At 49.2% G+C, this 286,229-nt stretch overlaps 4 protein-coding genes across 11 annotated transcripts; 3 read left to right on the top strand and 1 right to left on the bottom strand.

Moving 5' to 3' along the window:
* The first annotated feature begins 93,238 nt into the window (after positions 1 to 93,238).
* HABP2 (hyaluronan binding protein 2) lies at positions 93,239 to 123,447 on the top strand. The gene is made up of 13 exons (XM_036265923.1): positions 93,239 to 93,295; positions 103,049 to 103,085; positions 110,236 to 110,346; positions 111,813 to 111,920; positions 113,112 to 113,228; positions 113,981 to 114,100; positions 114,593 to 114,764; positions 115,883 to 115,980; positions 117,049 to 117,292; positions 118,365 to 118,507; positions 119,276 to 119,410; positions 120,674 to 120,819; positions 123,283 to 123,447. The coding sequence occupies exons 1-13, from the start codon at positions 93,239 to 93,241 to the stop codon at positions 123,445 to 123,447; spliced, it is 1,653 nt and encodes a 550-aa protein (XP_036121816.1).
* A 504-nt stretch (positions 123,448 to 123,951) lies between these two features.
* Positions 123,952 to 191,282, bottom strand: LOC118632432 (nebulin related anchoring protein). Of its 5 annotated transcripts, XM_036265544.1 has the most exons (42): positions 191,069 to 191,282; positions 190,656 to 190,750; positions 189,553 to 189,640; positions 185,936 to 186,040; positions 183,501 to 183,605; positions 182,275 to 182,379; positions 181,469 to 181,573; positions 180,593 to 180,700; positions 180,205 to 180,309; positions 177,200 to 177,304; positions 176,137 to 176,253; positions 174,504 to 174,608; positions 172,713 to 172,820; positions 171,344 to 171,448; positions 165,431 to 165,529; positions 163,801 to 163,905; positions 162,596 to 162,703; positions 162,253 to 162,354; positions 160,159 to 160,356; positions 159,506 to 159,610; positions 156,804 to 156,902; positions 155,332 to 155,436; positions 154,158 to 154,265; positions 153,177 to 153,488; positions 151,982 to 152,086; positions 149,138 to 149,236; positions 147,435 to 147,539; positions 146,646 to 146,753; positions 145,997 to 146,110; positions 144,170 to 144,367; positions 142,910 to 143,014; positions 141,519 to 141,617; positions 139,582 to 139,686; positions 139,124 to 139,231; positions 137,992 to 138,303; positions 132,866 to 132,970; positions 132,040 to 132,138; positions 130,301 to 130,405; positions 127,031 to 127,138; positions 125,583 to 125,894; positions 124,706 to 124,837; positions 123,952 to 124,149 (listed from the first exon to the last, which is right to left on the bottom strand). In XM_036265544.1, the coding sequence occupies exons 1-42, from the start codon at positions 191,138 to 191,140 to the stop codon at positions 124,045 to 124,047; spliced, it is 5,193 nt and encodes a 1,730-aa protein (XP_036121437.1). In that variant the 5' UTR covers positions 191,141 to 191,282; the 3' UTR covers positions 123,952 to 124,044. The 5 variants fall into 5 exon arrangements, with proteins under 5 accessions (XP_036121437.1, XP_036121439.1, XP_036121435.1 ...); XM_036265546.1 differs by lacking the exon at positions 174,504 to 174,608; XM_036265542.1 differs by lacking the exons at positions 189,553 to 189,640; positions 190,656 to 190,750; positions 191,069 to 191,282 and having other exon boundaries at positions 182,275 to 182,382; positions 185,936 to 186,035.
* Positions 191,283 to 196,999: 5,717 nt separating this feature from the next.
* Positions 197,000 to 234,754, top strand: CASP7 (caspase 7). Of its 4 annotated transcripts, XM_036265576.1 has the most exons (9): positions 197,942 to 198,107; positions 198,596 to 198,754; positions 204,402 to 204,508; positions 218,563 to 218,646; positions 228,572 to 228,705; positions 229,032 to 229,160; positions 230,132 to 230,307; positions 230,684 to 230,813; positions 233,178 to 234,754. In XM_036265576.1, the coding sequence occupies exons 3-9, from the start codon at positions 204,402 to 204,404 to the stop codon at positions 233,405 to 233,407; spliced, it is 990 nt and encodes a 329-aa protein (XP_036121469.1). In that variant the 5' UTR covers positions 197,942 to 198,107; positions 198,596 to 198,754; the 3' UTR covers positions 233,408 to 234,754. The 4 variants fall into 4 exon arrangements, with proteins under 4 accessions (XP_036121468.1, XP_036121467.1, XP_036121469.1 ...); XM_036265575.1 differs by lacking the exons at positions 197,942 to 198,107; positions 218,563 to 218,646 and adding an exon at positions 197,000 to 197,111; XM_036265574.1 differs by lacking the exons at positions 197,942 to 198,107; positions 218,563 to 218,646 and adding an exon at positions 197,742 to 197,841.
* Positions 234,755 to 249,261: 14,507 nt separating this feature from the next.
* On the top strand, positions 249,262 to 271,221 carry PLEKHS1 (pleckstrin homology domain containing S1). Its single transcript, XM_036265800.1, has 13 exons — positions 249,262 to 249,346; positions 249,531 to 249,577; positions 253,861 to 253,949; positions 254,062 to 254,168; positions 255,003 to 255,137; positions 258,605 to 258,680; positions 259,572 to 259,688; positions 262,097 to 262,222; positions 264,892 to 264,998; positions 265,671 to 265,877; positions 266,604 to 266,705; positions 268,179 to 268,314; positions 271,042 to 271,221. The coding sequence occupies exons 2-13, from the start codon at positions 249,550 to 249,552 to the stop codon at positions 271,219 to 271,221; spliced, it is 1,410 nt and encodes a 469-aa protein (XP_036121693.1). The 5' UTR covers positions 249,262 to 249,346; positions 249,531 to 249,549.
* The last annotated feature ends 15,008 nt before the right edge of the window (positions 271,222 to 286,229 follow it).

Genomic DNA, 286,229 nt, shown 5'->3' with positions numbered 1-286,229 from the left:
GTCAGAGGACAGGAAGAGAAGGGGGAGAAGCAGGCAGTCTTGAAGTGTCGGCGTCGAGGTGGAAACAACCAGAAACTGGTCCAACTGCCTCTTGACCGTTTCTGTGGGTGGACTGAAGGAAGACTGGGTTTCTACGGCATGCTCTTGACCTGTCCCATTGACTCTACCTAATCATAGACTTGAAAACTTCTGGAAAATTCCAAGGATATTGTAGTAGATTGATTACACTGACGGCACTAACTAATGGCCTCCTTTAACTCACGCCCTTGGCCCGGTAACTTTGTAGTCCATTCTCACTCAGATTCTGGCTTAGCCATGAGACTTCCTTGGCCAATGGGATGCTAGCAAATGTGATTCAGGTGGGGGTGTCAAAGTGCATGCCTATTTCCACCAACCCGCTGGTGCAACTGGCCTTGCTCCTCATTGCAAGTCTGAGACCGCCGTCAGAGCATAGCAGGGCCAGCCGGTGGGAGAGCTGAAGGGCTAGGAGGTCCAGCCAGCCCTGCCCATCCGCCAGCTGACTGCAGCCCTGCCAGATGGGCGGAGGCCCCTCGGGTCTGCCGAACTGACTCGTGGGGACAAAAACCCATGTGTTACGTTTGGGGTTGTTTGTTACTTGGCAATAACTAGCTGAGAGAGACATTGATATTGAAGGATAGAGACCAGGAGGACAACACGGAAAGAAGACAGAGGATGCAGCAACAGAACGAAGCGCTCAGAAAAACCGCGCGTCTGAAGTCACGTTGAACACTGCCCTACACCACAAATTCCACCCTGAGGCTGCTCTTTGACTTCCGTGGCCAAACATGGCTGCCTCTCCACTGCAGGCATACTCCCCTCCGGTCTCCTGACTAGCAATCCTGGGAACTGGAGTCGTCAGCTCGGAAAGCAGATGTCCCAGACGCCGGATCATCCTAATTCTGAGGAAGGTTCTGGGATTGCACAACCATCAGAAGAGAGCACTGGAGTCCCCACACCTGAGGGCACTGGGGGCTGCCCAGCACTGGGCGGATTTCTTTTTGTCCTTGTCTGCACTTTTATCTTTCCCCTGCCCACGTGGCCGACCCCCGAGCTCAGGTTCTATTGGCCATCCCTCACCTGGAGCCGCCTGTAAGAGTGTGTCCCGTTATGATCTCATTACAGCCCCCCAAAGCCGGGCAGCCTCAGGCTGGGGGATTGGTCAGGTGATCAAGGAGCTGGATCAGTCCACCATCAGCACACAGTATCCCTACTCCCACCCTGTTTGCCTCTCATATCCTGGTCCTGCACTGGGCTGCAAAAGGCACCCCTTGGGGAATCTGACGCGCACGGAGACAGCTCATTCAGTGCACACAAATCGCCGTCCTCTCTAGTTTCTGTTCCCTCCAAGCTGCCTTCCCAACCTGAGAAATGCAAGTCGCCTTCCATTCTCCCCTCAATATTACATGGTGGTTTCTATCTCATTATTATTGCATTATATGTAGCACATCTGTTACTGGTCAGGAGCCAACTATTTAATTCTATTAGATACATCTATACAGCGAAGTGATAATCTACACCAGGTTTGTGGAACAAGCACTTAATACTTGGCAGCGAGCAGCCAGTCTTGATGCACAAGCAAGAGAATGTAGGAGGCCCGTCTAGCTGAGGGTCACAGCAGCCAGAAAACTCGGCGGCATTCTTCCGCGGACCGGCATTCCAGTGTGGGAAAGAAGTCAGTCATCGGCTTGTTCCAACATCTGCAAGATATTGATGGAGAACCAGGGAGGTGAGGAGGGGAGGGAGAGGGGAAACGTTTACCTAACCAAATGCTAACTCTTCCAAGGGGACTCATGTCAGCGCAGACTAAATGATGTGAGAGTTTCAGGAACATGTGGTAGTATTTACCCCCCAAGAAATGGACACAGATTCGCATCTTGTTCAGTAACTGCAGCGCCTCAGACGTGCCTTCTGCATTTGCCCCCGAGTTCCTGCTCGTGTTTCCTGGCTTCATCTCTGCACATCAGAGAATGGGTCTGTGCTCAGCACCGGGGAGCAGAAGTGGGCTTTGCGTGCTGGGATCTCCGACCATGGTCCCGACCTCAGGAAGTGCGGGCTGGAACGCTCCGTCCTCTCCAAACACCCCATCTCACACAGTCACGTCGGCCGCCTTGTGCGCCAACTGGCCGCGTTTCGTCGGTATCACCTGCCTGTTCACCCAGAGGGCTGGAGGGATGGGGAAGGAATGATGATGGGATCTATGTCTCATTTCCTCTCCATCCAGAAGGAAAAATCATTTTTAAATCTCAAAATTGATGAAGGGAAGTGGAGAGGGGCAGGTTGAGAAAAAAATCATGTCTCATATTTCATCGATTCCGAGTAAGATGTCATCGATTTGAAGATGTATCGTTATTTTATACTCCACTAAGAAAGAAAAACTGTTGACTCTTCACCTATAATATGCCATCAAGTAAAAGATACATCCCAATGGCAGAGATGTTAAAATCGAGGGAGAAAATGTGTGTCTTAGGATGTCCAACCCCAGGGTTCTCCCAAGACTGGCCACTCAGGAGTTGTGTGATGGTGGGCAGATTATTTAATTTCTCTGTGCCTCAGCTTCCTCATCTGTGAAATGGGAAGAGTGAAAACCTCACACAGCTGTACGGATTACATATCAATGGATGTAAAGTGCTTAAAGGTGATGCTATGTGTTTACTAATTGTGTGACCTTGAACATGTTGCTCAATATCTCTGAGCCTGTTTCCTCAGCTACAAAAATGCAGGTAGCAATGCCATCCTGTTTATTTTTCTCTGATGTGGACCAATGGTTGGCCCTACACCAACCAGGACGGTGGGCGAAGAGGGTGAAGGAAAGAACCCACTGTGGTGACCGGACACTCATGCCAGCAAGACAGCCCATCCTTCCCGGGCCTCCCCGTGGCCTAGGATGGCATCTGTGGGCACGGCCTTGCTGAACCAGCTGACCACACATGCTGCCCTCCTTCCTAGGGGTTTAGGAGAAAGACCTGCTTTGCTACTGTCTTTGCAGTTGACATGAACTATAGTTGACTTGATAACCCAAATATGGTAGATGTTTGCCTTTTGTCCTTGGGGTGCTTTGAGACTCATCCACCAAGTAGTTCCACATATAGTCTCATGGTTAAGGTTCTCTCTAAGGAATGTAGGATACATACTATGGTCCCCATTTAACAAAGGAGGAAACCGAGGGCTAGAGAAGTCACAGAAAGCTGGTTCTCTTAAAGATACGTCCTTGGTGCTTATGTTTGAGTGGTGGATTGGGCTTCTGATTGCCTATCGTCACTGCCTCTCCCTGCAATGACCCTCCTCACAGGAGGAGTCCACATCCCTGCCTGTTGACACCAGACTTAGCCAGGTGACTTTATCTGGCCACTGAAATGGGCGCTCTGTCCAAGAAGAAGCTCTAAGAGCTATGCCTGATTTGCCACGTCTTTTCCTTTTTTGCCGCAGAGTTGACCAGATAGAGGCAGCTTCATCAGCTGGTCCCATGGTGAGGACAGCAGGGAGCTGCTGCTGGCCCTCAGTGCACATATAGCATGAGCCAGAAGCAAGCCTTTGTGGGTGCAAGCCGTCGGAATTGTGGGGGTGTATGTTACTGCAGCAAAGCCTAGCTTATTCTAACTGATAATATTCATTTTCCAAAACATCCCCTCGATGCACAAGACCTAGGCCTTCTGCCCTCCGCGGAACATTCGCTTTCTTAGAAGAAGGTAGCTGAGTGGTTTCACAATGGTGTCTATTTCAGCACACACCTCTCTTCTCCGTTTAGGCCTGATGAGCACACATTCCAGTAATTCTGATCACGGACTAAGGCTGCACAGTTCGAACAAGGAATGCCTCTTCTCAGGGGTTGAATTTATATGTCGACACCCTAATCCCCATTACCTCAAAATGCTATCCTGTTTGGAGATAGAGTCTTCACACAGGTGATCAGGTTAAAGTGAGACCATTAGGCTGGGCCCTAACTCAATGCAACTGTTGTCCTTATAAAAGGAGGGCGTCTGGACACAGAAACGTGCATGCAGGGAGAAAGCCCCGTGACCATGAAGATGGCCATCTGCAAGCCAAGGACAGAAGGAGCCAGTCCTGCCAGCACCTTGAGTTCACACGTCTGCCTCCAGAGCGTGCGCTCATATGTTTTCTGTTGTTTAAGCCAAACACTGTGTGACACTTTGTTATGGCAGCTTTAGCAAATATACCTCAGGCAACTCTCGATTCATTATGATCGTGGAGGTGGTATCAACTTAGGTCAGAATGAGAAGAACTTTGGAAAATAAAAAGTGGGGGTGGGGAGAGAGGGATACCCCAGGCAACCGTGTGACATCAGAGGGGTGCGGAGTGGGGACTCCACCTTGCATGTTTGCAGCCTGGCAGGTACACTGATTCACTCGTGCAGGGTGGATAGTGCTGAGAGAAGTCGGTCATGAGAGGGACCCTTGCTCCAATGAATAGGCAGACACCGGATGCTTTCGTCCTCACCCGAGGACATTTTTTCACTTTTGTTCAGATAGAGTGGGAGGGAGAGAGAGAAAGAGAAACATTGACGTGAAAGGGACACATCAAGTGGTTGCCACCTGCACAACCCAACCAGGGTCAGGGACAAACTGCAACCGAGGTACATGCCCTTAGCGGGAACTGAACCTGGGTCTCTCTGGACCACAGGTCGATGCTCTAACCGCTGAGCCAAATCGGCCAGGCCCGAATGCTTTTGTTTTTGACGAGCAGGGACTGTTTATTGCTTTCTGAGGAAGAATTCTCTGGTGGATTTGGGGTTTGTAAATAGTCAAAATTTAATCAGGGCCACGTCCAGTGGAGCAAAGAAAATGATCAATTTGGGACAATAAGTAACAAAGTAATGAACAGTTTTCTAGAGTGGTTGGCTTTTGGGAAGTAAATTGATCTCGCTCTGGCTACACAGTTAAGCAAACCGCTTCCTAAAGAAGCTACTTTATTGGTCACACTTCTGATATGTCTCATCACTTGGCAAGGACACCTCACTTGGCAATGATCACTTGGCAGTCAGCACCCCAAAAACGGGCACCCAATCTTGGCAGGCCTGGCATCAGCCCTGTTCCTGAGTCAGTCTGCCCGAGGCAGGCAGAATATCGCAGCCTCCGGCCGGTCGGAAGGTGGGGACAGCAATGAGCTGTGCTGCTCCACACCTGCCTGGGAGCCCGGCCTTGACCTGACCTTTGCCCGTCCACGCCGGTGTGACATGGCCCCGCCTGGCTTCCCGGCTTTCCACGGTAGTCTTCCCACGACTCTGAATTCCGAGCACTGAGTCTCACCCGAGTGTCCTGGGGCTCGACGACCCGTCACCCTCCAGCTCTGGCTGAGGTCCTCCTCTGACAGTATGGAGCTCGTGCCTGGGGAACCATGGCAATGTATTCTACCCCCAGATCCAGCTCCTACGGACACCGACTCCATCCAGTCTGGGTTTGCTGTGCTAGTTTGTATAATATCAAATCGGACAACAGGTTACTCTTCTGAAAGGCCATCGGCAGCCTTCCAAGCCAGGTCCCTTTCCAGTTGGCTGCCCTACCTGGACTCCCGGGACCCCGAACATCTCACGTAAAGCTGCCTCCCCCGAGACGTAACCACAGGCTCTCCTTTCCGTGGAGAACGGGGCACGTGGCTGCCCCCTGGCGCTCGGTGCACGGAGGCCACGGGCCTAGCGCTGAAGGGGCCTGGAGGCCTGCAGATAGATGATGGCACTCAGAAGCCAGGCTCGGGTTACAGCTGAGCTGCCCACAACTGGGTTTCCTCACTCTAAGCGCCTTGGCAAGAGGGACTTGTCCAGTTGCGGGTCTCTTATTTAACGGGGAGCTGGTCCAGAGCTCCAGAGTGAGGGCCATTAGATCCAAATCCCACTCCAAGCGAGTGAGTGACAAGCAGCTAATTTCCAAAGCTGTGCAGTGGATATTTTTTCTTCCTTCAACCCTCTGGGGGAGAAAATGATGCAAATGAAATACCCTAAGGGGGAGTAGCTTGTTGTAACTTATGATTAATCTTGAAAAACCACACGAGTGAAGCATCCCAGACCTGGAACTAACCTGAAACTGGGAACGTGATACGGCTCATTCACATGCCTGCGCTCCCAGAAACCCTAGGTGAGGTGACAGCAACGCAGAGCCCTGCACGCGAGCCTGCGGAGGCGCCTTACTGGGGCCAGCGAAGAACAACGTGGCCCTGGGGTCTGTCTTAGGGGAAAGTTCTTCTCATCGGAATAATAGCCCGATCAATGTGCACAGCATTTTGCTCTTTCAAATACTTAATTTTATTCTTCATGACAGCCTCTTGTTGGAGAGTATGTCGTCCTCTCCGAGCCCAATACAAATCTTCTGGAAGCATGTTGGACCATGGCTGATGATGGGGAGAATGCTGATGGGACGTGCTGTCTGGCAACCCTCCCACCTCTCCGGAAATAGGTCATCCGGGTGCCCTGAAGGGGGCTCTCTGCTAGGTGTCCACCTCGGATGGTGGGCAAATCATCTCACTCCTTAGGTTCTTTTCTCAAAATCGGAACTCACGCTGTTTGCCGGCCTCGGAGGTGGCCTGGAAAAGCAAAGTCACTGTGGCAACAACATCATCTACTTATTTCTCAGCTCCCTCTCTTGGGGTTTTTAGGAGAATTAAATGAGCTAATGCAGGTGAAGTGCTTAAGACTGTGTCTGGCCCACAGTGAGTCCCGAATCAATGCCGGCCATTATTTTTATTGGCTCCAAAGGAAGCCGCACTAAGGATGGTAAAAGGAGAAACAGCCTGAGTCCCCTCCCTGTTGTTAGAGCTCCTGCGATGTCTCCTCTGAGTAATCAGCTGGGTTGAGGCTCTTTATCCAACTGCGCTGGCTCCCACACCTAGGCTGCCCGGCAGCGAGCTGGGACCTTTGCACAGGGCTCTTTTGGGGCAGGGGACATTTCAACATGGTCCTATTGAGGCTGAGCCATCATAATGCAAAAACATTTTTTTAATTAATTAATTTATTTATTTTTGTTACAGATGTTTCTCCTTTTGCCCCCTCTGATATTCCCCTCCGCCTCCCTCCCTGCCCTGTCCCCAGCTTTGTTGCCCATGTCCATTGTTCATGCATACATGCATATAACTTCTGTGGTTTATTCTCCCCCCACCCCTTCTTTTGGGGATTGTCAGTCTGTACCCCACTTCCACATCTCTGGGACTACCCCGTTCCTCAGACTGTTATGTTCATTATATTCCACAAATAAGTGAGATCATATGATACTTGTCTTTCTCTGTTTGGCTTGTTTCGCTTAGGATGATACTTTCCAGGTCCCTCCATGTTGTCTCAAAGGATAAGAGATCTTTCTTTCTTATAGCTGCATAGTACTCCATTGTGTATATGTATCACAGCTTTTTTATCCACTCATCTACTGATGGACATTTGGGCTATTTCCAGATCTTGGTTATTGTAAATAGTGCTGCTATGAACATGGGGGTACATATATTCTTTCTGATTGGTGTTTCAGGCTTCTTAGCCTACAAGTGGGATCACTGGGTCAAATGGCAGTTCCATTTTTAATTTTTTGAGGTAACACCATATTGTTTTCCATAGTGGATACAGCAGTCTGCATTCCCATCAGCAGTGCACTAGAGTCCCCTTTTCTCCACACCCTCGCCAACACTTGTTTGATGATTTGTTGATGGCAACCATTAATATTTGACAAAGGTGGCAAGAGCATACAGTGGAGTAAAGACAGCCTCTTTAATAAATGGTGTTGGGAAAATTGCACAGCTACATGCAAAAAAATGAAATTAGACCATCAACTTACACCATACACAAGAACAAACTCAACATGGATAAAAGACTTAAATGTGACTCATGAATCCATAAAAATCCTAGAAGAAAATGTAGGCAACAAAATTTCAGACATCATATACAGCAGGATTTTCACTAATACGTCACCTAAGTCAACAGAAACACAGGAGAAAATGAACACATGGGACTACATCAAACTAAAAAGCTTCTGTACAGCAAAAGAGAGAACCACCAAAATGGAAAGGCAACCCACTGTATGGGAAAGCATAATTGCCAATGATACATCAGATAAGGAAGGGGTTAATTTCCAAAATATATAGAGTGCTTATACAGCTCAACAAAAGGAAGACAAAGAACCCAATTAAAAAATGGGCAGAGGAGCTGAAGAGACAGACACCTCTCCAAACAGGACATACAAATGGCCAAGAGACATATGAAGAAATGCTCAACATCACTAATCATCAGAGAGATGCAAATTAAAACAACAATGAGGTATCACCTCACACTTGTCAGAATGGCCGCCATCAACAAAAGCAGTTTTTAAAAAAATTGATAAGTGCCCTGGCTGGTTTGGCTCAGCAGTTAAAGCATCGGCCTGCGAACCAAAGAGGCCCAGGTTCAGTTCCCGCTAAGGGCACGTCCTTCAGTTGCAATCTGTCCCCAGCCCTGGTTGGGGTCGTGTGGGTGGCAGCCACTCAATGTGTCTCTCTCACATCAATGTTTCTCTCTCTCTTCCTCTCACTCTCCCTCTGACTCTACCTGAAGATTAATGCAAAAAAAAAAAAAAAAAAAATGTCCTCGGGTGAGGATAAAAAAAAAATCATAAGTAATGAGGACAAATAACCTGGAACCTTCCTCCCTCTCTAAGTCCAGTCTTATTTTTGAAACTGACCCTCTTGTCCAGCCAGTGTGGCTCAGTGGTTGAGCATCCACCCATACACCACAAGGTCGCCGGTTCGATTCCCAGTCAGGGCACATGCCCAGGTGTGGGCCCGATCCCCAGTGGGGGGCATGCAGGAGGCGACCAATCGATGGTCTCTCTCAATGATGTTTCTCTCTCTCTCTCTCTCTCTCTCTTAAAATCAATAAAGGAAAAAAAATTTTAAAAAAAGAAACTGATCCTCTTGGAGTCAAGGAGGAAGTGTTGCTATTTCCACATTCCTCGTTAATAATGTTGTTGTTGCTGTTTAAATGGGAAGTTTAAGCATTTATGTTGTGGGCTGCATCCGACACAGTGAGGTCAGCTGTCTGTCTCCCCCCACAGACCACCCGGTCTTCTCTGGCAGCTGCCTTTCCAGAGCTGGCTTCGGGGTCCCTGGCCCACAAGGCTCTGCAGGGGCAGCCCTGGTCCTCCTGTACCCTAAGGAGAGGGAGACGGCATTATTGGCCACCTGCTTGGGAAAGCCTGGTGTAGGGTACTGGGGTGTCCAGGAATGGCAGGCATGTAGAATAATTGGCCACCATTTACAGCTTCGTCCCCAGCTCTGATTTTTCAACTAGCCGCTCAGATTTCATCTCCCAAACGTTCTGACGCCGTCCTGATTTAATCCCCCGGTCTGATGGGTCCTTATGTATGCACATCGATACTGTTTACAAACATGAAAGCCGCCCAGCCGTGTTTGAACTTTGGGCACCGTCATTGGTTATCAATACGGAAAGGCAACTCAGCAGGTGTCGCATCAATATGGCCAGGTCAATATTTCACGCACAGGCGAGAGCCAGGCCTTTCTGCGTGGGCCCGGGGAGGAGGCCACAGTTGGCGGGGGCTCCGGCCTCCAGCATGACCAACCATCCTCTTTCCCCTTGAGTCACTCCGTGATTCCCCGTGGGGCTGCTCTGGGGACTGCAGACGCTTCCTGTTCCAGCCAAGGGGAAAGTCAGCATTTTGGAAGAACAAAATTTTCCCAACAGATGCACAAAGCCATGATTCTTCTGGGGTACTGGGCACAGAGCTAGGCTCCCACCCTTACAAGCTGTATGATTTGGGACCAGTCAAAAGCTCTCTTGGCCTCCCTGTATCAGTCTAGAAAATACCAGTCTCAATGGTTAAACCGGATACCACGTACAAATGTGTGTTCATAAACTGTGAGGGTCAAACGTATTGTGCAATGGTTTGTGGAGCCAGACAGACATAGGTTAAAACTCCAGTTATGTCACTTCCTGGCGGGGTGTCCTCCATCCGGTTGATACAATCTCTCTATTCTTCAATGTATCCATTTCATGAACAGGCTGGAAGGCTGTTTGAGGACTAAATGAGATTAAACACTAAAGGGTGTTGCGGCCTAGTACCTGGACCTAAAACAACACTTAATCCATAGTAACTGTTGCTCCATTCTGTTGGCTGTTTTACTTAAATTCGTATCATTATTGCAATTCCCAGGTCTACCTCGTCTTAGCTGAGTGAGTTGGGAACACTTAATTTTCTTCCCGAGCTCGGGTTTCCGGTGCTTTGAAATCTGATTCCTAACACCGACCTCTCAAGAGCCTCTAATAAACGAAAAGATGGTGCAACCCCCGGACTGGCGTGTTTTGGGCGCCCGGTGCGCACTGGTTCTCTTGCCCTAACCGTCGCCTTCTCTCCTCTGTGGAGGGAGGGAAACCTCTTCCTTTTTGCAAAGCTGAAGGGAGCATGTTTAGCCATTTAAGTTCAAGCCAGGGTTCGAAAGTCCCCCCAGTTGGGAAGGGGCACAGGTGTCCGGACTGAGAACATGGCCCTCCTCCCTCAGGAGGTGCCTCTGGAGGGCGCTGCTCTGTATTCCATCCTGTAGCCTCCGGGGCAGCTTGGATGACTCAGGACTTCATTTTCCAAAGTTCCACCTGGGACGCCGAGTTCCAAAGGGCTGAGGGCCACAGCCCAGGTTCTGTGGGGCTGAGGAATTGTGTTTCTATGACTCCCGCCTCCCGAGACCCAGCCACGCGTATACAGTCGGTGGACCGAGAGGCCCCGGTGTTTCCTGAGTGTGTTCACGCGTGGGCGGTTCGGGATTAGCGTTTCTGTCAACTGCAGTGACTCTGCTGAACGAACAATTGAAAATCTACCTTCCAGAAAGGGTTCAACTCCTCCCCAAGTGCCTGGGACTTCCCTCCTTTGACGACTGAAAGACCACGTCCCAAGGTCCCCCCTCAGCCGAATTTGTCACCCTACCTCCCAGGGGAGTCAAATGTTCTTCCCCTTCAGTTGATGATGAAGCAAAGAAACTTGGGTCACGTGGTGGGGTTTCTCCAGCAGAAAGGGATGGGGCCACCCGAAGGGACCCCGGGCTCCCTGCCCGGAAAACTGGGGCTTGAATAATTCCTCTCTCCTCAGGGAGCTGGGGGAGGTCCTTCCTACAAGGGATTCTGTCGAAAGTGCCCGATGGTAGGTTCAGCTTCTCAGGAAACATAACCCTTGAGTCTTAGGTGAGCGGGGTAGAGCTGTGCCCCAAGGAACTCTGAAGAGACTTGATGTCGCTGTAGCTTAAGAGTCATAAAAACGTTAGTCTGGAAATCGAGAATCATTTCAACACAAGCAATGCAAAGCAGGTCAAAGATACTGGCAAGTCCCTGATGTCGCTGACGTTTCAGTGGACTTGAGGATGTAAGACTAGAGTAAGGAGGGAGAGCAGGTCCGAACTAGTGCTCCTGGGCCCTGGTGCTAGGCAGGCCCCGTGCTAACCGCACGTGCCTCATCTCCCCACGGCACCCCAGACACGGGTGCTGTTCTCTTTGCATTTTGGAGGTGAAAACATGAGCTTCAAAGGTGTTGAAGTAACTGGTTGAAGGCTGCACCACCAGCAGGTGTGGAGGCCAGGCTGTGTCCGTTGGTCATTGGGGCACAGACCCATGGTTGTGACCGGTGTGCTACACTGCCAGCTACCGCCCTGCCTTCCCAGCGTAATCCAACCTCACCGACTGTCCCCCTGAATTTTTACGCGATTTCCTAAAAAGCTGTCCGAGAGGCTGTGCTCAGGATGAGCCCAAGGAGTCAATGTTGTTTTAACTCTGGCTGGCACGTGCACACTCACACACATGTACACACATATGCACACATGCACCCGCACACCCCTGCCAATAAAAATGCAGAGATTCAAGCGGGATCACCATGAGGCACGCACCTTTTGTTCTGACCGGGAGCTTCGGTGCGTGGGTGTGGGACTGGCAGCCAGAGATCAGGTGGCAGTCTGGGGGGGGGAGGGGAACGGGGATGAAAGGTGCTGGAGTGTTGGAGGGAAAGCCAGGCAGTCATGGCCCATTTCTCTCAAGTCTGCAGGTGAGTTAGAATCTTTATGATTGGAGGCCTCGGGACAGAAAGGGACCAAAAGCTGGCTTGGGGAGCAACGCGAGGCTTCACCCCAGGGGCAGACGCACAGAACTTCAGCAGTGATGCCTGGGGATTGATTGGAAGAACCCAAGAGGAGGGCTCTGGACTTGGTGGCTGAGCTGGGAGGGCAGACAATGGGACTGAGGGTGGGAGCCACGTTCACCTAAGTCTGTCAGGGGACGATGGCTCCTTGTGGTGTCTTGGTCACATACATTTTTCCAGTCCCCAAGCTTCTGGCCACATGCCTTCAAAATTCCAGACTCTGCGAGCCCCGGTCTTTGAGAGCAAGCGGCGCTGTTCTGGGCAGCTTACCCCTGTCCAAGCATCTCTGCCAGAACCTCAGGGGCTGGAAAAATCTGGTTCTGCCACAAAGATCCTCTGTTTTCCCTCCCCCTGCCCCAGCTTCCCTCCCTGTCTCTGCCCATCCCCCCACCAAGCAAAGACTGCCCACCAGCTTATCAGACATTCGGGGCTCCCCAGTTCCCAGAAGCAGAGTGAACTGGAGGGATGAAGCTGGAACCCCCAACTCTCTCCAATGTTCTCCCCTAATGGAAGCAAAAACCTAACACAAGGCCAAGGACATGCTGGGAGTTGGGTGAGGCTTCTGCACACCCCACCTCCGGTGCTCCATTTCTAGGGGCCTCCAGGAGCTGGAAGGCCCTTTATTCACCTTTAGGAAGGACTCCTCTTAGTGGGACAGTGCAGACTGCTGTGTCGGGGCCTGTCCCATGAAATTCTGGAAAACTTTCTGTAAACATCAACAAGTCACTGCTGGGCCCAGGTACCGCTTCTTCACCCAGACAGGAGCCGATGTGTGTGTAGCTTTTGAAAACACCATCTTCACAAGGTACTGTGTTAGGCTGCAGATCTGAACTCCCCCCTCCCCATCTACCTTTTGTTTCTTGCTAATTGGCAGAAAATTAATGAACGAGGCACCGACCAAGCAGATGCTCTTCATGGGAAAAGGCGGAATTGGAGTTTTCCTTGCACTTTCTCTCTCTCTTTTTTCAAACACATCAAGAAGGTAGTAACATGTGGCAGGTCAAAAATTAAGGGAAGGTAGCCGTGCAGATATAGAGAACACAAAGCAGTCGGTGCGTGCGTGTGTTTTCTCTTTTGTTTTAACTTTCTTGCATCTTTTTTTTCTCTTTTTTTAGCTCATATTCAGCTGTAGCTCATAATTAGCAGCTAGGCCTCTGGGACCTAATTAACCAATTCAATTAACAAAAAAAGCACACAAGTCACCCTGACATTTGTCAGCCATTAAGAGGGATGTCAGACAGGCAGTTTCAGCCGAAACATTAATGGTGATTAGCTCATTTGTGACTCATTTTACTCCACTATCCTGGAAAAACAGCCTCTACGTCACCCTGCCCAGAGCTGGGGGCCAGCCGCTTGACCTTCAGAGGTCAAGAGAAAGCCCCCTCCTAGCTCTACTGGGTCAGGGGCCCCGCCTCCACCTGAGCCAAGACATCCCGTGTTCCCGCTCTGCCGCTCTGGAGAGGTGTGCTACTCGGGGCTGTTTTTCCAGGGGGTGAGAATTCAGCAAGGCTCGGGGACGAAGCTTTTCAGATCGTATGACCATTATTATTTTTGGCCTGTTGGTTCCCATATTTACTTCCTGGCTCAGCAGGGTTGCTGCAGCCTGCTCCGGCAGGTACTTTCTCCGTTCAGGCACTGCCTTTGTTCTTGGACTTGATTAACTCCAGTATCTTATATGCCACAGACATGTATTTATATAGCAGCCTGGCTATCTTTGCCTCTGATCTCCCTTAATTTAACTCCACTTCCCCAGAAGCCTTGATTTCATAATAAGCAAAGAAGCCCACGTAAATAAAAAAGCTCAGATACGCGGGTTGACAGACACAGGGGAAGGTGGTGAGGTCCTGAAATATCAGAGGCTGAGGGAATGTTTTCCAATGCATGCCTGCCCCTTACCTTAGGAAGTTTCCAGAGGCTGGTTTTGCCAGCCTGAAGAAATCATCATCGCCAGGTGTCATGTAGAGATTGTGATCGGCTGCATGTAAGAGGAAGCTCATGCAACAGTGGCGTGAACGCAGGAGGATCTATCCTTCTACCCTGACAGCAGGTCCCGCGGGAGGCAGTCACGGGTCCCTCCACCTGACCTCTAGCCTCTGCCCCTCGCTCTCCGGCACATGCAGTTCGTCCTCACGGCTGCGAGATGGCTGCTCCCGCCCTTCCAGCCCGCGGCTGCTTTCCAGCAGGGAAGACCAAGGCAGGGAAAGAAGCAAAAACTTTATGAAATCTCTCTTTTTTAAATTGAGGAAACAGCCCTGGCCGGTTTGGCTCAGCGGTTGGAGCATCGGCCTGTGGTCCGGAGAGACCCGGGTTCAGTTCCCGCTAAGGGCATGTACCTCGGTTGCAGTTTGTCCCCGGCCCTGGTTGGTTGTGCAGGTGGTGACCACTCGATGTGTCCCTTTCACATCGATGTTTCTCTCTCTCTCTTCCTCTCTCTCTCTGCCACTCTACCTGAACAAAAAATGAAAAAATGTCCTCGGGTGAGGATGATTTAAATGAATGAATAAATAAATAAATAAATAAATTGAGGAAACAATAGTTTTCTAGGAAGACTCACCCAGCAGATGTTCACTTTTGGTTGACTGGAACTAAGTCCTAAGGCCACCCCAGCCACAGAAACCCTGGGAAATCAGAATTTTCTTGGTTGAATACACTGCTGTCCTGAACAAAATCCGGCTTGTGTTTATAAGGATGAAGTGGGGGATGGATGTGGGTAAACCAGTCCAGTCTGCCAGACTCATTCACTGGGTCCCCACCAGGGGGACATCTTTCCTTTGCAAGAACCCCGCTGGGAGGCGACGATGCCCCCATTTGACAGATGAGACAGGGATGCTCAGAGAGGTTAAGTAGTTTGCCTAAGGCCACATTGTTGGTAAATGACTGAGCAGATTGGGGTGCAGGATTGGAAACCCGCAGGATTATTTCCCTGCCGGCACCACTGTGCAGTAGCTATGGGGTCTCGGGGACTCAATCCGTGGCCACAGAGTGGGAATCTCTGATGATCAAAGTACAGCATAGGAAATACAGCTAATAATATTGTAATAACTATGTACGGTGCCAGGCAGGTACTTGAGTTATTGGGGGGTCAGGGGGATTACTTCGTAAGTTATATAATTGTCCAACCACTATGCTATACACCTGAAACTACTCTAATATTGAATGTCAACTGTAAGAGAAAAAGAAAATTAAAAAAAAAAATTCTTGCCAGTTGAAAAATTGGAGCTGGGAATCTCAGAAGATGCTCCTGGCCTCCCAGCCTGCCTCCACTGTTTGCCTGGTTCTGAGCCGCATGCTAACCACCACACATATGGGTTTCATTTCCCCCAGAGATTGCCTGAGTAAGCCCCCAAAGCCACCTTGCTTGTCACCCTCTGCCCCTTCCCTCCAGCCCCCACCCCCCAGCTGGCACCTGAAGTTGACCCATGCAAACAGGAGGTGCCGCAGACCATACAATCAGGCTGGAGGCAAAAACAGACCTCGTTTCAAAAGGTGACTCCCTAGCCTTTGGAAATAAGACTTCACTAATTGCAAGCCCCCATTGATTCATTACCATGAAACAGCTTGCAGGGCCCGCCTGCCCACAACCTTTCTCGTCAGAGGGAGCCGGACATTCTTTGCAGGTAACGTACAGGACCCAACAGCAAACATCGAGAACCGGGACCATTCACGCGTGAACAATGTAGCAGCTCCTCATTGTCACGTCCATTGTTCCCTCACAAAGAGCAGCGGGCAGGTTAAATCTATTTTAGCTGAGAAGCCTCTACAGAACCCTTGCTACCGAGTATTTGATACTGATCACAGAGTCACATCAGGGGACAGCCACTGAAGGGAGAAAGTCATTTTTATTGCTGAACTTGACAGGCGACAACCTCTCCTCTGCTCCGGCTCCCCAGGACTTCGGCCTCTAAGGGGAAGTGGGGATTTTGTTTGGATTTGTTTTTAATGCCACTCAGTGAGATTGGGTTTCTAAAGGGGACAGTGGTACGGATCATCAGGGGAGAGAAGGAAACGATGACACAATGTCACATTCGGGCGACATCCGTGAGCTCCAGATTTGTTCCATTTTAAAACACACGCTCGCAGGGGAATCGAGTCTGAGTGTGAGTGAAGACAAAGGGAGTGGGCCTCCAGAGTCGGTGATGCCTACAGGGCACCACTTGGAGAAACGGATCCCGTGTAGACACGCAGGGGCTGGATTCCGTCCTGGATTCCGTCCTGGATTCCGTCCTGGATTTGCCTCTGTTCTGCCAGGCAGCAGAAGTGCCGCTAGCTCAACCCACCCTCCTTCTGCAAAGGGTGAGCCATTGGCAGTGGTCCTTCTGCGATCTCTATGGTGTCCAACATGAACGAGGGCTGGGAGACGATTGAGAGGTAGAGAGTTAGGTAAGGCTTAAGGTAGGAAAAGGCCAACACGTGTCCGGCCGGTGTGGCTCAGTGGCTGAGTGTCGACCCATGCACCGAGTGGTCGCCAGTTCGATTCCCGGTCAAAACACATGCCCCGGTTGTGGGCCCGATGCCCCTAAGAGGGGGCATGCAGGAGGCGGCCAGTCGATGTTCTCTCTCATCGATGTTTCTCTCTCTCTCACTCTCCCTCTCGCTTCTTCTCTCTCTAAAATCAATAAATAAAAAAAATTATATATATATAAAGACCAACACACTTTTATAGATGGTCTGAGAGATCGCCCCCTCTGTCCCCACCTACTTGAGATGACAAGTCTGGTCAGATTCCCCCATGACTGAGGCTGCTGGTGACGCGGTTCAGACCACACAAACTAGATCAGCCCGAAGGCGCTGTCCTGCAGGAGGCTTGTGATCTCCTTTGCGGCTTTTTGGATTGTGTTCTGTGTTTCTAGTCTAATGCATCTCCTGCAAGGGCTTCACATACATTTTGTTGGTCCCCCGAGGTCCTTGAGAACTGGAAGCACAAATGCTCAATGACCGTTCTTTGACCGAACAAACTCACTTGTTCGTTCAAGGTTGTAGAATGACTTCCCGCCTAGGACAGTTTCCCTCCACTGCAGATGATAATAAATATTTGAGACAAACAGAATCTTGTGATCAAACGAATTTGGTCTTGGAGGCCGCAGTGCACGTTAGCATGAGCAGAGGCTCTGAGAAGTCCTGCAAGGAAAAGCCCCTGTAACGTCTTTTCTAACTTGGCACTTCTCCAACTTTCTTGGCCTAAAGACCCTTTATTTCATGGAGCCAAAGCTTCAAGCTCCCAGAACAGAGTCCAGGGAGGAGACGCCGGGGCGTCCGTTGGGGCGGCAGAGAATGGAGGAGGAGCCTGCGTGAACGGGGCAGAGACACGAGAGCTCGTGGCCGCGTGGTGGAGGCCAAGGGCACCGGGTGTGGCCAGGTGGAAAGGTAAGAACAAAGAGGCTGGAGAGTGAAGTCCTGTCGAAGGGCCTCGTCTACCAGGCAATGGAGCTTGGATTTAGCTCTGTGGACACTCGGAGCCCTGGCTCTGCACGGGAGAATAGTAGAGTTGAGGTCCGGCAGGTTGTTCTGGTGGTCGGGTGGAGGGTGCATTGGAAAGGGATAAATCGGCTGCCTGGCTAGGAGGCTGCCCTGTGTTGGGTAGAAGATGCGTCCGGTCAGTAGGTAGTGCATCAGTGGGCTGGGAGAGGAGGTAGGCTGCCATCCACTGTGTTCCCGACTCAACCACAGCCCGGAGAAAGTGCTCCCAGGCTGGTCTGAAAGCATCTCATCAGAGCGTGGTGTCGTCCACAGCCAGGAAGATCCACCGAGAGGTAGCAGCAGGGCCAGTGACATCGTGACAGACAGTGGGGACAGAGAAGCTGAGGCTCTGGCCTATCCCTCTTCACTTCCCACTCCTTGACAGGTTCTGATACAAAGGAAGTGCTCACTGAATGTCCCTGGAGGAACAAGCTGCCTTGTTTGTCCCAGGTTGTTTACCACCCCGAACAGATTTACCACCTTCCGAAGGAGCCCAAACAGATGCCCTTGGTTCACTGACTTTTTTCCTGCAGGGTCTCATTAAATTCCAGCCTATTATGATCTGTTCACTTGTGGAAAACTGAGTGTGGGTTCAGGGGCCTGGGACTTTAGGCGTGAGCACACTTGGGACAAATGGCCCGGTTGCTAAGGAGCAGAGAGGCAGTTCCAAGTCGGACCTTGGGCTCTCAACCCCTCCACCCCTCCACCCACGGCCCATATTGTCCCAAAGCGTTTGTCCTTAATGGTCAATCCTGAGTGTATTTCAGAGGAAATTTAATCCATATGGTTTTGATTCATTTACACTTAACTCATTAGAACACTTATTTTTTTCCTGGGAGAGTTTATTGCTATCGGGGAAGCATTTCAGATGTGATTAAAGCCTTTAAAATGCTCGGTCAAGAGGCTGGAAATCGGTCATGGATTAGACATACGAGGAGGCTGAGGGTCCAGCCTGGACTTTCTTTGCTCTGGATCAGAGATTTTGGTCATATTTTTCTTCCTTGATCTTGGAAATGCACCAGGTGAGAGAAAGAAGAAAACTCGGGAGAGGAGACCAGAGCTGGACGCAGCGGTCAGCATGGAGGACGGAGCCCTGGACCTTGACTAACAGGCAGGGAGACCAGAGCTTCTGCTGCAGCCTCCTTGCATGAAAATCCTCTCCACACCCAGGTCATGCAGCCTCGGTCACCTTGAGTGTGACACATGCCTCCAAACCCTGGACCAGTAGATGGTTGCAATGGACGAGCCCCTGGTGTACAGTAACTCTGAGCCTCTCAATTTGCGTACAAGGAATCGAAGACCAGAGATGCAAGCGACTTGCCTAAGGTCACATGTCAGGTTAATGACAGAGCAGAGTCTAAAACCGTGGCTCCCGACTTCCATTCCTGTACGCCCCCATGACTGCAGACAGGGCCCCGCCCTGAAATGTGATCGGCTGGTGAACACTCTCCTTTCTTTTTAACATTCGCTGAGATTTACTAGATATCAGACCCCATGAGAAGCCCTTATGAATGTTATGAGATGTGACATTGGACAGGTTACTCAGCCTCTCGGGGTGGAGGCTCTGAGCCACACTGTCCAGGTTCAAATCCAGCTCTGCCTCTTCCAAGCTGGCTGACCTTGAACAAGGGGCTTAGTCTTCCTGCCTCTCGGTTCCCTTCTTAGAAGGCTGGACATGCTTATTATTTCAGATAGTTCCCCAGAATGACCCAGTGATGTAGCGACTCTTATTATCACCGTATTGCAGATGAGAAAACAGGCCCACAACAGTTATGATAGTTGCCCAAGGTGACTGGCAGAGCTAGAATTCAAACTCAGATCTTCCTGCTCCACAGAAGCAGGTCTCCGGGATTTATTGATAATGTTGTGAATATATTTGTTTAGTTCGGTTTATTTCTTCCCCCATGATATAATGTAGGCATAGCACAATTTCTCTTATGTCTTTAGTATCTGTAATACAAAAACAACCATGACCGACACTAAGTGTTAAAAAAACATTCCAAGTGACATTTCCACTGTGATCTCAGCACCCACCTTACGGATGTATTTTGGGAGAGTTGACACATTAGACAGATGCTTTCAGGTCTCCAAGACTTTGGAAGAGTTGACACAACTTGTAAGTCAACTCGAACTTACAAAAGCACCAAAAGACTCTGGTGAGGCCTTTGGACTCTGTCTTCGAACCTGTGAAGTGGGGGCTTATGTCACCGAGCTGCCCTGAGCATAACCTGAAGGGACACGTACTAGGCCCAGTAGCTGCCACTGTGGAACTCAGTCCCCAAAGGGAACCCCCCCCCCCCAGTCCATCCCTCAGCTGACTTTGCTGACGGGGCTGGTTGGACTCATCCTTTTTATGATCCACAGAGATGGGCACAGACCTGAGCCTGAGAGCGCAGGGCGAGGGGCAGGGAACACTGCCACCCAGCTGGCATTGGCTATCGCTACCACCCCTTCAGGCGGTAGAAAGAGGAGGCAGGCACCAGAGGAAAACCAGCCATTCATTCGCCAAACACACCTTAATGGGCACCCTGGGGCTTTATGTCCGATTCCAAAATGCAGATTTAAGCCTTGATGCTTAACTCTGATACCAAGGCTTCTAGATTTACAGGGTGGAGGGAAAGTAGGTGTACACTTGTGAGTCTGTGAAACTCAGATTTTTCCTTGTATTATTATTTATGAATTATTGCATTATTTCCATAGGAATAACTGTAGACCTACTTTGCCCCACCCTGTAGTAATACCAGACACCAGGTACTGAGCTACCTACTTAATGCTCTTTCCAAGCCTCATTTCATCCTCACGATGTCCCACGATGTCAGTATTACTATTCATTTTTACAGATGAGGAAGCTGAGATGCTGGGAGGGTCGGTCACAGCTGCACAATCTGTTAGTGGCATGGGTGGTCGCTGTGAGTAGCACCCCCCTGGAGCTGTGAGCTGCATCACAGTAATAAAGGTAGCAGGCAGCATTCATTTGGCACTTACAACATGCCAGACACTGTCCCATGAGCTAATTCTGTAATCTTCACATGCAAAACCTCGGGGACCATGCAAAGTCCCTTGGCTAATTAGCCCAAGGTCAAGAGCTCGTAAGTGGTGGAGATTTCCAGAATTCTTGCCATGACACTGGGCGCTTTTCCCACATAGCATTTTTATCATCGTGATTAATTAATTCTCCACCTGACTGGATGCACATTCAACGATGGCAGAATGGTCATTTTTGTATCCCCAGGAGATAGCAGAACACCTGACTCATAGTAGGTGCTCAATAAATTTTGAAAGTGACGAATGAATGAAAAAGAGGGTATGAATGGCAGATGCCAGAAAGAGTTTTAATAGCAAAAGCTGTCTGGTATTTCATGCCAGATGATGGTGCAGGCATCCAGGTTGGTGGGGGGAGTGGGCAAAAGCCTGAACACTGGCATCTGTGCCAGGCCGTGCAGAACCAAGTCCCCAGAACGCGCAAACTGAGGCTAAAAAGAGCGCACTTTCTAAAACACTGCAAAGCTCCTTGGCCTCCGCACAACATCTGGTCAAATAAGCATCCGTTTCTAAGACCAACTAAGACAATCCAGCCCAGCATCCAGAGTGGCCCCTGGCCAACAGGCACTTGGGTTCGATGCTGATTTTGTTGAAACGCTGAATGTGCACCATGGAGAGCCAGGCCTTCTGCTCTGGGCCTCTTCTCTCCTTCTCTGGCTGAGGACGAGAGCATGCCGGTCGGGACTCTTAATCCTCCTGAACTCAAGGGAGGATGTGCTTCTGACTGGACGCCAAGGCGCTCCAGTGCCCTGGGAGGCTCCCCTGGGCGCAGGGGGAATATTCAGAAATGCTGCCATCTTGTGGCGACTTCAGGCCAGAGCAAGGCGCTCCCTGGTGGACTCCTCCAACCAGCCAGGTCCTGGAAGGCTCCCCCTAAATTCCCATCTCCCCTTTTCTCATTTTTTCCCATCTTGACATCCCTGCCCCTGCTCCAGAGTAGTGACAAAGTCACATTTGAATGTCACTCGGGGATTTGGAATTTTTTCTTTCTGAAAAGAGTGTAACCAGAGTGCACTTTTGAATTCTCAGGAATCTTTCTTGACTTGTTTTTTAGGAGAGAGTACTTCATTGAGAGTGAGCGAGGAGAGTCCCCAGTGTCTGAAGTGTCCCAGCTCAGAGGGCCACTCGGAAAGCTCACTGGCAAGCTCGAAGGCATTCCCACGGAAAGATTCAGCCTGCGCGGACAGGGCGTGCTGGTTTGGGACCCCAGCAAAAGACTCCCAAGGACTGCGGACAGAAAAGCCACTCGCCAATTCCAAGGTGACGGCGGCATTGAGACAACAGGATGCTTGCGGTTTCTCATCCCTCCCGCAACCTTGTGGCATCCTGGGCTCCTCACAGAAGGATCTCACTGGAAATGAAGAAGCAAAACCTCAACAACATGCTTGGAGGTTGATTTCTAGAAGGCGTTGCTCCAAATACGGCTGCACAGCTTGTGCACGGTTTGCATCGAAGAACACTGAGCTGTCTGCACCACCAACCTGCCCTGGGTGGATTCTCTGCTGCAGGGCCAGCCTTGGGCAAAACTGTCAAGGGGAAAATAATGATCTTTGGCACCTCCCAGCTCTCCTGGAAGTTATCAGATCTGTGGAGGGGGAGCCCCAGAGGGAAGGGGCTGGGACACAGGACAGGGAAGTTTACAAAGTCTAGGATGCTCCCTGCAAAAGAAGGGGGCCCTAATGGAGGCCCGCTGAGCCCCGAGTTGCAAGGTTAGAATTAAAGAGCCGCAAGGGGCCCTTTCCTCCTGCCCCCCCAAAACAAGAAGTAGCAGCGTGCAGTCACTATGCACTCGGACTCTCAGATTAGATGACACAAGTCCAAGTCCCTGATCTCCACTTGGTACTTGGTAGCTTTGTGACCCTGGGGAAGTTACTTAACCTCTCTGTGCCTCAATGTCTTCAACTACAAAATTGAGGGAAATAATAGTTATGACCTCAAAGGGTAGTTTAAGTAATAAATAATTTCTAAGTTATTTATTAATTATTATTATTATTATTTTTAATCCTCACCCAAGGACATTTTTGTATTTATCTTCAGATAGAGCTGGAGGGAGAGAGGGAAGAAGAGAGAGAGAAACATTGATGTGAGAGAGACACATCGACTGGTTGCCACCCACACAACCCCAACCAGGCCTGGGGACAAACTGCAACCCAGGTATGTGCCCTTAGTGGGAACTGAACCTGGGTCTCTCTGGTCCACGGGCTGACGCTCTAACCATTGAGCCAAACCAGCCAGTGCAATTTCTAAGTTATTTAAGTAGTTTTGGTGCATTATAGTTATCAAACAAAAAATATAGTGTCGAGTATACTTGGAAGCAGCATTAATTTATCCCGTGCCCATTTGATTCAGCACCCAAGCCTGGGCTAGGTGTCAGAGGCTCAGAGATGAAGAGCCGATCCTGGCATGTACACACTGCTGAGGGACGGGAGTTGAGGCTTTGGAGAGGACCGCAGCCCAGTGCACTGGGACCTGAAGGATGGCTGTCATGGGCAATAGCACAGTTTGCCAAATATTTTCAGCTCTCTGCCACCCAGGCTCATGGTAGTTTTGTACTTCCTTTTATTCTTGTCCCATGTGGTTGGCTGGAGCCTTGTGATTAGTTCCTACCAAAGAGTGTGAGCAAAAGCGCCATGTGTGACTTTCAGGCCAGAGTGCTAGACCCTCCAAAGCTCTCCCTCTTTCTGGACAGACACCATATTGTTTGGAATGGCGGCTGCTCCGTCCGCCTTGGTCCCTCCATGATTACAACAAGCAGAAGCTGCTGCCAACCCATGATGGACCTGTGGGATGAGTGACAATCACTGCTGCTTATTTTAGATCACTGCCATTTGGGGGTTATTTGTTACTGTAGCACAGCTTGACCCATCCTGACTGATACAATGGGCATGACTGGGTGGATTACTCCGATTATCGGGGGAAAAGGGGTGACTTTGAACCAGTCCCTTCTGTTCTCTGGGCTTCATCTTGCTCTTTATAGGATGACTTTGTCGTAGAAGTCTGGCCTGCTGAGTCCACACGCAAGGAGGCAGAAGAAGCAGAACCCGTTAGTCTCGTCTAACACTGAACAGTTTATAGCCTGGTCCAAAGAGGCCATCCTGTTTGCTTCTCACACTCACCTAAGGAGGTGGGCAGAGCAGGCTGTTTGTCCTTGGTGAAGATGGAGAAGGTCGACTCTCCCGCCTTTCTGATTTCCCACCTTGCCCCCACCCTACACCCTCCCCCCCACCTGGCACTAGTTTTCATCTCTGAATGGGCATCAGAATATCTGATGCATTGTTTTTATTTTACCCTTTTAAGAATTAAAAATGTGTTTACCTATTTCAAAATGAAATCTGGACCATGCCACCGTCTTAGTTTAGTGCCACCCCAGGGCCCAAATCTACAATGACAGCCTTGTACAGAGAGAGCAGAGGGTAGCCACTCTGGCCCTGAGACGGAATACAATCCTAAGATGTCTTCAGAAAATGAAACAAAGATACAACTGTACAGGAAAGATCTTTAGTTATAAAAGGAAACTTCAGAGCTCAACAGCTCAACACTTTCAGGTTATACATGAGAAAAACGAGGCCCAGAAAGATCAAATGACGTTCCCAGATGACACAGAAGTGATGGAGCTACAAGCACATCTCAGAGATGTTGTGGGTCCCGTTCCTGACCACCACAATAAAGCGAGTCGCAACCTTTGTGCTGGTGGAGGGTCTCACCTTGGATTTTAAAAACACGCAACACCTGTGAAGCGCAATAAAGTCAGCGCAATAAAACGAGGCCTGCCTGTGTTGGAAGCACACAGGTAACATCCTCAGTCCCCACATTTCCTAGTGTCCTTTTGCTAAATGGCAGTTTGCAGGGCCTCGCAGGGATTCGGATTCAGGGGGTCTGCGAGTCTGTGTTCTCAAAGGCTCCCCATTTGCCCTGGCCAGTGTGGCTCAGTTGGTTGAGCATAATCCCGTGACCAAAAGGTTGCTGGTTCAATTCCCAGTTACGGCACATGCCCAGGTTGTGGGTTTGATCCCTGGTCGGGGTGTGTACAGGAGGCAAATGATCAATGTTTTACTCTCACATTAATGCTTCTCTCTCTCTCTCTTCCTCTCCCGTCCTCTCTCTCTAAAATCAATAAAAACGTATAAGAAAAAGGCTCCCCGTTATTCCAGCAAACGGCGAGGGTTGAGCACCCTTGTAAGGGGGATGCAGTTGGGACTGTGACATTGACTGATAGCAGAGTCCGCCCTCTCTGCTGGGCTGAGCTGGAGCAGACCTGGGGACCCGCAGGAAAGGTGCAGGATGCTCGTGCGAGTGCAGAGGCCTCTTCTCCCCAGGAGGGTCCGACGGGAGGAGGCCTGCTGGTGGCCTGCTGACTCAGAGCCACACATACGTAGTTTATGGTTTACTGATTTCAGTCCCTGTGGGCTGGCCAGGCCTATAGTGTTTGGGATTATGAAAAATGAACAAGAAGACACTGAGGCTCACTGACCTCAGTGGCGTGGCCAGAGCGGCAGGACTAACGGAAGGCAGAGTTGGAGTCAGGCTGCACTAGTTTTCTATGCTCTGTAACAAACCACAACGACACAACTTCAGTAACTTACAGGAGTCAGACACAGTCTCACGGGGCTAGACTCAAGGTGTTAGCAGGACCGCTCTCCTTCCGAGGCTCGAGGGGACAGTCCAGTCCCTCGCCTTGTCCATCTTCTCGAGGCCACTGCCTTGCCTGGCTGCGGACTCCCTGCTTGCACCCCCGCCGGCAGCATGTCTCTGACCGTCTCCCATCAGCACAGCCCCACACCACAGCCAGGGAAGGTTCCCCACGTTACAGGACTCCTCCGGTAATTAGATTGCACCCACCTGGATAAGCCAGGCTACCCTCCCCTCTCAAGGCCGTTAACCTTAATCACACCTGCAAAGTCCCTTTTGCCATGTCAGGTGACGTCTTCACAGGTTCTGGGGGATTAGGGTGTGGGCACCTTTGGGAGGCCTTATTCTGTCTGTCACGTGATCCCCACTCTTTTTTTTTTTTTTATCCTCACCCGAGGATATTTTTCCATTTTTCGTACAGATAGAGTGGGAGGGAGAGAGGGAGAGAAACATCGATGTGAAGGGACACATCGAGTGGCTGCCACCCACATGACCAACCAGGGCTGGGGACAAACTGCAACCGAAGTACGTGCCCTTAGCGGGAACCAAACCCGGGTCTCTCCAGACCGCAGGCCGACGCTCTAACCGCTGAGCCAAACTGGCCAGGGCGATCCCCACTCTTTTGGCTCCTATTTCAGAGCTCTGGGCCATACACCAGGCCATGCACCCACACCTTTTCCCTCCAGTCCCTCCCAGTCTCCCCTCGAACACCGGGAGTGACTTCACCTCGGGCTACATCTGCTTCCAAACTGCTTGCGCAGTTCTCACCCAAACCTACCATTTGATTCAGAAATTACATGCAGAACTAATTGTTGCTTGAGGCTACTTATGAAATGAGGATACTTTGTAACAACAATAAAAAAAAAAAACACAGCACAAGGCTTCCAGGTATAAAATGAATTGTTCTAAGAAGGGACACACACACACACTGATCACACACACACTCACACACACCATCTGAGACCAATACTACTCCTCCCTCCCATAACCCACAAAGGCCTCCTATTGCTAAGAAACTGGTGAAGAATGCCTTTATTTTTTTTAACCCAACAATAAAATGGAAGCAGAAAGTCACTAAAAGAGTCACACCTAAGTAATACGACTACGATAGCACAGAGTAAGAATTACTTTTAAAAAGCTTTAAAACAAGCTCGTCTGCGCATTACTGAACTGCCTGTGAGACAAACCCTACAGTCTGGGATGAACACAACAAAATGCAGTGTGCAAAAGTATAAAATTTACAGTGCACAGCATCCAAAATAAATTACTCTAAATGGCAAGAAACAGAAAAATATGACCCATAGCCAAGAAAGGAGGAAAAAATAGTCAAAAGAAACAAACATGAAAATGACAGTGATGATGGAATTTGCAAATAGCTCTTATAAATATTCTTGATAATTTAAAGGAAAACATAAACATAATGAGAGAAATGGAAGATATAAAAATTACCCAGTGGAATTTCCAGAGATGAAAAATGCATCACAAATGAAAAATTATGAAGGGGATTAAGAATAGATTAAAAACAGCAAAAGGAAAGATCACTGAACTTGAAGACATAGCAATAAAAACTATCCAAAAAAAAAAAAGACTGATAAAAATGAACAGAACTTCTAAGGTATAAAATTAATTAGCCTAATATCAAGTGGTCCTGATTTTTTTTTTAAAAAAACAATATCAAGTGCTCTATATATGTAAAATTTAACTTCCACAAAAAGAGAAATCTGGGAATAAAGAGGACATAGAAATTATTTGAAAACCTAATAGCCTAAAAATATCACAATTTGATAAAATCTATAAGTCCAGGATCCAAGAATGCAGTGATCTGCAAGCAAGGCAGTCCCAGTAAAAACATACGAAGGCAAGTTGTACCCAAAGTGCTGAATACCAATGATAAAGAGAAAAATCTTAAAAACAGCCAAAGGGAAAAAACACATTATATGTAGGACACTGTTTCTCAGAAACTTTTTTATTATTACCCTCCTCCCAGGAAACTTTTTAAACATTCATTTTTAATGACACCCCTCCATGAAGTTTTAATACCATAGATATATTGCATGCCTGTTTATGTACTGTATGTATATCTATGTTTTCAACATAAAAAGAGTATGATTTCACACACACACACACACACACACACACACACACACACAAACACACAATGAAGAACCAGTTTTTGCCTCATTAGGATCAGCGATGTTGCCCACGTTGCAAGTACGTGTACAGAGGAACATAGATAAGAATAATTGCAGACTGATCATCAATATTATGCAGCCAAAAGATAATAAAACATAGGATACTTGTTCAGAAAAATTAAGGTAAATGTAAGATTTTTTCAGACAAACAAAACTTGAAAGAATGCAGAAGTGTATTACATGTAATTTGTCTTACATAGAAGAATGAAGAATGGTAAATATGTGGAAAAATACATTTTTCTCATTTTAAAATTTTCTTTACACTATATTTGACTTTTTAAAGCACAGTAATTAATAATTTAATGAGAAATTTACAACATGTATAAGTAAAATGTACCATGAAAATAGTGTAAAAAAAATGGGAATGGAGGAATGAAAGTATATACTCATAAAGTTTTATATGTGAAGTGGTATATTATTTTTAAAAGATAAATTGTGATAATTTAAATGTATAAATGGTAAAATCTAGTGTAACCATAAAAGAATCAATGAAGTATAGTTAATAAGTTATTAGTGAAGATTAAATGTAATGTAAAATAATACTCAACTGATTCACAAAAACACAGGAAATGGAAGAAAAAGAAATGAATAACAGATGGGAGAAAAAAAAAAAAAAAGAAATAGCAAAGCAACATATTTAAACCCAACCATATTGTTAATTACATTTAATGTAAATGGTCTAAACACTACAATTAAAAGACAAAGATTCAGACTAGACCCAATTATGTGCTATTTCAATGGGAAATGAGAAAATATTTTAACTTAATGTAAATAAAAACAAATTAAAAGTTGTGGGATATAGTCTAAATTAAAATTTAGAGGGAGATTTGTAGCCTTAAATGCCCACATTATAAAATAAGGTCTAAAATCGGTGATTTTACCTTTTGCTATATTGATCTTACCTTTCACTATAAGATATTAGAAAAATAAGAGCAAAATAAGCCTAAAGTTAGTAGAAGGAAGAAAATAACAAATATAAGAATGAAAATCCAAGAAATAGAAAACAAAAAATAGAAAAAAATCAGTGAAACAAAATGCTGGTTTCTTGGAAAATCAATGAGTGGAAAATTCTTAGCATGGTCAAGAAAAAGGAGAAAAGACAGTAATAAGCAGCACCAGTTATGAATGAGGGGGCATCACTGTGGATCCTGCAGACATGAAAAGGATAATAACTATGAGCAATGTTATCAGATAAATGTAACAACCTATATGAAATGGAAAACTTACCTAAACACCCACATAACAACAGCAACAACAAAAAGACTCAAGAAAAACAGAAAAGTTGGCTATCCTGTAAAATTTTAAAATAAATTTATAATTAAAAACCTTCCCACAAAGAAAAATCTTGGCTCAGACAGCTTTTCTGGCGAAGTCTATCAAACATTTAAGGAAGAAACATCACTTTTACATAAGTACTTTCAGAAAACAGAGTAAGAGGAAATACTTCTTAACTCATGTCATGAAGCTGATATTGCCTGATATCAAAACAAGGGGGGAAAGAAAAGACATTACAAGAAAAGAAAATTACAGACCAATATTCTTTACAAAATATATACAAAACCATTAACAAGATATTGGTAAATTTAAGCCATAAATGTGTAAAATAGATGATACATTGTGACCAAGGAAGGTTTATCCCAAGAATGCAAGGGTAGTTTAATATTCAAAATTCAATAAACACAATTTACCTAATTAATAGAATAAAGGAGAAATCTTATATGATCACCTCAACAGATACAGAAGGGACATTTGATAAAATTCAATACCCATTTGTGATAACTTTTATTAGGAACAAATTACGAACAGTAAAGAACTTGCTCAAACTGATAAAGTTTATCTGCAAAAAATGCCTATAGCTAATATCATACTTATTAGTGAAAGATGAAAACGTCTTTCTTATCATTGGAAATAGGCAAACTTGTCTGCTCTTACCATGTCTGTTCAGTATAGCACTAGAGGTCCTAGCAATAACACACAACAGAATTTTTTTTATATGAAGGTATAAAGATAAAAAAGGAAGAAGTAAAATTCTCTTCATTTGGATAATTCATTATTGTCTCTGTAGAAAATTCTGAAGTTGGAATATGAAGTTGGAACTAATATACTAATTTGTCAATATGTCATGATGCAATATCAATATGCAAATATTGATTATATTTCTATGTCCTATCAAAGAAAACTTAGGAAATAAAATTCTAGAAAAAATTATTTTAATTTATAGTGGTGAAAAGCAGATGAGTGGTTTCCTTGGGTGAATGAAAGGGATAAGGATTTATTACAAATGAGCATGAGGAAACTTTTTGGGGTGATAGAAATGTTCTATATTTTGATTGGGGTGATGATCGTTATAGCTGTACACACTTGTCAAAACTCATTAGATCCTGAAATTACAATGGGTACATCTTATTGTCTATATATTTTTGTGTCAAAAAAGTTGAGGTTCAAAAAATAAAAGAAAATAAATCATTAGGTTTTCACTACACCAGTGATAACCCAGTAGAAAAATATAATCAAAGTCATGTCACAATTCATAGTAGTCTTCCTCCACCCTTTATCACCAGGAGTATCTGGGGATTGACACAAGATCTTTACAGAGAAAAAAATTTAAGTTAAAAAACTAAAACTAAAACTAAAAAGAGACATAAATAAATAAAACTAAAAAGAAACATAAAACATGTTTATGAATGGAGCAACTTAGATGTCAGCCTATCCCACATCAATTCTTTAAATTCTATTTAATCAATTCCAATAAAATTTTCTTTTTTGGACAGTTATAAAAACTCTAAAATTAAAAAAAGAAAGCTTCACAAATAGCTAAGATAATTTTGAAAAATAAAAAGATTAAAGAAAGAAAACTTCCCTGTTAGATATCAAGACAGTCCATAAAGACACGGTCATAGAAATAGCGTCACTAATACCAGAACAGACAGAGAGACAAGTGGAATAAAAAAATTAGAAAAAGACCCATGATCTATGATACAGAGGCATCAGGATTCAGTGGAGAGAAAAATAAATTATTTAGTAGATTCCGTTGGGGTAACTGGCCCACTGGATGAAGCTGAATAAAGTCGGGGCTCTAATTCAAACCACATTCAGAAATGAACTCAAAAGAGACCTAAATGTGAGAGGAAAATGCTACATATTCAATAGAAGAATATGTAAAAGAATATCTTTTTGACCTTAGGGTGGTAAGGATTTCTTTAATAAGACACCCAAAGCATAAACCACATGGCAAAAATTGCTGAACTTGACCATATGAAAATTAAAAATACCTGTTCCAACATGACCACCAGAGCCACAGTTAACTGAAGGGTGGCAGACGGGGAGGCATTGATGAGTGTTGTCTGAAACCAACGGAGGAACAAACTAGAATCTAAGACAAAGCAGCTTCCCAAGAAAGACCTGGAATCAAGTGAGGAGACAGGACACTTTCTAGAAGAGAGGCGAAATAGCCAGTAATTTTTATGGACAGCCATTTAACCTCATCAGTAATTAGAAAGATGCGAATTAAAACAGCAATGAGATGCTGATTGGCAAACATTATAAAAGTCAGAAAGAAAAGACACAATGTGAGTGAAGACACGGGGAAAGGAGGACCTTCCGGTCAGCTCTGTGCTAAGTCACACTGAGCAGGGTTCTCTAGAAATGCAAGGGCCCACCGTCCCCCCGGGCTCTGGATTGCCTGCCAGCTGGCCGGGCGCTGTAAGTGAGCTACCAGGTAATCTCCTCGGGCTGCCTGGGCACCAACCAAACAGACTGGGTGGCCTTCACGGCCTTCACGGCCTGGCACTTGTCCGGGGGGAACGGGAAAATGCAGGAGCTGGGGCTCAGGGAGCAGCGTCATTCCACGTAGGAATGAGCACGATGGGGTGGGAGGAAAAGCGGCCTGTGATGGAGCGTTGGAACCTAACACCTGCCCCCACGCCGCCTCATTCCCCCGAGAAGGAAAGAAGGTGGCAGGTATGAGTGACGCCTCTCACGTGTGTGGGACCCTGCGTGGGCCCTGTGTCTCCAGTCCTGCTTGGGTGGAAGGGGCCCCTGCCCCAGCCCACCCGGCCGAACAGGTTACGTAAACAGGACGGCCTGGGCTTTCAAAGGCCAGTGGTGGGCAGGACCATCAGGAAGAATGTGCTGGGCTGCTTTGAGGTTTGACCTATTTACTTTTCGCCGGGAGCTTTTTTGGAAACTCTTTGTTAAGTTGCTTCCTTCCTTCTTTTCTTCCCTCTGACCGACGTCAGCACCCAGCAGCACGGGTAGAACTTGGGCCCTCTTCCCGCCAGCCCCCCATCTCTGCAAGAGGCCCACGTGGCCCAAGGACGAAGGACAAGGCCCCTCCTCTGTCCCCTAGAGCACTCACTTTCTGGTTCCTCATTCAGCAGCCCAGGACTGGGCTCCCAAGCAGAGGCCTCCGGTGCCCAGGTTTGTGCTGGGCCATCTGGGCCTAACGCTTAGTCACACTTCCTCCATCTATTACTGGAAAAAAAAACTTTGAGTCTACAAAGTGTGTCCCCCCCAGAACATTCAGGAGGCAGAACAGTCTCAGCTATGGGAAGACATTCTGGCCACCACGTCACATCTCCTGACATTTTCCCTAACTGGCTGACAAATGTCCCAGAATTCGCCATCAGAACTAAAAATCAAACAAGGAAAACTTGAGTCGAGCCAGAGGTATCCCATTAGCCTACCACTCATTTATGCCTCCGTGTGAATGAGATACTCAGAGCCTCTCCTGAGGGTGGAGTGTGAGAAGAAGATTCTAGAGCCCTCCAGAAGCCGGCCCATAAGGTGATTTCTGAGGGGAAGGGGCATAAAGATGCCAAGGACAAACCCCACCCACTCCTGGCTGGCTCTGGTTGGGACTGGCCTGGCCAAAGCCCACCCAAGCCCCGAAGGAGGCAGCCCATCCCCTGGCCCCTGCTCGGCCCTGCTGCCCAGGCTGGTACCCGGGGGTCAGACCCGCTGGGGTCTCGTGGTCCCACCCCTCCACCCCCTCACCTTCTCCCTCTACAGGTCTCTCCATCTTTCACTTTGAACTTGACTCTCATTTTCTCTTTTTCTTTCTCGTTCTCCGTTCTTTTGTCTTTCACTGTCTTTCACATTTTATGTTATTTCCTTTTGCTTTGTCTTTCACATTCTCTCTCTCACTTCCTGTCATTCTCTTGGACTTCACTTTCACTTTCTCTAACTTAGCTTTGCAGTCGCCCTCAGCCTGCGCTTCCGGAACACGGTGTCTCTCCAATTCCCCAAGTCTTCTCTGATACCCTGCAGAGAAAAGAAGTTTTCAGTCCTGCGAACGCTACACATTTGATGGGCATGTCCTCCCCCCTCCCCCGGGGTCTACGCCTGCCCTCCCTCCCTCTCCTCCTCCATCGCCTTCTCTCTCCCATCCTCTCCTTCAGCTGCGTGAACATCTCAATTGCGCCGTGTCGGCGATCCTTCCTGCTCTGATATTTTATACTAGGTGCGTCTGCTTTAACGATTCCACTTAAAAATGAAACCCATCTGCCCCAAACTGAAAACAGCCTCTCCTCGACCAGGGACAATAAATATTGATGACTTGAGGCCTGATTGGCTTTATGATGTTTGATGACAACTGGTATCAGTTACAGAACTTACATCATTTAATAAAAAAAAAAGAGAGAGGCAGAAAAGCCCTAGCAGGGATGTTGCACGTCAACAGACATCATTAAATGTCAAAAGAAATACATTTTCTTCAAGAGCCTGAAATCTAAGCAATGTGAGGGTGCGGGGAGGGTTTGCGTGGGGGAAGTTTGGACAGCTTTTATGTGGAGTTAGGAATATTCTTTCTTTTTCTGTCCGAGCTAATTTGTGCCAGTTGAGTTTTCCTAGAGCCACCACCGCAAAGCCTTTCTGAAGAATCCCTCTTCCTTCGCATTATTTGAAAAGCTAAGCCCATCGGGCATCTCTCCCTCCCCCACGGGAGACCTCTCGGTGTTCCGGTGGGAGAAACGAGGTGCGCAGGAGGCCACGCGAGCTGGGAGTCCACGGTGAGGTGAGAACACGGGGTCTCTCTCTATTTTTACTGTCAGGACGAAATCAGGGCTGTCTGGCTCTGAACTTGAGAGCGCAGAGACCAAGATCTGGTCCGTGAGCCTCCTGAGCCTCTGTGTATACTCTGATGTGTCAACTATCAAAGGCGTTATTAAAGGGGTGGCTGCCAACATCGCTATTTGGGGTACCTTCAGTCATACAGAAATGGCAGGGTGGAAACACTGACTGCTATTTTAAACATATCTCTGTGCTTTATGGAGCTGGATTCTGACCACCTAAGACAGTTCTGAAGACTCATTTGCGTACATTTAGAAGGATCATAAATTCTTGTGGTCTTGGGGGTGGTTTGGTGAATTAAGTCCCTAAAGGCTTTTCTCATTGCACAGGTTACCATGGCTTCGTCAAGTGCCCGGCTGACCTCCATCCACCCCCACGAGCTTACGCTGTGAGAGATCAGACTCCTTTTCAATCACTGCAGTTGTTGTGGTCTTCCACGGAAGGTTCTGGGCAAAGAGGACAGAACTGCTTTGGAAATGCAGGGATATGCATTTGTAAAACAGGGTTATTATTACTACCTGTCTGACAGAGCCCCAGAAATAGTGTGTGTGGAAGTGGTTTAAAACTAGAAGAGGGCGAAGAGGTACCTGCCCTGCAGAAGCGGCATGTCACTGGGAGATCACTGGACTTGGAACACTTAACAGCTGGGGACTCTGGGCAAGTCATGTAGCCTTTCGGAGCCTCAGTTTTCTCATCTGTGAAATGGAAATGACAGTACCTGCCTCTTAGACCTTTACCAGGCGTTAGACACAAAGTGTCTGAAAGTGTTTAGTAAACAGTGAAGACCTGCGTTCTTTCATTCAGGACCTCTTTGGAATGCTGACTTGTGCAAGGCCAGCTGCCAAGCGCTGGGGATGAAGATGGAAGTTGTCAGAGGCACAATTCTGACCTTGACAACACCACCTAGCGGCTCTGGCCTCAGAACCTGAAGCCACGCCCAGGCTATGGGGGAACTTCAGTGAAGATGAAGGACTGTGGGAGGAAGACGTTCCTAAGACCTGTGAGAAGAAGCCACTGGGTCTCCATCGTCCAAGATATGTGGGGTGTGGCGCTGGGGCCCTGGGACTTGGGAGGTTGTCCTCTGTTGGTTGACAAGTCGTCCAAGGCTGATGGAAGCACAGGAATGGTGCTGAAAGGAAAGAATGACACTGACTTTGGATGAAGGAGAGATACAGAGGCTGGAATGATGAGTTGCAAGACCTTGGGTGAGGAGATCAGTGAGCAAAATGCAAGGTTTGTTCAGCTTCTTAGATACTACCTTTGCATTTACGTCGACAAGGCTTGTCCTGTTTTCTCTTTGTGTGGTTATGACAACTGGAATGCTTGGAAGGTTGTGCCCAGGGCCAGACGGCCCTCTCTCATCCAGCCCATTATCTGAGTTGGAGGGATGGGGGCAGACATTGGATGGATTCTCTCCGAATGACTTTCTTGTGATTTGTCCAACAATTCCTTCCCTCAGCCAAACCAGAAAAGCCACTGAACCAGAGGTATTTGGCATGGGTGATGGTGTTCTGGACCCTTTAAAGGCAAAAGGCTATAAAATGAAAATGGTTTTCCTACAAGTTCACTTAGTCCTTGGAGTGTGTGTGTGTGTGTGTGTGTGTGGTGTGCAGGGGAGTGGGGACCCAATAAGTCTCTCACTTTTTCCAAATGAACTTCCCCGAACTAATTAAGAGCAAGTGCAAACAGATGGGGAGGGTGTATTTCATAATAGAAACAGGTTCTTCACGACTGACCACCATCAAGTAAAAATCCACTCATTGTCTCCCCCCTCCTTTCCTTTGCAAGTTGTCCCTTTAAGTGAGGTAGGCAAGCTGGAGTTGTTTTCCCCCAAGGAACTGAAGAGAATCAACATGTTTTCCTTTCCTGGTTGAATCTGTGCCTGAATTGCTTAAAATATTTCAATTCTTAAAGAAACCTTGGCTTGTTACAGTGGATTCTTTTTAATCCTCCTTGGTTTTTTTTTTTTTTTTGTTTGTTTGTTTGTTTTGTTTTGAAAGTAGAGAAGACCAGCTCCAGCCAAGAAACAAAAACATATAAAAAAAGACAACTTCTAGTTGTCAGAATAGGAATGCATATCAGTTATGCTGGGAGACAATGAAAACATCAAAAAGCACATACAAGCCATAAAAAATTCAGGTCCTCTGAAGCAATGTGGGACCGCTTGGTTGTGCTCCTCATTTGCATGTCAGTACCCACAATGCTCTGCGGGCTCCCAGATCTTTCTGAGGAGCCCCAGTGTCTGAGCTCTGGGGAACGGAGTGGAAGGTTCACGCGCCGCTGGGTGAGCGAGGGACTTTGGAAGAGCAAGGTGGTGTGGGCAGCGAGCGCGCGCCACGGTGGAGCAGCCCTCCAGGGCTTAATCACAGGCTCGGGAGTCTACCTTGCCTTTGGTTTTTGCTGCTGTTTTGTTTTCTGCTTTTCCCTTCTCCCCTTTCCCCAGATGTGCAGCAGCAGACAAGGCACGCTGTGCAGCAAAGGGAAGAAGAAGGCCAACCTCCAGAGGTTCTGCTGGCTGGGTGGCGACATCACTTGCCTGGAATTTGAAATATAAAAAAAAAAAAAAATGTTTTTTTCTTTATTGACTTTAGAGAGAGAGGAAGGGAGAGGGAGAGGGAGATAGAAACATTAATGAGAGAGAACATTGATTGGCCGCCTCCTGCCTGCCCCCTACTGGGGATCGGGCCCACAACCTGGGCATGTGCCCTGACCGGGAATCGAACCGGTGACCGCTTGATGCATGGGTTGGCGCTCAACCACTGAGCCACACCGGCCGGGCGGAATTTGGTTTTTCAGTGGTGTATGTTTTCTGATGCTGGTTCTCATCCCAAGACATATTGGCCTGTTCTACCTTTGGGGTCCCATGGACAGTTTTTGCTGAGTCAATGTGAAGACTTAGAGGTGCCACCAGGACCCACTGCTGGGGACAGGGGTTTCCCTCAGCCCTGCCATTGGGGCAGCTTTGACCACCCACACACATGCTTTTTCCTCCAAACCTCGGTCCCCAAGGAGTCTAACAGGGCTGTTGCCAACATGTTTTCCTTTTCCGGTGGCATCTGTGCCTGGAATCCCCAATTCCAGGGGGCTGGGAAATGCAGGCCTCAAACTAAGAGTCGGAGGTGGAGGGACATAACTTTGGCCCCCACTAGACCCCTGGGTGGTCCTGGACGTGTCACTTACCACCCTCCACGGCCCCTATCCTTGCCAAGCTTGTCACGTCCTGGGAGCTTGAGAGGTTCGGTGGCTGTTCTGCCACCTGTGATCTTAACATGGCCAGCCATCGGGGACATGACAGAATACACACCAAACAGAAATAAAGCTCACTCTTTGAGGCTTCACCTGGAAGGTGTTTTGGTCTGGGTTTGCGCTTTGATTTGGGAGCCTGTCGTTGCTCAGTGCTGCGGAGCAGTCTTAGGCTGGACGGTTTACCCTGGGGGATCTGGGCCGAGCGTGCACGCGGGCACCTGTGGGCGCGCAGCCTGTCCCGAACCCTGCGCTTCAGAGGTGACATAAAAGTCAGCCCCCCGATCCAGAAGCGGGCTGCCCTGTAGACCGGATCTGGCGGCGTGTGTTTGCTTCGAGCCTGTACACAGCACGAGACTATGTGTTGACTCCGTTGCCAACATTTGAAAACCAGGAGTCTTATAGCATCTCCTAAAACATCTGGAGATCTGGCCACACTAGACCTATGTTTCTCCATCGCAACCACCAGCCAGGGTTGCATAGACGGCGCCCTTGGTGGGAGGAGGGTCTCTCCTCCCGCAGGGCCTGCCTCTCTGGTCCACCACAGTCCCCCAAGCTCTTTGGCTCAGGCCACCACTTGCTGCTGTCCCTGTCTGGCTTTTGCAGGCTTTTGTGTGCTAAGCCTCGGCCAGACTCAAGCTCTGGATCCCTGAGTTTTCCTGTTTGTCAGTAGCATTGACAGGGAGGACCAGCCCTCAGGTTAGACGCCTTTTCAGAGTGGGAATAGAGGGGAGCACCAAGGCCTGGACACTAAGCCCCCTGGCTTATCTGCCCCAACCCCCAAATGCGCTCTCCTTCAGCAAATGTTTTCACCTGCCGTAGCCCTACGAAGAATCCTCCCTGGCCTCCCGCCTCCTCTCGGCAGGAATATTTCCCTGCACTTCACATGCTTCGCATAGTCTGGGGGGCGGGGAGGGCTGCGAGGTTTGGATTTTCAAAAATTCTTTCCCAGATTTGTTGTGTCTAATTTGGGCTGCAAATGGGTTTTGGTGTCAACGACTAACCACTGTTTGGTCTGCACAGCCACCTCTGTAGAATGTGGATGACGGCGAATGCCCAGTTTTCCCAAATAAAGTCTAACTACATTTACACATGAATTCCCACGTGCGTCTTTAGGTTTCTGCCTGTCTCAGCACACCTCAGCCACGTCCATGCACGGGAGCATCTTGGGAAGAAAACGGGCAGGTAACCTGACCCTGCACTGTAAACGTCCTAGAAGAAAATACTCAGCCCGTTGACCCCATCGGAGGGTGAGTGGTGACGTTGCCCAGAGCAAAGCTGGTAAAACAAGAGCCTGGGCTGCAAGTTGGTTGTTTCCAAATGACCTCAAGGACAAGTAATATCACCAGAGAGAAGAATGAGGAATAAAGTAGGGAGCTGAGAAAAATAAAGGAAAAGGTAATTTTTAAAAATTACTCCCCCCGCCCCAGAGAAAATCTAAGATTCCTTATCAACATTCGAGCCTGAAGTACGTTTTAATGTTCACCAAGTTATGAGACAGTTGTAACCACAGGGGATGCCAGGCTTTAATAATACTGATGATGACCGTGACCTTTTCTTGAGAGCTCACCATGTCCTGGGGGCTGTTATGCATCGACTCCTTTAATCTTTATAACAACTCTGTAAGGTCAATATGTTATGCCCATTTTACAGGTAATAAGAGTCTCAGGTGGAAAGGGATGGAGCTGGTATTTAAACCTCACCGCTCTGCAACACCATCTGGCCCTGGACAGCAAGACAGATGGCCCCTCAGCAGCGGGCCAGGGCAAGGACCTGCAGACAGCCTGCTCGGTCATGACTGGCGTGGGGAAGGGCACATTGGAGAGTTTAGGAAGGCTGGAGAATGCTGTATTCAAGCCATCATTCCATGGCTGAAAATGACCCTCAGTGATGTACCATCAGAGGCCCACAGGTTCCTCTCTGATGAAACTCTTGATACTGAGGGATTATCCATCTCTAGGCCAGTTGATAGAAGGGGCCACTGGCTGGCAGATTGGATGGTCATTTCACCCTGAACACAAGTGGCCAGGCTGGGGAAGGTGAAGTGCGCTCCTTGTCTGAGGGCCGGGGACCTGGCCGAGGTGTCGGCTCATGCCTGGAGCAGGCTGGGGTGGACAGGCAGAGTCCGACTGAAAGAAAGGCCCAGCTTCCTCTGCATCACACCTGAAGAGGGTGGTGAGGATGGAATGGGGGTCTGAGACCCAAAGCCCGTGGCTGGAGGGAAGATGGGCATCATCAGTGAACCCTGAGGCAAAACGGGTCAACTCGTTATATGCTGACTGTCAGATGTGGGCAGTCACTAAAACAGGCTGTGATGTGCAGAAGGCTCCACTTTTACGCTTCTGTCGTAAACACTGAGCGCCTGAGGGAGAGGCACTGTGCCAGGGACTGTGGGAGAGACCGAGATGAACAAGGCAGGTTCTCCGTCTTCTAGAAGCTTACGTAATTCCTCGGCAGCAAGGCAGATCTAGCAGAGAATCAAAGTTCAGTGGGAGAGAGCCACTCGTTCTAACAGGTGGTGTGCTCCCGGGGTTAGGAACTACGCACACTCACCTCTGCATCCCCCTCTGAAGCAGGGATTTGGGCCTACAATGGTCATTTAGTTAATGTCGGTTGATACATGACTGCCTCAGTCAATAACTGAATTTTTCTTGGAGCTCTTGGAAAGATTTGTGGGAGGGGTAGAAGCTTAATGTACATTGTATCTGTTAAAATCAAACTTGCTACTTGGAACAGACACTGAATCAACTGTTGTAATAAATAATTAAAAATTTCTTTTTCTATCCTGTAACATGAAGTCTAGAGGTTGAGAATCCCATGGCAATATGGAATTCATGGTCATTAGGGATCCAGCCTCCTTCTATCTTTTTGCTCTTCTGTCTTAAGCTCATGAATTCCACACCCATGGTTGCCTCATGGTAGCAAGATGGCTGCTGGAGCTCCATCGATCATATCCATGTTCTAGATAGAAGAAGGACATAGGAAAAAGACAGTTTTTCCAGAAGCTTCGACTGACTTCCACTGACATTTTGTTGGTCACTTATAATTGCAAAGGAGACTAGGAAATAGATTCCTTTATCTGGCACATTGCCAACCTGAGTGAAATCTTGTTTCTCTTGGTAAGGAAGAAGGGAAGAATGGATAGTGGGTAAACAATGGCCAACTCTGCCTCACAAGAATCAGCCTTTACGGAGAAGGAATTCAGGCAGGTAACGCCTGCTCTCTCCTGTCCTCTGAGATGCACAGCTTGGAGACATTCTTTACTGTGACCGGGTGCTGTGGCAAACACAGGGTGTGGGTGCCTGGGGCACACAATTAGTTCCTCCACTACTCAAGCCCTCATGCCAAGGGCTTGGTTAATTGCACTGACTTCTCCTTCATTATTTTCAATGTTTAAAGTGCCTCTAAGAATGCTCAGCCTCTATCTCCTAATGAAGCTTCTGGTGAAAGATTTAATCTGACAGGTACGTGGACACAATGGCCCTGCAATTTGCTTGGTGGAGCTGGATGTAGGAGCTGGGCAGGCAGATGAACAGGGAGACCAAGAAAGTCTTTTTTTTTTTAATCCTTACCCGAGAACATTTTTGCATTTATCTTCAGATAGAACAGGAGGGAGAGAGGGAGAAAGAGAGAGAGAAACATCGATGTGAGAGAGACACATCGAGTGGTCGCCACCCACATGACCCCAACCAGGGCCGGGGACAAAGTGCAACAGAGGTACGTGCCCTTAGTGGGAACTGAACCCAGGACTCTTGGGTCTGTGGGCTGACACTCTAACCGCTGAGCCAAACCGGCTAGCACAGACCAAGAAAGTCTTTAGTGAACCCCAGAATGACTCAACAGCACACTCACCGTCCCTCGCTGACTCAGACAGGCTCTTACAGGATATTGAATGACTTCTGCTAACAGAACACTAGAGTTTCTCACTTTTTAAAAGGCCACAAGAATTCCAGCTACTGTGTAAGACAAGCGCCAAAATTCCACTCATGTGTTTGTTCAGCTTTCTTTGCTTCCCTTCCCCCCAAACCCAAACCAAACAGACGCTCCTGGCTTCCCCAAGATGGCAGCCCAACAGCCAGCCATGTGTTCTCAGATAAGGAGGGCTCCTGGACAGGGAGACTTTCAAGGGGCTCAGGTATTTTCCAGTTTTCTTTAGCCCAGGGCCAGAGAAGCTGGGCTGAGGTTTCTGAAGGGGAGGGGCGGGGATGGTTCAGGAAGCCCTTGGATTTCTTGCTGCCCAGTGAAGGAGGCTGAGGGAGTGGACCACCCCCTGGTGGCACCAGCAGCTTGTACTCGGCCTGGTCGACATGACCAGTTCTTGAAGGCTGATCAAGTCTCATCAATATTTCAATATCACACCACTATTTCAATATCCGGACAAAGACTCATTGAAAGCAGCGAGAATAAAGTCTTCATCTCATTCAAACTGGCGATTATTTAAATCCATCTTCCCCTCTGGTTTCACTGTAAACTCCGTCAAACAGAGACCAGCTCCATGCCTGGAATATACGTAGGGCTCAGAAGTATTAGTTTAGTGACTGTATAGAGACAGGACCGCCTAATCTCTTTCCCGAACAGTGTCCGACTTGGCTTCTCCTGTCTCCTTTGTTGCCAGGCTTTTCTCCTGTGCATTTTCTTAGTTTATTTGGTAGTGATTGAGATTATATTGTAATACACACACACACACACACACACACACACAATTGTGTACAATATAATTTAATATAATGTGTCCGGCTCATGTGGCTCAGTGGTTGAGCGTCAACCCATCCACCAAGAGGTCGCCGGTTCAATTCCAGGTCGGGGCACATGCCCAGGTTGTGGGCACAATCCCCAGTGAGGGGCATGTTGGAGGCGGACAATCCATGTTCTCTCTCATCCATGTTTCTATCTGTCTCTCCCTCTCCCTTCCTCTCTGTTTAAAAATCAATAAAGAAAAAAAATTTTTTTAAATAACATGATATGCAATTTTGTATAATGCTTTGTCAAGTAACGTTACAGCATAAGTATGTCTCTATATGTGTTTGTATAAGCTAAGCTACTGAAATAAAAGACTCCAAAATACACAGCCTTAAATAAAATAGAATTTATTTATTTCTTAAATAACGGTCTAAAGGTAGGCTAGATAGTTCTGCTCCACAAGGTCATCCAGGGAACAGACTGGAGGGGCAGCTCTCTCTGTCGTCTTTATCACACGGTCATCGTATCCTGACCCCAGGGGACTCCTCATCATTTCCAAGCCAGGGACCAGAGGGAAAGAGACAATGGAGGGCAAGCAGCTTCCTCATGGACATACCAGAATGTGCACATTTCTCGTGGCTTACATCTCATGGGCCAAGATGTCAAATCTGACTCTGTGTAGCTGCAAGGGAGGCTGGAAGCTGTGGTCTCCAGTTGAACAGTCACGGGCAGAATCTGTGTTTCTAAATACCCATTGGATATTCATCTTTAGGGTCTACAAATGACCAGTTTGAATTCCTGGCATTGCCTAGAAATTCCTAAAATCGTAAATTATTCTTAAAAGATCCCAACATTCTTCATACTTCGAAGCACAGAGTCCCATTTAACTGCACAGGTCCCCCAGCCATGAAGCTGGCCCTGTCTCCACTGCCTCCTGTTATTTAAAAACCTTCGTTAATATCATTTTAAGTAGCTCCATAGCATTCCATTGTATGGATTTACCATATTTATACAACGAATTCTGCAGTGGGGGGAATTTGAGTGGCTTTTAGCACCACAATCTTTTCTACCAGTTTCACTTACCGTTCTGTTCTTGGTTTGGTCTCCGAATGTGTGTGGAAACTGGATTTTTCTCGCCGAGAAAATCTCGCCTGTCCTGTGGAGCTTTAGCTTTGACATGCCCTCGAAGCTACAGGCCACTGCTGAGTCACGGCCTGTTGTCCACAAGTTCAGGTGTGAGCCAAGGTCGGACAGGCAGAAACCAGGACCAGACGGGAACTCTGGATAGGAGGGGAGCACAGTCCTGACCACAGTCCATCAAGCCGCGGCTGGGTGGAAAGCCATCAGGAAGGGCAGACTGGCCGGCAAGGCAACTGTGCGCCTGTCCTCAGAGCTAGGGCCAGGGAGCGCTCCCTGGGGGTTTGCTCAGCCAAGGGCAGCGGCAGTCCTTGGCTTGGGGTGACCCGGTTCTTCTCTGGTTCTTCCCCAGCCAGTGCATCCCTGAGCTGGTCTCCGGGACAGTGAAGTGCTATTTCTGTTCACGTTGGCTGATGGTCTCTCGTACAGGCTCTGGGCTAGATGATCACTTCTCCAGGACGCCGGAGTCTCCTGCAGCCCTCTGTGTGAGCCTGAGACGTTTTGTGGGGAGCAGGTGAACATGTCCTTCTTGGCTGACACATTTAGCAGGAACAGACCAGTGGGACATGTGACAAAGCAGGAGCCAGTACAGTGTAAGTCAGGGAAAAGCACAGGAGTAATTATCCCTGGGGCCGGAGACCTCTCTGGCGCTGCCGTTTCTACACTAAATGATTTTAGGCAACACTCTTAACCTTTCTGTGCCTGTGTCTCCCCATCTGAAAAGCGGGACCAGTGACCATTTCCAGGGGCCTTTCCTATAAAAAGCCACATAGTAAGCATTTTAGACCCTTCTGGTGTAGCGTTAAAACAGCCACAGATGATACGGACATGAATGGCGGTGGCTATGTTCCAGTAAATCTGCATTTCAAAAACAGGTGGGTGACCTTGACCCATTTGTAGGACTGTTGTGAGAATTAAATGAGATACTACATGTAAAAATGCCTGCAGCCCTCCATAAGGAGAGTGTCTGTCATGAGGATCAGGGACAGCCAGAGAGGAGCCGATGGCAGGGTCCTTCACAGCCCCTCATTTGTTAACAGGATAAGGAAAGGGTCCCTTTCACCCCATTTTTTTTCCTGGGAGTCAAAGTGCCGAAAGGAGGGGTCTTGGCATTCTTCTAAACAGATGTAAAGGCTCCTGTGTCCCTACGTTTCTCACTCCCTGTAATTATGTTTGAAGATGAATGCTCTCTAAGGTGCACTTACAGAAATGTGGCTGCAGCCATGAGAAAAGCCTTCGAGAATTTTCTAGCTCCCCTTCTTTTTGGTACTGTGTGTTCTTGAAAGAACATCCCTCCTCTGCTGCGTTGGCAGTTTGCTCCTCCGAGGGAGCCAGTGGGGAGGACCGCCCTCCAGCCAGAGACCCCAGGGTGAGCTGCAAAGGTTGGAGACAGCTCAGAGCGATGGCATCCAGGACCCACACCGAACTGGATCGCTGCAAGTTCTTCCGCGTGAAATCTCCACTAGGGGGCGCTAAGGTGGAGCTTCTGAATCTAGTCGCGGGTAGGACCTGGGAATGTCATGAAATAATCACTTTTAATTTTAATAATAATAATTTAAATAAAAGTTTCCCAGGTGATTTCCGCTGCTCAGCAGGTATCTGCTCAGCGGTTGGCTGGCTCTCCTGCTATATTCCAAACCCCCGCTCCCCCAAACCCATGCCCACAGCTTTCTGCTCTGCCTTCTCTTTTCTTTGTCCCTCCCTGAGTTAGCCAGAAGGCAGAGGGCTTCGCGGGTGCCTTGCTACCTGCAGCGATGGCTTTGCACTCCGAGAAGGAAATGCGTTCACACCGGGCGGGCTGGGGACGGCGTGCATGGCCTGTGGACCCGGGAGAGCTTCAAGCAGGAGGATTTCAGCGTTTCAGAGTCGATGCTGAAGGCTCATCCACTGGTGGATGGGAAAGTCATTGATTTTTCTTGAGATAATAACCCAAGTGTATTTGTTCAGTGTGTTTCAGAACCAAAGCCTTGTCTGATTGTATTTTTGTTTTATTTTGTTTGTTTGTTTGTTCTGAAAAGAAAAGGTTTGACTAACTAAAGCAAAATCTCAGTGTTGTATTGTTGAGTGGCTCCAGGGGTCAAACTGGTCGTATCCCTCTACCAAATCCGTGGGTTCTTCAGTGGGTGTCTAATGAGCACCTACTGGGTGTCGTGGTGGGATCTGCAGGGCTTTCGGAGAGGCACGAGGCCTGTCGGTCCTGAGATGGCTGTCCTGCCCGCTGAGGGACCTGTCCATCCTAATGAAGTTCTGTGCTAAGAAGCCAATCCCAGACCGAAGTATTTTAAGGGAACTTGGACCCGGTGCTCAGTGGAGCAGTCACTTGCTGCCTGGCCTCGATGCCTCATTTCCTGTGCCCAGTTCTTGCCTACTTCTCAGTAAGCAAGTCTTCTCCCTCCCATTTACTGAGTGCCATCCATGGACCCTGGTGCTGAGTCATTTACACCTGTGGATTTGCACTTGCCACAACCTTAGCCGGTCAAAAACCATGATGCACGTGTGACAGAGGAGGAGACGGAGGCTCGGACAGATTATTTGCCTGGACTTGGAAGCCAAGTTGTTCGACACCAAAGCTAGTGGCCCAGCCCTGTCCTGTGTAAGCTCGCAGCCTCTGTGACTGGGTTTCGATATGCTCCCAGGTCAGATCTCGTCTGCTCCACCCTGGCCTTCAGAAGTCACATCTCATTTCCCATCATGCATTTCATGGGAAAATGGAACATTCATATCTCAAAAGACAACTAACTGTGTGACCAGACAACCACTCCCTTTTCCTCTAGGGTGTCTTTCTGTGGAATCACTAAATCCCTCTAAATCAGTACTTCTCTAAATATGATGCTGGCCCAGCAGCATCACCATTGCTTAGGGTCTCAGAAATGCACATTCTCAGGCCGCACCGTGGCCTACTGAATCGGCATGTCCCAGGGTGGACTCGGGAATCGTGTCTGAACAGCTCCCCAGGTAGCTGATGCACCCCGAAGTTCAAGAACCACTGGCCTGGACTGGTCCCCAGAGCCTCAACGCCATGGCGCGGCCTCCCCACTGGCTGCGCTGGATGAGGTGTCCTGAGGGAAACAAAAGGGGCAGTAAAGGGGGGCACTTCCGCGTTCAGAAATGTGCAAACATGGTATGTGCCTTTGCTCTTGTGAAAATTCATAAAGATACACGGTCCCAGCACACTCAAAACCCGGAGGAATCCGGCAGTAGGAAGCCCGGTGTAAAGACTGACCCAGCCTTTCCGAATCTCATTTTAAATTTCCATCATGGACGTTTTCTTTTGCAAAACATCTGTTGATATCCCAAGGAACTAGCAATGAACAGCACACTTTGGGGAGGCTGAGGACCAGTCATCATGATCCTCAAGTGTCCACGACCTTCACCTTGAACATCCTCAGCAGAATGAGCTGTCCAGAGCCCTATCGCCAGTTCAGGAGCATCAAGAAAAGGTGCTATGAACATCATTTTTAAATCGACACGGACTCACTCCCTGTCGGACACCTCCAAGGGGCTGCCCTGCGGGAGTAGAGGCTCCCATGGCAGCCGGACCTACAGCCAAACCTGAATCAATGAAGGGCTCAAGAACTTCGGTGTGTCCATCTATCAGCAATTACTTAGAATCAAAGGGTTGGGGACAGTCTAAGGAGAAGATTTCCAAGACATTTAACTTTTTAAAGTTGCATAGAAAATATTTCGGGATGGACTTTGCCGATTTCAACGATTCCAATAAATGAAATTACTTTGAATATAAATCCTATTTCTGCTCCCTTTAAGCTTAGCTCATTTTACATTTTCAAAGCACTTAACGAGATCTCTTCGTATTTAGTTAACAACTTTTACCCCCAAGTCTCAAGAATCGACTCGAGGGATGATTGGCAAGAAAATCCCCCAATGTGGAGGTCCCCTCCCTCTGGTGGGATGGTAAGTTTCTAACAGTAGCAGGAGATGTGCTGATGCTCAAGTCACCGGTTGACTGTTGAAGATGGTATCAAATCTAATCTTCACAGAGGGGAACCAGCCTGGACAACATGACTGGGGTTTCAGAGTTCCATGAATTAATGTAAGGAAAATAAAAGGGGTAGCTACTTCTTGTTCTCTTACGTGGTGCCCTGAGAACCTCGCATTTAATCAGCAGATGCTTGCTAGCTATTTTCAGGCCCCAGCCTTGCCTGAGAAGTTGCCCGAAATTACTTAGCATTAGATGTCGGTTCCAGATTCAGCGGGGAACCAGAGATGCTCGGCACACATAAAAGTTGGGCATAGGGAGAAGGTGTGAAGGGCCAGCTTTGAGTTCCCGTCTGCTTGGCAGGTGACTTCTTTTTCCTTTATTTTCAAATAAAGTTTATTATTTTCTCCCTTATGAGAGGAATGCATTTGTCCTATTTAAGAAAAAAAAAAAAAATGGTGAAAATGGAAATCCAAGAAGCAAAGAAATGCCCACCATCCAAAGAGAATCATTATTAACAAGTCGGCGTATTTCCCTCCAGTCTTGTTTTCTATGCATTTTAGAGAACAGAATTAAGGCCATGCTGTATGGACAACCCTGGTTTCAGGGTATTATAGCACAACCTGGGCAGTACCCATGTTTTATAAAATCCTGCACTGGAGGGCACGGGCCAGGTTCTGTCTTTCTCATCATAGTGACCCTGGGACCTAGAGCAGAACCCGGCACACGGTAACGTTATTGAACAAAATAACACCGGGCAACATCTCATCGAGTAGATATGCCAGAACTTGCACAGCCTTCCCACTCGTGTGGACATTCAAGCCTCCTCCCTTTCTTCACTGTTACAGGTAACGCTGCAATTCTGCGATGCTTCTTTTTCGTCCAGATACGCCGGGCATGTCCTCGAGGCCTTTCCCAGGGGTGCCTGAAGACCGCCCCTGGACGGTCGCTGGCTTCCTGTGGCCCCTGCCCGAACGGGTTCTCTGGCCGTGGGAGCCCGCCTGACCCACGTGTGTGTGGAACGGCCTGGACCCACCAGCATCCATGTCCTTGAGCAACCTCAGCCAGTGGGGACACGGATTCCAGAGTCCGTCCTTGAGAGCTTCCGGGGACACATCGATGGGCAAGTCATTCCCATGCAGGCGTTTTCGGAACTTGTACCGACCTTCGATCTCACGGGAGGAATCTGGACCGCGAGCTGGACGTGGAGAGAAGAGGGAAGGAAGTCACGGCGCACGCTCGCCTGCGGGCCTGCACGCAGGTCGGACCGGGGCCTCGGCTGCTCCTTGCTGTCCACTTCCCTGTGTTGGCCTTGCCTGGTTTCCTTCCGTGTTCCTGGACGGAGGCCAGCAGCCACAGAAGCTTCTCCTTTGTCTCGAGGAAGGGAAGGGGGAGGCAGGAGAAGGCAGCAGAGGGAAGAAGCTGGGCGAAGGGACGAGTGGGCCGCTTTGGCGTGTCCACCGTGGCCCTCCCCACCGTGGCCCTCCCCACCGTGGCCCTCCCCACCGTGGCCCTCCCCACCGTGGCCCTCCCCACCGTGGCCCTCCCCGACGCCCGAAGTTTGGTGTCCTCGGGGGAAGGAAAGAAACAGACTGTGCTGCGAGCAGGCTGTAGTCATTATCAAACCCCTGCAGCGCCCCAGGAAGGCGCACAGGTGTGTTGCAAAGCACAGCTGCATGTGTGGGGGTCGTCACGGTGACCCAGAGAGCACAGCTGCCCCAGCAGAAATGACGGTCCCCACCAGCTTCGCCGCCGAGGCCACGCTGTGCGCGGAAACAGAACTGAGGCTGTGTCTCAAAGTGGGGAACAGACCCCTCTCTTTTGCCTGAGGTCCCAGAAAGCATGGTCGACCTTAACCGGATGGACACGGAAGAGAGAAATCTGAAGAATTTTAGCGCCCACCTTTTGTGTCGAGGTGGGGGAACCTTTTCTATCCAGGTTTTGCACATTACGTGGGATGGGGTTTTCTGTTTTTTTTTTGTTTTTTGTTTTTTTTTTACAGAATAAATAGAAGAATACCTGGGTCAATGACAGTTTAAAGGCAATTATGAAATTAGACATGTCTTCCTTCCAACCAGAAAAAATCAGATGCCTCCCAATTGTCCGAGGTCGACAGAGTTGTTTTTTTTTTTCAAAAATCCCCCGCAAAGCTCTGCTCCTCTGGAGAATTCCAGCTCACTCATCCAGCCCTTGTGGAGGGAAATGGAATCACAGGGCACCACGAACTTGATGGCCGGTTGCCTGCGGGAGCGGCTCACGCAGTTCCACGTCTGGCCGGCCTGGGGCACCTGGTGGTGTGGTGAAGGCCCCCGTGTGGCAGACACTGCTTTATCTTCCTAGACCAGACGTCCTCGTCCTTCTGGACACACGGCTGGGCGGCACATCCCGACCGCCCGGGCAGTCAGGTGGGACCACGTGATGTCAGAGGGAGGTGTGCACCGCTCCCAGGCCTGGATCCTAAGTCGAGAGCCCTTGACCACATGCTGTCTGACCACCATCCTTGCCACTGGGGGTGCAGGACCCCAAGGCTTCAGAGGGTGGGGAGTTACAAGACCACAGAGCCTAGCCCTGCGCCACAGCTCAGGGGTGACCTGCGCAGGGGAACCAAGGACCAGGGACATCACATACACGAAAAATCATCCTTCCTTAGGGTAAGCTTTGGACATCTTTGGAGCTGTTCGTTATGGCAATTAATCCCCCTGACTAATACACCCTGGCCTGTGCATCCTTCGTTCACCTGGATGGCAGAGTCCATCCTGCTGCTTGTTCTGCCAAACCCCACCAAGGGCACGCACAGAAGCAGCATTCAGCCGCAGGACAGCGGCGAGGGCGAGGAAAAGCACACGCTCTGCGTACCGTGGCGCGGACGCAGGACTGTCCAGCTCCACCGAGACAGGACATGACAGGCCAGTGGCCTGAAGAGAGGAGAGACGTGCTGCGGGGACAGACCAGCTACCCACAGAGCACCGATCTGAGTTGTGCCCGCCTGTGCCCAGTGTGGCATTTAAGGATGCTGCAGAGGGGCGTCCAGTTACATCCAGTCCCTTAGCCACAGCATCGCAAAGCGAAGCGCCTTGAAATCCGTGTTTCCCCTCTCTCTGCGGTGCGGCTCAAACATGCAGCGCGGAACGGCTGCTTCCGAGTCTCTCTCTGCCCCTTGCTGAACCTGCTTCCCGAAAGCCTCTCTCTACCCCCACCCTGAGCTGTCCTGCTCCCTCCCCTGAGGCCCCCTCTCTCTTCAGAGCGACTCCTCCTCTGGGAACCCCACCCTCTGCTCCGTAACAGATCAAGCCGAGCTTTCGGCCATTCCCGGAGTCGGCATGTCCTGCTACAGCTCAGAGGCTCCATGGATGAGTTGGTCACAGGCCCAGAAAGGTCCCTAAACAAATTCTTAGGGTGGCCTTGGGGGAGTGGCTGTGAATATTCATGAGTTATTATTCTGATTACAAACAGATTGTCAGCTCCCCACTTCTGAGCTAGGTGGCCTTGCGTAAGTTCTTTCACATCCCGTAGCCTCGATTGCCTCCCCTGTAAAATGGGGTTAACAGACCCTCCCAGCGTCCTCGTAGGAGTGACGGTGGTTAGCACGCAGCGGGCGGTGGTAAGGAGGGAGTGTTGTTCTCCCGGCCCTCCCTGGACCCGCAGCCCCGCTATCTATGGAAGGAGATTCAGAGGTGGATCTAGCCCAAAGACCCAAAGGAGGGTAAACTGAGGCCCCAGCCATCAGCAGCACCCGGCCTGATGCCAGCTGCTCTGGACCTCACTGCTGGGCCTCCTGGTCAACTTTCAAGTGACCTTGGAGGAAGAACGGCTTTGGCGTGCCTCCAGCTGAGTGTTCCCTCCACAGGGGAAACACGCCGCCCTTCGTCCCCCAGGGTGGGTTGTGAGGTTAATGAATTGGTATTTGTGAAGTGCTTTGAGATCCGTGGATGAAAGGCCCTATGAAGTCAAAAGCGTTTGGATGATTATTAAATTGCCTTGCCTGAGGTCAGACAGCGAAGGGCTAGGGAGCTGGAAGGGAAGACACGTTCCCTTTCTTCCACTCCCCTGCTAGAACAGCGAAGACCTAACCTGTTCTTGTTAAGACGGGCCGTCCCTCTGTGGGCAGATGTCCTCGGGCCTCAGATCCTGTGTCCTTTATTCCCGGCACCCCAGCTAGGACCAGGCTCAGGCGCCTCGCCAGCCCTGCTCATTCAAATGCCGAGCGGCGCCCGGCACTTAGGGAGAACGCGGCTTTGCAGATTTTTAAAAGCTCAGGGAAGCTGTAGTGTGAGGGACAGAGGATCACAGTTGACCCAAGACCCTTCTTGAGAAAGAAGGGATAGTCCTTCCTTCGCCAGCTGAGCCCCAAACCTCCAGAAGGGCTCTTCCCTGGCTGAATTTGGGGCTTGTACCCCACACCATCAGCAATTTGTATGTCCTGTTTCCTTTTCTCTTTTTCATCCTTTTCCATCCAACGAGCCTAGCAGTCGCAATATTTGTTTTACAAACATCCCCTCCATACCTCTGTCGTTCCTTCCCCCCACCTTGGTGGCAGGACAGCCACCTCATTGCAATTCAGACACCTGTCACTTTTGGATGTCAGCGTGGCTGTTGCCACACTGATTAGTTAAAATGAAGAAAAAAAAATACAGTGCCATATAAATAAAAAATTAGAGACTGTCACGTTGTGTAAGAAAGACCACCACCCAACGCCAGATCTTGGCAAAGCAGCATCCCTTCTGTGCCGGGGTATCCCAGCTTAGGAGACTCTTATAATGTCTTGTTTTTAGTGATTAAGTGGTTAATGATTTAATGAACTAAAAAAAAAAAATCTCATTTGTTGCTTCCCTTGGACTTGGAAAAAACCTCAAAGAGCTGCTTTTCTGTGTACCTCAGTCCAATATTGCTACCTGCTGGGATCCGAACGCAGCCTCTAAATAAATTGCTAGTGGCCTTAGGCGTGTGGAAGTCTCCCTTTGATCCCGCTCGAGCGGATGAAGTCAAATGTTCAATCAATCAATCACATTCATAACTTGCAGCTACAATCGGGCTGACAACAGCTTATTATTTATTTTTAAAATCATATATTTCATTATTGCAAAACACACAGGCTCTCACGAGGGGGAAGAGCCTAAATTATTGATAAGCCATATAGATGACGGAGTTTGTTGTTCCTGACATGCTTGTCACTAACTATTGTCAGGAAGAATTACTAAGAGGCAGAGCCAGGAAAGTTGGCCAGGACTGTGTGTTGTGCCGAAGCGGAGACGGGGAGAGGGAACTTTAATGGCCTCGCTCTCGCTTATTGAATTCTTATAGGTAAGAGGCGGCTGAAGGCAGAGCGGGTCTCTGTTGTAAAGCAGGACTTGAAAAGTCCCCAGTTTGATTGCTACAGAGCAGGAGATTTGGTTCTCAACATAGCCGCGCGTCTGGGAAATGCATTTTTGCTGGTGTCTGTGCGTTCCTGGGAATAGCAATCTTTCTCTCCAGAATTCCCACATGGACCGGGGCCAGGAATATTTATTCAGTATTGCATGCCGGGGTCCGGGGGGTAGGGGACAATGTGCTAACGCAGCTGAAGAAGGAGGCTTGCTTGGGGCCCCAAGGGGAGAAAGGGGGTCTCTCCCCACAGCCCCCTTCTCCCCGAGCTGCCCCGGATTGACGATAGAGGCCCCCTCACTATAGATCTTCTCTAAGGGCCTTAGGAGAAGGAACAGCAGTCAGGAAAAGGCTGGCCACGCCTTTTCGTGTACGTCTTTTGTTTCTGGGTCACTAGCTGGGGAGGCCACAGCAAGCTGTGAGCCCTGGTGATGCTTGAAATCGCCACTGACCCGTGGTCTGAACAGCGAGGGGTTAGACTGAAGATCGCCCCTCATCGTCACCTGGCCATCACCTCCACAATAAGAGCCTTGCTCTGGATTCACTGGAAGAAAGAGTTCCCTGCACTGGGGGAGGGGCAGATGTTTGATTAAGGAAATATACAGATCAAATCCTATTAGAACAAATACTGTTACGTTTGAACAAAAACAGCTGTTGGACTAGAAACGTCTCATACCCACCCACCCCTCTTCAGAACCCCCTGTAAATAATTAAAATGCATGCTCCTTTGGAGGGAGAGTTGAGATTTGACTCATACTTTGAAATTATTTGCTAATTCCAAGGTAGTTGGTCCCAGTGGTCGGAATGGAGAGACAGTGTGACATGTACACCCTGGAATCACAGATTTCGCAAGGCAGAAGGAGCCTTCCAGATCAATCCATCAAACCCCTCCCCTCCCAGTTGCATAAATGATATAACTGAGAGTATGAGAAATTGGAATCAGATAGCCAGTTAGTGGCAGATGGGGGGGCTAGACTCCAGGCTTCCAACTCCCCTCCTAAAGTAACCGGGGAACTATTAAGAGAACTTGAGTCAGAAGACAGGTGTCTTGGTTCCCAGTCAAGTGGTTGGTCTACAACATTATGCTGCCTCCTGGTGTAACATCCCAGTCTGTGTTCTTTTGGCTCTAAGGCCATAAATTCCATTTAGAAGAAAACAGCCAGGAAGCTCCCTGAATCACAAGTGCTTTCCCAGGCTGACCCCTGACAATGCGTGGACAGGGACATATAGGAGGAGGATTGGGCAGTAACTTCTGGATCCGCCAGAAGATGTTGGATCCGTCTTCTAGGAGTTGGGACCCTCTCTTGCAGCTTTGGCCTGCCATTCCTTTGTGGGTCCCTCTTGGCTGACACGACCCCCTCTGGGGCACAGGTCCTGTTTCTTGGCTTAAATGTACATTTTGAGGGTCTAGAGAGAGGACCCCATTTGGCTTCCACACTTGAGAATTCCCTTTGTTGGGGAGTGTCCGTGAAACCTGAGTTGACATGACGAGTGGTCCATGTGTGCTTTAAGTCAACTTCTAGCTCCAAAATTCTACATAAATCTTATTCCGTAGCATTTCCTTGTGTTATTCGTTATTATTTTTTAACATTTTACAGCCTAGGTTGGCACATAGGGAAACTGAGTCGACCAAAGCAATCAATGTAGCAGAATGAATCATTCCTATTGCCTTCATGATACAGTAGAAATAACTCTTTCTCAGGAACAAGGAAACCTGGTCTTGCTGAACCTGGGTGAGTCGGGGAGTTCACCTGCGCCTCAGCTTCCCCACCTGTGAAATGGGGATATTAACTCCTGTCTACCCACCCAGCTGGCGCACATTGCTATGAGGATCTAAATCCATTACTTGAGTTAGAGGTGGGGGACCGGAAGCTTAAAGTGCACCCCCGGTGCAGAGGAGGAGGGGTATTTGCTGATGGGAATTTGCTGTAGATGAGGGAGCTTGCTGGAAGTATAAGATTACATTTTTAATTACCGTCAGATGCTGACCTTTGTAAATATGCCTATTTTGCTTCTTTGGGAGGCGGGAGGGAAAAGGGATGAGGTGGGATTCATTCATGTCTTGGCTTTTTTGCAGCAGTTTCAGGGAAAAACCCTAAGAGGGCAAAAAGCTGCTGCCTCTCTGCACGCTGCGGTGCGAGACAGATGAAGAAGACCCTGCCTCTTCTCTTTTCTCCTTCTTTTCCTGTTTTCTGGGCTGCGAGGTACAATTGTCCACTAACAGCACACTGGCAACTCCCTTTGGACAGCGTCCATGAACATTCCAGTCATTTCCCGTGTGGGGCTTTTTCACTTTTGAAAACTGTTTGCAGCACACGTTGGTGAGAGTTGCCAACATACAGGAGGGCTGCCTACGTGGTGTTGGCTTGTAGGATGCCAGACAGAGGGCTTTTTTCCCTGGCAAGAGGAGACTATATTAAGAATGATTTTATGTATAGTCTCTCCCCCCAGCCCTGGCCCCCATGGGGGCCTCCCGTGATTGGTCAGTTGTATGATTATAATGGGCACTAATTACACCCAGAAGCTAAGGAATAGCAGACATAACTTACAAAGCCCTTGGTGATAAGGGTTTGGGTAAACACAATAGGTTAAAAACAACTTCATCCTTCCAAAAGGACAAAGGAATTACTTCTTGAAAAATGAATGATTTAGGAAAATTGTTAAACAGAGGAACAGAAAAAAAAAAAAAAGGCCCACAGAAATGTTTCTAGCTTGTCACGGTTTAGGGGAGCACAGGCCAATATGGATTAACCCTGTGGGGACCATAGTGGAGTCAGTAGAGGGCAGTCATCAACTCACCCTGTGTGGATGCTGGGAACACTCGGGTTCCACGGACACTCCCCAACGGAGGGAATTCTCAAGTGTGGAAGCCAAGTGGGGTCCTCTTTCTAGACCCTCAAAATGTGCATTTAAGCCAAGAAACAGCTGACCAACCTACACCTTGATAGAAACAGCCTTTAAAAGACTTCCTCTTTTAATTCAAATGATTCATCAGCAGCTGTTCCCCACACTATAAACCTATCTTTAGCCTGTGGCTCCTCCCATAGGACCCGTCAACCAGGCGTACTCAACAAAGTCAGGATGGCTACAGAGTAACAAGCGTAAGACACAGCTTGGGCACAGAGAGGGAACACAAACCTCGGGAGGAACTTTCTGGAAAGAGGGTAATGGGGAGCAGGAGGAAGACACACGGGGGAGGGAGAATGCTTTGTTTCTGGAGGATAGCTGATTCTGGTGTCTGGCACATAGGACTGGATTTTTCATTGGTTTGCTTCCCATGATCTTGGAGGAAACAGGGAACCAGGTGGGGCAGTGGTCGCCAAGCTGCTGTTCTATTCTTTCCCTGCGGAGCCTGTGGCCACACTGACCAGAACATGCCCATCCTTGATCTAGAACAGACCTTCCACACTCTCAGGGTGTTTTAGTCCAGGAGGCAAATCATTTTGTGGCAGATCAGCTCATTTGGTTTGATGGCTGAGTCGATGAGTTTGAGCCCAGTTTAGTGTTCTTAGAATTTTCCACCAGGCCCCATGTGCGCTGGCCCCTATTATTTATCAGGCCTCATCTCCTACTATTCTACCACTGGTTCACTCTGATCCAGACACATGGCCTTCATGCTGTTCCTCAGATAGGCCTAGTTATTGCCCCAAGACCCTCCCACTCAAACTTCCATCTGCCTGGAACACTCTTCCCCCAGGAGTATTTATAGCTCCCACTCACTTCCAAAAGGTTTCTGCTCAAAGACACCTTCTCTGCTCCCCCTTTTTATTATCATTGTCACAAACTAAATTTTTATACATTGTGTGCCCATCAACATGGATTTATAATTATTGTTTTATGCAGTTGTCTATATTTTCAATAGTAGGGGAAAGAAAAGGGAGTTACAAACCAAAAATAGATTATTACTGTATTTTATACTTATTTATGTTAATATAACCTTTAACAATGTTCTCTATTTCTCTGGGTGAATTTGAGTTATTGTCTGAAAGACATTTGAGCCTGAAAAACTCTCTTTAGCATTTCTTGTAAGGAAGATCTACTAGAGACTAATTCTCTCCATTTTTGTTTATCTGGGAATGTCTTAATTTCTGCTTCATATTTGAAGGATATTTTGGGCAGATATAGAATTCTTGGTTGGTAGTCTTTTTTTCCTTTAACCATTTTTTTTAAACAGATCACTCCACCACTCTCCGGCCTCCACGGCTTCTGGAAAGGAATCAGCTGTTAATCTCATTGAGGCTCATTTGTATATGACAAATTACTTCTCTCATGGCTTTCAAGATTCCCTGTTTGTCTTTGATTATACACAGTTTGATTATACTTTATCTCTGTGTAAATATCTTGAATTGATCCTGTTTATAGTTTGTTGGGTTTTTAGATGTGTAGATTAATATTTTCATCAAAATTGGCAAATTTTAGCCATTATTTCTGCAAATAACCCTTCTATATCCCTTTCTCTTCCTTCTTTCCTGGAACTCCCATTATGCATATGTTAATATTCTTGATGTGTCCTATAGCTCTCTTAGGCTGTTAATTTTCCTTCATTCTGTTTTCCTTCTGCATTTCAAACTAGGTAATCTAAATTAATTCCATTTCAAATTTGACATTTTTTCCTTCTATCTGCTAAAATATGCTGTTGAGCCCATCCAGTGAATATTTTATTTTTGTTATTTTGTAATTTTCAACCCAGAATTCTTATTAGGTTTTTAAAAATAATTTCTATCTCATTTTGATATTCTCTATTTGATGATACATTATTCCCATGGTTTCCTTTAACTCTTTGAACCTATTTAAAATAGTTGACATAAAGTCTTAGTCTAGTAAGTCCAACATCTAGGCTTGCTTAGGAATAGTTTGTATTGATTGCTTTTCTTTCTGTGAATGAGCCATACCTTTTTGTTTCATTGCATACTTTATAATTTTTTGTTGAAAACTGGACATTCTAATTGTTATAATGTGGCCATTCTGGGAATAAAATTCTCCTCCTTCCCAAGGTTTGTAGATGCTGCATATTGTAGTAGTTATTTATTTAATTACTTTTCTGAAATAATCTTGTAAAGCCTGTATTCTTTATCATTTTTAACCACTGAAGTGTCTGCTCCATTAGCCTCATAATCAGCTAGAAGTTGGACAGAGATTTATTTAAATGTCAACAATAACAACAACAATAACACTCCCAGTCTTTGCAGATGTGCTCTGGTGTGTATTAGGATAATCCTCCAACACTCCTCCAAGTAGTTGACAACTCTGTCTTGTCTTATACTTCCTGAAGCTCAGCCAAAAATGAGAGCTGAAGGGTTCCTCATTTCTTTCCTGTCATGCATATGGCTTTCAAGATTTTCAAGAAAATGTCAGAGCTTTCCAAAAGCATCTAATTCCCCAGTTTGTCTTCCCAAACTTCTTAGTTAATCTATTGTTTGCCCCAATTTTTATCTACTGTCCAAGCATCAGGGACTAGTATATTTGCCTTTAAATGTCTTTGACAAGCACTCCCTGGATTAGCCATCTCAGTGCTGGGAGAGTTTTGAGTTAAGTAAGATAAAGGCAATCTCTTTCAACAGCTCTTTGCTTTTTTCTTTCCTTTCTTTTTCTCCTTCCTTCCTTCCTTCCTTCCTTCCTTCCTTCCTTCCTTCCTTCCTTCCTTCCTTCCTTCCTTCCATAAATATAAGATGTGCCAACCCTGCCTACATGCTAAATATACAGCACTAAACAAACAAAACAATCAGAATTTGTTTCTATTCTCATTGAATTTACAACCTGGTGGTTGAGTCAGAAATTAAAAGGACATTCACAAATGATTATCATTGAACCTAGGTAACAACAGAGGCTTGTGACCTAATCTCAGGGGTCATGACTTGCATCCCCAAAGAAAGAACATTTAATGCAGGATGGAGAGGAGGAAATAAGAGCAGTCCAGGAAAAGCAGTAAAGGAAGTATTCAGGAGGAAAAATCAGGGGTGTGTGCAAAGGCCCTGAGGTAGAAGGATATCTGAGAGTAGGAAATCAAAGCAGGCTGGTGTGCTAGGCATGGAGAGAGAGAAGAGGCAATGGTACCAGGTGAGATTGGAAATGAGGTGGAACAGGGAGCATGTCATCCAGGGTCTTGTGGCACAGATTTGGACTTTATTCTAATAGCAATGAAAGCTGTCATAGTCATAAAGCCATTGCAGAGAGGACATCCACACTTACACTCAAAGACTCAAATGTGTCCCCAGAAGGTAATGTTTCCTCTGTAACTAATATCGACCTGATCTTGTACCCTCACCACAGAGATATGTGTGTCCCACTTGACATTTTTATTATCTCGGTTGCTTCTACTTTAAAACAATCGAAGATGAACTCTTTGGGATAAACTTTGGTCCTTCCAGAATATAATCTCAATTCATTCTGCATTTTCCTCACCCTCCTTCAGCCCTCCTCCGCAAGGTAGCCTTGCAATTCGGTGTTGTTTTTGTTGTTGTGTGTTTGTGGTGGGGAGCTTCTGTTCCAACCTGGCATCATGAGAGAAATGTGTCCTGTGGTCATCTCGTCCTTGTGCCACCTCCTGGGTCCTCAACAAGCTCTTCAGAGATGGGTCCCAACCCTGGTCCCTGGTGCCTGGTACCTGCAGGCATGAGGCTGTCACCCCTCTCCCTGGTTTCTACATGATCAACTTCCCGCTAACGTCCTCAGCTCGGTAGCTTCCTTCCTCCCCTTCCCCTGGTTGTATGACCAGGTAATGAGCACACCTCTTCAGATGCACCTGGCCCGTGCACTTCTTAAGTAGTTAGGGTAGTTTACGTGGATATACCTCATTCTCTTGCCTATGCCCGGGTCACCACTTAGTCATTGATTTGCCCAGGACTTTCCTAGTTTCAACACTAAAAATTCTGAGCCTCGGAAACCCTTCCAGCTCAGGCAAGTAGAGTCAACTGGTCACCCTATACCCATTCCTCCTTGCGGCCAGTGGCTAGAAGTCAGGGACCAAAGTTCGGGGCCCAGAAAAGAACCTGAACTCCAGATAAGGAAGTAAAGTGGCCCGACCCCTAGCCAGCCACAGGCTCCCATACAGGTTTCAGTCCCCCTTGGTGAGGTCATTCACCGCAGAAATGGATTTGATAACGTACACAGAACACAGCTTTAAAGTATTGGGATTAAGTAGCTAAGCCTTATGCCGAAATCAGAAGAGAAACAAGGCTCTTAGGTCATGTATCTAAGTTTATGCAAACATCATCTAATTCTTATTTATTTGGTTAACACTCCGGAGTAGGAGAAAAAAGTCAAATGTTATAGTTTCGGTATCAAAAACATATGTAGAACAGCTCTTACTCACCCACGCAGTTGATGGAAACTGCCCCGTTGGAAGGGGTGCGGAAAAATGCCTTTGTATTGCTGAGTTTTCACGTTCTTGACTTCCCAGATCAAGGACAGATGAGAATGTACTTCTCTACTTCATAACCAACTGGGAGCATGCCTCTGACTGCGGCCCGGACGGGAGGGGCATCCAGCACCTCGCTCTTCCTAAACACGGGCTTATTTTAATGGGCGTTAGGGGTGGGTTCTTCAATTCACCGAGAGGGACACGATTTGGAGGCACAAGGGAGATCCTGGCGTTTCCCCTGGTGTAACTAGAAGTCCCTTCTTCTCCCTCAGGGAAAAGGTCCCTTTCAAAACACTGCCCAGCTGCCCCTTCTGTCTGAGGCCCAAACCTGGCAGGAATGCTCCTGGGTGGTAGGGGCTGGGTAGAGAATCACTCCCTTGGTGCCAAATCCTATGCCAAGGGCTGTACATGAGTAATCTCATTCGATTTTCCGAGTGGTCTTTTGAGGGAGGCATTGCAGTTCCTCAGGCCCTTATGCAAGAATGTTTGGGGCTTGATGTGTTTCAAAGTTATGCCTCCCCCAAAGCCCAGGTTTTAATAAAGGAAGGATATGGGCATACACCCTATAGTATGTAACACCCCTGGAGGATTGTGGGAGCAGCCTTTGGTCAAACGCATTAGTATTTTCACATTTGGGGAGACAAATAAAAGTTGTATATTACTTCACATCACATCAGGTCAGACCTCACTGCTAAACGAGTCTAAGTGCCAACATCTGGGTCAGTATTGGTCGTTTTAGAATTTGAGTTCAGCCGGTCCTGGCTTTGCCCGCCTCCTGTCTGGGCCCATGGCTGGCTGCTGTGGCCGAGTCCCCAGGGGTCCCTCAGCTGCACGGGGACTTGGTGCCCACCCTCCCTTCCTCTAAATCTGGTTCTCTGTCTCCTCAAGAAGGAAGATGGGTGGGCACACAAAAAGCAAAACTATGGCACATTTTCCTGAAAATGAGACACCATGGGCTCCCCTGCCTGAGGCCCCCTTGGCTTGAGAACACTCCGGGTGTCTTGAACTGTGGATGCTCTGCCCGTCCACACACCACACACGAGGACCTGGGCCCAGCAACCGCTCCCCCGAGGCGGGTCTGACAGAGAAGTCGAAGGCCCCAGCCGAGGGGCAGGCGTCGCTGGACTGTAGGTGCGCTCAGGTCCACACAGCATGAAGGGCCGTGGGCCAGGCACAGGGGAGCTCAGCGGCAAGGGGGGGGGGGTGAGTCTGGAGCTGAGGCCGCCTGCCTTGGGGGGGGGTGTCACCTTGAGCCCCTTTCCAAAAGCAGAGACGTCCTTGTCGGTCACACCCTCTCCCTCCTCCCTAATTTCTGGCCAAGGGGAAGCAAAGGGTCCAGGGCAGAGAGGCCGCAGCCCTGAGGACTGTGGCCCTGGGGCTGGGGGCTGGGCGAGGCCCTCCCGTCCCTGCCACGTGGTTCCCTGGCTGACGGGTACATCATGGTTGCGGCCCGGCTTGCGGGCCCTGGCTAGTGCTCTGTGGGCTGCAGGACGCTGGACAGTCACCAGACTTCTGCCTCTGCACGCCCAGCGCGATGTCTTCCCGGGAGATGCCGAAGCCTTGCTCCTGGGGGGGGGAGATGCCGAAGCCTTGCTCCTGGGGGGGGGAGATGACGAAGCCTTGCTCCTGGGGGGGGGGGATGCCGAAGCCTTGCTCCTGGGGGGGGGATGCCGAAGCCTTGCTCCTGGGGGGGGGGATGACGAAGCCTTTGCTCCTGGGGGGGGGGTGCCGAAGCCTTGCTCTGGGGGGGTGGATGCGAAGCCTTGCTCCTGGGGGGGGGATGCCGAAGCTTGCTCCCTTGGTGGGGGAGATGGCACGAAGCCTTGCTCCTGGGTGTGGGAGATGCCCAAAGCCTTGCTCCTGGGGGGGGGGAGGCCGAAAGCCTTGCTCCTGGGGGGGGGAGATGCCGAAGCCCTTGCATCCTGGGGGGGGGAGATGCCGGAAGCCTTGCTCCTGGGGGGGGGATGCCGAAGCCTTGCTCCTGGTGGGGGGGATGCCGAAGCCTGCTCCTGGGGGGGGGGATGCCGAAAGCACCACTTGCTCCTGGGGTGGGGGGTGCCGAAGCCTTGCTCCTGGGGGGGGGGTGCCGAAGCCTTTGCTCCCTGGTGGGGGATGATGCCGAAGCCTAGCTCCTGGGGGGGGGGAGATGCCTAAGCCTTGCTCCTGGGGGGGGGGGATGCCGAAGCCTTGCTCCTGGGGTGGGGGATGCCAGAAGCCTTGCTCCCTTGGGGGAGGGGATGCCGAAGCCTTGCTCCTGGGGGGGGGAGATGCCGAAGCCTTGCCTCCTGGGGGGGGAGATTGCCGAAGCCCTGCTCCGGGGGGGGATGCCCAAGCCTGCTCCTGGGGGGGGGATGCGCAAGCCCTTTGCTCCTGGGCTGGGGGGGGATGCCGAAAGCCTTGCTCCTGGGGGGGGGAGATGCCGAAGCCTTGCTCCTGGGGGGGGGAGATGCCGAAGCCTTGCTCCTGGGGGGGGGAGATGCCGAAGCCTTGCTCCGGGGGGGGGGATGCCGAAGCCTTGCTCTGGGGGGGGATGCCGAAGCCTTGCTCTGGGGGGGGGAGATGCCGAAGCCTTGCTCCTGGGGGGGGGATGCCGAAGCCTTGCTCCTGGGGGGGGAGATGCCGAAGCCTTGCTCCTGGGGGGGGGAGATGACGAAGCCTTGCTCCTGGGGGGGGGATGACGAAGCCTTGCTCCTGGGGGGGGGAGATGCCGAAGCCTTGCTCCTGGGGGGGGGGATGCCGAAGCCTTGCTCCGGGGGGGGGGATGCCGAAGCCTTGCTCCTGGGGGGGGGTGACGAAGCCTTGCTCCTGGGGGGGGGGGATGCCGAAGCCTTGCTCCTGGGGGGGGAGATGCCGAAGCCTTGCTCCTGGGGGGGAGATGCCGAAGCCTTGCTCCTGGGGGGGGAGATGACGAAGCCTTGCTCCTGGGGGGGGGAGATGCCGAAGCCTTGCTCCTGGGGGGGGGGATGCCGAAGCCTTGCTCCTGGGGGGGGGAGATGCCGAAGCCTTGCTCCTGGGGGGGGGGGATGCCGAAGCCTTGCTCCTGGGGGGGGGGGATGCCGAAGCCTTGCTCCCTGGGGGGGGGGAGATGCCGAAGCATTGTCCTGGGGGGGGATGCCGAAGCCCTTGCTCCTGGGGGGGGAGATGCCGAAGCCTTGCTCCTGGGGGGGGGATGCCGAAGCCTTGCTCCTGGGGGGGGGTGAGAGGAGATGCGAAGCCTTGCTCCTGGGGGGGGGAGATGCCGAAGCCTTGCTCTGGGGGGGAGGAGATGCCGAAGCTTGCTCCTGGGGGGGGGAGATGCCGAAGCCTTGCTCCTGGGGGGGGGATGACGAAGCCTTGCTCCTGGGGGGGGAGATGCCGAAGCCTTGCTCCTGGGGGGGGGATGCCGAAGCCTTGCTCTTGCTCCTGGGGGGGGGGATGCCGAAGCCTTGCTCTGGGGGGGGGATGCCCGAAGCTGCTCCTGGGGGGGGGATGACGAAGCCTTGCTCCTGGGGGGGGGATGACCGAAGCCTTGCTCCTGGGGGGGGGATGCCAAAGCCTTGCTCCTGGGGGGGGAGATGCCGAAGCCTTGCTCTGGGGGGGGGGGATGCCGAAGCCTTGCTCCTGGGGGGGGGATGCCGAAGCCGCTCCTGGGGGGGGGGGACTGACGAAGCCTTGCTCCTGGGGGGGGGATGCGAAGCCCCTTGCTCCTGGGGGGGGGATGACGAAGCCTTGCTCCTGGGGGGGGAGATGACGAAGCCCTTGCTCCTGGGGGGGGGAGATGCGAAGCCTGCTCCTGGGGGGGGAGATGCCGAAGCCTTGCTCCTGGGGGGGGGTTGCCGAAGCCTTGCTCCGGGGGGGGATGCCGAAGCCTTGCTCCTGGGGGGGGAATGCCGAAAGCCTTGCTCCATGGGGGTCGGGCTCCTGGGGGGGGATGCCGAAGCCTTGCTCCTGGGGGGGATGCCCAAAGCCTTGTCCTGGGGGGGGGATGCCGAAGCCTTGCTCCTGGGGGAGGGATGCCAAAGCACTTGACTCCTGGGGGGGGGATGACGAAGCCCTTGCTCCTGGGGGGGGATGCCGAAGCCTTGCTCCTGGGGGGGGATGCCAAAGCCTTGCTCCTGGGGGGGGGATGCCGAAGCCTGCTCCTGGGGGGGGGATGCCAAAGCTTGTCATGGGGGGGGATGACGAAGCACTGCTCCTGGGGGGGGATGCCAAAGCCTTGCTCCTGGGGGGGGGATGACGAAGCCTTGCTCCGGGGGGGATGCCAAAGCCCTTGCTCCTGGGGGGGGGATGACGAAGCCTTGCTCCTGGGGGGGATGCCGACGCCTTTGCTCCTGGGGGGGGGGATGACGAAGCCTTGCTCCTGGGGGGGGGATGCCAAAGCCTTGCTCCTGGGGGGGGGGATGCCGAAGCCTTGCTCCTGGGGGGGGGGGAAGCCGAAGCCTTGCTCCTGGGGGGGGATGCCGAAGCCTTGCTCCTGGGGGGGGGGATGCCGAAGCCTTGCTCCTGGGGGGGGGATGCCGAAGCCTTGCTCCTGGGGGGGGATGACGAAGCCTTGCTCCTGGGGGGGGAGATGCCGAAGCCTTGCTCCTGGGGGGGGAGATGCCGAAGCCTTGCTCCTGGGGGGGGATGCCGAAGCCTTGCTCCTGGGGGGGGGATGCCGAAGCCTTGCTCCTGGGGGGGGGTGCCGAAGCCTTGCTCCTGGGGGGGGGATGACGAAGCCTTGCTCCTGGGGGGGGGGATGCCGAAGCCTTGCTCCTGGGGGGGGGTGCCGAAGCCTTGCTCCTGGGGGGGGGATGACGAAGCCTTGCTCCTGGGGGGGGGATGACGAAGCCTTGCTCCTGGGGGGGGGATGACGAAGCCTTGCTCCTGGGGGGGGGGTGCCGAAGCCTTGCTCCTGGGGGGGGAGATGCCGAAGCCTTGCTCCTGGGGGGGGGGATGCCGAAGCCTTGCTCCTGGGGGGGGGATGACGAAGCCTTGCTCCTGGGGGGGGATGCCGAAGCCTTGCTCCTGGGGGGGGGTGCCGAAGCCTTGCTCCTGGGGGGGGGATGACGAAGCCTTGCTCCTGGGGGGGGGATGCCGAAGCCTTGCTCCTGGGGGGGGGATGACGAAGCCTTGCTCCTGGGGGGGGGGATGCCGAAGCCTTGCTCCTGGGGGGGGATGACGAAGCCTTGCTCCTGGGGGGGGGAGATGCCAAAGCCTTGCTCCTGGGGGGGGGGTGCCAAAGCCTTGCTCCTGGGGGGGGGATGCCGAAGCCTTGCTCCTGGGGGGGGGAGATGCCGAAGCCTTGCTCCTGGGGGGGGAGATGCCGAAGCCTTGCTCCTGGGGGGGGGGCAGCTGGGCGGGGCAGAGGCTCCAACTCTCAAAGAACCAGGTAGGAGATGGACCTACTGACTGAAAACAAGAGCGAAAGAGCAATCTTCCTGAAAACTTTGAAAGTCAAGTTTCTCTGTCTGTTTCTGAAGGGATTGGCCCCCGTGCCTGCCTGGGGAGAAAGCGCCCCTGAGAGCTGGGGAGTGGGGAGCAGAGGGGGGAGGGGAGGCGAGAGGGCGGGAGCTCACTCTGATGCCCCCAGGGCAGAGAGAATCCCAGAGGGAGGGACACAAGAGGTGACAGGGAAGAGCAGTCTCAACTGGCTGCCACTCCTTGGCTTGGGGCTCTGTGCTGGGCACTGTGCGGCAGGCTGTTTGTGGGGACCATCTCCCTATGTCACCAACTCTAAGACAGATACCCATGACGTTTGTTTGTTTGTTTGTTTTTATCCTCATCCAAGGACATTTTTCCATTTTTTTGTTCAGATAGAGTGGGAGGGAGAGAGAGGAAGAGAGAGAGAGAGAGAGAAACATAGACGTGAAAGGGACACATCGAGTGGCTGCCACCCGCACGACCCAACCAGGGCCGGGGACAAAATGCAACCGAGGTACATGCCCTTAGCGGGAACCCGGGTCTCTCGGGACCGCAGGCTGACGCTCTAACCGCTGAGCCAAACTGGCCAGGGCCCCATGACGTATCTTACTATCACCACAATCTGGGCATGTCTGACTTCACAGAATCTTAGCAAGGAGTCATAGTTTAATTGGCAGCATTTTTTTTTTTTTTTAATCCTCATCCGAGGACATTTTTCCATTTTTTACTCAGATAGAGCAGGAAGGAGAGAGAGGAAGAGAGAGAAACATCGATGTGAAAGGGACACATCTAGTGGCTGCCACCCACACGACCCAACCAGGGCCGGGGACAAACTGCAACCGAGGTACATGCCCTTAGCGGGAACTGAACCCGGGTCTCTGTGGACCGCAGGCGGACGCTCTAACCGCTGAGCCAAACCGGCCAGGGCTGGCAGCATTTTTTAAAACACACTTTTTCAGTGAGTGGTACATAAAATCATGGTGCCTCCTGTAACTGGTGGCACCTTAGATACAGACAAGTCAGGGGGCAGCCCACCTCACAGACATGGAGACTGAGGCCCGGATCAGTTTGTAGACCGGCCCAAGGAGGCACAGCAACTATTTGGACTTGAAACAGGTCTGTCTGGCTCTCAGTCGCTGGCTTCCAGGGGGGCCGGAGCTGGAGGGAGCAGAGTCAGCCCCCCAGGCAGCCTGCTGGGCTCAGCTCCAGGGTGGGGGTGGGGGGGTCAGGGCAGGAGGCACAGGGCTGGCCTCCAGGTCTGTGGGGCACCTCCCCACTGGGCCATTTTCTGTACCCAGGCTTCTGTTTTAGTCACTGCCTGACCCTTCAGCATCAGCTGGTTTTCGAAATCTTCTGAATTAGGTACATTTGAGCTCAGAGTCACCTCACTGTGAAAGCAGAGAATAATGGGGTGTTTGTCTTCTGGATGCGGAGTGACTGACTCCTTCAGGGAGGTGGTGGGGGAAAGGAGACCGGCGGACTGTGAGGTTAGATGCATCGGGATTTGAATCCTGGCTTTTGCTGTTCTTTAGCAGGTTGGTTACTTCCTCAGATTCTCGGAACCTCAGTGTCTTCATCTGTAAAATGGGAATAGTAATGGCCCCACCGGGAAGTACTGTCATGAGGATCTCATGTCTGGAAAATGCTTGAAGTGTGTGGAGTGCACTGAAGTTTCTATTTTTTTTATTATTATCATTGTTGCTGTTGTTTTGATGATGATGGACAGACACAGGACCTTTCTCTCTGTGGCATTACATCTTTTACACTCTGCCCCTGGGACCCTGCCACCCTGTCCGCTTGGCTCCCTGGTTGCTGTCCCCCCTCCTAGGCACAGTGCAGCCCTGACACAGTAAGTGATGTGGTCCCACTCCTGCCCCCTGCTGGGCTCTGCTGGAGAGCCAGCCGCTCTGGGCTGAGGAAGCTGGGGGGAGGCACCACAACCTTCTCCCCAGCACCGCCAGGGGCGGCTCCCACATTGCACGCCCTCATTCATTCATTCATTTCGCCCCGGCCCTCAGCTGGGACCCCAGTTCACAGATAGTTCTCTCTGCTACTTCTTCTCACAAGCCTGGGAAGAAGGGACGATGATGCCTATTTCCCAGACGAGGAAATAGAGGCTCACAGAGTGTCAAATCCAAGCTCACACAGCCAAGGTGCGGGCATAGCCTGGATCTGAGCTCAGGGCTGACCACATGACCTGGTGACCTGCTGCCCCTGCTGCCCCGGCCTTACCCCCAGAGGCGGAGATCACAGCATCCAACGAGGCCTGACATCGGAGAAAGGGGGGGAAAGACCTCCACTGTTTGGGGACCTCGGCCTGTTTCCAGAGATGAGAGCTGTACCCTCGGTCCACCTCCAGCCCCGTAGGGAGGGGTGCGTGGGCGCCTCCAGGAGTCCCGCCCAACATTGTCCCTTTGGGCTTGTTCCAGAGGAAGTTAGTGATGGCTTCCACTGTTCTCCTTTAGCTCAGTTGGTTATACACCTGACCAAAAAAGATGAAAGAATTTCAGGCATCTTCATCTGAAGATAGTCATAAAATTCCAGCCTCCAGTCCACCATAAAGACATTCACTTCCACTCCAGTGACCCCTGAGGCTGCCCTTCCCTGTTCCCTGTGTCTGGAATGTTCCCTCTCCAGCTCTCTTTATCTAGTGAACTCTCAGACCCTTTTCAAGACCCAGCTCAAAGGTCACCTCCTCCGAGAAGCCATCCTGGACTCTTCCAGGAACAAGGTCAGTGCCCACTCTGAGGTTGTAAATAGCTTTTAGAGACGTGTACAGAGCTGTCAGTTCACTTACCTGTCATCCTCAGCAGACAGCACAGTGCTCAGAATACAGTAGGTGCTCAATAAATGCAGATACAACAAAGATATTTGTGAATAAAAGCCTATTTCGCTTAGTCTATGCTGGAAATTGCAAGGAAGCCATGGGTTGGGTCTTTGCATCAGCTCATTGTGGTGCATTTTACCTGAAGATTTATGACAGTGACCGTAATAAAAGAAACCACACTTGCTGCCAAGGCCTCCACCGGCTTTGGAGGCCTGGATCCACTCTGGTGGGATTAGGTCCTGGTAGCCTTGTCTTTACTGCCCTCTTGTGGCCTAAAGTTGCTGCAGCAGCAGAAAAAGCTGGAGATTTCATCGAGGCCATAGAGGAGATATTTTTGTCTCCTGAAGCAGTTTTTTTCAGGATCCCTGAGTGATTTTGAGCCCAGACCCAAATACCCTGTTTGTATCTGTGACTCTTTGTTCAGTGCCTTCAAAATATGGTAAAAGAATGATAGACAACTAATAGAGCTGACCGGCTGCAAAATGAGCATCGAAGACATGCCAAGAGTTCGCACCCCTGGCTTAGGACTGTGTTGGGTGCGTGGGTGTGGAAGGGAAGGCTGTGACGGAGGCTGTGAAGATTTCTGCTCTCAGGGACCTGACACTCTATTTGTAACACCTGCACTAAAAATGACTAGTTCAGGATGACACTAAATGACACTGTCTACTAATAAAGGATCAGAAAATACCTGTCAACCTAACAGCCAAGGTTTGGAATTAGATAGCCCTGGGTCTCTGTCCTGGTCTCACCGCCTAAATGACCTTGAACAAGTTACTTCATTACTCTGAACATCTCCTCACCTGCAAAATGGGTCTGGTAAAATCTCTTCATTCAGAATCGGGTGATTCAACGAGGTGACACGTGTCAAGGCCTCGGCATGGTGCCCAGCACAGTCATCCCCAGTGTGAGCCATGCCTGTTATAAGTAGGGTTTCTCGAGGTCTAGTGCAGATAGAGAACAGGGTGGGAAATAATAAAGAGCCGGATAAATATATTCCTAACCATGGCCTTCTCAAGGCAGATCTCAGTTTCTAAAATGTCCAGAGCCCACTGCAATAAGCTGTTTACTAATATGATAGTGTCTCATGAGCAAGAGGACCCATAGTCTCCTTGTCCTCAGGCTGAGTGAAAAAGCTGGGCTATCACCTGGCTCTAGCCAGAGTCCACTCAATTTCTCCCTCCTTTACCCATGGCAGACATCACGAATTGATCACGCTGCCCTCCGACCCTGTGGCAGACATCACTAATCGATCATAGCGCGCTTTCTCGAAGACCGGAGTTGTGCCAGAGCTCCAGGCAGTTACACAGCGTGGGAGTGGCATGCAATCGAATTTTCCATTCCAGGTCTGGGTACACACGGGTAAAGAAGTACAGGGAAAGGGGGAGGGAGCGTTTTAGCCAGAGGGAGTCAAGCAAGCTGAATTTTGAGTGGGAAGCCAGATCTGATAGGAACAGGAAGTTAGAGGGGGGCTGATGGAGGGAGCCCCTGGATGCCTGGCTGACCGGCTGCAGCAGGCAAAGGGAGTCCTGAAGGTCGTTGGGCCATAAGGATGTGGCCGTTGTCCTTTGGGGCAGCATCTCTCTGGCAGCCAGTGCCAGCCAGATGGGAAAGGGCCTGAGTCCTGCGGAGGGTGAGCAGGGTTGGAGCTCAGGACGAGGTGCCGAGGGAGATAAGCGCCCGGGGGGCCAGGAAGGAAGCTGCTGGGGGCTTCGGGACGCCTGGCGCATCAGAAATGAAGGAAGTGGGGCCATCAGAGCTGCATCTCTGCCCGTGAGCTCTGCAGGCTGGGAGAAGAATGGCACCTCCCCCAGGAAGAGGATGCGCTTTGTTTCAGTCCTGGAGGAGGAGGTGGCCTTGGGACATCCAGTGGCAATTTCCTGTGGGCAGCTGGACAGGAGAGATTGGGATCAGGGCAGAGCTGCAGATGTTGGAGAGGGAGAGAGGAAAAGGTCAATGCTTTCCAGGTCTCGCCTCGCTTTTACTTAAAGCAGGTTGGGTAGGAAAAGAGAGTGCATTCAGGAAGAGATGAACCCGGTGAAGGTCATGGCTTAATGAAGAGGCATTTGCTGCAATCCAGTTATTCCAAAAGAGTCGACATATCTGGGTCAAGTGTCCTTTTCATGATATCACCAAAAATGAGTGGGAAAAAAAAAATGTGTTTTTTTTTGTAATAGAGAACTGTAAGTCTCATTCACAAGACCCCTAATGTTCCTGCTGCTAAGAAAGAGAGTGTATATTTAACTGAAATACCCAAGCAATCAGAAGGGAGGTCAGAGGGATGATTCCTTTATTAGGAGACTCCATTTCCTGACGCATAACAAAGTCACTTGGGCTCAAAGGTCAAACAGACCTGGATTTGAACCTTAGCCCCACCACTTCCTAGCTGTGTGACCTCGACAAGATACTTAACCTCTCTGAACCTTGGGTCCCCCATCCATAAAATGGAGATAATAGAGTACCTAATTCAGAGGGCTGTGGTGGCCATCAAATGAAGTAATGTATATAAAGGTTCAGTCCACTACTTGACGCATAATAAGGGTTGAATGTATCAATTATCTGTCTGCCCTATCATTGAACTTTTTTTAGGAATAGGTTTTGAACAACCAGGACATGTTTTCATGGCTCGTATTATTCCTGTGAAGTCCTCTGAGGGAGACAGAGAAACCGTACAAGGATATGAACCCGCAGGTTACATTTCTTTTGTCTAAATCCATTGCATTGTCCAGTAAGGGACAAAGTAACAGGCTTAGGGAATTCTGCAGGGGATGAACAGCTCCCCTTCGGTGGGCTTGCACCCCGGTGTCTGAAGGGCTCTGCCATCCGCTCTCCAGGCCCTTCCTCATTTCCACCATGTATATGACAAAGGGTTTCCTGGGGGCTCACAAGGATTTGTGTTAGGGTCTCCCTGGTGAATGGATGGGGCTCCCAACCAACCCAAAGGAGATGTCCTGGAGCCAAGACCAGGGAGCAGAAAAGGGTCTCTACTTGACCCTGGGCCGCTCCTTGAGCAAACCTTTGAAGAATTTCTACCATGGATGGCCGGAGTAGACTAAACATCCAGACGTTTCTGGAAGGTTCCAGTTCATAGATCGGAGTTCAGGGAAGGGCAATTTGTTGTAGGAGGGTGAAACTCACAGAACAATAATAGTTGTAACATTTGCTGAGCAATCACTGTGTACCAGAGACCTAAATAAGTGAGGAGTGAGCCACGTGGACACTGGGGAAGGGGACAGCGCCAAGGGCAGGCCAGCAGAGGGCACACACACCCCAACAGGGAGCAGCTGGGCACACACAGGGAACAGCGAGCAGGCTAGAGTGGCTGGTGCGGGGGAACAGGGGGAAGAACGGCGGGACGGGGGACCGTGAAGGAGCCAGGGGTCCATGGGGGACATTGAGTGAAACAGGAACTCAGGGGAGAATAATCTAAGAGAGAAACAAAGTCACTCTGTCTTTCCTGGTATATAGGCCAGTAGTTCTCAACTGGGGGTAATTCTGCCCCACCTCGGGGGCGTTTGGCAAAATGTCTGGAGACGATTCCAGTCATCACAAGCAGTGGGGAGGGGCGTTACTGGCATCTAGTGGGTAGGACCCCAGATACTGCTAAACACCCTCACATGCACCAGACAGCCCCCTGCACCCCAACAGTCGTGTCTGGCCTAAAATGTCAATGGTGCCAAGGTTGAGAAACCCGGGTATAGACCTAAGAATGGCCACAGTGCTCCCAGGAAGTCAGCGGGGCCCACAAACTCAGCATGTGGGTCCCTCGGGCCTGAGTCCCCCAAGGTCAGCACCCCTTGCATTACTGTTGGCATTGCCTTCTCTGCTCCAAGAACCCCTTCACGGGACTCACTCCAGGTCACGTCCTGCTTCTCGGCGCCTGCCGTGTGGCTCACCTGAGGGTGATGAATTTTCTGTGCTCTGGGCCATCCGTGTGTGTACACAGCCCTGACGTCCTGTGTGCGCCCCGCATCCTGAGTGTGATTTATTAGGCTTAATCCCTGTCTGGGGTAATGGTAAGTCTCCCCTGTGGAAATGCTGGGAGGAGGATATGCCCCGTTATTATTTTATGAGGACGCCACTGGGTATTCCAGGGGTCCCTGAGTAGATATCACATGCTCCTCGGATGATTTAGACAAGGAGCCCCCGCCCCCTGAGCAGGGGGCCTCGATCCTCCCAGAACTCAGGACAAATATCCACAGATTTCCACACACACAGCCCTGGCTCTCGTCTTCTTTCCAAATTCCTGCTCTTCCCTTCATGCGGACTGTGTCTTTCGCAGCAGGAGCACAGACGAGCATCTGAAGGCACACAAGCAGGCATTTACTGTGTTCTCAACAACGCAAGCGGGAGAGTCAGACGCTCAAGTGAGCCGCACAGGTGCTAACCTCCAAACTTGTGCTTTCGGTTTTTCCTCTGAAATCAGCCTTGATGGAGGCTGCTAAGGCCAGTTCGCATTTCATAAATTCTCCCTCCTCCTCCAGCCCAGCCTGCCTCAACCTGCAGAGTGAGGGGGAGGGCGTGGGCTCTTGGAGAGACTCCTGGCCTCTGCACTCGCTCAATCATCTGGCTTTGTCCTAATTCCCCCCCTCTCCCCGGGGCAGGGGCAGCTCCGGCAGGGCCTAGGCGGTGGGTTTTAAGGTCACCGGGTTCTAATTCCCCGCCTCACTACGGTAAATTGTACTTTGCGTGTTCATTTCTGTTCAGAGATACCTTCTTCTGTGTTCTCTTCTTCCCATCCTACTGCACAAAGTCTCCATTGATTTCATTTGCAAAGGACCCATGGACCCCCTTTTCCTAATACAGTGCTGCAGAGAGCTCCTCGAGGCCCGAGGCCAGCGTCCACCTTGCAGCCTTATTCTTTGCTCCGGGAAGCAGCTGGACCAGGCACGGGCCACGAGAGGGCCGCAGAGTCAGAAGCTTAAATGGAATCCTAACATTATACTAACTGAGATCTCTCGGGCAAGTCATTTCCCCTCTCTGAGCCTCAGACTCCTCATCTGGCAAATGGGAATCATTTCCAGTCACGTGCTGCTTAATTAGAGGATATATTCCGAGAAAGGCATTATTAGCTGATGCTGTCATTGTGCGAACACGACACAGCGCGCTTACGCAAACCTCAGTGGTACAGCCGACCGCACACCTGGGCTACACGGTCTACCCTATTGCCCCTACAAACCTGGGCAGCATGTTACTGGGGGTACCGTAGGCAATTGCAACACAATGGTAAGTTTTGTGTATCTAAACATACATAAACATAGAAAAGGCACAGTAAAAGTAGGATATAAAGGATCAGAGTTGGCACACCTGTAGAGGGCGCTCACCATGAATGGAGCTTGCAGGACTGGACGCTGCTCTGGGTGAGTCAGGGAGTGAGTGGTGAGGGAAGTGAAGGCCTGGGACAGTGCTGTCACTGCGGTGGACTCTGTAAACACTGTACACTTAGCTACACTCAATTTACAAACGACACGAGATTGAATCAAGCTCAAGAGAAAACGATGCGATCAACAAACGAGGTGAACACGAGATGTACAAGGCTGCTGCTGGGGGAATGCGGCACACCATTTTACAGCGAACTTTTTTGTACATAGAAAGAGTACACTGTAAAATGATGGTAAAAAGCATAGTACGGTGAACACATGAGCCAGTAGCAGTTGTTATCATCATTGCCAAGTATTATGCAATGGACATGCCTGGTGCTCAGTAGGTGCGTTTACACCTGCATCCCCACAGACACGTGAGTGATGCATCGCGTGATGAGCTGGGCAGTAGGAATTATTCACTCCGCTGGACTCTCACGGGACAGCTGTTGCACGCTGGTCTGCCGTTGACCGAAACGTCACTGGGGCGTGGACTGTGCTCACCCCGCTGCATCATGGTGAGCAGCAAATGAAACAATGCACGTTTTCACACCGCAAGGGGCGATCGAAACCTTTCGATCCTCTTCTGTCGTGTGGCTGTGCATTGATGGAGTCAGAAGCGTGGGGATGAAGAGAAAAGAAATCCACTCGTCTCTCCTTACCCGCAGTTTCTCTTTCTGCAGTCTGCTACCCACAGCCAACCACAATCCAGAAACGAAACGAAAAATCCCAGAAATAAACAGTTGGTAAGTTTTAAAGTGCACGCTGATCTGAGTACCATGATGAAATCTGTCACTGTCCTGCTCTGTCCCACCCGGGACATGACTCCTTCCTTTGTAGACTCCCCACCCGCCCGCTGGTCACTTAGTCATCAGATCCATCATCATGACATCACGGTGCTGGTGTTCGCGTCATCCCTGTTACTTAATGATGCCACGTCCACATAACTCTTTACAGTATATTCTTACCATTGTTCTATTTAATTCTCAGTTTTTCCTCTCTAACTGTGCGTAATTTATACATTACACTTTATCACGGTGGATATATATATGAGTATAGGAAAAAACAGTGTATAGTACAAAGGTCAGTACTATCGTGCTTCAGGCATCTACTGGGGGTCTTAGAATGTTCCCCCAAGGATAAGGGGCAACTACTGTAGCTCCTCCTCTCAGGTCTTGTCAGAGTGCTCAGGGCTTGATCTGAGCTGGGGTGAGGCCACCGTGCAGAGGGTAACCAACTTATGAGCTGATCAGATGAAGGGAGAAGAGAGAGGGCCACTCTGTGTAACTGTCTCCAAGGCAGGTTCGAGCTGGCACAGGCGGACACCCTGATGGTCAGCCTCCCCCTGGGGGAGCTAGCGAAGGTGGAAGACCACAGGGAGACCCCTCCTTCCCTTTCTGCTTGCCGTCCGGCAATGCAATCACGGAGGAAAAGTTTACACACTGAGTTTCGAAGTCATTTTTGTTGAGCTCATCAATAGTTGCCTTATAAGAACTATTCCATGCCTAAGAAGCATTTTAAGCCTTTTTAAGCTCCAAAGATTAGGGTGAAACAGGGAGGGGGTGGGGAGAAGACAGATAAACAACAGACGGGAGGGCATTCTCCATGCAGAGAAGTGGATTCTGTACTTTGGTTAGATTAATCCCCAAATTGAAACCGGCCCTGCACGTCATTCTGAGAAAGGAGAGCTGATAAGAGAAAGCCCTCCGCAAAGCCCTGGCATTGAGCTGTTTGTGGAAATCAGGACTGTGTCCTTTCCCCGCAAGCCAAAGGACAGAGGGGCCCGCAGAGGGCAAATAGAGGGTGAGAGCTTCCTAGGACAGGCAGAGGGTGCGGGGGAGGGAGCAGGAAAGTCCCCAGGGCCCACGGGCTGACGGCCACACGTTCTATCAGACCACACGGCATCTTTCGCTCAGCCTGGGGCCCACCGACCCGCCGGTTTGCACACCCCTGAAAGCACAGGTGTTGGGTTCTGCCAAGACCAAGGGGCAGGGCTGCCGGGCTTTGCTCCTGGTGCAGACAGGACCTGAAGCCAACCCCCTGTCTGTGGCATGCCTGGCTTCCAACCCCAAGACCGTGGCCAGGCTTTGGTTCCAAAGGACTCCAAGTCTACCCTTGAAGGGTGAAGGCTGCCATCAGGGGACAAATGGGACGGGGATCTGAGGGTGGGTCCCCACAAGATTAATGCTGCCGACCGGAATGCCTGGGTCATCCAAGGGAGCTGAAGGCTTCCAAGAGGACAGGGTCGGTGACTGAATGGAACAGTCACACGGGTTCCCAGATCCACCTGTGAAGACTGAATGCAATGTCTGCCGTCAGGGGCAGGCGTGTGACAGATCCCAGCGCACAGCAAGGGCTCTGCCGGGCAGGACGGCAGGGGGAGGGCTCCGAGGCAGCGTGAGTGACCCGGGCCTCTTCCTTTAAAAATTGAGAAAAACAAGAAGTAGTCATCAGAAGGGGGGTGGGGGGTGGGGGCGGGAATCCTGACTAAAGGAAGACCTGAATGTCCCCTTCTCCTCTACACCAGGTGTCCGAGAATGCCAGGGAGTCCAGACCAGTCCAGGGCCCCGCAGGGACCCCGAGCAACGGGGGTGTCGTCTTCGCGTCTCGGTGGGTCTGCAGGAGGGCGAGACACAGAGTGCACCTCAGAAGCTGCAGGGGAAAGGGGCCCCAGGCGACTCTGAGCCCCCCATTCTCGCTTCTCCAGGCCCTGTGAGCACAAGGAAGGACACTCTGCGGACGGGAATGTGGGCACCTCGGGGCCCTTGCAGGTTCCAGCGCTGCTTACTAACTCGGCTCAGGGGTGCTCCTCTGTAACTCGTTTCTCCGCCCGCGCCGTGTGGTGAGGAAGGGGGTCGGGCTGGAAGTCTGTCCAGGATCTGAGATACCCCAGCAGCCTGGGCTGGGGGGCAAGACGAGGAGAACGTTCCAGAACAGGCATCCAACCAGGCAGGGAGCCCGGGCACCGGGAGAGGCACGCGGACGGGAGCCGCACGGTCGCAACTTGCTTTCTAGGTTTTTGAGTGGCGTCCAGCTCATTCCTTCTCGTCTATCCCCTTTTTACCTGCTGCAATTTTATCTGTCGTCACCTTTTGAAACAAATATTAAGTGAATGACTATTTTAGGAAATCTAAAAAATGTTAAATGTTTATGAAAACCACCGAAACATACCCTTTAAAAATAAATTTGTAAAATAATTGTATCAAAGTGAGACGGGCATAGTATTAAAAAAACAATAGCACTAAATGGCTTATGATAAAAAGCGACCCTTCCCTCTCCAGCCCAGAGGCGATTTCTTTTTAATTTTGAAGATTGTTCCGGTTTTTCATTCTTCTGGTGATTCTCCATATACTATGCTCCCACCCCCACTTCTTGTTTTATCGATTAGGCATTTTATCTATGACCTTTGACCTCGGACAGATGACCTTCCCTATGATCTTGGGGTAGATGAGGGTTTAGCTCACTCAGGAACACTCCCCTATCTCGCCTTCCTTCTTCCCAAAGAACTAAGGCACGGTTCTTAGTTCCCCTACGGGTCATGCTTGTCTGAATAATGCATGCATGTATATAATTCTAAAAGACGTTCTGTCTACATGCGTGTGTCATGTGTGCGTGTAGGAGCTGCGATGCCTTGCTCTCCTGTCCTTTGTCGTTTCTCTCACCATGTTGTCATCACAGCAGGTGAGGGATGTAGTGGGCTGGGTGGAATGACCACTCGCAGCGTTGTCGCCCGTAGACAAGCAAAGCAGGGAGAGAGGGAGGCGCGTGACGAGCTCGCCAGCCCTGGAGACTGGCTCAGACAGAAAGAACAGACCAAAGTCCAGCCCACTTCTGCTGGTGGATGGTCAGGTGCCAAGAGGCAGGCGGCGCCCCGAGGCAGAAAGCGCTCGAAGCAGTAGGGCTCAGGCCTTCTCTGGCCCGTGTGGACCTGCTTTCGTAACCTTCCCCCTTGGCCACCAGCTCCCGGTTATTGACTCTGCACCGCCCCCCGCCCGGAAGTCACCCACAGAAACAATTCTCCTCATGCACAGTCCCAGTTCTGCGTCTCCGCTTCCTGGCCTCCTTGAGCCTGTTGGAGATTCAGCAACACCCATGGAGCAAGCTCCCTGCGTGTATAAGCTGAGAACACAGGCGCATAGAAGGCAGGCAGGGTCCCGGGACTCTACGGAAAGGGACAGCCAAGAAATAAATGCGCTACGTATTGTGGGAGCACCATAAAGGCTGTCGGGATGGAAAGTGAGAGACCTTGTCATCCCTGAAGGGAAGGGCCACCAGGCCTTGAAGCGGAGGCCAGAGGCTGCAAAGGAGCCAAGCTTGCACAGGGCAGCCTGAAGGACGGTCCAAGAAGAGGAACGTGATGTGCAAAGGGCCTGCAGCAGTCATGGGGGCAGGTTTGTTTAATGAACTAGGAGTTTGGCAGGTGAAGGAAAGAACGGCCCAAGGTGACCTTGCTGGAAGACAGGATCAGACCGACCGTGCGGGGCTCAGAGGGCCAAGTCAGAAGTTTGGATTTTATTCGAAGCACAATAGAAAGACAATGAAAGGATTTCAGCAGGGAAGCTACAGTGACCCAATTCTTGTGCCTTAAGACATCCTTTCTGGAGAATGGACCTGAGGCATCAATGGGGTTCCTCTTCCCGAGATAGAGGCAGGGGTACCTCATCTTTCTTGTTGTCATCTGTGGCCAGCCAGTGGTTCAGGGACCTGGGAGAAAGCAAGGTGCGTAACAGAAGGGACATTCACACCACGATGCCTGTTTGGCACATTCCACATAGAGCGTGTCACGTCACCAACCACAGGATGTGGGCGCTCCGCGCGGCAGCGCCCGGGTGACTGCCATCTGCCGGGAAGCAGCAGCCTGCCGCGTCCTTCCCCTGGGATTTCAGAAAATCACAGCGTTTCAGTCCTCTATTAACATTTCCTTTAACACCTGAACTCCTTCCTCGGTCTCCCTGGCTCCACAGCAGGGGTCCCCATGTGATTTCTGCCGGGATCCACCCCCACTTTCAGGGAACGGGGTTTGAGGCGCTGCCCCTCCACTTTTCAAAGCCTCTCCCCTGGTCATCAGAGAGCGCGCGGTTGGGGCTGGGCTCTGTGAAATCGGGCCTCCCTCCCTCCACCCCTCCACTTTCTCCTCTCCTTTATATTGAGTTATCTGTTCAGAGACAGCCACCTCCGGGAACTGCCGGGATGGGGGCTCATCTCCCATCAAAGCCGCAGAACCTACCTCGGGCCCAGCTAGTGGTGTCTGTCGAAACTCGAACCGTCCTTGGAGGCGGTTCTTCCCTTCTGGGAGCTGGTGAAGGGGAGTGTCCCTCGTGAAGGCCCAGCACAGGCCGTGTCCGCTCAGGGAGCCTGGTGGTGAAGGTTGTGGTTTGATTAAAGCGAGGCCTGTGCCGCCCTCGTCCACTCTGCAAGGCGCAGGCCTTCGGGACCAAGGCCCTGGAGTCAGTCACGTTCTGGTGACACCAGTCACTACCATGGGATGGACAGAGGCCATTCAACTTCTCTGAGACTCAGTTTTCTTATCTGTGACCTGGGACTAATGATTGTAGTGCCCTCATCATACAGTTCTCGAGAGGATTAAAGATGGTTAAAATACATGTAAAACACTGTGTACATGGAAATAGTCAGAGGTTTCCTGTCATTGTGACTAGTAAGACTCCACCAGATTCTGTGGCGCCTGGATCACAGAGGAGGCACAGAAGTTTCCAGAGATGCCACAAGAAGAAAGGGGAGGGCTATCCCAGCTTCTCCCTTCCTTCCTCTGCCAGTCTTTCACTAGCGCCCCCCACTGGCCCAAAGCCAGGGCTCAGAAGCCAGAGGGCAGGAGAGCATGTTAAAGGAGGTTCCCTCTGTACGAAGTAAAGCAGGGGAAGGACCGGGAATGTATCTGAGGACAAACAGACATCCCCATGCAGTGTACCAGGTGTGAACATTTTCACACTGTGGGTACATGTGGTCTAGGCTGTGTGTTCATAAATATTACACACCAAGAAATAATGGCAAAGCATTTGACACAATCTATTTATTTAATCTTCCCCAAATACCTATAAGGTAGGGAAATTGAGGCTCAGAGAGATTAATTTACCCAAGATCACGCAAGTTTTAAGCCATGGAACCAGAATGGCAGCCCAGCCAGTCTTATCCAGCTCACCATCCAGACCAGCCTGCCATCCAGACCAGCCCATCCAGACCAGCCCATCCAGACCAGCCCAACATCCAGACCAGCCCACCATCCAGACCAGCCCATCCAGACCAGCCCAACATCCAGACCAGCCCATCCAGACCAGCCCAACATCCAGACCAGCCCAACATCAAGACGAGCCCGCCATCCAGACCAGCCCGCCATCCAGACCAGCCCAACATCCAGACCAGCCCACCATCCAGACCAGCCCAACCTCCAGACCAGCCCGTCATCCAGACCAGCCCAACATCCAGACCAGCCCAACATCCAGACCAGCCCACCATGCAGACCAGAGCATCCAGACCAGCCCGCCATCCAGATCAGCCCAACATCAAGACGAGCCCAACATCCAGACCAGCCCACCATCCAGACCAACCCAACATCCAGACCAGCCCACCATCCAGACCAGCCCACCATGCAGACCAGCCCATCCAGACCAGCCCAACATCCAGACCAGCCCACCATCCAGACCAGCCCATCCAGACCAGCCCAACATCCAGACCAGCCCATCCAGACCAGCCCAACATCCAGACCAGCCCAACATCAAGACGAGCCCGCCATCCAGACCAGCCCGCCATCCAGACCAGCCCAACATCCAGACCAGCCCACCATCCAGACCAGCCCAACCTCCAGACCAGCCCGTCATCCAGACCAGCCCAACATCCAGACCAGCCCAACATCCAGACCAGCCCACCATGCAGACCAGAGCATCCAGACCAGCCCGCCATCCAGATCAGCCCAACATCAAGACGAGCCCAACATCCAGACCAGCCCACCATCCAGACCAACCCAACATCCAGACCAGCCCACCATCCAGACCAGCCCACCATGCAGACCAGCCCATCCAGACCAGCCCAACATCCAGACCAGCCCAACATCAAGACGAGCCCGCCATCCAGACCAGCCCAACATCCAGACCAGCCCAACATCCAGACCAGCCCAACATCCAGACCAGCCCACCATGCAGACCAGCCCATCCAGACCAGCCTGCCATCCAGACCAGCCCGCCATCCAGACCAGCCCATCCAGACCAGCCCATCCAGACCAGCCCATCCAGACCAGCCCAACATCCAGACCAGCCCACCATGCAGACCAGCCCATCCAGACCAGCCTGCCATCCAGACCAGCCCGCCATCCAGACCAGCCCAACATCCAGACCAGCCCACCATCCAGACCAGCCCAACATCCAGACCAGCCCGCCATCCAGACCAGCCCACCATGCAGACCAGCCCACCATGCAGACCAGAGCATCCAGACCAGCCCAACATCCAGACCAGCCCACCATGCAGACCAGAGCATCCAGACCAGCCCACCATCCAGACCAGCCCGCCATCCAGACCGGCCCAACATCAAGACGAGCCCAACATCCAGACCAGCCCACCATGCAGACCAGCCCATCCAGACCAGCCCGCCATCCAGACCAGCCCGCCATCCAGCACATCAGCTACCTCAGGCTAGACTTTTTGTCAAGACCAGGTCCCATCCCCTTGCGAAGCAGCCGAAGGAGCTCACCTTGTCCCAGTCAGGAGCAAGGACCTGCTCCTTCGGGAAATTCCCAGGGCAACCTTTCCTCCCGCTTTCATTGTTCATACACATGCCCTTTGCCACTTAAAATCGCTTCCTCAGCAGCTGTCAGTCAGGTGTACAGGAAAAGTGAAAAGGATCAATTACCTCCCAAATAAATAAAAAACGGTAGCTTTGGGGAAGAAAAATATTGAATTCTGTTCACACAAATGCCATGTAAAGTAGTTTCTGACAAGAAATCTAATTAATCGGCCTCCCTCCTCCCACCCCCAAGGCTCCAGGTAATTCTGGGCAGGTCCTGGGCAAGACTGGGGGCGCGGGCAGCAAAGAGTGCGGGCTGCAGCCGCCCATCACCCGCTCTCTGCTCAAAGGCAGGACCCCACTGGGCCTGTCCCCCTCAGCACCCGAGGCCCGGGCGAGGAGAAGCCGGAGGAATTTAGTAAGCAGGCCAGCAAATGTGTTCCCTTTTGTTTTCCTGTGGGGAGGAGCAGGAGGATGGGAAGAGGGAAATGATCTCATGTCTTATTTTTATAATTAATCACTTGGGCTTATACTAGCGGGAAGACCAGACGCTGTCCCCCTCAAGACCTCCCACTACTGAATTGTGCAATCTCCCCAGGGGCTTCCTCAGTCCAAAGGGGGAGTCAGCCCAGATTCCAAACACCAGGAGGAGAGAGAGCTGGGAGCAGAAGACAAAGGTCGAAAGCCGGCCCACGGTGCCCTTTATGTGACACAGACAATGGTGAGCCACACAGGTTAAAAAAAAAAAAATCAGGGAAATAGTTAATGTTTAGAAATGGAAAGAATTCAGGATTTCTGGCTGCTCTTTAATAAGCCAACTCTCTGGCCACAAGGCCCACCTTCCTGCAGGGCAAGGATGCTAACACTGGATGAGGCTGTTCCCAGTTAACCACAGTCTCCACCGCCCCCTATTGCTCCCCACCCTAAAGCTAAGGGTTAATTGCCATCCATCACCATCCTCGGGCTGTTTTCCTTACATCTTCCCATTCCATTCATTTTAGATGATCTGCCTGGCTCCCATAAGCATCTACATGGTAACCCTGGTCTCATTAGGCTGTTACTGCCATGACTTTCATCCTCACACTTGCTACCGGTTCCCTTGGGCCACACAGAGCCTCATCTGTCCTCCCAGAGTTACTTCCCACTTGGCTTCCACTTGAGACCTCCATGCAGACAAATAGCTCACGTTCCGTTCTTTGAAAATGCATCGCCCCTCCTACCACCGAAGCTTTGCTCTTGCCATCTCCCCTGCATGCATGCTTTCCCTATTTTTTTCTTTAGCAACTAAATGTTAGCCTTAGTACTAGTTTTAAATTGCTGTCATAACAATTTTCTGTACTGAGTGGCTTAAGCAACAAACATTTTTGTATAGTTCTGTAGACCAAGACATCGAACACGGGTCTCAGTGGGCTAAAATCAAGGTGTCAGCAGGGTTGTTATTCCTATTGATCCCCTCCCTACTTTTTATTTTCTGGCTGCAGCTGAGGACCACTTTCCAGCTCCTAGAGGCCACCCACATTCTTGGCTCATGGCCTTCTTTCTCCATCTTCAAAGTCTGGTCTCTCTGACACTTTGAATCTCTCCTTTTTCTTCTGTCTCATCTCTCTGACCCAATAAGGAAAGATTATCTGCTTGTAAGGATTCATGTCTTTAAGAAATTGGGTCCACCCTGAAAATCTAAGACAACTTTTCCTTCTCAAGGTCCAAATCCTTAATCACATCTGCAAAGTCCCTTTTGCTGTATAAGGTAACATAGTAGCAGGTTTGGGGGTGGGGGTAGAGAGTGGGAATAGGTCATTGGCACCTTTGGTGGCCATGATTCTTCCCTCCCTCCCTCCCTCCCTCCCTCCCTCCCTTCATTCCTTCTTCCTTTCATCTTTCTTTCTTCCTCTCTTTCTTTCTGTCCATCTCTTTCTATTCTATCACGCTCCCTAAGAAAGCTAATTCAAGTCTTCCATCTTCTAAAAAGACCTCCTTGGCCATTTCTCTGCTAAACAACTGTGCTGTGTGACTTTGAGAGATTCACTTGATCTCTCTGTTTCTCATTTCCATTGGGCACAGTGGTGTGCTGGTGAATGTCTAACCGCTGGTCAGGGAGAACTCTTGATCTGGAGTGTTTGCCAATTTCTATGATACAAATATTGCCACAGGAGGCAGAGGTGGGAGGCAACGGATGCAACAGCTCTTCCAGCCCAGTGTGAACTCGCCCCGGCCCTCTACTCCCCGTGTGTACACCGGGGAACTGAGCAGCTGATCCAAGTATTGGTCAATCAAAGTGGAACATAGCTCTCCATGTTCGTGTGTCCCTCTCTAGGGCTGGGGTCGTCTCTGGTGTCATGTTCCTAACACACCTCTGCAGAACATGTCAGAGAGCTGATTATATGAGAAAGGGCTGGAAGAAACTCTAACGAGAAAGAGACCCAGAGACCCAGAGACCTCTGGTGTCTGCTGGCCTCAATGCGGTCATAAAGTCCTAAATCCAACCACAAAATGAGCTTGGCTTTAAGAACATACATGATTTTTCCCCCTAGAAATGAATTTAGATGTGCAATGGTTTTTTTACTGTGATTTCTTTGGGTAACAGTTTAATGGAGAAATGAAATGAAGAACGCCAGCCTCGTAAAAGGAACATCAGGATGTTATATAATGTGCATGCATCATTTTCTCTTGCAATATGTGCTTTTATTTGTGGTTGAATTTCTTGCTTTTAGGCAACTCAGGAAAAGAATGGCCGCATTTATTGAGTGCCTACTACATGCAGAGATCTTCACCCATAGTATCTACCTTGATTGGCCTCATTGGTCCAACTAGTTGAATGACAAACTGATCCTAGATCTTTGAGCTAGAAAATGGGGACACTGAGATCCAGACCCCAAATGCCCCAGCTCCGCTGTGCCTGTGTGTGAACACCAGCCCTCCAGACCTGTATATTTTCCTAAGGGAGCCAGTGGGAGGGGTCAGGCTGGAGCCAGAACTGGCAGGAACGTGAGTATTGACAGGTAAGGGCAGCCTGTTTCTGCAAGAACCAATTCCTGTGGGCCCATTGACAAATGCTCCCTTTATTTATTTGCTGTTCTTGCCGCTTCTATTTACTTAGCACCAAAGACATCATGGGAATAGGCTCAGACTAGACTTGGGGGCCTATCATCTCCAGAGGGGCGTTGCTTGTTTCTAAGCCCACTTCATTCCTCCTGTTCCTCTTTCTCCCTCCTTTTCCTCCTCCCATGATTTCTATTATCTCTCAGGCCCCTAAGGTGACACACATCCACTTCATTCAGCAGACAATTATTGAGCCCCTCTGTGTGCTGGAGATACAGATGAGAGAATCACAATGGCAGCCCCCAAGTGTCCCCAGGTGTGACATGCCAGGGTCTGAGATGCCACATGAGTGGTTGGGGTGGAGAGTAGACTCCAGTTCTAGGGGAAGAGAGCTTCACCCAGGAGGGCTCTTGAGCTGAGATTTAAAAGAGAAAGAGCAGAGTTTTCCAAGAACCAGAGGTGGGAGGAGACTGTTGGCGGGCATGTAAATAAATGTAAATAAGTGAAGCATCAGCAGCCAATGACTGGAGTGGAGGGTGTGTGTGTGTCAGGGGAGTGGGGGTGGGGTTGGGAATAAAGCTGGCAGAGAGAGGAGAAAGCAGAATCACCAGGGGCCACTCAGCAGGGCCTCTTGTGACCAGCCTGGACGTTGTCCTTCAGGCAGTGAGACACAGATGATGCCTTCTGAGCAGATGAGTGACACAGCCACATTGGCATCTTAGAAGGTAGCTCACCGGGCACAGTGACGTCCGGAATTGAAGGCAGAGCTGAGAAGCTGGAGGCTACTGCAAAGATCCAGGAGGGGATGATGATGGCCTGAGCCACAGCAAGGCGCTGAGGGCGGGGTAAGAGGACAGATGCCAAAGGTGAGCGTGCACAGATGACACTCACGTGCATCCTTTGCGAGGACCCCTGCCTGGGCTGAGCGAGGCCTGGGAGCCGCACGGAGCACATTCCGCAGGCCCTGGCAGGTCAGAGAGTCAATGAGCTCTGGTCAAGGGGACTATGCAGACAAAAGCACCTGTCCCCAGGTCAACTGATAAGTAGGGTTTCACAAACAATTGCAGAAACAGCTGCTAGGTACAAGGCAGGTAACGCCAGCACACCGATCGATATTCCGCAGTTCAGGGAAGAGGGCGTTGTGTTCGAGAAGCATTCCAGCCTTCCAGCGCCACCTTGGCGAAGCTGGTCAAATGAGCCACACTTCACAGCTGAGAAAACTGCGGCTTGGGTTGCTGATTTGCCTACCAAACTGGACAAGAAAGGGCGAGAACCAAATCCCGATCTCCGGAGACTGCGTTTCGCTGGTGGCCACACTGTCCTGACTTCCTCTTCTCAAATTCTGGGACACATGTTATGTGTTCCACGGGATAGAACCCTTGATCAGTCTTTAATTATGTCACAGGGTAGTAACGGCTTAACATTTGGGGTCTATGCCATGTCGCAGGAGCTCTTGAAACTCTTCCCACGCTGTGGGTGGACCTCAGCCAGTCTCTCCTTCAGCAGCTCTGGCTCTTCCGGAGGCAACGGGCTCCTCTGCTAATTGGAGCAGGGTGGGAACATGCGGCTCCCCCCAACCTGCTGCCTGGAGGCATTACAATAAAAGTAGTTCTGCTGCAGGCACAAAGAGGATCGGATCACCCACCTGGCGGTCCCTAAGTCCCCACTGTCTACCTTTGTAGGCACTCCAACACCTTGCAGTGAAGGGTCACCGTGGAATCAGAGCTCAACAGCGGGGTCAGCGGGCCTTCCGGTCGGACCAGGAGTCAGAGGTAAGACCAAACGGAAGTTTAGACCTAGAATCGCTCTTGGAAGGTATCGGATCGTAGCTTTAGCAGATGCTTTGATTTTGTGTCTGCCAGGGCAAAGGTGTCTGCTTGGTCAACCATCTGTCTCAAATATTGCTGACTTCACCCACAAACAGTTTATTTTTTCACATTGTTTGTGCTAATGAACTGGGCCCCTGGTGCTGCTTTAGATAGTGGTATTTGTAGTGCCCCCTGCCAAGGACACTCTGGAGGTGTCTGGGGAGTATGTCGGGGGAGTTTGCGATGGTGGTGGAGAATAAAGCCGACACGGGAGGAAAAATCCGTAGACGTTTAACAGATGCTCTCAGAGCATTTGCTATGTGCCAGCGCCGTTCAGACGCTTTGAACTTGACACATCGTAACCCATTTGATTGTTGTAACAACCCCATGAGGTACACACAGATACATTTCTCACGTCTCAAATGGGGAAACTGAGTCAGAGAAGTTAAGGACTGCTCCCCTGGATGGGGTGCAAGAGCCTTGAAAGTAGAGGCCGTAGGTGTGGTCTGTCCTTCATCTCCATCCACAGAGCAAGCCCAGCGCTGGGCACACAGTCCGTCCGTGTGGGTGATAGACAGCAGTCGCCACTATGACGGTTGTCTTTGCGGAATGGCCTGAGGTTGGAGAGTGTGGTGAGAGGGTGAGTGTCAGCTGAGTCCCCAATGAAACCCATTTGGACCTGTCATTCTTCACACATGCCTTCCTCCAGTTCCATCGTCCTGCGTGGCTCCGAGCTGGCCTCGGCACGGACCTGTTTCCCTACACTACAGTCCACACATTTACCTACTCGAGCTTCCCTCGACAGGGCCAGCAATCTCTCGTGCATCTTGGGGTGCCACAGTACCCCGCACACCATGAATCCTCCCAGAACGAGGGGAAGAACGCACGACTCGGGGAGAGAAGTGACACAGCTGTGTATTGTTCCCACTCTTGTCCAACTCCTGCTACAATAGCCTCTTTCATCGATTGTCCTGCCAATCTGGAGGGCGTTGCTGTTCCCGTAATCCATTAAAAATGAACCGAGAAATGGATAGAACAAGGGCAAGTGTAATACGGTCAGGTGCGCACTGCATGCCCGGCGCTTTTACACGTCTCCTCCGTCCGTCCAGGCGAACGGTGTCTCAGGCCGGCTCAGAGAAGGAAGGCGGTAGCTGCTCCCGCTCCGTCCGAGGCCAGCCAGGCTCTGGCCGCCGCACTGCAGAGAGAGCACGTCAACGTGCTTAGGCAAGCTCTCCCTGTCGGGCAGTGTCTAGCAGCACCTTTCAGAGAGGTGCTAGAGGTCTGCCTTCCCCAAAGAGAAAGGCTTTTGAAAATATCACAGTGCAGTCTGCTCAGAAAGCTGACAAGTCTGGGCAGAAAGGGACACCCAGATCTCAGGACCCCTCCTCTCTCTCAGGTTTTCTACTGCACTGAAGGGAGGTGGGGGCGGGGCGCTCTCCAACATGCCAAACGTATGCAGAATTTTATTCAAAAGTGTTTAATAAGTCAAAGATACACTTAGAACAGGAAACATCACACAGCCCAGGTGATAGTTCTTTGTGAGGCTGAAGATCCAAGGGGGCGGCCTTGTGTTTCTGTAGGACTGATGGATGGGCTGGGGGCGGGGGGGATACACTCGCTGCCACAGATGAATGCTGAACAGAGGAAGGTTACAATGTGAGAGGGAAGATGGAAGCCCACGGAAAGATCAAAGAAAGGAGAGAAGTATGAGTGGGCAGATCAAGGATGGTGTGAAGGTCCTGAGGTGGTGTTCACACTGGGCTGGGCTGCACTTGGCGGTCACACGGTGGTACAGCATTGGTGGTTCTTACATCTTTCCAAACCTCATAGCCCAACGGAGCCGGACCCACCAATGACCAAAGATCAGGATTCATTCTGGCAAGAGAGGAGCCCCTCTGAACTTGGAGTCCATGGCTTGGCTGTGAGCCCCGGCCCAGCGAGAGACTTTTGTCATCTGATCAAACGTGGTTGCTCCTTTCAACCACCTGTCCATCCCTCCGACCACCCAACACGTATTCACTGACATTCCCTCCCAGGCCCTGAGCTGAGATACGGCCATGAGCGCGACGGCCCCGGCCCCTGGTCCTCCTGAAGACACGGTGTGGCGAGCAGGTGGAGGAGCAAGGCCGAGGCCAGATCAAGCAGGGGCTCAGGAAGAAGCTGGGCATTTATTCTAAGTACCAAAGGAAAATAAGAAAGAGCTAAAAGCGGGGTGTGACGTGATCCGATTCTGTTTTCATCTGATAAATGCTACCGGGTGTTGAAGGTGCGAGAGGGAAGATGGAAGCCCACGGAAAGGTCGAAGAAAGGGAAGGAGCACAAAGGGCAGATCACGGACGGTGCGGCGATCCCGGGGTGTTCGGCTCACACTGGATGAGGCAGGGGTGAGAACAGGCAGAGCAGGGCGGGGCCTTTGCAGACGGTAGGCAGGAGGTGGGGAGGGGCGGCCGAGGGCGGGGGCAGCAGAGGTGGAAGGTGCCGGAAGGGTCTGAGATGCGCCCTGGAGGTAGAGGCATGCTGATGATTTGGGTTCCGAGAGGGAGAGGAAGGAGACACCAAGGTGATTCCCAGGTTCCACCTTGAAGCCCTGTGTACACTGGGGCCATTTCCTAAGACGCAGGGGATTGGAGGAGGCTATTCATTCCGCCCATCCTCCAGCTGGCGCTTCCTGAGCACCTACCATCACCTGCTTCTGAGAAAAGGAGGAGAACCTGCAGCGTGGGTTCGTCCAGACCTCTGGCTCGGCCTGACAGATGGGCACCGTCTCCTGGCCATGCTGAGGGGCCTCGTGGATTTCAAGATGGTCCGTGTGTCAGTGGGGTCCCCTGTCCTGTTGACCCACTCCAACCTGAGCTCATCAGATTGTAAGATTTTTTTTCAAATCAAAATGAACCTGGAATTGACCTCAGGTTAAAACAAACAAACAAACAAACAAACAAAGCACCTTCATTTGTCCTGCAAAGCTGACTTGAGTGTGATGAAAATCATGACGAATGAGCAGGCTTTTCTTTTTCCTTGGCCAACAGGAAGCCCGGCTATGCCCCTGGGGCTCAGCGGACGGCCGTGTGGTTTACGGTTCCCATAATGGCGTTCCGGTTTTCTCCGTGATATTGATTACCCCGACGAAACATCTGTCACTGTCTGCCCCACTGCCCCGGATCCACCTGGCCTTGTTTGTCACTCCAGCCATCTCTGATGAGACCAAGGACCGGCGGGGGATATTCATTTAAAACCTGGCCGGGCCGTTTAGGTTTCCCGAATCGAATATTTGAACCAGGGGGTGCAAAGTACATTTCCAGTGGACGGTGGCGGTGGGTGCTGCGGGTGCTACCAGGTGCCCTCCTCACAGATGAGGCCCTCTGTCTCTCAGCTGCCGGGTGTCGGCCGCTGTGGGCTCTCAGCTGATTCCTCCCTGAAAATGAACCCTTCACGGAGCTGCCTGGTGCAAACGCATATCCACGGGGGCAGCCCATATCCAAAGACGGGATGTCCTAGTACACAGGCCCCCGTGGCTCGTGGGTGGCATAATTTCTGGGTAAACTCTCTGAGGGCAGCAATGTCGCATCAGTCCAGGGTCCCCCCGTGGTTTCCAGTGTGTCTCTGCGGTTTTCCAGGGACCCCTCCAGCTGTGCACGGCTTCGGCTACACCTGCATCGCTGTCTGCCTGAGCAGGTGCACAACCATGACCTGCTTTTTGAAAATGCAATTTTATTGGCACGGCCAGTAGGTCACAGTGCACATGCGTGCCTGCCGTACACAAGTGTTCCCCGCGGTTGCCCATGGGCTCCCGTGGCAGGACTGAGCGGTCACAACAGAAACTGCATGGCCAAAGCAAGCTAAAGTGTTCATTACCTGGCCCTTTCAAAAGACGTTTGCTGACCCCTGTCCTAGAAGGAACACGTGAGATCAGCATTCGCCACCAGGGAGGGGGTCGTTCCTTCCCTAGGTTGGAGATGAGACTGGCTCATCTCTGATGGTCTGGGGCTCAGTAAGTACCATCCCAGAAGAAGACTGAAATCAAGGCCGGTGTGTGTGCAAAGAATGTTCTGTGCCGGCCGCTGCAGCCAGCCCTTACCTCTGTGCGCTCACATCCGCCTCTCGGTAACGCCATGAAGCGGGAACTACATTATTCCCATTTTGCAGGCCAGGAAACTGAGGCCCAGAGAGAGCAAATGACTAGCCAAGGTCACACGGTGGGGATGCGGCAGAGCTGGGGCTCACTCCAGGTCTGTTTTGGGGCACTCCTCTTGGCTGCCTCCCAGTAACAGAACTGGAGGCCTCGAGAGACGAATTACCTGCCGAGGAATAGCAGTGAACACGAAGCAGGTGGGCTGAGTCGGCCCAAGCCGTGATTGCTGAATGAAAACACTCCCGAACCCAGAACATCTGTGTGTGGGGCTCTGGCGGCCTTTCCTCGGGGTGAAGGAATCAACCGCCGGAGGACCCGACTCCCGAGGCCACCCGGGGAGGGCAGGGGCGTCTCCAGAGGCATGTCACCCAGCACGTGAGAAAATGTCACCCAGAGCAGAGAACAGAGTGACTTGATACTATCTGAAACCCCGCCGGGATGAGGACTAAAGTCTCTGTGTTTGAATTTAAAAATCAGAACTTGCAGGTAGGTTTGGTCCAGCTCCCCAGATAAAGACACATTTCATGATAAACTAGCCCCTTTGTCCCCCGAAATTGAAAGGATTAAGCATCTTTTAGAATCCTCTCTTTTTGCGCTACATGCAGAACTGTATTCAATTCACCTTGTAGTGACAACAAAACTTCAGGGAACAAGGGACCGCGTGTGGGAGGCCTGTGGTTCGAACACAAAGAGCAAAATTGTTCACGTTTTGCTTGTAATAGAGAGACGATAACATGTCAGGGAAATTAATCCGAATGAAGATGAACAGCCAAGTTGCCCTGGTCACTTCCTGTTCACACAGGGCAGCTTCTGGTCCCTCTTCTGGGACTCTGTCCACAAAGTCAGAAGGTCACCAGTTCACACAGGGCGGTGGAGGGAAAGAGACACGAGCCACGTGAGCAATTCGTGGTTGGACCCGCCTGAACTGCCCATCTCGCCTTTTACCAGCTGTGCCCATGACCCGAAGGCTCCGGCTCTGAGCGGCCTCTGGCCCTTGCTCTGTGATCAGATAACCATCGAGGGTGTCAGCACCACACTGGTGACCCGTCAGCTGTCACCGCTGCCTCTTAGTCTACGGAAACCTCCCACCCAGCAGGATGTCTGTCCCATCACCTCCTTTCATTCTTTCTGACAGTTGTCACGAACAAGCATGAACTTGTTTAGGTTTTTCATTGTCTGCCCAGCTGCCCCTCAACCAGAAGGTGTGTCCTGCACAGCAAGTTCGGGTCCGCCTCCTCTGACCCTGCATCTCCACGGCCTCACTCCCAGCAGGTCATCGGCGAAGATTCTGTGTGACTGTCCTTTTCATAAATAAGCCAAAGGTGCTCAAACATTTCACATCCTCTTTTTCTCTCCATGTTGAGTTGGCTGTGCGGTTTTAGGGGTCCCGGTTATAAAGTATCCGACTGTCACTGTCATAAAGTGATTGTTCATTTCAGATAGATCGACGGAGCCCTGTGGGTGTGGCTTAGTTGGTTGAGCATCGTCTTGTGCACCGAAAAGTTGTCAGTTCTCGCTTGGGCTTGTACAGCAGGCAACCGATTAAAGTTTCTCTCTCTCTCCCTCTCTCCCTTCCCCTTTCTAAGCATGTGCTTGGGTGAGGATTAAGAATATAGCCCTGGCCGTTTTGGCACAGCAGTTAGAGCATCAGCCTACGGTTTAGAGAGACCCGGGTTCGGTTCCCGCTAAGGGCACGTACCTCAGTTGCAGTTTGTCCCCGACCCTGGTTGGTCGTGCGGGTGGCAGCCACTCGATGTGTCCCTTTCACGTCGATGTTTCTCTCTCTCTCTCTCTCTCTCTCTCTCTCTCTCTCTCTCCTCTCCCACTCTATCTGAACAAAAAATGGGAAAATGTCCTCGGGTGAGGATTAAAAAAAAAAAAAAAGAATATGTGTGTGTGTGTGTGTGTGTATTTCACTCAATGGCCAAAGACCGTTGAGCACCCAGCACGGGCCGGGCCAGTGCCAGGCCTCCGTGCCAGGAATCCAATGGTGAGCAAAACAGAGCGCCTGCCCTCATGAGCGTCCAGGCGAGTGGGGCCGGTGGGGACACATGTTAAGGGCATAGCAACACAAGTGTGAGTGCTGCAAAGGAAACCACGTGCAGGGCTTCGGAGGAAGTGGTGTTTGAGCTGAGATTTGAAAGCCACGTTAACGAGGTGAGCTCACCAGGTGAACTTGCTGAAGTGGGGGGAGGGTTAGAGTTAAGAACAGAGCTAGGGTTGGAGTAAGGGTAGGATGAGGTTAGAGAAGAACTTTCCAGAAAAAGGGACTAGCGCATGCATGTGCTCTAGGGCTCAGGTGGATGTTGACTAGGGGTGAGTAAAATAGGCTGGAGCCCAGCTGGTGTGGCTCGGTGGTTGAGCATCGACCCATGCACCAAGAGGCCGCCAGTTTGGTTCCCGGTCAGGGCACATGCCCAGGTTGTGGGCCTGATCCCCAGTGCGGGGCATGCAGGTGGCCAATTGATGTTCTCTCACATCACTGTTTCTATCTCTCTCTCCCTCTGCCTTCCTCTCTCTCTAAAATCAATAAAGAAAAAAAAATTTTGTAATAATAAAATAAAATAGGGTAGAGACAAAATAAGTGGAAGAAGAGAAGTCAAATTGGGGGTCATTTAGGAGCTACAATATCAGAACTTGGTTTGTCCTTCAAGGGCCATCTGGTGGCTGGGGCACTGGCTTTGGCCTTCTCTCGGACGGGTCCTCATGGGGTCCTCCATGGCTAGCAACCTGGCTTCCAAAGGAGGAAGCGCCCAGTGGGCATCCGAGTGTGTGTGCCAAACAGGGACTGCAGGTGGGTGAGCAGGAGGCCCCGGGACACACCTGCCTCCGTGGGCAACAGGGTTTCGGAGCCTGGACTTAGACTCGGGTGGGGGCTTTCTGGAGCCCTTACATAGATCACTGTGGGCAGGCAGGTGTTTACAGGAACCAAAGACCGTGCTCATTAAAGAGATCAATTGTGTCCATGAGAACCCACACTTAATAGGTGACTGTTGCTTTATTTAGCCCTCCCTACACCCAGTGTAGGAGCATTGGAAACAACTGGCCCCGAACACGAGCATCATGGTGTTTTTTCCCCTCTGATCAAAGAAAGACTCCAATGAAAAGGGGGAAAAAGTAATTAAAAAGTAAAAACCTTATGTAATGAAATTTAAAAGAAAACTTTTGAAGCCAACAAGCAACTGTGGGCAATGCTTCAAAGGGCCCGGAATCAATGTTTGTCAATAGCAGTTTTGCATCCTTTAATTTATCTTTCATGAATATAAAGCGTGATGTTATTAGGAGCTCATCCGTGCCTTAATTCTGTTTGAGATTTGATGAATCAGAACTCTATTCACATTCTGTGCGAATCCTCCATGTCAGAGGCCTGATGCCTCACCCGAGCGGGGGCTTCCTTCCCGCAGCTGGGATGCTGTTAACCATCAGGCCTCGCCCACTGGACACCGGGCAACCCCCAGGTGCAGCCAGAACCCGGGGGCGCTTTATCTCTGCCACTTTCTTTGGAGACTTTCTCCCAGAAACCACCCCATGACAGCCCAGCCCCAAAGTTACCATTTGTTTAATCAAGATAGTTGGTTTGCAAAACATTAAACATTAAACAGTATTTGATGCCTAGTTAATAATTTGCATCCCCTGCATTTGTTCCTGAATCCTTGGAGACTGACGTTCCCCCCTTAAAGGCACCGAAAGAACACTGTCCTTCGAGCGGAATAGGAGTCCTCGGGCCGTTAGGCGCTTGCCAGCATGTCCGACCTCCACGTCCTGCTGCTTCTGGCTCTGGTGGGAAAGTCAGCCTTCGGGGTAAGTGTTCCTCTCAAATACCTGCAGTTGAGAGACGCGGAGGTAATCTGAAGGACCCGACCAGCTGGGCCAGGAGGGAGGAACTGTCCCTGTGAAAGGCTGGAGTCAGCAGGTCGGATACCTCCTGAGGACCAGAGCCGAGGCAGGCCTGGAATGGTTGGTTGAGCAGCCAACTCCATAAAGCCCGGCAACTGACTCGAGTCGTCTCCAGTCTCCATGGATGCCTTCCATGGACAGGGGTAAGAGATTCTGCTGAGGCCATGGGTTATGACCTGGCACGGGTCTCGGAGACCATTCGAGAAGCCGAGGAAAGTTGCACACTCTGCCTCTGCACACGGTGACATACACCCAGTTTCCCAGCCGTGTGGGGCGGCCCTAGGGTAAGAAGCCTTGTGCTTCAGCCCTAAAGGAGAGTCCTGCCGGCTGCCAGGGATCCTGGCAACAGGTTTACTTAGGCGGATTCGATTTGGAGAGGAGTCTGTGGGCAGTCTATCTCTTCTCCCCCACCCCGTGACCATGGCGGCAGTGGGTAGAGGTGAGCAGGCCCCAGGGAGGTCGTGCTGAGCAGGGAGGAGTGGGCATCAGAGGCTCCCGCGTGGGGAACTCACGACCTTCAGGAGCAGAGCTGTGGTGATGCCGGCAGCCGTTGTGGTCCAGGAGGGCTAGCTGGGTCTCTGGGGCATCTGAGTGGGATGGTCAACAAAACGAGAGCCGCCTGGAGTTCCAGACTGGAGGCTGGAAGGGGGGTTGTGGAGCCAGAACTGGAATCTCAGCTCCGCCCCGTGCTAGCTGCAGAATGGTGGGGCAGCATCGCGATCCCTCCGAGCCTCTGTTTCCTCTTCTGCAAACCAGTGCTAATCGCTCACCGACTCGGGGAGGGTCCGGGTTGATGAAACCGGCGATGCAGGTGGCAGTCACCAAGCGCTAGCCCTTTCCCCTTAAAACTTCCGGAATGGCCCTGGCTGGTTTGGCTCAGCGGTTGGAACGTCGGCTTGCGGTCCAGAGAGACCCGGGTTCGGTTCCCGCTAAGGGCACGTACCTCGGTTGCAGTTTGTCCCCAGCCCTTGTTGGTCGTGCAGGTGGCAACCACTCGATGTGTCCCTTTCACGTCGATGTTTCTCTCTCTCTCTCTTCCTCTCTCTCCCTCCCGCTCTATCTGAACAAAAAAATGGAAAAATGTCCTCGGGTGAGGATAAAAAAACAAAACAAAACAAAAAACTTCCGGAATGGACACACGTTGTCTATAAACACCCCAAAACACACCCCTTTGTTGGGGGGAGGGTGGCAGAGCGTCATCAGGGAGATGAGAACTGAATTAACAGCCATGACCTCTTTATCTCATTACGTATCTTTGCATTTTATTTCCTGTTCTACTTCATAGGGCTTTTTCCTGCAGGAAACAGATTAAATTCCAGGTTTTCTGATTAGCATGCTTTAAAAACATACAGTCCCCTTTCAGCAGACGGCGCTCAGAAGCCTGCCTTGGCCCCGCCTTCAGCTGCCAAGTGTCTGCTCTCTGAAGAGTTTTATTTTCCAATGGCGTGGCTGCGACGACAATTCATTAGCGAGCCCCCTCCACCATCTGATTGCTTGTGGGATGTCTGGGGCCAAAACCCAGCAGAAATATCACACAGGTCAGAGAAAAGCAGTAGAAATGATCAGAAGCCCTCGGGGGGTCCCGAGAAAGTCCCAGGCAGAAAGAACGAGACCCTGAAGTTTGCAGGCACGAAGGCGAGGTGATGCCGACTCTTTGAAGTTCACAGAAAGATGATGGTCCCACAAAATCCTTTTTATCCCTGTGAGCCCCAGTGAATTTGGGGGGTTAGCAATGAAATTATAAGTCAATAATGGATAAAAGAGAAAACGCGAGCGCTAGCCTTCAGGCAATACGAGGACTCGGGCTCTGGAACGTGTCACCCCGGAGTGCGCCAGACAGGTGGTCGGGACGGCGGCCTGCGCTTCACAAGCCAGAGCACAGACGACCAGGGAAAGTGGCCAAGTTGCTCAGATGCTTTGGCGAGCTCAAGGCGTCATGGGAGGGAGGCGGCCACTGAGCAGATGGGCTGGGTGGCCTCTCCTGCCCCAGGTAGCTAAAAATAATAACCGACTGCTGCCCCTTAATGAGAAATCCTGTGTGCCAGACCCTGTGCTTTCTGTGGGTCATCTCCAGAAGGACCCTAAGACGTGGGTACTATAGCCTGGCCGGTGTGGCTCAGTGGATTGAGCATCATCCCATGGACTGAGAGATCCCAGTTCAATTCCCGGTCAGGGCACATGCCCGGGTTGTGGGCTCAATCCCCAGAAGGGGGCATGCAGGAGGCAGCCGATCGATGTTTCTATCTCTTCTTTCCTCTTGCTAAAAAATCAATAAAACATATTTATTAAGAAGTAGGTTCCGTATTGCTCCTAATTTACAGATAAGGAGCTGGGTGACGTGGCTTCAAGCCGCACAGCTGGGAAGTGGCTGAGCTGAGCTCTAGACTACAGCCAGTGTCCGTCTGTCTAGACAAGGTCTCCTGCCTGGACTCTGGCTGAAGGTGAGACTTCTTCAGTCCATAGAGCTGCAGGGTCATGGCCCTTCCTGCAGGGTCAGGAGGCTCTTTGACCAGGGGACTGTGGGTGGGCGGAGTGTTAGGGACTCCACGCACCTCTGATAATTAAACAAAAGAGGTCACAGGGTCTGTGATGGCCGTCCATTGGAAGGACGCCCGGATGTTCTCCCATGAACTCAGAGCATGCAGCAAATCTTACGATGACACCTCTGGCTCTTCTTTAACTTAGATTTTTATTCAGATATCTACCATCCAAAGAGGTATAGTGTAGGTCAACTATCATTGCCATGGACACAGGGATCCAGTCACAGGGTCTTCCTGGTCCAGCCTAGATTTGGGTGTCCTTACCAGTCAGTTTTGAACACCTGTCCCCGGCCCAGCCTTGTACTGTTGTCCTTGTCTTATGGATGGGAATCAAGTCCAGAGACAGTAGACAAACTTCCTGGCCAGGCTGGGCACGTTACAGGAGGCCCGCTCGACTGTATGAGAGTCAGACACTCTCTCCGGGGCTTAGAAACCTTTTCTTATGTGGTCTTAGGGTGATTTGGGGTGCCATGGACTTAGCCAGGTTGGAGTCTGACCTCTTCCAGGGTCAAAAGCCAGAGCACAAGGCTTGTTGGGCCTGCCCTGCGTGTCTTGACCCATCCCAGACAGGGAGAAGACCATGGCTCATCCCCAACAAGGGGTCTGATCATTAAAATGCATGTTTGCTCCCATTTCTGAGCTTTCCAAGCCCTAGAGTTTGAAAGAACTGGAGAACCGCCCCTAGACACAGGGCTGCTGAAATGTTCACGCAGCCCAGAGGTCGCAGACAGGTGGGTGGAGACACCTGCTCGTAGCCCGAGTTTTATCTGGAGGGTAGAAGGTCAGTCTGAAGAGCATTTTGATTTCCTTTCAACTGCTTGGCGACATTGGAAAATCAGGACATTTCACATAGAAGTACAAATCTCCAACCTTTCGTGAAAACCAGACATCCTCGTTGCATGGAGTTCCCGCCTCGCCTGGCAGACAGAGAAGCTGCTGCTCCCGTTTCCAGAAAACTAAGCCTCCCCGGTCCCACAGGCCCCACAGGCCCCACCGTTCTCTACTGGTGACACCCTTTCTGCCGGAGTGATGACACTACCTGCCTGTTTCTACCTCAGAGAGACAGAGACAGAGAGTGGTCTTGTCTGGTGGTTGTTCACAGTCACTGTGGCTGTTGAAGTATTGGAACCCGTTTTGGATGGTCATGTAACGGAGGTCAGCCTCTGATTAATTCAAACATCAAAATCTTCATGGTTCCCAGGACAACGAAGGCGGCGGTCCGGCAGATCCGAACCGTCCCGTCCCAAGCCTCGATGCTCTAGAATGCCAGTCTCCTGCAGTCTGAGGAGACCCCTCCCTCTCGCTGCTATCCACACAGTCTTTGCAAAAGAGAGGGGCTGAAGCTCACAGGGCCTTCTTAGAGATTTTTTTTTTAACTGGTCCTAAGCACAAGCCCAACCCGTTCCCTTTGGCCGTGTACCCGGGGAGGTGGGGAAATCAGGTCGCAGGAAAGCGCATGTTATCTAGGCACAGATCTAGTTATATTTCAAAGTCACCAGGGTTCGCTAAATGCAGAAGCCGTTCTGCTGTCACAGGGCAACAGCGTGGCGGAATATTCGGCAGCCGGGATTTTAAATAAAACATGCTTTTTCTTCATAATTAATATAACAAGGTTTCCTGGCTTAGGACTTGGCAAAGATCCCAGGTTAAAAAAAAAAAAAAAGAGGTTGGGGGGATGCTAGGGACACGCCAGTGACCCAACCTACAAATTCCAGGGAGAGTTCGTGCGGAGTGAGCTCTTCTCAATGGCCCCACGATTTGCAAAAAATAAATAAATAAAAATTTTAAAACGTCCAGCTCACCAACAGCAGTGGCTCATGGTCGTAATCACAGCAGCAACGATTTGTGGGTTATTGTGTGCTTCCTGTGATTAGACCATTAAAGCTTCCGGGCACCTGTGAGGCAGGGACCTCTGCCATCCTTCTATTACAGAGCAGAAACCAAGCTCTAGAGAAGTTAAATAATCTGCCCAACATGGCAGCCCTGGGAAGTTCAGAGCTGGGATTCAAACTCGGGTCTGCCCGAAGCCAAGTTCCGTGCTCATAACCACTGTGGTGGAGGTTGCCATGCCAGATGCTACCCCAAAACAAATGAGACCTTCCAGGAGGCCTGGAAGGTGGCGGAGGGGGCATGGCCCTGGGACTCCAGCTTCAGCCAGGAGATCAAGCTCCTCCCACATGAAGGAGGCGCCCCCAGCAGGCCCGGAGGTTTTTCCTTTCAACACCAGGCAGATCCAGTCTTGCCAGATAGCTCACCGATTAGTTCAAGGGCTTGCAACATGGTAAGAATGAATGAATCCATCTTCAAAAATTTTGTCAAAGCCCTAACTGGTTTCTTAATACTTTTGTTAAACAGACTCACCTTTTCTCTAGCTAAACAGATGCATTTTTAAAAAGAAACCATCATAACGACAAAGGGGAAATTCAAAGAAAACAAAAGGATGTCATTGATTCTGGCTGGCTGCAGTCTCGCTCGGAGCCGGGGGGGCCCCTTCTTTTTCCCGGTAGAGGGGAGAGTAGCAGAGGTGGAGGAGAAACATTTACCAGCACCACCGAGTGGGGTTGGAAGGGCTGACAGGACAATTGAGAAGGAAATGACTTTCTCACTTGTGTTTGGATGTTATGTACACCCTGGCCAGGAGCCACCCGAGTCAGTGTGGGTCCCACGAGTGGTCCTTGTCCCACGTGACCTGGCCTGTGGACAGCTTCAGGGATGGAGTTGGTTCCCATCCGTGGGCAGATACTTTTCTGAGCTGCTGAGATGTTTCTGGGGCTGAATGATCACAAAGGTTAGTGTAGGGGCTTGGGCCCAGGTGCTAAGCCCCAGATTCCTTCACTCTCTTGTTCGTTTGCCTTTTCAAAGGGCTTCCAGGTGCCTCCACATTCCCCCCCGGAGCCTGCCCTCCTGGCCCGGGCTTCGGATTAGGACAGCACCGTACAGCCTGTGAGCTAAAGCAAGACAGGCGAGACTCCTTTGACCAGAAAGAACGATGGCACCACTTCACACCCGTGAGGATGACTAGAATTTTTAAAATGGAAAATAACAAGTGTTAGCAAGAATGTAGAGAAATCGCCCTGGCCGGTTTGGCTCAGCGGTTAGAGCATCAGCCTGTGGTCCGGGGAGACCCGGGTTCGGTTCCCGCTAAGGGCATGTACCTCGGTTGCAGTTTGTCCCCGGCCCTGGTTGGTTGTGCGGGTGGCGACCACTCGATGTGTCCCTTTTACATCGATGTTTCTCTCTCTCTCTCTGTTCCTCTCTCTCCCTCCCACTCTATTTGAACAAAGAATGGAAAAATGTCCTCGGGTGAGGATGATTAAAAAAAAAAAAAGAAGAAGAATGTAGAGAAACCGGAACCGTTATGCTCTGCTGACGGGCATGTAAAATGAGGCAGCCGCTGTGGAAGAACAGCATGGTCCTCAAAAGTTAAACATAGAATGACCGTAGGACCCAGCGATTCCTCTCCAAAAAGATGGAAAGCAGAGGCTTGAACAGGTTTTTTTGTTTTTTGTTTTTTTCCTTTATTGATTTTAGAGAAAGAGGAAGGGAAAGAGAGAGAGAGATAGAAACATCGATTGGCTGCCTCCTGCATGCTTCCCACTGGGGATCGGGTCCACAATCTGGGCATGTTTCCTGACCGGAATCGAACCGGCTACCTCTTGGTGCATGGGTCGATGCTCAACCACTGAGCCACACCGTCCGGACTTGAACAGGCTTTTTTACATCAATGTTCACAGAGGCATTGTTCACGATAGCTAAAAGATATAAATAGCCTAAGTACCCACCAACGGATGACAAAATGTGATGGACAACGGAATACTATTTAGCTATAAAAAGACTGAAATTATGGTATATGCTGCAACATGGATGGAGCCTGAAAACATCATGCAGAGTGAAATAAGCATGTGATTCCACTTACATGAGGTACCCAGCATGGGCGAACTCATAGAGATGAAAGTAGAATAGAGGTTACAAAGAGCTTGGAGGAGGCAGCAAGGCGGAGCTATTGTTTAATGGATACACAGTTTACGCTGGGGATGATGAAAAAGTTCTGGGTATAGATGGTAGTGATGGTAGTAGGCCCAATCTCTCCATCTGGCTCAGCGCCCTGCCTCTCTTAGGCTGGGGCGCTTTCCTGTGTCCTCCTGCACCCTTGCTCACAACAGAGGCACTCCACGGGGCCCTCATCCCTCACAGCAAAGGGATTACGAGGGAGGCTCTGGTGTAAGACGGGCTCCATTTTATCACGGCGCCAGCACTTACTAGCGGAGTTACTCTGACCAACTCAATCTCTGCCAACCTGTGTTCTGACCTCTGCAATGGACACAACTGTAGGGCCTCCATTATCAAGTATTGTGTGCAATCAATGAGACAATGCACGTAAAGTGTCCAGCGCAATCCTAGGCACGCTCGGCTCTTTATAAAAGTGAGCTGGGATTACAGTCTCCTCCTCCTCCTCCTCCTCCTCCTCCTCCTCCTCCTCCTCCTCCTCCTCCCCCTTTTCCATTGCTCTTCTTTGTTGGATTGGCAAGTCCCAGCAGCAGAACTTCTACCATTCATTTCCTGGTCTCCGTGCAAGAATATTGAACGGAATGATGAAATGAAAGAAGGCAAATATTGCGTCTATTCATAACCCCCACCCGCTCCCACCCTCACCCAGGTCAGTTTCAGGATCCAAATGTCCAGCATAAATAACTGGCTATTGACCTGGCCTCTCCCAGGTGGTCCCCCAAATACCCAGCCTGGTGTTGCGCTGCCCGTTTCCACATTTCAGCGCCGCAGCTCACTGCCGTGGACCCGGCCATTCACACAGTGAGTGGACCTGCTTTGGATCCCTGGGACCTCCTGACGTGCAGCCTGGGCTGCACAGCTGGGCCGCAGCTGCGAGGCTCCCTGAGAGCCCTGGGATCTGAAGCCCCCCGCCCCCCCCAGCCCAGGAGGGGCCAGCTGGGCTGTCTTTTTGTTTGGTTTCCCTCTCAGCTCTGGAGTTCGGGTCCAGCTCCTGGAAAGGGCACATCTGCCACCTGCTGGTCGCGGGCAGCACAGCACCTGGCTGTCCCTCAGGCTCCAGAACTGAGGCATGCTCTCTGCCGGGGTACAGGTGGTGGGGGCCTTTTCCATACTGCGACCTGCAGAGGAACGCTCCCTGAAGTCCTCCCTCCTGCCTGCCCACATCTCAGGGCTGACGGCGGCCAGGCGTGGCCCACACTATTCAGCTCACAGAGGAGTCAAGGGGACACCTCTATCTCCTCAGGGCTGGCAGGTGGGGAGGGTCGGCCCCGCCCTCCAGACAAGCTCCGCGGAGGGAGATGAAGTGGGGTAAAGGACCAGGACCATGGCAGAGCTGACCGGCTGTGACGATGGGAACGAAGGAGGGCAGCATGCATTTGTCCTCAGGGTCCTCTCTTGCCCCTTCTCGGTCCTGCCCTGACACTCAAACCCCCAGGTGTCAATTCCAGATGCTCCCCATTCAAGCACCATAGGCCCAGGACCACCTGCCCTTCCTCTGCCAAGCCTCCCACTATCAACCTGCCAGCCCTGCCAAACCCACTCCCCACCCCATGTCCCATTTCCTGCAGCAGCAGGGCAGGGGGACTAGGAGGCAATTAGACAGACACGGTGCCCACCACGCACAGCCTCTCTTCCTCTCTGTGCCTCTGTTCTCCTCCCCCACCCTTTACTTTGTAATTCTTCAAATCTATGGAAAAGTGGAGAGACTAATCCATGGATATCCTTCACCCAGATAGATGCTCTCTCCATGTGAATGGATATATGTGTGTTCGGTTTGTGGAGTCATTTATAGCTAAATTGCAGAAAGCCCCCTCAACATCTCAGCATGCGTCTCCTGAGAATAAGAACGCTTTCCTGCAGAGCCATTACCCCCTCGAGAAACCCAACATTGAGACAGTGATCCTACCTCATCTAAGTCTATCTGCACATTTCCCAGTTGTTCCAATGATGTCCCTTATAGCTATTTTTAAAACTCTAGGGCAATCAAGGATCACATGCTGCATGTAATTGCTGTGTCTCTTTAATCTTGTTGAAAGAACAGTCTTCCCGTCGTTTTGTGTTAGCGGCGCTGCCATTCTGCGGGGTCCAGGCTAGCTGTTCTGCAGCAAGCTCACCCCCTGGACCGGCATGCTCCCCGTGAGCGGATGCGGGGTAGGCACTGCTGTCAAGGATGCTGCTCGTTGATGCCCTCGGTACATCCTGTCAGGACGCATTCTTTCTTTCCTAAGTTAGCATCTGCCTAGTTCCCAACATAGGCAGTGAAGCCTACAGTAAGAAAGAAGTTAGAGGCCGGCAGGTGTGCTCAGTGGTTAAGCGTAGACCCATGCACCAAGGGGTCTCTGGTTCGCTTCCCGGTCAGGGCACATGCCCAGGTCGTGGGTCCAATCCCCAGTGGGGGGCATGCAGGAGGCGGCCAATCGATGTTCTCTCTCATCAATGTTTCTATCTATCCTTCTCACTTCCTCTCTCTCTAAAATCAATAAAGGAAAAATAAAAAGAAGTTAGAACTCCTGCTGAGCACACAGGAAGCAAGCATACCAAGCTGCCTGGACAGATGTGGGTCCCGGGAAGGTGCCTCCTGGTGACCTCAGCTTTCTGGCCACCAGGACCCAAAGAGCAGCATGTCAGGAGATAGACCCCTCGTTCTCTAAGTCGGAAGTCAGCAAATGTGTCTGTCCAGTGCCAGATAGGAAATACTTGGTACTATACTGTTTCTGTCACCACGACCCTGCCATTGCAGCACAAAGCAGCCACAAACACTATGTAAGAAAGTGGGTGTGGCCATGTTCCAATAAAACTTTATTTATAAAACCTCAACTGCTGGGTTTGGCCCAAAGGCCTGCATTATTGACCTTTGATCTAAGTGAAAGAAAGTAGCCCAGCTACTAAATGAGTAAACCTTTCTTTCTCTGGTAAGGACTGCATTCTCAGAGGAACTGTTGATGGCATTATTTACTCAGCACACGGCTTCTGAGGAATGCCAGGTGCCAAGCACGGTGCCAGGTGTGGGTAACAGATCAGGGACGACACTTTCGTTGCCTTTCCAGAGGGCACGTCAGCCAGCGCGAGGGATTCAGCCTGGTCTGCTCTGTGTTGTTTTGTCTTTCAGTTCTCCCTGACGTCTTTACTCCCAGACCTGGACCCAGGTGAGTGTGCAGATCACCCCGGACTCCCCGCCCACTGCAGGGTGCTTCTGGGACAGAAGGAAGGGAGTGTTGGCGTGACCTCAGGGTTCAAATGGTGCAGCAGTGTCCCAGACTCCTCTGAGAATCTTCCCGGGAGAATGCACCCCCGGGCGTGTGCCTGGCCAGACACAGTGCTTTACCCGATTTCAAGTTGCCCTTGGACACCCGGGATGCTCAGTCTCAGGACCCCAAGGGAAAACTTGCGAATGCAGTTAAGCCCCTTCATTTTACAGAGGAGGAAACTGAGGCCCAGAGAGGGAAAGCAACTTGTCCAGGTCACCCAACCCTTAGTGGCTGAGATGGGGTGACCGATACAAGACAAAGTGAGGGTGTCATCGAGCAGTGTCCGGCTCCAGGCGGGCCCACCCCTTAGGTGGAAAGCCTGCACTCCCCGCTGAGAGGATGATGTCAGCACCAAGCTCCCCCAGGCTGACCACCCTGGCCTTGGCTCTCACCAGCACCCCCACCTGGTCTGTTTCCTCAAGATTCGGTGCACCCACTTCCCAGTGAGCCCTGCTTTCCTGTAGGCTCTGGCTCAGAAACTCACCCCGCACCTTCTCCCCGCCCCCCTCTCCCATCTGCCGTGTCTGGTGGCCTCAGCCAGGCCCAGGCCAAGCAGGGCTGCTCCTTCAGGCCGCGCCATCCCCTCTTGGTCTCTGACTCTGGGTCTGAACTTCCCTCTGCTGCTTTGAGATGCAAGGAAGAAAAGTCCACTCACTACTCCAGTGGGGCAGAGGCCAGGAGCCCCTCCTGGCAGTGACCTGGGCTGACCCCCATTAGGGACAAGAGCCAGGCCGACAGCACGTGGAGGCTGCAGTCATGTCCAGTTGTGGACTTATCTGGAGCAAAGACGCCGATTACTGGACCAAATCCAGCTTGACAGCCCATATGCTTCTGCAGCAAAGCCCGACATGGGCAGACAGACTTGTACCACCTCAAGGCAACTGATGCCTGGCCTTTGCCCTGCTCCGTGTGCTTAGGAAATGTCTGTGGAATTAGACAAAAACATATGTGAGCCTGGTATGTGGGGTTTTCAGAGGACCTGTGGCTTTCCCCAAAGCAAAGGAGAACGTCCCATCCAACAACACGTAATTCAGATCCTTGGAGAATCCCACGTCAGAGGGCTCCCCTGACTGAACACAGCAGGGTCCACCCATGGACTCCAGGGATGAGTCAAAGCCAAGAGCCACGCCTCCCTGGCCCCCATCACTGACTGTTCAGGCACCGTCGAGGGGGCTGGGTGTCAGAGACACAAAACGACAGAACTGTGGGCTCACCCAGTGGAAGAAACAGGAGCATAAAATACCCAAGGGACCTCCCTCTCTTCAAGTATTTGAAAGGCAGCTCCACCCTAGTCCACGAGGTGGACTTTGTGGGAATTAAGAGGTGTCTTCACTTCCCAACTTCACCGCCATCTGTCAGAAAGCATAAAGGACATCTTCAATGACTACCTAATCATCAGAGTTGTCTAAAGATCTGAGTGGGCTAGCAGGCTCTTGATAGATAATGAACTCCCCGTCGCGGGTAGTATTCAAGCAAGGCTAGTAAAACAACTTTGCCAGGAGTGGAGACTGTTGGTTTTAACATCCTGAGATTTGGGCTCCGTAGGAACTCTGCCAATAGCTTCAGAGAGTCTGGTGAGTGGAGGAAGGGACCGAGGAGGGAGCCATCCTGGGCTCCGGAGCCCATCTTGAAGTATTGTCAGCCTCTGGCAGTGGAGCGGGGTGAGATGTAGGAGCTGGGTCTTTCTGCACAGGGCAGGTTAGGTTTTAAAAATACCCCTGTCCGTGTCTGATTTAATTTCCCATGGGGCTGTGCTTCGATGACATGTGTCAGGGCCCAGCAGGCTTTTGGCAACAGTGTGGCCAAGGAAACACTGTGCTGGTGTCCACAGGCAAGCTGTTTCTTCCGCTGGTCTTGCTGGAGACAGTGCACAGTGAGGGTCTTGCTGGAGCGGAAGGTGCCCGTGCCACAGCCCCGATGAGTGGCGGTACAGACTGCCCATCTCCCCAAAGCAGGTGAGGCGACAGCCAACAGGCCTGCGGAAATGCCTCTTCAAAGCTGGCTTGGCTCTGCCCAGCAACGCGGCCGAGCCCATCCATCAGCTGTCCTGCCGCCTGCCAGGGAGGGTCTCCGCTGGGCCGGCCCTGTCAGCGGACGGGAAGCGTCAAATGCAGACCGACAGGCCCGGGCTTCCGGGGAGGCCCTGGAGGAACCGTCTGTGCCGTGGTGATGGATGACGCCAACAGGGACGGCGTTCCAGGGATTTCTGTTCCGTTCCACACATCTGGCAAGCTCCTTAGCCAGGGCAGCTGCAAAGCCTCTGTCACAGGCCCTCTGGAGTTTCTCCGCGAGACCCGGGGTCTGGACATGGTAATCCTGGCCAAGGGACCTGGAGTCCGTGCTCGGGAAGATTTCGCAGTGCGTGTTACTTCCTCGCAGCGAAACCCGTGGACTTCCCTGAAACAGAAACCCCCAAGGGCTCAGGGCTCAGCACACCAGACTCAGAGGTAGGTTTCCGAGGTAGACTCAGACCAGGTTTCAGATGCCATCCACCTCTGCCTCAGTTTTTCCTTTTCTGTAAAATTAAAAGTAATAATACCTATGCCATAGGGTGGTCTTAAGGTTAAATAAAATTGTGTGCAACACATTTGTTTAGGATAGTGTCTGATACATAGGAAATACTCGATACATAATAACCTCTTTTTTTTAATCCTCACCCCAGGACCTTTTCCCATTTTTCATTCAGACAGAGTCAGGGGGAGACAGAGGAAGAGAGAGAGAAACATCGACGTGAAAGGGACACATCTAGTGGCTGCCACCCCCACGACCCAACCAGGGCCGGGGACAAACTGCAACCGAGGTACGTGCCCTTAGCGGGAACCGAACCCGAGTCTCTCTGGACCGCAGGCTGACGCTCTAACCGCTGAGCCAAACCGGCCAGGGCCATAATAACCTCTTGTTAGGATTATTCAGGTTAACTCAGGCTCAGGATACTTTCACTATTCTTCCTGATAAATTCTAGAAACAGACTGTGAAATAGACAAATCCACAAGGATTTCTTTTTATACCTAATACAATATGCTTCTGACAGCCGTTCCATTCTTCCCCAAAGCGCTCCTTTCCTGTAGCCTAGAGAAAGACTCAAGGAATCTATATTTGAACCTGGCGTGCTTTTCTACAATCCACCAGGGGAACCGAATTCTGTGTTAGGCAGCAATCCCTTTCCGCCCAGGAAAGTACCTGGACAGGTTTCTAGACTCCTCCAGAGCTCAGCAGGTAACTTCTTTACAAACACCTGACCCAAATCTCACGTAGTTTTCAACGTTCTCTGTTCCTCTGCTCCAAGCAGATACCATCCTCGCTGGTGGAGCTACGTGCCTGCTGCGTGTGGGCCAGGAGAAGGAAGGGCTTGGTCACAGGGGGCAAACAGATATCACACACACACATTCTCTGCACACGGGGCTCCGTGCGGGCCACTGTGGGGTGGAAAGAGGGATGGGCATGGCCCTGCTCTTAAAAAACCAACTACGTGGTTGGAGGAGGCACATCGGAACAAGGTAAACACCAGCCACGAGAGAAGTGCCATCTGAGATCTGTCCACAGAACCTAAAGCGTTGCAGCCACGTGAGCCACTGAGGAATGTTCTAACATCTAAAATTCTAACCCCGTTAGCAACCCAGTATCAACCAAGCCCTGTGTGTCTGTTTTTTTTTTCTTCTTCTTTATTTATTTTTAGAGAGAGAGATAGAAACATTGATGAGAGAGAACATTGATTGGCCGCCTCCTGCACGCCCCCCCACTGGGGATTGAGCCCACAACCTGGGCATGTGCCCTGACTGGGAATCAAACTGGCGACCTCTTGGTGCATGGGTCAGTGCTCAACAACTGACCCACACCAGCCGGGCTGTCTGTCTGTTATTACTGCACAATGTACTAACCTGCACTTAGTGATTTTAAGATATTAACCATTACCGATGTTTTTAGATCTTAATTCTCTAGGTTGGCCAGTTAGAGTGGGTTCAGCTGTGCAATTCTTCTGGTCGGAACCAGGCTGAGCTGGTGGGTCTCTGGGCCTTCTGCGGCCTTGCTGGGACCACTGGCCATGCTGCTGCCCCTCAGGTTGTCTCACCCTCCTGTAGAAATGGGCCACACTCTTTCACGTGGTAGTCACAGGGGTCCGTGAGAGAGAGAACAAGAGAGAGCGGCCATGTGACGAGCCTTCCGGAGGCCCACATGCTATTGGCCAAAGCAAGTCCCAAGGGAAACCCAGACCCAAGGGCTGGCGAAATCAGCTTTATCTTTGGCGGGAGGAGCTATAAAGCAGGTGGCCAAAGGAGTGGATACAGGGAGGGCTGGGAGTTGGGGCCATTTTCCCATCAGATTGGCTCAGGCCACACCAGAGGCCCATGTGGAACTTGCGCCCCCGGGCCTGGACTCCGCGCCTCTCGCCTCCCTACCTCTCCACTGCCCTTTCACCTCCTTCCTTGGCCGCTGTCTGCTCCCACCCAACCCCGACGAGAGGCTCCTCTGATGGAGGCCATGTCCCAGTCTCCTTTGTACTACGCCCCACTACTCCCGATGCCTTCCTGCACCTGGCGTAATGCTTGGCCCGTCGTAGGTGTGCAATGCCCGTTCGTTATCTAGACAATGGGATTAAGGGCCAAGAGCCCAGGAAAGACAAGATAAGTTTCAAGTTCAGAGGTGAAGAAACCCTCCCCGGTGATGCTCCCATGAACACCTCTAACGCAGGCGGCTGCCCCCCCCCCCAGTGGAAAGGATCTCCGTTCCCTTCATTTCATAGCCCCCCAGCGGGACGGCTTCTAGTGACCTGGGACGGCCGAGGCCCTGCTGTCTGTCCACCTTTACCGAGGGCCGAGGGCCCCGGAGAATAGCAGGAGTATGATTCAAAGCCTACATGTTTTATTCCCTCCATAGCTTCCCCGAGAGATGAGCAGAGCTTGTTCATAGGTCTGGATCCAAGTCAAAATCCTCCAACAGACACTTCATCCATCCCCTGTCACCTGGAGAAGTCGCTCCATTTCACCTCTGTAAATCTCTCGTCTCCAAATATCTGGAACAGGGTTAATTCCTAACGACCCAGCCGCGATTAGCCAGTCTGCCCCTCACCCGGCAGTGATGATAGAAATTACAGGAGCAATCTGGAGGTACTTATCTGTAAACACCGATGAGAAAAACAACAATACATTCTGCAAAGAAAAAAGAAAGAAAGGAATGATGTAATCCCTCATTACCAGATTCCATTGTCTCTCCCAAATGTCAGTTCCAAATCTTTTATGTCGAACTCAGAAAAACCTTTCCTTTTTTTTTTTCTTACTTTCTCTCGTTCTCTGCTTTATCAAACTAGATGGAAAGAAACTTTATTTGCTCCAGGAAGACAATGGCCTTATCTTCAACCTAGATCCTTATCCCTGGAAAGGTGGCCTCCTCTGGGAGCATTTTCATAGTGGGGAGAAGCAGTTCGGGAGAAATAATGAGCAAGCAAAGGGAGTCTTGACTTGACACTGTGATAAATGAGGTGAAACTCTGGCAAGGAACCAGAGTTGGCAGATTCAAAAAGGAAATAAAAAGATAGTTCCATTTTAATGGGAAATATAAAACAGCCATTGTGCAAAAGTCGATTTTTCAAAAGCCAAAGAGATAAAGACGAGAAGGGAGCGACTGAGAGACGAGTGGGGTGATGTGGTTGATGATGGGGCTCGGGTACAGTGCCCTCCGCGGAGCATCAGCTGGCTCGGCGGGGGCGCCTTTTCAAGGCGGCTCTCTGCCTTTGCTCTTGCCTCATTACCATATGCATCTCTGGGCTCGCCACACTCCCGCCCGCCGGAGACGGCCAAGTCAACGGTGTACAATGGCCATTTTTTAAATCTAGACAATGGGATTAAGTGCCAACAGAACAGAAAGGACAAAATAAGCTTTAAGTTCAGAGGTGAAGAAACCCTCCCAGGTGATGCTCCCACAAAGCACTTTTAGCGCAGGCTGCAGCCCCCCCCAATGGAAAGGATCTGAGTGTCCTTCCTTGCACAACCCTCCAGCTGGATGGTGTCTGCAAACTTCCCGCAAACGCCAAACTTCTCTCCATGAACGGAGCTCTCAGCGTCTTCCAAAGCCCCAGACAGCAATGAGGTTGAGTCCAGCCTCACGCACACATGCTCTTCCCAGTGGACGGGCCCACGGTGAGGTGCACACCTGGGGGAACTCCATGCCCTGCCCTGTCTTTCAGTGGGCAAGATCCATGAACCTGCTCTAGGTGATCGCTGGGTGATTCCTGATTAGCAGGCTGGCCATTCAGTGGGGATGGCTGGACCCCTTTCCCAAGGGCAAGTGTAGATGGACCTGAGACCTGTTAAGAGGCCAGTGGAAGCAGCCGAGCTAATGCAATCCAGGGGTTCTAGGGAGATAAACTTGTAATGTATATCCTGCTGCTTATTAGCTATGTGACCTTGGGCAAGCTACGTAACCTCTTTCAACCTCGGGTTGCTCAACTTAAAATAGAGATAATAACACATCTAGATTTTTATGAGGATAAAATGGATAGTTCATGTAAAATGCTTAATCCAGGGCCTGGTACATAAACATTAGTTGTTATGATGACTCTCTAGATACAACGGGAGAGAGTTTGATGCTGTGACCAAGAGGACAGGGCAGTTTCTTTGACTTCATTAAACGAAGGTGAATAGTTAAGTCCCATGGAGACATTTCATTCACAGAACCACCCAACAGGGCACTCAAGTGCCACTGGATATGACCCTGGAAAATGGGGACAGTAGAAATACAGTTGCCTTGTCCAAGGTCACAGTTAGTGGGAAGCCAGAACCCGACTTCTCCCCATTTCCTATCAGGTGCTGTTGACCCTGCCCAGTGCCAGGGCTGCTTCGCTGGGTTATAACAGACACCCCTCCCCCCACCGCCTGCCAAATGAAAATTCAGGATGCTTGACCTCTTCGTCCACCCCATCAGTGTGAGGAGCTGGAGAGAAACTTGACTCCTCCTCAGGACTTTGAAATCCTTGGGGGAAAAAAATATATTCAGCAAAATATAATGCTGATCTAATGATCAGGGTTCCTTTGGTCTGTCTCCACACCTGCAGATTGGACTCCTGACAACTATGAGTACAGCTATGAGGATTTCGCCCTGGAAGAGAACACCAGCAGTACTGCCCACGACCCCGAGAATCCTGAGTGGTACTACGAAGACGACGGTAGGTACCAAAGCTGCGTGGGGCCTCCCAGGAGGAGGGCAGAACACGTGCAGGAGAGTGTACACGTTACCACATGCGAGGGCCTCCCCCTCCTCCCGCTCTCTCAGGGCATCGCGGAATAGTTATCGAAGAAATGATTTAAATTGGCTGTTTTTCCAGCGAGAATTATAGACCGTGAGGACTGGGGAGGTTCTCAGAGACCATCTCTCTCACCCTCAAATGACAGATGAAGAAAATGAGGCCAAGAGAGGAGCTGACTTCGCCAAGTGGATACAGCAAGTTAGTGCCTCATCATCTAGGTCTCCTGACACTGAATGGGAGGCATATTCAAAATGATCCCCAGAGCTGAAAGAGTACCCTAATTAGGAAGAGTCTGCGTGAACATTCAGTGTCAAGCTGGCATTCACAAAGTTGGCGTTAGGACTTCTTCCCTTCCCTTCCACCTGGGCTGTGATTTTCTTTCTCTTTTCAACTCTTCAGAAGCCTTGTGTGGTTGTTAGTGTGTGTGTGTGTGTGTGTGTGTGTGCGCGCGCCCACGCTCACACATGTGTGCTTCTACCGCATTTGCTTTTGTTTTTGTGGTTTCTTAACTGAGCCATAGGACAGAGAGGAAAATGAGAAGCTGGCCCAAGCAAAGCCGTGTGACTAACACAGCAGAAGAAATGGAAAACACTCAGCCGCTGGAATAAAAGCTGTGTAACTGTGCGAAGTGGCCTGGAAGGCAGGGCTAAGATATGGGGCATCGGGGGAACATCAGAAGGGACCATCAAAACAAGAGCCAGGCCCAGGGATCCTGGTTCCTGAACCAAAGAACAATGTGTGTGAGCAGAAGGATAAAGAATTCCCCGAGGGAAGATCCATTCAGACAACCATGAAAAGCCAAAGGCACAGATGAAATATGACAAAATCTAACTGAACAAGTAGTTGAAGAAAGATGAAGGCCACTGGGTCATTTCCTCCTTGCCGTCAATTTTTCTGTCACCCTCTTGCCTTTGGTCTTCTTGCCTGATGTTCAGAAAGCTTGTGTTTCATTAGGGGTGGGTTTTCTTTCCCCAGGCCTGACCTCCACCCCCGGGCACTGGGAGTAGGGGAGGTCTTCAGGCTTGTGAAATGCATTCAGCATCAGAGACAGACCCCGTGGCACTCCCAGCGAGACTGGGAGGAGAAAAACACTGATGATGGAAAGGGGGAGTTTCTCGATGAGAAAGGCCCCGTCGAAATCCAAGCCGAGGGGAGCTAGTCACAATTTCTTCTCGCCTGTCCCTTTTCCAACCTGAATCCCTCTCTCTGGCTGCAAGACTGCCGTTCTCCTTGCTCTGTAAGGGCCATGCACGCTCCCCCCTTCCCCCAATCACTGGGTATGTTGTTGCTTTCTCATTTGCACAGGACATGAAAGTTTAATGAGCACGTAGGGGCTTCTCGCCTGCTGTTCATTGCACGCATTGCCTTCTGCCCATGTGTCTTAGATCCTTGCCTGTCCAACCCCTGCAAACACGGTGGAGACTGCCTTGTCCATGAGGATACTTTCAAGTGCAGCTGCCCGGCCCCTTTCTCTGGAAGCAGGTGTCAGGATGGTGAGTGCACCTTCATGGGATTCACTCTCCCCTCTGAGTTGGACAAGAGGCAGTTTCCTTCCCCAATGCTAGGGGGTAAAGAAGGGTTGAGTGATCCCACAAAGAAGGTTATCACCATGCACATTATATCACGCATAACGGGCCCCTCAACATGGTCACAGGCAGCATCTCACTGAATCCTCACCCCTGCGTGATAAATAGGACCAGTATGCCCATTGTACAGATGAGAACATCGAGGCTAAGAGGGCATAAGAGCTGGACTCTGACCAATTTGCATTCCCAACTCAGGACTTTTTCTGTTTTCTTTTGAGTGTTTAGACTAACTACAACAGAGAAATATTGTTCTCAAAAGGGAGAGCAGAAGGAATCTCAGGGCACATAACACCCAACTTAGAGAAAGGGAACAGAGAGAGTACAGGGGACTAACCCAAGGTCACACAGCGAGTTAAGAAAAGAGCATAAATTAGGGCCCTGGCACCTCATCCCTGGCTCCGTGCTCGTTCTTCCTGCTCTCCTCACTCATAGAGACTCTGATAAAAGCTGTGTCCACCTTCGGTGACTTCTTGTGGGCATACCATAAGCATGAGGAATGAAACTCTTGTGGACTAATTGCACCCCTAGAGAGACACCTGGATTCTGGTCCATCTAGCAACCATCTAACGGGGTGAGGGAGGCAGCCAGGGTCTTACATAGATAGGGTTTTATGGTTGACTTCTTCCTCTGTGTCTTCTTTATTTATTCCTTCTATTTTCACTCCTACAAGTCCTTCCATAAATGTTTTAGTATGGTTTTGGATATTGATATAAACCTAGTATCTGGGTTTATCCTTCAACTTCTCAGAAGGATGGGGAAAACTGTAAATGGACTGTAAAATCAGCTACAAAATGGAGACACTCAAATTGTAGCTCTATTTGCTTGCTAAAGGTGTAAAAAGTATTAAGATTTTTTTTCATCAAGATAGAATAATAAAGACCATGAACACTGGAAGGAACTGGGAAGCAATCATCATGACCCAAGGAGTAGAGAGAAGCCTGTCTAGGGGGTAGTGGCTCTTTCAGGACCATGGACAAGGGCACACTCTATCAACCATCCTGCCCCCAAACATTCTATTATACAGGTATCCCTCTAGGTGAAATGTGCCCCCAATAATGTCCTGTACTTTGGGCCTTCTTCTCTGTGGATCTCCTGCAGTGCAAAACAAGTGCCAGGAAAACCCATGTGGCCTGGGTGAATGCCTCATTATTGAGAGTCCTCCTTACTACCGCTGTGCCTGTAAACACCCTTACGGGGGTCCAGACTGCTCCACAGGTAAGTGCTGGCAGCCCCTTCTATGCTAGGCTTTCTCTACCCTGGCCTGTGCCTAGGGTCTCTGCGCCCTACAGTCCAGATACATTTGATGTGTTGGTAACATCCCAATGGCTATAAAAGTCCTATAACTAGGACTTTTTCAGATTCATCATCCCTGGCGAGTTACTGAGAATTGACTGTTCTGTGGCCCTTCCCATCTGAAAAGAATCATCTTAAAAATCATTTCCTCCAGGATCGGCCCTAGCCTATTCCTGGAATGACCATAAATTTATACTGATTCAGTGCTAGGAGTCAGGCATTATCCCAGGCAGTTTATATTTTCTCTCGCCTTGTCCTAAAAAACACGGTAAGGAAAAATTTTACAGGTAAAGAGATTAAAGTTCAGAGAGGTTGACTAACTTGCTCGCAGTCACACAGCTATAAAGGGGCAGAGCCTAGTTCCAACTGGGCTCCGACTGATCCCAAATTCCTGCCCAGTTCATGCCTCCTGCGACTTCTTACTGCGTGACCCATCAACTTACATACACTTTGTCTGTGGCCTGCATCACAGCGCTTCATCCATGTTGGCGTATGTCCTTAAGTTTATGTGCACCCTTACCGGTGCATCGGTGGGTCTGTCTTTCCCCTTGGGTGACCCTTCTTTTGTAAAAGGAGGGACAGCAGCAGAGTGCCACCAGTGTCTCCTCGTCGTCTCAGACGTGGCTGCAACTCCATCTGAAGAGCTTTCCCGGCCCCACTTCCTGTGTTCACAGTGGTTCCTGCCTGCAGGCCGGACCCCTGCCAGAACGGCGGCACCTGCTCTCGGCACCGGCGGAAATCCAAGTTCACCTGCTCCTGTCCCAGCCAGTTCAAAGGCAAATTCTGTGAAATAGGTATGAGTCTCTCCCACCATTTCAGCGGAATCCCGGGGCCACCAGCCAGGCCTATGGAATCCTTTTCTCTTTGGGGTGTGCATCCCAGAACAGAAGTCAAGTCACGATTCTCAAAATCTGCTATTGCCTCAGCCTCCAGCCTGAGGGCACTGGGTGTGTCGGGCTCCATGCAAAGGAAGTAACAAACTGGGGTGTAGTGCAGACAAATCAGATCCACCTGGGCTTCTCCCGGGCCTCACCCCACCACCCACCAGGTCCTGCGAGAGCCAAAATTAAGTAACTAAGTTCCCACCCACCCACCACCACTATATTTCATGTTTTTAAGCTGGGTTAAATGTGGGATGTTCAAGGTACCTTCTTTCTGGGCCTTGGTAGTAAAATCTCCGGGTGATCAATATTCAGGCCCAATCCCCTCGTCCCCGGACACACCCACCGAGCCCTTTCGGGAGCAGCACGCCAGTTGCTCTCAGGTCCCTGCCTGCTCTCTCCAAGGTTCTGATGACTGCTATGTGGGTGATGGCCACTCTTACCGAGGCAAAGTGAGCAAGACCATCAACCAGCACGTGTGCCTTCACTGGAACTCCCACCTCCTCTTGCAAGAGCATTACAACACCTTTATGGAGGCTGCTGAGGCCCACGGGATTGGGGAGCACAACTTCTGCAGGTAAAACTCCCCTTCTCCCCTAGACTCAGTCTTGGCCATTGTCCATGTAAGGGTTGGTCTTTCTCTTTCCCCTGCTGCAAGTTTTCTGGGACCAGCTTAGAAATTTGGGGACAGGACCCTGAAACTCATCAGCTTTCTTTCTAGGAAGATTTTCAAACTCAGGACGGGTTAGGTTATGCTGCTGTCACAAACCCCCGTGGCTTGAGCACATCAGAATTGATTTCTCGCTAATGCTACATGTGTTATGTGGAGTGGGGGTGGGGTGGGAGATTCTGCTCCACAAAGTGACTCAAATACCCAGGAAGGGCAAGAAAGGAAGAGACTGTAAAAATGGAGCGAGAGTCTTGCTTCCTTTTTACTACTTCAACCTAGAAATGATACGTCATCTCTGCACACATATGTCATTGACTCAAAAGAGTCACAAGGCCCCACATAGCTTCAAGGGAGAAAGTAGAGGAGGAAATGGGATGACAGGTGAGCACCGCAGTCTCTGCAACAAGGATGTCCAGGTTTTCCCAAGTAAAGATAATGGCAAGTTTCCTTCTGGTGCCTCCAGACCATTCTGCTGGCTTCCTCTCACTGTTTATTGTCTAACCCAGGCCACGGGCATTCAGGAGCTGCATGTAAGAGACGGGGGTTCTTTGTATGGCTTTAAACTGGTCCCACTGAGCAAGAGGGACCTTCCGCTTTCACTCACCCTTCACGGAGCCGTCTTCAGGGTGACCCCGCACGGCCCTTCTCAGAGAATTCCCATGCGTGGCGTTGGGAGGTCTGGGCCGAGGAGCCCTGTGCTCACCGTGCTTCTGTGGCCATTTCACGTTCCTGACCGGGGAGGATCTTCAACAGGGATCTCGTTCTTTTCCTGCAAACAAGTGGATGTGTCCCCTAGCTCTGGTTCCAGGTTTGGGAACCACTTCCTGGTCACTGGGATTCTCCTCTGGACGGGAAGGTTTCGCCAGGTCACCATAACCACCCTTGTGTGCCAGAGTCAATATGTGTCCTCAGGGGCACACAAGAATGTGTTGCTCTCCTACCCAGAGGTCCTGTGACGGGGCCCTGTGGGTTCACCAAGTTTTGACCCTGGGTTATTTTGTTTTTGTTTGTTTGTTTTTTTCTAGAAACCCTGATGGAGACAAAAAGCCCTGGTGTTTCATTAAAGTAAACAGTGCGAAAGTGAAGTGGGCGTACTGCGATGTCTCAGCCTGCTCGGCCCTGGGTAAGGCCACGGCTGTCCGGAGGCCCGGTGGCGGGGAGGGAGTAGTCCACAGACAGAGGTTTCTGAACCCGCCATCCCTCCCACCACATCTGCTTCACTGACTCCCATCCCTGTGGCGACCCGCCTGCCCGACCCTCTGCTCGCCTCCTGGGACGCCGAGCAGGCCGAGAGACATTTGCAGATTCGGGCCAGTGGCCCTGCTGTAAAGCCATGTTTGCTGACCAAGTCAGTGCCCCGAGCAAATACTGGTTGATTGTTTGCTGTGCTCCAGGAACTAGGTCAGGCTCGGGTGTACAGCGGTGACCAAACAGTGGCTGGGCCCCCATAGCCTCTGGGGATGCAAAATGGTCTGAATTCCAGCCTCACCACCTCCCATCCAGGCCACCCTAGCCCACCTCTCTACCCGCCTGAGCAGGGCACCCTCTCGTCCTGATCGATAGGACTGCCTCCCTGGACCGTTTCACTTCTGTGCCTTGGCTCTTACCGCCACCTGTGTCTGTAATCCTGCATGGACATCGCTCTTGTCCATATGCACCGTGCCTCAAGTAGCCCCTCCTCCAGGAAGTCCTTTATGATCTCCCAAGTACAGCATTGTCTCCCCCTCCTTACGAACCTCAGGGAATGCAACCAGGCACCACCTTTACGACACATCACTTTGCATGATGGTCACCTCTGCCAATGTCTTATTTCCCCCACGCTACTTCATCTGGATCTTTCCCTGTTCACTGAAAAAGGCTCCTAAATACATGTGTGCATTAATAGAGAGCTAAGTACGTAGACAGTGGTGGATGTATAGATTTACACACACATCTTTGTGTGTGTGTATATACATGTCAAAATAAGAATGAAAAAGCAAAAACTTGTTAGTTTTATATACTTGCTTTACATTAATCAATGTAGTCCACACATATCACTTATGTACCTACTACATACCCGCCCTGTGTGTACCAGTGTCTTAGCTCTGGACATTGCTAAGCTGCTGAACTCAGGGTCATACCCCTAACAGGGTCCTTCCGAGGACCCGGAGAAAGCGTGGGGGGCGTGATTTGTCTTTCTTGTGTCCCACAGACATTACTGACCCCACAGAGCCCCTGACCAGGCTGCCGGGCTTTGACTCATGCGGGAAGACTGAGATATCAGAGCAGAAAATCAAGAGGATCTACGGCGGCTTCAAAAGCACGGCGGGCAAGCACCCGTGGCAGGTGTCCCTGCAGACCTCGCTGCCACTGACCGTCTCCATGCCCCAGGGCCACTTCTGCGGGGGGGCACTGATCCATCCCTGCTGGGTGCTTACCGCGGCCCACTGCACTGAGTAGGTGCCTGCTGGGAGCCGAGGGCAGGGTGACCGAGTGTGCGGGGGCGCTCTCCCCTTCCCATCTGGGAGGCCTGGCAGGATCCCTCCCTCCCTCTCCAAGGGCAAAGAGAGCGGCTCCTTAAAACCAGCTGGAAAAGGGCCACCATGTCCAGAATGCTGACCTTTGAACTCCATGTGTTTGTGACATTTAATCCTCAAAACAATCTACCAGAGGACAGGGGTTTTTATCTTTCATGAATTAGATGTCCCCACTGCCTAGGGTCTTTTTACGGAGCAAGTGCTCAGTAAATATCTGTGCGGTGAAAGCTGATTGCTACTCTCGTTTCATAAATGAGGACCCCGAGTCCTTGGCAGGGTTAGCGCCTGGCCTTAAGTCACGTAGTGAGGAAGTAGGTCAGTGAAATGTGAACCAGATCTACCTGCTTCCTCAGCCTCTTGAGTCCTTCCCTGGACAAGAAAAAAGTTACAGTATGCTCCTTTCTGGTGCCTTCAGCAGTGAGCCTCCTCAGTTGGGTGTCCTCAGTCGTGTGTATGCCTCAGAGAAGCCAGAACCCACTGGGGAGCCGGGAGAATCGCTGCCTCTTCTGAGTTCCCGAAGCTCACGGCCAGGCTGGTGCATGTAACCCGGGCTCTGGTAGTGGCCTTGAAGGTCTTCCAGCCCACCCTGTTCTTAAACAATTTCTTCAGGGATTCCAGGAGGTATTTATTCTTCAACAGAGGCCAAACATGTGAACATTAGCATCTACCAAGAATATCTGTTCAAGATGTGCACTGGCTGCTCTTTAGCCAAAGCCGTGGTAAATGAGAGGTCTCCCGCGAGACACAGGACACAGGTTATAGCTCACACTTCGGGACTGTTCCGCGAATAAAACAGTTTCCTCATCTTGTCTCATTGAGACCACAGAGCAGAACTCTGTGAACAAGACGATGATTGCAGGTGAGGATGCCAAGGCTGCAGAAGGTCAAATCATTTGTCAAGGTCACGCAGTTCCCCAGGAGCAAAGCCAGGGCCCGGTCCCAGTCTCCAAGTGCCAGGGCTCATTTCTGACCATCTCGCTTTCCCCTGCAGCATAAAAACCAAGAATCTCAAAGTGGTGCTAGGGGACCAGGACTTGAAGAAGACAGAATTACATGAGCAGAACTTCGGGGTGGAGAAGATTGTCAAGCACAGCCATTATCACGAACGAGACGAGGTTCCCTATAACGATATTGGCAAGTCTTCTGGCAGGGGTCTCCCATGGGCTTGTCCTGGGTGCAAAGCGAAGGTTGGGTCCTTCATAGACCAGGGATCTCCCATGGGTCTTGTCCTGGGTGCAAAGCGGAGGTTTGGTCCTTCATAGACTCTATGAGGTAGAGAATTTATTCCAGAGCTTTTTAGTCCTTAAAGGTCAGTGTTGTGGATACATGTGCACAAGAGCTTAAGCCAGGGGAAGAGATGCTAGGAACATTGTGTTGTGGAAAGAGCTCGGCCTTGAATCCCAGCTCCCCCACCTGCTAGCCAGCTTCACCTCTCTTAGCCTCAGTTTGCTCTTCCATAAAATGGGGACGCCGATGACAACTCTCAGCTTCCTGTGTGTTAAGTGACATCATGTACATGTGTCCCCTACCTCACACCTGGTAGACAATGATATGCTTAAGATGCTTCCTGCCCAGCTTTCCATTCACAGTACCTCTCCCTCTCCTTCCTCAGTATCTTTTTATGTCCCTCTTAAAGCCTGTGTTGTTTGTTTTTTTAAATCAATTAGAAATGATTTCGAACTCGACTATTATTTCTTGATATGACTCTCAGTCTGAAGTGTTACTCCTCCCCAGGTGGAAGTTGAAAGAATGAAATGATGGAGGAAGAAGTGTTTTGGGCATTGGGCATGGGGCTTTGCTGTGACCACCTTCCAGTTAAACTGAAGCGGATGCTTCTTTGACAAAGAGGATAGCATCACCCATATTTCCCATTTCCCACTTCCGCTTTCTCTCTCTACCTAGCTTTGCTCAAGCTGAAGCCCGTGGATGGTCACTGTGCTGTGGAATCCAAGTATGTGAAGACCGTGTGTTTGCCTGATAGTCCCTTTCCCTCCGGGACTGAATGCCACATCTCTGGCTGGGGTGTTACAGAGACAGGTGAGTCTGGCCATGCATTCTCCTGAGACTCGGGCGAGTTACTTTAACTAGAGAAGAAAGGATCAAACTCAACTGCCAGTTCTGAACTTGAAATCAGTGTTATATTCAAACCGTATTATCAAAAGAAAGGGCTCCCATCGCCTCTCAAACTCTGAGTTTCATGACCTCCAAGAGTATTCCCTGATCTCCACACCTGTCCCTGGCTCCCACCCCAGGATCCTTGACTTTCCCCAAGCACTGACCCTGTACCCATAAAGACCTATCGCCTTCCCTTGGTGGCCTGGAAGGAGGATACATTGGGGAAAAGATGGATTGTGGAGTCAGATGTGTTCGATTCTTGCCTTTGTCAGGTGGAGAGCTGAGTTTTAGTTTCCCAATAACCATGATAATAGGAGATGACAGAATTCTATACAGATATTAAGTCAGCCCCTGGAGGGTGGGGTCAAGTCTCATTCATCTTTGCCTCTCCAACAGTCTGCCAATCTTAGTAGGCATTCTGTAAAGTTTTGTTAAATGAAACTTTTGATTGGTCTCTAGGGTTTGGTCTTATCTAAGAAAGTAACCAAAGGGCTACTTTCCTCACAGCACTGACAAGATTATATCCTCTAACATGTGAAACTCAGAACTGTATCTCAAGTCTCTAGTACTTGGTGGATTTCTCTTCCCCACAAATCATGCCCTTAATAATGGAAAGCAGGAATCACCTTGAATAGGCTTGCACTCAAAGTGACACATACAAAATTATCAGAAGGAGTTGGGGGAAGAAGAGTTCTGGCTCATTGGATGTAGGGTCAACCCTGTTTGTAGCTGCCTTCATTGTAGTCTATGTAACCCTTTCAACATCAGCACGCTGGCTGGAGCGGACTGAGCAGAACCGGGGTTCTTTAGGGGAGGAAGTGTCTGCTCTGGGGAACAGGTGATCTAGATGATCAACTAGGGAAACTCGTCCATCATTAAGAATGTTCTACATGCCAGCCCTCCGCTAATCATGGAAATTAAAAAATAGTTAAGACACCCTCCCTGCCCTCCTGACCTCACGGTCGAGTTGGGGAGACAGGAGGGAGTATATGACGCTGCTGCACTGTGACGAGCACAATGCTGCTGGTCCCGAGAGCCATGTGCAGGCTGCAGGCAGAGCCCCTGGCCTGGAAAGACCCTTCCTGAGCTCAGAGCCCGTGGCCCTCTTCTTACTACTGCTGGCTTCTGGTGGGGTGGGTGCCACCCTGTTCCCCACAGTGGCGACCTCTTTTCTCCATCCCAAAGGAAAAGGCTCCCGGCAGCTCCTGGACGCCAAGGTCAAGCTGATCACCAACACTCGGTGCAACTCTCACCGACTCTACAACCACACGATCGACGAGACCATGATCTGTGCGGGAAACCTTCAGAAGCCTGGACCGGACACCTGCCAGGTCAGAGTCTCCAACTGCACTTGGGGAGCGAGAGGCTGGCAGGACCTGACATGGGCACAGAGGCCCCGCAGAGCCCTGGGCAGGGAGGCAGGCTCGGCGGCCCACCTGTCCTTAGGCAGGCACTGGTGGGAGACCTGTCCTCTGCAAAGTCTGAGCCGAACCGATCCAGGATGACTCCGCACGACAACCATAGGGGTCACTGTGCCTGTGTGGCTTCATTCATTCTCGGGACACTCGATTGACAGGAGCTGAGGATGTTATCTTGGTCTACAGCACCTGGGCAGTAGGGGGAGGGCAGGGATTCGAACAAGCCTGATCTGTGGACCTAACCTTCTGCCATTTCACTCCACTGGGTTGAAGGCATTGGCCGCAGAGCTGGGCAGTGTCTGAAATCCCAGTGAGCAGGGAACTGTCCAGATCAGTGTCTAGGAGAGAATGAGAGGCCCAGAGAAACTGCAGCCTTAACTAACAAGTCACTGAGACCTAAATGTGTTCGCAGGGGCGGGGAGAGGAAGCTCGACCTAGTCCCGGCAAGCTGAGCCTCTGACTGGCTCCTCGGCAGCTCCCGCCCACCTAGCGACTGCCTGACACCCCCACAGTCCAGGACTTTGGGGGACCCCAAGCTGCTGAGGCCTGCAGTGACTCACAGGCTGCCGGAGAGTCTGCTGATGCCGAAGTGACCTCAAGCCCCTACCCCAAGTCCACTTTCCACAGGTCCCCTCCCTGTAGAGGTCACATCACACAGGAAATGTCCTTCCCAGATGCCCAGAAACACCTCAGTTCAGCATTTCTTGCTTATTGTCTGCATAAACCACCCAGCCGGAAAGCCCAGCATGGCCACATCAAACCCTAACTTCTCCCTCCAAAGGGTCCGACAGTCAGCTGCTGGCCTTGCGCCCCCCTGGGGATGGGTGATCTCAGTCACTCCCTGCAGGCGGTGGCTCTTCTCTGTCCCTTCCCTAGGGGGCGCCAACATCCATGTGCTCCAAAGAGGGGCACAGGCCAATGGGAAAGACAAGGGAGAAAGCAGCTTCCTTGGGTCCCTGGGAGTTTTCTTTCTTTCTTTTTTTTAAATAATTTTTTGTGTATTAATTTTAGAGAGAGGGGAAGGGAGAGGGAGAGAGACAGAAACATCAATGAGAGAGCACATCGATTGGCTGCCTCCTACATACCCCCCACCGGGGATTTGTCCCACAACCTGGGCATGTGCCCTGACAGGGAATCGAACCGGCGACCTCTTGGTGCAGGGGTCGATGCTCAACCGCTGAGCCACACCGGCTGGGCCCTAGCAGTTTTCAAGGGCTTCACTTGCAGGCTTTGAAAGCAGACTGTTGTGGGTTTAAAATCTTGTTCTGTCCTTCATTTTGTGACCTTTACCAATCACCCAGTGGCTCAGGCAGCTCAGACAGTTACAACAAAAGACTGTAGACGGTGGGTCTTAAACAACAGGAATGTATTTCTCACATTCTGGGGGCTAGAAGTCTGAGATCAGGGTACCAGCATGGCCGGGTTCCAGGGAGACCCTCTCCGGGTTGCTTCTCGTGTCTTCACATGGTGGGGAGAGAGCGTGCTGGCTCTCAAAGGTCCCTCTAACGAGGACATGAACCCCATGCGGGAGAGCTCCACCCTCGTGACCCCACCCCCTCCCTAAGTCCCCACCTCCTTATCCCGTCACCCAGGGATTAGGTATAAATTTGTGGGGGACACACACATTCAGTCCAGTAAACCAAAGTAATTCTCCAGCCTCAGATGCCTAATCTACAAGGTGGAAGTGATGTCTCCCTGAGAGCACAGGTCGTAGCCAAGAGAAGATACCTCTTTAAAATCTATCGGTTGTGGGTGCGAGCAGTCGTGTGTGGTTGAGGGCCGTCCTCCTCGCCACCGTCACCGGGGGCCCGTAGAAACCAGGCACTGTTTTGTGTGCTTCACAGACCTCAGTCCTCACGAGAACCCCGGGGAGCTCCTCCTGCTCGCCCCAGTTCTCCATGTGCGCCCTCTGAGGCCCAGCTGGACACATGCCTGGCTGGGGGCCCAGACCTAACCCCAGGAGCCATGCTGGGCCCCACTTCCCCACCCTGTGTGGGCCCTGTGGGTCCTGGAAGGGCTCGAGCCAATCAGGGCCCGCCCGCCCCCCAGGGCCCCGCTAGAACGAGAAGTCGAGGGCCCTGAGAATGAACAGTAGTGACACCTGTGCTACCAAGACACACGCCTGCATCTGGATGTAAGGCTGCGGCCACGGTGCTGTGGCCCCAGCCCTGTGGCTCCTCTGCCAAGCCTCGCGGACTCAGGGGCACGGGCTGGTATCGGCTTCGGAGCTTTGCATCTCATGAACCGTAGGAAGGGTCTTGTCACCGCTTTCCCAAGCAGCCCACCCCATCACCGGCTGGCAACGCCCGGTGGGTGGGGGAGTCTCCTGATGTGTTCTGATTCACAAAGCTGAGCTCACACGTCCTTTTCCCTTAGGGTGACTCTGGAGGCCCTCTGACCTGTGAGAAGGATGGGACCTACTACATCTATGGGATCGTGAGCTGGGGCCAGGAATGTGGGAAGAAGCCAGGGGTCTATACCCAAGTGACCAAATTCCTGAAGTGGATCAAAGCCATCATCCAGAGGGATCCGAGCGTCTAAGGTGTCTTCCGAACCTTGGAGCCCATCCTCCTGAGCACCCAGGCGAGGCGAGGCCTCGTGGGCAGCCATGAACACCCCTGGAGCCTCCAGGAAGCCACAGGCCAGTGACCATGCTCTGAGCAGAGACAGCTACTGCCCGGCCTGGGGCATCCCGGACCAGCATCTCCATCATCAGGCTCCCTCCCGAGCCACCCAACAAGTGACAGGATCTTCCCGAAATACATTGTTCGCTCCCCTTCACACCGTGGCACCTTCTAGAAAATCAGTGTTCATGGACTGCCTCCACCTCAGACATTTGCAAATGTGGGATTTCAGAACGCTCGGCATCCGTGGGGGTCACCTTGACATCTTTATTCCTCGTCCCCGCCACTCAGGGTCCACAACAGAACCAGCCATCCGCTACTAGGTATTAGATAGAGGACCCAAAAAATACAGCATTCTCCATCTGCTTTCACGGAGCTGTTATTTAATAAAGGTGGAGCGGGGACGAGTTGCTGCATTTCGCACAGCACGCCCCAGCTGAGGCCGGCTAAGCATGCCTCCGGCGTGCAAATTCCTCTCCAGCCTCTTCCGAGAACCTGGGTGGACATCGCTCGCTCACAAGGGCACAGCCTTCCTCCTCTTGACGTGCAGAATCTCCATGGCATCTGGGTTCACATCCCCCCTGGGGTGATCTCCAGTCTCCGTGACCTCTGCCCCGCTCTGCAGAAATCAAACGTACCTCCCTGAGTCCAAATGAAGCTTCCAGCCTCCTCCCACAGGACAAGCTGTCTGAGATGCCCCAGGAGCATTTAAAACGTCCACCCTCCCCCTCCCTCCCCCTCCACCACCCTCTCCCAGAGAAAGGATCCTCAAGGCAAGAATGAGAAAGAAGCAAAGCCAATCTCTCATCTAGATGTGGTGTTTTTCCTCTGAACGAAGTAGGGTTCAGAACCCAGACTGCTGTAGCCAGCGAGTGCCTGACCCATTGTGGGAATGTAATGAGCAAGCAGGGGGCCAGGCCCGGGATTGATGTGGCCCCGGCAGGTTCGTCCACACAGAACTAATGGCTGTGACTTCAGAGAAAACCCTGCAGGACGTTTAACCCAGGAGCCGTCTGCCCGGTCAGCTCAGACCCATGGAATGAGGCACCTTGCTTGAGATGCACACTCTTCAGAGCCAGCTCACCTCTGGCCAAAAATAAAGTTTGAAAAGAAACAGTGAGCTTGCCTTTCCCCGTGGCCCCGCCAGCCGGGCGGGTTTGCACCTCGCTACTTACGTAGGCTCCCTGGAGAGCCTGGCCCCTTGCCCTGGCCAGTTCTGCAGCCCGCCGAGCCATTTCCACTTTGTAGGAGCCAGGAGGGGTCCAGCCCATACCTCTGGTCAGGTTCAAGTCTGATTTGTACTTGACCTTGGGGGAAAAGGGAAGCAAGAGGGGTACGTCAGCAGGTTTGGGGGTGGTTTGGCAACAAGGCGCCTGGGCTTACAGGTGGTCATGAGATGGAAAATGTGTTGTCAGTAGAGCAAGGGAGCAACCCCACCAAAATCAGGAGCTCCCTGAGCCTGACCTGACCCCACGTGCTGTGAGCCTGGCCAGCTTGTCACTGTCCCTTGCTCCTTTCCCTTCAAGTGACGGGAGCGGCAATGAGCCGTGGACGGGGAGACCTGGTTCAAGTCTGAGCTCCTCCCTGAACTTGCTCTGTGGCCTTGGAGAAGTCACTTCCCTTCTCTGAGCTTCAGTTTCCCCCCAGGGAGTAAAGGTCAAGGGCTGGGTTGGGTAACTACTACGATCCCTCGGGAACAGTCTCGCGTAGCCATCAAGAGCTTGGGCGCTCACATCCAACCAAACGGGGCTCATGTCCCAGGTCTGCCACTTATTTGCCGTGGGACCTTGAGTAAGCGACTTAACTTTCCTAAAGCCTCGGGTTCCTCGTCTGTAAAATGGGGCAACAATGGGGTGGTTGTGAGAGCCACACGTGGCACAATGCTTGGAAAGCACTGGGCACCACAGCCTGGCCCACAGTTGTTATTTCTTTGGGAGCCCATGCATCGAGTGGCCTGGATTCTAGCTCAGCCGGCTCCTCCCAGAGGTTACGGCCGCCTCTTTGGAACCGGCACCAGAGGCAGGGCCTGGCCAGGTGGGCGGGGCAGCTCACATCACTCTGCAGCTGGTGGGCCTTCTGTGCGTGCTTCAGGCCCAGCTGCTCCGGGTCGCAGGTGGGCTGGGGCAGGGGCTGCCGGTAGCACACGTCGCTGGCCAGCTGCTGGCTCCTCTTGGCCTGGACGAAGCCGGGCTGGTCTGGGCGGCTGTGAAACTGGGACCGACTCTTAGCAAAGTCCTTCTTGTACTCGTTGTCACTCTGGAGTTTGCCGACGCTGAGGAAATGCCTCATCCGCGGGTCGTCGTCGATGCTGCGGTACCCGACCTGCAGGCCCCGGTCCCGCAGGAAGGCCTCTTTGTACCGGAACTGCGGGTCAGAAGAGCAGAGCCATGGCCACCAGCCCACCCTCCCCCCAGGACTCCCAGCAGGACTCCCAGCAGTGGGCTAAGGGCACAGCTTAGATCCAAGCAGACCTACCATCTGTCTCCCTCTCTGCTACCTTCTAGCTGTGTGACCTTGGGCCAGTCACTGAGTCTCTCTGAGCCTGTTTCCCCATCTGATCAAATGGGAGAATGGACCTCCACCCCATGGGATATGGAGAAGATTCCATGGCGGGGAGTTAGCTTCATGCCTGGCACTGAGCGGCGGCTACGGGTATTACTGCTGCTGGAATTCATAACCCAACGGGAAGAGAAAGACACCCCTTCTCCCAGCAGCTACTCTTCCTCTGATTCTCCCAGCTCCGGGACCCAGTCCAGCGCCCCTTGCACGCTCTACACTGAAGGGCCGCATTCATTTCTGATTGTGTTTTTAACATGCAAACCGCCAAGGCCCAGTCGGTGGTCCTACCGCATGCAATCCGTGCATACTGGCACCATGTGTATCTGAAAACACCCGTTCCCCGAGAGGAGTCCACCGGTCACATGCGTGGATGTCACATGTCTAATTGCTAAAAAATCTTTCTGAATGCTTGCTCTTGATTTCTGTACGTATATCCGTGTGGGCCAGTGCCGAGCCGTTTGTGGGTGATCAGCTATCCAGCCCCATTGCCTTCCTCTGCGGTAACAGCCGCTATGTTTGGAACACCTGCTCTGTACACCTAAACCGCTGGGTTTCCATTCCTACTGCACCCTAGGAGACAAGCATTAGATCCCTACCTCACAGACGTAGAAATTTGAATTCGGAGAATTTGAGCAACTCACCCACGACCTGAGAGCCAATTCCTAAGTGACTGAGCCAGGATCGGAACTCGAGTCAATGAAGGGGAAAAATGCAATGTCTTTCAACCTCCCCACAATGCACTTCAGCTAAAAGAAGTCCCTTCACTGCAGCTCGACAAATCAATCACGTGCTCACCGACTACTTGAACGCAAGCCCTATTTTTTTCTTTCATTTGAAATACTTGTTCAGTTTTGGTTCCTGGTGGTTTGCCTTTCAACAGAACTGGGGAGACCAGAGCGACACCTATCAGTGATAGAGGGAGAGGGGACATGAAGTCTTACATCGCTGGCGATATCCCTGGACGCCCGGGCGGTCTGGAACGGGATGGCGTCCAGCCTGAAGTCATAGCCGCCAGCCCGGGTCTGCTCCCAGGAGTTTCTGTAGACTTTCTAGGCAAGGACGACAAAGACATGAGTGAGCAGGGCTAACTCCGTGTCTGCCGTGTTGCTGGCTCTCAGCAGGACCAGTTTCTAAGCACAAACCCTTGCCCTGTTGGTGCCCAATGGCAGCACCCATGGCCCCAGTTCTGGGAGCTCCTTCGCTCTGGGGCTAGTGGGGCTGGTCACCCTGGGCTGCAGCTCCAAGTGCAGCCTGAGTGCCAGGCCCTGCTCTGGTGGGTCTGGGGGACTGGGGTCTGGTCCACTGGCCACACCCTGTTGCTGTCAGAGGCCCCACCTCCACCCTCCCGTGTTTCATTCACTCCGGGGCCTCAGCTCTGCAGCTTCTGGACGGCAGAATTCGCAGTTGAAGAGCTCTTTCTTCCCACGTGCTCAGGGTGCTGATCCTTGGGTCCTCGTGCCCTGTGTTCATGAGCTGCACAGACTTCCTAGGGGCTCCCCTGCTGCCTCTGAGGCCACGTCACCCCATCGCTGGGGGGCCTGCTGCACCCCACGTGCACCTTTGGTGGCTGCGCTGTGAGGGAAGAGCCTTCGCCTGAGTTAAACTGATTGTCAAGACCCTGACGCAGCTCCGACCCATGGATTTCACATCCCTCTTTCATTTTCTTTTTCCCCCTTTTCATGTTGTGCTCACGCCCCCTCCGAGGGTCTGTCATCACACCCCCGGTCCTCAGGTACACCCACGTCACCGACAGGGGCATCGGACCTCCTGTGCCTTCGTGCAGCTAACATGTGTCCCAGAAGGGACGGCTCCGCGGAAGGAGCTGTCTGGAGGTGCCGGCGGAGGGTCCCTGTGTTCCGCCACAGGGCAGGGAGACGGCGGGAGCCACACAGCCTCTGGCCAAGGGACGCCCAGGGCCTGCCGGCTGCCCACTCACTGTCGGGGCCACAGCTGGTCAGGGCACCCCGAAGAAGCTCACTGTTGTCACTTGGAAACAGAGGTCAAGGTGGGGGCTCTGTTCTGCAGGGGACCAAGGGGGCCTGGCCCATCATGGTGGAACCTTATCGTTTTCATGACCTGCTGTCTGTCTTCTCCCGCGTCTTAGCCTCCAGCTCCAACATCTAACACCAGAAACCAGCGGCCAGAGGTCTTGAAAAACAGAACTATCATCACTGGCTAATCACCTAATCGATGGGTCTTGATCAGGGCCCAAGTGATTAGATTTACTGGGCCACTAGTGCTGAGCAGGCCGACTGGCAGCCACAGAGGAGAGGCATTCAGAACAGACAGACTGACTCTCCCCTTGAGCACTGTGCTTCCTGTTTGGGGGGGTGTCCCACAAATATCAGAGTAGCAGATAGAGCCAGACCCTTATCCTTTCCTGGGGGTGGGGGGACAGTCAGCACCCCCCTCATTCAGGAGCCTGGTCTCCATCCGACCTGGGCTAGGTAGTGACAGCATCAAACTCCAACGTCACCCCAGTTTGGTGTCCACTGCCCCCCAGCTTCCGAGTCTCTGTAACTGCGGGTCAAGGAGAGCACGTGACCCAGATTGGGGTTCTCCCCAAAGCGCCGGCCCCCTTCCTCCAGGTCACTTCTCCCTGGACACTGTTTGCTAACGGTCCCCGCTTCCTCCCTGAGCTTTTCATTCCGCTGAGGTTTCTGCTGCTGGGAGGCTTCAGATTCTGCGGGCCCTTTGATTTGGAACCCCGGGCGCACCTCTTCTCTGTCACAGTGGGCGCAGTTTTGTCCTCGTCCTCACACATTAGAGTCATTTGATTTTTAGTTATTTCGGCTGCCTGACACATCTCAATGGCTCTCGTTGCCCAGAAAGGTCACCTTCCCTCCACACCCTCCGCGCCGAGCACTTGATCCGATTGTGCGGATTGCACACGCCCCCGAGGAAGTGCTCTTTCAAAGGAGGTGCGTGAGCTCTCCATACCCACGTGCCCTGGTGGCTAATTTCAGCTCCGGGACTCTGCAGACGGCGTCCCTTGTGGGAGGGAAGATGCTCGTGTCCCCAGCCCGGGTGGCTGTCCCCTTAGCTGGGCCCTGCACGGACCGGCCGTCTTCTCCCGGCTCCCAGGGCCGTGCGGGCCTCCAGCAGCTCCCCACCCGGAGGCAGGCCTCCCCTATCCTTGAAGCATTAATGAGGTGGATGTTTTGTTCGGGCTCTGCTGAGGGGGAGGTCCCGCTTCCCTAGATGGAGGTCAGCCCACCAGCGCTGCGTTCTAAAATTATCCCCGGCGCATCCCTCAAAAGCCGCGAATGGTCATAATAACTCCTATTTACAAAGCACCGTCGCATTCGCCGCGTGGGATCCCACAGGGCTTCACAAACGCAACAAACTAATATACACGCTAACTAGAAGGCGCCTCTCGCCAGCCCCTGCAAGGCAGCCACCTCTGGGGTGACCGGCAGCAGCTGCTCGTCCGCACGGAGCCCCAGGACACAATGGCCAGGCCAGGGAGGGAAGAATGGCCGACTCGGGGAGGCCTGGCGCAGCCCCAGGCCGACACACGCGGCCTGTGTTATTCGGATCCGACAGCGTCTTTTCATTCTGCCGCCTCACTACCTGTTATCCCTGGATCACAGCTTTGCTGGCCGAGCGGCTGCCTATTCTATTACAACCAGGGCCTCCAACCCCTGCTAACAGCAAGCCTGGGCTTAGGAAACAGCGCCTTGGTTATGCACGCAAAGGGCACACATCCAAGGGAAACTGAAGTGTTGGAGGCCACAGCCCACGCACAAAGGAGCAAACTGTATTCAGACCCGAAGGGCCACAATCGCAGCATCTTTCCGAATGGCGGGGTGAGACGGAGCCGCTGTTTCTCTGAAGTCACCCTCTGAACGAGTATGGAGGGGTGTCCAGGAAACAAACAGAGCAGGTGTCCACACCTGCCAGGGCCCACTCCGGACTGTAACCCGCACACACTGAGGGCTCTGCAGCCACCCCTGAAGCAGGATTTGCGAGTTGGGAGGAACAGCAGCATCAGCAGAGCTCCATCCCCATTTTACAGTTGAGGAGACTGAGGCCCAGCGGGGAAAGGGACCAAAAGCCACGCACACATTCTGTCCCACTCCCAGTCCAGAGTTCTCCTTCCTACGGCCTCCTTCCTAGCACATTTGTTTTTCACAAAAGAAACCCAGTTCAGGTGCAGATCATTTGACAGAGAGGCACCCCCTCCTCCCATGAACAGTCCGCTCACTTACATCGCTCAGATGCAGCGCGTTGAGGCGGGCTCGGGTGAAATCGGGGTGGTCGGGGATCGGGGTGTATCTGTGCAGGGATTCCGCGTCCCCCGACCTGTACAGGCGCTGCAGGTAAGACAGGTTCACCGTCAATGTAGAACTACGCCGGCTGAACACACAGGTGAGGAGCAGGCTCATGCCCGCGCCTGCCCCTCCCGCTCGGTGCCCATCGAAGGGACAGAGCCCAGCCTGCACGTGGACTGCATCCCCCAGAAACCCCCCAGGGAAGTAGTGCTCAGTGGTCAGGACTTGTAAATAGACCCTGTTTAAAATATTCATCAAGATGTGCTCCCAACAGGCCCCAAACCAACACCCTGGTGGGCCACACCTGTGTGCTTCACAAACAGTATCGGGGTGCAGACACTTCAGGGTATCTTTGCAACTGAGCAGTGTTCAAGCTCTTCACTAATGAGAAGAGGCTTCAATGCCTCTGTTATTTAATGTTCATAAGAACACACAGGAGCTAATTTGTCTTTTATTATAAAACACTTAAAGGTGTGCTCAGAAAATTACAGTTTTCATAGTCATCTGGGTCCCAGAAAGACACAATTTTAAAACTCAATCTTTATCTTAGCTGGCATGTTTAGAGCGCCAGTTTAAGAATCTCAAACAATTTCAAGAAGCATTGGCATGTCGTCTATTTTAGGGAGGGGAATGTAATATTTAATATTCCGATCCTTTCCCACATTCGGCCTGGGCTCTGCCGATGTGAACAGGGGCATTTGGATTCTGTGTGAGGGCGGCATCGCTTTGTCACTGGTGTGCAGAGCTGAAACCTTTGACAATTTTAGAGAAATAATATTTAACTTCCTGTTCTTTGAAATAAATAGAGGAGAGAGGAAATGGGGCTAACCCATACAGAGAGTAAAGAGAAGGACACGTTTAATATAGCTGTTCTTTTCTGTTCTAACTGGGTTATGTTAAGCTTATAATTCCATTACCATCCATCAACAATTAAGATGTATCTGGTTGCCCTCGCCAGGTGGATCAGTTGGTTAAGTGTCAACCCCAACTGGGGCGTGTACAAGAGGCAACCTAACGAGGCTTCTCTCTCTCTGTCTCTAAAATCAATAAAAACTTATCTTCACATGAGAATAATAATAATAAAAAAAAGGATGCATTATTGTTATGATTATGAACCAGACCACAGTAACAATAAGGGACATTTATTGAGGACTTACTATGTTCCAGACATGTGCTAAAAGCTTCCCATACTTTTATTTCTTTAATCTTCATTTAATTCAATTCATCTTATGAAATGGGTGCTGTCATTACCCTACTTTCTTTTCTTTTTTCTTTATGTTTTTTTATTGATTGATTTTGGAGAGAAAGGAAGGGAGAGGATAGAGAGATATACAAACATCAATGAGAGAGAACATTGATTGGCCACCTCCCGCACGCCCCCTACTGGGGATCTGGCCCACAACCTGGGCATGTGCCCTGACCAGGAATCAAACCGGTGACTTCCTGGTGCAGGGGTCGACGCTCAACCACTGAACCACACCGGCTGGGCTACTCTACTTTCTAATAAAAGCACTGAGGTTAGAACAGATGAGACTGCTGGCCCAAGATCATCCAGGAGGTTGACAGAGGGTTTTCACTCACATCTATCCTACCGGGAGCCTGTGTTGTGCAGCACTGCCCACAGAGTTCACTGCCCCCTACTGTGTGCCTGGGATAAGGGATGAGAAAACACCCACCTCACTGCAGTGCATGTAGCTGTTCTTGGCATGAACCAGGTCCGGGGAGTCAACCACCGAGGTGAACTTGATACTGTCCGGTTTTTTGCGGTATTTGGTCTGCAAAAGGAAGACAAAGATTCCCACACAACAGTCAAATGTGGTACATTTTTCTGGACACAGCTTCACACCGCCTCATCAGCCCCAAATATGCCAATGACATTACTGGAAAACAAGTCTCTCTTCTCGGGGGGCTCGTAACAAGAATACTAAAGACACCCAAACTGCCTCTGTGATGAGGAACATTTCATCAGTATTTACATTCCCGAAAAAAGGAGGCTTCACCATATGCCAAGGAAATCAGTCAGGGGCAGGATTCAGCTGGGACCTGGCAAGCAAGGGCCATTAAGAAGCTGGAGAAGGCAGTGTCACCATGGACAGGGTCCCAGGGCAAGAATCCCCGGCCATCAACATGGTGAAATTATCCCAGGGGCAGAGAAGCCCTGGACACTGGACACTCTGAGTAAACTGAGCAGGTGCCCTGTACCATGAAGATAAGGGGCCAGCTTAGGTCATAACTGTTCATAATGGATCTATTGAGAACCTTCTAATGCATCAGCCATGTTTCACTGCCCAGTTTGGAACATGTTTTTAACTTCCCAGCAAAGAATTCATTTGGAGAGAAGGCTCGTTCCATTTTGGGATTTGGTGGCCAATGGCCCTGGAAGAACACGGGGGGGCCAGTGGCCATGGGGACCTCCTGGGACCCCTGCCCCATACGCAGGTTCCCTCTTCAGAAGGAAATTAAGGTGAGGCTGCCATCACGGTAAAGGCGGGTTGACGGTACCTCACTGATGAGTTCTCCAGCCTTCCTTGCACTCTCTATCTGTGGGGAGCTCAGCGCCAGCCATCCGGTGCCCTTCATGCCCATCAGGTCTGACTTGTAGCGCAACTGCAGAGAGAAAAGCACTGGGTCCCAGCCTGTCGGGGCATTTGTCATAATGTTCCATCACAACATTCTGACGTCGTCATTAGGAGCCATTTTGCGTGCCAGGAATTACACAACGGACCATGCACAAGATGCCATCAGAGCCGCCAGCAAACTGGCAGGATCGGAAGCAGAGGGGAATGACCTCTGCGAATGACCACCGGAGGAAAGAGCTGAGATGTGCTCCAGCCCGAGCCCCAGCCCCAGGACTTGGTTTCATTCTGGCGGCCACGTGCTCGGACAACCGCCCGAACTGAGCCGGTCCACACTTCAGCTGATAGAAGTGCTTTAAGCTCTGGGCCAAATCTGCCGTGACTTGGACCAAATCACTTTACCAGTATGTGACTCAGTTTCTCTCTGGGATGCCTGAAGGTCGTAACAACCACTCTGTTCTCGCAAAAACACCTGAAAGTATTCGGGGCCAAAAGCCACTCTATACGCTAGATTTTTTTTTTTTCTTTTTCTTTCCTTGTGGTGGCTGGGGGAGTGGAGGTGACCACTCTGAAAACTGGAACAAACTTACATAGAGCTGGCTAATAGTGTGTAAGCCGTTTTAATCTTCCTGTGCCTCGGTTTACCCCCTCCTCCCACTGTGATTCCTGATTTGTTTATATTGCAAAAATGGTGTAAGCCTTTCCTTTTTTTTGTTGTTCATCTGAAGGGCTCAGAGGATTAAAACTACAGCATCATTCCTGGGACAAAATCAGTGGTGCCTTAAGACAATGGGTCTAATGAGGGGGTCTCCTAAAACCTTCAACCTTACCACTACTTCCTGATGGGCCCCCCGTGACCTACGCTGAGACAGCCGCTTTCCTTGCTTTTCTTCTTCTCTTTATGGAAATCAGGCATCTCTAAAGAGGGAAAACGACCCTCTAAGGAAATCTCAAATGAGGACCTCAACAAAGTCGGTAGCGTTTTTCTAATTGAGATACAAGCTCCGCTGCAACACAAACTATCACTCCAGAAATAAGCCTGTCGGCCGCGTCCGCCCTCTTTCAGTGCAGGGTTCACAGGGTTGCTCGCAGCTGGCCTCAAAGAGGGTCCGCGTCTGATCTACTGTCTGCCGGTTAATGCCCCCGTGCAAATTCGACTCCTGCTTCCAACTGGTGCAGGAGACATCACTCGGGCGCAGGAGCAGGTTTCAAAACCCCGTGTCAGTGAGATTGCTTTTTAGACCGCGATCTTTCGGTCTACACCGGCAACGCTTTTGCCTTCCACTCTGATAAAGAACAGAGAAAATTGGATAAATTTCTAAGTTAGAAAGAATAATCCTGCGGGGCCCCTTCACAGCCGGGCCTTGCTCCTTTCATAAGCAAGATGAAGTGGGGGGCGCTCTTTCAACTCGCCTTTTGTGGAGCTGAACAGTACAATTGCAGGTGAGTCAGAAAGCAAGACGCGGGTTCCCCAAAGATCCGACTGCGCCTCAGACTCTCTCATAAATGGATGGTCTATTAATATTTCAGCTCCCAGCCCAGCTTTGACTATTCACGCAGACCCTAAAAACAACATGCCTGCCCCAGACTTGACGATACAAAAGGGGGAAGGGGGAGGGGCGTCGAGAAGACACGGCTACCCAGAGATGGTTTCGAAGAAGGATTCTAAGATTATAAGAGACCTTCTCAAGCTGCCCTGCAGAATCTGGCATCCCCAAGGGGCACCCTCGCTACTTTTCCTCGCATACACGCAGGCCTGGAAGCCACCTGCAGAGTCACACGCAGGGTTACCCAGCACCCCCATTTTGGAGCACTGTGTTGCAAATGCACAAGCTACGTGTTTTGGTCCCTGATTTCTAATAGCAGCATGTTAACAGTTGCCCCCAGGAGATGGCTAAGGAAAGGGTATATTTGTCATTTTGATAAGATTCATTATAATCACTGCTTTGCATAAGGTGTGCGCTATTTTAGACTCATCTCGTTCCGTTCATACTCCATCCTGCAAAAGAAGGGTTCTTATTTCCATCAACAGGACAATTCTGATGTTCAAATGATGCTCAGAGTCTCAGGAGAACCGCCCGCTGCTATCCTCTGCTCAGCCCTTAAGAGAACCCTCAGGAGCTAGAGCACCTGGGTTTCCCAATCCAGCCACCCGAGGGTGCCAAAGAGCAACAAACCTGGGGTCAAGAGACAAGTTTCCCCCTTTGCTTCTCACTACTGTATGGCCTTGAGCAAGTCATTTCCCTGCTCGTGACCTTGGGCAAGTTTCTCAAGATGACAGGTGTCTTAGTGGCTTCATCTATAAAAATGGGACTAATACTAGTACTGCCCAGACAGTAAATGAGATTTTGGTGTAAAATATTTAAACAAATGCCTGGCCCAGAGTAAGTGTTCCATACATTGAAGGTCTACTGTCCACAGCATCTTGGAATTGGGGCCCTCGAATTAACAAACTTGTACTTTAAAAATCAATGCATGAAGCATAATATGGTAATTTAAAAATGAAGCAATACATTCTCAGCACTCAAAAATTTAATACATACCCTGTTTCATAAAAGGTCAGCCTGAGATGATCAATTACTATTTCTGGGGAAGGACTCTTCTTTTTAGACTATTTTCCCTACTTTTTAAAAAATATTACAATAACCTTTCTTTTCATAAATAACAGTGATAGCTTGAGGTACTGTTTAGTTTTTTGTTGTTGTTGTTGTTGTTTTGTTCTGTTCTTTTTATTTTAGTAGTAAAATTAAAATCTGACATTAGGTTGACTCCGCTGTCTTAAAACCAAGGAAGCCTGAAACCCGAGATTACCCATCAAACTGTAAGTCTTGGCGTTTGTGGTGGAGAGATGGTGGCCTGGAAGGGGAAGGGACTGCTCAAGGTCACACAGCCTGTACAGGACAAAGATGAGTTTCCAAAGTACATCCTCAGGCTCCCAGGCGGCCCCCATGTCGTCCCCAGGGGACTGCCCTGTCCCCTCTCCCCGCCAGAACAAGCCATTGGCGAGAGCTGCCGAGTCAGGCTACGAGCTGTTCTTGGGGGCTGCAGGGCGACCTTCCAGCCCGCTGAAGGCCTTTCTGAATGGGACCTGGGCTGTGCTTCAGTAATGACACCCCTGTGGGGCGCCCAACGAACTCACCCTGCTCCACACTCAACCTGATGCTGAACAACCCAATATGGTGGTTCCAGGAAATTGTAATAATAACTAGATCATAATTAATTCATCCAATCATTGAATCGTGATTAATCATCAACTATGTATTTAGAGTGCCCAGCCTGTGCCAGAACTAAACTACCAACAGTCCTTGCCTGAGGGCGACCGGAACTGGGAGGTTAGGAGCAGAGAACGTCATCAAAGCCGCTGATTTCTATCGGGGTGGCTCTACGGACCACCGTGCTAGGTGCTTCATACCCAGTTCTCAGCAGAAAACTGGAGTCTCGGTCGCGTGCAATTCTGTCCCCAAGGTACATTGGCAATATTTTAAGACATTTCTGATCGTCACACTGGAGGAGAGGGTGCCAGTGGTAGCTAGGGTGAGAAGCCACGATGCTGTTGGGACAGGCCCCCAGCCCCAAATGTCCAAGGTGCCAGAGTTGAGAACCCCTGACATGGATGATGAGGGTTAATGTGACAACAGTCCCGTGGGCTGTGCTCTAAAATGAGACCGCCTTCCTCCTGGGCATGCATGGGGCCTAGAGCGACGATATGTGCACGGCCCACAGATGCTGCCCACACAGTACCTTCATCACCACGACCCGCTGAGGACCTGAGGCTCGGAGGGGACAGGGGCCTGGCTCGAAAGGAGTTAACTCCAGAACCTTTCACCGTGACCTGGGCAGGGCTGGTGCTGGCACCAGCCTGTTTGGTGCCCTTGCTCAGGGGGGGCCTCCCCTTCCGGGGCCCCAGTGTCCGCCTCTGAGCTGGAGGGAGCAGGACCCCCGCAGCGAGCTCCCTCCGGAAGAGCAGGATGGTTCAGAGTGGGGTTCTGGAGCCAGCCCTGCCTCGACACCGCCCACGTCACTTCATCTTTAAAAGAGCAACAGCAAGTATCCCTACCTCACAGCATGGTGGCAAGGGTGACAGCGGCGGCAGCTGCGGCGACCCTGACTTTTCTGTCATCACCATCACCCCTGCCGTAGGTGGTCGAGCCCCTCTTCTCGCTCAGAACCCGTCCCCTGCGACCCTCCTCGCTCACCCACAGGCTCTACTCTGGCCTCAGATATGCTGAGGCTGCTCCTGCTCTGGGCCTCGGCTTGGCATGTGCTGTTCTGTTTGCTGCAGTCTCTGAGCCCTTTCTGCAACTCCTCTGCCCCTGGCTCCAATGCCACTTCCTCCGTGACCCTCCGCCCATTTTCTTCTTATCTTTTTTTGTTGTTGTTGTTAATCCTCACCTGAGGATATTTTTTTCATTGGTTTTTAGATAAAGCGAAAGGGAGAGAGGGAGAGAGAAACATCAATGTGAGAGAGACACATTGACTGGGTGCCTCCTACACAACCCTGACCAGGGCCAGGGATCAAACCTGCAACCCAGGTACGTGCCCTTGACCCGGACTCGAACCCACGCCCCTTCAGTCTGCAGGCTGATGCTCCATCTGCTGAACCAAACTGGCCAGGGCACCCCCCCACCACCACCATTTTCAATTGCATGTGTGCATGCCCACACATTCCCACCCTCCTACCCCACTTCCCTGCTTGACTGTCTCCGCAGCAGGGTCACCATCTGACACCCTAAGTATTTACTCATCATATTTTATCTTGTTCCCACATAATGGAAGCTCCAAGAGCACAAGCATTTTTTTTTTTTTTGGCTCTTTTGTTGACTGCTGTCTTCCCAGAACCTAGAATAATGCGTGGTACATAGTAGGTGCTCAATAAATCTTTGTTGACTGACACAGATTGAATAATTCTAACCCAGATAACACATGCTGAGCAAGTTGTTGTTGGGCCCCGGGGTTTCTGAAAGACTCAGGAAGAAGCAGAGGTTGTAAATCACACACAGGCGTGGTGGGAGGAGGGAGGTCAGGGGCTGGTGTGACCAACAGGCCCCCTACCTCACTCTGCAGGGCATGAGCTTTCTTAGCCCAGGCCATCTTCAGGTCCTCGGGCAGCGCCGTGAACTCGTGGCACCGTGTCCTGTAGTCATGGTCGCTGGCCAGGGCCTGGGCCTTCCTGGCGTGGACCAGGTGCACCATGTCCATGGGCAGGTGGTACTGTGCTTGGCTGCCCGCTGCCTGCCTCCGGTACCAATGCTCACTCTGCAGCTGGCCCATCCGCTGGCAGTGCTGGAGCCGGGGGTCGTCACTGACGCTCCGGGCCCCGATCAGCCGCCCTCGCTCCTTCACAAAGTCATGTCTGTAGAGAAACTGAGGGGAAGACCAGCCGGTCAGGGGCCAGCATTCGGCCAAAATTCCATCGGTGCGTTTTCACTGCAGACCCTGAAAAATCACCTGTTCCTACACTTGGAGGTGGTGATTGTGAGAAACATCACAGTGAGGCTGGCCTGAGAGCATGCTTCCTCCCTGGGGGATGAACAATTGAAACATCCCTCCATCCTGCCTTTCTAATTACAACCAGATCCTCAGAACCAAAGCAAGGGCCCCACCCCCGTATGTGTCCTGTGGCCAAGGGGAATGCAACAAAAAGGGTAAAAAAAAAAAATGTATCCATTCGCACTTGGCAAAACATTACACCCAAGAGACGGGACTCGTTTGTTTGAAGTCCACATTTTCTGTGATTTGTTTGTGGGGAAGAGAAAGTCACCTTCATGTCCCAACGCCACGGACGTTATCAACAGAGCGATAACGCACACCCTAATGCCAGCGTGTGAAACTGCAGGTCCAAGAGGACACCTAGGGCTGCCGGACGGTTTCTACCGCGACTTTGCTTTCTAATTCTGGGCGGAGCTAGAAAACAGGCAGTTCCAGGGGGCTGGACACTGCAATTAGAGAGAAATCCTCATTTCCTTCCTGCCCAGACCTTTGCCTGATTCGGCTTCTGATGAACAAATGCTTTCTTCCCCTCCCCCGTCAAAGAATCTCATTCACGACTAATATATTCTGCAGGTGACATCCTGGCTCACATGGTGATAGATTTGCTTTAATTCAGGAAAACCCGCCATAGACATTGTTTTACATGAAGTTAACAGAAATTAGGCAAGAGGGAAGGTCACAGCCTTCAGCTCACATCACTGGCGATATCTCCAGAGGCCCGAGCCGCCTGGAAGGGCAGAGCGTCTATCGTCAGTTTGTAGCCTTGAGCGCGGAGATTATGCCAAGACTCCTTGTATTTTGCCTGCAATAGAAACACATGTAGATTTTCTTTAAAAAAAAAAATTACACGAAGAAACGAACCAAGGCCACCCCTTCCATTTCGTGGCACGGTGCTCCGGAATCTCTGTCTGACAAGCAGAAGCTTGCTTTCTATTCCGCAGAGGGAATCTCATGAGCACCCCCCGTCATGGGCTCCGACACGGTAAGTGTGCTACACATTGGTGAAAAGGTATTTTTAACCTGCGCATCTAAAAGACACTTTTTTATTTTTTTTTTTTAAGTGTCTGTGACCTCGGGGAGGGTCCCTGGTAGATCACATCCCAGGCACACCTGGCTTTGGGGTGTGCTCGAACTTCAACAAGAAAGGCTTACGTCACTCAGATTGGCTGCATTCGTTTTCGCTCGGACAAACTCGGGCAGACCTAGAGTCATTGTGTACTGGTGTCTCGCATCCTCCCCGGCCGCTTTATAGAGGCGCTGGGCAAACAGAAGGAAAGAGAGAAAAGATGAGTCTGTGCGTCTGCGGTGCTGGAGGCCCCTCCCTCCTTCGCGGTCCCGAAACACGGCCGGAAAGGCCACTCGCTGAACCACCCCTTCAGCTTTGGGGAAGATGTTTCTTTCGATGCAGACAGTCTTGCATGAGTCAAATTGAGTGATAGGAAAGGAATACGTAAGAAATTGCAAGTTGCTTTTGATAGGGTTCAGGAAGTGATACCCCAAAACAGGGCACCTTGGAATATTGACTCTTGAGTTGAAGGAATTTGAAAAAAGCAGGTACTAGAAGGACACCCTCTGACTTCCTCCTGAAGCAGGCCATGAGACCCTCCAGTGAGGGGTGCCCTCCCTGTACCCGAGGAAAGGAGCATCCTTATCTCCGAGGACCAAGGGGCGCAGGACACAGAAAGGAATCTTTCTTGCTAAGTCCCCCCACTTCCCTACACTTCGCTGATACCCCTTGTCCCATCATATTTTCCCACCACTTCCTACTCTTCACCAAACCGAGTATAAAAACACTCAGGTGGAACCAAGTATTCATTTCCTCATGAAGGCTCCCCTACCACGTAAGGCTTATGCTAAATAAACTTTTCTGCTTTTCTCGTTAATCCGTCTCGTTACAGAGCCCCAGCCCAGACACTAAGATGGGTAAAGAAAAAGACAGTTTTTCCTCCCCTACACTCTGCTCCATGACAGTCTGAGGGAAGAAAAGCACACACAAGTTCTTCCCTTTGGGCTTTTCCCTCGCAGACTCAGCGCACAGACAAGACTCACACCGGGGAAGTTTAGGAGAAACTCTGCCCTGTGTGAGGGATGTTCCCAAACCATGGTCTGCATTCTTTACGAAAGCCCGGATCCTTCCACGGGCAAAACCACACAGTGTACCCTGTGTGGCCTCAGCCAGGACCAAAACATTTATTCCCATGATTAGAAATGGGCCCGTGGCTGCTGACTTCTTTCAGGTCAGGGGCCATCCTAAGAGGCTTTGTTACCCCATAGCATCCATCACAAATCAAGCAAGAAAGGTTCAAGAGGAATTGAAAACTGATAGCATCATTACATAAGCCCGCTGGGTGTCCTTGTCCCAAGGCTGTTTGCCTTGGGGTGAGAGTGGAAACTGAGAGGAACAGACAGATCTCAACTGACTCCTAAAAGTTAGAGTTCGAGGGAGGATCGTAAAAACGAACGATGAAGCAACATTTAATGGCGTGCCCAGCTCATTTACTATTTCAAGCTTGTTCGAGAGCCACTAAGAAGAAGTGTAACTGAAAAGATGGTTTTATGTAATGAGCTTCCTTTCCCCGCACCTCCCTCTGAAAGAAACAATGACGCGTAAACTGGGTGAACAATGAGGAAGATGAGGAGGTGGAAATTCGAGAAGCCTGGCCAACCACATACTCTAGATCTGCCCTTGACTAACCACAAATCCTCCCTACACTAACCATAAGAATGGCGGTGTCAACGCGGTTGGCCAGTGTTTGCTGACACAGAACAAATGAATGGCAGGATGAATGGCAGTGTGCTCCCGGTGGGTCTGGGCGGGGCCTGAGGCTCAGCATCTCTGAGCCCGCCAGTCCGTGGCTGCTCTGGGGCAGGACTGCAGACTTACCCCGATTCCCACCTGGGCCGTCCCTCCTTCTGGGAAACACTTCGGCTCTGTATAATGACGTTCTCTTCTCCTGACCTTCATGCAAACACGCAAACGCGTGTGCTTTCCACCACCTCCCCAAACCCGCACACGGTTACATGTATTGTTAACAATCTAGCAGTTTTTTTTTTTTAAAAATCCCAAAGCCACCAGGAGGAGCGTTTACCTCGTTCGTAATCTGGGTGCTGAGTTTCGCCTGGAGGAGGCTGGGTGTGTCGGGCACGGCTGTGTACCTGAACGTCTGGGGGTGCTGACGGTATTTACTCTGCAGTCACACGAGAAGAGACGAGAGGACGCGGTGAGATATGAACCCAGAGGAAGAACCAGCTCTTGAAATGCTAGTTTTTAAACCCCATTTCGCAAAGGCTGTTAGTCTGCTAGCTGGAATCTAGTCTCTCACTTGCTCTGATGACCTCAGAACCCAGTGGGGAGGAGAAGCAGAGGGGAGCAGAGGACAGACCGACTCAGATGCTTACCACAGAAAACGGACAGCTAGTCTTTTGTCATGAACATAACTACTGAAATGCAAGGTTTGCTCCCAACTTTTGTTCACTGCGGATCCGGGGCTCCCCAGCTTTGGGAACGTACCAGAAACACCTGTGCAGCTTAAAATGTGTAGACCTAGGCCTGTACCCACCCCAGGAGATTGGGATTCAGTCAATTGTCGGTAGACTCCAAGCTCCGAATTTTTTTTTTTTTTTTTTTTTGTGCTCCACAGAGGATTTGGATGCACCACAAGGTTTAGAAACCACTTGCTTTACAGAGTTCATTGGAAAAGCAAGGCACAAAGTTAAATCTAAAACTTAGGCTGATTCCATTTGCCCAGAGCACCTAATCGACATGTAAGCAAGATGTAAGCCCACCTGATGCACCCGGGCTGGCCACTGACCACCTTCACTTCAGGGCCTCCCATTATGCCCTCCTGTCCTTGACCTAGCATGAAGGGAAGTCCCAGAGCCCTCTCATGGGGGAGCAAGGTGCCTCGGGGTTCAAAAAGCTTAGAAATCTAGACTTCTGTATTTTTACCAGAAATGATTACCAAGGTTAGAGCAACCATTTCATTTGCATCCACGGTGCTTAGATCATTGCTAATCCTCACTAAAACTAAACAAAGGACGCATGAGTATCCTCATTTGACGGATTAGGAAGCTAAGGCTCAGGGAGGTTAGGTGACTGGCTTGAAGTCACACAGCAAATGAGTGCCGGTCTGGAATTTCAGCCTCCATCCATCTGTTGGTCTCCAAAGCCTACCCTCTTTACAGGGAACCACAGGGCCAGTCTCCTAAAGGCCACGGGAAAGTGCATCTCATAAATCAGTGTGACCAGTGGATAATTATTATATGTCAATAGGGGAGCTGTCTTTAATGACCTTTGGTCTGAATGGAGAACCCAGAGAGAAAAGAGGCCGGGCAAGAGGTTCCCCACAAGTCGCCAGTGTTAATCGTGTGACATGTAACTCACTTCCCCAGTAAAAAAACAGAATAAAGTGATGGCCGTGCAACAACCTTTGCTGTAGAAATACACTCGGCACCCCTCACCCCTGCCAGTCCCAGTTACCTCACTGATGAGTTCAGATGCTCTCTTTCTCCCTTCAATCTCTAATGTGCCTGGAATGACACAGGCAACACCTCGCATGAAGTTCAAGTCCGACCGGTACACGTTCTACAAAGAACACCACCAGGAATCAAAACAGGCAAACTCCCAGAACAAGGAAGCAGAGAAGCCGGAGGACCCAGGGCAGGACAGCGCTGCAGCTAGAGGCTGAGGCCTAACCAGTCTCTCTGGATGCCTCATACCAGCCAACGCACTTCAGAAATGCTCGTGGGGAGAACGAATGCTGGCTGGTGGTTAGAAAGTCAGCTGTCTAGGGGCCAATGTGGAAATGGTCTAATGGGTGGGGGTGCGTGTGGCTGCCTGAGTGATTTGGCCTGACGGTTTAAAGGGTCCCCGAGCACACTCCCCTCACCCACAGAGGGACTGCTGGGCACGATGCCTTCGGAGAGCGAACACGGCCAGAGGCAGGGCAAGCGAGGGCTTGCTCCAGTGGCAAAGGGCCCCCACGCTGAACCTGGCAGCTCCCCGTTCCCACAGCTGCTCCGCGGTTCCTGACAGTCTCTGTCACTCAGTAAGCGCTGTCCATGGCACGAAATCTGAGCAGACGCCAGATACCCAGATCTGGGTGCCGCTGGGCCCGCAGGCCCTGCCAAACCAGGAAGCAGGGCCGGTGGAGCCACCTTTTCTGACACGGGCCCATTGCCGCACATCTCCCGCACGAAAACCCAGCAAGCTGGGGAGCCAGCTGAGTGCCAAACGGGCTGCTGCTGCCCGTTGGGGTGAGGTGTCTGGTATCTCTCCGGGAGTGAGGAGATCCTCAACACCTCCGCCCCGGGCCGGCCTGCTTCAGAAAACGGAGGTGGGAGCCACAGATACGCATCCACACTTGGGACCCCCTCCTTACAGCTGTGCGGCCGCGGGCCAGCTGTCCACTCCTGTGAGCCTCACTATCCTTTCTCTGTAAAATGGGACAAAGACTACTGGTCCAGGGTCATTCTGGAGTTTAAATGGATAACGCGTGAAAACACCATGCTCAGAATTCTGCAGAAATGCACCGTGAAGGCTGGTTGTGATTAGATCTGTGCAGTTGCGCTTCTTATTGAGAGCTAGGCGGGAACACAGGGGTGGCATTTCAAAAGAAACCCAGGATTCGGATTTCTCTTCTCTGGAGCACCCCTCCCCCACCAAAGGACCTGCCAGGTCACTGCCTTGTGGGCAAATCGGAGAGGAAAGAGGCCTGAGAGAGAGGCCAGGTCTCCCTACCTCACTCTGCAACTTGTGAGCTTTCTTGGCGCAGCTGAGCCTCAGGTCTTCCGCCAAGGACGTGTGCTGGGGCAGCGGGCGCCGGTAGTCCTGGTCGCTGGCCAGGCTCTGAGCCTTCTTGGCATGCACCAGGGTTACCATGTCCAGTGGCAGATGGAACTGCGCCTTTGAGCTTTCGAAGCCTTTCTTGTAATTCACCTAGAGGGGCAGATAGAGCAACAGTGGCTATTTCAAAGCCACCATTCACCTCAGGAACATCAGGGACAGCGATGGCCATGCCACTGTCCTAGGTAAGCCTGTGGGACATTCTTGGCAGGGCCAGGGTTCCTCTCTTTGAGGACCAGCTTAATAAGCTGGACTGTCATCTCCAGGTTCTAATGCTCACCACTCAGCTCCTGGAGTTCCCTCATGTGGGTGACAAAGACCCCTGGTTCCCCCAGTGGAGAAGACACAGAAGTTCAAGGGACAGATAAAATGTCAATCATTTCCTTACTCCAGACTAGCTCTTCCCATTTTCCAGAGGAAAGGCGATGCATGGGTATCTGAGCCCTCCTTCACCTTCTCTAGTTCAGGTTCTAGACACAAGGGAGTTTCCTCTCAAGCTAGCTTATGAAGAGCTTCTTACAAGCATCAGATGCCCTCCTAGCAAACCCAAGAGCCAGGGTAGAGCCAGTTCAGAGGGGCAGGTATTCCCAAGAGCCCAATATGCATCCCGAGAGAGAAAGGGAGAGTCCCGTTTGCAGACCACAGGCTCCTAACGTTCCCGGGATGAGCTGTCTGCAGGTCTGGGAAGCTCACTCCAGGCTTCTTGGGAGTCAGATGCATAATCGCCACCTCTTCCTTCTCCATCCTTCCCATGGATTTCCCGAAGCTCCTGCCACTCCTGTCTAACCCCATAGTCCCATCTCCATGAACCCTCCCCTCACCCCTACCAGAAAGCCAAGGGCAACTCACACCCAACCTCATACTCTTAGGTCAGCATCCCAGATGGAACAATGTTAGAAACGGGGACACTGAGGCAGAGACTATGTGAAATCATGGGAAGAGCATGAGATGCGGAGCTCCGTGTCCTGACTCTGCCCCCTCCGAGCTGACCTTAGGTCTAGGTCCCCTTATCAGTAAAGCCAGGATGAATACACAGATGAAGTCCCTAGAGATAGTCTGGTGATTAAAAGAGACATTGCATGTAAAAGTGTTTGGTCCTCTGTAACATGTGGCCACGTATTAGATTTCATTGGCATGAGCCAACTCACACACATATGTGCCAGGGGACAGGGCGTGCACTTGTGCCGGCATCCAGAGGGGTGAAGTCAAGGGCTACAATCTGAGATGCCTCCAGGAGCCAGACAGGCAGCAAAAATGAGTGGAGGAGGAAGCAGGAGAGGAGGGAGTAGCTGCATGACCAGGAGGCATGACCTCTTCCAAATGGATCTCTCCGTAATCAATGGCATCATGTAGCTTTGAGGACTCCGGGTCCCGTTCTGGCCAGAAGTCCAGAACTTTTATGTAAAAAGTTCTGTTTTTAAAAGCTTGTAATTAATTCACTGCAGAGCAAACAAAACACTTCTGTGGTCTACGTCCAGACTTCGGGTCTCTTTTTGTGGCCACTGGACAAAATCATAGAATACCCGGCCTGGAAGGGAGTCAGGGGTCCGCCAGCCCAACCTCTCACTTGATGGAGGAAGAGGTGAAACCCAAAGGGACCTGACCATGCCAGAGAGCCAGGACAGAGCCAGCCCCCGCCACCCGCCACTGGAAGGACAAGGGGCAGCAGTTGGTTGCGCACAGAGGGGGCGGGGCAGCGCGGTTGCGGTCCCTCCCACTCACTTCACTCTGCAGCGAGCTGGCGTACACTGAATGCGCGAGGCTGATATCATCTTCCAAGCTCCGGGAGCCGAGCATCTGCCCTTTCATTTTCTCAAATGCCTCTTTGTATTTGTACTAAAGAGAAAGAGAACAGGAGAGAGTAACAGCTCGGGGACAAGGGACACGGAAAGGAAGAGGTGGGTACTGGGCGAACATGTTTTGTTCTTTTGACAGTCCCTGGGTGAGTTAAAAGAACCGCGGAGGAGTCGTCCAAAGGCCTATTCTTTCATATGCAAGACTCCCAATGACTAAAGGGCTGGGATGTGAAACGGCAGGACAAGTTCACACGTGGGCGGCCCCCACTGGAAGAAGGTGGGTGCGTTGTGAGCCGTCTCTTCACATGGACTCGCTGTAGGAAAACGCTTGGCGGAGGTGCATTTCCTCGGCCCAGGGTCCATATTGACAAAGCCTCTCGCTTTGTACCCCGGCCAGGGCGTTTTCTGTTGTAAGCTATGTTCTGTCTCACTGGTCGTTATGGGATGGCCCTAACACAGGCGATTGGGAGAGGAGCATATTATCCACAAGCAAACGGAGGCCGGGGTTAGGGGCAGAAGCATAAAGATCGATTGGTTAGTTCAACACCGTCTCAGTAATGGGGATGGATGCTCACGTCGCTGATGATTTCACCAGATGCCTTCGCTGCCTGGAACGGGATGGCGTCCAGTCTCAGTCTATACCCGCCGTCGCGGAGTTTGCTCCAGGACTCCTTATACCGTGTCTGTTGGGAGGATGCGAACACATCAAGACCTGTGACCTGGTGGTTTCCCAAACCCATGACCAAAACGGGAATCTGGTTGCCTGTGGGTTTTCCTCCCAGGTGGGAGTCAGAAACCATCGGGGCAGAAATCACCAAAGAGCTGATCCTGCCTCCCGCCCACCCTTGGGGGGAGGGGGCATGGGTGGGACATTAAAAAGCAAGAGCTTTGGAGGCAGACGGACCCAGATTTCTCTGAGCAGCAGGCTGACTGAATGGAGGCTTGGGGCCCTGTGTGCACGGCTCTTTATGCCGGATAAAGAGAACTCCGCTGTCTCTATCACAGCACAGGAGGGGCCTGACAGAGACTGTGGAGGTGAAGGCTCCCATGTCTCCTTGCCACAGCTGCTGGATATACTCACCTGTATTCTGATGCCCACATACCAGCTCCATGGTACAAATGCCCTTTGCACTAAGGCATTTCTCCTTGAAAATGACCTCGACTCTCCTGCAGGCCCAGCTACATAATTTGCAGAGCCCAGTGCAAATGAAAATGCGGGGCCCCTTGTTCAAAAAGATCACACATTTCAAGACGGTGATAGAGCATCACACCGCGCAGGGCCCTTCTGAGCACAGGATGCGGTACATCTGAGCAGGTCCCCTGAGGTCCCGTAATGAAAACCCGTGTCCTTCCACCAGCCTCACCTCACTGATATTCATGGCATTCAGCTTGGCCAGCAGGACTTCAGGGAGGTCTGCTGTCTGCGTGTAATGATGCTTTATGTTTTCTCCTTGTTCCCTGTATAACCTCTGTAGGTGGAGAGAGGTTTTGCATGAAACCCTGAAGCTTCCCCCACACAGCCATCAGCCAAGTTAAAGTCCAAGGGACAAGGGCGCTGCACCTGCCACCTCCCCACAGGACAGGATCACAGGCGCCCTGCCTCTGTCTAGATTTCACAGCTAGCACGGTGACATGTGCTTCGTGCTCTCCCAAGTTCTGCATCCCCGCTCAGACACGGCAGGCTGAAACTTCGCCCTGGGTTAACGCTCTACCTGGAGCACCCTGCTGAGATGGGTGTCAGACGGCAAATGAGGTCTAGTTAACATCCATAATTTTGTTATTAACTATAAGCTAAGAGAGGGCATCAAAATTCAGGAGGCCTGAGAGACGATGGCTCTTCCACAGGTGAGGTTTTCCCCGGACTTACTTCAAAATACTGTGGGATGCACCCCCTCCCATCACAAGGATTCCCGTGCCAATAACTGCCTCCTGAGCGGGTCTGGGGCACTATTCACCCAGAATTCTGATCTGGGCTACGACATTCTACTAGCGAGCAGTGATACATGGAGTTGGCATCAGCCACCGGAGAAAGTTTCTAAACCAGGCCTTTTTTCCATCCCAAATCTTATCTGGTGTGTCCAAGTTTCTATGCATCACAGCAGTGCCCCCTAGAGCTGGTTAGGGTAAGGAAGAAGCAGGTATTGTTTTCCTTTATACAAAAGTTCTTGTTTCTCAGAATTCAATTGGATTCTGATGAGCGCATTATCAGGATATGGTAAATCCCCAAACCTATACATTTAGGTCAATCATCCCAGGTGTATTCTGATAGGTGCTCGGGGCCCTTTCAGAATAGCTGTCGGACAAGGCACAGCCAGAGCCGTCGGGAAACAAGGGAGAGAACTGTGAAACCTCTCCCCGCACAGTTGTACATCTCCCTCGAGGCAAGCTGGACGATTTGGAGATATTTAAAAGGCGTATCTGCCCTGCACAGAGATCCACGGACCTTTCTCAGTAGAATCAGCCGAAGCAGGCTGATTCATGTCCTGACGTGACTTTCTATAGGACTTCATCATCCAAACTGGTCTCCAGTGAACCCTGTGCTGACAGGGCAGAAGGCCACACCTTGGTGCACCTCCATTGAGAATACGGGAAAGGGCTTGATAGTTCAGTCTAACGTACGCACACGAGATCCAAAGCACTTTCAAAGCCTTTGGGAAAGTCCAAGAGGAAGAATTCCTGCCCTTGGGTCCCAAGGAGCCCTGAGAGTAGCTTCAGTGTGCCAATTACAGAGAATTTCACCTACAAGTTCCAGTTCTGAAAACAATGCTTTAAAACGAAAGGAGCGGGGGACAGGCCCCACCACAGACAAATCTTCGAGACACACAAATAGGAAAAAATGAGCACAGGGCAGTGGGGTGGCGGAGCCCCAGTTGGCATCCTAAGAGCATAACACCCCACCTGCATCCTAATGAGGACGCACCCCGCTAAGGTGAGCCTCGGTGAAGGGCAAGAAGCTCCTTCATCCTTAGAACAGCAGAAGGAGCAAGCCAAGAACCCTCGGCTTCAATCACAGTGTTGAAAGGCGCGCCCACTCTTAGAGTCATAATGTATATACATTATCGCTTACATCCACTGCTTGGGTATAGCTAATTCTGGCCTGGACCATCTCCGGAGTGTCTTTAATACTGGTAAACTTCAAAGCATCTGGATGCTGACGGTACTTCTTCTGTTGAGCAGAAAAAAGATCAAAGCTGTGAATTTTGTGCCTCTCTTTCATGCCATTTGAAAGAGAAAATCATAGGTTGCTTGAGATTAGAGTGAATTTGTGAACATAATTATTATTCGGCTTCCTCCATCTTTATATCCTCGGTGACTCCAGGTTAATATTTGTTTCCATTTAAGAATAACCTCGTGTCAATTAACATTAAAGTATGTCTACCTGGTGCAAAGAAAGCATCTCAGAATTAGGTTACACCAGTAAAATACCGCGGGACGCACACTTAGGGAAGGATTTTTTTCTATAGGCTTCAAATACCGTTGTTTACATATCTTAGCTGGAGTCTCCCAAGCAAGAAAGAACAATCAGAGTTACATTTATCGCCTGAAGCTTTCTAATTTTCTTTTCACAGAAGGACTTTATCAGAGACGATCACAGTCAAAACTTCCGCATTTAACAGTTAGTGACTGTATACTAGCTGGTCACTTTTACACCGGGTTCAGTTAACATATGCAGTCATTCCTAAAAACAACAAGGAAAAGGGTGGTAGGACTCATTCTACGGTTTGAACGACACTGAGACACCAAAATCGCAAAAAACTCAAATGCTGGCGGAGACCTATACACCCAATTTTGCTTCTAAAACCAAGTCCTGTTTGAATTAATTCCTGTCTGTTTTTTCAATCAAAGTACCTTTCCAGGAGACTAGAGCGGTTGCCACCTTCCTGGAATTGCCAAGTGCGTCTGTTCTCAAATCAAACGATTACTAAACACGTCCTCGTTGGGTTTTTGTATACTGGGTTGTCTTAAGAAGACACGGCCCAATATCCACCACCTGTCTTTGTAAATAACGTTTTATTGGAACATGGCCATGCTCATTCATCTCTGGACCGTCTGTGGCCGCTTTCATGCTACAGTGGCAGAGTTGAGCTGTCGCGACAGAAACCGCGCAGACCACAAAGTCAAGCATAGGTAATATGTGGTCCTTCCCAAAAATGGTTTGCTGACGGCTGCTTGAAATGACAGGTGCGTGTGCATCTTGGGGCTCTTTCGACAGAGCCTCACATTCTGTCTGAAAGTTCAGAGGTCAACCCAATTGGACACTGAACCGGAAGCACGCCAACCTGAAATGAGATGGTTGGGGAAGGTTGCGGAGAGGTGTCTGGGCTTCCGGAAGCTTGAGGACACGTGGGAAGCATGGAAGGTGAGCGAATGTGTTAGTAAGTCCGCAAACCGAGGCGAGACACTAAGACCGTCATAGGATAAACAGTCCCAGCACGATCCCTTGGCTGCCAGGCTAAGAGGCACGAAGGCATCGCCGTGATGTCTAAATTACGTGTATAACGTTCTTTAGTCTTTGTGTCTTGTTATGAGTGGGCCCCATACACAGAGTCTGGGACCGTGAACCCTCACACCTACATGTCTGTTCCCGTGAGTTTCCCACGTGCGTCCTCCTGACACGGCCTTTCCTAATTGGCCTGAACCACCCAGAGCAGTACAGTCTCCACCGAGCCCAGGGTCTTCCGAGCCTCGCGTGTTGACTAACATTCCTAAAAATTAGGCCCATCAGAGTGAGCCCACTTTCGAAATCTGCTGTGCCATGTCACGTAACTAGAAGGCTCTTCTACTGAAAAATACCAATGCTGGTAAGTGTGTTTCAAAAGTCAACAAAGGTGTCTTTTTTTTTGTACGTGCCCCTAGCAGAAACTGAACCTGGGACTCTCTGGTCTGCAGGCCAACGCTCCAACCGCTGAGCCAAACTGGCCAGAAAATATAGGTGTCTGTTTTAACGATACATTCTGTCTCCTCCTGGGTCCTAGGTGGCTCATTGCTGTGGCTGAAGTCTTCTGGGGACATGGCCACTATGATCCCCATCCAGAAAAGCCAAGAAGGACCAGGCTACTCTGAAGGCAACTGAACAGCCGCTCACTGGGGCAAGTCCCCCTCCCAACAGACAGGGCGGGTGGCTTTGGGTTGTTTCGGGGTATGCAGCCTCCGGGAGCCTGAGCCCAGGACAGCTGCCCGCCGTGTCTAGTCCAGTGGGTGGCCACCTCTCGGCAATGTCTGGAATTATTTTTAGTTGTCATCACTGCGCAGCGGGTGCCACCGGCCTCTAGTGAACAGACGCCGGGGATGCTGCCCAACATCCTACAAGGCCCAGAGCAGTCCCCACAACGAAGATGACAATGTCAATAGCGCCGAGGCTGAGAAACCCTGATCTGTTCAATGATGCCGTCCTAAATGTGAGGACGTGCCCCCTTTATGAAGCCGGAATGCTACATATATAGGGACTCCCCAACAGGAGAGAACCCTGTCACATGTTTGACACCTCATGAATATTCAAAAGCTGTTTACATGATGGCAGCAAGAATGGGAAAAATGTGCGTAAACTCACAAAAGGGCTTTCTGGGAGCCATAAATGTGTCTTTTCATCATCTCTCCCGCGTGTCCCTTCATTAAAAAGGTAAGTTAGTGGGTAGCCATTGAGCCCTCGTTTGATTGTCATTATTATTCATAATATCACTTGTCACCCACTTTGTTTTTGCCGGGGCTGTCCGGGGGGGCCCCCACCAGCGTGTGTTTGGTACGGGGTTTCTCTCTAATTGCCAGCCCTAGTCTGGGGCTTGCGGTCTTTCATGTAGCTTTGCCTTCTTCTTTGCCGTCTGAGTGGAAATTATTTTAATTTCATACAGAAGTGCCGCGTGCCTGATGCAGCCAGGCCTGCTGCCCGCTGTCCGCCGTCAGGAAATCTCACCTCGCTAATGAGTTCTCCTGCCTTCTTCGCCTGCTCCACGTTTAACGACCCGGTGGCGACCCAGCCCGCGCCTTTCATCCACTTCACATCTGCCCTGTATTGGTTCTGACAAAGGGGGGGGGAGAAAGCAGGCCATTGTTGGTACGCAGACATTTAAAGGGCTATTAACAGCTCCCGAGGCAGCCTTGGTGACAGCTGAGCCACGCGACAGGCCACTTTTGTCTTGTCCATTTCTGCACAGTCACAGGTAAGGCTCCAAAAGGTAAATTAATTTCCCCTTTAATTGGAGCCGGCCTGCAGGTGGACGGTGGGCCCCACCCAGCTGCCAGGGCTGGAGAGGGAGGGGCTGAGCCAGCCCGGGCCCTCATTAGGGACTCCAGTCTACCTCGGAGGAAGGAGCGTTCCCCTTGTCTGCTGTCCCCCATCTCCTTGTTTAAAATGACATGCCGGGGAGAAGAAAATGATAATTCACAACAGAACCCAGGTGGGGAGCTAGTTGAGGGAATTTCACAAGACAGCCGGGGCTCTCCACGGTGCCGAATCCTTCCGCCGCACCTCACCTCGGGGCGGGAGGGTGGGGGTGGATTTCTCATCTCCTTGCTTGCCAGGGAAGGAGTAGTTTTAATGAAAAGCCATTAAATGGACACTGGTCTAAAACCAGCGTACCCCTATCTATCCTGAAACAGCTCTACCTGCAAGGGTGCGTCCACAGAGCACCCAGCCCACCCCGCGTAACCGCTGCTGCTGCTGACCTGCCTTCTCAGTTCACCCCCTTTCTCCCACAAGCGTCAACCGGGGATGAAAGAAAACAGAACCAGGTGGGGAATACAAGGAGACGGGGGAGAGGGTCGTTGACTATTCTAAAAACAGGGGCTCCTAACGTTGGAGTGAGCACCAGAGATGCCCTCCTACAGGATGCCACGGTTAAGAAGGGCACAAAGACATCTCTCCTCCTGGCAATCAAAAGAAACATGGAAAACGCATGCAGATCAGAAGTCCAGGAAGAAAAAAGTAGCTTCCTGATTTTCTGTTTAGTCACAGTGAATTTATAATGGGCATACCTGGCATGAGTTAAGCCACCAGGAAGCTGACCGAGGGACCCAGAAACAGGTATCCCGTGACTATGAACCATTGTCTGGGAGGGTCTGGGGAACCCTCGCACCAACCCTGGGAGACACACACCCACGGAGCTTACGTCGCTCTGTAAGCTGTAAGCCTTCTTGGCCCATTCCACCTTCATGTCCGTGGGCAAAGCCGTGAAGTGGCGCGACGCCGTCCTGTAGCCTCTGTCGGTGGCTAAATGCTGAGCCTTGCGGGCATGCACAAGGTGGACCATGTCTAGGGAGACGTGGCACTGGGATTTGGTGTCCTCGAATCCCTTTTTGTACTCCCGGTCACTCTGCAGCTTGGACATTTGCAGCGAGTGGCTCATCTGCGCGTCGCCCTGCGCACCCTGGGCCCCGATGAGCCTCCCTCTGGACCTCTCATAATCCTCCTTGTACTTCACCTGGGTGAGGGGAGGAGACCAGAGGGAGATCAGGATCTCCTACCGGAATGGGGATGCTTCAAACCACAGCTGGGGGAGTGGAACACGGCCTAACGGGATCCTCACAGAATTAGTGGCATGAAAGGTCTGCCCCCTCGGAACAGCCTGAGATAACATCCGCCTGCTCCGACTGCTCGTTATCCCCGTTCCACCGGCTGCCAGAGAGCTCCCAGCCTCAGAATGCTCGGCCCCAGACCTGTGTTCGCCCAGCGTCTGGGTGCACTTCCATCTTCTGTCTATATTATTTGCCACCACTCTCCCTGGATTTATTTATTTACCTATGTTTATTTATTGTAATGTTTTTATTTATTTTTTAGAGAGAGAGAAAGGGAGAGATAGAAACATCAATTGGCTGCCTCCTGCGCGCCCCCTACTGGGGATCGAGCCCGAAACCTGGCATGTGTCCTCTGAGCCAGGCTGGGCTGGTCTGTAAAGTGGCACCCGCTTGTGTCGGAATGTAAGTCAGCGGCATCACCGAGCCCCTGTTTGGTTCAGCTGATGTCTCTCTATATGTGTGTACATATAACACATGCATAACATACGTGGATATAGAGGACATGTAGTGTGTATCCATTGATGATGTAAACGGCAGGATTCGTGGGGTCACGTACAAGCTGGGGACCGACTCACCTCGCTGGCCAGGTCCCTCTTGGCTTTGGCTGCCAGGAAGGCCAAGGAGTCAAGTCGCAACTCAAAGCCTTTTGCCTTCTGGTTTTCCCAGCTGCTCTTGTACAGTTTCTAAGGGGTTTCGAGAAAAGAGACCATCCTCACATGAGAGGGCTCCCCAGACTCTGTCACGACCTCTCCAGGAGGCAAACACCGATTAAGTCCTTCCCAGAAACCCTGTAACCTGGACACCACCAGGCCTTCCTGTTCCTTCCTTAAGGCCTCTTGCTACACATGGCTTCTACCAAGAGAGGCAGACATTAACTCCAGAAGCCGTGAACACTCTAGGAGTCTTCGTGGGCGTCTCGTACACGTGCCAAAGGTGGAACACCGTGGCCCAGCACGCAGCCACGGTTCTGAAGTCGTCCTCCAGCTCCGCCCGCACCCGCCCTCCTGCCGTGCCCGGTGCCCGCTCCTCTCTCCGTCCCTGCAGCCTAGCCCCCTGGGTCTCCTCACTTCTCCCATCCCCTCTCCGGCCTCCGCCGCCAGGCACCAGTTCTTTCTCCTGGAAGGCTCCCCTGCCTTTCTGTGTGTGAATCAGTGCATCCTCGGCTGCTCCCTCTAATTCTTTCCTCTGCCCATGGATCAGATCAAGACGCAGAGACCTGGGAGCTGAGTGAAGAGCTAAGGCCCCTCCTCAGAAGACGCAGTCGGGGAAGCTGGGACGACACATCCTTTTGTGCATAAATGTAGAGCTACCCTGCGTGCAGTCCACCGAGTGCTTTCTGTATATGATCAGCCCATTGCAGCTTCATGACAACCCAGGAGGAAGGGACGAGTGCTACCCTCAGTCTGCCAGTTGGACAACTGAGAGCAAAGGACTTACCCAAAGTCACACACCTAGTAAGGATCAACCCAGGTGGTCTGGAGCCAACACCCGAGCTCCTCCTCACGCCCCCTATGCCACTGCTCCAACCCCGAGATGACCACTGCCCCCGCATCATACCAGGAGGCTCAAGCCCCCACCCGTTCATTCCTACAGAAGGTTGTCCTCCCCGTAAGACACTGGTCAGGAACAAGTCTGCTAGACGAGCTATTTACGACGACCAGGTGAATGCCACCTGAGCTGACACACCGACCCGGCTGGCCGGGCTTGCGCCCAGGTGCCTGCACGGAGCAGCAGGCCCGCGAGCCGTACCTCGCTGAGACAGGCGGCATTGGCCCGGGCCTGCAGGAACAGCGGCTCGTCTTTGCTGATGCTGTACTGGTGCAGCGACTGCTCGTTTCCTGCCTTGTAGGCCACCTGTCGGGAGAGAGAGCTGGGTCAGGGGCAGGCGGCGGGCAGATGGCTGGCGTGGCATCACTCAACGGCTCTTCACGTCTGCTTGGCTCTTCTGTGACTTGCCTGGGAGGTCCTTACAAAGCCACCCAGACCAGACAGTGGCCGGAAGGACACAGTAAAGGAGGCTTAAGGTAGGAGAGATGACAGGAGGAGGAGAAGCAGTGAGGAGTTGAAAGAAGAATGTGGCCCAGGAATGAACCCAAAAACCCCTCCAAGGTTTTTGTTCTCATCTTTTGTTTCCCTTGAGAAGACACTGACTTCCCCACGCTGTTCTCAGTAAATAACCCACTGGAGCCCGGCCATTGTGGCTCAGTGGCTGAGCGTCGACCATGCACCAAGAGGTCACCGGTTCAATTCCTGGTCGTGGCACATGCCCAGGTTGTGGGCCCGATCCCCAATGGGGGCACGTAGGAGGCAGCCAATCGATGTTCTCTCTCATCAATGTTTCTATCTCTCTCCCTCTCTCTTCCCCTCTAAAATCAATAAAGAAAAGAAAAAAGAAAGAAAATAACCCACCAGAGAGCTCAAACGAGCACGGACTCCTCAAGTAGGAAAAAGAAGCAGCACGCTCTGCCTCCCGCACCCCCATAATCAACTCTAAAGCATTCACAGGTCTGACACCTGCAAAGTGAGCAGCGGCCAAAACGACACATGAGCCAACATCTCCACGGGAAACGTATTCACACTCCTCTTCCTCTCTCCCCTTCCCTCCCACCCCCCAACATGAGTTTCCCAACAGGGGCTTTCTGCTGCCTCGCCCTGTTGGTAGCATCCCTTCTGGCGGGTGAACCTGCGCCCGCGGGAGGCAAAGCCAGGGAGTCCTGACCGGACCATGGCGACGACGGCACCTGCTCGGTGCAGGCTCGCAGCAGTGTTGAACACTGGTGTGTACATAACACACGTGGACTTCCGCTGCTCTGCCCCCATGTGGGAGCCCACGTGGGCATGAAATGCACACAACCCACAGGCAAACCTCATCGTCCCCCGAGATAATGCTCTACTGGCTCCAGAATTACGGAGTGTCTGATGAGAGAGAGAGGAGAAAGGAAGAAGGAAGAAGGAAGTAGCAATAATGCAAGCTGAATCTAATCAGTTGGCCTCTCTCCCAGCAGCAACCAGGGAGGAGCGTGGTGGGCGAGGCAGGGAGGCCTGGTGCCCCATTCCCAGAGACAGCCGGGAAGCCTGCACAAAACCAGGCCCAGTCTATTTAAAGGGATGATTCTTTGTCGGTTGCTGGATCCCATCTGGGCAGCACCTGCTGCTGTCCCCGGAGGTTCCCAGGCTCATGACACAGCAGCTTGGTGGAGAAAGGGCAGCTGGGTACTCACCCCGCTCTGCAGCTCCTGGCTCCTCTTGGCGTGCTCCATCTGGGAGCTGTCGGCCACGCTGGTGAACTTCAGCTCATCCGCCCTCTGCCGATAGGTTTTCTGTTTTCAAAGAAAAGGGACCCCGTAGCATTAGGATCGGGCTGTCCCCCCCCCCCCCACACACACACACGTATACTCTCTGCGGCCCAAGCATTTCCTTGGGGGGGTGTTTCTGCTGGTCCTGCAGCTTAGACAGCACCACAGCCCTGAGACTGCCGGCCCCGGCGACACGGTGTTAGTGGCTACTCCTTCGTTGCTAGTCTACCATGTGTCCTGGGACGGGTCCGTTTCATAAATCTAGATCCGACCCGGGACAGGAAGTGTAGAGAGCTTGGACTTCACAGTTGAAGACCAAGGTCCGAATCTAGCCTGCTCCTCCTTCCAGCTCCATGACCTTGGGCACGTCACTTCATCATCTGAGCCACTCACGCGTTGCCCGTACAACGCAGAACCCGAGAGCAGCTGCCAGGCTTCCCCGAGCAGAGTCCGTGGACAGAGTAGGTGTCCACGACATTAACCATCACCATTATTCGTGGTGCCATCGTGACCATTAAAAAGCATCTGCTCTGCCCTGGCCGGTTTGGCTCAGTGGTTAGACCGTCGGCTTGCGGTCCAGAGAGACCCGGGTTTGGTTCCCGCTGGGGGCATGTACCTCGGTTGCAGTTTGTCCCCGGCCCTGGTTGGTCGTGAGGGTGGCAGCCACTCGATGTGTCCCTTTCACGTCGATGTTTCTCTCTCTCTCTCTCTCTCTCTCTCTCTCTCTCTCTCCCTCCCTCCCTCCCATTCTATCTGTACAAAAAATGGGAAGGTGTCCTCCGGTGAGGATGGAAAAAAAAAAAGCATCTGCTCTAAGAAAGGGACACACCAGGAGCCCCGGACAGAAGGCTGGCAGTCAGGGGCATTCATCCTCACAGCTTCTCAGTGTTCAAGGTCACCGAGGTCTTGTCCTCATAGTGCCACAGAGTAAGTGGAAAAATTTCAAATGTGCTCATTCCGTCCTCCCACAACCATAGAGGGAGCTTCTTGTCCTTCCTGGACGTTAGTTCCTCTGGCTTTTCCACCGGAGTTGCCAAAGTTGACGGGAAAGTGGTCGCTGGGGATGGCTCATTGCAGCCAAAGCTTCACATGGTGGGGAGATCAGAGAGGGCCAAGCACCCAGTGCTGTTGGCAAAAGGTTATAGGTACCAATTTTGAACCCCAAATAGGGATTGGAATATTCAAAACTCCAAAGCTCCTCCCTTTAGGGCAATAAAATGTTAGAGCCAATATTCCAGACACTTGCAATTTCCTTTCTAGTTCCATTGTGTTGAGTGGAAAACTCCTTCCCCACATAATTGAAGGAAGTGGCAATGCTTTTCCATGGTTGAATTCCCACTGATCCCAGACTCGGCGTTGGTCAAAGCACGTACTGGGGAGCCAAGACCCAGCCTGCACGGGCACAGCACAGACACTGAAAAGGAGACGGTATCTGCATGGCCCTCCGGGAGCTTAACAATTCATAGGCACCAGAAGTAGATAGAAACAGAAATTCCTCAGGCCGAACTCCTTCCTAAGGCTGCTTGGGGCCCCTTCCTGCACCCCTGTCCAAGACAAATAGGACTTTGGTTGATCCCCCTATTTTAGCTGGTCTCCAAGAATCCAAGTACTAGGACCCCGAAGGGTCATTCTCGCCTCTCTCCCTTCCTTGTTCATATACTCTAGCTGTAAACGTGTCTGGGTCAGAGAGAAGAATCAGTGCAGTAGGAAAATAAGAACAGATTACAAAACGTGATTTGGGGGTGCAGTACTGCTTAGTGGTCAAGAACCAGGGTGTTGGATCACACACTTGATTCAGAAGACAGCTCTGCTCCTCCCTGGAAGTGTGACTTCACGCCTCACTTTCCTCGTGTGTAAAATGGGAGATCAGGAGAGTGATAGTGTCACTCACCTAGCGCTGCTGTGAGCACTGAACGGGCAGTATGTTTGTAACATCCTCAAGGTGGTCAAGGAATGACAGCAATGAGTACACAATTCTCAGCGCACACCTGGCAGCGATGACTACTACTGTTACTACCATTTGCAAGAAGGATGCCCACTCAGCCTTCCTGGCTCCGATGCAAGAATCCCCTTTAAAGATCCCCAGCAGAGATCCTGAAACAGTCCCATTTCCAAATGAAATGCCCTTTAGAAGTCTTCCTCTGCCTGCTGCCAAAGCCAGCTGTACTGGGTGCAAAGAGAAGCCGGCGGGGAGCCCCAGGGGCTCTGGAGGGGAGCCTGTCCATGCTTCTCCTTTGCATGTGAAAGGATGGGAAGGGGGTTGAATGGCTTGCTCCAAGTCTGCAGGAATTTAAGGCAAGGGCATAATGAGAACTCTGACCTCCAAATGCCACACTCTAATTCAGAAGTAATCACAAACCCTACACGTTTCCTTGTGCTAACTGATGGTGCGTTACAACCTTTCTGAACTATTCTTTGGATGCTTCCGCTACGTAAGGTAAATGAGTGGGCTTCGTACACATACCTTCCCCAGGAAGTTTAAGGATGTAGAGGTTAGTTCAGGTATGCTACAGATACAAAATAAAGAAGGACTCCTATGAGTCATACCCCAAATAATCCTGGGGTGAGGGAGGGAGAATCAGAGCAAAAGCTCACTACTAGAAGCCAGGGGCCTCGGCTCAGGTTACCTCGCTGACCAGCTGTCCGGCTTTCTTGGCCTGTTCCAAATTGAGGCTGCCCTCGGTCAGCCACCCCACGCCTTTCATCCACGCCAGGTCAGCTCTGTACTGCAGCTGCAAGAGAAAAGCCAAGCCCGAGCAGATGCATGGATGCACACTGGGCGAAGCCGAGGGGGGAGAGGAAAGACCTTGCTCCTGCGTTCACCTTCCTGGAAACTGCTCCCGACGTTTATAATCTGGCAGAACTCGGCCCATGTGGGGAAGCCACCGGGCCCACTTCATAACCATGTTCTACTGTGGCACAGAAACGTCGTAACTTCACCAAAAGGTGGGCTTTTTAAACTCTTTGATCAAGGACCTTATCTTCCAACCTGCTAAATTTCCAAAATGTATTTACCATTTTCAACATTTGATTCTTCTTTGCCCACCTTGATTGTTATCATGGCTCTGAGCCCCTGAACTCCATTCTCTAGTCTCTATTATCTCAGCTAAATCTGCACCTCTACCTCCCCATCCACCCTCCCTGGCCTGGTCCGTCGTCAGCAGTTCTGCCTAGTCCTCTTAGCCATGTAACAGATGCCTGCACAGGTTCAAAATCACTCTCAGTGTCCCTGTATCCCACTGCAAGGGGTGCATGGAAAACTGTCAGTGAGGGGGCTCACCTCACTCTGGAGCCCGTAGGCTTTCTTGGCCCACTGCGTCTTCATGTCTTCGGGCAGCACAGTGTATTCGTGCAGTTTTTTCCTGTAGTCCAGGTCACTGGCCAGAGCCTGGGCCTTCTTAGCATGCCTGATGTTCACCATGTCCATGGGCAGGTGGAAGTGGGTCTTACTCTCTTCAAAGCCTTTCTTGTATTCAACCTTGAAGGCACCAAAGGAAGACCCATTGTCTGAAGCCTATGTTTGCAGGAGTGATGTGGAAACACAGGAAGGAAGCCTACACGTCCCTGAGAAACTGGCACTCTGGGCAATGGCCCTCGTCGGTCAGAAAACTGGGACCCCGTTTCCGGCTCTGTAAGTGGCAGTGCAGGGAGCTGGGGTTCCACAAAGTTTTATCTCTGAGAAAAATGCCTCCTTCCAATCCTAAGTCATTGTACCTGGTTCCCTGAAGAGGCGCGCACTCTATTCGTGGTTTATGTAGAGGCTTTAAAAGGCAGAATAACAAAGCTTAGGCTCCAGAACCAGAGCAGCCTGAGTTCAAACCTGATCTGCCCTCTGCCTACTGGGTGACCTCTGGACAGATGCACCATCTCTCTAAGGGCTCATTTCCCTCGGGGACTATTGTGATAAGTAAACAAAATAGTAGATGGTACCTGCTTGGTGCAGGGACTGGTATGTAGAAAATGGCTTGATAAATGTTAGCAATAAGGATGACAAGACAACGGTGGTCATGGTGATGATGGTGGTGATAGGAAAGATGGTGATGATGATGATGGTGGTGATGGTGATAATGATAATAATGATGATGATGTTGGTGATAAATGATGATGATAGTGGTAATGATGATGTTGGTCATAGTGATGATGGTGGTGATGGTGGTGGTGATAATAGTGATGATGGTGGTGATGATAATAGTGATGATGATGTTGGTGATGACAATGATGGTGATGATGCTAATGATGGTGGCGATAGTGTTGGTGATGATGGTGTTGATGGTGGTGATGACAATGATGGTGGTGATGGTGTTGGTGATGATGGTGTTGGTGATGATGGTGGTAATGGTATGGTGATGGGGAAAGCTAGTGAGCTACAGTAAACAGGTTGTGGTGCCAGTAAGAGTTCTAGGGTCTAATTCTCGACCCCTCCACCACTACCATTGCCTATCTGACCTTGAGCAAGACACAATCTTTTTGGTCCTAGATGCTCCAACGGCAAATATGAAATACCATTTTGTTCTCTATCTAACCGGAGCCACACTTTCAATGTCTCTGATGCTTCATGACTATGCACTTCAAAGGGCTTGTTCTATCGGCAATCCAAAATGGTGACTGCGACACCAACCCTCTTACTCTGTTCAAGCTGTGGCTCCTTAAGGACTCACCGGGTAGTTACATCTGACTGCACCTCTGGCAGTATCAGCTGGCCTCACCGCGTGGTGCAGGCAACTGCAAAGCCGAAACCTGCTACTCAGGTGCCCTTTTTAACTCTTCAGTATCAGCAGGGAAGACCTGGTTAGAAACCACGCCTGACCCTTCTATCAGAAATGACATTTACCACAGTTAATCTCCAGCCGTTAACTACAGTTGTTTACAAAGGAGCATCATTTTGATTGGTTAGAGCCTGGATGTCCCAGTGGTTTGCTAAATATTTTGAATATCTGGGCTTCTGTAACCACAGGATTCATCCAGGACATCGCCACAGTGAACAGGGTACTTACTGTCCAACCCTCCCAGTAGAATTAAGCTACATCAGGGAGGCACCTGTTATGTGGTGTTCGTTCTTATAGCCTTAGTGTCTCTCACACAGGATCTTGCCTATAGTAGTTGCTTGATAAACATTTTTAGAATCAATCAACGCAGCTGGACATCTTTGTACCTTGACCAGGAGCTGCTGGTCACCCTTCAGGGACACACTGTTCATCTATTTTGAAAGAATAGCTTGCTTTGGCAAACTAAAGAAATGGCACAAACTTCTCATACGCCAGGGAAGAAATCATAGGTGGAAATCAATAAAAAGGTAACAGTCCCAGGTGAAGGAGGCCCAGGAAAAACTTTAAAGTTACACAACTCTAAGGGTGGGGAATAAAAGGGAATTTACCTCGCTGCTCATCTTGGCAACCTGCAGGGAGTGCAGAAGCCTCGAGTCTGTAGTTCCCATGGCTTTGCCTTTGGTTTTTTCATATTCTTCTTTGTATTTAATCTTGAGGGGAAACAAGAAAGTCTACTGTGAGGGAGAGAGACACTTTGCCATCTCCGGGGTTCTGGTTTTAACAAGAGCAAGGGGAACAATTCTGCAAAAACACCTCCCAGTCTTCCGCACCCAGAAGATGAAAGGACTGTGATGTTTACAGTGTTAACAGTCATTATTTTTTCTGCAGGGCCACTGACATGTTATGGAAACCGTTCCTTATGCATTTCAGAGTTAATGAGAGGAAACCTACATTGCTAGCAAGCTCTCCGGAGGCTTTGGCGGCCAGCAGAGACATGGCATCCAGCTTCATTTCGAATCCTTTCCCCTTGGACTTCTCCCAGCCTTCTTTGTACTTAACCTGACAAACAAAGACACAGGCGAATTAAGAGTCACTATCCCTATTCCTGCCAAAAGCTGAAGAGAAGACAAAAAACAGCGAAGTCGGTGTGTTCACCTGTCCACAGACCAGAATCTTGGTGTTATTATCAAAATGATCACAGCGATGATTAAGCCAGTCCATCGATTCCTTTGCTGCTGAGCCATGCAGGGCAATGGTGACGGACAAGACAAAGAGAAGACCCATGCGTTCATCCTAGGTCTTGTTTCCTGGTCATGGGGCCCTGGGTAAATTACTTTCTCTCTTTAGGCCTTCGTTTATCATTTGCAAAAAGAATATGCTACTACCTGTCTCAGGATTGATGTGAGAATAAGTCGGATGTAGTAGATGACAACAGATCTTAAGCTGGTAAAGTGCAGCATAAAGTATTGATAATGATATCGCCATGGTAATAATACCTACTGTTTACTGGCCATTTTCTATGTGTCTTCTACTCATCAACTCTAAGTCTCTGCATTTAGCTCGTGAGGCTCAGAGACTAAAACCTCACGCAAGGTCATGGGTCTATCTGCTACCAAAGCCCATGCCTGTCCCTACAATAACACCTCCTGAGGGTTATGACAGCTGAATAACTCCATACATAAACTGCTTATCCCAGTGCCCAGCAAAGAATAAGCATGCAACAGACATTAGTTCCTTTTTTCTTCTTCTTTTGCCCCACAAATCCCGTCTCGAATGAGAAGCCTAATCACAGCGCTTCTGTGACTCCAGGAAGATTCTGGTGATTAACGTCGACATTAAAACTTCACTTTTCTCCACACAACAAAGCTCCAGCTAGAAGCGCCAGGATGGTGATGACGATGGTGATGGTGATGACAGTGTGTGTGTTCATGCATATACTGCACACATGCTCACGTAATGAGAATGAAATCGCTAAGCTTAATTCACCCCCAGTGAACTACCACGTGCCATGAGACAGCAGAACTCGAGTGACAACATGGCGGGAGCCCTGCACAAGGCCTTCTCAGGAGCAGCACGGTCCCAGCGCAGGGGACGCGCATCATCGGCCTGACCTGCACACAGAACCTCCGCCAGCTCGCACCACGCAGCCTGCTCACCTCACTGAAGAGCTCGGCGTTGGTCCTGGCCTTCACCAGCTGAGGGACGTCCTGGGGCAGGGTGTAATTCAACTTATTTTTCTCATAGTCAGCACGGTAATTCACCTGTTGGATTTAAAATAAACCCACAGGGTAAACGCAAAGATTTTACACGGGCAGAAGAAGTATGGAGCGAGAACTCTGTTTTTCACTTTCCCTTTAGACTCACAGCAGAGGAGTTTCTGGAAAAAGGCACTGGGCAAGGGGGCCTGTAATTTTGTGAATGTTTTAAGTCAACAGACTGAAGAAGCCAGATGAAGAGTGCAAGCCCTCAGGCGCTCAGAGTCCGGAGCCCGCAGAGGCTTTGCCCGTGGGGACCTCACCACCTCTCCTCGGAAGCACTCCAGGGGACGGAGCTTCTATCCCGCCGCCGTGCTGAGTGTCGTGCTATGTGCAAGGTGGATGCTCAAAGAATAATTATCAAACATCTGCCCACATTTTTTTTTTAAAGCCATCTTCAATCCCAAAGAAAGAGCCACCCAGACGTTAGGTGATTCCCAACAGAAGAACACGGCGGCTCTGAGTAGCAGCCTTGCACAGAAACGAAACCTGAGCCCGGCTGAGTCTATAGACCTCGCTACTGTTTTATAGGACATTTGGAGGCTGGAGGAACACGTGGAGTCCACGCTGGGCTGCAGGCGGTAAAGCTCAGACTGTGGGAAGTGTTACGGGATGAACAGTCCAGTTTCTTCAATAGACAACTTGAGAGAAAAGAAAAGAGATTTGGAAAAACCGTTTAAAGATGAAAAGAGTCTCGCCCTGGCCGGTTTGGCTCAGCGGTTAGAGCGTCGGCCTGCGGTCCAGAGAGACCCGGGTTCGGTTCCCGCTAAGGGCACGTACCTCGGTTGCAGTTTGTCCCCGGCCCTGGTTAGTCGTGAGGGTGGCAGCCACTCGATGTGTCTCTTTCACGTCAATGTTTCTCTCTCTCTCTCTCTTCCTCTCTCTCCCTCCCACTCTATCAGTGCAAAAAATGGAAAAATGTCCTCGGGTGAGGATAAAAAAAAATAATAATAAAAAAAAAAAGATGAAAAGAGTCTTAAAGACGTATCAGCCAATCACAAAGTGTGGTCTTTCTTTGGATTCTGATTCAAACAAACTGTAAAAAACTTACAACCTTATGAGATAACTGGAATGCTGAATGCTCATTAGCACTGGTGATATTAAGAATTACTGTTAGTTTTTGGGTGCAATATATGAACATTTTATAAATATGTTTTACAAGTTTTTATCTTTTAGAGATTCATACTAAAATATTGATAGATTAAATTATATAATACCCAGGATTTTCTTCAAAATAACATGGGAGGGAAAGGGAATGGATGGACATAGAGATAAAGCAAGACGGGCCATGAGTTGATAGTCGGTGAAGCTGGCTGAGGGGTTCATGGGGCTTCATGACACTATTCTTTTTACTTTTGAATGTATTTAAAATTTTCCAGAATAAAAAGTTTAAGTTAAGGGGGATTCACTTAGTTGTAATGAGACAAATGTCATCATTAAAGAAAGTCAAATGCTCGGGGAGCCAGACCTCCAGAGGCCACACAGCCGCCAGAAGTCACCCACGCCCAGCTCGGCTTGTCGGGGCACTTACGTGACTCAGCTGCTGGGCGTTGATTTTGGCTTGAACGATCTGAGGGGTGTTGGTCACGGAGCTGTACTTCAGCTTGTCGATGCTCTGCCTGTAGTTGACCTGGGTACAAAGAGGCACGGGAAAATGTCACTCGCTCTTGTCTCTAAGATCTGCTTAGCCTCCGCCACCCAAACCCAACAGCCGTGATTCTCAAATTACCAAAAGGAGAATCAAAGACTCCAATTCAAGACCAACAGACACTCTGAGCCCACAGACAGAGAAACAGCGCTTTGAAGTGACTTGAAGAGGCAGGTCATGAAAGAGGTCACCTAAATGGCCGGTGGAGGCAGGAAAAGGTGCCCACCCCCACTCTTCATCAGAGAAACGCACATTTAAACCGCAGTGAAGTACCCGCCCCACTTGCCTCAGACGGATAGTGATCATTCCAACCGAGGGCAATGCCACGTGTTGGTAAAGACGCAGAGCTGTGGGAACCCGCAGAACACCTGCCACGACCACTTTGGCAAACTGTGGCATTTCTGCACATACACCTGCCTTAAGCCCCAACAATGCCGTTCCTCGTGGCAGGCCCACCGAGAACACACGCACAGGTCTCTTTACAGGCATTCGCGCTGCATAGACACACGGAGCGCCCTTCTTTTTTTTGTTTTGTTTTATCCTCACCCGAGGACATTTTTCCATTTTTTGTTCAGGTAGAGTGGGAGGGAGAGAGAGGAACAGAGAGAGAGAGAAACATCGATGTGAAAGGGGCACATCGAGTGGCTGCCACCCGCACGAACAACCAGGGCCGGGGACAAACTGCAACCGAGGTACATGCCCTTAGCGGGAACCGAACCCGGGTCTCTCCAGACCGCAGGCTGATGCTCCAACCGCTGAGCCAAATTGGCCAGGACCGGAGCGCCCTTCTTTATGACCATGAAATGGTCTCCCCTTGATCGAAACGTTTTAATCTGAAAAATGTCAGATACATGCAGAAGAGGAAAGACCAGTGTAACGAATTCCCGTGGACCCATCACCCAGCTTCCCCGCCCATCCCTGTCTTGCATCACCTCGATGCCCACCCACTCCCCTCCCCTCCCACGACACTCTGAAGAAAATCCCAGGCATTGTATAATTTAATCTCCATACTCAGTGAAGCATATGTCTTATACTTCAAATTAATACTTTTAAAGAAACAGAAAAACGGAAGCGGGACAAATGCCATGGGAAGCCGCACGTGTGTCTAAGTGGGAAGCAATGGAGCGTGCGGCTGGGTGTGGGGGGCTCCTCACCCGTGATCATGCTGCACCCCCAGCCCGGGCCTGGCCTCGCGGCTACCTTGCTGGAGCCTCCCAGGAAACTGCCCTGTGCTGGGCACTTCCAGAAAAGATGCGGGTTCAGCAGAGAAGGAGGGGGGTTCTCCAGCTCAGCCCGGCGCACCGACTGCCTGGCATCCCAGTTCCTTAAGACACGGAAGGCCAGTGACTTTCCTCTTTTGAAACTACAATTTGTCCTTCAGAAAGTTAAGGATGATTAGCCACCTGCACAAGACACAGGTTTATCCAATCGTCCTCCTTCCCTCCATCCGTGCCTAAGGTCTGCTGCAAACAGAACGGGAACTTGAGCAGAGAGGTGAAGGCATGTGTTCGAGGCTTCGGGGCCGGGGCCACCTGAGTGGGAGCCCAGAAACCGGTACAGGTGGAAGGGGAGCCAGGATGCAGACGGGAAGGGAAAGGGGGGGTGGCGCCTGGCAAATGGCCTCTCCCACAATTTAACCAAGGTTGGCCCGAAATCCAGGTAAAGGGGGAAAAATGAGCTCGTCCCTAATCCTGAACTTCTTCCCTTCTGCCTGCCTGACCCCCTTCATTCATCGGTTTGTTCAGGCATTTAAACCTCCGACGAACAGTCAGAGTGTCTACCCTGCAGGGCGAGCAAACTCAGACACAGCCGTGCCCGGGGGGATATCTCAGCTGTGTCCTTGCTCCATGGACCCCAAAATGGCCCAGCCCCTCGGACCCTGAGCCTTTCCACGCACAGACTCCAGCTTGGCCCTTCGTAAGCGGGGCTCTGGCTTCGTTCACAGCAATCAGGTCACACGGGCCACCCCCTCGCTCACAGCCTTCAAGTCTCTGTTTCACTGCCCGAAGCCCAGCACCCCTCACACTGCTGAAGCTTCTTGAGGCCCAGGTTCTGCCTAAGAGCATCCCCACCATCTACTGCCATCTCTGTCCTAACGTCCACCTACCGCCTCTGGTCATACGTCTCTGGCGGTTGGTGCTGCCCACACTCCTACTTTCCTGCCATTTCCTGCAAACTAGTCTGGTGGCCCTGGCCCATATGGCTCGGCGGTAAGCGCATCACCCCCGGACCAAAGAGTCCTGAGTTCGATTCTGGCCAAGGGTACATCCCTGGGCTGCGGTTCATCCCGGGCCTGAGTTCGAGTTGTGTGGGTGGCAACCAATCGATGTCTGTTTCTCACATCAATGTTTCTCTCTCTCTCTCTCTTCCTCCCCCTCCCCCCACCAGCTCTATTTGAAGATTAATGTAAAAATATCCTCGGGTGAGGATTAAAAATAATAATAATAATAAAATAAACTAGTCTGATGTCTTTGCCACTCCATCTGCCTGCTGCTGCTGCTATCTCCTATTGCCACCTCCCAGGGTGACAGCCCAAAGGTCACGAAGTCTGTGAGAGCCAAAGAGACTGCTAGCTGGATGCGAGGGGAACACGAGTCCGGGTCAGGGTTTGGCCTCGTTGCTGGGGAAGTGGCCGGAGGGGTGGGGCCGCGGCGAAGGGCAGCGGCTGCTGTTCAGCCCTGAGAGATGGGAACGGTGCATTCATGTGCAGCAGAGTGGCCAGACTTCCCAATTATTCCAAAGAAACCAGAAATCCATGTTATTATATAAAATCTTGCCTTTTTTAAATGTTGGCAAATAGTTCAATACTTTTAAAATCCAGTGACCCAAGTGAAATAGCTCTAAAGGGCCAGCGCATATGCTCCATCTCTTCCTTGTACTCACTCCACTCTTCCTTGTCCCAACATTGGCTAATAATAATTACGGCATTTAAAAAAAAAATGCACTTACCATGAGCCTGTCACTATTTCAAGTGCGTTATGCATTTAACATATTTAATCCTCCTCCTACCCTGTTGTTACCTCGACCTGACGGTGTTGAAAACTCAGGCACAGAGACCTGAAATCACTTGCTCAAGGTCGCCCAGCTCATGTCAGAGTTGGGATTCAAACCCCAGCACCCTCCTCCCAAAGGGGCTCTCAACCTATATGCTAGAAACCTGCTTTGCCAAAGGAGGTTGCCTAGAACAATGCATGACTGTTCTTTGCAGGTGGAAGAGGGCTCCCATAGCCAGAGCCAGCGCTGTTTAGACAGGGAAATGTTCCGCACACAAATGACTTGCAGATTAACTTCTAGAACAGGATCTAGAAAAAGAACAGTGTCCCTGACACGAGGCCACAGAGCATTCTGTTAGATTTGGCGATAAAAGACGGCATCACTTTGGGCTTTTTAGCTAATGATTCAAGGAGAAAAGTTTTTGCACATTCTGAGTTTTGGACATGGGGTATGTCAGGAAAACTAAAAAATATAAATTCACTTCATTGTCAACTATTAATGAGATTAGAGCGCAGTGGCTTCCTACTGCATTAATTCAGAGGGAAAAATTATCATCTCAGAATGAAGAGTCTGTTAGGATTCAGAATTATGCACGATGCAAGGTCACAAGAACAATGTTTTTTTTAAATGGCATATTCCTTCCCGATCATTGTGCATTGTGTGTGTGGCAGAGCACAGTCACTTCTCTCTGTGGGACGTACTTGTCAGTCTCCATGACTAACCCCGCCTTTGCCACATCACGGGGTGCTGACCACCGCCTCAGTCTACGCTCTGAAAGGTGTCGTCGCTGAGCCTAGCGTCCCACTGCAATGCTGTTAGTGTCTATAAAATCCGTCTAAGGGAATCCTCTCTAATCGAGGGCTGTGCTTGTCCGTTAAATTGCAGAGCTATTTGACCACCATTCCGACTACCAGACAGAGACAGAGAACACGGTGTTCTTGGAATGGATTCCCCAAACTTCCTGAACACCAAAGCCCTCGCATTAGGTGGTCAAATAAAAATTACAGGGAGCCAAGAAGGTAAAAACAACATGAGGACAGAGATCGGCTACCACCCAGTCCCAGCCAACGGCTGCCATGCAGGGACTAGGGCACAGCTCCCTGAGTTTTCCTATTGTTTTTTTTAAAAAGGTGAAAATATAAACTTTTATGTGAACTCTTACAATTTCTATACACTGGTTCAGTTTTTTAAACACTGTGTGGCCAAATACAACACCTTTGCAGCCCGGATCTGGCTCACGGGCTCCAGTGTGGAACTACCCTCTGCTCATTTCTAACCCAGTCTACTTTCACTCTGTTCTCAGACCTCCAGGGGTGAGCTGGCTCCAGCGAGGGCCTGGTTTGAGCCAGTCTTGTACAGATGCGTGTAATAGCAGGTGGTGTTATGATGGCAGTATAAAGTTGCAGGAATCCACCTCGTTTTGCTTGTGCTGTTAAGCATGACTTCTGTGATACTACTGCAAGAACACACACTTGAATCTGAATGAAAGGTTCTCGATCCTCGAGTTTCCCAGGTAATATACGCAGCCAAACACGAAGGGAAGTGGCTTTGATAGCCAAGTTTAAACTTGGGTTTCTCAAGGGTGAAATGAGCAAGTCAACCCAACCAAACTTCCCCAGAAAAACAGAGGCAACGTTTAGGCCCCTTATATTCCTCTACCCCACCCCTTGCTTTATCACATGTTTGAAAGCCCTTTCATCCATTCAACTATCATTTGTCAGTGATTGTCCTTCATTGCCCTGCAAACTGTTAGACACTGGAGATACCCAACTCCAGCCAACACCACTCCTACTCTGAGCAGAAGACAGAGCAAACAGTAAAACCCAGGTCAACTGCTGGAGCTGTGCTGACCCCAGAGTCGCACTGGGCATTTATTAAATACATGTTGAATTATCTGTTAAATTACTGACTGATTGATGATAACCTTCGCTGACAAATAGCTATGATATCAATTTAGCTCTAAAGCACCTTAAGTACTTTTTAAGATAGAATATGACTTTTATCTTTTTCTTTGTACTTTTCTGTATTTTCTAAATTTCCTGTAATACACATGTAGTAAAATTCTTACAATTAGAAAACAATACATTTAATTAATTATGCATATTTTATTTGGGACCAAACTATAAAGCCATTGATGTAATAATTAAGAGTTACGTATTATTCCACGCTTGTTTCCCAAGTGCGCATAAGAAAAAGATTTGAGTTGTCATTACCACTTCCTCTCAATTTAGAGCCACTCTGTTTTACTTCCTTCAGTCCTTAAACATATCACATTCCAAAACTTTAAAAAAGGTCATCATCACTAAGGAACAATTACTTAAATGTGCCCAGCAGCCGACACCAAATTCTAAGAGGAGAAACTGAACCTCAGGCATTTTCAGGATGAAGCCAGAGCTGTTCCCACCTTACACTGAAAACCTACGTTTCCTTGGCCCTGGCCGGGCAGCCCAGTTGGTCACATTGTCATCCCAATATGCCAAGGTGCAGGTTCAATCCCCAGTCAGGGCACGTACAAGAATCAACCAATGAATGCATAAATAAGTGCAACAACAAATTGATGTTTCTCTCTCTTCCTCTCCTTACTTCCCCCCTCTCTCGAAAATCAATAAAAACAACAACAACAACAAAACGAAGCCTTTCCAAACATGCATCAGTGGACTTCCTAGTTGAAAAGAATACCCCTTTCCATCCCTCCTTCCATTTCCTATGCATCTTCTTTCTTTCCATCTTGCTGCCTGGTATCACACCAAAGGAGAGAATGGACAAGAACAAAGCAGAAAGGGCCTTGGGAAGAGGACTTACGTCTTTCAAGGGCACAAGTTTCACCACCGTCTGATAGGAGGGCGTGAGCGTGGCTGGGTAGTTGTAGTCCACAATGTCGTGTTTGTAATCGGCTTTGTAGGCGATCTGAGCCACAAAAGGACAAGAAAAGAGAAATGAGCCCCCACTTCCCTTTGACCTTGTTCGAATGTCAGAGGAAGTATTCTAAGAAGTAACCAGAAACAAAACTAATTCAATTTCATCAACTCCAAGGAAAATTAAATTATGTTCACACTTTTGCCTTTAATTAATTTGAATTCTTCTTCTTAATTAATCCAAAATTCATTAACTTCCATCTGTAGCACATTTATTTTATCTTATTAAGGATGGAACCCCTTGTAGTTGTTGTTTAAAAGAAGCATTTGCGCCTGAATACATAATGGAAGAGCTTCTTGGCCAACTCCTGGAAAGTAAGTGAAAAACCCAGTCTTTAGAGTGTTTTAAATTTTTTTTAAAAGATCAAATTTAACACTTTCAAGCAGAGGAAATTTGACATTTCTGTGTTTGAATAATGAAATTGTTTTTTTATAAAGTGTCCTTTACCTCCAAGATTTACAATTTGGCATTTGCAAACCTACAAAGCAGTGGTTCTTAACCTTCCTAATGCCGCGGCCCTTTAATACAGCTCCTCTTGTTGTATGAGGGCGTATCTGCACATGGGCATATCTGCACATGGGCGTATCTGCACATGGGTGGACCCACCTAGAGACGGATAGAGGAGCGGTGTCTCAGTTCCTAAGACCATCGGAAATATGTGTTTTCTGATGGTCTTAGGCGACCCCTGTGAAGTCCCCAAAGGGGTCATGACCCACAGGTTGAGAACCGTTGCTGTAAAGTGAACTGACAAAGCCAAAGGCAGACTAACAGATTACAGGCTGTGGTAAAAACAGGGACCCGATCTACTTTGAAGACCAGTGCCTTCAATGAACAGGAGGTCTGCGATGAACTCTGGGATGGAATAAATGAATCAATCAATCACCCAACCACCCACGCAACCAACAAAGTCCAGATAAATCACAAATGCTTTGGGAATTTGAGGGATTTCAAATAGGAATTATGTTCACCCATTTCTCTTCATCTCTCAGAAACTGAACCTTTTTCTCACACCAGATCGATTACAGCAGATCTGACTACTCTTCAAACCAGAGAAAGCTCAGACAAGTAAATTGAAGTTATTGAAAATCTCAAAGAATTTTACCTAGCCTTGGTTGTATCCGTTCACATTTAGACACTCCTACGGGTCAACCTTTGCACAATAGAAAACCGATTTTTTAAAACGGGAGGTTGAAAAGAATTGGCTAAATTACTGATGCCCCGCCTCTTTCCCGCCAACAGATCCCCAGGAACTCACGTTGCTTGCCAGACTTCCAACTTTCATGGCATGGAGAGTCCGTCTGTCCATACCCACTCCTTCATAGCGGCCTCTCATGTGGTTCTGGTAGTCTTCTTTATATTTGTTCTACATGGGAACACAGAACGTTCAACAAAAGTTCCCCCAACCTGTTGAAGATTAACTACTCATCTTCATGGATTATGGTGGAAATATAAATGACTAAAGAGAACCTATTTAAGTAGTCAGTGTCTCAGTAAATAGAAAGCATAGCACAAACCTATGACATGTCAGGCAAACACAAGAAGTCGGAGCAAGACAAGCACACTGCACACAAGAAAACATCAGATCTGATGAGCCTGAGACAGCACCACACAGACCTGATTTTTTAAAAATATTTTCAATTGGCGTGGCCCATGTGGTTCAGTGGATCTGAGCATCATCCCATGGCCTGAGAGGTCCCGGGTGAATCCCCAGTCAGGGCACATGCCCAGGTTGCAGGCTCGATCCCCAGTAGGGGGCATGCAGGAGGCAACTGATCAATGTCTCTCTCTCTCTCTCTCCCTTCTTCTCTCTCTAAAAATATCAATAAAAACGTATTTTTAAAAAATATTTTCAATTACACACAAACCAGATCTTTTTCGATGTGAAAACCTACCGTGAGAGCGTGAAGCTCTCCAACGGACGAGCCCTGAGTGTGCGGGCAATGGGTGCAAAGCCCCATGCTGGGGGTGGTCCAAATCACTGCAGGCTACTACCTCCGTGTCCAAATAGATGCGGAATAAAACCTGCGCTCTGCCAAAGCCTAGGAACTTTACATCTCAGACTGATCTATTGCAACCATGCGAAATAATGATGTTCTGTCCCAAATGCAGTTTACCAAATAACAAGAACCAAAACGGAATGACAAGAAGCCATGAATAGGAAAATCTGGATAGTGTCTAATGAAGCTACGTTAAAATGACCTATCCTGGGAGGTCATTGAGTTATTAAGCAGTGAGAGTATTTAAACAGAATAATATCACTAGATCACTAGATACCGAGACACGGTTCTACTTATCTCCATTGACCCTCACAAGCACTCTATGAGGACAGGGATTATCATCATCCCCACTTGCGGATGGGCAAAATGCCTCGGCGAGCTTAAACAAGTTCCCCAAAGTCGGCCACCTGGTTGACTGTGAAGTCAGGTCCACCTGGTGCTCTTCACCGCTCATTAGGCAAAATAAACTCCTCCATGAGCTTTAGGAAGTGCTGCATGATTTAAATTTCTACGATGGTGTGCAGCTAAGCAGAGGCAAAGCCACATAATCTAGTCCAGATCCTTGATGTTCTGAAGGATGCATCTCCAGACCGCCTCTGAGAATATCCAAATTTGCAAATGCCACTCCAGCAGATATCCGCTTCTCTGTGAAATGGGGGATTAATATATGGCTCCCTGAGTTTCTGTGCAGGTCAAATGAGAGCAGGTACCCAGTTAAGAAGCACAAAGTCGCATTGGGAGGATGCTGCATGCTCCATCACCGGCCTTCGTCACCGGGCACCAGATACTGCCATACACGAAGGATGCGAGATGTCAGGCAGGTGCTGCCCCGTGGGCTCAAGGTCAAGGATGCATCGGGGGATGTAACAAAATGTAACGCTCCGTGGCCCCATCCCAGCAGACAGTCTTAATCACACCTATCAGGATTGAGCCTAAAAAGCCATGCTTCTCCAAGACACATAAGTACATTCACACAGGCTGTCTCTTGGGAGACCTAGAAATGAAGGTCATAAAAAAGCCCAAACAAATGCTTAGGCATTAAAACTCACATCACTGGTGAATTTTGAGATCTTGCTCACGTTCCTGAATTGAGGTGTCTCACAGTAGTTGATACTGTGACCTTTACTACCTTCTAGGTCCTTCTTATACTCCACCTTAGAAATCAAAACACCACTTGCACAGTTGAACCAAACCCGAAGTCACTCTAGAAAACGTCACCAGGACTTTACTAAGGTATTTTTAGGAAACTTTCAACCCAAGGTTTAAAAATACCAGGCCTAGCATACTGTGTATTAAGAGTACTTGCTTTCCTGTGATAAATAAGTGAATAATCAATTTGGTTCTAAAAATTAAAAAGAGTCCCTTTCAAGAATAAATACTGTAAGATTCCATACCACTCAAAAAAGGCAAAACTGGTTTTAGGACTCAGGACAGTGGTTCCTCTTGGGACAAGTGTCGGGGGCGGGGAGGGGGGGGACAGAGTGCGGGGGGGGGGGGGTCCTGGAATTCTGTCATGTTCTGTCTCTGGATCAGGGCACTAGTTACAGAGATGTATCCACTAGTGAGAATCCTCCCTGTTACCCTTAATGATATCTGCACTTCTCTGTATGTATGAAATTTAACCAAAAAGCTTAGTTTACCAAAGTGTATGATAAACAATACCATTCATAGATTCATAGAGTGTCTTCTAATTTTAAATGGGTTGGCTAGCTGAGTCCCCTGATAGCTGGGTGTAATGTGAGGCTATCTTATTAAACAGACTCCCAGGTAATTAGAGAAGGAGCTGAAGACTGATTACTATTAATAGAAGTGTGGCTGGTTTGTCTCACTGGATAAACATAAGACCTCTTACCAAAGGAAATACAATGTGTTATCCTATCATAGAAAATACGTGGTGGGAATATGCCTTCTAAACTATGCAAGTTGTCAATGCTCACAGTAGAATATAAAATTAAAATTAAAAAGTACTCGTGACCTTACTTATAAGAGTAAAGCTACTTTTAATGGCTTTAATTCTTCCCCTCTATGAGATGTTGCCAAGTCCAGTGCCGTCGGGGTCCAGATCAGTAATGCAAACGAGACTCTAGTTCCCCCTGTCCTTGTCATGCCCTAGAGACCGTGGGAACCACACGAATCACCTTTATCTTAGAAGCTGAACTGGCTGCCAGTTGGTGCGTTCTGTTTGTCCTACCCGGGGACAAGATTTTTAGAACTGTTAGAACTCTTTGGCAAGGACAAAACAAAACACACCCTCTGGCAGCCAGTTCAGCTTCTAAGACAAAGGTGATTCGTGTGGTACCCACGGTTTCTCGGAAGCCTGGCTACAACGATGACAGAATGGGACAGGCCCACGTGGGAAACCCTTTCTGTTCTTTGATTTCCGCTCATGCAGTATTCTGACAGCTAGAAACCTCTTGCCTGGAACTTCTGAATATCAGCCCTGCAGGAATTCAGGACAGGACTTTTGAGTCACCGGAGAAATTGGATGTGTTTCCATTGGACTGGTTCGATTCGGGGTTCTCCTGTGAATTACTTCGCACATTTGTTCTTTGGGAACCGGCAACCCGTGTGTAGTCTATGTGACATCACATGGAATTTTTTCCGGGGTGGGCCCCACTCACTGCCTTTATGGGGTTAATGGAGATGGCCGCAAACAGAAGTGACTGTCCCCCCCATACGCACCTCGCTCACGAGCTTGTTCACACTCTGAGCCCGCTTCAGAACCAAGTTGTCCTGGGCTGGGAGGGAGTGATAATGTGTGGCACCTTTCATCCTGTTGAAATCCTGCCTGTATTTTATCTGAAAGAAGCACACACAGAGGGTCCGGAGTTGCTGTCTTCATGCCCCACGACAGAACTCACTCCCAAATTATCCCACACTTAATATCAACATGTACTTCTCACCATTTCCTGGAGGAATAACATCATACGGGTTTTCTCTCCATAAAACCCACAAACTACTCAGTCCCTTTCGTATTAAAATGCTATTAGCACTTCTCACACTTCACACTCCACTTCCGCGCAAAGAAAGATCTTAAAGCAATCGTGCAAAAGCATGTAGTCCCGCACCCGGTCTGCCCTTGGTTTCAACGCTTCCTACCTCGCCAGCTGGGGAGGGGCAAAGAGACGAAAGGGTCTTTTATTTTCCCTTGGGGTAAAAGTGCACCATTCTGGGTAAACGGGTTTAATAACTGAATAGTAACCGAGTGAAGGGGAAGGGCAGAGGGGGTGTGAGGTGAACGCTTGGCTTCTGATTATAGACCAAGTTCAAGTTCAAGTTGGTGCGTTGGATCTACAGTGTGTGTGTGTCACTTTACCCAGTTTAATTATAGCCTGTCTTTCACGGATTGCCTGCTGGCCAACCTTCTGCAAACACGAATCATTTTATCAACTGGGCTACACCCAGTTTCACAATCATATGGCTTCTTTTAATCGGCTATTAAAAGTGCTCCATGTCTAGATGGGTTGTTTTGCCAAGAGTGTCCTAACCCCAGCGTGTCTGGCTGGTGCATTCACACTTGCTTCAGCTGACCCAGAGCTATGCCATGTGTCCCCGTCAGTCTCCTTTGAAGCACATGTATGTGACCAAACAGTCTGAACAAAAGAAGCAGAAGCCAGAAATTGTGGGCTATCCTACTCCTTGGGCTCAGCGCTGATCAGTTTATCTGTGAGTAGGTGTCAGTAAGCACAGTCTCATTTCTCCTCTGCCTCTGTGGCTCTTCGGGGTGTCCCGTGGTGATACTTACATCACTAATGAGTTCGTTGGCTTTCTTGGCATTCTGATAAGCTGGGGTGATCATGGCGGGGAAGCTGCCCTTCCCTCTGTGCTCCTCACATTCCTCCAAGTAACCCTGCTGAGTCGATAAGAAAATGTTAATCAGTAATGTTCCCCTCCCTGCACGGCTGGAGACTAGCAATGATTTCTCCTAGCGCCTGTTCCCACAGAGGCCTGTCCACATTGGACACTCCAGTGGTCAGACTCTGGAGTTAGGGCTCCTGCCTGATGCCCAGTACACAGTCAACACTAAGTAAATGGTAACTATTCTCATCATCATAGGCATTTCCACCAGATTAATCAAGACAGTGCCAGTCTCCCAGGCCCAGGTATTACGGCGTGTTCGTTTCTGAGCAGACGCGAGGAAAGTCCCTCTGTCTTGCAGTAGCCTTGAGTGCCACCTGTCTCAGGCCCACTGGCCGACTGATGCAGAGAAGCGCGTTGATGTCCCAGAAACTGTCTCCCCCCGCGGCGTATGTCATTCTAGGACTATCTGGATTTTTGTAACTGGTGGAAATTTTCAAATTGCCGTAAGAGGATCTGAAATGGGACTAAATGTATATTTCAGGCTAAGCAGTATGGTCTGAGTCTTAATTTCTCCCTCCCTCGCCCCACACCACCTACCACTCCACAAGGGAAAACATTCTCTCTCAAGGAACCGTCATCACGTCACGCGTCTACACCTTCCCTGGCGGCCGGATGTCCTTCAAGACCCCGCCAGATGCTCCCCTCTCTCTGGGGAACCCGTCCTCACTCTCAGCCCTGCCCCGGGCAGGATCAGCTGCTTCCTCATCTGTGTTCCCCCAAATATGGACCGGCCCTTAGCACGTCCCCTTGGGCTCATGACTCGGTTCCCTGCTGGCTTCCTCCAGGGCAAGGGCCGCCTGCCGCAGCTCCAGGTTCGCAGTCTGGTACACCCATTTTCTCAAAGAAAACAGGCCCATTAGAACGTCCAGACTCCCTCCTTGTCCAATAATGACAGCTGTTCAGTGAGTGGTCCCTCGCGCTTGGCTGCCAGAACATTCTGGGTCAAAAGTAACAAGAGAAAAAAAAATTAAGTTAAAAAATAACAATGATAGCCCTGGCCAGTTTGGCTCAGCAGTTAGAGTGTTGGCCTGCGGTCCAGAGAGACCCGGGTTCGGTTCCCGCTAAGGGCATGTACCTCGGTTGCAGTTTGTCCCCGGCCCTGGTTGGTCGTGTGGGTGGCAGCCACTCGATGTGTCCCTTTCACGTCAATGTTTCTCTCTCTCTCTCTTCCTCTCTCTCCTTCCTACTCTATCTGAACAAAAAATGGAAAAATGTCCTTGGATGAGGATAAAAAAAAATAGTAATAGTAATAGTAATGATGATAAAGGCACTCGAATTCTTCGGTAAGCCCCTTTCCATTCTGCTCTACAGTTTGGGGTTGGTTTGTAGGGTGTTTTAACTCCCCTGCTTTCTGTATCTACGTCGTGTGTGTGAATCTGTGAGACACCCAATTCTACTGGCAAGTTGACTGGTTACAAAGAATGGACTGGTTTGATGGCACAGTCTGTTTAACCGGTAAGAAGAGTGACTCGTTAAAAAGAAGAAGGAATTGTTCGGCATTTGGGGACACTACAGATATTTATGGTTTACGACTGTCTGCCTGCTTCTCTGTCACTCCCTCCCTCCCTCCCGCTCAGGCCCTGGCCAGTCCCGCTGAATCCACAGTGACAGCCCACCCACGACGCATGCTCCCGCCAGCTGCCAGCAGAGCCGTCAACGACACCCGCTTTGATTCCTGCATTTGTTGTTATCACGACTGGAAACTTCGACCAAAATGTCCTAATAATCAAGAGCAACCTGTGCTCCCATGAAGCTCTATTTCGTCGATGTGTGCAGACAGGTCTGGAAACACACGTGGAAGTATCTGTGTCCATTGACTACTGGCAGAAAGCACCATCCTCATTTAGTCGTTTTTGCCAAATACAGAAACCACGTTTTTTAATAAACTGAGTTTTGAAAGCTGTGCGGAGCCTTCTCATCAACATATTTAAAACACGAGACAAAATAAAACGTATTTTCACTGAGTTTAAAGCACTAAGAGACCATTTAACCAACAACATGCAATTCCATAAAATGGTCTTTTTCATTCAAAACCAAATATTTTTGCTCAGACATTTGCAATGGAGTCGCAAACTATCTTCACGTGACTGGATCTGCACGTAGGCAACTGTCTGTCTGAAGAAGAAATCGGTCACCTATTTTCTTTTATAAATTATGTATGTTGAATAAGTCACTTATGTTATAGAGTCTACCTACTGCCAATAATTCAAACAACTGCTCAATTAAGAAAAAACTACCAACTAAACCCATCGAACATACTGTTCCAGTACACGCAATTGGTCTTCCAATATCCTTTACTTACAACATTGAAAACATAATGTCCCCCAGCCTCCCTACCATACCTATCTAGTGCCAGAAAATGGACAGGAACGTGCAAATAGAAATGAGCTTGTCATTATCATCTCAAGCTTTTTGCACCCTGCCAAAGTGTAGTTCATTTAAGAAGAGAAATTGGGAACAAGGTTTATGTCCTCTGGAATATTGTTTTATCTAGCATCCTAAATAAGAAACTCCACTTTCTAAGAAAACGAGCCATGCTTCTCGGTGACTTGCTCAATATTTTCAAGACCTGTGTTTGATCCCTTTGTGCTTATTCGCCGGGTTAAAAGTAGCCAGTCTTAGTCCTTGAGACCGTTCTTCCGGGAGTAGATGAGATTGCTGTATTCCTGGCAAACCTGCCATCTTGGTACACGTCCTTCCCTTAAAAGAAGTACTTGGCATCTGTTGACCCCTGAGGAATTGCCCACTATTTTCCGGGTTGGAAAATCCACCTTTCATCAATAGCGCAAAGATAAGCCATGGCCCAACGACATGGTCACAGGCTGTGTCACAGGCTAGAGAGCTGACCATCGCGAAGGGCGCTCTCCCAGGAAGTCATTCATCACATACCTGGCCACACTGACCCGCAGAGTCCTTCGTCCACGTGCCCTCGGCGGCAGCGGCCGAACCGGCCATTCCTTTCACTTCTCTGTGGTACTGCTGATGGTACCTCACCTGCGTGAAGGGAAAGGGTGCACCCGGTGGAGTTAGCCTCCTCTGCACACAGGCCAGAGTGGAAACTACATGGCTGGTGCAATGTTCTTCGTAGGCCTGGGTCCAGGGAGTGTGCGTAGACACAGAAGTGCCACGATCATGGTAAAACTGACTGAAAACGATGAAGAAAAGCTACTTCTTGGACCCACTGTGCACACACAAGTAGACAGGAAGTTGGGCTTGTCAAGGCCACGTAACTCCCTGCTTCCTCCCCTCACAGGACAACGTTGCTGGGGCCGCTTACATCACTCGCCAGCTCATTGGCTCGTTTGGCTATCTGATAAGCAGGTGTGATCATAGCAGGAAAACTTCCTTTCCCTCGCTGATGTTCATAGTCCTCCGTGTATATCACCTGGAAAATGAAAACGCACTTTGACTCACAGGTCGCCAGCCTGCTGTCTGTCAGGCCATCTGGGTGAGGAGCCTTGCTAAGGGTCCTGTAACACCTGCAATCTCCATCACAGTCCTTTGGCAGTGTAACGGCTCATCTCTGGAGGACCCTGCACATCTTATTTGCCTTCTTATTCCCAATACCAGCACAGTGTCCGGCACAAAGAAAAACTCAGTGCAAACTTCAGCACATACGTGTGCAATGCCTGGTGTGGGCCAGGGGAAGGGGCTGGCAGAGGAATAAGGCTTCTGCCTTTGGGGAGCTGTCAGTCAAGTCTGGGAAACAAGAGTGGCTTCTCAACCCAGAAGCCACTTGCTGAGCTGAACCTGAATTTGTGCTTCAACTTCCCACTCAGAACAATAATAGTTCTTGGTCTTACGCTATGGAGCAACCAGACGACGAAGAAGCAAGGGGTGGACATTCTTTAGAAACCATGGCCTATAATTTGCAGTGACAAGGAGCCAATGAATCTGAAACAAATTCTTTGGGATTAATCAGATACATCTGATTTGTCACTAATACCATTCTAACGTTTTCTCTCTAAAGATGAGTTTTCACAAGGTCTCTGGGAGCTGACCCATCTGATCGGACCGTACCTGACCTTAGGAAGTGCTTCCTGTACACTGCGAAGGACTGACATGCCTCCTACCTTCTCCCTCCCTCCAAGTAGGGAAAGGATGGGGACTCTGAAATGAGAATCACTGAGCCTTGGCCTTCATCATTCCTTACATCGCTCTGAAGCTGTCCCCCAGCCTTGGCCCGTAGCAGCTCAGGAGTATCCGCCACCGTGGTGAACCTGGAGACACGCTCGTCATGCCCTCTCTTGTACTCCACCTGATGAGGAGGCGGCACAGAGTCAAGGTCATGCACAGCCTGAGTGACAGCCTTTCCTTAGAGTTCTCCTGACGCCACACGGCCGACACACACCTGTGGTGAGTCTGTATGGCTTGCCTTACGACTCCACTTCAAAAGTCACGGATCACTGTGGCTGTGCGACATGAGCAAATTACCCAAAGTCTCTGTTCCTCCCCTGTTTTTATGTAAAATAGGGAAAATAACTGTCCTGACTCGTGCAATTGTTATGGAGATGAAGTGAGTTAACATTTGTTCATGTTTAGCAGTGTCTGGCACTCTCTCAGGCTCTTCACATTAGCAAAGAGAGCCAGGATTCAAATCCCAGCATTCTGGCTCCAAAATCTGAGGTCCTAACCAACAAGCTCTGCTGTTCTTCAGGAGGGTCCGCCACCCACTTTGTAAGAACAAGTGTCCTTCACGCTGAAGTGACCTGAAGAACTTATTTGGTCTAGCCCTGGAGTGAGCTGCATGTTCCTCTCTCCATTTGATGGATGGGGCCCAATCAAGGCACAGAGGATAATTGATAGGGGAACAATGAGAACACAGTTGTCTCCTTAATACCACACTAATGGCACCTACTGCCCCAAAGCACTGTCTCGTTGGACTTTAACTGGATCCCAGGGGTACGCGAATAACAGAAATTCGCATAACTAATGGTGACTAAGTACTGAGACACTCACTTGGCTGGCCAGCTGGTTGGCTCTCTTGGCCCTTTGGTAGGCAGGCGTGATCATGGCTGGAAAGCTCCCCTTGCCCCTCTGTTGTTCATAGTCGTCCGTATACTCCTGCTGGTCAGAGCCCATGTCAGCATAAGAACCCAGGTGGTCTCAGAGGGACTGCTAAGACTACAGCAGCAAGCATGGCATTCTGAGCCAATGCAACTAGATTTAGGAGGTCCCTGGAAAAGAACTCAGTCACCTGGAATGAATCTGAAAATGCACTTCACATTTTGTGAAACTTATTCACAAAGGAAGCACACCTTCAAATAACATTCTCCGGGTCCAAAACTTTCCCCTTCAATGTTGACATCATATCATGTGACACCTGGCACAGCCCAGTGGGTATCCCTTTGACTCAAAGGTGTGCATGATGATGTAGCCATTAATACGCAGGCGATGTGCCTGTAACTTGTCCACTAGAGATAGTTCCACAGCATGGGCAGTAACACGTCTGCTGCTTTTTCCTCCTTGCTTTTTGAGGACCTCTACTGATTAGTTTCCCTAATGAGACAGACACTTAGCATCTGCCTTTCTATTCTTTCCTTTCCGTGTGCTAAAAGAAAAGTCACTGGACACTAACAATATTTTCCAAAGTGATTTCTTCGAAGGACAGATGGCCTGGGTGTGTGGAGAGGATGAGGACATATTCTGTGCAAATGGTTAAGGATTTCCACAATCTGGCCAACAAATGCCTTTTTTTTTTCACATGAAAACCTACGAAAGTAAGTCTCTCCTGCAGTGCGAGAGACCAGAAACCTCAAACGGGCCGTCAGGACTGGCTCCTTCTGGAGGCTCTAAGGCAGAATCTGTTTCTTCGCCTTTTCCAGCTTCTAGAAGCTGCCAGCTTCCTTAGCTTCTGGCTCCAAATGGCTTCGACCTCTGCTTCTCTGGTCATGTCCCCTCGTCTCTGACTCCGACCCTCCTGCCTCCGACCCTCCTGCCTCCTTCCTTATAGGAACCCCAGCGATTACTGTGGCCACCCCAATAATCCAGGGTAATCTTGCTATCTCAGAATCCTTAATGTACTCACATCTGCAAAGTCCCTTTGGACATGTAAGTTTCACATACACAGGCTCCAGGAATTAGGCATGGCCATCTTTGGGGGAGAGGCCAGTATTCTGTCTACCACAATCTTAAAATAAAAGAACATTCAAACTAGTGGATAAAGTAATTCCTACGGCCCTCACCTCACCGAGAGTCTTCCGAGCCTCGACCATCCTTACGATTTCAGGGTCCGGCAGGGCTCCTGGGCACCAGGCGTTCCCTTCTCTGTATCCGGTCCAACAGGCTCTCTAAAAGGAAACACACACGTGCGTACAAACACACACCCCACACATTTTGGTAGGTAAGATCCCCCTCCCAACCCCACCCTCCCAGCAATGCTCACGCACATTGTCAGTCTCAGAGAGAAGTTCTTTAAAAACTACAATCTCCTATTGGTAGATGGCAGGTCTCAGCTAAGCAAAATGCTTGTTTATTTTCCAACTAAAAAATAACCTAATATCCTAAGCAATTGAACTTTCGGAGATTCACTTACATCAGAAGAGTTCCAAAGGTAACTTAACATTTCTTTGCCTATCACTGCACCAAGATTGGGCAGAGTTACTGTAGACAAGCAATCTGAGATTAATCAGCATATTCAGCCAAGCTTCAAACACCTACTTCTGTGCCTAGCATTGGGTTAAGCAATTAATATTGGAAAAAGCAAAGAAAGACATCTTTTTTAAGATACGTATGACCTATCTAGAGAAATGAAATTAACTATGAAACAATTAGTGATTAGAAAGCCTTTGTGTGCTTAAACAGGCTGCATTGAAGATAAATACAACAAGAGTTTAAAAAGAACAATGTGTGTGTGATGTGCCCTGTTTCGGACAGGAAGATAGAATTTGAGCTGGACCTCCAGGGTTGAGGTCAATTAACAGATAGAAAGGAGAAAGAAAGGCATCTGCTCTAGCAGGCCAGTTCCATGAAGACAGGGGTCTTCACCTGTTTTGCTTTCTAGTGTATGCCAAGAGCCTAGCACAATGCCTGACGTGTATTAGACTCAACATGTATTGGCTGAATACATTCCAGGAGCGGGGACCACCATGAATAAAAGCATGGAGACAGCGATGGGCTTCGTGTGAAAGAGCTGAGGGGTGTGGCTGGAATCGAGGGGGAGAGATGGGGAGCCACATGGGCTGGAGGTGGGACAGGTTGGGTAGAGGCAGCATTTGAAGATCTGGAAAGGCACATAATTCATATGTGAAAATATTTTCAACCACACTCGCAATCAGGGGAGTTTAAATTAAAACAGCAAGATACAGGTTGTCAAGACTTTATCAGGTAATATCAAGTGCTGGTGAGAGAGCGTCTTCTCATATTATGCCGGTGGAATATAAAATATACAGCCATTTTAGAGAGCAATATGACACTGTCCATTAACATGAAAAAGACACGCACCCTTCAACCTAGCAACTTCACATTTGTGTCCAAAAAAGGTCATGCAAAAGGGTGTTCATTGCAACTTCATAATAGAAACAAAACTTGGAAATAACCCTGCCCATCAATAGGAGAGCATGATTCATCCATTCTTAACAGTTGCACCCATGATACACCCATCCATGACATCTGAGGATGCTGGCGTAGACATATCTCCAAGCTATTTGTTAAGTGAAAAATACAAGCTGCAAAGCAATGCATATTGTTTCCTGAAAATCACAACTATACATTTCAGCGGGAATATACTTATATACTTTTCAATAAAAAACAATAGCTGATCTTTATTATGCCCACCAATGTTCTAAGATCTTTACATTTATAGGCTCTTTTAATCTTCACAACAGTTCTGTGAATCAGGAACTGCTTCTCTTTACAGATGAGAAAAGAAAAGAATGGTTAAAGAACTCATGAGCGGTCCCTAGAAAAGTGGCAGAGAGACAGACATTGACTTGTAAATGAACAGAGCGGCAGGATGCCCACCAGACTGATAACAACGGGAACCTCTACAGAGAAAACCGGGATCCCAGAGGGTGGACGAGGGGTTCGCTTTGTAGTGTTTGGATTTTTTTACAATAATAAAAATGCAAGTAGTAGGCATATAATGAAAACGAAATGGCTGAGGAATTTTGAAATGACGAGGCAATTAATAGAGAGTGACCATAAATTCTCAGGTGAGGAGAAGAGTAAGCCAGGGACATCCAGAAAGCTGTGTGTGACCAACATCACATGTCGAGCTGGGGAAAGGCAAACCCAGGACAGGGAAGGCCATCTCAGGGGGCCCTCAAAGGTCCACGCGGGAGATGATGTGAATCAAAGCTAGGACAGTAAAATGAAGGGGAAAGGGTGAAACTGACTCAAGTGTCCAGAGAAGAAAGGGCAGCCTTGGTTTCCAGCCCAGGTGTCTGTCCCTCGTGACAGAAGCACAGTGGTTGGAAGAGCGAAGTCTATAAGCTTGTACTGGAGCGGAAGTGGATAAGGTGAGGCTAGAACATAGTGACAAAGGTCTTCTGTAGACGGCTGGAATTACAAACTGGATACAAGAAAGCCTACTTGACTATGCCTAGAAGTAACCGTGAGAATGCATTTCATTTGCACAGGGTGCCTTTCTTCTCTGTTTCCAAACCCATTTGTAACTCACCTCATTCACCAGTGGTTGCCCATTAGGTGCAGCTGCCCCGTCCTTGGAATCCATGTCCCACCGAAACACCGATTTAAACTGTTCACCATGCTCTTGCTCATCAACCTGCCCGATGAAGATGTTGTCAGTAATGTTTCCCTCAGAAAAGAGAAAGAAAATAAATAATCTCTAGGTAAATTGGGAGGATTTTCCTGAGTCTCAACTGCAGAGCATTTTAACTGCGCTACAACGCGCACCGTACTGCTGGTCTCCCCGTGGTTTCCGCTGTTCCCCCAGTTGGGCAGCCTGTATAGCGCCCCTGCTGTGTGCAAAACTCTATTCAGCAGCACCATTGAAAAGACTTGCAGTCTCCATGAGCTGATCACAAAACATCAAGAAGTCGTGTTAATTTAACCTCAGAAAACGCCAGACATTAGAGCAGCGATTTTTAACTGTAGTCTGTGCAACAATCACTTGGGGAGCTTGTTAAAACGCTGGCTCCCGCCCTGGCCGGTTTGGCTCAGCAGTTAGAGCGTCGGCCTGCAGTCCGGAGAGACCCGGGTTCAGTTCCCGCTAAGGGCACGTACTTCGGTTGCAGTTTGTCCCCGGCCTTGGTTGGTCATGTGGGTGGCAGCCACTCGATGTGTCCCTTCACGTCGATGTTTCTCTCACTCTCTCTCTCTTCCTCTCTCTCCCTCCCACTCTATCTGTACAAAAAATGGAAAAATATCCTCGGGTGATGATAAAAAACAAAACAAAAAGAACGCTGGCTCCCTGCCCGGCCAGTGTGGCTCAGCGGATTGAGCCCATGGACTGAGAGGTCCCAGTTCGATTCCCAGTCAGGGCACATGCCCAAACCCAGTAGGGGGCGTGCAGGAGGCAGCCGATCCATGTTTCTCTCTCACATTCATGTTTCTATCTCACTCTCCCTTCCTCTCTCTCTAGAAAATCAATAAACATATATTTTTTAATGCTGGCTCCCCAAATTCAAGTAGGTGTCCTTGAGAGCCACTGACATAAGGAGTCAGAACCCCATCTTTGCAGTGCCGTCCCACAGCACTGAGGAGTGTCTGTCTCCCCAGAGACCTTGTCTGCCATCCGTGTTATTCTGAGGAAGCAGGAAGAAGTGGGGAGAGCCCTCAATGCTACTCCTGGGGTGAGGAAGCTTTAAGGGCCAAAGTTCATTCTCTGGATGGGAAAGAACTGAGATGTTTCATGCTTCTAAAATTTTCATTCACCTCTACCAAACAGGAAATGTTGTCTTAGTAAATACTGATTTATTTCTAAAAGAGGGACATTTGAAAACAGAAAAACGTCAGTCTGCTTTAAATGCCGGCTCGAACATCTTTACCCTAGTTTTCTCCTTCATCGCCAACACTGAAGCATCCTTTCCCCCCCTTTTTGATTTTTGCACATGCACAAAGAGTTTGAATTTTATCCAATTGGTAAAGTCTCTCAGAGATGTAAGTGGGTAAGAAAGTAATCACACTCCCGCAGGTGGTTAGAAGATCTGGGGGCTAGGGGGGACCTAAGTGTCCACATGAATGTATCCTTGGTGGGAAAGGAGGAGAAGGTGTACTCAGTAGTCACTTGTTTCACATACACACACGTACACACACATGCACATGTATACATGTACACACACATTGAATACTCAGAGACAGACACACCACACACATACAAGCATGTGCAAACACGCATGCATACATATGCATGTGTATATATACACCTGCATACTGACCACGTATACCCGTTTGTATGCATGTGCAGACATATCCACTCCTACATTCACACATACATACACTCCCCATGTGCACACACATACTGATACACATACCATGTACTCACATAGATGCAAACACACACAGGCCTCCTGGGAAGCTCACATCACTGTCCATGTCACTGACTGAAAACAGACCAGTGACAATCTCACTCCAGGTCAGACCCATCACACGCACTTAAAAACCGTGAATCCCCTACCACCTCAAAGAATGGTGTTATTGCGTGGCCTGTTGTATGACAGAAAGGTAGGGACGTGCCAGCTGAGGCTGAGGGTAGGGTGGACATACACAGATATCACAGATCTTTTTGTAGAGAGTGTAATATACACAAACAGCCGTCTGGTGTGTAAGCACATCTGTGTTTCATCTGTCACGCTCTGGCTGCACAACTAGAGAAACATCTGGATGTTTGTACACATAAACACGTACTTTTCCTTCTGAAGCGTCTACCACCCTATAGGTTCATGAAAGTAGGTTAGTGGAGCAGGTTGTGATGTGAGCTCTAGGGTCAGATAGAGCTGGATCTGCACCCACTCAACCAGCTGGGTAAAGCTGGGCAAGTTTCTTAACCTCTCTGAGCCTCAGCATCCCCAACTCTAATATAATGTTATCACAGAGGGTTCTTGTGAAGGATAAATGAGCAATGTAGGGAGAGAGCCCAGCGAGGTGTTTGGCACAAGGTTTAAGCATGAGCTCAATTCAGTATTTATTGTAATTTCATGTAGCTGCCCTTAGACACAAGTGATGAAAACAAAATCCTAAAACCGTTAGCCTTCTCAGTAATCGGCGATTGCTCGTGACTTCTGAAGGCTCACGAATCGTTAGAAATCAATGACACATGAGCTACAATCTGAGCCTCTGTTTCCTCATCCGTAGAATGGGATAATGGCATTTGCTTCATTGGACTACCGTGTGTATTAGCCATATTAAGCAAAAAATGTACATGTTACATAAGTTAAAAAACAATAAGCCACACTTAGTGCAAAGTTCTTAGCAAAGTAAGCAATCTTGAGGGTGTATGTAGAGAACCACACAATAAGGCGAAGTCTAATCTGACACATACTGTCTTGAGGAGGAGCAGAGCCTGAGCCGGCGGGAGAGTCAGTAGGAATGAGATAATGTTAGGAAGGCAGAGTACTTAGTCCTCCATCCCGTGTCATTTCCTAATTTTAGAAAGCCACTTGCTCCACCCCACAGGACCTGTGGTGGGGCCTGGGGGAGAGAAGTTAAATGATTCATCATTTTAATAATTGCAGCGTTCACGCAATAGCTAGTTATTTGACAGAATTCCACTGTTGGCTTTTCAAAAGAGGTTGGTTTATCAATGTGGCCTCCTTGTCAACACAAAGATCAGGTTCAAATCAAAATATCTTTGATCTACCACTATCCTTCCGGGACAGAGAGGCTGCGAATAATCTCAAGCACTACTGAATTTGGAGAGATGTAAAAGTGTCGAACTGGAGGTTTTTAATGTCCTTATACAAAATAATTATGGGGGAAACAAAGGAAAGGCTGTTGTAGTATTTTCTAACTATGAAACTGTGTTTCATGTATCAGGCACCTAGTATAATATGGGGCCTATTGTATAAACTCATCCACGCGTCCAGAGCTGCCAGACCCAGAGACATGACCCTGGGTACAAGGACCTCAGATATTCAAGTGAGATTATCCTGGGTATTGGCCCCGATACTGTGGTAGGACCAATAGCAATGTGTGCTGCTTACATGCCCTTTGCAATGTGTATGCGGAAAAAATGGGCAGGTTCACATCTAATCACACACTTAAAAACTTAATAGATGCCTGAGGGAAGAAACTTTCTTTGAAGGCTGTTTTGAAATTCGAAATTAAGTAACTTACCTCATGGATGTCTCCTGGAGACGGCTTCATGTTTAGATTTAATGGAGTCTGATAGATACTTGTGAAAGTGTTGTTCTTGGGGTTGTGGCTACAAAAAACAGATGTAAACCAAAATTAGAAATATACTTTATCCAAGGTGATTAGCTTATCTTAAAGATACAGTCACTTTTAAAAATCAATAAATATAACATTTAATAGTTAAGTTCATGATTTTCCAGACCTTAAGTCTTAAAGAAAAATAAATAAATAAAATAAATTCAGTATCTATAACTTAAAGATCAAATTTAACTGGCAATGATCACTCAAAAGCTTTCTGAACAAATACAAAGATCCATATTTAATCATTTGACATGGGGTTATAGTGGGTAGATTTGATCTTTTAAGAAAAAAATTGAATCTGCCCTGGCCGGTTTGGCTCAGCGGTTAGAGCATCGGCCTGTGGTCCTGAGACACCCAGGTTCAGTTCCCGCTAAGGGCATGTACCTCGGTTGCAGTTTGTCCCCAGCCCTGGTCGGTTGTGCGGGTGGCAGCCACTCGATGTGTTCCTTTCGCATCGATGTTTCTCTCTCTCTCTGTTCCTCTCTCTCCCTCCCACCCTACCTGAACAAAAAATGGAAAAATGTCCTCCGGTGAGGATTAAAAAAAAAAAAAAAGAAAAAAATTGAATCTTTCAACTCTTTGTTCATTACATAAAGCTTGCCTTAGGTTTCACAATGATTATAAGTAAAAACTTTTGAGAAGACATTTCTTGGATTTACCTGCAGAGTGTGTGATTTGAATATCTGATTAGCTACTTGTTAAAAACAACAACAACAACAATACCCTGGCTCAGTGGCTAGAGCCACAGCCCATACACTGAAGGGTCACGGGGTTCAATTCCCAGTCAAGGGCATGTACCTGGGTTGCAGGTTCAATCCCTGGCCCCGGCTGAGGCATGTGCAGGAGGCAACCAATCAATGTGTTTCTCTCACATCAGTGTTTCTCCACCCCCTTCTACTCTCTCCAAAAATCAATGGAAAAAATATCCCTGGGTGAGGATCAACAACCAAAAATAAAAATAAATAAAACTCAAGAGGTGGTGGGGAGGGTCATCAAACACTTACGCATGACAGTAGGGCTTTTTCTGGTGACTCACGAAGTTATTAACCGATAGCATCATCTTGCAGACTTCACAGTGAAAACACGCTTTATGCCATATCTAGAAATCATACAGAAAAGATTTATCAAAATTGCCTCTTTTTTCAGACTCAGGATTTTTAGATATTTCGGGGTAAAAATAAATTGAGTTTTAGGCATCAAATGATTTACAAACACACAGCTACAATATGTTAGATGAATAAGTGACATTTTTTTTTTTGAGACAATATAGAAGACATAGCTAGAAATGGGTAGAACTGAAAAAAAGCTGAGACATACGTCGTTTTGGGTGGTTCAAAATAACCCACATGTCCATATACGAGAAGATCGATTTCCCACGTTTGTTAGTATTCCCGAAGGCCAAGAAACGTCTACTGACCTGATCTAGACAGCTGACCTTTTCAGCGGGATACACCCCATACCCACACCTAGAGCAAGACTGGACGTTCATCCTGACTGCCCAGGGGAGACGACAAAGGTGGGTAACAGGCAGGGAATCCAAGGAGAGTCCTCAGTCTAGTGGTTCAGTCTCTCAAACTCCGACCACGAGTCAATTCTGGGGCCACCAGATTGTTAGAATCCACCGTGCACTTTCCTTTGCTGACCTTCTAGCTTGAAGCCAGCAGCTGGGCAGTTTTTAAAGCTGCCACTTACTCAAGGGGCTATTCTGGCGACTTGCTCAGCACGCATGCGTCTGGGAAGTGAGGTCGAGGTATTTCTAGCTGACATGTGTCTCTAAATAGAAAAGTGAACTCACAACAGCAACATGTTGATGTGGATGACCAAATCCTGGCGCATGATCAGGCAGCATGGAGTAGTTTCACACTAGCTGTGATCATCACCCAAGAAAAGAACCCCAAAGAAAACGGCACCCCCTCCTCGAGAGATGAAATTAGAAAAGCTCGCTCTGTGAACAGAATGACTAAAGCAGAAAGGCCAGCTCCCAAAATATAGGAAATCAAACAGGGCTGAGTCACGCCCCAGGAAGGGTATGTGCCACATTTGAATCTCAGAGTTTTATGTGTTAAAAAAAATTTTTTTAATATTTTTTTCTTTATTGATTTTAGAGAGACAGGAAGGAAGAGGGAAAGACAGAAACATTGATGAGAGAGAATATCAACGGGCCCCCTCCCGCATGCACCCCACTGGGGATTGGGCTCACAGCCCAGGCATGTGCCCTGACCGGGAATCGAACCGGTGACCTCTCAGGGCCTGGGCTGACAAATATTGACAACTGAAAACTGATTTGGATATTAATTTGTGTTTAGTTCCTGCTCCAATGCAAAAATAAGAACAAATGAGAACCCTCTTTGTTTTGGCCTCTGGGTATTATTGTTACAGAAAGGCCTGTTTATTACCTCACCTCCCAGGCCTGAAGGGGGGGGCAGCTTGAAGAGAAACCTTCTCTTCCTGACTTTGAAGCCCCTCATGGCCTTCAGTGTCTACCGAAATATTACCCTAAAACGGAGCTTCTAGAAACAGCTTACAAAAGATGGCGCCTCCCCTGTCCCCACCCCTCAGCTCCTAACCTGCTATAACCCTTACTCTGTTGTATGTTGTTCATTGCAGTTACCGCCACCTGGCATCTTAAATACTGTGCCTCTGCTTTTTTAAAGTATCTCCTTCCATCCAAGCAGGATCCTTGTGTTCGTTTCTCATCCCCGGTGCCTAGAACAAGGACAGACCCGGAACAGGTGCTCATGGAATCAATGAAATAAATTGAACACACTCACCAAAATGCCTACAGGGGCCAGAGGTGTAGTCATAGGTTATGATGGGGACCTTCCCAAATAGGAGGGCACATGCCCCATCCAATTTGTCATGAGTACCAGCATTGCCAACATTCTGATTTTTCCAGAGAAGCCAGATATCTGCATTTATACATGAAATTCCCTATTTTATAAAATAGGGAACAAAACAATAAAACAGGGCCATGGACAGTATCTGGTTGGCAGTCTACCCATCGGTGACCTTTGACTTAAACGCTCTGAGAAGATCACGGTGTTGGGGGATCTCCGGTGGAGAGAAGTCAGTAGTACTTCTGTGTTGTGTTGGAGGAGCGGGGGGGGGGGGGGGGGGGGGGGGGGGGGTCACATGCCCTAAGGGGAGAGTGTAGCTGGAGGCTCCCCACAGCCCATAGTGGGGCTCAGCGCTCTATCTCAGCGCCTGGAAGGAAGAGAACTCTCAGCAGGGGCTCCGAGCTCAGGGAGACTCCCACACTGAAGGGAAGCCTGGGCAAAGACAAAGACCTGAAGACTTGAAGGCTCCCCGAATGTTCTACTCTGTGCTGAGTTTCTCAGGCCTTACCTGGGCAGTGGGCTGGAAACCTCACTAATCACTGAGAAAGACTGTGTCCCAGCCCAGGGGGAGGAGGAAGCACCGTCACGGTTCATCTAGAGAGAAAGCTGCTTCTTCTCTGCCTAAGGTTGTGGTTCATGGCACTCCAGAGCTGCTGCAAGTCCTCAGTCACCCTCCTTAAAGCAAGAATCGCCAAAATGAAAGACGTAAATTTGACGTATGCCATCCTTTACGTTTTTAAAAGTCCCTTATTAGCTTTCAGACTTTGTGAGGAGAAACGATCCCAACCAGCTGGAAACGGGACAGTTTAAGGAACTAAAGCGACACTCATTGCTGGGGTAAGAGACATGCAGCCCTCCCCTTCTCGACAGACACGGCTCCCAGTCCCTGCTGTGTCCATCCTACCCGCACAACATATGCAGATGAGCCCCTCCCATCACAGTGATGGCTAAGGACATGGGAGCCTTGGCCAAGGAGCAACGAGCTCCTCTGGCCATCAGGACTGGTTCTTAGCCTGGGTTCCCCAGAACACAGAGCCCAAGGCAAAGGCTTATTCACACACAAGGACTTGACTCAGAAGTATACCAAGAACAGTGAATATGAGGGTTCGCTCAAAACAGCCACCACCTGATACAAAGTGCACTGGAATGCTTGATCTCCGCCTTCCGGGAGGCCATCTAAACAACTGCCCCTCGGGAACCCCCGCCAGCAGCGGTTCTCAACCTGTGGGTCGCAACCCCTTTCGGGGTCGAACGACCCTTTCACAGGGATCGCCTAAGACCATCAGAAACCACATATTTCCAATGGCGATTCATAACAGTAGCAAAATTACAGTTAGGAAGTAGCAACAAAAATAATTTTATGGTTGGGGGTCACCACAACATGAGGAGCTGTATTAAAGGGTCGTGGCATTAGGAAGATGGAGAACCACTGCGCTAGAGGAAGGAAGGATTTATTTATTGACCTGTCTTCCACTGGTAAAGTTTTGCCCCATTGGGTGTTAACTCCCCTACACGTCCATGCCATATATGTGTCCACGGAGTCCCAAAGCATCCCAACAGCAACAAGAAAAAAGCAAGGGCAGCAGAGAGCCAAAGACACAGTTGGTTGTGCTCTCGTGAACATGGCCAGAGCCCACACAGAGCGGGCTGCCACTGCCCAAGCTGGATCAGCACAAGCAGCTGTGACCGAGTGCATCCAGAGGGGCTCTGGTGAGGAGTCTGATGTGCCGTCCAATCAGCAAAGAGTCCAAGAGTGGGGCTTGGCGGTGATGAGCCAGAGCTAGATCATGTAGAGCCTTGATCCTCGACCTGACGCTGCTGCCCACACTGTCGCCAGATGCTTTGGCTTCCTTTAAGCCTTGACTCACGGGGCACTTACGATCAATGAAAACCTCCACAGCCTTTTGCTTCACTTTAATGACTGTCACGTTCAGCGTGTGGGCAGCTGATTTTCTTTTTTCACTTGAATGTAGCCCTCATTTATCTCTTTTACATTTCACCCTGTTGACGATGGCCTATTGCTTCAGCTGGTCAAGAACATTTTATATCTCGGTTCTGTCATGCAGGATACAAGGTAATTCAATCTACCTCTGGATCACTTTCATTGCCCTTCTGTGGATGTGACATGGTTTTGAAATTACAGAAAGATGGCAAATCGGAAGTGAGAAGAAAGCAACCAACCCTTCACTCTGTCACTGTCACTCTGGTTAGATGGGGGATGTTCCTCCCATGCTAAGGGGGAGGGGCGGGGGGTGCCTACCTGAGTTTAGATTCTCCCAAAAGCAAAGCTTGAGGTGAGGACTTGAGTCAGGTAGTTTATTTGGAAGGTGGTCCCACAAGGCAAGAGTGTGGGTTTTAATTGAGTGAGCCAGAGAAAGGAGAATTTAATAAAGGCATATTCTGAGCTAATTACTGCTACGGACAATGGGGCTCGATCTTACTGGAGCCACTGTGAATGTGTCCCAGAACTGTCCGACTTAAGGATGGGAGGCTGGGACACTTATCCACCAACTCTCATCTCCCATTGGTCGCAACTTACTGACAGGGGCATAAACTCCCATACACCTCTAGGATACACCTGTCTGCACAGACTTCTGCAGCTTCAGAGAAAGCCCAGGGGCAGAGAAGCAGAGGGGCACTTTTGAGAGACTTTAAGGGCCTAGTGACACACATCAATGATCTGAGGGGATGTGGCATAGGGTACCCCAAGAGTCAGTCACTCAAGGAAATTGACTGGAGGCAGGGTAAAGTGTTCATATGAGATGCCATGAGCTCCCACTGCCCTGCTCTTCAGGCTAATGGTGTCACCTGTTTGGTCCCCACACTCCACTGCGCTGTGCAATCTGTGTCCAGACAAGTGGGGAGGAAAAGCCAGGACACGGGGCCTTGTCTCCAACTTTCACGCTTTCCCAGGTCAGAACTGCCACTGCGTCCTCACCCCCATCCTTTGAGGCTTGTGGTGTTGGGGTGTTAGACAACGTTCCATGAGTACATACTGATGGACAGTTGGTGGCTTCAGAGCCAGTTTTCTCCGTGTAGTCATGAGGCCTGTGCACTAGATGGCAGTGACTAGGTTAGGCAAGTGTGTCCCTCGCCCTGGGGAAACCTGAGGTTGGTGGGATTGCCTAACTGGTCAGACTTCACCCTGGGTTTCAGCAAGCAATCTGTTTGAGTACATCTACTCCACAGAAGTACTTTGGCCAGGAAAATCAGAGACATATTTTGCCTCCCCTCAAACCTAAATCTGGTTTGAGATTACTCTCCAGTTGAAATTAGCATTTGCTTTGGAGAAGGGATTATGTCTTTTGGTCTAAGACAGAGTCTACAAATGTCTGCTATAAAGAGTCAGATTGTAAGTAGTTTAGGCTTTGCAGGCCACATAATGATCTCTGTTGCATCTTCATTTTCTTCATTTATTTTTGCAACCCTTAAAAATGTAAAAACCATTCTTAGTTTGTATGCCATACAAAAATGCAGCCCACAGGCCGTAGTGTGCCAACCCCTGGTCTAAGAGGCTGCTTACAGGACATCAGGAGCAGAGACCATAATTTCCCCTGGGGAGGCTGGTGAGGAGGAGGAAGGCAGAGGAAAAGATCAGGAATTGGTTCAGCCCCATCTGGCCTGGGTTTTGACTGTCTACATGTAGAACCCTATTCAGTTGTAAGCAATAATACCCAGCTGCTGTGGCTGTCTTTTCCTGTGCCAGGGGACTATGACTCACCTGTCAGTAGCATGAAGCATTTCTGCTGAGTCAAGTAGATGGGCCTCCTGCCAGGGCTCCACCCTCGTGATATAAGCACCTCCCAAAGGCCCCCACCTCCTAACACCATCACACTGGGCATTGTGTTTCAAGCATGAATTGAGTGGGTACAAGTATTCACCCTATAGAACAGCCATATTGGGAATAGTGTAACTGCCTGTTAAAAATATTCAGGAATTCAGAATTTTCACCTAAGTTAATAAATTATAATAATCGCCTAGGACCAGTCTTTCTTAAACCAAGCAAGAATCCTTACCCGATGAGATTTTAGAGACAATACTGAAGTCTCTGGCCAAGAGAAAAGCAAGCAAACAAAAAGGCAAGGTGAGGTTCTTGCCTGATGTCACACCATGAAGGTTTCACTCAATGTGTTGATAGTTCTTTAAAAACAAATCTCTCTGGTGTGACTAAAGCTAATTTCTCCCCAAATATTTACACCTCAGCATGCCTGAGTTCATTAGTCACTCCCCTGAGGCGTCCTGGAGAGAAAGGCATTGGAAGCCTCCCTTGGAGGCCCAGGGGTGCAGAAGGACGTGTGTGGGTGTGTGAGTGCGTGATGGGTGGTTGTGAGGGTAGGAGTGAAGTCGAATCTATGTACTGTGTACTGTTTCACATTTTAGACCAATTCACGACCACAAACCCAGTGACTGACACCTGGGGGCGCTCGATAGATATTTCATTAATGACTCCGCCTTTAAGTCCGCACGCGCAGGCTGTGATTGCGGTGGAAACTTGCTCAGACAAAGCTGGGTCCTCCCGCCCGCGTACGAAGACACGCGCTCCTGCGAGTGGAAGCAAGTTCTGGAAAGCAGGAAGGCCGCAGCGCACCCCACGGTGGCAGAGGAGCTCCGCCTGGGAAGAAGGTCATTTCTGCGGATGTGGGCGCCCAGCCCCCGGGAGGACGCGAACCGCACAGACTGGGTCAGGGGGCCGTCAGGGCAAGAGCTTTAGGCTATGGGAACTGGGTCCTCGAACTGATGCGGGGGCCCAAGTCGAGGTGCAGACTGGAGGCAGCAGCGGAAAGGGGGTGCGGGGGCGATTCGGAAGGGCTCCCCATCTTCGAGCGCGGGGAAACCTGCAGGGCGCGCTCTTCCGTTTGCGAGGCTCGGGATGCGGCGTGCGGCAGGCTCGCGGGGCGCGCTCCCCGGGTCACTGCGCGCGCGGCCGGTTCTGCAGAACGTGCTCTCCTGGGGGCTGTAAGCGTGGCGGCGGGAGCGCACGGATCTCGGCGAACCGGGCCCCGCCCGCACGCTCCTCGGCACGCGCGGCGACTTCGCGGAGGGAGCTCGCCGGGGACGGTGCGCGCGGTGGCCCCGGCCCTTGGCGCGCCGCTGCCTCGGCGGAACGCGCGACCCGTTTTGCATCGCCCCGCCCCGGCCCCGGCCCGGCCCCGCCCCGGGACGGTGCGCGCGGCCGTCGGGCGCACTCTTCCGCGCTTTGGGGCGCGCACTGTCCCGGGCCGGGCAGCCGCGCAGCGACTCCTCCCACCGCAGCGTCGAGGCCTTTACTTTCGTTTTAGTGATAGTGACCCAGACGCGAGCAGGGGACGGACAGTGGTGGCCGCAGGCGCGGGCACTGCGGCCTCGGAGAACGGTAACTTCTGCCCCCGCCTCCGCTGTCGTCTTCCCCGCCCGCGGTGACGCGCCGCCTCCGCCCTCCCCTCTCCCGCGTCCAACCTCCGCGGCGAGCTCCGCCTTCCCGGACTTGGGTGTTCTGGGGCTGGGCAGCGGACCGCTCGCGCCGAAACTTAGGGAAGAGGGCTCTCGGTGCCCCCATCATCTCTTGCTTTGATCTGCTTGACCCCTCCTAGCCGTCGGGCCGGCGTCCGCCGGTGCTGTTGGAGATTTCGGAACGGAGAGGTAGGTGTAGGAGGGAAGGAGCGGCCGGTTGGCTCGCAGAGCTGACGGCGAGGGCGCCGGAGTCGGACAGCCGAGGGTCCCGTCCCCTCTCCCTGCTCGCCAGCTGTGGGGCCTTCGTCTCTCTGTTAAGTGGGAATAATGGTGAGCCCGGGCGGAAGGTTGCAGAGACGGTGGAAGGAGCTGATCATGGGGTATACCGGTGCCTCCTTCCAGGCTTAGTATGGTACGTGTGAGCTTCGGTCATCATTGTTGGGGTACCCGTGTGCCGGGCCCTTGAAGATCCCTGGAGGAAGTGAAAAAAGGCTGGTTTCTCAGGCTGCCAGTTAACCTTATAACTTTTCACCGTTGTATTCAAGTTCGTCTTTTATGGAGCAGTAGAATCTCTCGGGCGTGATTGGGTGTGTCATTCCCAGGCCTTTTCCCTTGAACTTCTGGGCTTGCTGACGGCTTGGTCCTAACTTTTTTTTTTTTTTTTTTTTTACTAATAGGTTGCTTCCTTCTTAAGAGTCTACAGCCTGACCTTCATCCTCGATAAGCAGATACTTCCTGGGATCACAGTTAGCACTTCTGCTTCCTCTTAGCTGTGTGGCTTGGGGCAGGTGACTTACCTTCCCTGAAGAAACCAAAGTTTTCTTCTGCAGTACAAGGTAAAGGCTCCAGGCTCCCAGCAATGCTGAGCATCAGGTGACAGTGCAGTACTGAGTGCCCAGCAGGGCCCCCTCTTTCTCCAAGTGCTAGATAGAAGGTGAGGGATGGAGGTCCTCAGGGCTGCTTCTTTTTGAACCTTTTAGGAAGATTGTTTTCACGGGGCCAGGGGTGGGGTGCAAGTTGTATTAAGTCACTTTTTGGAGGAAGCAGCTGCATTCCCCTCATTAAAAAAAAAAAAAGGTTTAGACAGTAGCTGGAAAGTTATTTCCTGCCAGGTGTGTACCAATCGCCTGTGAAGCGTGCACAGAAATAATCACCAGAGGGTTTTAGTTTTCAGTCTCCATAAAAGCTGCTTAAAATATGGATGGAATTTAAAAATACTGGTGAAGGTTGACAGTTGAATGTTTTCTTAGTCTTGAGTACTGCAAGCAGTGCTGATAACAGGGAATATCTATTGAGCATTTATCATGTGCTGCACTGTGCTTAGCACTTGACATGCACTGTTCCATTCAACCTCACAGCCACCTGTGACTGTGGCATCATTGTTTGCCCACTTTACAGATGAGGACACTGAGGCTGAAAAAGGTTGAGTACTTCATTCAAGGTCCTACAGCTAATCGGTGGAGGAGCCCATGACTGGGTGCTCCACAGCCCTCCCTGGGTCCCTTTGGTTCTTTTATGTGCCCTATAGCAACAGTGTATTTGGGACGCTGACGAATTTTACAATTTTAAGTACATTTCAATTATAACATTTATAAAAAATATATTTATTAGAGTGCCTGCTATGGACCTGGCTCTTTTCTGTGACTGGAACAAAACAAAACAAAAGGATCATTAAGATAAGCTCTCAATGTGCAAACAGCTGGAGAGTAGTGGTTAATAGTAATAATAATAAGTAATCTAGAGTGCTTGGTACTATTAATGATTTATGCATATTATATTTTAATTTATTTAAGAGAAGGTAGATGTATTTAACAATGGAGTGTGCAGTATCCGATGAATTACCGCTCTTCGAGCCCGAGCCCCAAAAAAGGGACATTACTTTCCAAGAAAGAAAGTAATTCCAGGTGTGCTCTCTCCAGGCACTGGGGAGCTGAGATAGGCCTGGATTTTCTGGGTGGGCTGTGAGGATTCATGGAAATAAGGGGTCAACACCAAGTCTTGGCTTGACTGAAATGACGTGACTGAGATCAGGCACCCCACTCGCTCACTACCCTTGTTCTAGGTGAACTTGTTTTCATTCTGAAATCAAGCCCAGCTTCACAGGCGTAAAAAGTTACTGACTGTTTAGCCTTGAAGACTTGAAAGAGTCAAGTCTCACCATGTTGGCTTGTTTTAGACGTACACTCTGGCAGGGACCCTTGCTGCCCACTAGACAGTGTTCAGCGTTGACCCGGAAGGATGCGGTAGGTTTCGCACAGAACACCTTCTGTCCGAGTGTTTGGAGGGAAAGCTCTGGAAAGCCTGCAACTACTGAGCAGTAGAAATCAGCCTGAACTTCACCTCTGTGTAGCCCAGAGCCCCCTAAAGTGGGCAGGAAGGAGTATGAGCTGCACTTGTCCTCTGGTGGAGCGGGTCGGATGTTCCCTGCAGCTCCCTCTCCTGCCTCAGTCCATGCCACCCTCCCTGCTTCCCCTTCTCAGATCTGAGACATTTCCTCCCCTGAGACCTTTCCCAGTTCCTCCGAGGCTCAGTCAGGTCCCCTGGTGCTCACACACACCAGTACAGCAGCCTGACATCTGTGGCATCGTTTTATGGGGAATGATGCCTCTTCCCCAACAAGGCAGGACCAGGGCAGTTTGTTCCAGACTGTATCCCCACAACCCAGCACACAGCCTGGTGCGCTGGACATTGAGTAAATAGTCACGGAATGAATCGTCTCCACAGTCCCACTAATATTAAATGTTTGCTTTTCTTAGGAGCCATCTTGCTGAAGTTCTTCCTTTTTTATATATGTATTGGTCACATCATTTTATTGTCATACAGCCTCGATCCAGCCTCCAGGATTAGCGAAAGGCTCAATGCTTGCACGCCGCATGTTGAAGTTAGCGTCTTTCCTGATGGCTCTTATATAACTCGAACTTGCTAATTTTGAAAATATGTCAGTGCTTTGCTAAATACCAATCCACACTGAAAGATAATTAAGTGTGTATAAAGGAGACAGAGAAAAACAATTGAGCATTTCTCCCCCGGATTTACCCTTATCTCTGGGGGTGATGTTATCTGATTTTGAGAAACATGTTGAGTCCCAGTGTGAAAAGTCTAACTGCTTCCTAACTGGAAACATGTGGGCAGTGGTGGGGCGTTGGTGATGTGTTGAGAAACACGATGGCCACGTCACTGGAACCCTCCCTCCCTCTCAGTTCTGTCCTCGCTGCCCAGCTCCGCCCTAAGTGAACTGCAGGGTGCCATGGAATGCCCCTCGGACCTCAAGGCCACTGGGTGTGTTTTGCTGTCTCGGACACCTCCCCCTAAGCTGAATTCCTTCTCCCCACCTTCCAAAAGGCATCACTTGTGCTCTGGGACACCACTTGTTCTGTTAAACCTTTGCCGTCTTGTTTCCCACCAAGTGCAGCCATCCCCGAGTGAGCCGCAGTGAGGCAGACCGTCTGCTGACCGGTGTGCCCTGTGCGGAGGCTCAGAGACTGAGACCAGTCGAATCAGAGTCTGGAGAGTGGTCCCTCATTCTTCAGAGCCGATCCCTTCACAGGGAAGGAAATGGACTTGTTTAGGAGAAATAACTCTAGAACAAGCTCTGCTTCTGACCAGCTGCATCACTTCTAGCTCATTCTCTTCCCAGCTTTTCATTCAATTAATATTTATTTAGTAAGCACCTCAGCGTGCCGGGCACCTGTGCCATGATGAACTTACTTTGTTGTGTTTGAGCCGAGCAATAAACAGCGTGCAAATAAACAAGACAAATATAAGGGCTGTAAAGGGAATGGGAATTGGGGGTGGGGGTGGGGGAGCAGTGTTGGCAGGATGGGAGTAATCAAGGAGGACCTCTCTGCAGAGGTGCCATTTACACTGAATTCTGAATATTGAGAATTAGCCAGCTGGCCAAGGAGGGCGTGTCCAGCAAACATGTCAGTAGTGACTTCTAGAAAGAGAACCAACCATGAGTCCAGACAGAACCCGAAATGAGCATATTGTGCCCAAGGACACGAGGGAGCTGGGAGCTAAATGGGGTGATGGTGAGGGTGACCCCTGGAGTGCTGTTGCTGGCTGCAGATCTGAGTCTCACTATTTACTAGTTATGTGGCCTGGGACAAGTTATTAGCCTTCTTCAGCCTCAGCTTCCTCCTCTTTCTAAAGGCAATTATTGCCCTGGCTGGGTTGCTCTGTTGTTTGGCGTGTTTTCCCGATAACACCAAGGTTGTGGGTTCGATCCCTGCTCAGGGCACCTGTAAGAATCAACTAATGAATGTATAAATAAGTGGAACAACAAATCAGTATTTCTCTCCTCTCTCTCTCCCCCCTCCCCCATCCTCTCCCTCTAAAATCAATAAATAAAAGATCTTTTTTAGCCCTGGCTGGTTTGGCTCAGCAGATAGAGCGTTGGCCTGCAGTCCAGAGAGACCCGGGTTCGGTTCCCGCTAATGGCACGTACCCCGGTTGCAGTTTGTCCCTGGCCCTGGTTGGGTCATGTAGGTGGCAACCACTCGATGTGTCCCTTTCACATTGATGTCTCTCTCTCTCTCTCTCTCTCTCTTTCTCCCCCTCCCCCCCTCCCACTCTATCTGAACAAAAAATGGAAAAATATTCTCCGGTGAGAATAAAAAAAAAAAGATCTTTTTTAAAAAGGTAATTATCAAAGGGCTGATCTAACTGTTATTGGAAGTATTTAAAAAGACAATGCTCGTGAAACAATATTAAATGTGAGTTTCCACGCTTGTTATTTTTTTATTTTTTATTTTTATTTTTTATCCTCACCCGAGGCAATTTTTCCATTTTTTGTACAGATAGAGTGGAAGGGAGAGAGAGGAAGGGAGAGAGAGAGAGAAACATCGACGTGAAGGGACACATCGAGTGGCTGCCACCCGCACGACCAACCAGGGCCGGGGACAAACTGCAACCGAGGTACGTGCCCTTAGCGGGAACCGAACCCGGGTCTCTCTGTACCGCAGGCCGATGCTCTAACCGCTGAGCCAAACCGGCCAGGGCCACGCTTGTTATTTTTTACCTCTTAGAGTAGAGGGAGTGGTAGGTGAGTGGGGTGCTGCTGGCTGTAGTGCTCCTAGATCAGGAGTCAGCGCACCTGCTTGTGAAGGGCCAGGTTGTTTGTATTTTAGGCTTTACAGAAGCCATATTATCTCTGGTCACAATTGCTCAACTCTGGTTGTGGTGGGAAAAGCAGCCACAGACAAATCTAAATGAATGGGTATGGCTGTGTTCCAATAAAACTTTATTTCAAAAATAAAGCCCAGGTGGTGGGCCTTAGTTTAATGGGCCTTAAAATCCAAGGAGATGGAGTTAGATCATAGGGATCTCTCTTGAAGACAGTTGAGCATCAGATAGATCGAGGATACCTGCTATGGTAAAACCATGACACATCATGTGAAACAGAAAGAGAGCTTTATCAGCAGATGGCTCCTCCGTTGAACTGGGTTTGAGCGATGCCAGGCAAAGGATGAGCACCGTGTAACCTGTCAGGAATTTAGGGGAGTTTCTTGTTGTTACAAAGCTTGATGGACCTTCCATAGCTTCGTGGACACAACACACTTTTAACAAAACCGTGGATGCTGGATTAGAAGCTCCCTGAGGACGAGGACTTGGTTTTCTTCCCCACTGTGTACGGCTCTGGAACAACGCCGGAAATAGAGTTTTGCACTCAAGCATTTGAATGAATGGACGGGGCTGGAGCCCAGCCCCGGAGCCTCGGTGTTCAAGGCTGCTCACCTCTAGGCTTCAGTAAAAGCGGTGTCACCTAACCAGTGTTACTTGAAAGTATCACACAGGCTCACTCAGAGTTGACATCAGATCTCCCTACTTAAAATATGAAATCGGACGAGCTTTCATCACCAGCCACGTGATCTTCGTGGTCGGGTGATTTGCCCCTTTCGTACTTGATGGGGAAAAAAAGGAATGATAAAAGATAAAACCTCTGACACACTAAACAAGCACTGAAACAAAACAGGATATCAAAGTGTGACTTTCAAGTGCATTTACGTATTTTTTTAAAACTCACATCCCACAGAAACAGACTCATAGATACAGAGAACGTGCTGATGGCTGCCAGAGGGGGTCGGAGGGGAAACTGGGTGAAAAGATTGATAAGTACAGATTGGTAGTTACAAAATAGTCAAGGGGATGTAAAATACAGCATGGGAAATATAGTCAGTATATTGTAATAACTACAATGTGGTGCCAGTTGAGTACTGAAAATATTAGGGAGGACACTGTGTAAAATACATGATTGTCTAACGACTATATTGTACACCTGAAACTAATACAAAATAATATTGAATGTAAACTGTAATAAAAAAAATAAAAACAAACATATTGTTGTTAAAGGCAAAAAAATCAAATCGAATTAACATCACACAGGATACTAATTTTCTAATATTGTTGTTAAAGGCAAAAAAATCAAATCGAATTAACATATCACACAAGATACTAATTTTCTACTTTGTTTTTTCCTCCCAGATGGCAGACGATCAGAACTCTGTTGGGGAGCAGGGAGCTGGGGATTCAATAAGCGAAGATATAGTTGATGCTAAGCCCGATCGGTCATCGTTTGTCTCATTCTTAAGGTCAGTGTCCTTCCTGGCTGGGTTCATCGGGGCCCTGGGCCACTCGTCATGCCACGCCTCTGCCATCTCCTCCCACCGTGGGGAGGGGGACATTCGGGGAAGTGGGTTTGCACAGGATCCCGCTGGCTCTGTGTGACAACATTAGGGTCCCCCGTGTGTACTCCTGTTTCCGGGACAAACCCAGGTTGGGGGAAATCAAGCCATGGGGGTGTCCTGCTCAGCGCTGTGTGCCTGGGTGGCAGCTGCTCAGGAGTGAGGGACTGTCCTTGCCAAAGGCCGTGTGCAGCCACAGCCTTGTGAGGCGGAGGGGAGCCTGGGCTCACCCCCACCTCGTGCCTTCAGAGACACTCCATTGAAGGGGGCGCATCCTGTCCACCGAGTCCCACTTTTTCCTTTACCGAGTTCACCTTTAAATTCTAAATCTTAGATTTTAACAACAGTAATCACTTGATTTATTAAACTCTTGTAGGCCAGCTCAGAATTGCATGTTGTCCTTATAACCCCAGGAGGTGGTGCTGTTGTTACCACCATGTGATAGGTAAGGAGATCGAGGTGCTTAGAGGTTTAATAGCTTGTCTTTCTGGTGACAGGTAAAGATGGTAGAGCTGAGGCAGGATTGAGCAGAGAGAGAGAGAGAACCATGGACGGCAGTGCGGTGATTGACGGGTGGAGGGCAATGGGTGGCGGTGGCACAGAGAGGGTAAAAGGTGATGGGAAAATTATGAAATTAAATTGTTCAAAAATAGCAGAGCCGAGATCAGAACCCAGATGCTGCCAGCTTCGCTCACTCACCGGCTCTGCTGTGCTTTCCGTTCAGAAGCAGGGCTGCAGGGGTGCGGACAGCATCACTCCTCACCTTAACCCTGGTGGCAGAGGGGCCAGGGCACGGGCTTCCTCACACGCGGCAGGGGCAGCCTGCCCTTCAGAAGCACCAGACTTCTGGAGAGCTCGTCAGCCCAGCCCCGCCTGGGCGGGACAGCCAGGGGAGCAAGGGGTTAAGGTTAGGCAGTGCTCCCAAGCAGGGCTCAGGAGGGGAAGAGCTGGTGCTAAGGGGCAGCCTGGCTCCCTGCAGCGTCCCTGAGCGAGCCTCAGCTCGTACCATCCCAGACAAAACTCAGAAAGATGGGACGACCGCAGCGTCCTGAACGCGAATTCCACTGGCATTGGCTGCCGTTTAGGGTCAAGAATACCCAGTAAAGTGACCAGAAAAGGTAGTTCTCACTCCTGAAAGCTTTTTAAAGCCATTAGGTCGTTGGCCCAGGCTAAACCACTCCCCACTGCGAGCTCTTTATTTATGTATGTATTTTTTTTACTTATTTCTTTTTGTTACAGATGTTTCTTCCCCCATTGACACCCTCCTCCCAGTCCCCCCCTCCCAGCATTATTGTGTATGTCCTTGTTTGCACATACATGCATATAAGTTCTGTGGTTTATCTCTTCCCTCCCCCCACGTCTTCCTCTTCTGAGGTTTGTCAGTCTGCACCCCACTTCCATGTCTCTGGGTCTGTTTTGTTCCTCAGCTTATTTTGTTCATTATATTCCATAAATAAGTAAGATACTGTGATATATATTTTTCTCGGATTGGCTTGTTTTGCTTAGGATAATACTCTCCAGGTCCCTCCATGTCGTCTCAAAGGATAAGAGATCTTTCTTTCTTACAGCTGCATAGTACTCCATCGTGTACATGTACCACTGTTTCTTTACCCATTCATCTATTGATGGACACTTGGGCTGTTTCCAGGTCTTAGCTATTGTAAATAGTACTGCTATAAACATGGGGGTACATGTATTCTTTCTGATTGGTGTTTCAGGCTTCTTAGGGTATATTCCTAGAAGTGGGATCACCGGATCAAATGGCAGTTCAATTTTTAATTTTTTGAGGAAACACCGTGTTGTTTTCCATAGTGGCTGCACCAGTCTGCATTCCCACCAGCAGTGTACTTGCAAGCTCTTTAGAGCAGTGGCCTTTAATTGTTTTTGCTCACAGACCCCCCCCTCTCCAAATAATGTAAAACTACACATCCCCCTCATATATTTTTAAGGTGACATAAATTTCCTGTCAAAGTAGTTGCAAAAAAGGTAACATTTCAATTTTCCAACTCTTTTGAGTATTTGGTTAAGCAGGCTGCCTCGAAGTGAAAGAGAAACAGGAATTGTGTAATTTCATAAGTATTAGTAAAGTCTTTTTGTGTACTTTCCAGAAATTATGAAAACGAGTTGTGTATGATAAATATTGACGTTTAAAAATCATTCCTTTGAGTATATCCAGTGGAATCTAAATCCATCCTACTAATTTGTCCTAGATGAAATGACTATTCCAGCTAGTAATTCATAGTTGATCTAAACAAATAAATGTTGATAAATTATTAGTAGTATTGTTCACATAGGAAACGTCCAAACCTGTAGAGAATCTTTATAAGTTCGAGGCAAACTGATGATATGTGCTGGGGAGCAGGATCTCAAATGCTCCGGTGAATAACAGTTTTGCAGCTTCTTTGCTACATTTGAAATTAAGGAAGGAAATCCATGGAGGTGGGAGAAAGCAAGACGAGGGCTGGATTACAGAATGATAACATTATGTGCTCTTTTGAGGATTAATACCCCCTTCAAGGGGTATTACTGCTGGCGTTTCAAAGGTGTGTTACAAGAACAATAGGAGGGCTGCCTTAAATCCTTTCACTAACAAAGTCGTAGGCCTGGAGACTTCTGGTCAAGGTGACGACATAGTAAACGTGTTACTCAGAACCTCTCACAACCACATCAGAATGACAACTGAACTACAGAACAAACATCATTCAGAACCATCTGAAATCTAGTTGAACAGAAGTCCGATCACTAAGAATATAAAGAAAGAGCCATCATGAGACTGGTAGGAGGGGTGAAGACGCAGAACAGACTAGTCCCACACCCACGTGTGATGGTTAAGAATCAGGAGGGATATATTGGCTAGAAGGTCCCCTTTAGCTCCCAGCCCCACCTGGGGCTCCCGTCCCAGAACACCAGTGCAGGAAGAGGAATCCCCACATCATCAGGATGTGAAAACCAGTGGGGGCTCCACCTGGGTAAGATGGAAGGCTGCTGGAGTCCTAGGCATCCTCTTAAAGGGCCTGGGTACAGACTCACTTGCTCACAAACACTCTCTCTGAGCTCCAGAGCTGGGACAGCAGCTCAAGAGGTACCAGGGACACACATGGAGGAGCTGAATTATCTGGCTTTGGGGTGAAGTCTGGAGGGGGAGGCTCGGTGGGGCACGCAGGCACCATTGTTTCTTTGTGCAGCCCTCCCCCACCCAGCCTGCATGTCTGAGTCTCCATTAACCAGGCTAACACTGCTCTCACCCCACCCTGGTGATTTCTGGAGACCCCACCCCACCCAATTCACTCACACTCTGGAACTTCTTTCAGCAGCTTTTCTTCCTGTGCTGAGGACTTTTGTAAAATCTCTGAAAAGTCCAAAAACCCCAGACAAGCAGCGTCTGGCTTCAGCGTGTCCTGTACCTCTTGCCAAGTGGCCACAAACTTGACCTCAGGTGCCTACAAACCAAGCATAGGCAGCTGCCAGCCACAGATCACTTTGCAGCTTCTACCAGGTGGCTCTGGGCCAGGCACAGGCATCAGATGACCTTGACCTTCACCAGAGTACCTCCCAAGAGGCCCCAGGACAAACACACCCAGTGGCTGGCTGCAGACCACACCAGAGTATCACTCAATTAGCTCCACAAACGACATACCCAAAGGGTAGACTCAGCAGGCACCAGAGCCATCCTAAAGCGAATCTTGCACCATGGGGTCAACCCCCACAATAGCTCATCCACTATAGTCAAGGCCAGTCACCACAGCCAAGTCAGCCTGAGGGTCAGTCCTACCCATTGACACACCCAAAGCAAACAAGGCTCAACTACAATAGGAGGGCACACATAATGCACACAAGGGATACCCCCGGAGCACCTGGCTCAGGTGACCAGGAAGACCGTGCTTCCAGGCCCCACAGGACATCTACTACATTAGTTCACTCCAGCAATACTGGAAGATGTAGCAGCTCTATCGAATGCATAGAACAAAACACAGGGCAGCAGCCAAAATTAGGAGATAAACATGTCCCAAATGAAAGAATAGAACAAAAACTCCAGAGAAAGAACTAAAAATGGAGACAAGCAGCCCACCAGATGCAGAGTTCAAAACACTGGTTATAAGAATGCTCAATGAACTTAAGAAAAGAGTTGATACACTCAGTGAGAACTTTATTAGAGAGATGGGCAGCATAAAAATAGAGACAGAAAATGTAAAAAAGAACCAGTCAGAAATGAAGAATACAATGACTGAAATGAATACATTAGAGGGAATCAACCATAGACTAGGTGAAGCTGAGGATCGAATCAGAGATTTGGAAGACAAGGCAGTAGAAAACACCCAATCAGAACAGCAAAAAAAAGAAAAAAGAATCAAAAAAAAAAAAAGAGGATTGTTTAAGAGGCAGCTGAGACAACATTTGCCTCATAGGGGTACCAGAAGAAGAAGAAGAGAAAGCAAGGAATTGAAAACCTTTTTCAAGAAATAATGATGGAAACTTTCCTAACCTGGTGAAGGAAATAGACCTGCAAGTCCTTGAAGTACAGACAGTCTCACACAAGATGTATCCAAAGAGGCCCACACCAAGACACATCATAGTTAAACTGCCAAAGGTTAAAGAAAAAGAGAGAATCTTAAAAGCAAGAGAAACACAGTTACCTACTAGGGAGCTCCCATAAGACTGTCAGCTGATTTCTCAACAGAAACAGTTCAGGCCACAAGGGATTGGCATCAACTATTTAAAGAGATGAAAAGCAAGGACCTACAACAAAGATTACCCAGCAAAGTTATCATTTAGAATCAAAGGACAAACAGCTTCCTGCACAAGAAAAAGCCAAAAGAGTTCATCACCACCAAACCAGTATTACAAGGAATGTTAAAGGGTCTTCTTTAAGAAGAAGAAAATAGGAATAATAAAATGTCAGTAACTACATATCTATCAATAATGACTTTAAATGTAAATGGATTAAAAGCTGCAATCAAAAGATGGGATGGCTGAGTGGATAAGAAAACAAGCCCCATACATATGCTGCTTGCAAGAGACTCACTTCATATTGAAAGACACACAGACTGAAAGTAGAGTGATGGATAAAGATACTTCATGCAAATGGAAATGGAAAAAAAAAAAAAAAAAGCTGAGGTAGCAATACTTATTCCAGACAAAATAGACTTTAACACAGAGACCAGCAATTCCACTTCTGGGTATTTATCTTGAGGAACCCAAAACACTCATCGAAAAGACGTGCGCATCCTTGTTTCTGAATTCTAGCTCTTGGACACATGGATAATGCAGCTATATTTCCAATAGCCAAGATATGGAAGCAACCTAAGTGTCTACTGATAGACGAATGGATAAATAAGACATGGTACATATATACAATGGAGTATACTCAGCCATAAAAAGAATGAAAACTTTTCATCTACAATAACGTGGATGGACCTAGAGGGTATTGTGCTAAGTGAAATAAGTCAGACAGAGAAAGACAGATACCATATGATTTCACTTACACATGGAATCTAAAAAAAAAAAAAAAACAACTAAAGGAACACACGAAACAGAAAGAAACTCATAGATACAGAGAACATTTTAATGGTTGCCAGATGGGAGGGGTGTTGGGGGAATGGATAAAAAAAAAGGGGAAAGGATTAAGATGTGCAAATTGTCAGTTACAAAAACGGTCACAGAGATGTAAAGTACAGCGTAGGGAATATAGTCCATAATATTGTTATAACTGTGTATGGTGCCAAGTGGGTACTAGCCTATTGGGATGATCTCTTCTTAAGTTATGTAACTGTTTAATCACTATATTGTACACCTGGCAGTAATATAATATTGTATATCAACTGTGATTGAAAAATAAAAAGTTTATTTAAAACAAAAAAGAAATTATAGGCCTGGAGTGGGACTACCCACCATGACCTGCCCAGTTAGGAACTTATGATCAGATTTCCCTGTGAAGTTACTTTCTGTAAAACCCCTTTAATTTGTCCATATTATTAAATCAATAATCACCAAAGTAATTATTAAATGGAAATTGCAACTTAGAATCAAATGGGTTGGCTTTTGAAGTTAGCTTATGAATAAGTGAACAAATAATACTCATTGCTAGAAAGAAAGAGTTTAATATCACCTCTTTTTCCTATTTTTTAGAGATAGAAGCTCTGAGGAACCATAAAGAAATTCATGGGATAGCAGGAGTTTGGTTATAATAATGTCCCTTAGTTCTTGAAGTCCTTCAAAGTTCTGTGCCCAAAAAATGACAATTCAGTCCTTCTTCACGGTATTGAAAATTAAGAGTTGGAAATTACCTGACTTTCAAAAAGTTGTTATTCAGCCCTTAGAGACATTTATGTTTTCAGTTTCAGGGATGTACACCAAAAACGCTTTATCAAAACTTCTCAAACAGCTGTGATTAAACGTGTTCCTCTTTTACTTGGAGGCAACTTGTTTAACCCACATACTCCAACAGAGATACGGTAATTAAAACAGCATTAGAAAACACTTGTTGGTATTGTGGGTTGTTTAGGGAAATTCTTTTAAACTTTATGCTTAAAAAAATTTTTTTTTTGTCAAGGCCTTGGTGTGTGCAAATGCAGCTCATTCGTGTGTGGGACACGCTCGCTGTGTAATCTGGTCAGCAGAGCCAGCTGTCCTTGTCACACCAGACAGCCGCCCCAGACTCGCTTTCAGCCAGCCGGGGTCTGACACCATGTCTTTTCTGTGCGATAAATGTGTTACTGGGCATCCCTGTGACAACTATCTTGTTTCTGAATTCTAGCTCTTGGACACATGGATGATGGGAAGGGAAGGAGGAAGGAAAGAGGGCAAAGCCCAATGCTATGTTTACCCTTGAATCAGTGTTTGCTTTGCCCTCACAGGACTTGAGCTCAACAGTGATACTGTCTTTGGCAGTAATCGGGGATTGAAAGGGGCAAAGTTATTATGCAAGAGTCTTATCACTTCCCTTCCATTCAACTGTCCGTATATTTGTCAATATGTAACTGAATTTGTTGAAGCCCAGGGTGCCCTCAAGTAGCCCCATTTATAATGCCCTCTTCACCCTTGTCAGACTCCTGTGTATAAGGGTCTGACTCAAGCCCCACCACGGTGCCTGATTCAAGGAGGCTCACGGACACTGATGTTTGAATTGTCCCTCTGTTAGATGATGGGGAGGTTTCGACATCATCTAAAGTTGAGGGTGCGTGGAAAGTCTGCCCTCCTTTTATGTGGTGGGAGACAGGAGACTGGGAAAGGGGACATGGTGTCTTACTCATACCAGTTTTAGCAAAAAATACAAATGGAAGTTGAGGTTCTGGTCATTCATTCCCTCAAAAACTGTCTGTGTCTGGCCCCTTGGAAAGTCTTCGAGTGCCCTGTTTGAAGACCTCTGCCTTCAAAACCTATCGTTTCAGCCCTGGCCAGTGTGACTCAGCTGTTTGGGCGGCGTCCTGTGTACAAAAAGTGCCGGTTCAATTCCGTACATGCCTGGGCTCGATCGCCCAGTAGGGGGCGTGCAGGAGGCAGTCGATCGATGTTTCACTCTCCCATCGATGTTTCTCTTTCTCTCCCTCCCTCTCTCTTCCTCTCTTTCTGAAGATCAATAACAAACTTTAAATAAAAACAGCATGATTTTGCAAAAATAGATGTGGTCTGTGGTATGGGTGTTTTTCTTCTCAAGTGCTTTGGAAAGGTGAATGTCTAGTGATTTTCTGGGTTTGATCCACTGTACCTTTTTCACAGCATGGCTAAAGTTGAGACCTCACGCTCCAGATTGCCGAAATAAGCAGTAAGCATCCTGGCAGATTTTTAAGTTAAATTCCCTTTTCTGAACTGCTTATTTAGTTGCATGGAATGGAAGACATGGTTACTGAATTATTAAGCAATTCTGAGCTACACTAAATGGCAGTTTAACATCTTATTCTTCTGGATAGGGAAATGTTTGTTGCTTATTTCCTCTGCCTTCGCTAGGCTGACTCGTACCCATGTGTTAGACGCTACACTGGCTGCCTACCAAGGAGGCAGTCAATTTGAATAAAATTTAATCAGGATTTGCTTTGTACCCTTAAAATTTAGATTTTTTTCCCCTTCTATGTTCTGCTTCAATAAGGTGAATGTTTCTTTCACCTAGGAAAGTATTACTGGTTTTAAAATTAGCCACTTGAGATGCCATTTTTTGGATATCAGTTTATTGTTTTATTCCTTTGTTAAGTTAAGGAGGGACAGAGTGAGGTTAAGTCCCTCACACCAAGTCTGTAGTTGGTGAGTGGTGTAGCCAGGATTCGAACCTGCGTACACCTGCCTCTCGGACCGAGCTCCCAATCACCACCGTCTACTGCTGCCTTTATGTGCCAAGGCTCCGTGTTAGGCTCTGGGGCTGCGGCTGTGAACAAGCACCCCTGCCTCAGACGCTTGCGGCCTTGTAGGGAAGGCAGGCGTGGAGCGGTCATTGAAGTCTTTGGGCTCTCGGAGAGCTGGGCATGGAGAACCAAAATTAAAAAGGGCACCCAGCCTGGTCTTGGGGGTCAGAGAAGGCCCCCTGCAGACGGGATGTGTGTGCTGAAACTTGATGGGGAGGGGGAGGTTGGGGGAGGAGAAGGGACACGTGAGATCCGGGATCGTTCTAGCTGGCAGGAATGGGGGATGTGGAAGGATGGCAGAAAGGGGATGGGCTATGGACAGGGGCCAGATTGCAGAAGGGCTTGTCTGCAGGTCACATTAAAAGATTTGAGCCCTGGCCAGTTTGGCTCAGCGGTTGCAGCGTTGGCCTGCGGACCGGAGAGTCCTGGGTTCAGTTCCCACTAAGGGCACATACCTCATTTGCAGTTTGCCCCCAGCCCCGGTTGGGGTCATGTGGGTGGCAGCCAATCAGTGTGTCTCTCTCACATCAATGTTTCTCTCTCTCTCTTCCTCCCTATCTCCTTCCTGCTCTATCTGAAGATAAATGCAAAAATGTCCTTGGGTGAGGATTAAAAAAAAAAAGATTTGAAATCTCCCTGGGCGATTGGGCTCAGCGGTTAAAGCGTCAGCCCGCAGACCAGTGAGTCACGGGTTCAATTCCGGTCAAAGGCATGTACCTCGGTTGCAATTCGTTCCTGGCCCTGGTTGGGGTCATTCGAGAGGCAGCCTTTCCATGTGTCCCTTTCACATCAGTGCTTCTCTCTCTCTCTTCCTCTCTCTCCCTCCCACTCTTGTCTGAACAAAAGTGGAAGAGTGTCCTCTGGTAAGAATTAATATATAAATATATTTGAAATCCATCTTAAGGACGGAAATCACTGGGGTTTTAGTGACTGGATCCATCACACACACACACACGGGAACACGCGAGCTGCACTGTGGAGAATGCACTGAAGAGGGGCTTGGTGGGGGGGAAGCGAGTTAGGAGGCTGTCACAGTTCTCCAGGTGAGAGTGGGTGGTCCAGAGGGGAGTGGGGCCAGGCAGGTGCACGGGGGCAGCCAGACCCCACAGGTCCTGGGAGGTAGAAGCAACAGCATGCTGACCAAGCAGAAGCTGAAGGAGAGACGACAATGGCACCCGGACCACGGTGGTTGAAGCCATCTAGTAACCACTGAGTCCTCTTGCTAGAAGAAGGGGTGATGACATTTATGTTCTCCTGTCGCAATGACAGAACCGCATCAGCATTCGCCACCTTTCATTGCTCCCCCGAGCGGCTCTGCTGACCGAGACCTCGTGAGAAACTCGGGTGGAGTCAGACTTCATTTGTGATGGGACGAGACTGCAAGTGTGATTCAGAACAGTGTATTTGACAGAAAGAGCAAGTGTCCATTATCACACCTGTCCCATCGACACCTCCCCTGGAACCCCTGTGCCCTGAGGATTCCGACTGGGATCGTTTGCCCTGCTAGGGTCTGACTCGGTGAGTGACCTGAACACGGCATTGGGGGTGGGCTGTTTCTTGCAAATCCCCTCCCATTGTCCCGTCCTGTGTGTGAGGGGGCACTTTGTATCCCTCGTGTCAGATGTGTGGGTGCAGCTTGTGGGAGCTGGGTGCTCCCTGCAACTAATGGCAGGCACCTTCTCCCTCCCATCCCATCCCAGGCTCCTGTCTCCAAGCTCAGCATTGCTGCCTGGTTAGGCAGTGCAGGGAGCAGTAACAACCCCTACCCATCTCCAACTGAGGACAGATTGCCCTCCCACCCTCCTCTGGAGACCTCGAGGATTCCCTTTTCTCCCCAAAGCCTGGGGGGCACTTTCAGGCCCTTGGTAGGTAGTTCCAAGCCCAGCCCTGTCCTGGCTTTTTTGTTTCATTGCCACTAGGTGGCGCCACAGCATAGTCTTATTTCCATTCCTCGGGCCTCAAATAATCCAGATTGTTCTTTGCTTTCATTTAAAAACAAAAATTTACTAAAATTGTTTTCTGACTTTCTGATTATTGAGGAACCTTTGGGAAACACATAAAACCACAAAGGAAAAACACAAACAAGATATTAATTTAAAATTAGTAAAGTGTTGGACTTCTAAAAAATGACTTAGAAGAATACATTACGTGCACACTCGACGTTCATTTTGAGCCTTAGTTTATGGAACAAAACCTGGCGTCGTCTGGGAACTTGAAGGGGGCTCCCTCTGATGTAAAGGTGACCCTAGCACCTAGCTCCGGTCACCTGCCACCCAAGTTAATGAAGTCCCTGCCCCGGATATAAACCCAGGTTCTTACTGAATACCTAGGCACAGCTACAGAAAACAGGAACAGAACCGGAACGAATTGCTGGACGGCGGCTGCCGAGCGGGAGCCGAGGGAGCTGGGAGGGGCGGAGCGGGGAGGCCGGAGGAGTGGAGCCGACTTTGTGGGGAAAAGCATTGGGTTCTCGGGAGACCAGAAGGGCCTCCTGACAGGCCCCGGGAAAGCGGGTGGAGGCCCTTGGACGGGGTGCGTTTGGTCCTGGTGCCACCACCGGGAGCCGTCGCAGGGACAAGCCCAGACCCAAGCCCTGGTTGTGCAGCCGGCCCCCTGGAAGATGGCCTCACCCGGGACACACCGGCTGCGACATCAGATTCCTTTCTGAGCTCTGCTCAAGGTCAGTACTAAAGGGAAAACAATTGTTTTTAAGTAGCGAACAGATTTCACACACTCTCGACCCCCCCCCCCCCCAGGCCTGGGTGCCTGTGTGCACCTGCCCAGGGCGCGTCCACGCCCCGAGGTGCCCAGCGAAGAGGCCGGAGAACGGCTCGTTTTCAGAACCCGTGAACGCCCCGGTTTTCGAGGCCCTGTCTCAGGGCACGTGCGCTTTCCCTCTGTGAGGGTCTGTGTTCCCGCCTTTGCCCTCCCCCGGGGTTTCATAAATGCCACTCGGTCGTAATTCTTCTTTCTTGGGCCGGCAACTGAGCAACTCGGGTTTCTCCCCCAGCGAGTGTTATAATGTAAACAGGTCTCTATAAAAAATGTGTTATTAGTGTAATTATAAGAAAGTCTCAGGTGGCCTGCTTTTTCATCTGGAGAGGGGAGAAAAGTGTTCCAAAAGCAATGCTTTAGAATTGGGGGGCGGGGGCAGCAGACTTCAACTCCTTCCAGAAAATGTGTTCCCAGTCACGTGGAAGCCGTCAGTCCCCGCGGTTGACTGGAAGCGGCCAGGTCAGGCCCCTGCGAGGAAAGGAACATGGAAACATAGCCAGGGGGTTGCTTTATAGTAAATGAAGCCTTCAGATCCAGACTCCAGAGTACTGGGTGTCTGTCTCCCAGATCTGCAATGATTCTTTACTTGCAAAGAGTAACGAAGATTCACTGTTGTATTTGAAGCAGGGACAGTACCACCTGGGGGACAGCAGTGGTGGAGGGAGTCCAGCCACCACTGGCCCTGCCTCCCCGTCACCAGCTAAGGGACTGTAGCAGGTCCTTTGTCTGGGGATGTGAGCACCCATCCACTGGATCCGGGTGATAATTAAAGTAACCGTCAGCTTGCCGAAACCCCCGATGAGGAAGAAGTCATAGCATCGTAAAGTTAAAGTCGGAAGACTCCTTAAAAGATCATTTATCCAGTTCCTTTCTTAAGGATTAAGGGAAGACCAGAGACATGAAGGGCTCTGCCCACAGTCACCCAGCAGGACCAGGACCTAGACCCAGACCTAACTTGGAGTCCAGTGTCCCCCCACCCCCTTACACCAAGTGCCACCCCCAACAACAGAGGCATCAAACTGTTCAACCCTATGAATCCACTAGCCGAGCGGTTTTTTCTTCCACCCAAGTGGGTCAGCACATTTAATTCCATTAAAACTGTTCCCTTTCTGCTTCACTGCAGCGGAGGGAGGGTTACGGACAGCTGTTCCCACAGGGCTGATAAAGAAGGCCAAGTGCACAGCCCTGGAGCGGTGAGCCCCGCCCCCGAAACACGGTGGCAGGGTCGAGAAACGGGGGCTGTATACAGGTGCAAACTGTATTAAATGCTTCCAGTTCTAAGTCCTGGCTCTTCTAAAGGGGAAAAAATAAGCTCTAGGGTTAAAAGACAGACGTGAGGAAGGGAGGTACATGAGTAGGTTTTCATAGTCAGAACATTGAAAACGCTCAGTATAGAATTAAATCTAGGAATCGGAAAGTGCTATGAAAATAAGCCCAGTTGCTTCTCCAGGGAACGGGGTGAGCAATGAAAAGTGTGCGCAGTGGCCTTCCCAGTGCTCCCCGGGACCGGCCCTGGAGGTGTAGGGCTTTGTGCCTGGCAGGCATCCGTGGGGGGGGGTGCATTCTGCTCGAAGGGAAGGGACGGAGGCGGGTGGGGTGATTGTGTAAGAATGAGGCCTGAAGGGTGATAACTTCTGAGTCTGGGGCCTGCTGTCCTGTAGACCTCACCGCATCTTCCACTCAGTGTTGGGCTATTTCAAGAGAACTCAGTCCTTTATTTACCCTGGATGATTTTCTTTTTTCAAGTCCTTTGCCAATTTTTATTGTTAGAGGTCTCTGTGCTCCTTTTTTCCGTGGGGAGAGGGAACTGTGGAGGGGTAAGTTTAGGGGAAGGGAATCTTTTTTCCCCTCACCTATTTTAAACTGGCTTTGTTTCCCAGTGTACTTGTGCAAACTGAGTTTCAGAGGAAAATGCACAGAGCCAGTGTGGTCCCTGGGTCACGGACCTGAGGATGGGAACGATTAGGAGGCTCGCTCAGGGTAGCAGGTGTGGCAGGTGGACTTCATCAGCGTCACACCTTTCACCGTCTGTGACCCTGAACCAGGAAATGCAGAGAAGCTTTGGCCGAGCCGTTTGCTTAATAAGTGTTCCGTTTTTATGGGCTCACGTTTTCCCCTTTGCACTCGGAGGGGTGAGATGGGAAACTGTAGTAATGCCCGGATCGTTGACTTTATGCAAGACCACTGAACAACATTTACGCATCTCATTGACAACTGAGGTGTCTGGCATGCCTCTCTGGTCTCCGGTTGTTTGTATTACTACCTTGAGTACTTTTAGAAGGAAAAAAATAACCAAATGAGGCTGAGCTGTTTGGGTCACCACAGACTCACTTCCTGTTTTTGTTCATTTCCTTACCTGTCATTTCACGTATTCTGCAGTATTCCTGCGTGGGCTGTCCTGCCACCTTTAGTAGATCCGACCCTTGGGTGGGTTGCCCGCCTCTGCGTGCTCATCACTTTCAATAGCTGCGTAGGACTTTAGTCTCCTAATTCTCAGGCCCATGCCTAGCCCTTCCCCTGTTGTTCCCAGCTTTTGTGCTCTGAAAGATGGTGCTGCTGGCTGCACCTCGGTGGAAATCTGGGTCTTTCTTCCTTCGGAATTCTTGCGTGTAGAAAGTCTCTGTCCTCGGGGAGCAGTCGCTGAATGGGGAGGATGCTGCAGTGTGGAGCCGGCGTTTCTGCCCGTCAGCAGAGAAGGGGAGGCCAGTGTGACTTCCCAGGGTGAGTGGTCCCGTGGAAAACTCCAGCGGGCAGCTCACTGCTGATTCAGCGCAGGCTTTCCGGGCTCGGCGGGCTGTGCCAGCCGTCTGTCTCCTGCTGAGCTCCAAGCATGTGGAGTTTTTACTATTACAGAGAAGAGGGGAACTCTCTGCCTGTCGTCGCGGGGCAAAGCCTCGTTCTGATGCACAATGGGGTGCTTTCGGATGGAGACCCAAGGTACGGCCTCGCCTCTCTCCTTTCCTCTCGCGCTTGCTCTGTGCCTTGGTGTGTCAGCACTGCTGGGGGCGCCCTGTGTTGAAATGTTGAAACCATGAATGAAGGGTCTCAAAAATATTTAGACAAAGCAGCTACGGAAACCAGAGCTCTGGTTCCGAATGAGCCGGCCCTGGGGAAATGTGCACCTGGGAGGTTCGTTTACTCCCAGGCTGATGAATGTCTGCACACAGGACTCCTGGGAACTCTGTTCATGGAGCCTGCGTGCTTTTAGTTAGCCCCCTCCAAATATAGAAAGGTCAAGTTCATGTTTCCAGCAGTCTGGGGGGTCGGTAAAAGGATGAAGCCCATACTTACCCACTCCGGTGATGAGGAACATTACGTATCCACCCGAGTGGACTAGAAACTGCACTGTGTCCTGTCTGAGGATTTTCCACTTCTTTGTAAAGTAAGCCGACTCTTTTTCTCTGCTGGTGTTTTCTGGTTGGAGCTGCTGTAGAATCCTCAAGGAGGTCTTTTTGTATTAAATGATCACCCGAGCTTGGGCTTGGGTTATAATTTGTTGGCTCTTTGATGAATTGACTGACTTAGCCTCTCGCTGTAAAATGTGAGGCTCCAAAGAAATGGCTCTCTTACCTAAGAAGATAGGGTAATCCTGTTCCTTCCTGATAATCCACGCTGGCATTATCTGTGCTCCTGGCAGAGGTTGGAGCCTAGCTGCATGCATCTGGGAAAGGGAGATAATGGCGCTTGCCCGTATTGGTGAGGGAATGCGACACCAAGAGACAGTGTGGCCGTGAGCCCACCGGCTTCTGCAGACCGCTGGCCCATTCACCCACGCGGAAATGAACGCACTGAATCATTCTCCCAGGCTCTCGAAGTTGTTACCATCTTGCTTATCTGGCCCTGAACACGGTGATTTTGTATTTTGTGGCCAGATTTACTTTTTAAAGTCTGTAGCCAGTTGTGAAACACATGAGCCTTTAAGAGGATTTAGAGTTTTTAATTCACTGGTCTGGTGTGTTTCTTCTCAGCCTGATAATCTTGGCCAAAGTCTCCACAATGTTAAAAAAAAAAAAAAAAAAGGTTCAGGGCAAGGCAGGTTTAGCAGCAGAGGAGGAGCAACTGGAGAAGGAGGTAGAATGGGAAGTGGTAGAATCTGGCTTAAAAATACTCTGGCCACCTCTTACTTGCTGTGTTTTGTTTTGTGGGGTTTTTTATGCTAATCCTCACCTGAGGATATTTTTCCATTGATGTTCAGAGTGGAAGGGAGAGAGGGGGAGAGAGAGACATATCAATGTGAGAGAGACACATCGATTGGTTGCCTCCCGCTTGACCCTGACCAGGGCTGGGGATAGAACCTACAACCCAGGTATGTGCCCTTGATCGGGAACCAAATCCATGACCCTTGGGTCTACGGGCCAATGCTCTCACCGCTGAGCCAAACCAGCCAGGGCCTTGCTGCACCTTGTATGAATGCCTTCATCTGGACTTTGCAGAATGAATGGGATAGTGATCACTTGCGCACTTGTCAAGCATAAAGCACCACACCGGTGTTAATGATACTTGATCTGGTGATTTGGGGGAGTACCTGAAGTGGGTCCTCTACCATTTGCACCATTTGTCAGATTTAGGAGAAAGGCTGGCTTCCATTGATCCGAACTTGAAAGAAACTCAACGTGCCCACCTGTTGGGGTCTGTATTCTCACGTGTTCCAGCCTCTTCTGTGGAAAGGCCACATACAGAGGGGGACAGCAGGCACAGCTGCTTTAGAAAACCTTGTTTCTGGGGGATGATCGCCAGCCCAAGACGTTTCTAATCTGGGTCTTTGAAAGCTGCTTATTACCCTTCTCATTCCCTCCCCAGCCCCAGCCCCTGGGGGAGCCTGCCCTGCGGATCTGTGGACTGTTGCTATCTTTCTGCCGTTGGCTGATTGATTAGCACAGTCTCTTTGGAGCTCCTGGGGCCCATGGTTCTGTCCAGTAGCGGTTGTTTATCTGATGATCTGCTTGGCTCCGGCCGTTGGGCAGTTGATTTCCAGACAGTAACCCTTCATGAGCTGTTGGCACAGGAATCACACAGCTCTCCTCCCCTGACCACACTGGGGGTGAGCCACAGCTCCACCGAGGCTGTGCTGGGACTCCCCAGCTTTGAACAAACAAGGGAAAGCAAGGATGGCCTTGCAGGCAAAGTGGCATTTCCTGGAAGCATTTTGGTTGTGTTGGTAATTTTGGTTTGATGTTCAGCTGGACCGTCACCCCGGGAGATATTACAGGTATCATGGAAGTCATAAACCTCACACATGGCTGTAAATGCACCTGGCTGCTGCCCCAGGGCACCTTGCACAGTGTGTGTCGCCCAAGGCACATCTTGCTTTGACCTTCTGGCCAAGAGCCAAGGGGTCCAAAGGTTGCGCCCACGTGGAGAGTGATGTTTGATAGGGCTGGATGGGGTAGGGCAAGCAGGTGCTCTCTACCCCGCCCAGGCGTGGGAATGGCCCGCAGGCCCTCTGCCTCCAGGGGCTCTAGGAGCCGGTGGGGGGCGTGAAATAAGAGTGGAGGCAGCAGTGCCCTGGCCGGTTTGGCTCAGCGGTTGGAGCGTCGGCCTGCGGTACAGAGAGACCCGGGTTCGGTTCCCGCTAAGGGCATGTACCTCGGTTGCAGTTTGTCCCCGGCCCTGGTTGGTCGTGCGGGTGGCAGCCACTCGATGTGTCCCTTCACATCGATGTTTCTCTCTCTCTCTCTTCCTCTCTCTCCCTCCCGCTCTATCTGAACAAAAAATGGAAAAATGTCCTCGGTTGAGGATTAAAAAAAAAAAAGAGTGGAGGCAGCAATGAAAGGGCAGAGCTGAGCCGGCCCTTGCAGTGGGCAGACAGGTTACTGCTGAGGCCCTCAGACCTCAGAGGGTATGTGCATCTCCAGGGAAACACCCAGGCTGACTCTCAAGGTCAAGACTAGGGGGCTTGGTGTCAAGCCTCAGAATAAACCTGGCCCCTTATCCTTGTCTAGCTTTGTGATCTTGGACAAGCTAATTTAATATTTTTCTATGAAACGGGCTTAATGCTTCAGAGGTGTAAAAATTGCATGAGGTATATGTCAAGTGGTAAGTGATCAAAAGATGGTGGTTATTGTAACTGTATTAATATTGTTGTTATATTGACACACGGAAGAGTGAGAAGTTTGAAAGGCTAAGGAGATGGGAAAAACCACAGTGGGAAACAAAAAACTGGAGCCCTTTCAGCACTTAACATAAAAATCCAGTAATCTTCAAAACACGTCAGATCTTGAAATCCATTTGCAGCAAGTGATTTGTTAACTATTTTTTATTATTATTATTATTTTTTTTATCCTCACCTGAGGACATTTTTCCATTTTTTGCACAGAGTGGGAGGGAGAGAGAGGAAGAGAGAGAGAGAAACATCAACGTGAAAGGGACACATCGAGTGGCTGCCACCCACACAACCAACCAGGGCCGGGGACAAACTGCAACCGAGGTACATGCCCTTAGCGGGAACCGAACCCGGGTCTCTCTGGACCGCAGGCAAATGCTCTAACCGCTGAGCCAAACCGGCCAGGGCCGTTAACTATTAATAATTTTATTTCGGTATTTTGAATCATGAACTTATTCACATATACGAACAGGTGTACAGTCAAAATTCTGTTCCCCCATTTCTTCCTGCTGTCCTGCTCCTCGCCCCCCATAACATAGATACCCACTTTTAATTACGTATAATAATAACATCAGTAATAATAATATGTTTACCACTTACTACCTGCCGCACACTGTTCTAAGTACTTTGTGATCATTACCTTGTTTACAAGCTCTGAGGCAGATGCTGTCATTGTGTCCGTTTTATGAATGAGGAAACCGAAGCACAGAGAGGCTAAGTAACTTGCCCACGATCACTCAGCTATGTGGTGGAGCACCGTTTTCAACCCATATGGTCCAGCCTTGGAATCCATGGGTTTTTCCATTATATTTTGAGAGTTTCCTTATGAAAATGCAAGCAAATATAAAGATATCTATTTTTCTCCTCAGTGTTCCCCAAAAGGTAGCATGTTGTTCTCATAGCCCTGCCCTTTTGTTTTAGTCCATACGTCACACTACTTGTTGGAAATCATCCCCCATCAGGACAGAGAGCTTCCTCATTCTTTTGTACAATGTTTTGTGGTTTTGGTGAAAGACCCTGCCCTTCATGGTTCAAGCCGGAAGTAGAGCCCGGGCTGGATCTTTGCTCCTGTCCTGCCGGCCATCCTAGGAGTGACGGGCTGGCTGAATAAGCGTGTCTGCCAGCCAGGTCTCTTAACTGAGGAAGGCTATTAAGGCTCAGAATTGGAAATGAGAGAGGCCAGGGGGAAAAAAGGAAGAAAACTTGTTCATCCAGAAGCATTTCCAAAGAATACTAGATGTCACACACCAAAGAAATACCTAAGCAAAACAATGGTCCTGTGTTCCTGCAGAATCAGCAGCCGGAGGCCACCCTAATTAGTGGCCTTTCGGAAATCAGTTCCCTCCCCAAACGTGAGGCTGCACCGAGTTCCCACCTCCGCAGCCGTCTCGCAACAAGAATTGGCGAAATGGAAGTAACAGCACAGTTCTCAGGGGAGTCGAGAAGGAAAGAGGGGAGGTGGGGAGAGGATCCCCAGAAGATGCCCCAGCCTCACGACGGGTAGGGAGCAGACTAATCTCTCGGACTGGTTCCTACAGAACCGTCTCTGGGCAGTGGATCTCGGGCCATGGTTTTTCCCTGGCGCTTTCTCCCCATGCCTTCCTGGCCCTCATTCCTCCTCTGAGTTGTCTCTCCAGAACCTGCTGTCAGCTGATCGGCAGTAGGGACTGCCCCCCAGTGTCCAGCCGCACAAGGAATTTCCCCAAGACCAGTGCCCGTAAGGAAGATGACTTCAGTCGGAGTAAATTGATACTCTGTGATACACACCCGAGGTGCGGGAAGACCCGGGGTTAAAAAAAAGCTATTTTGGTTAGAAGGAAAAATTCATATTGACCGACCCAAATCCAAAAAGAGGAAGCAGGTATTAAGTTCATTTTGTAAAGTAAGAGTTCAAGTTAGGGGCAGGCTAGGCAAGGGGAATTTACCTTACAACCCTTTTGAGATATTTACCAAGGATAAGAATCGCATTTCATATTTAATTTTTTTTTTTTTATCCTCACCCGAGGACATTTTTTTTCCAATTTCTGTTCAGATAGAGTGGGAGGGGGAGAGGAAGAGAGAAAGAGAGAGAAAGATCGACATGAAAGGGACACATCGAGTGGCTGCCACCCACACAACCAACCAGAGTCGGGGACAAACTGCAACTGAGGTACGTGCCCTTAGTGGGAACCGAACCTGGGTCTCTCTGGACCTCAGGCCGAAGCTCTAACTGCTGAGCCAAACTGGCCAGGGTTTTATATTTAATTTTAAGGTACTTTTCATAACCATGGAAAGTATTTTCTTTAAAGCATATATATCTTTCCCTGGCCGGTTTGGCTCAGCGGTAGAGTGTCGGCCCTCGGACCAATGAGTCGCGGATTCGATTCCCGCCAAGGGCACGTACCTCGGTTGCGGTTCATCCCCGGCCCTGGTTGGGATCATGTGGGAGGCAGCCAGTTGATGTGTCTCTTTCACATTGATGTTTCTCTCTCTCCCTTTCTCTCCCTCCCACTCTGTCTGAAGATAAATGGAAGAATATCCTTAGGTGAGGATTAAAAATAATAAATAAAGCATATACATCTTTTTTCTCCTATTGTGTTCCTTTTATAAAAAAGAAAACATTTAATTTTCCAGATTCCATTCTGATAGAAGCGGAATCCTTTTTTATTTTTAAAATAACAAATTCAAGCCTTTTTTTTTTTTAAATCTTCACCCGAGGATATTTTTTCATCCATTTTCAGACAGAGTGGGAGGGAGGGAGAGAGAGAGAGAAACATCAATGTAGACACCTCGATCGGTTGCCTCACGCATGGGGACCAAACCACAACCAAGGTACCCATGCCCTTGGCTGGAATTGAACCCTCTACTCTCTGGTCCATGGGCCAACGTTCTAACCGCTGAGCCAAACCAACCAGGACTAGCCTGTGTTTCTTTTTATTTTTTTTCCTTTATTGATTTTAGAGAGAGAGGAAGGGAGAGATAGAAACATCGATGAGAGAGAACATTTATTGGCTGCCTCCTGCATGCCCCCCACTGGGGATCGGGCCCACAACCTGGGCATGTGCCCTGACCGGGAATCGAACTGGTGACCTCTTGGTACATGGGTCGATGCTCAACTACTGAGCCACACTGACCGAGCTTGCCTGCTTTCCTTTAAAAGATGCAGTCCAGCCAGTGTGGCTCAGTGGTTGAGCGTCGACCCATGTACCAAGAGGTCGCTGGTTCGATTCCCAGTCAGGACACGTACCCAGGTTGTGGGCCCGATCCCCAGTGGGAGGCATGCAGTAGGCAGCCCATCTATGTTCTCTCTCATCGATGTTTCTATCTCTCTTTCCCTCTCCCCTCCTCTCTCTCTAAAATCAATAAAGGAAAAAAACATTTTTTAAAAAATAAAAGGTGCTTACTAATTTTGTTTGCTTATCACTGAGGATGGGCTAATGGCCACTTAAATCATATCTTGTTTGTTGCTCAGATATCGTTGTACAGTTGTGTTTAAAATAATCCACGTTGCTGAAGATAAAAGCAGAATTTTATCTCTGAAAGGGCTTTAGTGCACAAACTGTGCTCTCCGGCCTGCCAGACTCAGCGCTACTCATATTAGGGTCTTTGAGTGGCCTTAAGTGACCTACGGTCCTGTCAGGAGTCGGGGAAACGCAGGTGAGAGCTGACCCAGACCCCCGCCCGTGGTAAGCACTGACAAAGGCTGATTGTTTAGTATGATGTATACAGTGGGTGTGGTTTCACTCCCTCCGCTTACTTCAGAGATGTCCATTGACGACCAGAGATTGCATGTTTGTGGAAGGCTGTGCAAAGATTTTGTAACGTTCTCAAAGGACACTGTCAGTAAGGGTCACCGACAGGGCAGCAATAAGGAAGTAAGTCCTACCCCTTCCCACTTGGCACATCCTAGAATAGTGCAGAAAGTCAGTTTGCTGATACTCGATCCTCTGAGATTTTTCTGGAGGCGTGGAAGGGGAGACAGCTGCACGGGAGTGCCTGCTTCCCGAGCCCCCTGTCTGGTTTGACAGTCACGGATGGCTCCCTTTTCCAGGAGAGGAACCCAATGCTCAGCAAAGGGCAGAGACTCCCTGGCCCAGGTCAGACGGGTGGAGGGATGCAGACCTCCGTCTGACCCCAGGTCCAGTGCTCTTTTGGGGCTGCCTCTCGGGGAAGAAAAGTGTGAAAAGGACCTGGCATCCCCTGTAAACAGGCGACAGGCAAAGGGAGGGAGAAGTGAGGAGAACAGACTCAGGAGACTTCTCTTTTAAATATAAAACGATCCTGAAGAAATCAGGCCTTAGGAAGTGGAGGGTAGAGTCGTGCTGAAGCTGAACAGGAGCAGTAAGGAGACTGAAGGTCCCACGTACAGAGCGAACCTGTAATCTGGACCAAGGGAGGAGGGACGAGGGGAAAGGCCAGGTCCTTGCAGACACTCTGATGAACCCCAGCAGATAAGATCTGATGACAGCTCGGGGTGAAGCGCCCTTGGACCCACAGCTGCTGGGTAACAAGCTTCTCTTTCACTTTCCTTTCCCAACTTTTGACAAGAGCTTGGGCAGAATGGTGGACGGGTCTTTCGAACAAATCTTCAAGGGCATTGGGCTCTAGAACACTGACAGGGAAGCCTCATGGTCCCACTCTGCCGATCACTGCCTGGGTGACCTTGGACCTGGGGGCTTCTGTTTTCATATCTGAAAAATGGTGGAATAAGACTCTACTCATTCATTCGGGTAACACATTTTTTAAACCCTAATTCCCCTGACTAGAACCTCTGGTACAGTATTTAATAGAAGTGGCAAGAGTGGACATGTGTGACTTGTTCCTGATCTTGGGTGGGAAAACACTCAGTCTTCCATCATTAAGGATGATGCTGTGGGTTTTTCACAGATGCCCTTCTCAAGTTGAGTTAGTTCCATCGTCATCCTAATTTACTTAGCACTTTTATCGTAACAGGGTGTTGGACTTTGTCAAATGCTTTTTCTGTATCAACCAAGTTGCTCGTATGGTTTTTGTCCTTTATCAATAGGATGGATTGCATTTATTGATTTTTGGAGGTTAAACCAACCTTGTATTCCTGGGATCGGTCACACTTGGTTACGGTGTATAATCCCATTTATAGATTGCTGGATTGGACTTGCTAATATTTTGTTAAAGATCTTTTGCACCTATATTCATAAGGGATATTGTCCTGTAGTTTAGAACAAATATTTATTGAGCATCTTAGGTGCCAGGCATTGTTCTAGGTATTAGGGATTCAGCAATTTTTCAGAACAGGTAAAAGTCTCTTCTTTCATGGAACTTACTTTCGGGTAGGTGACTAGCAAAGCTGTTTTCCACTCACATTTGACAGTTTTTTCCTCTGTCCTCTCAGTGATACCCCTGTTCCAGCCTCAGTGCTTATGTGCTAGACTTTCGGAAAACTGGACATCAATGTCTGGAGATTGGAAGGGGCCTGTCAAACCTCAGAAAAGGAGGTGGGAGGGAGGGGAGAGATAAACCACAGAACTTATATGCGTGTATGCATAACCAATAGACATAGACAACAGTGGGGACAGGGCGGGGGGGTGTCAGGAGGAGGGTGTCAGTGGGGGGGGAGGAGACATCTGTAACAAAAGTAATTAAAAAATAAATAAATAAATTGCTGTTCCTTTTTACCCCCATATAATGTAAATGTTCATTGACTTACAAAATTCACGTAGAAAGGGCACTAATGAATCTGCACTAACTGATACGCCCATGGACCCAGCACTCATGTGAAGAACAAACTATGACCAGCATCTGAGAAAGTCCTTATGCCCCTTCCAGTTCCTAACCCGCCCACCAGCGGGAAACAGCCTCCCAGCTTCTAATACCAGGTGTTACTGGTTTCCTGCACTTTATAGAAAATGGAGTCATACCCTAGGCACCCTTTTACATCATGGTTCTTTCACTCGTCGTATTTGTGCGGTTCATTCACGCGGCTTCACGCTGTCATGGTTTGTTTGTTCATTCTCACCGTTGTCTGGCGTTGCCTCCTGTGAACATCCAGCAGTCCATCCATTCCACTGTGACTGGACACTGGGGCTCCTTCCTGTTCGGGGCTGTTACTACCCATGCTGTGGTCACGTACACATCTCTCTTGGTAAACATGTTTGCTCACTTTGGAGCACATGCCCAGGAGTATAACTGCTCTGTCATAGGACATGTGTCAGTTCAGTTTTTGCGGAATCCTGCCACTCGTCCGCCATGGATGTACAAAGTGGGCTCTCACCAGCAAGTGTGACAATTGCAGGTGCTGCACAGGTCCCCGGCACATCGCAGCCATTCTGGTATCGCACTGAGATTTTAATTTGCATTTCTCTGGCCTCTAATGAAATAAAGATGCATGTTCCTTTTAAATGGGATGATTAGCCCTGGCCAGTTTGGCTCAGTGGTGAAAGCATCGGCCAGAGGACCTAAGAGTCACAGGTTTGATTCCCGGTCAGGGCACATGCTCCATCCCCAGTAGGGGGCGTGCAGGAAGCAACTAATCGATGTGTCTCTCTCACATCGATGTTTCTCTCTCTCTCCTTCCCCCTCCCTCCCTTCCACTCCACCTGTAAATTAATGGGAAAATATCCTTGGGTGAGGATTAACAACAAAATAAAATGTGACGATTGCACAGAGCCGCCTGTTCACCCCAGGCCTTTCTGTCAGCCACTGCAGCGTTCTCGGGCACCCCTTTCACGCTGGTAGTGGAAACGAGAGACCATAGTGCCCAGACTCCTTCCACAGCCTCTCACTGGCTTTCTGTTTCCCCAGTAAGAAGAGAGGTGGCTCCAGGAAATCCTTCAAGAGCACCAAGGACCCCGAGCCTACGTATAGGTATGACATGAACTACGAGAAGGTGGGCAGGTGCATCATCATCAACAACAAGAACTTCGATGACTCGACAAGTAGGTGATATGGACACGGGCTAACCCTCCTGTTCCCTTCCGGTTTCTTCAGACATTCCTCAGAGAAGGCTGTGCCCGTCGCCTGTGGCCGACAGCCCCTTCGTAGATGGTGTTTGCATGTCCAGGAGAAGGGGGTGCAGAGAAATCAGGGACTCTTAGTCCAGCAGCCCGCTGTGCATGCTCACGAGCTGAGAAGCGAGGGGAGCCGTTTGGCCTTGACTGCAGCTGGGCACTGCGGCTCGGCTGCACGTGGCACCCGCCGGGGGTGCCAGCCACCGCGCTCAGCCGGGGGCTGCTCATCCTGAGCTGCTGCTTGATTCCCACAGGGATGAGTGTCCGGAACGGAACCGACAGAGATGCCGAGTCCCTTTGCAAGAGCTTCAGAGCCCTCGGTTTCAGTGTGACCGTGTATAATGACTGCTCCTGTGCCAGTATGCAGGATTTGCTGAGACAAGGTGCATGTCTGCGCTCTCCCTCCGCCCTCCCCCTCTGTCCTCTTCCCGCTTCCTCCTCCTGTCCCCGAGAGAGGGGTGGGGGCCCAGCTGGGGGGAGCAATGCTTTTCAGGACACAGGGATTTCAGTCTGGGAAGCCTTCCCTCCCTCTGGGCCACCCCATACCTGACTTCGGGGTAGGCGGGTCTTTCAGGAAACGTAGATCTCTCCCTACAAAGATGAAATCGGGGCGTATGGCAGCAGGAAACATGGCCTCTGTCTCCACAGGACAGTTTCAAAAGGCTGATTCCTGGGGTAGAAACAAAGGGATAGCATTCTGCTTTCCACACGGTTGCAGAGTAAGCTTTCCCCTCATGGACGATGAAGAAGAATAACGCCATACACCTCAAAACAACGTCATCCTCTGCCCCGCCCCTCCCCCAGCCCCTGGAAACCACCATTCTGCTTTCTGCCTCTCTGAACTTGACTCTAAGGCACCTCCTAAGTGGAATTATCAAGTATTTGTTAGACTGGATTATTTCACTTAGCATGATGTTTTACTTTAACAAATACTTGCACAACACTTATTAGGTGGCATGCCTTACAAATACTAACTCATTTACTCATATCCATTTTATAGACAAGGAAACCAAGGCACAGAATGGCAAAGGAACTTGCCCTGTGTCACTGACCTTATAAACAGCAGGGCCACCCCCTTCAGCACCCCAAAATGCTGCCTCCCAGCAGCTGCCTGAACCCTCCCACACATGGGGCTCACTTCCTCACGGGACAGCTGCATTCTGGTGTCAGACCGAGTGAGAATTCTGGAACTCTTTAACTTCCCTTCGCTGGTGCCCCTTTTCTCCGGAGGGGTGCTCCTGCCCCTGAACAGCGCTCTCAGATCGGGGCAGCTGCCAGCTGGGAGGGCGTGCCACCTCTGAGGTCCTGCGGGGCTTGGGTTTTAACGTCTCGATGTTCACACTGCTTGCTGCAGCCTCCGAGGAGGACCACAGGAACTCCGCCTGCTTCGCCTGCGTCTTACTGAGCCACGGAGAAGAAAACTTAATTTACGGAACGGACGGCTTGATGGCAATCAAGGACTTGACGGTCCATTTCCGGGGGGACAGATGCAAAACCCTGTTGGAGAAACCCAAACTCTTCTTCATCCAGGTAATTCCTGTTCAAAGCCAGCCCCACTGAGAACGGGAAGAGGCTGCGGCATGACGTGGATTGTACCCTCTTGACAAATCTGCGTGCTTTTTCGATTGAGGATGCCAATTTGGGTTTTGTTTTCCTGCCTCTAAACGCTTGGCTTCTGTGTTTGCTCCGGGTCACAGGCCGTGAGGGTCTCTTTAAGGCATTGCAATGCTTCTGTTTGCTTCGCTGACTAAAGCAGTTCGACGTTCATTTAGTCATTCATCAGACGATCACTGAGCTCCGAGCTCCTGGTACGTGCCAAGCACAGTTCTAGGCACAGGGACACAGCAGTGAACGGCACACGTGTCTGTTCCCAGCCTTAGGGAGTGGTCTCTGCTTTGCTCCTTAGGCGTGCCGGGGCACAGAGCTGGATGACGGGATCCAGGCCGACTCGGGGTCCATCAATGACACAGATGCCAGCCCTCGAGCGAAGATCCCAGTGGAAGCCGACTTTCTCTTCGCCTATTCCACAGTTCCAGGTACCAGGCCCACTGTCTGCTGACGGCCGTGCCATTCCACCATCAGAGTGCAGCCCGGGCGGTGTTAGGTCCCCATTGCCACGAGATCAGTGACCGCAGACAGAGCGGCTTGGCACATACCACATGTATGACCTGACGGTTCTGAAGGTCAGAATTCCAGGACGGGTTGACAGGGCTGCATCCCGTCTGGAGGCTGTAGGGGTTAAAATCCATCCCTTGCTTTTTCCAGCATGTTGGAACCTCCCGCATGCCTTGGCTCGTGGCCCCCTTCCTCCAGCTTCAAAGTCCACAACCTCACGTCCCTCTGACCCTCTTCCTCCTTGTTCACTCTCTGACCACAGCTGGGAAAAGTCCTCCTCTTTTAAGGACTCCTGTGATTAGATCTGGCCCACTTGGATAATTCAGGATAATCTCCCCATTCATTTCCTGAACCATAATCCCATCAGCCAAGTCCTTTTTGTCACGTCAGGTAATATAGTTCCAGGTTCCCAGGTGAGAGCGTGGGCATCCCTGGGGGCCATTGTTCTGCTTACCACGGGGATCTGTTCACTTTTCTCTCCCAGAAAGCAGAATTCTCTCATTACTACTGTTATCATTGGTATTTATAAGAACAAACGTTTCTCCAGCACTTTAAATATACAGTGTTTTTCATGTCTTTTACCACATACCGGCCTTATAATAACTGTGTAGGTCGTTAAGAAAGGTATTATTACTGTCCTGATTGTATAGATGAAAGAAAATGAGCTTGGGTGGGCTTAAGTGATATGCTGGAAGTCACAGAGTCATTTCAGGACACAAAGAGCTACAGCTCAGAGCAGGATTCTTTTGCACGCTGTAAACAGGCACCAGGAAGTGCCAGGGACGAGGTGGCCTGCCCTGTGTTTGCCTGAGTCAGTTCAGTGAAAGGCCTGCCTTTGTCTGGGGTCAGAACCATCACTGAGTCAGATCCGCCCACCTGAAGTGTAGTCTGTGAGTGCGTGACACAAAGCTCTTGGGTATAGCAGCTAGTTCAGTGTTCGGAAGACCAGCCCTGGCAGGATCTACAGGGATTCTGTGAGAACGATAACTTCACCAGTTTTAAGGCTTAAGAAAATAACTTGGGTCTTCCTGCCCTTGAGAAGGAGCTGTTGTAATGGGAGCATTCTTCTGCCAGCAGACGCGGTAGTTGGGTTGTAGGTGCTCTGAGCAGGGTCTGGGGGAGGTCAAGGGAGAAGCGTGAACCCTCAGGAGGCAGGTGAGAGAGGCTTCCCTGAATAACACCTGTTGTAACTGAGTCTACAAGCAAGGGAAAGAGAAGGGTGGCTTAGCAGACAAGGGCTGAGGGGACACTGGTGACACTTGTGGGACGGGAGCACAGGGGGCTTAACCCATGGAAACACTTCTCGCAGTTCTGAGGGCTGGGAGATTCCCGGTCAAGGCACTGGCCAATTTGGCTTGTGATGAGGACTCTGACTGGCTTGTATACAGCGCCGCCTCACTGTGTCCTCGCGTGGCAGAGAGGTTGAGAAGAGATTACCGCCCAGGGTGCAGGGTGTTGGCGGGTTCAAACCTGGACAGGTAGACAGGGAGCCCCATCGTGGTGCTGAGCAGCCTGCACTTGTCTGTGAAATCGTCAGGAGAACGGTTTCAGGTAGGACAGTCACGGGATGAGACTGGGTATTAGTGATCTCAGAGACCACATAGGGCAGGTTAGAGGATCCACCCCCCGGGCAGTGATGAAATGGTGGTAGCGTGCACCCAGCTTCACCAGGTTCCTGCATGGATTGAGACAGCTCAGGTGACACCCCCCACAAATGAAACGCGTTGTCATGCTGCTGACGCTGTGGAGCCCAAGTCCACGTGCTGGTGGTCGCCAGTAACGTGAGCTGCAGGCAAGAATTCCGAGTGCACCCCAGTCACCCTGCACAAATGGGTTATTTCTGTTTGTTTTACATTTACTCAGTAACTGACTATTATAAATGATCATGATGATGGCCCAGTTCTCATCACATCTCAGTTTTCTGAGGTCCCCTGCCTGGATTGGGAAGTAGGACTCACCGCACAGGGTTACGGAGCAGCCCTCCAGCAGTTCCCTGGGAAGGCTCCGAGTTCCACTTGTCTCGCGCTCCCTCGGGTATCTGACAGGTGTCCAGGCTGAGACACCAGCTCACGTGGTGAGCATCTTCATCCTCACGCAGCCCTGTGCATCGAAGGTGTTTGCACTGTAAGCTCATCAGCGTGATTCTCATTCAGGACTTGCACGCAGCATAGAGTGAGATAATTTCAGAAAGGCATGCGTGACAGCCCCGAGCACTGTGCTCACTCTGGGTGGTGAGTGGGCCCACGGCCAGCTCAGCTGACCCAGTCTTTCCTCTCCTGTCGAAGGCTACTACTCGTGGAGGAACCCTGGAAGCGGCTCCTGGTTCGTGCAGGCCCTCTGCTCCACCCTGAACGAGTACGGGAAGAGCCTGGACATCTTGCAGATCCTCACGAGGGTGAACTACAGGGTGGCCAGGCACTTCGAGTCCCAGTCCGATGACCCGCGCTTCCACGAGAAGAAACAGATCCCATGCGTGGTGTCCATGCTCACCAAGGAGCTCTACTTCTCAAAGTGACCGTCCAGGGGTGCCACGTGGCCGAAAAGCAACGGATCGTTTACTGATGAATCAGATTCTTTCTTTCTTAATGCTCTTGAAATATCCGTAAATTCGAAAGGGTTTTTAGTTCAGGAAAATTTGTTGATTCAACAGGGAAAAAACTTTCTGGTGCTCTTTTATGTCTTCGGAATTTTCGGTGTTACCTATTGGATGATTTTGTCATTTCCTCTTACGGTTCTCTTTGGTTTGTGTTTCTCTTCTTGTCGCACATTGTCCATACAACAAAAACGACCTCTGCGGATGACTCTCAGCTGTGTGCACTGTGACTAAGGGTGACAGTGGGGAGGCAGAGTCATGTTGGTACCAGGCAAGGAGAGTCCCAGTGCTTGACAAAACGTCCAGGGGCGGGCCACCCCCTGTATTGCAGGGAGGGTCTAGATTGGGCCTAGAGTGTGGTTTGAGTGATTTTCCAGTGACCCAGGGCAGATTCCTATGCAGAAATTCCCAGGTAAGCTAAAGGAGAAAACAGTTAAATGATTCTATTTTGCATGTCAGGATCCAATCAGGAAAACAAACTATTCTAGGTGTTTCAACAGAGGGGATTGAAGAGAGGAAGTTGACTTGCGTAGATGATAGAAAGAGAAGCCAAAGGAAAGGCAGCTGTTCCACCGAGAGCTGTGAGGCAGTGTGGCTGCCGGACGGAGTCCAGAAGCCGGGATCGTCCACGGAGCTGGAGCCGCCCTGTGGGGCTGCCTGGTGGGAGCGAGGACCATGCAGGAGAGAAGTTACAGGGAATGGAGCCATGGCAGGGACAGCCACTGCTGAGATGGGGCAACACCAGGCGAATCAGACGTGAGAAGTATGTGACTTCACCTCTGCTGCCCTCCAGTCTTAGTCCAGCACCTTCCGCTTCCAGCCTCACCTGGAAGCCAGTGGACAAGGGCACTAGGAAGTGTGTTTCCCTGCAATACAGCAGAGCCAGGGATAGTGAATGGGGCTGGGGAGGAGCAAGAAGTGAGTATACGCCTGTGCATAATGTGAACAGAAGTAACTTACTCCCTGATGTTCAGCGATTCCTCCATTCAGCCCTATATTCATTCCGTTGTCAGACTATCTATCGCCCGCTATGTGCAAAATAATGTTTTAGCTTGAATAGATACTTGAAACTTTTTAGATTATTCCAAGCCCCATTCCAAGTAAGCTTTTGTTATCTCTGATTCTCTTAAGTGGGGGGAAATGTAGGGCAAAGGTTTTCACACTTTGTTTTCCAGCTGGTGGTATCTTTTAAATTCTTGACAAGTTTCTACTTTGTTCTGCCTAATAACTGGCTAAAAAAAATGTTCATATTTATTGATTAAAATGTGATTGCTGTATTTCTAACCTGCTCAGTTGTCTTTCCTTTTCAAGTGTTTTGTGGCCCTGGGAAAATGAGGAAACAGGAAAAGAATGGGCCCCACCGACTCGACCTCACAGATCGAATTCACGTTTCTTTTGAAGCTAGAACGCGCATAAAAGAGCAAGTAGTCACTTAGGAATCACTGAAACCCCTCACATAAAGGGGTGAACAACTTCTGAAACTTCTGTGACGGGCTGCCATTTGTTAATTTGGCAACACAGCAGATGGTGTAAAACTGTCTTCTTTCAATAAGAAATGAATTTAGGGTCAGTTTATGAGACTTGTCCCTGGTTTCCTGCCATCGAAAATATACCAAATGTTCACAATTTAAGTGGAGATCATGAATCAAGAATCAACAGGCATCTAGCCTGCAGTCTCCAGAATTCACAGGCTGGTCGCTGGAAAATAGACTCTCATTCCCTATTATAGAAATAAATGCGCCTATGTACATTGTCATTTGAAGTAAAAAAATCTAGCACTCTAGTTGTTTGTTTTGGAAGCTTTATTAGAGAGAGAAATGGTCTCATGTTTAAAAAAAGTTAATTTTCTAAAATTCTTTGAGCAGTTATTAAGTTTATAAATAATGAGTAATACCTCATGCCTCTTTGATCAGAGATATAAATCACTATTAAGAAATAGCCTTTGGGTCCTGGCCGGTTTGGCTCAGTGGTTAGAGCATAGGCCCACAGAACAGAGTCATGGGTTTAATTCTGTCCAAGGGCACGTACCTCGGTTGCGGTTCATCCCCAGCCCTGCAGTGTTGTGCCGGAGGCAACCAGTTGATATGTCTGTCTCTCTCACATCGATGTTTCTCTCTCTTTCTCCCCCCCTCCCACTCTATCTCGGGATGAATGGGAAAATAACCTTGGGTGAGAATTAAAAAAAGAAACAGCTTTTGGCCCTGGCCAGTGTAGCTTGGTTGGAGTGTCTTCTGTACACTGAAAGGTCACAGGTTTGATTCCCAGTCAAGGGCATATACTTAGGGTGTTGTAGGTTTAAGTCCCCAATTGGGGCTCATAAGAGAGGCAACCAATCAATGTTTCTCTCTCTCTCTCTCTCTCTCTCTCTCTCTCTCTCTCCCCCCCCCCTCCCTCCCTCCCTCCACCTTCCTTCCTTTAAGATCAATTAAAAAAATTTCCCACCCAGTGTGGCTCAGTGGTTGAGCATTGATCCATGCACCAAGAGGTCACCAGTTCAATCCCTGGTCAGGGCACATGCCTGGGTTGTGGGCCCGATCCCCAGTAGGGGTGTGCAGGAGGCGACCAGTCAATGTTCTCTCTCATCGATGTTTCTGTCTCTCCCTCTCCCTCTCTTTTTCTCTAAAATCAGTAAAGAAAAAAATTTTGAAGAAAAAAAAAAGAACATTAAAAAAAATTGTGTGTGTGTGTGTATCCCCTCAGTTGAGGATTTAAAAAAAAAAAAAAGGCTTTGTCCTTGACGACTTCATCAGGCAGACACTTGTCCATCAAGACTACAGACCCTATTCCAAGATGGGCGTGTGTTCAGTCATCTCCATTCTTACACTTTCTGATCTTTCATTACCGGAAATTCAATGGCAAGTTGCCGTGAAGCAGGGCCCCGTCCTGGTGAGTGCACGGTCCTAGTTCTTACTTAGGACCCAAGCTCCCCTTGCAAGAGAGGTGGGCAGAGCGTTGTTATGAGGAAGACAGTGCAATTCTGTGGTCACACAATCAGCTCCAATCTGGGGGTCCCTTTGTTTTTCTCAGGGTGCCACTAACCTACTTCAAGTGTCAGCTTCAGGCTCTGCCCGGAGCCTTTTCTCCGAGCAAGTTTCCGTAAACCATCATAAGCCCATTATGTTTATAAATTGCCCAAAATAGTTCCCAAAATGTGCTAAGGTGACCCCTGGCTGACAGGGCACAGACACTGGCGGACACAGATCCTTTACTCTGTCCAGTCTGGCCGCGGGTCACCTGAAATCTTTTGTTCGGCTTCTCTGGCTACCAAGAATCGCCTCTTGACATCCTTCTGTCTAGCTTTGCATCCTGCAGGCTTTCTTCCGGCCAGCGTCTGGCCAGGTGAAAAGCTGTGGTGGTCACCCGTTGAAAGCCTCAAGTCATCGGTATCACTAGGCAGGAGCCCAGGTGTCACTAATTTCTGAAGGAATGTGATCCTTATCAGATCTTCAGAGATGTGAGATCAGAGGGTTCTTCTACCCTGTTTGTCTTGTAACTATTTCAGTGACTTCAACAGCATGTGTGTGCAGTGACATTAGCATCCTGGCAGCTTGGCCCCGCCCCGGATAGATCAAGAATCTGCACCCGTGTGCACATCCCGGTTTGAGAAGCTCAGTTCTGAGGGCAAGGATCACTTGTTTACACATTTTTGCTTCCCCTCAGCTGATGAAGTTTATACCTAAAAAGGATTAGTGAAAGAACATACGTATTTTGGAGCGTTCACAGAAGATATGTTTTCAAGCATCTCTTAACCTTCAGCAAATCCTCTTGTAAAAGTACACGATGCCCTTCGTTCCCATGGTACACTTTCTACGCCCGTCTCCGTTTTAAACGAGCCTTCTGCTGGATGATGCAATAGGATTGTTTATATGTTCTCAACGTGTCTGCGAATGGGAATCGCAGCCTTTAAAATGTCTTCATAAACAGAACGGGATTAAGGGAGCCATTCCTTGCGTGTTTCCATTGGCTGTTGTGCATTGAGGTCACAGAGTCTGTCTCTTCCCGCCTGTCCTTGGACCATAGACATCAAGAGACTCACAATCTCCCTGCCAGCAAGCCCTCAGGCCACAGATCGCCCTTCTGATAGACCTCAGGGCGTTGTTTGGGGTCAGCGACAAATCATTCTTTTTGATTTGGGCATCATTCACACCAACACACCGAGAACACATTTGGAAGGCCCCAGCCACCGCTACGGTACTGATGTGGCCATGGAGATTCCTCCATCCGCTTATGGGTTCGTGCGTGAACAGTCCTCTGAAAGTACGTGATCGACAGAAATGACGAGTTGCCTTTGGCGTGACTTTCGGTTTATGTGGCACTATAAATATTTACGGTGCTACAATTTTCAAATATGTTTTGTTTAAAGTATATAAAGCCAATCTAGGCCAAAGAATTTAAATTTGGAAGGCACGTGGGGTTATGGCTGCAGATACATGCACAGGGCTGAGCATTTCTTGAGCTTTGATGGTCCGATCCAGGTGGAGGGCCTGAGGTTCAGGAAGGATTTGGGAAAAGGGGAAGTAAGTGTAAACTGATCGGTAGGTTTGGTCTGCATCGCTAGTTTCAGCCTAAGTTAAGGCATATCTCAAGCAGCATCAGACTTGTACCTCAGGATCTAGGCTCTGAGTCCCATCTGAGTCCTAGCCCTGTCATCTGACCATTTAATACCACGTAACCTTAGGTAATCCTTCCGTTTCCCTATCAACACATGACATTAGTAATGTTGTAAAGCTTAAATGAGATTTATGTATGTGAAGTGCTTAGCACAGTGCCTAGCAGAAAACACTCAACATGTAGGTATCAAAGATGATGATGATAGTTATAAGATGATGATGATGATGATGATAAGATCATAAGACGACATGAAGCTTATGGAAAGGGCAAGAATAGAGGATACTCCCCTGGACCCTCCACTCACTCACTCTGCTTCCAAAGCGGTTTTCTTGACCATGTCTCCTAGTCTGTGCCATTCAGAGTGAGGTCACTCAGAAGTGCAGGGATTATACCAAAGACTGACGTATGCAGCAAGCATTTAAAGAGTCCTACTAAATGCCACCTGTTGTGTTAGGGGTGGGGCTAACAAGATGACGGAGAAATGATGCTTTCCCCAGAGGAGGTAAACACATCCTCCAGGAAGACAGTGCCTGTAACAGAGTTGTGTGTGCGTTACTCTAGAATACAGGTAAGGGAGTATCCCTCTGCTTGGGGATTCAGAGAGGGGTTCCCCGAACACATTTCTAATCCTTTTCTACTTCAGCCTCCTGACAAGCCTGATAAGAGGCAACAGAGAAGGGGGAATGAAGGTCAACAGGTAGAAGTTGGTTCCTTGACTCTAGTGATTCTCAAGCTTGAGGGTGCCTGAGAATCCTGGAGGATCTGTTTAGGAAGCAGAACCCTGCCCCCCATCTCACCCCCACTGTAGTTCAGTATTTCTGGAGTGGAGACCGGGATCTGCACATTTCTCACAGCTCTGGAGTCCAGGAAGTCCAAGGTCAGGGCGTTGGCAGATTCAGTCTCCTGAGAGTCTGCTTTCTGGTCGACAGACTTTACCTCTTTGCTGTGTCCACACATGGAAGGGGTGAGGGAGCTCTAGGGGGGGTCTTTTTTTATGAGGGTACCAGTCCCATTCACGAGAGCTCCACCCTCATGACCTCATCATCTCCCACAGGCCCCACTTCCAAATAACCACCACTTTGGGGGTTAGATTTCAACATGTGAACTTTTGGGGGGGACACATTCAGCCCACAATATTCAACTAGCAATCCTACCTTCACTTTGAATGGCAGTGGATTCAAGGCACAAATGTGCTCAGAACGAGAGAACTCTTGCCCGGGAACTTTAGGCTGAACAACTTCACGCCCAGGCAGCATTTGAGGAAGCCAGTGAAGTGTGTGTGTGGGGGGGGGCGGGGGGGGCAGACCAGCAGACAGCTTGCCGAGCATGGGCGCAGGTGCTCTGGCTTCTCCAGCTGGTGTCAGCAGGTGCACTGCTTTGATTATCCTCTCCAATCACTTAGGCAATCATCTCTAGACAAGAAGGGCCGCTCCTGATTTTCCTGTCCTCCAGAACAATGCAAGAGGCTCCCTTGAACAACATTTCTGACATTTTTGAAAGAACCTTTCTCTGCCAACAGCTTTTATAATTAATACCAACTAGATGACTGTTAAGTAGGGAAGGAAAAAATAATTCTCAAGCGAAGGAGTTTTTTACTAGTGTATAGGACCAACTCTTAAAAGCTTAGGAACATCAGCTCTAGCAAATTATCTTTTCTGAAGCTTCCAGCTGTATTCAGGGCTGACAGTTTTTCAGCACGGAGATGAAAGAAACAACGTCCTTCTCTTCTGTTACTAATTGCGATTTTGCTTGGCGTTAGAACCCTGCTCTCCTCTTGAGACATTTGCCAGCATACATTAACTGCGCAAATATTTACAGACGGTTAGAGCACAGGAGCAGCTTCTACCAAAAAAGATATGGAACACTTGGGGGGAAAAAAGCCTCTTTGACACATTATATTTGTGGTTGGTTACCCAGAATCAGCATAAACTATTTGCCCCTTAGCCTCGGCAAAAGTGTTTAAAGAACATTGTCCCTGGGTTGATTTAGTATTTACTTGGCTGGCTGAAGTCTTCCTTCAAGAGCCTGTGTGTGACACTTTTCCCCCCCCCAGGGTTAAAAATAAGGTTTCCAAAAATACCTATGCATTTTATGGATTGTTACATTGTCAACACTTTTCATCTTCCAGGCCACCCACATGGCCTGGAAGAGGTTGATCCAGGGGCTGCTCGAAGCCAGGCGCTTCAGAAAGCTGGGCTGGGAAAGGGGAGCAGAGTCCCCAGGTTCTCCATGCCACCTTGTTTGCCCAGCATCCGGCTAAGAACAAAGGCTCTGGTCAGACAGCCCTGTTCGAATCCCAGCTTTGACACCTCCAAGTTCTTGGATCTTGAGGAATCTCTCAAGCTCCCCAAACCTCGTTTCTCCATCTCAAACAGGAAAGAGTCTGCCCTGGCAGGTTTTGCTCAGCGCTTCGAGCATCTGCCCAAACACCGAAGGGTCTCGGGTTCGATTCCAGTCAAAGGCACGTACCTGGGGGGCAGGTTCGAGCCCCAGCCCTGGGCAAGCTTGTATGGCAGGCAACCAATCGATGTGTCTCTCACATCGATGTTTCTTTCTCTCTCTCTCTCCTTCCCCCTCCCTCCCTTCTTTCTACTCCCTCTTTAAAAAAAAAATCAATGAAAAAATATCCTCAGGTAAGGGTTAAAAAAAGAAAAATCGGAAGAGTCCTATGTGGGTCCCGAGGAAAAGGTACCTATCGCTGAGGGTCTGGGGAGGCGTTAATGAGATGATGAGTCCGAAGGACTGAGCACACTGCTTGCCACGCAGAAAGCACTGAACAGGTGCTTGGTTGTGTTTCTAAAACCAGCCTCACCCAACAGAGAATTTAGGCCACAGAAAGATTAGGAAGGCAGGGGAAAGGAAATGCAAGAGGGCTCTTTTCGGAGGATAATGGCTACTCAGGTAAAGGGGGGGAAGAATGTGGGCCGGAGCTGAAGATGCCAAGTTGCTGGGAGATCCAAGGAAGGCCAGAGCCAGGAGCCTAAGCTTCAAAGGGGAGTGAGCGCTGGGGGTGGATAGGTCCCGTAAAAAAAGGGTGCCCAGTCCGGCTGGTGTGGCTCAGTGGTTGAGTGTCAACCCCTGCACCAGGAGGTCATTGGTTCGATTCCCTGTCAGGGCACATGCCCAGGTTGTGGGCCAGATCCCCAGTGGGGGGCATGCAGGAGGCGGCCAATGAATGTTCTCTGTCATCGATGTTTCTATCTCTCCCTTTTTCTTGTTCTTTCTCTCTCCCTAAAATCAATAAAGGGGGGAAAAATTCTTTTTAAAAAGGGTGCCCAGTGAAGTTGGAATTTCAGAAAGAACAGCAATTTAATGTAAGTATGTCCCCACTATTGCTCAGTTTAACTGAGCGTTCCGTTTTGAGAGTTCTCTTTTTTATTGTTTTGCTTTGTTTTGTTTGTTTGTTGCTTGTTTGTTTGTTTGTTTGGCTCCGTCTGGCCACCCAGCCCTCACTCTGCAGACCGCTGCTCCAGTGCCATCGCTTCCCCTTGGCCCGGAATGCCCACCTCACAGGGGTGTTAGGAGGAGCCAGAAATAATGTGTGGAAAAGGCTTTGCAAACTCTAAAGAATTATAAAATCAAATCAAGTTTCCTTGGGTGGGTGTTGTTATAAAAACTGAGTCATCAAGCAAAAGCCAGGCCTTTGTGAATTTAAGGAGATGTATGGAAAATTCCAAGGAATCTGGGGAGTTTATTCAGAATGAGCCTTCTAGAGACCCTAATAAAATAAACTAGATGGGACGGTTCTCAAACGTGGCTCCATCTCAGAATCACCTGGAGATTTATTCCAGCCCCAATACCCAGGCAATACGCCAGACCAGCGGAGGGTGGGACCAGGAGTCAGCGCTGTTGAACCTCTGTTCTTCCAGTTTGCACCCACACTTGTAACCAGCAGTAGAAGACACCTGAGAAGTGGTGGTCGAACAGTTTAGAAACCTTCGCCCTGGCCGGTTTGGCTCAGCGGTTAGAGCATCAGCCTGCGGTCCAGAGAGACCGGGGTTCGGTTCCTGCTAAGAGCACGTACCTCAGTTGCAGTTTGTCCCCGGCCCTGGTTGGTCGTGTGGGTGGCAGCCACTCAATGTGCCCTTTTCATGTGGATGTTTCTCCCCCCCTCTCCCCACCCCTCGCTCCAAGTTTAGAAACTTTGGAGCCTGGGAGGGTCCTAAGGGATAGATACTCTCATTAGTGAGACTGGGTGTAAGGAGAAGTGCGGAGGGTAAATGAGTATGGCTATTTTAAAACCAGGAGGTTTGGATGTGAGCTAGAAGCAGTGGGTTAGGTAAGAATATCAGGCAAGAAATTTTATAATTAATCAACCAGCACTGAATAGCCACGTACCCAGTGGGACAGTGGCCCCTCTCATTTCAGAGGGTACAAGATCCATTTGTGATTGACAAGGGCTGTGTTGGTTTGTACTTTCAGTGAAATCACAGTTGGTTCACAATTTCTCTTCTAAGTTATGACAGGTCTCGTGGGAGCTGAAGACCAATTTCTCTTTCAGGCATAAAGATATAGAAGGTGTGGGTGGTTATGTAAAAATGCACTAATTAGCGTTCTGAGTTAACCACACCTACATGAGAAGCTACCACTCGTCTTTGATTAACCATGATAGACCTCTAAAAGAAAATAACCACGTTATGAATAGAGCAGGTAATAAAACAGTCTTAGCAGCCCTCATAGAATGTATATTCCAGTGGAGAAGACAAATAGTTATGTCATTTCATACAGTGAGAAGTGTTCTGAAGAAAGGTGAAGCCGGGAAGTAGCTCAGGAACGGCGAGGAGGGCAGGTTAAGTCAGGACTCTAGGGCTCGTATTAGAGTGTAGGAATGGGCCATGTGGATCTGTGAAGAAGGAGGGTTCTATGCAGAGCAAGTAGTGGGTGCAAAGGCCCTGAGGCAGCCACCACCTGGGCATGTTTGAGAAACTTCAAGAAAGCCAGTGCTCTAGAACAGGATGATAAGAAATAAGGATGAAAGGCAGGCAGGGCCAGATCATGTGGGGCTTTTGACCACAGTGAGCTCCTTGGATGTAATTCTATGCATGGGAAGGCGTTGGAGGGATTTGAGCAGAGAAGTGATAGGATCCAGCAGACTATTATAGGAGAGGCGCTGGAGAATGGATTCAAAAGAGACAGAGCAGAAGCGGGGAGCCAGGTGAGAAGCTGCTGCAGCCGTGGTCTGGGTGAGAGGGAGACGGGTTGGAGTGGCCACCGCGGTCGTGAGAAGTGTGACATGGCCTTTGTCTTGAAGGTAGAGCCAGAAGATTTGCCGACAGATGTGAAGTGAGAATGTGAGAAAGGGCTAGAAATTGAGGGTGGTTTCTAGGTTTATGGTCTAAGCAGAGAGAGGAAATGACTGTAAGTGTGATTCAGAACAGAGTGATTTGCAGAAAGAGGTTTGGAGGAAGGGGTGAAAATCAAGACCCCTGTTTCACACAAGTTGTCTGAGTTACCCCCTAGAGATCTCTGCTGGACCCTCATGTTAACCCAGCCCATGTCCGTTCTCTGTATCAGCTTCCTATCGCTGCTGTAACACACATTCAGTGCCTTCCTACTAATGTGTTCTCTTAGAGTTCCGAAGAGCAGAAATAAAAGGTCAAGGCGCCGACAGGGCTGTGTTCCTTCTGGGGGCTTTGGAAAAATTTATTTCCTTGCCTTTTCCAGCTTCTAGAGGCTGCGCACATGCCTCAGCCTTCAGTCCCTTCCTCCATCTTCAAAGCCAACAGCGCAACATCTTCTCTCTTGGCTGACCCCCTGCCTCCCTCTCATAACTCTTGTGATTGCATCAGGCCCACCCGGATAAATCAGGATAATCTCCCCATCTCAAGACCCTTCATTCACTCACATCTGCAAAGTCCCCTTTGCCACTTGAGGTAACATAGTCACAGGTTCCAGGGATTAGGGTGTGGACATCTGGGGCTGGGAGGGGGCACTGTTTTGTTTACCGTATGTCTCTTCTTCCTTATCCTCAAAACCCTCATTAAGATGAAAATAGCAAATGTGCCCAACTTCAAACACTACATCGCAGGTAAAAGTGACCAGAGCATTTTCCCAAAGGTAGACTGGGGCACCTGCTGGTGGCGGCCACCTGTCCCCCTCATGCTGATGACTTCAGTGCAGGGGCCTACTCCCAAGTGTCAATACCCATGTGGCCCTCTGGGTCCGTCTGGCCTTCTGAGACCACTTTGCCACATGTGTGACAGACCAGAAATGGCAGAAATTATTGTCCTCAAAGAGCTTTGTAATAACTATTAGGAAAATGTGACCAAAAAGCCTACGACAGGTAGGCTGAGGGAGCAAGTGTGTGGGTGAGGGGACACATGGACGGGTGGGTGGGTCGAAGGATGGATACACGGATAGACGGATGGACGGACGAACAGATGGGAAGTGTATCTGTTCGTCTTACTGGTTCATAGATACCCTTTCCAGGGAAACACAGTGTTAAAGTGATTTCTCTGTCCCACCTTTGGTTCGGTTCCTGGATTCTGATGATGACAGGCCGTCGGCGGCATTCTGGCTCCCAGGTAAGTGGAGATCAGCACACGCTTTTCATGAGCTACTTGGAGTAATCACTGGTAACGTCTGGTTAAAGACCAAACCTAAAAATACTAAAGACTATTTCCAGAGCAGTCAAAAGCTGATCTGAAGAAACGTAGAAGGAAATAAATACATTCCAAGAAATCATTTCTCCTAAAACAACCTGTCCTGTGCAAAAGAGTGAGTGATCATCTAATATATCTGCGTGTCTGAAATCCAGCTGTTTTCTTTTTTTTTTTTTTTTTTTTTTTATCCTCACCCGAGGATATTTTTCCATTTTTCGTACAGATAGAGTGGGAGGGAGAGAGAGAGAGAAACATCAATGTGAAGGGACACATCGAGTGGCTGCCACCCGCACGACCAACCAGGGCCAGGGACAAACTGCAACCGAAGTACGTGCCCTTAGCGGGAACCGAACCCGGGTCTCTCCGGACCGCAGGCCGACGCTCTAACCGCTGAGCCAAACTGGCCAGGGCAATCCAGCTGTTTTCTAGATAAAGGAACCGACGATACCTGTACCTTGCATAGAGTACAAAAGGGGAAAACAGAGAAATAGTCTTTATGCCATACTTACCATGCATTGAGCACTGTGCTACATGATTTTTTTTTTAAACTTATCTTTATTGTTGAATGTATTACAGATGTTCCTCATTTTCCCCCATTGACCCCCTCCTCCCAACTCCCGCCCCCCCTCCTGCCTTTCCCCACATTGTTGTCTGTGTCCCTTGGTTATGCATATTGTGCTACATGTTTTTCTATGTACAATTTTACTTAATTTTTAAAAAGATCCTGTGAGGTCAACTCTATCCACCCCATTTTGAAGATGAGAAAACTTAAACTAGTCAAGGCCACTCAATGAATACCTTGGTAGAGCTGGTCAAACCCAGTTACACTAGTAAAGAAAAAGATTAAAATTGTGTGCATTCTAAAGGTGATCAAAGGAGATAAAATTGATTAGCCACTTCCTCTTTCCCCCTAAAATTAATTTTTAATTGATTTTTCTTTTTTTTAAATAGAGGAAGAGAGAGAGACACACACATAGATGTGAGAGAGAAACACTGACCAGTTGCCTCCTGCCCCGGCCCTGACCAGGGATTGAAATTGAACCTGAGTATGTGCCCTGACCAGAAATCAAACCTGCGACCCTTTGGTATACAGGACAATGTTCCAACCAACTGAGCCACACTGTCCAAGGCCCCCTAAAAAAATGGAACATAAATGAAAGTATACCAAAGGCCCTGCGGTGGTAACTCAGCAGGCCTAAGAGTGGCCATTCATTAGCCTGCTTCTTTTTCAGGTCAATTGGGTGGCTATGCAGGAGAACCCTCCTACTGTCACCCTGTTAATGACAACTTCATTATGTATGAATAAGGAAATCTTCCTGGAGGTCCTTGGCCTGGACAAATGTGTTAGAGAAGCCAGGTTTTTATTTCCTTGTACAGCACAAAGGACTCCTTCCTACCATCCCAGGAGGACACTGGGAAAACGTGGGGGTGGCTGGGAAGCAAGGGGCTTGTTCCAGTGGTTGTCATGGCTGGAGGTCAAGGCTGGGCTGCCACTGTTCTCGATCAGTCATTGTGACTATGGTCCAAAGTCTGGCAGGAATTTTGTTAAAATATCTTTCCTTTACTTCCTTTTTTTTTTGTTTGTTTGTTTTTGTTTTTGTTGCCGCTAGACAGCTGGAATGCCAAGGGGAGTTCTGTAATTCTGTGCCAAGCCACAAGAAGATTAAAAGCCCAGGGACTTCCCTACGATACCAGCTCATTTCAATTTGGGGCAAGAGTAAAATCTGTCCGAAGACAGAAGTTGGGAACTTCCTGTTAGTTCGTATTTCAGACCTTGCACCTGACTCGTCAGCCTGGCATCAGAGCACGGAGCGAGAGGGCTCTTTGGTGAGAACTCACAGTGACCTCCTGGCTTCCAGTAAGTACTGTCTGGCGGGACTAGTTGGGGTTCTCAAGGCTGTGGTGATCTGCAGGCTCACCTGAGCAGAATTGCTGGTGTGGGCTCATTCTTCCTGACCTTCCTGCGCTGCACCATCAGAGGGAACCAGGACCTCCTGAGGTCACTCGTCAAATCCGAAGCGACTTGACAATGACCAGGTCGGGCAACAGCAACAGTAGGTAGAGTTGCCTGCATGCGATCAGAGCGCCAAACCTGAAAGACTCTTTTTGTTTGGAGGCAATGACAACAACTGTAAGCAGAACTGTGAGCTGACTCAGTTCTTCTTTCTTAGGAGGAAGAACGGAGTGGTTCAGACTCAAGTTAGAATCCTGACTTCGCTTCTCTTTCGTCATGTGATCAAATTGCTAATCTCTCCGGTAAGTGCCCTCATCTGTAAAATGGGTATCGTATTGCTGTAAAAATAGTGTACTTTATAGCATTGTTATGTGATATAATATACATATATATAAAACTAATGAGATTTCATATATATATGAGTTTGCTTATATCATAAAAGCATTGATATAATACATTGCATATATATGTATATAATGGATTTCATATGTATGTATATATACACTAGATTGTACATATATAATATAGAACTTATATAGATAATATGAAATATTTGTTATATATATGAAATCCAGTTTATATATACATATGAAATCCATTATATACATATACATGAAATCTATTCTACAAGTTTTCACTAGAAGTGCCTGGAATGTATTAAGTACTCAATAAATGCTTTTCATTATTAAACAGTCAGAGAATCCTAGGACATCTGAGCTGTGAATGACCTAACACGTAGCATTTACTGAGCACTGATACCGAATGCCCTTTGCTAGATCATCTCGAGCAACGCTGACAGCAATCCTATGAGGGTGGGAATATTTTCATTTTACAGACGAAAAAATGGGGGTATGGAGAGGAGGTATAACGTGCCCAAGATGACATCCCTTGTAACAGATGGAGATGACATTTACACCCAGATTCCAGATGAACACTCTAACCCACCACACGCTACTGCCTCTCCATCTCATGTCATGGTGGGTGGAGAGAAGAGGGAGGAGTGGTCCCTACACGGGCTGTGGAGACCTCACAGACCTTGGAAGGCTGGAAACGTCCTCCTTAGTGCTCTCTGCACCCACAGTGTGCAGGGGCAGAAGGTAGTTGGGAGTGTCCGTGAGTGGGCACCGGTGTGGTGTGGCGTAGGGCTCCGCCGGGAAACCTAGCACCCCACCTAGCTCTCCTATCAAATGCAGGTTTTCATTTGTAAAACGAGCTGTCTCATAGGACAGTTCTGAGACACTAAAGCAACGATGTATGCAAGCACACTTATAATCTGAATTGATTGGTGGCTTTGTAAGTGAAGAGCTTGCTGTAAACACACTACATACAAATCTCTCCCCCGAGCAACCAGCTCCTGCACAGCCCTCTCTCCTGGTGTCTAATCACCAGCACTCACTTGGCTAAATGCCCCGTGGGAGGGGTGGCCAAGTCCCACTTGGACGGGCAGAGGGAAGGGTGATGGGCTGAAAACCACTGGTCCCCAATTCTGCTTCAGCCTGTGAAATCTCTAAAATTGGAAAGAACCTAATGGATTTGATGCAAAATCTCAGGGGTAAATTTTTTTTAATGTCCATGTTTTGGAGGGTATATTATATTCCTCTGGCAGAACTGCTCTTCCAGGGAATGGAGGGTCTGGCCTCCGGGGCCCGGGGCTCTCTCAGGCATTCCTGCTCAGTGCACAGAGCTGAGTGTCCCCTGACACCAGCCCAGGGCCAAGGGCACCGATTCTTCGACATATGCCTTAAGAACCCAGAAAGGTCTTATTTGTTATTCCGCTTGTTGTTTGTCGGTTATTTGTGCACATAATCATATCATTAGTGTACAGGGACATGTCAATAGAGAAAAACTTTCCTCTGGTCCTGGAAGGTGTGAGCTCAGGGTCCAGGAAACCCCACTGGTCTTCAAATAGCTTTCACATGCTCTGACAAACCAGCAAACGTAGATTTGAGAACTTGGAGTCTTAACGTGAAGACTGTCGTCTCTGTTTCAAAAAGTAGATCTATACGAATATATAAATACATACGAGTAAGGAATTGCTATGAGTCATTTATGCCTTAGGAGAAAAGAATGAGTTTATGCAGAAGAAAGAGAGAAGTCAGGAGGGAAAAATGATACCGTGCCCACGGATGGCAAAAGTCCCTTGCCTCCCCCCATTCCGCTGGCACCGCCCTGTTCCGCGCTTCCTTCTTCTGGGAGGGTCTTATTAATTCAAGATAAAACGTTGGCCCTCAATGCATTCCTGTTCTAACGACCTCCCCTGCCCTGCGGTCCTTTACCCTGCGGGATCCCCTTCTCTCTTCTCTCGGGGCCCCGCAGTGGTCATGGGATTGCTGGCAGGACTGTCCAGAATAGGAGTCCCCCTTGTCAGCCTCAGTTCCCAGAGGCAGGCAGCCTTGGGAACAGGCCACACGGGTGGCTGAGGCGATTGAGGTGTGCCCTGGTCCCCGACCCTAGGTTCCCGCTGGAGAAAGCGATTCCCCGCATGGAAAGGGGCTTATCTTGGGCTTCCTCTGGGCCAGAAATGCTCTCTCAGCTACATTTGAGCCAGAGCATCCTGCCCTTGCCCTGTTCTTATCTGTTCTCCTCGGTGTTGCCTCCTCCCAGGGGCTGTCTTGTCAAAGTCGGAGCAGACAAAGTCCAGAGAAGACGGCTTCTTCAGTCATCCGAGCAACACCTCCACGGCACTGCCATTTGGTGAGCACTGCTTGGCAGCTCCTTGGGGCCATCGCCACGCCAGCCCGGGGGGTGGGGGAGGAGGCAGATGATCCATCTCGCCCACATTCATGGGCACCATCCTGATACTTGATGATCAAGTGACTAAACAGTAGAGCATACTGTTGTTTGGGGACAAACAATTCTTGATTCTCCCTTTTGACAGGTGAGGACAGATAGCCACCATGGAACCCAAACCTCAGAAGAGTCCAGGTACCCAAGGGGCATTCTTAGAAGAAAAAATCCTTTTATTGAAAATGGCATAGAATGGGCTGGGTATGATAAGAGGATGTTTAGCTTTCTTTTTCAGATTCGTGTGTTTAATTTTTTTATTAATTAATCTATTTTTGTTATAGATATTTCTCTCCCCCACCCCAGACAACCTTCTCCCATGTGTTTAATTCTTTTAAAAAACCATTATTGAGGTATAATTGGCATGCAATAGGCTGACAGGCTTAAAATGTATCATTTGATGAATTTTTACATAGGTATATACCTGTAAAACCATCACCAAAAATGAGATCGTGAACATACCCATCAGCCCCACGGTTGTCTTTCCCCTCCCTTCCACCCTTCCACGCACACACGTCCCCAGATACCACTGCTCTGCTTTCTATGCATTACTTCGTAGTTCATAGAGCTTCATATAAATAGAATCACACATTATACATACCTGTTGTCTAGCTTCTTTGACTCAGAATAACTTTTTTGTTGTATATATCAAGAGTTTGTTGTTGTATATATCAAGACTTCATTCCTTTTTATTTCTGAGTTGTACTCCGTGTTACGAATGAATCACCATTTGTCAGTCCATTCACCTGAAGATGAACACCTGGGTGGCATCCAGTTCGGGCTATTTCAAATAAAGCTGCTGTGAGCATTCATGACAACATTTTGTGTGGTCCTATATTCCTCTACTTAAGAGTGTAATCACTCTTTAACTTGTTTTAGGAAAAAAATTAAGGAGACATAAAAGCAAGCATTTCAAAGTGAATAGTTTAGTGGCATTTCGTATATTCTCAGTGTTGTACAGCTATCACTTCTAGCTAGTTCCAAACATTACCATCACTCCAAAGTAAAAGCCCTTGCCCATTAAGCAGTTTCTCCCCCTTCCACTCTCCCTGACCCCAGCCTCCATCAACCAACAATCTGTATTCTAGCTCTATGGATCTGTCTATTCTAGATATTTCGTATAAATGAAATCATATGATATGTGACTGGCCTCTTTCACTAAGCATAATATTTTTTAAATCCATCCACAGTGTAGCATGTATTGCTACTCCATTCATTTTTAATGGCAGAATAATATTCCATTGTGTGTATAGACCACAGTTTGTTCATCCACTCGTGTTGATGAACACTTGGGATGTTTCTATCTTTTGGCTGTTGTGAATAATGCTATGAACATGTATGTGCGTGTACTTGTTTGAAGATCTGTTTTCAGTGCTTTGCAGTATATACCTAGGATCAGAATTGAGGGATCCTCTGCTAATTCTGTTTTACTTTGAGAAATCACCAAGATTGTTTTCACATTCTACCAGCAGTGTAGGAGGGTTTCAATTTCTTCACGTCCTCACCAACATGTCTATTTTCCACTTGTTGAGGTATAGCATTCCTGTGGGCACGAAGTGGTTTCTCACTGTGGTTTTGAGCTGCATTTCCTAGTGACTGCTGGTGTTACATAATCTTCAAGTGTCTATTGGCCATTTACATATGTTTTTTGGGAAAATGTCTATTTCAGCCCTTTACCCATTTTTTAATTGGGTTGTTTGTCTTCTTGTTATTGCATTGTAAGAGTTCTGTATATATCCTGGATACCAGAATATTATTCTCATTAGATACATAATTTGCAAATATTTTCTCCCATTCTGTAGGCTGTCTTTTCACTCTCTTAACAATGTCCTTTGGTGCAGAAAAGTTTTTCATTTTGTTGAACTCTAATTTACATGTTGTTTCTTTCAGTGCCCATGTTTGATGTCATATCTAAGAATCCATTGTCAAGTCCAAGTTCATAAAAATCTACCCCTATGCTTTCTACTACAAGTTGTATGGTTTTAGTTCTTTTAGTAAGGCCATTGATTCACTTGAAGTTAATGTTTGTGGATCGTGTGATGCAGGGTCCAACTTCATTCTTTTGCATGTGGCTGTCCAGTTGTTTCAGCACCATGTTTTGAAGGGACTGGTCCTTCCTCCATGAATGGCCTCCGTGTCCTTACTGAAAACGCGCCCCTCATTTATGGATTTATTTCTGGACTCTTGATACTGTGCCATCAGTCTATGCACTGGTACCATATTCTTTTGGTCACTGTCATTTGTAGTAAGTTTTGAAATTAGGAAGTGCGAGTATTATAATTTTGTTCTTTTTCTAAATTGTTTTGGCTTTTCAGAGTACCTTGCAATTCTATATGAATTTGAAGATAGACTTGTCCATTTCTGCAAAATCCATCATTGAGGTTTTGATAGGGACAACACTGAATCTATGGATGTGGATCCAAGTTGTTTGCCTTTTGTTTTGTTTACAGGTGGACATTCAATTGTTTCAGTGCCAATTATTGAAATGGCTATCCTTTCTTCAAGGCATTGCCTTTGCATCTTTGTCAAAAACCAGTTGCCCATATATGCATGGGCTTATTCCTGGGGGATCCACTTTTTTCTGTTGATATATCTGTCTATCTTTAGGTCACGTGATAGCTTTATAATAGTTCTTGAAATCAGATACTGTTAGGATCCTAACTTTGACTTTTTGCCATTATTTTTGCTATTCTGGATACTTAGCATGTTCACATTAAATTTAGAATTAGCTTGCTAATTTTAAGATTCTGCTAATTCTACAGAATGTCATTAAAGACTTCTAAGACCAAATTTTCACAAAGTATCGGCATTTACTGAACCATCGGAAGTTAACGCCACCAAAGAGCAGATTGAAGACTGTTATAGGCAGGTTGAAGACCGGTTTGTTCTGCAAATGATGAAGGCTGGTTTCCCCAGTTTTATTAATAGCTCCTCTTTAGTGAGGCTGCTGTGTGCCAGGCCCAGTGCCAGGCACGTTAACTCCTTCAGTCCTCACCACAGATCTGTGAGGTCAGTGCTACCGAGGAGGAAACTGAGGCACGTTTAGAGATTCAACGTGCTCTATACATATAATTCAGTAAATTAATCTATGAATTTGCCCAAGGCCACCCAACTGTTAAAGGAGCTGAAACTTGTTATAGTGTTTCCTTCTGTTTTGTTTTTTTCTTTTCCTTTGGTGGTGGTGTTGGGGGTGCTGCTTTGGGAAAAGCAGGCAGAATCGCTGCAGAAGTGGGTGAGGACAGCTGGCAAGAACTACCGAAGAGCAGCGTAAGGGCCCCATCGGCTGTCTTAACCTAGCCCTGATTCTGTCTCGCCAGGTCCAAGAGCTCGAAGTCTTTAGTAAAGGCTGCCTTTTCCAAAACCAAGAACAAACTAGAACTATTGTCTGGATGTGAAAGGAAAACCAAACTCTTTTGAAAATTTATTTTTTATTTGAACATTTGTTGTGTTTTCTAAATAGTGAAAGCAGTTTCTATTTCTTGCAGACATTTTGGAAAACAAAAAAATCAACACTGCATATAATGCCAACACTTACAAAGAAGCATTTAGTATTTTGGAAACCCCTGTAGCCACTTTGCCACCTCATTTTCCATAGCAGGTGGTTCTACTTTTGTTTGCTAAGCCAACAGGCAAGGCACAACTATCCTGCTCCTTCAGTGGGTGCTTCACATCTGGAGAGCCAGCCAAGTGTGTCAGAAATAGAGAAACTAACAGGTGTGAGCTAAATTCAGGTGCAGACAGGTGTGAGCTGAGTTCAGGTGCAGATAGGTGTGAGCTGAGTTTAGGGGCAGACAGGTGTGAGCTGAATTCAGGTGCAGACAGGTGTGAGCTGAATTCAGGTGCAGACAGGTGTGAGCTGAGTTCAGGTGCAGATAGGTGTGAGCTGAGTTCAGGGGCAGATAGGTGTGAGCTGAGTTTAGGGGCAGACAGGTGTGAGCTGAGTTCAGGTGCAGACAGGTGTGAGCTGAGTTCAGGGGCAGATAGGTGTGAGCTGAGTTTAGGGGCAGACAGGTGTGAGCTGAGTTCAGGTGCAGACAGGTGTGAGCTGAGTTCAGGGGCAGATAGATGTGAGCTGAGTTTAGGGGCAGACAGGTGTGAGCTGAGTTTAGGGGCAGACAGGTGTGAGCTGAGTTTAGGGGCAGACAGGTGTGAGCTGAACTTAGGTACTTCTAAATATCATCTGAATGAAGGTCCTCTGCTGTGGGTGAATAAGAATCACGCACTCGGCCTTTGGGCCCTTTGTTTTCCTGGCCTGTTATAGGGGTGTGTGTGTGTGTGTGTGTGTGTGTGTGTGTGTGTGTGTGTTTTCCATAACTGAATAATTGGAAGACTTTTCCAGAAGTAAACAATGTTTTCCAACTAAAGCTGTTCCTTTTAGAAATTCACAGGGAACAAACTGAGTTCTGTTCACTTTCTTTTATTAGGCAAACAATTTACATATTATTATGAAAATGAAGTCTGCAAACAAGATTACTTTATTAAATCACCACCTCCTCAGCTTTTTTCCTCAGCAGTAAGTATTCACCATGATTTTAACAGGCCTCCCACCTGCCTCCTGAGCATTTTCTCAATTCTTTCTCTTCCTCTGAGATCTAACTGAGATGCAGAATGTTTTCATTTTTCAGCCCTCTTGGAAAAAGCGGTTTTTTGTTCTGTCAAGGAGTGGAGAGAAGGGCTTTAGTCTGTCCTATTACAAAGACCATCATCAACGAGGGTCCATTCAAATCGATGGGTATGTATCCAATTGAGGAAGAGTTTATAACAGGAAATACTAATGTGTTGCATGCAAATGGAAATTTAAACTATTGTTGAAAGAAACAAGGGCTGACCTGACTGGTGTGGTTTGTTGGTTGGGAGTCGAAGGGCTGGTGTCTGGATTCCCCGTCAGGGCACACGCCAGGCCTACAGTCTCCATCTCCAGTGGTGGTGGTGGGGGGGGGGGAGGGTGCCCAGGACGCAGCCAACAGATACTTACTTTCACATCAATACTTCTCTCTCTCAGCCTCTCCCCTCCTCTCTAAAAAATGTGAGTTAAAAAAAATAAAAGAAGAAAAGGCTTCACATTTATAATATTTGTGGCTGAAAAGAAACCAAGATGGGGGACATTTGAGTAGACAACAGCTAAATAATTATTTCATGCTGTATATTCTAGTTGGTAAATTATTAGTGAATAAGCATTTAATTGCAAAAGACATTGATGCACCTAACTTATGGATGAGAGAGAGTGGGTGAAATTATCATTTCATAAAACCAAGTTAGGTTTCAAAAAATATTTAGACTTTTTTTTTGGTCTTTAAGGAATTGTGTACAAAAAAAAATAGAAAACATGATAATTTGCGGAATCAAGAATCCAACTAAAATAGGAATTTTTAAATTAAGTTTCATCCTAAACAAAGTATTTGATGAACCAGATCTAAACTTATTTTCTAAAATGATTAGATACATTTCAAAATATTGAACAAGCAAACCTAAAGTCTTATTCAATTTGAATCCTAATACAAAACATTCATTTTCTTCCTAATTTTGTATGTACCTGTGTTTAATACTTTATGTCTGTATCTACCAGAAATTCCAGTGTTGAAGTTGGCATCAGTAGCCATGGAAAAATGCAGTCTGTGCAGAAGATGTTTAAATGCCACCCAGAGGAGGTGCTGTCCATCAGAACCACTCACAGAGAATACTTCCTCATTGGCGATGACAGGTGAGCCGTAAGATCACAGTGTTTCCTGCGAGCAAAACAAACAAAACACTTAAAACCAATAAACAATAAACATGCTTAGAACAGAAACCCTTGGTCGAAACCTTAAACCTTGGCAGGCTTCACTACGTGTTAAAATACCTTGAAAAGTCATGGCGTCCATGTCCCATCGCAAGGCTTAGAACAACAGAAATGTCTGTTTTCACTGTTCTGGAGGCTGAGTCTGAAGTCAGGGTGCCACGGGACCATGCACCCTGAAGTCCCCAGGGAAGACCTGTTCTGGGCCTCTCTCCAGCTTCTGGTACTTTCTTGGCCTGTGGCAGCGTAACTTTAGTCTTTACCTGGCATCCTCCCTGGGTCCACGTCTCCGTGTTCAGTTTCCCCTTTCTCTAACGATCAGGATTCTGCCCTACTTCAGTATGACCTCATCTTTTGTTTTTTCATATGTTTTTATTGATTTTTTTAGAGAGAAAAGAAGGGAGTGAGAGATAGAAACATCAATCGGCTGCCTCCTGCACGCCCCCTAATGGGGATTGAGCCTGCAGCCTGGGCATGTGCCCTGACCAGGAATCAAAGCAGGACCTCTCAGTCCATGGGACTACACTCAAAATCCACTGAGCCACACCGGCCAGGCAGTCTGACCTCGTCTTAACTAATTACATCTGCTACAACCTGGCCCAGTTTCCAAATAAAGTCACATTTTGAGGTCCTGGGATTGGGATTTCAATATATGAATTGGGAGGGGGACACAATTCAACCCATAACAGTCACCATCACCCCAAAGACATCCCATGTAAAAGAAACCACTATGCAAACATCTGTAGAAGCTGCATGTATTAGGGGTGAGAGGGCTGTGATCATCCCTGAAGGAGTCCTCAGCTTTAAGAAGATGCCAAGTGGATTATTCTTGGACGATTGTGTGCTTGCAGGGGGACCAAGGATAGGGGAGGAAGCTGTGCAGAGGGGCCAAGGATGGGGGAGGAAGCTGTGCAGGGGGACCAAGGATGGGGGAGGAAGCTGTGCAGAGGGGACCAAGGATGGGGGAGGAAGCTGTGCAGGGGGCCAAGGATGGGGGAGGAAGCTGTGCAGGGGGACCAAGGATGGGGGAGGAAGCTGTGCAGGGGGCCAAGGATGGGGGAGGAAGCTGTGCAGGGGGGGCCAAGGATGGGGGAGGAAGCTGTGCAGGGGGGCCAAGGATGGGGGAGGAAGCTGTGCAGAGGGGCCAAGGATGGGGGAGGAAGCTGTGCAGGGGGACCAAGGATGGGGGAGGAAGCTGTGCAGGGGGACCAAGGATGGGGGGAGGAAGCTGTGCAGGGGGGCCAAGGATGGGGGAGGAAGCTGTGCAGAGGGGCCAAGGATGGGGGAGGAAGCTGTGCAGGGGGCCAAGGATGGGGGAGGAAGCTGTGCAGAGGGGCCAAGGATGGGGGAGGAAGCTGTGCAGGGGACCAAGGATGGGGGAGGAGGCTGTGCAGGGGACCAAGGATGGGGGAGGAAGCTGTGCAGAGGGGCCAAGGATGGGGGAGGAGGCTGTGCAGGGGCCAAGGATGGGGGAGGAGGCTGTGCAGGGGGCCAAGGATGGGGGAGGAGGCTGTGCAGAGGGGACCAAGGATGGGGGAGGAGGCTGTGCAGGGGGCCAAGGATGGGGGAGGAGGCTGTGCAGGGGACCAAGGATGGGGGAGGAGGCTGTGCAGGGGACCAAGGATGGGGGAGGAGGCTGTGCAGGGGACCAAGGATGGGGGAGGAGGCTGTGCAGGGGACCAAGGATGGGGGAGGAAGCTGTGCAGAGGGGCCAAGGATGGGGGAGGAGGCTGTGCAGGGGACCAAGGATGGGGGAGGAGGCTGTGCAGGGGACCAAGGATGGGGGAGGAAGCTGTGCAGGGGACCAAGGATGGGGGAGGAGGCTGTGCAGGGGACCAAGGATGGGGGAGAGCTGTGCAGGGGACCAAGGATGGGGAGGAGGAGGCTGTGCAGAGGGGACCAAGGATGGGGGAGGAGGCTGTGCAGGGGGACCAAGGATGGGGGGGGGAGGAAGCTGTGCAGAGGGGCAAGGATGGGGGAGGGAGGCTGTGCAGGGGAACCAAGGATGGGGGCAGGAGGCTGTGCAGGGGGCCCAAGGATGGGGGAGGAGGCTGTGCAGGGGACCAAGGATGGGGGAGGAGGCTGTGCAGGGGACCAAGGATGGGGGAGGAAGCTGGCAGAGGGGCCAAGGATGGGGGCGGAGGCTGTGCAGGGGACCAAGGATGGGGGAGGAGGCTGTGCAGGGGACCCAAGGATGGGGGAGGCGGCTGTGCAGGGGACCAAGGATGGGGGAGGAGGCTGTGCAGGGGACCATGGATGGGGGAGAAGCTGTGCAGAGGGGCCAAGGATGGGGGAGGAGGCTGTGCAGGGGACCAAGGATGGGGGAGGAGGCCTGTGCAGGGGACCAAGGATGGGGGAGGAAGCTGTGCAGAGGGGCCAAGGATGGGGGAGGAGGCTGTGCAGGGGACCAAGGATGGGGGAGGAGGCTGTGCAGGGGACCAAGGATGGGGGAGGAAGCTGTGCAGAGGGGCCAAGGATGGGGGAGGAGGCTGTGCAGGGGACCAAGGATGGGGGGAGGAAGCTGTGCAGGGGGCCAAGGATGGGGGAGGAAGCTGTGCAGGGGACCAAGGATGGGGGAGGAAGCTGTGCAGGGGGCCAAGGATGGGGGAGGAAGCTGTGCAGGGGGCCAAGGATGGGGGAGGAAGCTGTGCAGGGGGGGCCAAGGATGGGGGAGGAAGCTGTGCAGGGACCAAGGATGGGGGAGGAAGCTGTGCAGGGGGACCAAGGATGGGGAGGAAGCTGTGCAGGGGGGCCAAGGATGGGGGAGGAGGCTGTGCAGGGGGCCAAGGATGGGGGAGGAGGCTGTGCAGGGGGCCAAGGATGGGGAGGAGGCTGTGCAGGGGACCAAGGATGGGGGAGGAGGCTGTGCAGAGTGGGCAGGAATGCTAAACCACTTTAGGAAGAGCCTTGATCTCTTTCAGATCGCCCAGAGGCCAAAGCTTTCTTTTAAATTGTCCCGAGCATCAACAGAAAGGAAAAGGTGATTTCTATAAACCTTTTCAAGCACATGCTTCGTAAACTCACGCGTGGCTCAAGGGGCGCACACCTGGCTAGCCCTATAAAACTGGGGCTGACAGGTACCGGGCTCCCTTCAAACACAAAAGAAATCGCTGTCAAAGCCAAAGCTCCGAACCCTGTGATTACTCCTCTTATTTTCTACTTTTCCTCCCATTCCTCTGAGCTTTCCTCACACGAGAGTTAATTCTAGTGTGTGAGTGTGGAGGAGGTAAGGAGCAGGGGGGTTATTTAAGCTACTTAGAAAAAAACCCTGGTTTTCCTGGGACCTGCTCCCACTGCCTGCTCCAACCCTAATAAAGAATCCTTCTCCGGGTCCAGCGGGGTGAAGGCGCACTTGCTGTTCCAGGCCAGCTGAACTCTATTCCTATCAACAGGGAGAAGATTAGAGACTGGGTCTCCTTCATGTCAGCATTTTGCCGGGATTCGAGAGCCACACACCGGAACCCAGAGGTGACTCTCCATCCCCCCTAGTGCCAGGGCACCTGAACACAGCCCTTTCATGGGGAGACAATGGCAGCTTGTTTTCCTTCCTCCTTAGCAACTGGCAGTAATACAAGGAATAAATAAGTGAGAAAATGTACGTCCTTGTTTTTATGATTAACAACAGGGAAAAATACTTTTGTGTTTTGCAAGGGAGCTAAGATAGAGACACTTCAGATTTTCATTACTGAGGTCGGAGGAGTGAAAATTAACTGGCACTTTTTTAATAGCAGCTGAAACTACAGCGTTCTCTGTTGTTGGGATCCGAGGTGCACAACAGCTACCTTTGGGATGACTAAGTCTAGGGTGGGTTCTATAAAATGCCTTTCATTTATCTTGAATTTTTAATATAATGTCTCTCTAATGTAAGGGCTGACGACGTTCAGGTTTGTTGTTGTTGTTGTTTACTTCCTAAGAACCTTTGCGCATTCACACAAGACCTTTTGGAGGGGAGACCTTTATCAATGGGACTTTGGTCTCCAGGTATTGTTGTAACACATTTTCGAGGTTGCTATGTGCTTCCAACAAAAGCTGAAGCCAAGGAGGAAGGGAAAGCAAGCTGTTTCTACAAGTTGATGCAAATTATTAGAACAAAGGGGAGGGCGCAGAGAGGCAGAGGGTTGAAAAGAGACGTTGAGGGAGGTTGAGGGCATCTCTGGCGGCCATGCGGACAGCCCTTGAGGATTTGGAAACAGGAGAGAGACAAGATCACCTCAGGTCCTAGAGAGAGAATGCTGGCCAGCAGTATAAACATTCGGGGTTGAAAGACAAGAGGCAGGGAGCTCAGGAACAAGGCTGTTGCTTCATTCCAGACAAGAGATCCATTGTGCCCTGATTCCAGGATCCCTTTTTCCTAAGCAGGAGAAACTCTCACTGGGTGTTAAAAGGCCCTCCTCAGACCCCAGTCCTCTCCTCGGTTATTCCAGCACATGGGAGACTGTTGGCTGCCCTGCATCCAGAAATACTCTTCCGGGCATGGTAAGCACACTCGCCTCTCCCCGCTCAGGCCGCAGTGCCTGGGACTCAGCTGATGCTTCAAGAGTCCCTCCAGCCCCAGCCGGTTTGGCTCAGCGGTTGGAGCGTCGGCTTGCAGTACAGAGAGACCCTGGTTCGGTTCCCGCTAAGGGCACGTATCTCAGTTGCAGTTTGTCTCCGGCCCTGGTTGGTCGTGCGGGTGGCAGCCACTCGATGTGTCCCTTCACATCAATGTTTCTCTCTCTCTCTCTTCCTCTCTCTCCCTCCCGTTGTATCTGAACAAAAAATGGAAAAATGTCCTCGGGTGAGGATAAAAAAAAAAAAGAGTCCCTCCAATAGATCTGACACCTTCCTCAAACCTAACCCACCATAAGAACCATTCTTAGCTCCAGTGTATCTATTGGCCATGTCACAGATGAGCCTTACTGCTTACCTTGCCCCCTCTACAAGGATTCATTCATTTTGGATGCTCCTCAATATACACCTGGGCGCCCTGGCCGGTTTGGCCCAGCGGTTAGAGCGTCAGCCTGCGATCCTGAGAGACCTGGGTTCGGTTCCCGCTAAGGGCGCGTACCTCGGTTGCAGTTTGTCCCCGGCCCTGGTCGGTTGTGCAGGTGGCAGCCACTCGATGTGTTCCTTTCACATTGATGTTTCTCTCTCTCTCTCTGTTCCTCTCTCTCCCTCCCACTCTACCTGAACAAAAAATGGAAAAATGTCCTCGGGTGAGGATAAAAAAAAAAAATATATATATATATATACACCTGAGCAAGTTGAGAGGGACCCCCCCCTCACACACACACACACACACACACACACACACACAGCTAAGCAAAAGGCTGTCTGGTAACCTTTGTCTTCCTTGCACAGATTATCTCTGTCTGTTGACAAAAGACAACTGCCAAAACACCACTTGATTTCCTGCCATATCATCTGTACTCCTCAGGCAAACTCAGGATTTTTATTCATTTTCTTCATTTACCCTGATCAGTCTTGCTCTTCCGTGTGTGTGTGTGTGTGTGTGTGTGTGTGTGAGAGAGAGAGAGAGAGAGAGAGAGAGAGAGAGAGAGAGAGAGATTTCATCTTCATTTCTAATGAAATTCATTGGAAGAAAAAATACATCTGTCCCTTGAAAGTGATTTGTAATTGCAGTCTCAGCTCTCCTGCATTTGTGATCTTCCCAGCGCTGGGTATTATTAGTAAGTGGGTTGAGTGTTTTCTTCTTCTCCCATGCATACTATTTTGTCCCTTAGAGATGTAACCATGGATGTTCCCTTCTCCCTGGGGACCTGACACACCTCAATGTGGCATAGCCTTCTGTTTTTATCTAGTTGGAAGCTCTCCAACTATTTTAAAAGCTTTTTACGGCTTATCACTCACCAAGCCAAAACCTCACTTGGTGTTTGTAGGAAAGGTGACAGGAAACTGGTTTGGGAAGTCTAACCCTTTTCAGTAAACACCTCTTGCTTTTCACTCCTGGTACCTTCTCCCCAAAGATAATGTCACTGACCATCTTACCTTTTCACACTATGTTTTCAATCCAATGATTTTTCAATCAGTTCAGCTAAGAATACCATGTGTCTTGTTAGGATTTATTGCTGTTGCTGCTGCTGTTGTCGTTGTTGCCGTTGAAATTAAACTAGATCCCTTCTTCATCCCCAACTCAGCATCATCTGGCTCCATGAGCTTGGAGCTGGATAAATGGACACAACTTAAATGCATCTGTTTTTTAAATCACCTTCCTTCAAGGACTTCCTAGAGAACATTTAGGGTCTTTTCAAAACCCCCTGCTCTAAGGCATTGTTCTTGGAATAATTGGATTGTACTATTTTCCTGCAAAGCAGCTACTTTAGTAGAATATCTTGTATCTGTTGGGGAGGGAAGGCAGTAATTGGTTGGACCTAGATCACCCTGAAGCCTGTAATTCATACTGTTACACAATCAACACTACCAAACTGCATTGCTATGAAAATAATAGAAGTATGTGAATAGAACACAAAAGAGAAATATTGAGCAGGAAGAGGGAAATTACAATGCTTTAACTCTGGGCTAATAACTTCCTTCTCAGATGGCACTAGGTGAAGACTAGAAAAAAGATGGGGATGGGGGTGGGGGACTTGGGCAGATCTTAGACACGAGTACCACCCACGGAGAGGACCACCTGTTCCGAGTTACATGTCCCAGTGGTAGAGAAGAGCCTGCAAGATGAGCTTATGTTTTCACATGACCAGGGGTGACCCAGGCTCAAGAGGCCACTTAAGGTTGTGTGGGAAGCTGGATGCAACCTTGGAAACACCCCCTGATCTTCTCAACCCAATTAATCTATGGTGGCTTTCCCCGAACGCATGTGGCTTAATTCTGTCTCTTGCAAAGAAAAAGAAAAGCATTAATTCTGTCTTCATCTCTTTATTCAGCATTTAATAGAAAAAAGTTCTCCGGGACTCAGACAAGCTCATCTACCAAATGATTTCTTGCCCGAGTTCACTCAAGATACAGAAGAAGAGAGTCATTATATTAGCCCTCGGAGTATTCTTTTAGAGGTAACCTCTTCCATTTACAAATCATTGATTCCTTCTACAAATATCTCTGAGCCCCTGCACTGTTCCTGAGGACTGGGCTGGTTCAGTCGAACACCAACGCGGCAAATCAGACACAGGTGATGTGCTCAATGGAGACACTTGAACAGGAGCCAACCCTGATCCAAAATAGAAAGGCCCCGTGCTGAGGAAGATGTTTATAAAATGTCCAGTGTGCACGAGGGGTGGGAGGCAGGGGAGCTGACTCCCAAACAGAAAACCAGAAAAAGTTCCAGGGAAATGACATACGACTTCACTAGACAGGTAAAATGTGGACTTGGGGAGTCTTTCTGTAGGATGCGCAGAAACAGTAATATGAGCACGGGTCCTTGGGTGTCCACCAGTCTGCTGACCAGGTGGAAGCCCCTACTGAGTGCCCTCGGTGTGCTGGTCGTGGTTCTACATGAGGCGTGGGACTTACATGTTCTGCCCTCATAGCTCATAGCTACCAGTTGTCACAGGGCAATGCTACCCAAGAGGCCTGGCCCAAGAGTTCGGAACCAATAGAAAAGCAGAGATGTTTCTCCCCTGGAGTCAGGGAAGACTTCAGGGACAAAAGTGCCATGTGATAGGCATATAGCAAGTAGTCCAGCTGGGCTGTAACCTAGAGTGAGTGACTGACACACGGGAGGATATGACAGAAAAAAGTGAGCCAGACCGTGACGAGTCTTAAACGCCACATAGTCAGCACAGAGGCCGTGGTGGCTTTTGAGATGGGAAGTGGCAAAACCCGAATGACCTTCCAGTACTATTAACCCAGAAGCTATATTTGAGGTGGATGATAGAAAAAAAAAAAAATGGAAATGGAAAGTAGGAAGACAAAATTATAGAAAGGGGGGGCATTCAGCAATTTCCAAACTGGGAGTTGTCTACAAGATTGGGACACGTGTTCCCATAAAGGAAGCATTCTGGGATCACACAAGTTCCAGAAACACCTAATTAAAGTAAGTTAAACAAGTTTCTTAACTGCAGAAGTCTCAGAGACTTAATATGCAGTGATGCTTTGTAAATATCCAAGTGGGATATTACACACAGCATTTCCCAAGCTCATTTGACCACAGGACCCTTCTTCCACCAAAATATGTTCATGCCAGTGTCTCCTGGGACACCGCAATGGCAACTAATCTTTTATGACATCCAACCAACCAGTCAGTTGTACTGAGCCTCAGTTGTGTGCCTGGCATTGGCTGGATGTTGAATGGGATGCAAAAGGTAGCAAGGCAGATAAAACTAAGCTAAAAGACCTTTCGTTTTTCATTCCAGTTTACATTCAACACTATTTTGTATTAGTTTCAGGTGTACAGCATAATGGCCAGACAATCACATACTTTACAAAATGGTCCCCCTGATATTTCAAGCACCCACCTAGCACCATACAGAGTCCCCACCACATCATTGACCATATTTTTCATGCTGCAACCCACACCCCTGTGACTGTTCTGCAACGACCAGTTTGTACTTCTTAATCCCTTCACCATTTTCACACGGCCCCCAACGCCCTCCCATTTGGCAACCATCAGTCTATATTCTCTGTATCCATGAGTCTTTTCTATTTTGTTTGTTCATTTCATTCTTTAGATTTCACATATAAGCAGACTCATATAGTATTTGTCTTTCTCCGTCTGATTTATGTCACTGAGCAAAATACCCTCTAGGTCCATCCATGCTGTTGCAAATGGTAAGATTTCATTGTTTTTTATGGCCAAGTAGTATCTCATTGTATATATGTATACAATATATACAACTTTTTTTATCCACTAGTCTATTGATAGGCACTGCGTTGCTTACCCATCTTGACTATTTTAAATAACACTGCAATGAACATAGGGGTGCCTGTATTCTTTTGAATTAGTGTTTTGGGTTTCTTTGGATATATACGCAGAAGTAGAAGCTAAAAGACCATTTTCTACAAATTAAGTACAAAACTGTGCAGTAGGAGTTCAGAGAAGGGAGAGATTGGCAGTGGTCAGGAGGGACCATGGGACCTCACCAGCCTGGACACAACTTCATTAGGCAGAAGAGAAAAGGGGCATCATGGTAAAGGAAACAGCATGAAATGGGCATTAGAACATGATTTGTAGGGCTGTAGTGGGAGGCTGGCTTGGCCGCAATGAACTCTTCCAGTTGTGGGTTGGTGCTTAATTTGTTAGGTTGGCCATAGAAAGCCCGTGGGTTATGAGCACCGCTCTGCCCCAGATGACTGTCTCAGATCTGAGGGGCTGGTTGAGAGCCTCTCCAGGGCCATATTTCCTAGAACCCTTTACAGCCCTCAGAAGCAGCTTGGGTCACCTGTGAACATAGTAGCCTGAAGCCAGCTCTGCCTTGTATCAGTCTTTGACCCAACCAGGTGACATGATTTCACAGTAGAGCTGGTTGGGAAAAAGAACTCATGTCATTAAGTGCCTGCTAATGAAACAGAAAAATAAATAGCAGTGTGATCCCATAAAACGCTTGTGCGCGTGTGAGATCCAGAAGTTTTACCGGATCCGTCCCTCAGAACCGGCACCAGTGTCCACCCCACGGTGGCTGCGTTTCCTAGTTCAGGGCGCAGAGCCATCGGGGAAGAAGTGGGGGCAGAAGACACCCGACTTCTTGGGAGCCCTGCATCCTTACGTGTATCCTCTTGTCTATAGTTGGATAATATCATTGCTTCCAATGAATACGGCGAATCCACTGGACCATGTGGTCCAGACCAGGTCTCCCAGGGACTCAAGTGTCACTACATGTCTATGAAATCCTGGTAAGTAAAACTGCCATATTTTAAAAATTGATTTGAGCTAGTCCTGTTACAGAAAATCACTATTGAAATGTTAATAAAAAAGCATTACCATAGACCAAATTCTTCACATTGTTTAGTAATCTCAAAACAAGATAAAGTGAGAATTCCTTTCTCTACCCACAGAAACCTATTAACGACATCCCGGGACATTTTTCTGTCTCCCGGGAAGTGATTGAAGTGATTTTCTATTTTGCATTTACATCTGTCTCCCAACCTTCTCAATGTAAAGGGTTGTTCTCACTCCCTATTCACTTTTATTTATTTTTAATCCTCACCTGAGCATATTTTTCTATTTATCTACACATCGACTGGTTGCCTCCCGCATGACACTGACCAGGGCCAGGGAGGGGGGGGTACTGAACTGCAACTGAGGCACGTGCCCTTGACCGGAATCGAACCCGCGACACATTGGTCCGCGGGCCAACGCTCTACCCCTGAACCAAACTGGCCAGGGCTCTGCATTCACTTTTAGGTGGAAGGTTTGTTGGATTCGATTCTCTCTGTGACAGCGATGTTGATGGTCGGACATACATCAACATCTTGTTAATGTTCACACGGCCGTTACGTCCTTACATGTGAAAGTTGTCCACAGACATGCTAAAAAGGGATTTATGTTCACTTCTCATACTCTAGTTTGTTCCAAGAAACAGCCGGTGAGTCTGCTGATAGCAAAGAGGAGCCCGAGACCCTTCCAGAGATCCAGATCGGGGGTCTTCACCTACGAGAACAAGGCTCGGGAAGTGACCCTTGCTTTTCATCTGCCGAAACGAAAGCCCAGACCACGAACCACGGAAGGGGGTCGTCCTCACTGACTCTTGTGCAGTTGTCTATATTAATCAAGTAAAGTTCTAATTTCTCAAATTCTGTGAGCCCTTACAGCAAGGCAGGCTTCCTTTTTTGACTCAGAATTCAAATTTTAAAGCAATTCCTAAAAAAATCTCAAAGTCAGCCAAGAATCTGACCAGCGTCCTCTTGCCACTGATGTGGTGGCCACGCACAGTGAGTGACAGGGCTGGATGCAAAAGCTCCCTGGGCTGCGGGTGGCGTTCTCAAATATTTTGAAAAAATTCTCCCTCGGCCAGCCTTTCAGGTCCAGGATCACACTGATCTGGGGTGCATGTCACCCAGCTTTTACTATTAAAATTATGGGCATGCAAGTCCCAAGAGGTTTGGTTCTAGATTAGGAGGGCATTCAGGTGTTTAGCAACACTGAGGGCATTTGATGAGATTGTTCTCAATGTCAAGTCTTTCCAGTGTCCTCTTCTGTGGCATCATTCCCGGCAGAGAAATGTGCGAACTGACCTGCTATGGACAGTTACACTATCAGTTCAGTCCATTTTTCTCCCTCTCCCTGTGTCCCAACCACTACCACATCCCAAGAGGGGTGGAGGAGGGCATCAGTGGGCACTTTTCAGGAACTTACATTCCTGTTCTTCTCTAAATATTTTGGGTGACCTTTCCCTGGAAAATGCCACGTCATATGTAAGAGCCCAGAGTTGACCCTGAAAGTGCCATTCAGAGCCGAGAGAGTTGCCTGGTTTGACTTTGACACATGTTTTCTCGTAGTAACATCCCCGACGAAAGCCATGTGGAGAGCCTGGATGTGTTTCTCTCTCCTCTTGACATCACCAATTATCTGGCCCTCACAGAAGCCGCAGGACGGATATGGTAGGTCAGAGAGTTGAGGGTTATCGATTATAAACTGGGTTGGGAGCTGTGAAGACAACACTTATACCTTGAAATGTTGTAGGTAGCAAAACTGGCCAGAGAGCTTGGACGGTCCTTTTGCTGTTGTAGGAGGTCTTTGATTGCTGTTGTAGGAGGCAGAGATAAGGGCACTGTTGTGTGGGAGAGTCGGCAGGGAGGTGGGTGGGTATAGGGGGACCCAAAAAGTCCAGGAAGAAGCAGATTTCTAATTTTTTCAAGGTGAGGAAACGTGAGATGGAATATGTATGGCCTGAGGACATTTTCCAATCACTAAGCAATGAGTGTCTGTGAATGAATGAAGTTGGTGAAGCCCACAAGAATCTAAGGTCTAAAAGGAAAAGCCATGTTGCCCGGCCGGTGTGGCTCAGTGGTTGAGCATCGACCCATGCACCAAGCGGTCACGGGTTCGATTCTTAGTCAGGGCACATGCCCAGGTTGTGGGCCAAATCCCCGGGGCGGGGCGGGGGACGTGCAGGAGGCGGCCCATCGATGTTTCCATCTCTCCCTCTCCCTTCTTCTCTCTCTGATATCAATAAAGAAAAAACAATTTTAAATAAATAAGTAAAAGGAACAGCCATGTCCAGGTCTAGACTTCCAGACGCCAGCTGAAAACCTTCTGGACGGAGACAGACTCCGTGACAGAGAATTTGCTTGAAATAATCACTGTTTATTTTATTCGAATTCTCGCAAAGACTTTGTCATTCATCTTGAGGGAAGACTACATTCTTACCAGGGAAGAGAGACCTTGACTGCACAGTAGCTACTTCACACCAATTGCCTCATAAGTTCTATAAGGGGCGGGAACCACGGTCTTGCATTTTTCCACGTTTCCACGATCTAAGGCTCAGTAAATACGTGACTAAGACTGTGGACTTCTCTGTGCTGGGCTTCCTCATTCACTGATTTGTTTACTTGTTCATTAGATGTTCATTGTATAATCACTATGTGCTCACTTTCAGTAAACACTTGTTGAGCACCTTTTGTTTCCTTGGTGTTATGGGGTTATAAACAATTGTTTTGAAGGTGGTACCATACTTCTGGTTAAGAGACAGCCACATAAATAGGTAAATTAAACACTCACTTTATTTGAATATACGGAATAAGTGAGGTGCTCACACAGTCCAGTGGAAGCCCGGGATGGAGGAGGAGCAATGAACTAAAGTCAGGAAAGTGGAATGTAGGAGGGCTTTGTAGAGGCTTCGGAGGAAGGGCCAGGCTCCAGAGCAGTGAAAGAGGAAAGAATATTCCAAGCAGAAAAAGTTCAACTACTTTGGATGTGGTGCAGCAAAGCTAAGGAAATCAGTGGTAGTGACACAGGGTTAGACTAGAACGAGGGGCCCTGTCTGTGTCCCCATCCGTGTCCTGAACTGCCAGCAAGCACCGCCAGCAGGACCCAGGGCTCACGTTTGTGTCGGATGCCGTCTCTCCTTGCAGTGTGGCTGAGTGGAAAGGCCCCCCGCGCCTGGGATGCTTATTTGATCACGGAGATCACCTTTTGTCTGTGAATGACCTGAAGCCCCATAGCCTGGATGAGGTCTCCTTGTTTCTCAGCCGGTCCATCCACAAGGAGGTAAGCCCCTCTGACCGGCCCTGCCTCGGGCAAGTCAACACCAGAAGGAACAGGTCAAGGTCTTAGATGGAGTCTGATCTGTACTCTAAACACAAAGATGAGACTCCTCAATCTTCAGCCATTAGTGTAAATAAGAGAATAAGAAGTGTAAAGGACACTTCCTACAATACGTGTACATAACAGAAGGTTATTTTAGGGCCCATTCAAAATTCTTCTACATAAAGTAATTGTGGAGAGCGCACTGGGCTAGGAAACTGAACGGCTGGTTTAGGACCTTGGACACAGCATCGTGTGGCATCAAGAGCTTGCACTGGCCTGGCCGGTGTGGCTCAGTGGTTGAGCATCAGCCCATTCACCAAGAGGTCGCTGGTTCGATTCCCGGTCAGGGCACATGCCCAGGTTGTGGGCCCGATCCCCAGTGGGGGGCATGCAGGAGGCGGCCAATCGATGTTTTCTCTCATCAATGTTTCTATCTCTCTCTCCCTCTTCCTTCCTCTCTCTCTGAAATCAATAAAGAAAAAAAATTTTTTAGAAAAAAGAGCTTGCACTGGAACCAAACTGGCTCAGGGTTTGCCTCCCATGTCCTTGAACCAACTTTTTGCCTCAATTTTCTCTAATATAAAATCCGGGATAGTGATCATCTTAGTTATTGGTGAATTAAATGAGATAATATATCTAATGTGCTTACAACAATGAATTGTACACATTAAGTGCTCAAACATGGTTCTGCCTATTAGTACCATCTCCGTATTGTCCATTCCTTCCCTTGTCCATTTTTATTTCTAGCAAGCCACATGACCTCAGGAAACACTTCTTTCTTCTCTCTGAAGTGAGGGAGTTGGTTTTTCAAACTTTGCTTCTTGGTCCCTGAAAATGACAGGCGAGGAAAGGGAGGGGGCAGTGTGGGACTTCGACTACAGCAATCTGCATGTATCACGAATCTTGTTTTATGTGTTGGGCTTTCCTATCAGCTCTCCTTGAGGAAACAATTCATTGGCTTAAAATTCTGCAAACCACTGCACAGGATGATCTCTCAAATTTCTTCCAGCTCTGAGAGTTTAGGAGTACATGTGTCTTACCTCGTCTGCATCACACAACAACCTTGCTGGTTAGACAAACTGTACTACCCCTATTATTTAAATGGGAAACCAGTAAGAATGAGTGAGTTAGCTAAGATACATAACTAGTTAGTGGGAGAGCAAGGACTCCTTTGTTCATTCATTCATTCACTCACTGACCATTTATTGAACATCTATATGTTGAACATCTACCCTGCTAGGTCCTAGGGCCACAAAAATGGCCTCAGCCTGAGCTTAAGGAGCTCACGGATTAGTGGGTAAATCGGGCATCTTATTTGCTAGTTCCGATCCAGTGTGTGCCTTGAGATCTGAACAGAGGGCTATTTGAGGGCGGCCAGGAAGGTGTCTCGGGAGGAGATGTAGGGCTTGGGTTTCGAAGACTAGGGTAGGTGTTTATGCAGAGGGGAAAAAGGTAACTTTCAGGGGCCCAGTCCAATAATCTGGTACCTATATTTCCTCTGCCAAAGACCCATGCTGCAGCCAAGTGTTTGATAGAAACTACTAAACTTCGTGAAGAGTTACCAAGCCATGCTGTGACCCAGAGACCCAGGCATCAGCAGCTTAGAAGCCATGAGAAGGGTTTGGCCAGGGAGCAGATCCAAGAGAAGGATTTTTGCCTGGGCATCACCAACTGCACTTAGCAGGAGTGTGGGGTCACCTGCATGAGAGGGACAGCAGTATTTCTCTTGTGCTCAACCTGCCTGCCCCCTTTCTCTGGGGGAAAAACTCGGAGCTTCTGAGACATCCGGGGGACTCACCAACATGATTATCCGGGTGATCAAAAAAATACCCCTCCTTTCTCATCCCCATTTCTGACTTATTTCTTTATATGAAAATGGATACCAGTCCTTAATAAAAATTCAAAGATCTGGCCTCTGGAAGGAACAAGAAGGTTGGAAGAGGGGAGACGGGGAACAAAGGCGGGGCAGCCAAGGGCCCTGTTGTTTGAAGTACCTGAACCAAGCAGGTGTACACTCCTTCCTGGGGGGCTGGGTGGAGATGGCAGACAGTGAGCAGACAACCGGGGGTTTCACACGCAGTGGGAGGAGATGCTAGATTTTGCAGGAGACGCACATCAGACTTCCATTTTCTCCCCATTTTGTCAGGGGCTGGTTCTGTCTGATGGTCTCATTTCTTTTATTTTTTTGAAAAATATTTTGTTTATTGATTTTAGAGAGAGAGATAGAAACATTGATGAGAGAGAACAATGATTGGCTGCCTCCTGCATGCCCCCCACTGGGAATTTGTCCCACAACCTGGACATGTGCCCTGACCGGGAATCGAACCGGCGACCTCTTGGTGCAGGAGTCGATGCTCAACCACTGAGCCACACTGGCCAGGCTGGTGGTCTCATTTCAATTCTTTAGTATCTAGAGGCTTTTTAATTCTTGGTACAAATGGGCTCACTGGGCACCACTGATGCCATTTAGAACCTGCCCGAAAGGCTCCTGCAGTGGATGCTAGACAATAAAAATCCACCTTCCACCTGATGATACAGGTCACCTGGCTTGCTCTGCCCAGAAGTTATAATTCACCGCAGGATTTTCTTCAAAACCAGTTTCAAAGGGTGTGAATGGGGACAGACTGCGAACAAACAATCCCGAGGATAATCTCTAGTCATTTAATTCTTTTCTTTCTTGTGTTTTAGAAAGTAAAACTCACCATCGGCCGGATCCCAAATTCAGAGAAATTCCATACTATAGACTGTACATGCCCCTTAAAACACCAAGGCGTTGGACCTTTTGAGCTGGATAAGGCTGAACCAAAGAGAGCTCTGAAGAGGAGCCCAGCCATTAAAAAGGGCCATCAGAAAATAACTGGGCAGTAGCCTGCTGGGACCCACCACAGGGGTGAGGACAGGACTCGGGCTCTGTGTCGGGCTCTGCCACTCACCGCTGTGTGCTGCGAGGCCAGTCGGCCCACCTCTGGATTTCCACATCTGCATCTCAGCATGGGGATGACTGAGGCCCTCACTGGCTGTTGCATCAGGGGTGTGAAGTGGGCCGAGTGGGAGAATGACTACGGAGCAGAGTGGAAACGGGGCCTTATCTCAGACTCGTTCCAAACGGCTCAGAGATGGGTAATTCCGTCATTAGGAATGCGCTGTGTGTTCTGCGACACCGTGGTCCACACAAACCCTTCTTTGTTAGAGAACGTGCATTTGACAACGCTCATTCCAGGAAGGCAGGTTTCCCGAGAGATGTGACACCTGTCAGCCTTCCCAACACCTCCTGCTACTGGTCATGCCCGCGGCCGCAAATGCTGAGACAAAATGCAACACACACAGAGAAAAAAAACAATAAAGGAGAGAAGAAAGAAAAAGATAACAATAGAATACTGAGACAGAGTGGTCCCTTGGAGCCCATCATTATCTTGCTTTTTTTAAAGACCCTGTAACTATTTTAGAAGTGAAAGCATTTTTAGGGCCTGCCCAGCAAAGATCTGCTTGTTCTCTAAGTAACAGAGAACTACTGAACAGTTCTAAGTTTGGACGGTCTTAGCTAGTTGATGCATTAATTGATCCTGGAAGGCAAAAGAATCCGATCTTTCTTCATACATCGGAAAACAAAGGCAGAGAGCTAAAGGACTCACCAGTCCGGGAATGTTAGAGCAAAAGGGTCTTCAGGAAATACAGGGTGGGCAAAAAGTAGGTTTACAGTCGTTCGTATGGAGAAGAAAACAATTATTAATAAACAGTAGTACAAGAATAAACTCTGGCAGACTCACAGCCGTAAACCTACTTTGCCCATTATTTCCCCGCGCAGTGATTTGCATGGGAAGAAATCGAGGCCTCAGACTTTAATGATATACTTCCCTTTTGGCTCCCAGTTTCATAACTGTTAGTGGCAGAACCAAGAATCTACAACCAGCTCTGAGAAACAAGTGTCCGGATCCTCACTTTGGATTTAGATTTCTTCAGCACATCGAAGAGACATTCAAATACAGTTCATGTGCTTGTGTAGTTCATCCAGCTTGTGTAGGAAGTGTTAAAATTTTTTATTTACATGCCCTGTTGGACCTATTGGGTTTTGTTTTTTTAAGCTAAATTGGAGCTAAGACTCCTTTTTCCAGTTTTATAGAGAGGTAATTGACATAGAACGCTATTAGTTTAAGGTGTACAACATAATGCATGATTCAATATATGTACACTGACCTCTGTTTCTACTTATAGAAATTTATCCTCCAGAAATACGCAAGCGCACAAACATATCTGTTTAAAAAATGTCTACTGTGGCACTGTAGCATTGTCTGTAATAAAAAATCCTTCAGGGAGTGCTTCAATATGATGACTTCATATAGCTGAATGCTCAAGATGTTAAAAGTTTTGCATGTACGGTTACGGAGAGGCATTCACACTAGGTTGAGAATGAAAGAAGCAAATTACAGTACAGTCCATTGTCCCATTTTTGCAAAAATAAATTACTGGTGTTTGTGTGTGAGCAATTTCCCCAACACTAACCAGAGACAGAGACCCCTCCCTCGCAGGGCCGTCGTGAGGTTTGAGTGGACCAGGTGTGTCAGCAACCAGCACCTTGCCCGAGGCGTAGTGAGCATGAAGTGTTACTTGTGCTGCTGCTCTGCTGATACTTGCTTTAAGTCCCCACGAACACACATCAAATTGTTAATGAAGATCATCTCTGACAAGTATGATTGGGGTCGGCCGTGGGGGAGGCATTTCTGTAATACTTGAATTTTTATTTTATTTTTTTTAGTGAGTATCTGCCGCTTTTATAATGAAAAGTAAATAGGAGTCTGGAAAAATCAACAACTTGCTCAAGGCTTCAGCTAAAACATGACAAAGACAGCGTTTAAACCAGAGGGTTGTCTTTGGGGGGCCCACTGAAAACTCCCCGAAAGAGGAGGTGACTTGAGCTCGGGAAGGGAATAGTCCGCAGGGGGCAGTGATGAAGACAGGAGCAGGCACAGAACATACTTTCTAAGGAAAACAAGGAATGTGTGCAATGACTCAGCTTCTTCACATCACTGATTTCAATAAGATCCATTCATTTCTGGGCCTCCTGCCCAGGAGAACCACAGAAGCCCACACCTTATGCTTTAGGAACCAAGGGAATTCTGTGCAGGCTCTTGTGATGGCTCATTAGCATGTTTTACGCCCCTCCTTCAACATGGCCATCTGGCTGCATATAACACTCCAGTTAACGAGCAATTAATACACAACTCCAATGACAACGGCATCAGGCTGGCCCTCTGATGAGCCGTGAGTAATGCAGATTCCCTGACTTTGCAAACCTTATCATCAAGTGGGAGAGATGCAAACACATACATAGATAACACAAGGCAAGTTCAAGGATCCTAAATCCGTTGCTAAACTACAAATTCAGCGTTAAATGCGTAAGACTTAAAGACTAATCCTATCTAGTTGGTTTGGGAAAAGCTTCAAAGAAGGGGTGATTTTTTTTATTTTTTATTTATCTCAGATTGTTGGGAGTGGAATTTTACATCTGGAGGAACGACTAGACTTCGCTTGATCTAGAAGAGGCCAGAGTCCTGGTGCACAGCCGTGAGCCTGTAACTGGCAGGCCCTGGCCGGTTTGGCTCAGCGGTTAGAGCGTTGGCCTGCGGACCAGAGAGACCCGGGTTTGGTTCCCGCTAAGGGCACATACCTCGGTTGCAGTTTGTCCCCGGCCCTGGTTGGTTGTGCGGGTGGCAGCCACTCGATGTGTCCCTTTCACGTCGATGTTTCTCTCTCTCTCTCTGTTCCTCTCTCTCCCTCCCATTCTACCTGAACAAAAAATGGAAAAATGTCCTCAAGTGAGGATAAAAAAAAAAGGAAAAAAGAATGTAACTGGCAGGACCAAAGATGTCCTGAGGGTCCTGCAGAATGCCTTCATTTCTATGCAATTCAAGCCCTTTGAACTGTCACCGTCAGCACTTTTTGAGCCCCTCCTGGTTCAGGGAACTGTGCCAAGCACTGCTATTAACAGGAAAAAATAAAAAAATTCCCTCAGGGAGGTGACAGCTTAATAAAGGATAAGGACATAAAAATGCTTAGGGATAAAGTGTTCCCTCATAGGAGTAAAATATATATTTATGCAAAAACTTGTATATGAAAATGCATAGCAGACTTATTCATATTAGTCAAAAAGTGGAAATGTCTATCAATTGATGTATGGATACTATATCTATATAATGAAATATTATTTAGCTACAAAAAGGAATGAAGGACTAATACATGCTACAACATGGATGAACCTGGAAAACATTAGGGTAAATAAAAGAATACAGACACAAAAGGTCATGTGTTGTGTGATTCCGTTTGTATGAAATGTCCAGAATTGCCTGGCCAGTGTTGCTCAGTGGCTTGAGCGTCATCCCATGGACTGAGAGGTCCTGGTTTAATTCCTGGTCAGGGCACATGCCTGGGTTGCGGGCTCGATCCCCAGTAGGGGGCGTGCAGGAGGCAGCTGATTGATGTTTCTCTCTCACATCAAAGTCTCTATTTCTCTCTCCCTTCCTCTCTCTCTAAAAAATCAATAAAAACATATTTTTTAAAAAAGAAGAAATGTCCAGAATAGACTAATCCATAAGGACAGAAAGTGGATTAATGGTCACCAAGGGATGGGGAGAGGGAAGTGACTACTAACGAATATGGGGCTTCTTTTGGAGGTGTTGAAAATGTTTTAAAATTAGATAGTGGTGATGGTTGTACAACTCTGTGGATACACTAAAAACCACTGAATTGTACACTTTAAAAGGGTGAATTTTATAGTATGTAAATGTTATGTCAATATAAAAACATAAAAAAATTCCCTGTGGTCTATAAACTAGGGTAGAAAAATTGGATATCACAGCATCATCTCAACCTTGGGGATTGGCTTCATTTATAGTTAATGTCAAATAAAGGAAGAAGCAGTCTTTCTAATCTACTGATTCAGCAGCCTTTTCTGAAAGGTTACTTTCCATGAAGATGGTAAGAATATTCCTGTGTAAGAAACAGTTGACCACCTAATTAACAATAATCCTTAACTCCTTCATAGGTGATAATTGTTATTACCATCAAATCTTAAAAGTACCTCAAAGGCTCTGGCCGGTTTTGCTCAGTGGTTAGAGTGTTGGCCCATGGACCAAAGAATTGCCGGTTCAATTCCACTCAAGGGCATGTACCTTGGTTGCGGTTTGGTCCCCAGCCCTGATCGGGGTCATGTGGGAGGCAACCAAATTGATGTGTCTCTCTCACATCAATGTTTTTCTCTCTCTCCCTTCCACTCCATCTGAAGATAAATGGAAAAATATCCTCAGGTGAGGATTAAAAAATTGTTTTAAAGTACCTCAAGGATTTTGAGTCCTACTTGAAATTTATTTATACTAAGGTGTAAATGACTATATGAGTCTTAACTTAGAGCAGAAGGATGACAGGAGAAGACAAGAGGGCACTCAGTGCCTGGTAGAAAAGGATGTGCAGAACTAGACCACAGATAAAGAGGATAGGTAGCAATAAATCATCAAAGCCAAGTAACATATTTCTCAACTTATCCACAGCTAAGTAGCTACTAATACTGGCTAAAGTAGCCTGAAATTATATCTGACCTCTAAAGCCCTCTGTTAGGAACTGCTGAGAAAACATAATTGCTATTTTTGTTCAAAGTAATATGTAGGACGGGCAGGATTTTTTTGTGCTCTGAAAAAGGGTAACTCCTTGATCAAATATTTTTTGCCTTATATGCTAATCCAACGCTGATTTCTCATCAACTGTCTTGCAATCTCATTATCTTGCCACCAAAAAAAAAAAATCACGTAACTTGTAACACTGTGGTAAAAGGTCTTGCAGCCCTGGCTGGTTTGGCTCAGCGGTTAGAACGTCAGCCTGCGGTCCGGAGAGACCCGGGTTCGGTTCCCGCTAAGGGCATGTACCTTGGCTGCAGTTTGTCCCCGGCCCTGGTTGGGTCGTGTGGGTGGCGGCCACTCGATGTGTTCCTTTCACATCGATGTTTCTCTCTCTTTCTCTCTCTCCTTCCCTCTCTGAGTAAAAAATGGAAAAATGTCCTCGGGTGAGGATAAAAAATAAATAAAAAAATAAAAAGAAATCCATAAAAAAAAAAAAAAAAAAAAGGTCTTGCAAAGCCTAAACAATGACCAAATCACGAGGGGCCAGTTAGGGAGTCAGAGGTTCTGGCAAACGAGCTAAGCAGAGGAGGAGGAGGATCTGAACTCAAGAAGAGAGCGGTTTCAGAAGAAATTGGTCTTCACCCGTCACAGATGGCTAGCAAGAATCTGCCAGCTCAAATCAGCCTGTGTGCTGTAATGCAACTTTTCTTTCATTAATATCTCACACTTCCAAACAAAGTGGGTGAAATCGCGGGGGACTCTGCCAGGATTCCTCTCGGCTCGCATTAGCCAAACCTGAGCTGGGTTATGGATTTATCAGGCAGTGCTGTGGACGCTTTCAATGCGGCGTTTATTTACTGAGCTACATAAATAGACTTGGCGGTAGTGTCACCAGTTTCGGAAAGATGCTTCCCTTCTCGTGATCTTATGTTGACTGTTAGGCATCTGCACGTTATTCATTATCCTCAAAGCACTTTCCTATGCTTAGCCACCCGCCCCCCTGCAATCCTTCTCCCCCCATTCACTGAGTGTAGATGACAATCCAGATTACCAAAACCGTATCAGGATTGCCTGATTAACTCTCTATGATATAGGAATTACAGGGGAAAAAATAAGAGTAAAGCAAATCACAGTGCTGTCCACACTTTTAATATAGTATTTACTTACTTGGTAGACACTCGCCCCCCAGGGTCCAGCTCAAATGTCACCCTTCTCTGTCTCGTCCCTCCCCCAGCTCAGGTGGAACCGATCGCCTGGCCACGTCCACATCACTGTGCATCCGTTTCCTCCGGAGCATGTAAGTCCATTCTGGTTATTTAACAATACATCTGTTATTCCGCACAAGTCTGGGGATTCTTTGCAAGCAAAGCCGTATTTTGATCACTTTATATGGTTGGGCTCTTTAAGAATGCTCAGAATAATAACAACTGCATGTCAATTCAAGTGAAATACGAGTTAAAATCTCACAATGCAGAGCCTTCCCCAAAATACAGCTCAGTGCCCGCAGCACTGTCTCCACTGGGCCTTGGTTACAAAGATGAGTCCCGAGGGCTGTATAGTTCAGAGACTCTAGGGATAACAGAGTTCTAAATTTACCATTACCCAACTCCTCCACTTGGGGTCAGTAAACAAGTGTTCATTCAGTGCTGCTTAATACAGGCTCGGAGCTTAGAATCTGTAGAAGATGCCTTCTCTATTCTTAAAGGTGTAGAAGGGAATGGAAAGGGGTCTAGGCACTGCACTAGGGCCTTTATGTACCTTATTCTGTTTAATCTTCTCAACAACTCTTCAAAGTGAGCAGTATCAATCTCATTTTAAAGGTGAGGAAAATGCCATGTTTGTAGCAGCACTATTTACAATAGCTAAGATCTGGAAACAGCCCAAATGTCCATCAGTAGACAAATGGATAAAAAAGCTGTGGTACATATACACAGTGGAGTATTATGCAGCTGTGAGAAAGAAAGATCTCTTATGTTTTGAGATGACATGAAGTGACCCGGCCCGCAGGTCGATCAACGAGGACTCTAGAGGGGGAGTGAGGATGAGGAGGGACAAGAGACACGAGAAATGGAGACAAGACAGGATTCTGATCAAGTCTCATTTGTTCAGGGGGAGTTCACGCAATATATAGGGGGAAAACAGGTGAAACGGTTAATGAGTATCCCACCTGAAGCAAATTCCAGTAAATACCCCAGGTGCAACAAATAAGCAAAGAATGGAGTAAACAATTATCTAGAGGAATGCAGGCACTGCACGCAGAGAGACCCCACCCTGGGGCCGGAGACAGCAGAGCAGACTTTAACAAGATGGATGCCATGCAGATGGTCTCCCACAATGAAGGGACCTGGAAAGTATCATCCTAAGTGAAACAAACCAAACAAAGACAAGTATCATATGATCTCACTTATTTGTGGAATATAATGAACATAACAGTTTGAGGAATGGGGTAGTCCCAGAGATGTGGAAGTGGGGTACAGACTGACAATCCCCAGAAGAGGGGGTGGGGAGGAGAGATAAACCACAGAACTTATATGCATGTATGCATGAACAATGGACATGGACAACAAAGCTGGGGACAGGGCGGGGGGGGAGGGGAATTAGTGGGGGGAAGAGGAGAAATATCTGTAACAAAAATAAATAAATTAATTAATTTAAAAAATAAAGGTGAGGAAAATGAAGTTCAGAGAGAGTGAGTAATTGTCTCAATGTCTGAGAGTCAAACCCCAGGTGGCCTGGCTCTGAGTCCCAAGTGCCACCAAATGAGGCATGGTCATTGTAGTTCCACTGACTTGTCACTTAGTTGCTGTTGGACCTTGGACCTGAAACATTCATATTACCTCTCCAGTCCTCAATTACTACACCTGTAAAATGGGAATAACATGACCTTTTTTGACATAAGATCATCTAATCTTTCAAGGAACTCTTGTAACCCTCAGGCCTGTCATTCTAAATCCATCCAGGGGAGGATACTAATTGTCATGAAACAAGTAATGCACAGCTGCGAGGAAGGATCTAAGTGCCAACATCTACCATATAAACAACAGGCAATGCAGGAACTCAGAGGAAGAGAACATGTCTACAAGCCAATGTTCTCAGAGGAGCCCTCTTGAAACAGAAGGGGCTTAAATTGGGACTAAAAGAATGAATGACATTTGGAAAGACAAGGAGGGGTGCAGGTTGAGCAAAGGGAGAAAAGTGAGTTTGAAATGAACATGATAGTGAAAAGACCACTGCATATCATGGTAATGAAAACTACCCTTTACTGTGTTTACTATACAGCAGGAAGTGTGCCAAGCACTTATTTGTATTATTTGTATTATTTGATTTAATCTTCTCATTAATCATATGAGGTTAGTGGTTTGATTATTCTCTTCTTTTTTTTTTTTTTTTTTTTTAAAGGAGGTTCTTTGCGGAATTGCTTTATTTTTATTTTTTTTATCCTCACCCGAGGACATTTTTCCATTTTTTGTACAGATAGAGTAGGAGGGAGAGAGAGGAAGAGAGAGAGAGAGAGAGAGAGAAACATCAACGTGAAGGGACATATCGAGTAGCTGCCACCCGCACGACCAACCAGGGCCGGGGACAAACCGCAACCGAAGTACATGCCCTTAGCGGGAACCGAACCCAGGTCTCTCCAGACTGCAGGCCGACGCTCCAACCACTGAGCCAAACTGGCCACGGCTGATTATTCTCATTTTACTGATGGGAAAACCAGGAATCAGAGAGGTAAAGAGATTTGCTCAGGATCATACAATTAAGTTATAGAACAAGGAGTCTGACTCCCTGCTCTTGACTGACCAGGAAAACGGTACATGTTAGAGAGGGGTTGTGGAGAGGAATACAGAAAGCCACGTGGCCTCTATCATCACTGGGATTATCAATCTATGTGAAAAAATTTCCCCAACAAAAATGTTGAGAAAGGCAATACCTTAAAAATATCTCCCTCCAATTCCTAAGACTTGTCCTACCCTTTCGTGAAAAAACAAATCCAACTCATTTGATTTTACCTTTTTTTGGGTATTCACCGAAGAACCATTGCATTTTTGCCAATGTCAATAGATTTCATTTTTTATTTGTTCTACCCTGATGTCAACATAAAATCAAGGTGGTTTCCAGTATTTACTTTTCTTCCCTTTTTGAAAATTATACTTTCTTCCTCTTTTTAAAGTTAATAGCTAACCACTTTTTTACTTAATAATTTGTCTGTTAACTCCTTGTTAAAAGAACATCCATGAGATGTTGGCTGGTCAATGAATGAGCAGATTTAATTCCTTCATCCCATCTGATAGATGGCAGCCACATGAAGTACTTGGTAGAGATACATTTCCCAAGGATTCTTTAGAGGAATATAGTCCTTGCTTTTTTTTTTTTTTCTTTTTAATCTTTATTGTTGGAAGTATTACAGATATCACTCCTTTCTTCCCCACTGACACCCTCCTCCCCATTCCTGCCCCCACTCCCACCTTCACCATAATGTTGTCTGGGCCCACTGGTTATGCATATATGCATATAAATTCTTTGGTTTATCTGTCCCAGCCCCCAAAGAATATAGTCCTTAAGATCTTTTGTAGTCTAAATTTCTATTAATTTCATTATGTTAAACAAAGCATTCCAAGTTTTACCATTATTGTTCTAATTTCTAGACTGATTTCTAATGTGCCTATTGATATTTTCCCCTTTCTCCCAGATTTTTAACTTTACATACTTCGTTGAGCTCTTTAACTAATACAACTCTTTTAATATGTTAGTGTCTCAGATAATTTCTAGGCTAGAGGCTTTTGTTCTATCATATATTTAGTCCTTGTGCTCCAAGCAATTTAAGAATTTAAAGCCAGAACTCGAATATATAAATGACATAAGAAGTCACGTCCTTGCTGCCTTCCATAAAATGGAACAATCAAATGTTTGACTTTGTGACATCAGGGGTCCAGAAGTGATCATTGGCCCTTTTAGGTTCAGAAAGAGCTACTCTTTAGGTGACCACCACAGTCTGAAGCACTCACAGCTGGTTTTATTCATCTGCAATGGAAGGACTCAGTCAAACTGTCACCCAACTTCATGGCATAAATGTTGTGCCTTCAGGGGTGGGGACTCCAGCATTTGGTGAGAGTTTGTGCCCAGAATGCATAGTAGGAAGCAATCACTGGAAGGTCCCGTGACCATCAGGTGAAGCTGGTACTGTTACACACTAAGTTGACTTTCCCGGGAGGCTGATGATTGAAGACCAAAATGAATACCAAGCAAAAGTATGTCTTTTCAGATGGGAAAATTCTGGATCCCATGGCTTCAGATGTGAAGATGACATTTCGAAAGGAAGTAAATTTTGTTGAAAGTCAGCATTTAGTAATAATCACTTCACTCACTCAGAAAGGGGTGGTGAGAATGTCGGGGGGTACACTCCCTGTGACCCCTCCTTGGGTGCCCAACTTCCTCTGGTGCCCTCATGTGAAAACACAGCCATGCAGGCTCCGTAGGTGTGATGGGAGTCGGTTAGGAAGGACAGCAGAGAACAAGCTTAGCCAGTCTGTGTCAGCCTACCTGGCTCTTGAGAGGCCTTCATGTTGAAATGCTTAAGTATCTTAATACAACATAAATCCATTCTACGATCACATGGAAAATCATGGGGGTAGCACGTTCTTTGATAATGACTGGCAGGTGCAGTGTTTTCCCATATGTTAACTTTTCATTTTAGTTTCAGGTCTAGAAATAAAGCCAAGCTTAATCATCATGGCAGGACTGAATAACAGTATATCTATGTGCTGGATCCTCATGGTGATTCTTTCCCAGATTAACATTAGCCAAGAAAAATAGGAAGCTACACTTAAGGTGCATAGCCCAGTGCAACTCCATCAACGTGTAGTGAACACCTACGGTGCACAAGACACCCTGAGGTTATAAACATGAATGAAGAATAACTCTCCACTGTCATCTCTGGCCATCCAAATGGTCAAGGTGAACATGTGTCTGCAAACAAATGGGCTGAAAATTTGGAAAATCAGTGTCAAAGCCAAAATCCCTTCTTATTTCCAAATTGCTGACCAACCTCAACCTAAAAGTGGGAATAAGATCCAAGTATTAAATGCTATTTAAGTTTGGTAAATCCTCCAATTCATAGTCCTGGCTCTCTACTAGCCAACTTGTATCTTTTGTTTAAAAAGTCATTGGTTTTTCTAGCACCTACTGCATTCCAGGTACTGGTTAAGGCAGCGGTGCTATGTAGCATGAGACAAAAGAAGCAAAAATCGTGGCTCTTTATGGAGTTTACATTTTGGTACAAGCATAGCAATTATAATAATAGATTTTTCCGTACACAGTTGATGGAGATTATATATTTTCTGCCAATATTATTTTAGAAAGAATTCTTATTGATCGATATCTGAATTGAAAATAAATGTTCTAAATAGTAGGCATATTGGTTGCTACTTAATTATGCCCTTGTTAAAAATAATAATAGTGTACTTACCCTAAAATTAAGTATAACTATGTTATTAATAAATACATATATTTTAAATTAATCATTTAAAAAGTTTAAATATACTTACCGTGCTGACACTATCAAAATGCTTTCGTGAATTTTCTGCATCCCTAAGATCTTGGATCTTGCTGGGTTGTGGTTTCTGTTGCCGGTATAATCTTGGCTTTCTCCTTCCAACAAATATAATCTCTCGCATAACTTGTTTTTGTCCAGAGAGGTATCAGAGGTATCCCACATGTGTACCCATTAAAACCCTCAAGTATTTTTCACTTCATAATTTTGCTGCATTTCTGCAAGGTAGTTGGCAGGAATCAGAATTTCCTAGTAACATCTTTTGGATATAAACAGGTCTGGAATTTACCATCCAGATGATAAAGTGCACCATTTGGAAAAAGCAAGAAATTGGTTAAAAACTTGCAAAGGTTTGCATTTATTAAAAGAACAAAGAAGAGCCCTGGCCAGTTTGGCTCAGCGGTTAGAGCGTCGGCCTGTGGTCCGGAGAGACCCGGGTTCGGTTCCCGCTAAGGGCACGTACGTCGGTTGCAGCTTGTCCCCGGCCCTGGTTGGTCGTGCGGGTGGCAGCCACTCGATGTGTCCCTTCACATCGATGTTTCTCTCTCTCTCTCCCTTCCTCTCTCTCCCTCCCACTCTATCTGTACAAAAAATGGAAAAATATCCTCGGGTGAGGATAAAAAAAAAAGAAAAGAAAAGAAAAGAACAAAGAAGAGGCAATGTTGCCAATGAATTCAACAGTGGTGTTCCCAAGACAGAGGGGTGTTGGTGAACAGAACGTTGGTCTGGATTTAGACTGACCTTCACCACCAACTCACTGTGCAGCCTTAGATAAGGGACAACCTCTCTAGTTCCCCACCCCCTCTCTATTTAATACCTATGTCTGGCCTCCATAATGAGCCTTCCCTCCCAAACCATTTGATAACATTTAAATCAAATAGATTGGATCTCTGTGTGTAATCCCATTTAGTTTTAAATAGAATCAGGTGGAACAATTGATCTTCCTGTTAGCATTTCGGGTGATGTTGACACTAATTTCAGGAATTTGGAAGCAGCTGTCTACTTTTCAGCAGCAAAGGGCACTAACATTATTTCCTTTCATTGTACAAAATGATTTTAACAGAAATTTAAAAATCACATTCTCTTTCCTAGATCTGTTCTGAGTGATCAGAATTAGAATCTTGGCTAAATCCCAAACGACAACATTGGGAAGTACACAGGACTGTAATCTAGTCCTCTCAATAAAACAAAGGTGCGAGACTGGGTTGTTTTTAAATTATTTCAAGAGTACACCTCCCTAGTTTTGTAACTCAGTTCTTCAGCCATGAAAATAAATAATTGCACAATATTTTCAGAACTTAAATCAGATTGAAATCAGGCAATCAGACTAAAAACAACTGAATTTACGCTGCTCTCCTTGTTTTTTTTATTGTTGTTGGTGGTGGTGGCTTTTGTTGTTTTGTTTTTTGGTAAGAGCTATAATTATTGGAAATATTTTCAGATGAGTGAAAACTTCAGATTCATTGTATTAAAGGAATGGGTTATATAGTCCATTATATACCATTTTTCCCCCAATACAAATTACCATTGAGGCTAATGGTGACCAATCTCCCCCATCAGACTGGGAAAACACTCCTAAGATAGTGAATTCTGGTGTGTTTTTAAATTTTTAAAAGGTAAAAAATGGCCTAAAAGCCAAAAGATACCAGGTGGAGTTTTTGTCGGTTGGTTTGGTTTTAGTTTCTTTCTTTCTTTCTTTTTTTTCCAGCAAGTTCACCCAGTGAAGGAGAAAGTGCCACTCCTGCAATTTTCCTAATACCAGGAAGCCTAGTGAGTCAGAGGATCAAGGCCTTGCAGGTACAGTTGATGATAAAAAACACTCTGACATTCTGTCTCAAAAGATTTACAGCAACTCGGCAATAATGAGGAGCTTTAGAATGAGCATGCCTCATTTTCCTTTGGGCTGTTTAAGATTGGGGTTGGCTAGAGGGTGGGGAAACTTCCTGACCTGCATGCAGGCCTACAGAATATCTCCTGGGAACACGGAATAAACATGTACTTATTTTAATACATGTTCTTTGGATCGTTGGTTAAATTCACTTCTAAGAAAGTGAAACCCCTTTTCCCACTCATTTGTAATTTGTGGAAGTACACAGGGTGTGTGTGTGTAAAGTTTATTATATTTTTCCCCTGCAAATGTTCAGTTTTCTTCATGACTGGACAAAAATTAAATCTCAAATAAATTGCTTTTTTAATCTGCCGGCTTAAATATTTAAAAAGCCTTAGATTTGTTAGTCTAACATGGACTTAAGTGGTAATGCTAAATTTACACGAACATTAATATGAAATACATATCGATGCAATTTTTCTTCCTGAATTGTATGTTTTTTATAACTCTTAATTTTTAGCATTTATTTATATCATAGCTCATAATATAAAGTGTTATAAAATAATAAAAGCTGACTTAGTTTAGGCTGGATTCCTGTTTGGTCAGAAGGAAAATTCTGAAAGTTTACAGAAGAAAAGGATTGATTTCAAGTTCTCTTAACCCATAAAAATCACAGGGTTGAAATAGAGTGTATTAAGGGCATGAAATAAATTGGAGTACTTGGTGTAGATATTACAAAATTGAATGCATATGTTCATGGTTACATTAATCTTCTTATCTGTAGTGGTGAGATGTGACTGATGAGGTCAGTCGTCCTCAATTCTGGCAACGTATTAGAATTTTCTGGTGAGCTTTTCAAAAAATCCCAATGCATGAGCCCCTTCCCAGACCAAATTGAACCAGAATCTCTAAGGGTGGGGCTTGGGAATCAATACTTTTGAAAACATGCCACGTGATTCTAATAAGCAGTCGTCGGAGCTAAGCATCACTGACTCCTTACAGAGTCTGACCCTAGAAACAGGAATGATCCTGTGATCTATGTTCTGGGAGCTGCCACTGCAGATCTACTACCAGCAGGTAGCAGTAGAGGGAAATAAAAAGCCAAGCCAGATGCCAGACCTGGTTATAAGAAGATTGACCAATGCACACTGGGCACCAAAAGGAATCTTTAAAGATTGGAAGATGTCTTAAAAATTATTCTCAAGGTTGTGTTTTCTGGCTTTTTCTGAAACTTATACTTGGAAAGCTCGATACATGAAACAAAGGCAGGTGTATGAAAGCCTGGTAAATAGGAGAGGGGTAGGGAGGGGGAAAAGACCCCAACAGAATAAAAGATTTTTCTTTTCCTTTCTTTTTTTGTGGTATGTGCTCCTAGTGGGAGCCGAACCCGGGACTCTCTGGTCCGCAGGCCGATGCTCAACCGCTGAGCCAAACTGGCCAGGGCAAGGGTTTTTCTTTTTCAAGGACATCTTTGCCTCCAGAAAATGCAAAGTTATTGGGAGAAATATCTATACCTGTCTATATGTATGTGTATGTGCTAACCCTTCAGAGCTCTGGAAGGAACCATGGAATTTAAAAGTGAAGATGAGCGAACTTGATGCCATCACAATGTCATCTTGAGTAAGCTAATCTCTTGACCCTCAGTTTCCTCGTGTGTACAATGGGGTTCAGATAGAGAAATAACAGAAATACAAACCACTAAAAAAAGTTTCCAGTGTGCAAGTGTTAATTAATTTCTTTAAAGTTGGCTTTTACAGCACAGTAAGGGGAAGCTGCACACCCATCCTCTCAGGAATAATGAAAAAAATAAAATAAATAAGAAAAAATATGTTTAAAGGCAGATAAAAAAAATCTAAAAAAACTTTAAAAAATAAGAAAAAAAATAGAACAATCA

Source organism: Molossus molossus, unplaced genomic scaffold (genome assembly GCF_014108415.1).
Source record: "Molossus molossus isolate mMolMol1 unplaced genomic scaffold, mMolMol1.p scaffold_m16_p_17, whole genome shotgun sequence".
NCBI classification, from domain to species: Eukaryota; Metazoa; Chordata; class Mammalia; order Chiroptera; family Molossidae; genus Molossus; species Molossus molossus.
Note: the sequence above shows the minus strand (reverse complement) of the source record. Positions and strands in the feature narration are given on the sequence as shown.

Coding starts and splice junctions, on each gene's coding strand:
- HABP2 (XM_036265923.1), top strand. CDS start 93,239: ATGTCCGACCTCCACGTCCTGCTGCTTCTGGCTCTGGTGGGAAAGTCA. Junction 111,921..113,111: donor TGGAAGCAGGTGTCAGGATG/GTGAGTGCACCT, acceptor GATCTCCTGCAG/TGCAAAACAAGTGCCAGGAA. Junction 114,101..114,592: donor AGGCAAATTCTGTGAAATAG/GTATGAGTCTCT, acceptor GCTCTCTCCAAG/GTTCTGATGACTGCTATGTG.
- LOC118632432 (XM_036265544.1), bottom strand. CDS start 191,140: ATGAACGTCCAGTCTTGCTCTAGGTGTGGGTATGGGGTGTATCCCGCT. Junction 141,618..142,909: donor CATCTGAACTCATCAGTGAG/GTAACTGGGACT, acceptor GTGTGACTGCAG/AGTAAATACCGTCAGCACCC. Junction 124,838..125,582: donor CCCACCAGCTGCAGAGTGAT/GTGAGCTGCCCC, acceptor TTTTCCCCCAAG/GTCAAGTACAAATCAGACTT.
- CASP7 (XM_036265576.1), top strand. CDS start 204,402: ATGGCAGACGATCAGAACTCTGTTGGGGAGCAGGGAGCTGGGGATTCA. Junction 204,509..218,562: donor TCGTTTGTCTCATTCTTAAG/GTCAGTGTCCTT, acceptor TTACTATTACAG/AGAAGAGGGGAACTCTCTGC. Junction 230,814..233,177: donor CGCCTATTCCACAGTTCCAG/GTACCAGGCCCA, acceptor CTCCTGTCGAAG/GCTACTACTCGTGGAGGAAC.
- PLEKHS1 (XM_036265800.1), top strand. CDS start 249,550: ATGGAACCCAAACCTCAGAAGAGTCCAG. Junction 262,223..264,891: donor CTCGGAGTATTCTTTTAGAG/GTAACCTCTTCC, acceptor TCTTGTCTATAG/TTGGATAATATCATTGCTTC. Junction 265,878..266,603: donor CAGTTGTCTATATTAATCAA/GTAAAGTTCTAA, acceptor GTTTTCTCGTAG/TAACATCCCCGACGAAAGCC.